Source organism: Rhinolophus sinicus, chromosome 11, assembly GCF_057876585.1.
Source record: "Rhinolophus sinicus isolate RSI-liver-muscle chromosome 11, RSI-T2T, whole genome shotgun sequence".
Lineage (NCBI taxonomy): Eukaryota > Metazoa > Chordata > Mammalia > Chiroptera > Rhinolophidae > Rhinolophus > Rhinolophus sinicus.
The window spans coordinates 7,454,598-7,742,955 of NC_142511.1; the positions used below are offsets into that span (position 1 = coordinate 7,454,598).

General features: G+C 40.0%; 1 protein-coding gene, 3 long non-coding RNA genes, 1 other non-coding gene and 1 pseudogene across 20 annotated transcripts in view; 2 read left to right on the top strand and 4 right to left on the bottom strand.

Moving 5' to 3' along the window:
• LOC109445328 (uncharacterized) overlaps positions 1-5,314 on the bottom strand; it is a 16,837-nt gene extending 11,523 nt beyond the window's left edge. Inside the window, exon 1 of one of the 3 annotated variants that reach the window (XR_016022719.1) lies at positions 2,670-5,314. This is a non-coding gene — a long non-coding RNA (uncharacterized LOC109445328). The other 2 variants (XR_016022718.1, XR_016022717.1) reach the window with 2 other exon arrangements.
• Positions 5,315-29,707: 24,393 nt separating this feature from the next.
• On the top strand, positions 29,708-46,232 carry LOC141569367 (uncharacterized). Its single transcript, XR_012492923.2, has 3 exons — positions 29,708-29,877; positions 38,703-38,830; positions 45,722-46,232. It is a non-coding gene; the product is annotated as an uncharacterized LOC141569367 (long non-coding RNA).
• On the bottom strand, positions 43,464-158,703 carry COP1 (COP1 E3 ubiquitin ligase). Of its 5 annotated transcripts, none has more exons than XM_019727875.3 (20): positions 158,015-158,703; positions 145,377-145,436; positions 139,031-139,128; positions 134,372-134,436; positions 133,144-133,263; positions 125,209-125,277; positions 111,761-111,820; positions 109,983-110,059; positions 101,505-101,562; positions 92,764-92,878; positions 88,118-88,253; positions 79,967-80,110; positions 77,513-77,621; positions 77,031-77,112; positions 75,676-75,792; positions 69,276-69,393; positions 66,405-66,529; positions 65,132-65,292; positions 45,879-45,923; positions 43,464-43,805 (listed from the first exon to the last, which is right to left on the bottom strand). In XM_019727875.3, exons 1-20 carry the CDS (start codon positions 158,431-158,433, stop codon positions 43,788-43,790), a joined length of 2,196 nt encoding a protein of 731 aa, XP_019583434.1. In that variant the 5' UTR covers positions 158,434-158,703; the 3' UTR covers positions 43,464-43,787. The 5 variants fall into 5 exon arrangements, with proteins under 5 accessions (XP_019583434.1, XP_019583361.1, XP_074178399.1 ...); XM_019727802.3 differs by having other exon boundaries at positions 134,360-134,436; positions 158,015-158,688; XM_074322298.2 differs by lacking the exon at positions 125,209-125,277 and having other exon boundaries at positions 158,015-158,664.
• LOC141569423 (small Cajal body-specific RNA 3) lies at positions 51,256-51,393 on the bottom strand. Its single transcript, XR_012493031.1, has one exon.
• A 156-nt stretch (positions 158,704-158,859) lies between the features above and the next one.
• Positions 158,860-195,532, top strand: LOC109445514 (uncharacterized). Of its 10 annotated transcripts, none has more exons than XR_016022727.1 (9): positions 158,860-159,315; positions 160,415-160,516; positions 167,630-167,781; positions 180,524-180,566; positions 184,255-184,385; positions 185,068-185,187; positions 185,744-187,249; positions 190,329-190,432; positions 191,872-195,532. It is a non-coding gene; the product is annotated as an uncharacterized LOC109445514 (long non-coding RNA). The 10 variants fall into 10 exon arrangements; XR_016022728.1 differs by having other exon boundaries at positions 190,332-190,432; XR_016022725.1 differs by lacking the exon at positions 191,872-195,532 and having other exon boundaries at positions 185,744-186,796; positions 187,168-187,249; positions 190,329-191,846.
• Positions 195,533-197,502: 1,970 nt separating this feature from the next.
• On the bottom strand, positions 197,503-199,171 carry LOC109433682 (small ribosomal subunit protein eS4, X isoform-like; annotated as a pseudogene).
• Positions 199,172-288,358: the final 89,187 nt, after the last annotated feature.

Sequence of the window (288,358 nt, forward strand, 5' to 3'; positions counted from 1 at the left end):
CATTCTCCAGCCACTGATTCAATGGACAGTGGTTTCATCCTTTAGACATGTACGGGTGTAGGCTCTTTGTATATTTTGAATTCAGACTTTTCTCTGCCATGTCCACGGTACACGTGTCCCATTCATTTCCTCTGTCTCTGAGTTTTGCTGTTTTTCATTCAGTTTTAAGTCAATGTGGGTCTTAACCTACCATCCTTATTACTGAAAATGTTAATGATTCAAGCAAGGAAGAAATGAACTCTCCTTCACAGTTGTTTAAGGATAATATTCCATTTTCATCTTATTTTCTTAATATCGTGTCCCTACTCCACTGGGACGTACGATGCTGTAAGGCGTAAGTTACAGATCTGGATTTTTCTCCACCTGCTACTCCTGAGCCCAACAAAACGTACAATTATGTGATTCCCTGTGGTTCCTTACACTTCACTTGTCAAATATTTAAAAAATATTTTTTCTTTAGCCTCTATTTCTGGAGTATCGATTATCTCCCAATGACCTATATTCTGTTTTTAAGCCAGTACTATAGCATCTTAATAATTGTCACTATATTTAAAAAAACAACAAAAAAACCTGCGAGAGCAAATTTCTAGTAACCAGCACGGTACCTGGCATACAACAGAGGCTCATTCAATGTTCACGGAAGGAATGAACATGCAAAGCTTTCCAGATATTTTTATTCTTATGTATCATGATTTACAATAACCCCAATTATTTGGGGTATTTTCACTGTTACTTTTTATAGGATCAAAGCTGCAAGAGAACACTGTCATCTACTGTACTTGCTTTGTCACTCAGGAGTAAGTTTTCCTCCTTTTTGATGGGAGTGTAGAACTGGAGGTTTGTCACACTGTATTTAAGAATTTTATATGCTGTACTTTAATCCCCCTTGCTTCTGAGATTTAGGTTGTAAGATCCCAGCTACTTTATATTTCGCTTCTTATTTCCTTCATATATCCTCTGTCTTTAAAGCTTCACAATGGCATTTTCTGATCGTCTTTTTTCAGTAATTAATCTTGAAAGGGACGCTGTGTGATTAAAGTCTTCATAAAGAAGCTCAGGGAAACTGTCTACTGTTCTGTCTTTATTTACTATTTCTATATTTGTTAAGCTTGTCTGCTATTTTCCATAGAGGGAATCTTCGTAGTTTGTTAGTCTGTGATGTTTTTCATGATTACAATGCTCTATTTATTTAATCTATGTTTTTGTTTAATTTTGCAACTCACCTTATATCTCATTTATTGTTTGAGAGTCAATTCTAGAATTTTTATTTCTAACCACATTCGATTTTTTTTAACGTGGTATCTATTATGTAACTATAGTCTCAACCTATTTGTGATTATTATTATTAATTATTCAGACTTAAATTTTCTTTCATTTGTTTCCAGGCATATTTTCTCTATTTCCTGAACCCTGCCTTGGATGTATATTTGTTTCATTTCTGTCACTATTCACATTTTTCCTGGGCTTTTACAGATTGCTTTTTTTTTTTTTCCTGCTTCAGAACTTGTATTAATAAATTTGGGTTACTTTCGGCAGGAGCTGGGCTTAGGGTCCTTTGAACAATGTTGAAAAGTGCCAGTGCCTGGCTGTGGACACGTCCAAATGATAAAAGTCATAGGTGACCCAAGGAAGAGAAGAGTTAATTGACCTAGAGATGCTTGAAAGAGAGGAAACGGGAGGCTGGTTCCAACAGTACGTTGATGGGAAAAAGCGGAGACCTGGCGCATCTCCAGGTGGGGTGGGGGCAGGAGGAAGCACAGATTCACACTCTCTTTGTCTTGTAAGTCACAGTCTCAGGTTTCAGATAGACCTGCAAGACGAACAGGAAGATAACTGGCCTCACAAAGAGGCAGAAATCGGAGAAGTTTCTGGAAGACGGATGAGCCAAATTTATGGTGCTTTGTAAACATGAAAGCTTAATGGGAAGAGTTTAGTAAGAGGTCATGATCATACACTTTACAGCCAATGGGAAGTTAGAAATGGAGCCTAATGGCTGCTCCTACCTGAGCCGATAACGCAGATGAGGTTGGGTGTGTAGTTTTGGTGAACAGGACAAGGTTGCAGATCTCAGCTCTCACAGGGCTCACTCCTCACCCGAGGTTGTTACAGGTACAAACAATCCTGGTGAATCGCCAGGTCCCTCACAGAGAGCAGGAGTGGGGGGGTGGGGTGCGGGGGGCATGGGCGTGGAATCTAGAAAAGCCAGGGTCTGGACAATGAAATATCACCCGCGTGTTCCCAGCATTGACCAGATGACCCAATGTGTTCCCTAGTGAGGAGTGGCTCGGCCAGCTGCCAGGTGTGAGGAGGTGGCTTACCTGCCTCGCCATCCCCCACGTTTGATGCTTGACAAGCTCTGAGCTCACGCTCTCTCTCAAGCAGGTTTTGTTTCTGGGATGAGAGCTCACGATCCATCAGGAGCTTTCCAATCTGCTGTGTGCTGTGCTGTGCTTTGTTTTGTGACCTCCCCGCGTAGAAGTAACAACAGGGGCAGCATCTATCGGAGACTGATTTGGGCATAGTTTTGGGAAGAAGTCCTGCAGGGATAGAGCGGGCAGCCCCAGGAGGCGGGGAGTTCTCTGCATCCAGTTATTGGATCCATCTTTGGTGGGAAGACTGGAGACGAGGGTGGTTATCATGTAAACAGCTAGACGAGACCACCGGCTAACCTGAGGTTCTGTGCGATGAGGGAACAGAAGGCAACTTCCAGGTCTTCATATGGAGGGAGAGGCAGCTGCGTGTAAGTGGTGAACAGAATCCTCGGGAGGAAATCAGGGCGCTGAAGTCATATCTTGGTCTGTCAACTCTTACAGGCTACGTGACCTGAAACAGACCCTTGAACTTTCTTTCGGCTGTAAAAGAATGGGTTTAAACGTATTTTAACCGCAACCCGTAAATCCTGCTGACTATACTTCCAAAACATCTTTTCTCTTCATATCTTTCCCCTCAGCGTCTGCCGGACCCTGGTCATTTCTCAGCCAGACTATTACACGCGTTTCCTAAGGAGACCCCTGGTGTCCTCCAGAGTCTAACCCCTAATCCAGCCTCCAGAGTGTCCTTTCTAAAACGCAGCATGCCTGACGTCACTCCCCTGCTTACCATTGCTCAGAGGCTCCCCAGTGCCACCGTGCAAGGGACGGCCTCCTGAGTACGGCCATCGGACTCCCCAGCCTGCAGGCTGTAGGCCCCTGAGAGCAGGGACCACTTGCGGCTCATTCCAGCATCCCCAGGACTAAGCACCGCACCCATCCCAGGAAAGAGCTCTGTGGATATTAGCTCAGTGAATGACTAACAGATTTCCTGTCAGCCCTGATATAACAATATCCCGATGTCAGCATTTGGGATATAACAATATCCCAAATGACAGCATCTCCAAAGCACAATGCCTGACGCGCCTCTGTATTCTGACGTGTTCTCAGCCTGTCTAGCCCTACCTCGTGTCATTTCTCTACATTCCCCCCCACCACCCACCCTGCCTTTTCTAGTGGTTTCAGAACAGAAGTTGTAGTCTTTTCAGAACCGAGCATGGCCTTTGAAAGGGTGCCTGACTTTGAAGGCATCTGCAGAAAAGTCTCAGGGTGCCCCAAGGAGACAAAGGTCACAGCCCTGATATGAAGCAATTAATTGCGCCCCTGCCAGAGGCTCCTGGGGCTCAGGCCTGTGAGAAACAGTGGGAGCCAGAGCTTGTGGGGGGGGAGGGGAACCAGAGCCTACCGGAGCCACACTCTCCTCCACGCCCATCAAAAAGGAATAAATAAGATGAAAGGGTTGATAGGGAAAAAGGGGGGCCCATTATAGGCTGAGGTCAGCACCCAGGCTTTGGCTCTGCTCCTAAGGGGAGAGGAAGGCCCCACCAGGTAGGCGGCAGCAAGAGGAAGGCAGCAAGCGGCTGGTAATTTATTGGGAGGCAGGAAAACTGCTGAATTTGACACCAGGAAAGGGAAGATGTCAGCTCGACATCTGCTCCTGACACCTCAGCAACTAATTATTTCTCTGTGCACTGTGGGTCGGCAGGTGGAAGGGCCCAGGGGCAGGCCGAGCCCTGTCAATAAAGCTGAGTTTGGCTGGCAAAATAAATCAGTAAATAAGTAAACACAACCCACAGCCACCCGAAACAATAACAGCCACGCATGCCCCCATAGGACCAACTGGCCTTTGTGCCTATAGGGCAGAGCAGGGGAGCAGAGGCCAGCAAGGCCAAGCCCAAGCCCCCAAGGAGTACTCGCCCCCACTGCTGGGCCCCTTATTCCATAGCTGCTGGAAATCGCATACTCCCTCCGTTTACATCTTCCTTACAACTGCAACCTGTAAGGACTGGAAAGACCAAGAACATTTTTTCAGCGAGGCTTTTTCTAAAACTCAGTGTCTCTTCTTGCATTGGACTGAGGCAAAGTTGCAAGTTTCTTTGGGAAGCGGTTTCTGAATCCTTTTCCCTCTTTCAAGGCCGAATCCCTGCCTCTCTCCACACCGCTCACCCTCCTGGGTCTCCAGCAAAGGGAAACATCTGGCCAACTTCTTCACACACCATTATCAATTGAATCAGTGACAGCTGGTTTTCATATCTTGTTCCCTAGACTGGCCAAGGATCGTTGCTGGAAACCTGGTGCCTGATGTATAGCTAGAGTCCAGTCAAAGCTGGAGGGAGAGAGGGCGGAAAGGAGGGAGGGATGATGTTGGCGGGAAGAAATGAATGTTACCCCTTCAGGGCTCCATTAAAGAGACAAAAAGCTGAATTCAAAAATGCTAATTAGGGTAAGGAACTGCATCCTTGGAACTGTCCAACCCAGAGAGAGAAGTTGAAGCTCTGGAAAGATGGAAAGGGGATGACAGTGGCTCCCTGTCCGACAAGGAAGAGGTCGAAACCACCATAATTGCATTGGTCACTACCGAGTGTTTTAGTCAAAGGGGGTGGGGAGGGGTTGCTGGGGAGAGAAGGGACAAGTGCAGCCAAGGTGACCAGGTGCAAAGAGTGATGGCTCTAGACTCCAGAGTCAGCCATTGCTGTGTGCCTGGCCAAGTGCCATCAACTCTCTGAGCCTCAGTTTCCTTGTCTGTAGAATGGGGATAGGAGAACCTTCCTCAGAGGGTGACTGTCAGTAGGAGCTTCCTCCACTCTGCATTTAGAAGCTTTTCCAAGACATACATCTGACTAGGTCGCTCCTGCTGGAAACCCTTTCATGACTCCCACAGCACGTGGAAAAGAGCCCAGGTCCTCCACACAGCTGGCGAGGCCCCACCTGGTCTGTGCCACCCATCTTTCCTTCTCTCCCTTACTCCTCTTTTTTGCTAGGCACACAGATCTTCTTTCAGTGCCTCCAACTTGACTTGCTGCCCCACCCCCCTCCCCACTGCCCCCAAACCTGCTCATTCATGTGCTGGAATATTTAGTCCTTCCATCTTTGCCTAGTTACTTACACTGAAGCCGTTACTTCCCCAGGATAGTCTGCTCTGATCTGCCTTCCCAGGCCAAATCCTCTTACGATATAGGGAATTCGATAGCCCACACCACCTTACCACTTCCACCACTAGCAACCTGGTCCAAGCCCCGTCATTTCCCCTCCAGGCTCCAGCCACAGCCTCCTGTGGGCCTCATTCCTGCCGCTTTTGTGCACCTACAGTCTATTTCAACAACACAGCCAAAGTCCCTCCAGCCTCAGGACCTTTGTACATGCTGTTCTCTCAGCCTGGAACAATCTTCCCTCAGATCTATGCGGGATCCTCTCTCAGTTCCTCCAGTTCTCTGCGTAAGAGTCATCCCTTCAGCGGGACGCTTCCTCTAACCACTTACCCTGCTTTATTTTTAACGTAGCCTTGTTCATGCCTGAAATTACATGATACGTTTCTTTTGAATATGTATGTTTATTTGGGTTTCGTCTCCTGCGCTGAGCACCCAGTTCTGCCCGGTCACTGCTATGTCTTCGTCCCCAGGACAGCACCTGACATACCGATCTTCGGAATACCAGGAACTCTTGCTGGTAATATCACCACAGTGGTTTCTGACTGATAAGCAGCTGCCTCTTGCACCGAACTATGAGCTCCATTAGAGTGGGGACTGTACTACCGCTTACTCATCATTGTATCCAGGCCTCGGTAACCTGCCGATACATAGCAGGCACTCCATCAACACTGACTGAATAAATGCACGAATAAGGGAATGAATGCATGCAAATGGAAACTTCTAAAGGAAACTCAAGCATACGGTTCTATTATGAAGCGAGATTAGAGTGCGTCGTATCTCCTGCTCATACTTGCTAACACTGGGAAGCAGTGGTGCGGATAATTTAAAGCCTGCACTCTCCTGGCTCAATTCTCTCTGTCGCTTTCCTCAAGGCTTTCTGGAGGGAGGGAGGTGCTCAAGGGAACACATTCTTCCGCCTCTCTGATTTCGCCTATACTTTTAGTTCAGGCCCACAAACTCAGTTGTTAGGTTTCCCAACTTGTTTCCAGCACAATTAACCACTTCCCCCAATTCAGTGCTCCGAGTAGCATCACGTAAATATTGTCATTTTCTATAGCGGAAGCACAAGTGCATTTCCATCTTACTTGCAGGCAGCTTGCAAGCTCAACCTGTAGCCAATATGCCCCATCTTGCATCCCAAAATTTGTGGAAGAGGCTGAGACGGCACCAGAAAAATAGCGGTGACCGCATACAGGTTGGGGTGTGCGATGTCATAAACTTCACTGCCACATATTTGAGAAGACAGAAATAAGTTACTGGCATCTCTGCCACTCTGAGGAAATCATCATGCCCATCTCTGCCACTCTGAGGAAATCATCATGCCCAACTCGGGGATATAAAACTTCAGAGCACCGAGTTCTCAGAGCATAATAACTCACCGTGAGGGAATCCATCAACACCCAGCCACAGTGTATTTCATAACATCATTCAGTGTGGCAATTCCAATTACTGTAAGCCCTCCAGAATTAGTCTAAGGCTCAGAGAAGTCAGGGCCTAGACGTAGAAATAGACTACCAGAAGCATCCATAGCCAGAGTTCTGAATTCCTTCCCTTCTCAGTATCTTTTGATCCACCCACGGTCTGCCTGTCTCTAGGAAAGCACAAGAAAAACTGATGACAAATATGGCAGGCAGGGTAGTCCTTTTGGACTCAGACTGTGTGTTTTACCAACTTTGCGTTTCGTCTTAAAATGTGACCACTATGATAGGACCTGTCTTGCCAACATTTCGCGGTGCCAACTAACTAGCACTGACCCATGGATTTGTGAGAACAGTGTGGGGTTAGAAGACCTATTCATTGGTCATGTGACCTAGGGCAAAGGCATTTAATCATTCTGAGCCTCAGTTTCCTCCTCTATGACACCTGGATGGCAAAGCCTGCCGCATAAAACGGTAACGAGAATTAAGTGAGATCACCTCGGGGCTTCCAATAGATGCTCAGTAAATACGTGGCTCCCTTTTCTGGAACACCATCTCAAGTCACTGCTTTCCTCACTGCCAGCCTCAGTGTCATTGGTTGGCACTGACTCTTGCTTCTGTTTGGAAAATTTCCTTCCATGTGTTTTTCTTTTTTTCTGACTTCAAAATAGATTATTAGCTCTGTGGGGACAAGCACAGCCTCTTCTCTTTCTTTTGCAAATCATGACTTCACAACAGACGCTCTCTTGACTGGGTGGCTCACAAATGATGAGCGTGGTGACATTGGAGAGAAAGTGCTGCCCTGACGCTGCAGGAGAGCTAAGGAAGGACAGAATCTTCAGTATGTTCTTAGAGAAAAGGGAAGCCATAACTTTTGCATTGAAAAAAGAAATTATTGAACAAAACTAGGCAGCAGTAAAATAAGGTTAGTAAGATAAGAAAGAGAACCCATTAGAAATCCTAGAAATTAAAGGAAAATGTCTTTGAAGTTTACAAATTTAGTAGTTGGTAAAAACTAAGATAGGATAGTTAATTTATTTTTTTAAAAATAATCTGGAAGATGGAACCAAGAAATTCACTCAAAACCAAACCCCGAAACACACATACACATAATATATGTAATGCAGTTAAGAGACAAGAAAGAACAATTGAGAGAGAGGGTTTAACATTCATCTAATTCCAGAGAAAGAGAGAATGGTGAGGAATGGCAGAAAGTCAATATTTGAAGAGATAATTGTTGAAATCTTTCCAAAATTGAATAAAGACAGGAGTCATTAATGGAAAATGATTCTACGCATCTAGCAAAGTAAATAAAAATAAATCCACTCACAGACACATTAAGGAACAAGAAAGATCACAGAGAAATCTTTCAAATTACCAGGCAAGAGGACAGAACAATTTGACCAACAGCAGACCTCTCGCTGTGATAACAGGTGCCAGGGATAATAGAACACCCCCCTCAAAGGGTGAAGGAAAATAAATGTCAACCTGAAATTGGATTTTGCTGTCAGCATCAAAGACCTAAGAACAGAGGCTTAAACGAATTAAATACAGGGTTCGTTGTGTCACATCACAGGGGAGAGGATATGACAGCCCAGGAGTGGGATGAGATGCCACCAAGCCCGAGTGACCCACTCTCCTTTCTTCTGCTCTGCGTCCTTAGCTGTGGCTTCCCTCTCATTGTCTCATGAAGCCTCCCTGCCCCATGAAAGAAGGAGCAAAGGTAGAAGTATACCCCTCTTAGCTTAGTCAGCCCTCTTTAGAAAGACTCCCCCCCAGCCCACCTCCCTCCCGGACCCCGGACCCCGGACCCCGGGGTGTTTCCTGCTTACATCTCACTGGCCACTCATGGCTACAAGAATCTAAAAAATGTGGTCTTTCTGCTGAGCACACAACTGCCCTAAATAAAATCAGCGTTCCAGTTCTGTTTCTAAGGAAGCAGGAGGACGAGGATGTAGGCTGAGCAGCTAGCTGGCACTGCTGCAGCTATTATTTAAGGGTGCGAGCAAAATGAAGGCATTCTTAGCCGTCAAAAGCACTAAAAGAATTTAACAGCCACTGCCTCTCACTAGCAGCAGGCTCAAGGCTGCACTTCATTTAGAAATCAACTCAGAGGGAAGACCCTGACCACAAGGAGTGAGGGCGAGCACAGAGGGATAGGAAACACGTCAGTGATGCCAGTTTACTGCAAAAGATCAGTAGCATTTTTTCGTTTTGTAAAAGAATAAAACTAAAACTCCACATAAAAATGACAAGATGATGGGAATATTTAAAGGTGGTGAAATGTTAAGGTTTTATAAGGCTGGTGGTGCATCTATAGATTATAGATTATTCTTCGTATTTGTCTATAAGTTTGGAACATTTGATCATTCGAAAAATTAAAGAGGGGCAATACTTACATAGAAATGAAAAACATCTATACATCAAAAGACACTACAAAGTTAAAAGACAAGAAAGACCAGAGGGAAATGCCTGCCATCCATGTAATGTAACAGGAATAACATCAGTATCTGGAATAGAGAGAGTTACGATGTATCGAAAGAGAAAACCCCAAACCCAATGGAAAAAGAGAACCCAATGGAAAAAGAGGGAAAGGATATGAATGACATTTTGTAGAAGGAGAAATACAAATGGCTACTAAATATATTAAAAATGTGCTCAACCTTGTAATCAAGTGAAATTCAATTTAAAACAAGGTGTTATTCTTCACCCACTGGAGAAATAAAAATTTAGAACGTTGAGACTACCCAGCGTCGTCAGGAGAGAACGACTAGCCTTGGACTCTATTGGTGGACACGATATCTGGCAAAAGTTGTCTGGATTACAAGTGGGCAGTTCTTAAACATTTTAAATATCTGTATTACTAGACCCATAGTTACACTTCTAGAAATCGATTCTACAAACACCATCGAACGTGTGCACTGATATATTCGCATGAGTCATCATTGCAGCAGTTACTGTAATCTGTTAGGAAGGAAGGAGATGAGACTAGATACTGGGCCGGTCGTCCCTGCTGTAAAAACTCAGACAGATGTTAAAGATTTACCGGAAATAATGCCCGCAAAAAGCACTTTGTAAACTCAAACGGGCTTTGCAGCTGTTCTCAGTCACCCACCCAACAATCCTATAAAGTGGAAACTGAGGTGCAGAGGCATTTGAGGTCAACAGCCATGACATGATAGAGGGGATGCCATCCGATGTCCGCCTGTGGCTTTCCTGTACCTCACTTCCCAATAGGAGCCATAAAGAACGGGAGGCTCTCCTGAGGAGGGCTGTTGTGAGCCTGCTGAAGGGAGGCTGGCAGTCAAGTGCACCGGACCAGCTTCCCACCTGGCTGAGTCTAGATACTGGGGGTGGGATTCCCTTGGGAGCTGAGAGCCTGGACTGCTGTCCACTGAGTACGGAGCACCGGTGGCCCCGTTATCTTCAGCCGCGGGGAGGGCTGATCATGCCATCCGCTTTGAGATTATACATGCTTTTCATTTTGCTCTTTACCAAGGGCCTGGGGACGGGAGGCCTTCAGGCATGAGTGCCTATAAATTGCATCCTATTACATTATTAATTACCACGGTATCTGGAGTCAAATAACTGACAAATGCTTTGGCAGGCAATGCTGTGAAACAGAAATCTTTGCTATTCCTTTCCTCCTGTCTCTCCCCAGATCACAGGGAGAGGAGAAGGGAGCAGACATCTAAATGTGTTTTGAACTCGTTGGAAGAACCACACGTGACGGAGGGGCCACTGGTCGGTGAGGGGGGAGTTCCGAGGCAGAAGTTAACCCAATGGAAACAGAATGATGGGAACAGACACCCTGGGATGTCTGGAACACAAGCTAAGCTGCGGGTGAGACCAAGAGGAGACAACCAGCCTCAAGTGTGGACGCAGCGAACGGGGGGGATGAGAAGTGAGAAGAGGGCTGTTAGTTTGTGGGGACAAAAGTGCTGAGGAAGTGCTGCTGCGGGAACTTGAGAAGTCTGGGGGCGTCCAAGAAAGAGGAAGTGAGCATTCTGCAATACAGGAGCTGTCTGTGGTGCAGACAGAAAGGACCTGGGCTTCCTTCAGAACCCAGAGGCAGCCTTGCTGGGCTGGAGAATCAATCCTGGAGACCCACGGAGGAACTTCAATTGGGCCAACTGGGAGCCATCAACCGTACGGACCTGGCCTTTGCTAGGAGTCTCCGGCCTGTGCCCCAAGACAGGGAACACGTGGGGTGCCTCCGTCCAGAAGAGGAGGTGAGAGCTAGTGGCAGCCCAGGGACCTATGCTGCAGGAGGAAACCCCTCTTTGCTTCTTGGCCCCACACCCCCATCTCCACTCCCATCCGCTGTCTCCGCTCGACCTCCCCCTCCCCCTCTCCCTGTGCAGGGTGTGAGGGCAGCCTGGACTGTTTCTCACAGGCTTTTAGGACATTGCAGGACAGCAGAGGTAGGGCTTCCTGTGGTGGTAGATTTGTAAGAAGCTGTGACAGGTGGCAGGTGACAGGTGGTCGAAGCATGCCCTCTCTGTCTCCCACCATCTTATGAGGGGTCAGATATGCTGAGTCAGCGAGTCAGGAGGGACTCTTCATGTGGGAAGCAAACACTTGGCATCTTCCTGCTGCATCTATAGAGTGGGCAAAATCCCTACCTGTAGAACTGCTGAGAATTAAATCACATCCATAATACTGTTTGCATGGTGCCTGATGCAGAACAGCTGCTGAATAGATGTTAGTGGACCCCTCCCAGGTCCACTCACATACAACCATGCAGGTTGTGCCCTGCCCAGCTCCAGGGGACCCCAGTCCCATAGACTCCACGGGCATGGCCCTTCCTGGATTTGGGCAGTGCACTGCCCGCACCACCATACACGGTAGGCTGCTGAGGGCCTGCCCCTTACTCCGAGCAGACACAACCCACTCCAGGACTCTGACACTCAGCCGACCTTCCTAACCTTCCACTTGCTCTCCCCCAGCCTTAAATCACCCCATTGGTGGAGACTCTAGGAAGTAGAGCCAGCCAGGAAGGCAGTGTGGACAAAACTAGGGGCAGTCTGCTTCCTTTCCTCCCTCCTGCAAGGTTTACCTAAATCTTTAGTTTCTGATCATTTTTTAGGGCCAGTCGCTGAGTGCTGATAGGAAGTGTGCTGCCTGCCCCCGCCCTGGGCTGGGCTCTCTGGCCTGGGTGCTCGGGGGCCTGGTTGGGCTACATTGGTCCCTAGGTAGCAAAAGGGTGTTGGGGTATACAGGCTACTTTATTCTCAGCAAAGCTGGCACAAGGAATCTTGGAGGCGGCGGCTGCTGCTATTTCAATTTAAGTGTCGTTGAGTCTCAGTCCCCAAGTCACTTACGGGGTGAGCCTACAAGGCAGGGACAGAGCCTGGCTCTTAATGCTGGCCCAGTTCCCAACGCACTAATGACACCTGACAGACACCAAATCCTTGCAATTTCCAAACCAAACCTTAATGCACCAGGGTGTGTTTCACCATTCACCCACTGAAGGACATATGGGTTGTTTCCAGTTTGGGGCTCTTACAAATAAAGCAGCTATGAACATTCGTGTAAACATAAGTTTTTGTTCTTCTGCTGTGAATAGCCGGACTATATGGTCAGTACATACTATTATTTTAAAACATGGTATTGATCCACTTCTCTTAAACCTACAATGGTATCACACTGGATGTATATTATTCTACAACTCACTTCCCTCTCAATGTGTGTTCCCTCAATGTGACCCATGTTGAGCTACGGAGCTCTAGCTTATTGATTGGTCCTGACATAGTATTCCATTGCATGAATGTATACCACGACGTACTGATGCCTTCTCATCCCAACTCTGGAGGCATCAAGTCTTTATCAGGGAATGACTTTGGTAGGTAAGGAAGCGATTTATCTTCCTGGCTTTAGAAAGGGGTAATACGGCACAAGCCTTCCCAAGTCTAGGAAACAAGACTGGCTGATTTAGTCTTGGTTCTGTCTACTACGCAGATTACCTTGGTAACGTCACTTAACCTGAGCTCAGCTTTCTCCTCTGAAAATGGGAATCTCAATAATACTGACACTTGCCTTAAGACTTGTGGGAATTAAATGAAAATATAGTATGTAAACTAAAGCATGCCAAATAAGTGGTAAATACATGTATTATTAAATAATTATAATTAGATACCTATTTTCGCCACTGAAAAGAGCCCAAATATGCATTCTGGATTTTTCATGGAAAATCGAACTTCAGATAATCTCCCCATTGTCCCCGTAAGTTGCCTGGTCAGGTCTGTCTTGCTTTGGGGGTTGGAAGACGCCATCAGTAAACAAGGTCAGGTAACCATGGAGGTCCTAGTTCTGGCCTCCCGTTAAGGTGGCGATTGTTAGGTCACTTCGTAGATGAGGAAACTGAGGCTGAGGAGTAACTAGATCAGGATCACACAAGAGCTGGGCTCCGTTGCCTGTGGGCTGGAGCCCGCGGCCACACTCCTCTAACTTTCTCACTACGCGAAGGGCCTCCAGGACCCCCTAGGCTGCCCAGTCCAGACTGAGGGGGTGGAGGGAGTGGGCGCCAGTCCTGCTCACAGGGGCGAGAGCCTCTTCCCTGTGCCCAGCGCTCAGATAATCTCCCACCCACACACATCTCCAGAGGCCCATGCCCCCAGCCCCCCAGTTTCCTGGAGGGGGAGGGATGAGACCAGCGGGGTGACCATAGGACGGGAGGGAGGGAGACGGAGCTGGGAAGGCTGCATCAGACCCAATAAAAGGGCTTTAAATACACATTGCTGGATTGCTGGGCTAAGCAACAAGCAGAGTGACACGACAATCTGTCCCTGGATCTAATCGGACCTCCTTCAAAACATCTGGCCATCTGGCCGTGCCCTCCTGTGCCCAGTGCCACCCCCTCACACACACACAACGTGCTTTCACGTACATCACAGGCCCTTCTCCTGAACCCGAGGGGCCTGATGTGCTTCAGAAAGCAGGTTTCAGATTTCAGGGAGGTGACCTGACACGTGGCCCCTCTGGTGTGTAACATCCCAGCAAGGTGTGGGCCAACTCCCTGCAAACATTCATACTTCTTCAGGGAGCGCCATGAATATTCACACCAAGTGGGATAAATAGAGAAAAGACTAGAAATAAAAGCCTCAGCTCAGGACAGGTTTTGCCTCCAAATGAGGTACATAAAGACCCTCTGTTTGCTGGTTTCTGTGGATAAGAAGGCCTGACCGGACCTTCCCCTCTGGCCACAGACTCCCGGCTGCCACCCCTGTGGTCTCCTGCTTCCCGCTTCTCTCATCCCTCCGCTCATCTGCTCAAAGACCCCCAGACAACTCCAAGTCCCGTTCCCTCACTTCCTCAGCTGCTCTTCCCCAGGCAAGTGCCAGGCTCGCTGGCACTCTCTGACCCGGCAGAGGGCTTCTCATTTCACAGGCTCCACTGAGTGGGAAGCTGGAAGATTCTTCTTCTTGTGACAGGAGGGGTTCACATTTGTGGGCGAAAAAGGGATTCTGTGGCAAGTAGCCTCATATTGACCTGGTCGTAAATTCCTAACTGGGCAGGTCATGGTGGGTAGTCACGCCCCAGGCTGTAACTTCTTTAGGAAAAGGTGATCTTGGCTTTAAGCCAGCCCTGCCTGGTGTTTCTGTGCATTCAGTTTGTTGCCTCTTTGCAATGTCCCCGTCAGACCTCTCCTCCTAAAGTGGGACCACCCTCAAGAGAGCAGAATCTTCACTACCCTGTCATCCAAACCCTGCCTTGCTTTCTTAACCACCTTCAGGCACGCTGCCTTAGGTTCCCTCCTAAATCCCGAACGCATAAAAGAAACTGCAGAACCGTTATTCTCAAAAGCATTTTCTCAGTCTGTGGAGAACTTACTTCCAAGCGTACCCTCTGTTTGACTCTGATTTTTGTGAACATTCTCTGCAGGTTTGGATGCTCTTAGTTGACACATTAATAGTGGGTCGGGTGTAGACAGGCTGAGAGGGAAGGAGACTGAGGAAGACACTTGGCACGGCAGGCGGTGTTCACCCCTGGCACTGCCCTCATGGTGGGTGAGGGTGGGCACAGGCAAGGCTCCTTTTGGGACTAGGACACAATGTGCAAACTAGAATGGTGATGAGGGCAGGGCCAAGTCTAACCTTAGGATGCTTTTGTGCAAACTATAAAAAGCACAAAAAAGGTCTCAGTGCCCATTCAGTCTCTGGGTCTTGCACAGATTCAGTGCCATGTGCAGGCTCAGGGCCGTGTGCAGTCTCTGGGCTGTGTGCACATTCAGTGCCATGTGCAGGCTCAGGGCCATGTGCAGTCTCAGGGCTGTGTGCACATTCAGTGCTGTGTGCAGGCTCAGGGCCGTGTGCAGGCTCAGGGCCATGTGCACATTCAGTGCCGTGTGCAGGCTCAGTGCTGTGTGCAGGCTCAGGGTGGTATGCAGAATCAGTGCCATGCACAGATTCAGCACCACGTGCATGTTCAGCACCATGTGAAGGATCAGTGCCAGTGTGCAGGCCACAAGATGCACAATGATACACTGTGGCCCTAAGGAGGCATCTTCCCGACTTCCATGGGGAACCCTGGGGCTTTGGGGCAGGTGGGCTGAGTGCACAGCCCACTGGGGTTTGCAGTCCAGGGGCACCTTTCTCAGAATGGACGGTGGGGCAGGACCCCCTTAAATGGCTTTGAGGGCAGCCAACACTGGAGGTCCTGGGGGAATGATGGTAAACAGTCAGCCAGACCCTCCTCAGAAGGACTCAGGGTGTTTTGCAGGGAGTTGTCATTTGATGTCACACAGATGAGGGACACCACCAAGACCCGTGAACTGAACTGTCACCTCCTTCAGACCCAACGAACGGACAACGGGGAGACCTTGGGTTTAAAGCCCCTTAGACCTTAGGTAATCAAAGCCTCGTTCTCTAGAACTGGCTGCCCTGGGAGGTCAGGAACCTTCTCGCTGCTGTCAGGAGGGAGGCCCCCTTCTGCCAGAGGTCGGGAAGCCAGGCAGGGAGTGCTGGCCCATCTCCCAGCCCCAGGGAGCTGCCTCCGGCTTCTGCTGTTCTACAATGTCCCTTCTCTGTGCCCGGGACCCCAGGAACACTAAGGAAGTGCAGTGAACAGAGTGGAAAGGAAGCAAGAGGAAGCTCATTAAGCAATCGATGGATGGGTGGATGGATGGATAGATGGATGGATGGATGGATGGATGGATGGATGGACGGACGGACGGATGGACGGACGGATAGCAAAGACAAATGAAGAGGAACAAACTATGAGAAGGGTTCCCTTCTGCTCACCTACCCCACCCCCACTTTCCCTAGAAGATCAAATTATGACTTGAAATCACTGGATACATATTTTATTATGTGGATAATTTAAAGGATTAGAGTGAGACAAAGAATTCATAAGCTACAGTCACAGTAGATGACAAATTGTTTCCATTAATCGCTGAAGAAGGGAGGGAAGGACAGAAATGAGAAAATGTACCTACGTGAGCCAGAGAGTCAGGTGGAGAAGGCACAGTTGGGGGAGGGGGGTGGAGACAATGACGCCTTGTTTTCTCCCTGTCTCTTGAAGCAACCCCCACCCCCAAATCAGGCTGATCTGCAATGCAGATTTATCTCAGCTGCTTTTTGCTTCTGTTGCCAACCAGAGATGGTTTAAATAACACGTATTGTTCTATGTGATTCCTTATGCAAATGTTTCTGGCCTGTTTGTTATTCCTGAATAATTTCCAAGGCCTGCTGTCTGGGTAGAAGCAGCAGCTCACTCTCCCAGCTGTGCCAGGAGTCACCTGCTAGAAGCAGGGCCACAGGGACAGGACACCTGGGTGTCCCAGAGAGCCGGGTGAGCAAGGCCCACCCCTGGACCCTAGGCTGGAGACTGTCATCACTGGAAGGCCCTCAGAGAATCGACTTTTTAACAGCGGGATTTTATAGAGAGGGAACCAAAGCCCAGAGGATGGAAGCCCCCTCTAAGCCAGGACACCCCCGAGCCGAGGAGGGTGGTTTCTCTCCAAGGAGGAGGCCAGTGAGTCCCATTAGCTAGAACCCTCTGCAAAAGCAGACTGTGAACCCAAGGACTGGCCTTCCACCAACAGTGAACAAATGAATACAATGGGAGCTATGCCCCAATGCAACTGCCAATAGCCCCATGCGGCACTGTCGTCTGAAGGCACAGCCTCTAGGAAACACATTCCTTGGGTTTTGCTGAGGTTCTCCTTGTCTTGTTTGGGAACTAAAAGACCTGGAAGGGGCCTGAGAGTGCTCTTCAAGGATGTGGAGGCTGCCCCGCTCCAAGTGCAGAAGGCGGGTCTCAGTGAGAAGCACGTTTCTGCTCCAAGAGGAAGAATGTTCAGATACTTAGCGCTGGCTCAGCAAGGAGTAGGCTGCCTGGGGAGGCGGGAGCCAGGCAGAGGATGGAAACCAAAGGGATGATGGGGAAGGAGTTCAGAGTTGCCTGGGAGCTGGGACGGTGTTCTCTGAAGTTCATTAACTTTGGGGTTCCAGAATGTATAGAGCATACCACACATGGTCTGGTAGACAGAGAAAACGAGAGATGAGTTTTCTAGAAGGAGGGGGCCTCAGACAGGCCCTTGAGGATGACTGCAGTTGGAGTCATCAGAAAGGACAGACTGGAGCCTTCTCAGCGAGAGGCTGCAGACTACAGGCTCCGTCTCATGGGTTGGTCCTGCCACCCTGGCCTCCCGGCCCGCCTTCCCAGGAGAAGTGCCAAGACGGCGTGTGGAGGTCGGGTGACCAAGCCCTCAAGGAGCTCCCCAGGCTGGAAAGGGGCAGGCCTCCAGCACCCACCCAGCAGCCCTGGCCACGCAGCTCCGTGTTGAAACACTGGGGAGTGTGATGTCCCCCGAGCCTGAGTTGGAAGGCATCGTGTGCTGGGGAGGACGAACGGGCCATGGCTTCTCCAAGCCAGGGTCACCTCAACCATCAATCCCACTACCCGCTGCACAGGCCACCCTGTCGGGTGTGGAGTGGTCAACCAAGAAGTGGCCCAAACCAGACCAAACGGGCGATGCTGGATTTGATCACTGCACCCAGATGCTGCCAGAACCAGGAAGTTAACTCCGGGCAGACATTCCAGAGGTGGGGGTCTCAGCTGGGCCTCCTACTGTCCCTCACTAAGCAAGTTACTCAGCCTCTCCAAGCCCTAATTTCCTCATGTCCAAACAGGAGAGAAAACACTCATGGCGGGGTTACCAGAAGGGTAGGAGCAGACAGAGCAATCGATGGGTCTTCTCATGAGACACAGACGGCGTCTAGCACATAGTAGGCACTCAACAAGTATACAGCCATTCCTCTACGTCCTCATTTCATCCAGGGTGATGGACAGGTAGTGGGGTCGGGGTAAGAGGAGGGTCTGTCACCCCCTAGAAGCTGTGTCTGACTAGGCCTGGTTTGTAGAAATTGTTCTCATTTCAGGGCCAAAGGTGAAAGAATGGAGCCACTACCAACACAACCTTAAAGCCCACTGGCTTTGGAAGGAAAGACTGTAAATGAACATCCGAAATCAGGAGACAAGGCCCACTGTTCTCTCGCCTTCCTCCCCAGTGTCCCAGGCTGGGTTGGGTGAGTAGCATCTGAACTCTACCAATTTAGAGTGATTTTAGGCAAGTCCCCGAGCCTCAGTTTCTTCTTCTGTACAATGGGCATAACTGCGGCTGCTCAGAGATGCTGCAAGGCCTCGATGTCATAGTGCTCGCAGATGACAAGAAATGTGAGCTGCCCCCTTCTTCCCCCTGCTGCTGATTCTAGCCCTGGACTGGCCACTGTCACAGGGATGTCGTGTCACTGCAAATCACTCACCTGCTTGCTCCCTGTTTCCCTGCCAGCGGACTATTACTCACCCATAACAGAGCAGCGGCAGGATGGAGAGTGGGGTGGTGAGGGGAGAGGAAGAAGTAGCGCTGAGTAAACTGGTCAGCATTTATTAAAAGAAAATTCTCGGTGCATTTAGAAGGACTTAGCGTACCTTGTCTCCTACCAGATGCCATAATAGTCTATCTTTAGAGACGCTGAAACGAAGGAAGATTCCAGGGCTATGAGCATGCCTGCTCTCCAAGGCTGGCTCTATAAATACCCTGCCAGCGGCCTCAGCAGCTCTGCCCTCCATCCAGAAACAGCCCGTCCACTCGGCAGCCCTGGCAGCACAGCGGCTCAGAGCCCTGAGTAGCGCTGGACAATCAATACACAGGCCTACAAGGGTGTCCCCCTCCCAGTGTGTCCCCCAAGGCCAGGAGTTTCCTGTGAGCAGGCAGGAGCGGGGAAGAGGCAAAGACAGAACATAAAACCACTGTCCCTGAGCTTGGGGGAGAAATTGGGGACACAGGGCAGGGAGGGCAGAGGGCACAGCCATGGATTATTTTCTGAGCGATGGTGACGACGCACAGACCTGCCCACGAGCTCAGAGTCTGCTCAGCTGACAGAGATGAGAGAGCAAAGTCTTCTCTTTCAGTGAGAAACCTGAACACCTTCATGATTTGGGGGAAATTGGGACTCCAGGGAGGAAGAAGAGGGAGGTAAAAGGCCCTCACTTCTCCTCCTCTCCACCCCATTTCCTCGCTTCCCTCTCCTCTTACCCTGCACCTTACCCCAGAGCCCGTGTCTACTCTATGTCACACGCACACCCTCACACTCAATCCCCACCTCCTGGAATCCCAGCTCCGAAAAACAGATGCAAAACCCAGCACATGGGCCAGGCTCCGGGGGGCCATGCGTGGGGCCTGTCCTCCAGGTCCAACTCCTGGGACCCTAGTCAGTGGCTGTAGCACTGTGTGGCCTCAGCAAGCCCCTCAACCTCCCTATGCCTCAGTGTGTCCCTGGTCACTGGGGCTCATGGGACCAGCCCCACACAGCTGTAAGCATCCAAAGGGATACTGCTCAATAAAGGGCGAGGACCAGTTGCGGAGAACTATCCTGAAGACATTATGGGATCTGGCCTGCTGACCGAGCGCCATCACTAACTTGGTTTCCTTGGGAAAGGCCTTAAGTGCCTAGATGCGAACCAATGAAGAGAGGTACAAATGGGATTCAGCTACAGGCTGGGGGCTGCTGCACATGCCCACAACCACGGGACTCTCTCTTGAGACCTGGCTTCCCTCTAGTAAGTTGGGGTTCATTTTGTGACTTGGTACCAGCTGACCTGAGCCACTGTTTGGTTTACTTTAAAACCCTGGTGTCATATTGAAGAAATCACAGGCTGGTTCCTGAGCAACTGCAAGCAGAATTAAATAGTCAGCAAGTCTGCAGGGTTAAAAGTCAAGAAAGCAATTTTTTAAAAATCCAACCTCAATTCATTCTGTAGTATTTCCTATTTACATTGAAGAAATGTCAATTTCTGGCTTTAGGCCTCACAGGAGACCAAAGATTTAGAGACACTTACGAGACAGATATAAATCTTTGATCAGACAATAACTGCAGAGAGAGACATGCCTGGAAATGTTAAGTGGCTCAGAGCTGGGCACAGCTCTTTCCCAGTTTCCCACCTCGACCTAGAAAGGCCTGGATGTTCTGCTTACTCGTGTTTCCTCTTTCCAGTGCAGAGTGTGGCCTGTGAGGCGGGCCCTGTGTGTGTGTGCCTGTTGTTCACAGTACGAAAAAGCAATCAGAAACATGCAAACTGTGGCGACGGATGGAAACCGGACTTCGGTGGTGAGCATGCTCTAACTTATACAGATATCGCATTACAATGGTGTACATCAGAAACTTATGTCATTAACCAATGTTGCCTCAATTAAATTTCCTTTTTTAATTTACAGAAAATGATCTAACAATTAAAAAAAGAAATGTGCGAACTATTCTTTTACTTGTGCTTTGGACCCCAAAGCTTACATTGTTGGCATTTACCTTGGTGCCTGGGGCAGCCATGGCTGTCTACAGCTCCCCTGCCAGGAGGGCCAGGCGTACATCAGATCCAGTCACCTGCCAGAAGGAAAATCCTGGTGGAGTCCAGGAGTCATGGCAAGAGCCTGGGGCAGGAACTGGACATCAGGAAGGCCTACGAAGCCCTGACCGGACTCGGTCAGTTTCTTGAACCATTTACAAGATCTCAGGTTGGGATCAAAGGTTGGTAGGGGGACGTCTAGTCAGAACACCGCTCTGGAGTAGGGCATACTCCTTGTGCAACGTGGACAAGACAAGGAGATGGGGGCCAGGTTTCAAGTGGGGACAGGTCACAGCAAAGAAGCGCATGGAAGGGCAGCAGGTGGAGGCAGGAGACCTGTGGGTCTGCTTCACAGGAGTCTACAAACCTAAGTGTTGTCTGTGGCTGCGTTCCCTGGTACAAAGTGTAAGAATTGTGAAGTTCAACCACCCTTACCACTTACGTCTTAAGGATTACGTATCTTTGGAAAAGGTTTATTGCTCATCAATAAAGGGCAACCGAAAGGCGCAACCCAAACCATTCATCAGCCCTGGGCCCAAGCCCCAATTCCGACACTCACTTGCAGTGTGACCCTGGACAAGTCACTTAACCTCTCAGATCCTCCATTTCCTGTCAAATAAGAGGATGGTGCTAAACAAGCGTGAAGAGTCTGTCCGACCCTAAAAATATGGTTTCCTGTTAGAAATAAAAGGAGCATCTTGCGACATCCTCATCTATTTCCTCACTCTTCTGTGACTGGCCGACTTCAGAGCCTTCACCATGTGGTTCCATTATTCCTGGGATGCGAGCGCCCTGGCCACCCCCACTGCTCTTCGCCTGCCCCACATGCTTTGGATGCCCTGTTCTGGAAGAGCAACAGGAGTTCAGGTAACGACAAGAGCCGTGCGCATCTCAGGGGAACTCCCTCCCAGGCACCTCCCTTCAATCCACGGCTCCCAAGTTCACTCAGGGACGGTCAGAGTCAGTCAGTCTCTAGGGCGCTGCCCGCCCTTTCCTCCTCCTCCTCCTCCTCACACGATCACTGTCTCCATCCCCTTAAGCCAAGTCCAGCAGTGGTAACAAAAGACTTCGCATCTTAGTAGAGTCCCTTCCTGTTCACAGTCCTCTTCATGGGGGGTCTACAGAGGTCAGCTCCACGTCTTCTTCGCCCCAGGACCAAGGCTGACGGGGCGCAGCACCACCGGGCTGAGGAAGAGGCGATGGTGGGACCATGCGATGGCTCTTCAGCTTCTGCTTGGACCAAGCACACAGCACTTCCACTCACACTTCCGTGGCTAAAGCAAGTCCCACGTCGAGCGTGTCTCAGCGGGGCAGGAGTCATGTCCTTCCCTCAGGATGGACAGTGGGTGTCTTGATGATAACGCAACCTACCCCACAGTTACCTTACAACTGGGGTCCTCTCGTCTACCCCTCTCATTTTCCAGGTGTGGGGAAGAAAGCCCAGACAGGAAGCGCTGTGCCTGCAGTGACTCAGCAATCAGTGGACAAGGAGGGGCTGGAGTCCAAGTGTGTAGATAACCTTTCCAGTTCCGATGTGGGAGCAGGGCCAAGAAGAGACAAATCTGACCTGAATCCCAGCTTTGTGATTCTGGGCAAAGGATTTCACCTCTGAGCCTTGACTTCCCTTTGTGGAATATGAAGCAGAGGAACTGAGCTCCTGGCAGGGAGGTTGGGCGGGACGGGGGAGATTTCGTCAAGTATTGCGCTGCGTGTCTGACACAGAGGAAACTCGCAGCACACATTTGTCTTGGTCCCTCTCTCCCTCCCCGTCAGCTGCCCTGGACTCCACCTTGTTCCCCACGCGCTCTTTTTCATTACCTCCCTCCGAGCCTGCTTCTTCTTCTTCCTATTTTTTTGGTCATAGACAAGAGAAACGGCAATTTTAAAGAAGAGAAGAGCAGTTGTCCTAGGGGAATGTGGCCCTGCTGCAAAAGGCTGGCTGGGAAGCCTTCTGGGGTTGCTTCCACGCTTAGGAAGAAAAGGGTCCTCAAAGCAAAGCCTTTCTTTAGGACCTGACGCCTCCCACCCGTGTACATCCATCATCTGTACGAAGCCTCGCCATAGCTCTGTGCAGTGATCACCATTATTTCCATTACACAGATGAGAAGACTGAGGCCCAGAGTGGTTAGGGATGAGCTCACCAGCCCTGCAGGAACCAGGACTTCCAATTACGACTCTTTAGCTCCACACGTCTGTTCTCCTACTACGCGAGGTCCGGCCTGTCCCCATTATCGCCTTCCCCATCTTATACTCCTCACCCCATGTAACAAAAAGAATGCTCTCCAAGTTTCCAGAAGGGCCTTGGGGGTCTCTAGGGAATGAGAGAAATGCAGCTAGTGTGGGGATGAGGGTGTGGGGAGGATACCAGGAAAATAGGAAAGGTCCTTCAAGAGCAATTGTCACCAGCTCTGTTTGGCTTTGTCTTATAAAAATTCTGTTTTCAATATTCATGAAATGAAGGTCCACAAAAGTCTGTTCAAGCAGAGCCATTTCCTGAGAGATCTGACAGTTAACATTTCAGGGATATACGCGTATTTCTCACGTCCCTCCCAAGGACAGCTCTGGAACCTGTGTGGAATATGTTTTTATGATTACAGGAGGTGTGTGTGTGTGCGTGTGTGTGCGCGCGCGCGCGTGTGTGTGTGTGTGTGTGTGTGTGTGTATGTGCGCATACAGGTTGCTGGCTGCTGTGTTTATTTTCTCCTCTCTCTCTCTCCTCCCTTTGAAGGGCTATTTTCTTTGTTCTGGGAATTTGACTCTACTTAGAATGTCTAACAATGGTACAGCTGGTCCCAAATTATTGCCACCTTACTTGTCTGGGCGAGACGGTACCATGTCCCTGCGTCCCACCTCCCCACACCTGTCTCCCTGAGCCACCTTGGGAGACCCCTTCTGCAGCTGGCCTCTGCCTCCTTCCCCAGTCGCCCTCTCTGGAGCCATCCGTCAGACCTAGCAGCTCAGGTTGCCCCCGTCAGACGGCCAGACACCACTGCTCTGTGCTCCGACTGAAATAGGAAAACCTCCCTGGTCCCTTAAATCTCCAGCCTCAACCCAGGGTGCAGACCCTTCCAGCCTCACTGGACAGCTGGCCTTACAGCATTCACCCAAAGCCATGAGCTCCAGAAAGAGACTGTGACTGCTTTTGAGCTGACAGCTGGAAGGGGAGAGATGTGTCCTCATGATTCAGAATGAGATGGAAAGGCCTCAGGGTCCTCCTTGAAGCTGACCGCTCTCCCTCCCCAGGAATGCAGTGCCTTCACTTACCCCCTGCATGTCTGGGTGGCTGGGGGGTAGGTAGCTTAGTCAATCATTCCACATTCATTCATTCATCAAGCACTTTCCAAAAGCTTACTACCTGCCACTGTTCTAAAATTCAGGGACACGGCAGGGAATAAACCAGACAAAATTCTTAACCACTATGGGGTGAGAGGAGTTGGAGAAGGGGGAATAAATAAGTTACATAATAAAAGTGTTAAATGTACTGAAGAGAAATAATATAGGTGAAAAAGACAGGGAGGCCGGGGTGGGGGATGGTGCTAAAAGTTTAAATAGGACTTGAAGAAGGTGAAAACTCAAGCCATGCAGGTATCGGGGGCAGAGCAATCCAGTGCAAAGGCCTGGGGGTGGGGGTGCCTGCCATATTTGAGGAAGAGCAGGGAGGCCCGAGTGCCTGAGGCTGAGCGAGAGAGAGTGCAAGTAGCAGGAAGTGAGGTGGGAAAGGTGAAGACGGGCCAGACCCTGTAGGCCGTGGGGCGCTCTATTGCCTGGCTGCTACGCTGAGTGCAGTGGGGTCACTGGATTGACCAAGGAGGTTTATGATCTGAGGTGTGTTTTAAACACACATATGCTGAGTGGAGGACTGACACCAGGAGGGTAGGGTGGGAGCAAAGAGACTAGTGGGGGCTACATCAGAAACCTGGGGAAGAGCGGATGGCAGGTGGATTCTGGATGTATTTTGAAGGTGGTAGGAGCCAGGAGGGTTTGCTGGTGGCTCAGATATGGGGGTGCAAAAAAAAAGAGCCAATGATATGTCTACGGATGTGGCCTAAGCAAGTAGAAGGTAAAGCAGGTTTGGAGAGGAAATGACTTACCCAGGCTTACAGCTAGGAAGTGGGAGAGCCAAGACTCCAATCTGGGACTTCTCTAATTTCAGAGTGGGCCACATCATGTTAAGAAGCCTCAGTGAAAACAGAATGAATGGTCCATGCCCACAGGAAATGCAGTGCAGTCAAGGAAATGCATGGAAATTTCCTGAGACTGTTTCTATCCAGAACTGTTTCATTACTGGGGAATCAGGAGGAAAGAAGGCTGAGGAGTGTCACAGGCTGTCTAATTCTCCAAGACGCTGCTGTCAGAAGGGTTCCTAACTCTGCCCCCCCTGCCTCTGCAGGGAGGATCCCCGCTCACCCCCATCCCACCCCCACCCCCAGAGTGGGCCTCAAACTTCTCCTCCTGGTTTGATTGACTGCCAGGAAATAAACAACAAAAAACCCGACTAGATTAGCAAGGCAGCATATGCTACCCTTGGGAAGTTAAACAATTGCACTTCTAAATAACAGCACGACATGGAATAGAAGAGATGTCACAAGGCAGGGTATGATTAATTGCCAGATGAATTATTGAAATTATAATTGCAGAGGAGTTCAGAGGAGCGCGTGATTGCCTTGGTGGGCAGTCAGGAGAGACCGGGGAGGAGGGCGGAGCGGGCGGGGCACAGCCTGGGCGGGCACTGCCGGAGCCGTGCGGAGGTGGGATGGCTGCACTCTGGTCTGCACCGTGGCGGACCTGTCCTGCACGGGCACCGCCCCGATGCCCCATTCTCACCCGGGCCTTGCACTCTGCCACTGTGGAATCTGAGTTCTACTCTTGCTCCCTTCTCTGGCCCTGTGACCTCCTGCGTCTGTGCCTCCACTGCTCAATCTGCAACAGTGGGCTGACAAGGAGTGTCTTTCTCCCATAAGAGAAAATGCCTGCCTCTGAGCCTGGAGTGGAAAAGGACCAATCACCACGGTTTGCTGCCCCTGTACTATGTGGAGGCTCATTTTTACAAGGGTGCAAATGCCCAGTGAGCCAGATCACCTTGCTGAAATGCAGGCACAGGCTTAGGAGCTCCAGACTGACGTGCAGCGCCTGCTCTGTCTTACGATGGCTGTGTGACCTTGGCTAACTTGGAACGTTCTGAGCCTCGCCTTTCCCATCTGCAGTGCGGAGCTGTGTATGCCTGTCCCATGGCTTCCCTTGAGAATTGCCTAGGACGTGTATGCCCGAGGCCAAGCCCAGGCCGATCTCTAGGGGCCCTCTGATGGGTGACAAGGGCTAAGTCCAGTAGAATCCGCCAGCCACTCCTTGGGAGGGTGGAAGCAGCAGTTCTGATGGCGGAGAACTCTCCCTTCTGGCACTTGCCTGACCCAGGTAAAGCCGAAGCCACGCGGGAGTCAAAAGAATGAGCATCCGTAAAGAATGTGTGCGGGGTGTGAAATTCAGCTGACAAACTCAATATCCCATTTCTTTGTTTCTTTAAATTGACTCAAATTCAAGTTCAAGTCTCCATCATCTCCGGCTTGAATAAATTTACCCTCAGTCACTTTAAAAGCCTCTCCTCTCACTCAGGATCTTACAAAAGCTGAGGCTTCAAAAAGAACCTTCTGGCGGTTTCTGAGTTAAACCGTCTGCCCCTCAGCTTTCTCGTGAGGACGCAGTGAATACCTCTAAGAACAGTGCCAGGCGCGGAGCACTCAGTAAACTTGCCGTCCTTGTTGTGGATCTGTCTGTACTGTTTACTACCGAGACACCCGTGGTCCATCCAGGCCCACAACACTGCGGGCTCAGGAACCTTCAGGAAGAAGCAGAACGCTCCTCCAGTGTCTTGCTATCTTCCCAATCTGCTCTCACCAAACAGGCCCTAGCTCTTCACTCTGCTGCAGAACATTCTGGGGGAAGCCCTCCCACTCCCTCCTTGGTCCCCTCAGTGGCAGAGCTTGTCATGGGCTTAGCCTTGCACCAAGGCATGCAGAGCAGTTGCTTTGAGCAACTTCTGAGGCTGCCAGGTTGAAATGGGAGCTGGGAAACACACAGGGAGAAACACACCAATTTCATTGAGTGGAGCTGAGAGTCCCACCCAGGATGCTGGAGCCCCCTGCACCCCACTTCACCACACCCTCACAGAGCCTGCCACCATGTGACGGCTCCTGGCGGTTGTGTCTGTCCAGGGCCACTGCCCCGGCCACTGCACTGTGAAGGAGGAGGCCTAGTTCTCTGGAAGGAAAACGTGAACTAGAGATATTGAGGATGGAGCCCCCCAAGGCCACTCAAATCGCGCCCACAGGCCTCAGGCCCACTTCCTTGGCTCTTTCTGACACTGAGCTAAAGGTGGGCCTCCCACTGCCACCTCTCACCCACGTTCCCCCTCCCCCCCAGGGCTAGGTGCACCTCATTCACCTAGCCAGTCCGTCAGGGAGTCGCGCAGCCCCCCACACGCCTGCTGTCAGGTGACACCGGGCACTGCGGAGACACAGCAGAGTCCTGGCCACGGCCTGAGGCCACGAGAGGCCAGACGTAGAGACTCTGGACGGGCCCTGAGTGTCACATCCTGGCTCCTGTCGGCTCCTCCACAGACCAAGTCAGACGGCGATGACCGAGAAAACCCTGGCAGCAGGGCTGCTTTTTCAGTGTAATCTACTTTTTAGCGCAAATATGTCCCAAATGTTGCATGGGACAGATGCATAACTAAAAAACAGTTGCCGTTTATCTGCAATGAAAATTTAACTGAATACCCTGTATTTTCCTTTGCTACTTCTGGCCACCTCACCTCTCGGGGGCACCCCCGCTCCTCCCTCATCCATGGCCCCCAGAAGGTTTGCATTTTCTATACCCTGTGAAAGCGGCTCCCTATGTACAGAGGTGGGTGCTGCTCAGAGAGGAAAACACATGCACCAGGCCACAGAGATGGTGAAGACACACTCACAACTCATACTTGGTGCCTTCTAGGTCTTTCTATGGGCCACACACTAAGTGCTGGCCTATATCACCCATAGGAATCCATTTAACGCTCACAACACCCCGTAAGGTACATGCTATTACTACCCTCGCTCTACAGATGAGGGGCCCGAGGCATAGAAAATGAAGAGCCCACAGCTAACAGGGACAAAGCCAGGCAGCTCTGGGACAGGAAAGCAGCTCCCGGCCTCTGACGTGGGCTTTATCTTTGGTGAAAATGGGCCCTGGACCTGTGCTGAAAAGAAGATGGCACGAGTGCGTTTGTTGCTGCTGGAGCTGCCAGATGGGCTGTGCCACCAGGCCGTTTTCCCTCGCCGGTGTCAGCTATAACTGTTGGATTGTATATTTATTCATACAAGCAGACACGTTTCCATTCCAAGTCCTGCCAGAGCATTAACCAGCTGCCGGCGCTGTCTGTCCAAGGGACCGTTTGGTGCAGGGCCACTGGCAGGCAGCTTCGCACAGACGTGGGGATGTCACTCCCGGAACAAGTCACCCTCGCACACTGGGATTCCTCCTCCGTACTCCCCGGCTCCTGTATGAAATCCACACCACTTCTGACACTCTACACACTATATTTATAACGTGTGTTTGCAGCTTGCCTCTTCCAGTTGAAGGTACGCCCCTAAAGCAGAGAGCATGCCTTCCATAACTGAGTTAGCAAATGTTTTCAGAGTGCTCACTATGGTCCAGGAGCAACGCTAGGGATTTAGTGTCCCTGTATAGGGAATGACAAGCGAGCGGTGGCTGAGACGGGTGGCAGAGGCAATGGAAGAAACTGGCATCACACACTGCGATGTGGTCTGACAGGAGCGCTAGTTACGGACAGGCAGGAGGGGGCAGGCGGGGGTGCCAGGGTCAGGGAGAGCTTTTCAGAAGCTGAGAGGCTGGGGAGGCAAGCCTGCAAGGGACCTGCTGGATACAGTCACGCTGTCCACTGGTGCCTGTGGCCAGGCTGGCTTCCCAGCATGGCAGGGGCAGGGGTGGGGGGAAGGACGAAGCAGAGACATAGGGAGTGGGTAACGTTTTCAAGAAGAGGAAGGGAAAAGAGAGCAGAGGCTCAAGAGGGGTGATGTGGTGATCATTGTTGCCTTTCTGGGTGAGGGACACTTGAGGACAATTAACCACTAAGCGGGAAAGGGTCCTGTCCAGAGGGAGAGGGTGAGGATGCAAGAGGGAGGCGGGGGAGTGGTCCCTGAGGGGTGAAGGGCAGCCTCCAGGCCTGGGTGAGGGAGGAGACGACCAGCGGGTGAGGAGGGGGTGGGGAGGGGTGGGTGTGACTCAGACAAAGTGGGGGGTTTCCAACAGCCGCTGTGTGGACTGCAGAGAACTGACCGGTTCGTGGTCCTTGCATTAGCCCAGAACATGCCCAAAATGTTTGCTGAACTTGACTGGACTGACTCAGGGCTGCCCCCACACACCCACCCACAGGTTCCACTGCCTGATCCCTCAGCTTACTGTGGCCTCCAGGGCTCCTGGGACCTGAGCCTGCCTCACAGCCTTCTCCTCCTTCTCTCCAGAAGGTGCTGGGAAAGTGAAGCCTGGGCCTCAGGGAGACATGGAGAACTGAAACCCGCTGACAACACAGCAATGTGCCCCTCACACTGACAGAGGCTTTCCGTGGGCCCAACACTGATCTACGGGCTTTTTCATGAGGACGGAAGCACAGAGAAGTTAAGGAATTTGCCCTGAGTCGCCCAGTAAGTGAATAGTCTAGGACCTGGCTGCACACAGTCCAACATCAAGCCTTTCACTCTTCCCAGCCTGTTCCGAGAGCCGTGGATAGGATGCAAAAGTGATGGCAGGGCCTTCTCCCTCCTCCCGTCCTTCCCCTCTCACATACAGATAAAAAGAGAAGTTCCCAGAAGCAGGTGGGAGAGAAGCTGGCCCCTGGGCAATCAGGCCCTTGGTAACCAGGCACCGGCTACTGGCAGAGCACACTGGAGCCAGTCTAGCTATTGGCACCTGACAACCCGGGTCAAGTCCCAGCAATGCCTTCTAAACACTCTGTTTCCAAGAGCAACACCCTATGCTTCTGTAAGATTCATTCCTCATGTGACTGTGGGATTCCTTGGAGAAGTCGCAAAGACCAGAGATGAAGTAGGAAGCGCAGCGCCATGAGATAAATCCAGACACTGAAAAATCGGAAAGCGCCCTCAGGTATGAGCCAGGCCAAATGCCGGGTTTGAAGGAAAAGGAGACTGAGGTGACCTGGTCCAGGGCACCTGATGTGTCAGTGGGAGAGCAGAGCCCACTCCGCCCTCCCCTTCTCTCTTTTTCGTCATTCATCATTCGTGGAAGTGTGTTCCAGTCTGTCCCACCTTCTGCCATTGCAGAGAGAGAACTCTGGTTTTGCCAGGTGGCGTATTCCTCTCCCTGCCCCCTGAGAAAAGCTGGTTGTGCCTGGGAACAGGGGGCAGAGAAGGACCTACAGAGACAGGGATAATAGTCACATTTAGGGGAAATGTGGGTTCTCCGCCCCTGCAAGAGATCTGGGTACCGGGAAATGAACTCCAGTGTGTGAGGGAAGCTGTTAGGAGAGAAAAAGCGTTTTAAGAATTTCTGCTGTGGTCTACCTATCCTCCTTGAAGAAGTTCAAGAGAAGAAAATAAGTGACAATAAGTAGCCAACGCCCCAACTATGTTGATGAAATGCCTCTGCATGTATTCTGCCTGCTCCCTCATTTTGCACAACAGGCCCTTTAAAGGTGGTTTTGCACCCTGAATTATTGTGAAACGATTCTTTCCCTATTGAACTGCACTGAAATTCCAGAGAGGCTTTGCCTTTTTTTGTTTAGTTTTCAAGTGCCAGTGACTTCTATGGAAAGGTCAAGCTCATCTTCTCTCACCTCCATCGCTTCACTTTCTGTGATAGGTGACTAGTTAGGTGTGAAGCTTCAGGATATTCCTAAGAAAGCTTACAGTTCAAAGAAGCCATAGAATAAATTCCTTTTTTTTTTTTTTTTTAAAGATACAATTCATAAAGTGAGTCAGAACCCCTGGCCATCCCTAGTGAGCGTTGGGCGTTTTTGACTGTGGACTCTTGAACGTCTAACCTGGTGGCTCCTGCTGTATTTGCTAGTGATGAACGCTGAAAGGTCTGTCTGCCAATGAGACAGGGAGACAAGGGACCTGCCAGGTCCAACAGGCTTGAGTTTATTAAACAGGACTTAAGTAAGGGGTGATTTGGAGGATGCTGACAGCGCTTCCTGACAGTCGTGTTTCGGGGAAATTCTTAGAGACACGTTGATGAAGTCATTAGTGGCCATGGCATTCTATCCACCCACACCGCACCCATGATGGCAGACATGGGTCATCAAGAACCACTCAAGTTTTTGCCAGTGTTTGCCTTTCTGGGGCTAGACTTCACTCTTTCAGACAATGGAATCAATTGGCTTGGGATTCTTGGGCACAGTCCTATTGGGGGTTGGCCTTAAACGTCATGCTGGGGAGCTCCTGGGCAGAAGAGTCCATTCTCACTGTGTGGACTGAACACGTGGTCATAGGACCCGGTGATTGGCTGGGTCCTGAGGTAACGTGCACCTGCCTCCTCCTTCGAGAGGCCCTCAGGCTCTGCAGACACCAGGCAGCCTCACAGGCAGCCTAGGTGTCAAGACTGGGGTCCAGAACGGTTAGCTAGCACCCCTGGGGACTCATCCTCGTGGCAGCCTGAAGGGGGGAGGGCGGCCTTGCTTGCCTTCCAGCAAGCGGGTACCATGAAGGGACTGGAGCAGAACTGTCACGCTCCCCTGGACTGTAAATAACCAGGCCTGTAAATATTTATGTGCCTTGGTGTTGTGACTCTGTCATAATCTCTTATTTCCCCCCTCTGAAGGGCAGCCGCAGGGTCAGAAGAGAGAGAGGTGCATGTGGGGAGATGGGGAGGGCAGGGCGGGAGGGGGCTCGGTGTGTTCCTCTCTTGCTGAAAGGGAAGCATGCAGGACTTCAATTCAAACATTTACCTATCACCTGCGAAACACAGGCATAGAGAGATTCAAAAATGAGTCATCTGCAGATGCAGACGCCGTGGTGCTTGTGCTCTGTGTGATGGGGTTGTGGGCATACATACGTCACCGCGCCAAGCAGACTAGGGGTGCCCTCATTAAGGCACATCGCAGAGTGCAGGAGATGGGTGCGGCAGGGGTTGACTGCCACGTAGGAGGTGCTGGCGGTGGCGGTGGGGGTGGCGGTGGGGGTGGGAGCAGTGGCAGGGAGGACGTGCTAAGAAATCATGGAAGGTTTCCATGGGGAAAGGCCATTCCTGGCAGAGGGTTTAGCTTGCGAGCTGTCTTAACAATGGGAGATCCAGGGATATTCTAGGGTGGGAATCTGTACATTTATACAACCGATATCGGGGTGTCTGTTTTATGCCTGTGCTGGTTGCTAGAAGCTCAAATGTCAGGGTGAAGGGCAGTAGTGGAATCAGGCAGAAAGGCCCCCATTCTATGAGGACTTTGAACATCAAGAAAGCAAGTATCTTTGAACAAACTGGGAGAGATGGGACCAAGAGCCACCAAGGAGGGTGTGACTGGGAGGTCACAATCCTTCTTCCGAAGGTCCTTAGTGTGATGCTTTGAAGAAAAGCCTCTAAGTGAGGGATGGAAGGGGACATGAATGCACAGTTTCCTTTCAGAAGGAGCTGCTGTAGTTCAATAGAAAGCCAACCTAGCAAAAGGCAAAGGAAAATGGGGCTGCAGAAGAGGGGTGGGGAGCCTGCTATCAATCAAACATCTGGACTCCAGGAACTTTGGCGGACCTGGTCCTGCCACCAGAAAGTACCTCACATCTCAGGGTGGCAGGAGCTGGACACGTCGCTGCTGGTTTAGCCCTAACAGAATCTGAATATACAAAAAGAGATAAAGAAAACAGAACCCACCACCTGGCCCATGTCTCAACGCTGGCTGAGGACCCTGCTTTCAAGTCAGCTGTGGGCTGGGTGGTGGCGGCAGTGGTGGCCTTTGTAACACAGAGATGCGGACGAATCACCTTTGGCCTACTACCTACCATACAGCTGTTTGGACTGGAATTCACAGCTTTATAAGAACACGTAAGGATATAGTGATACCACAGAAGGCGTATTTGCTGATGCTTTTGAAGAGTGTTGTGTAATATAATTATAAGATAGTAATATAATATAATTACAAACAAGATCTTCTCCCACTCCAGAAATCCTCTCCAGTAAAGTAGCGGAGAAACAGAGCACTTTTATTACTAAATAAGCACTAAAGCAGACTGTGATGGGATCCCAGGCAGACCATTAAGAGACTGCAAAGACGGAAGGGAATCTCCCCGTATCTAGCCGAGCAGACGCAGCCCATTACATACATGCTCCCGAGGTCATCAATCACCATCCTCAAGGCAGAGGACTTGACAACACTCGAGCCACACAGAGTTCGTCCTAACTTTATCTTAGCAATGGGGGAAGCCACTGTGTTGGTTTTATATGGAAGAGAACAAACTTCGCATATCTTTGCAAATTGGAGCAAGGCGTGCATAGAAGTCAGGCTTCTACCCTCTCAAAAAAAAAAAGAGTGGCTCCCAGGTCCTGGAGGTAACATTTCTGAGTTGAAGGACAGATAAGAGGCTTATTTAGCCATTATAAAGATTTTATACATTTGAAAAGAACGGAGAAAAAAAATATTAAAACAAAAAGGGGGGTATTTTTTCCTTTATTCTCAACACGGAGAGTGAAGCCTCTGACAGTCATTCCCCCTTACCTGCTGGGATCCATTCCAAGATCCCCCGTGGATGCCTGAAACCGTGGATAGTACTATACCCTATTTATACTATGTTTTATCCTATATATACATATGTATGATAAAGTTTAATTTATAAATTAGGCACAGTAGAATATTACCAATAAAAACTAACAAAATAGAACAATTAATACTTTAATAAAAGTTCGGGGAATGTGGTCTCTCTCTTTCTCTCAAAATATCTTATTATACGGTACTCACCCTTCTTGTGATGAGGTGAGATGCCGAGCCTAATATTCCTGAATCTTGCAACCATTCCTTATTTGGCAGTAAATGGCTTGGTGACACTTGTTTCAGGGGACCCCTTGCTGAAGTCTTCATGCAGCCCCAGTGCTTTCTGGCACAACATATTGCTGTCAACCAAACACACTTTCTGTTCATGTCTTCCATTCACAAATGTAATGCCTTTTCCATCTTAACCAAGCACTTAGCACACACCTTGGCCGTAACTTTTGTGGTTTGAGATGCGACAGCAAAACTAGCAGGAATTTCTTTTACCTTCTTAATTATAATAATTTCACAGATAGAAGATTCATTCTTACCATCAATCTTAGCAACCTCAGCATACGATTTTTTTTCTTGCCTTATTAAGTTGAGAACTTTCAACTTTTTCACTAAGAGGAAGAGCAATTTAAAGCTTATGAATTGTTTATTTATGGAATTTTCCATCTAATATTTTCAGACTGCACTTAACTGCACGTAATTCAAACCATGGAAAACGGTGAATAAGGGGGACGCTATTTTAAATTTATATTTGTGCTACATTTTCCTCCCTGTGCTACTATAAAATAATAACATTACAATTTTTCTAATTATTTCCACTGTGGTTTCTATCTTTCTCTGGGCCAACTTGCAGTTGGCTAAATACCCAGCAAGTACACACTAAAATGCAAACAAATCAATTAGCAGAATTACACTTTAATATTAAGGATGAATTTTAAAAATTCAATGTAGTATTTGGCTTGGGGGAATAAATATAGTAGCCATTTGATTTTGTTTATTCATCCTTACTGGGACTGGAGAAAACTTAAATCCCAATGTTAACCTGATGACATCAGATGAGGCTTTTGCAGTTTCTGTTTGTCTATTAATTAGATGTTTTTTTCTTTTCTGTATCATACTTCCAATAAAACCAGTTAATATTTCTTTTGTGTGTGTCTAGTTTAGAACTTGGGTACCTGGGTGCATATTAATTACTTTTACTTTGTTATTATAAAAAGTCACTAGTGAAGGTGGTCCCCCTTGTACTTGGCTAATAATCAGACTATTGGACTTAAGTCCGGACCATGTCCAAACTGAGAGCCCCATTTAGAGCTGACCAGAAACACGTGGTTGTGGGAAACATTACTGCAGTTCAGAAAGAAAGAGTAGTGTAACAATCAGTATTGTTTTCTAGAAAATGTGATTTTCAAAGTAATTAGAATAACCATGGCTGTGGGTAGGACCACCAGGCGACCTATGAGAATAATAATACATTTTCTAGAATATTTCTTCTCAGTTGAGGTCAATGCCAATCACTTACTGTGGTGAAGTTTTAGGTCCTTTGAGGAAACCCCCGTCCACTTGTCCTGAGGTACTGGCTTCACACGGGAAGCATGGACCGAGCTGCGTGTCTGTCACTTCACTTCAGTAGCCTTATGGGTGAACAGCAGCAGCTGAATGGGTCCCTCCCAACTCAGTGACAACCTGTCTTTCTTTCAGAACACCTTAATGCAGATAGTCTCCCAGGTGATAGCGGTGGCAGACTTCCTCTGGCAGGTCCTTCCAGATCTTTATGACTTTTAAGTCTCAGGGTTTCTGGGGAAAGACAGAAATCCTTTTAACAACTGAACATGATTGTGAGAGAATTCAGTTAAATCGGACACAGGACATAATCTCAGACCCAAATTCATATGCCTGGCAAACTTAAGTTCTAAAGGAGACACCCCTTTGCTTGCGGGGGTCATTCTAATTTAACATAAGGCTAATGGGCAATTTTAACCCACTAGATGGCTGAGTCTTATTCAAGCAAGTTTTATTTTTAGAGTCTGATTCATTTGCTCTCCAACAGTAGAAATATAGTGATTTCTTTTGAGTCAATATGGTAAGATTACCGCTGCCTGGAGGCCAGCTTATGAAAAGGGAAAGACTTGAGGTCATCCAGACACCACGCACATTGTAAGTAGACAAAATCTCTTACCTTCCATGGGCACTCATTCTATGAAATACAACTGCCACAGGTTCCTGGTAAAGCCGGTCAGGGAGGACTTTCTGTGCTTACCTTGGGAGTTGCCTGTAAAGAACTCTGTTGACAAATACACATCTCCTTTTAAATGTTTTGAATAATTTTACCTTTGTTGGTAGCTGTAATGAGTTTAGTGTGGTTAAAATCCCTCTTGTAGTCACGTGATTTTGTTGGTGACCCAACAACACTGACCAAGCAAAGAAGAATGGTGATACAGAAGTTTGTTGGGTAATTTCCACAATCCAAATTTCTTTTAGCCCCTTTTATCCTTTTCATTTGCAAAGCATGCTTTTCAGAGTGAACCACCATTTCCGTGTTGCTGAAAGAGTGGAGCGTTTAAGTTTGGGTTCTGCCATGTTTTAACTGCAGCTTTTGCAGCTCTGTCAGCCACATGAACTACTGATGACTTAGCAGGCAGTCGTAAAGCCCCTAAGAAATCAGCTATCAACATGACATGAGATTTTTTGGTATTTGTTCTTTGATGTCAAAAGTCCCTTATTTTATAAAAATTTTGATCTACTGCACCGCAGACAACAAATCCATATTCACTATCACTATATATATATATATATATATTCACTTGAAGTCCAAGAATTACAGCTCTAGGAACTATTAACTCAGCTGCATGTGCTAATTTCATTCCGGATAGAACATAAGCATCCAATGTTTCATGAGAAGTCACTACAGCATAAGAAGCCTTAAGTAGACCATTGTTCCAGGTACATGACCCATCAGCAAATGTGACCAAATCTGCACTTTGAACTTTGATGTCTGCTAAATCAGCTCAGGGCCTCGTATCTTCCATTACTCTTGTATAATTGTAATCGTTGGTTTGATCAGGATCTTGGAGGGTAGCTGGGTTTAGGAAACTGCACCTCTTCCAAGCCCAGATAGATTATATTAGAACCAGATAATAATACTTGCTCATAGTTTGATGGCACACTGACAAATGCTGGGTTTTATGTTTTTGTAAGATTACTATCCCAGCATATGGGACATACAAATAAGTCAAGTGACCAGTTTCTAGCAACAGATTTGTTACAACGCAATTAGACAACCGGAGAGTCGGTAGATGTTGGAAGATCAGAACACTTCCTGAGTCGGTAGATGTTGGAAGATCAGAACGAAACAGTGGGAAATGAAACAGCTGTGGCCTCCACTTGTGGCTCTATGTATGTGACCGTTTTCAATGATAACCAATCTTTCCTCTTGCCTGCAGTCCCAATTCCCTCTCTTCTCCACTTTGTTGCCTGGGAAGAGGATTAAGACTGAAAAGACCCCAGCAGAGGGAATGCCCCTTTTCAGCCCATAGCCACCTAAGTCATACTAAAAATCTTCTCTAGGGAGAAAATGCACTGGACATATGGTAGAAAAAGATTTCAGAAATTTCACTTTGGGCATTTTCCTTAATTTGCTTTTCATGGCAGTTGTGATGGTGGCTATTGGCAGGTCAGCTCACAGGCAGATGCCATGTTCAGAGAGTACAAGCAATAATACCATTTTATAGACCCAGAGAAACTTCCAGAACAGCTAATCTAAACTTTTGACTTTCCATCGTTTGCTGTTTGCATTTTTTATTTTATACTTCATTAGTCTTCATAATGGAAAGAAATTGAAGAGTGACTGAAATTTTAATATGCATATGCTAATGCTGCCCTGTATTCATGGAGTGTTTTTAATTCCCAAGAGTGCCAGAGGCCTTTCCAGAGAAGATGTATTACTGAAAGTGTACCACAAAGCTTTGCAATTCAATAGCACAGGAACCCCACACCCCAATGAGAAGTCTCTCTTAGGATTGGCCACACAATATGGAAAGTGTGAGTAAGGAGTCTATCTTATAGTATAAACATTGACCAGAGTTTGGTCTTTAAACATGAAAAATATTGAAAAAAACATAAAGTGCTTATTAACTAGGTTAGCTTTTAAATAGTGATTAAGAAAAAAATAATTTTATTGAATCTTTCAAAATTTAACCCCTCAAAACCAGAGTTTAAACATTAGCCATAAAATATGTATGCACACTTATAAGAAACTCGGTCATTCCAAGAAAACATCAGTCGGGTTCCAAGTCTTCATGTAAGTGCTGTGGGCCTGAGAAGCTTCTTTTATATTCCAAAAGGAAATTTCAATAGCTCAGGATGAAAGAACCAGAAAAGGAAAAAAGCCACCCCTGTAAAAAAGCCAACCTGCTTTTCCACACTCAACAGGCTCCCTTAAGCACAAACTTTTCAGAGCATTGCAGAGATCTTCATATTCCACTGAATAAAACGTCTAAATGGCTGTTTACTGAGCTTTAACAGAACGAGTGTTCCTTGGTTCTCTGAAAATGCACATACCAACACACATCAACCCTGCTTGTGTGCGCCCGTGTGGAAACATCTTTACAATGCCACAACAAAAAGCTTTGCGTCCTGTGGTGTACCCTCCAAAATGGCCTCTCAGGTTCCTGTGGTAGACACACCCCGTTATAGAAAGAGAACGCCATTGTCGCAAAAATACTTTAGCCACTGCATGCTCAGGAAAGATTGGGCTTTTCATGGTTTTTTTCTTTTTCCTGCCACTGCTGTATGGTGAACACATAGACTAGAGGTCAGCAAACTATGGCCTGCCAGCCAAATCCAGCCCGGGAACATTTTTTTTGTATGGCTCATTAGCAATGAATGGTTTTACATTTTTAAAAGCTTGAAAAGTAATTTTAAAAAAAATACTGTGAAACATGACAATTAAATGAAATTGAGATTTCAGTGTCCACTTGTAAAGTTTCATTGGGACTCAGCCACACTCATTTGTTTACGTAGCTTCCACCGGCTACGACGGCAGTTAAGTAGTTGTGACAGACCGTATGGACCACAGTCTAAACTGTTTACTCTATCTGGCCCCTCACAGAAAAAGTCTCCTGACCCCTACCTAGCCTAGAAGAACTATCTCATTAATAGGCACTTCTTTGTTGAGCCACCATATACCACTGATCATACATATTTAATTCGTTCCTCCCTTTTGCAACAGCCCATGTCCATCCATCACAGATCCCTCGCTGAGGAGCCCAACCAGGGAAGTGAACTGAGTTATTATCAGGCTGCTACTCCACTGAAGCGCTCTTACAAAAAAGTTTCTGGGATAAAACATGTTTTCAGGTATGTAAAACTAAAGATGAACCTTTATATTTTGGATATAGAAGTATGTAATTACTTATGTTTGCCTTGATTCTTTCTCTTGAAAATCCTGAAGACTATTGTTTTTTTATGTGGTTCTTCCAAAAGACTTAAACCTCTCTGGTCACAGACTGACAGCTGGGCAAAAGCAGTGCATCTAGGAAAATCCGTAAAACCAACCTCAGAGAGACTGCAAATATTACACCACACTTGGTTAACCCAGATTCTTACCATTTTGGTGAACTTTAACTTAGAATTCGTGACAGTCCCTACTCACTTCCAACCCAAGAGCTCCCTCAGAACTTGGGCACTTCTACATTTGCTTCTACAACTCATCAAGGACAAATGAGTCACAGAGAAACAAGAACAAATTAAAACCATGTACAAATGAAAAGATTTCTTGATTCTCATAGTGAGATGCTGTAAAGATCTCAGGTAAAAAGAAGAAACAAATAATTGCTGGCACTCAGGTATCTGAGTGACTAAATCACAAGAATGACTACGGACTTTGTATAGTATAATCTTATTTATTAACAGAGATGAGAGTATCATTCTCAGTAAGTAGAATTTAGATAAATATGGAGTACAGAGGCTTGCTATCTCTTGCAAAGGGATACAATTTCTTGGTGACAAAGTTGAATTATAACTTAAAACTCCTCTAAACTCCATATGTTGCCTCTTTTTAAGTGATAAGTGGAACAGATGATTGTGATTTATTCTGTGTACTTCTCTAACTTCAGCTTGCACTTTGTTTAGTATATACTGGATCTAGCCTCATACCTTTTATTTTTGATAAAATTTTCAGATTTTTTTTTTTAGGCTTACAGAAGAATTGCAAAGAAATCAAGAGTTCCCATATATCCTACACCCAATTTCCCTTATTATTAACATTTTCTATTAGTATGGTACATTTGTTACAATTAATGAATCAATACTGATACATTAATATTCACTGAAGCTCATACTTTATTCAGATTTCCTTAGATTTCATGTAGTGTCCTTTTCTGCTTCAGGATCCCACACAGGATATCAAATTATATTTGGTCATGTCTTTTAAGGCTCTTCATGGCTGCAACTTTCTCTGTTTTGAAGACCTTGACAGTTTTGAGGAGTCTGGTCAGCTATTTAGTAGGATGTCCCTCAGTAGGGATTTATCTGATATTTTGCTCATTTAGACTGGAGTTAAGAATTTTGGGGAGGAAGACCATACAGTTCAAGTGCCATTTTCATTACATATCAAGGGTAAATACCATTAACAACATGACTTACACCGTTTGATATTGACCTTGATCACCTGGCTACAGGTAATGCCAGATTTCTCCACTGTTAAATTACTCTTTTTTTGCTCTCTGTCCATACGCTTTGGAAGGAAGTCACTATGCACAGTGCATACTTAAGTAGTGGGAATTATGTTCCATCTCCCTGAGGGTGAAGGACTTACATAATTTGGTATTTTGCATGGGAAATTTATCTCTTCTTTCCATTTATTTATTTCTTCAATCATTTATATCATGGGTATTGATTTTATATTTTGGGTTGTAATGTATAATCCAATGCTTATTTATTATGTTGCTCAAATTGTTCCAAGTTTGGTCAGTAGGAGCTACTCGTACCTTCTTGTTTCCCTTTGCCTTCTACAGCTTAACTCTTACCTGCTCTTCAGGATTCAGCTGAGATGTTACCAGGGAAAAAATTCCTGGTAACCGCCCCTACTCCCAGTCCTTAATCTCTAGTATGGCTGTAATTTACGTCTACTATGGTATTTGTACACTGTATACTTATCTGTCTCTCCCACTGGACAAAAAGCTTGAGGGTAGGAATTATACCTTATTTATTTTAGAACATATGTAGTTATTATGTAGTACATAGTATCTCGCTTGCACAAAGCAGGAGCTCAACAAGTATTTCTAGAATGATCATTATGATTTTTCTCTTTAGTCCCCAAACCCAGGAGTACCTAACATATTACCCAGAAGCCACACAGAAGCGGGTAACTAACTGCTCTGGGAGGAGCTACACGGAGCTACTATTGTGTGAGTCATGCAACACAACAGGCTCATTTCTAAGTAAGCCCGTTTCCTGACTATTAATCCCAGTCATATTTGCATAATTACATTAAGGGCAAAGACTCACTGCCTTTATATTTAGAACCAAAGGCTAAGTAGCTTTAAGTACTTCTGAGCTTAGAGAAGTGGTGTCCCCAAAACAGCACATACACGTTTTGGTCATGAGGTTCCCAAGTGACTTACCGCTGGCTGAAGATTGTATAACCTTACTGAAGAAATAGATTGGCTGAGTTGTATTCTTTGTTGTTACAACTTAGGAGAAAATGATTTTAAAAATTAATCAAGAAACTTTCAAGGTACAGGAATCCAGACTGCGGTAAACTCTGTTAATCTGACACAGGTTTTAGGTTGGATCGCGCTGCCACCCTAGGCCAAGCCACCATTAACCCCTGACTGATCCTTCCTAATTGTACTCTTGACCCCTCTATCCACTCACAATCAACGACATCATATCATTCCACTTCACCCCTATTTTAACTGCTTTTAAAACACAATTCAAATTCTCAACCATGCCCTAAAAGGCTCCACTTATCTACTGGGCTCCTCTACCTCTTCAAACTCACCCCATACTCGTCTCTTCCTTGCCTCCTGATGGTCCAGCCAAGCTCCTCTTTCTGAAGCTGAGGCTTGGTCCCATACACTTTTCGATTCTAGTAATTCAATCTTACAAGAACTTTACAAAGCTCTCCAATCTTCAATGTTTCTTATGCATGAGTCGTGTGCCTGAGAACAAAGGCTACTTTGTCTAAGAAACCTACAAATCCACTGAAATAAAGATTAGACTGAAACATGAAAACCCCTATTCTTCTTAAGTTTTTTTAGTATTAAAATGTACATTATCTTTATGTTTCATTTAACTATTGTTATTTTTCCAAGGAATAGTAATATTAGTTTGATGTTGACATACTGCATAGACTAACCCAAATTTAAAAATGGTTTCTTACTATTTACAAAAAAAATACTTAAAACACAAATATAAATAAAGCACTGCCTTTTAAAAATAACAATTCATTAAAAATTGAGTCCCTTTGATAACTAAAGGTAACTTATTACATCCTTGCAAACATATGAAAATTAACATGACCCTATAACAGTGACAGCTTGAAATAAAATATATAAAAAAATTAGACCAAATCAAAAACCATAATAATCTGCTTCTATTTAAAGACAAAGAGGCATCAATTCTCTGCTTCCTACTTTGATGATTTTCTAGACATATCTGCCTAAGTGAAGTTCTTTAAGTGAAGAATCTACATCTGAATATTCCTTTATACACCTTTGCAAAAGGTCATTCATTATTCTTGGAAACAAAGGCCAACTAACATTGTTCTGGTTGATGACAGGTGTAACTTTTGAATGACTGTGATCTTTTCTCTCAGAACCGAATCCAAAAGTTTATCCGGTTCTTAACTTCCAGAAGTATGATATAAATGTCCTAAAGCCGAAAACTAAAGAATTCCACCTAAGTTTGAGGCAAACTCATTTGATGGTAAAAACTGACCTAAACTGACACAAGACTAATTTTAGCCTTCATTAATTCCATATAATATGAACATTCATACATTTTATTGAAAAAAATATTGATGTGTTTGATAATAAGAGTATTGTTCCAGACTGCTGGGAGGGTTTTACATAACCTATATCATTCCTATACTTATTCAAACCAAGCTTCTGCAAGTGTATTTTTTATATAATATGTGCGGAGTATAATTCCGTTTATATCTCTTTCTAAAAAGTGTTCAGACTTTTCAAGTAGTTCAAACAGAAAGCATCTCATGACCTTTGCTTGACCTACTACTTTAACTAGTAACTTCCTTCCTTTTACAAATTGAAAATCAGACAGTCTAAGAGATTAGATGGCCTGGAAATTTGGGGGACTGGGCTTCAAATTACTTTCCTCTACCTGTTTCACAGCTATACTCATGTTTCCATGCGGTCTGTGGCTGCTTTTCTGCTACCAGAGGTGTGTACCTGCATCAGAAACCACATGACCTGCAAAGCCTAAAATATTTACTATCTGGCCCTTTATAGAAAAAGTTTGCTGACCCGCGCTCTAAGTCTATGTTCAGCCCAGATAGTACTAGTAGCTATGATATCTGATAGCTAAGATTTTATAAAATAAGTTGGTTTGTCTGCACTTAGTGCTTATGGTATGTAGAGGTGACATTTCAAGGCAAAGACAGAGCTACCTGTCACAGACTGACATTCCCTTTCTGTTCGAACGTGAGCCAAAATTTTAGATCCCTAGTCAGATCTAGGGGGACTGAGGAGTATAGTACTTGCTGACGATATAAATCTGGTCAGAGAATGAAGAAAATAATTCATAAAGTAAAGTTATTAATCTTCCCACCACCTACTGTAAACATGAAATTCACTGAAAGGAAGCTGTATACTTTCATATTGACATCGGCATGCATAATTCCAAAGAGGTCAGGAAACATGGACCTTAAAAAGGATTCATTGGTACATTAGTCTATAGTTCACGTGTGCTACTTCTTGAAAAGATTATCATCTCTTGCCACATTTGACAAAAACTTTCCCAGCTCAACTGTGGCTCAATAAACTTTTATTGTTTTTTGTTATTTATTTTTATTTCAAAAGAATTTGTTTCCCTATCACAAAAATTAGATCACCACACCACCAACAGCAGCAAGGTCCATAAAGGTACATCGATGGTGGAGACTCCACTGGGTATTCCCAATGTCCCGAAGGTCATAAAGGAGGAAAAAAAGTAGAAGAAAAAATACTCAAAAGCAATCCGAAACCCATGATGACTTTGGGCAGAGACATGACATGACAGTTTCTGTCTTCTCTCATTGGCAGCTGCAGATGTACATCAGGAGGGTCAAGTACAATTTAACTGCGTAAACCCTTCATACCAACTCCAGCACCTAATTGGAAAAGAAAAGTCTCAGTTTAATAAAACAGTTTTAATATATAGAAAGAGTTTAATGAAGCTTTACTATATTGTAAACGGAGAACCAAACCAAGAAAACTTTTCCTAACTGCTGAAATGTCAAAGAATTTTAGACATAATCCTTTCTTATTTTCAATTCAATAGTTGCATGAACTCCTTAGTTATCTCCACAGTTAAGTAGAAAGCTTTCAAGGTAAACTATGTAAAACAAATGGATAAACTGGTATTGCACAGATGGAACATTTTTGGCATATATGTTGGTATCTCCACATTCTTAAGAACATTTTAAGTTGCTGTTCAGGATTTTAATCTATTTATTTCTTCTACCGATAAACAGTTTATAGTGATCAAAGGCCTAAGATCTTGCTTTTCCTTTTCCTATTACTTTATTCATTTCCTAATCATGTGGTATCAAGATATTTTGTTGGTTATTAAAGCAGTATCTTTTCATACAAGAAAGTTGTGGTATTGCTAAAACAAAAAATAAGAATAAGAACAAGTAATGATTAATTATGAAAAGAGTAATAAAATAAGTGGCTAAAAAAGGACATAGAACATGAAGAAAATTACGATCCACTGTCAAAAAGGATTAGGTTAGATGGAGCTGGCAATTCTAGGTGGCAGAAAATTGAAGAAGCAACTTCTCCCCTCCTGCTGTGCTAAGGTCTGACTCACACCTATGCTTCCGTATGGTTATCTTTACAGTTAGCAAGCAGGCCACTTAACACAAGAGGTCAATGCTGTTTAACAAACTCTTAGATTTGTCACTGAGATTCTGTAAGTATATGTGTAGCATTGAGCTTCTACAGATACGTTAGCAATCCCAGTGGCCTCAAAGGCCAAACTTACGGAAGAGTAAGGTGCATAAATGGCCTGCCGTAACAATAAGATAGACACTGAGACTACAGAGAGCCACTGAAAACAGATTCCAAGACCTTCTACCATCTTGCTTAAGCTTCCAGAACCTAACACTGATCAGTTCAAAAGCCTGGCTTTCATTTAAGTTGTCCATGGCTCTATAATGAGCCTTTCAAAACCAGAGAAACGAGCTGCATTGAAAGGAATATACCATATAAATTAGTCTGATCAGGTAACTGTGCAGTTCTTCTGCTTTGAGTTTGCTCATTTCATCTATGTAAGACAGTGTGTTAGGCTTGGGTAGCTCCCTTGGTTGCTGGGTCATTATCTACTCAGGATGAATGGAAAGAAGACATGGCAAAATTAATGCTAAGTGGTGGGGGTAATAGAACATATTATAAAAACAAACAAAAAAAACCAACAACAACCTTACTCATATCTCTGTAACTGGTATCCACAGAGTAAGTGCTGTTCAAACCTAAGTACTAAAAACCTCCTCCAAAATGGCACTTTGTTTAAAAAGTTCACTTCTTAGCTCAGGATCTATTTATCCAACGTATCATGCCCACGTGCTAAATATCCAGTGGTATACATAAATAAGTGGTATACATAAAGAAATACAATGTCTACTTCCTTGAGCTTATCCTAACTACAAAGAAAAACGCGTGGAAAACTATGTATGAATTTGTGACTGAGACGGTCTGCCAAGACACATTTACGTTGTCGGGTTACACTAATGGCATGACCACATGATCAATTTTCAATGAACACTAAAATACCTTTTCTTCCCTCACGGAGGAGAAACACAAGGAAGAGTAAAATAAGAGAGAGAGACTGTCAAGTCTGGTGAATGTCTAAGCATGCCCTGCTACATCCTGGACCTTGTCCACAGTGCCCTGGCAGAACAGAAGCTAAACAGTGTGTGGTCCACAGGGAATGCTGAAGAGGCTTCACTTGCTGTCCATCTTGAGCACCTATCAATCCATTCAGCATTCACATGACCTCTAACAGGTACTGCCATCTTCTCCATAGGTGCAGGCAACTTCTTCTTTCGCCTTCAATCACAACCATTTCCAGGCAGAAAGAGACCCATGATTTGGAAAGATTTCTAAGGCTTAGTACAACTCTATTTCCATGTTACAGCCTAAAAATGGAACTGAATTAAAATGGAGACGTATGAAACGCTTACCTTAATTGTACCCTGACTGTTGGCAGCGATCAGCACATTGGACTCCTAGAAAAGAACAAGAACTTTTAAAGCACAGAGAAGGATTTTTCTGGAGGACAGTCCAAGAGAATAATTTCCTCTTCATCTTTCTTTACTTCAACCTAGGACACCAACAGAATCTAAAGTGGAGAACCAAGTTTAATATGTTTTTAACTATGAATTTTAAACACAAAATCCAATATACTGAGGGCTAAGTTTTAATAAAAAATAATAAAGTTGGAAGCAGGGTAGGAAACTTTCAAATGTAAAGAAAAATAAAAGAGAAATAGATTATTACTAGAAGGAAAGGCAAGAGAAACAAAGACTGAAATAAAACATAAATCAAAATGACTTGAGAAAAACAAAGTACACAATCCTTTCCACTGAAAACTCCCCGTTCATTCATTTTCTCTCATAAAACACCAGTAATTGATGTAAACACAGAACACCTCTGCCATAAATCTCTATGGATAGCTATTTGGTATTAGGAAAACAAAAAAATAAATATTCATCTGGAAGGAAGGATATCTTTCTTTTTAATTATTCTATCATTCAGTATATGCATTTTTAATAACCTTGGTGATTACTTGAAATAGAATGTATGTGGTAACACAGTTTTATACACTAAGCTTTAGAGGGGAGAAACATTTCTCTGGAAAGTAGGAAAGGTAGGAAAAGGAACAGACAAGACTGAGTTTACCAGAAGGAATTTCATTACATAGGAAGAGCTGGGACCTGCCTTCTGTTGAAAGTGAAGAGTCTAACAGGGCTCTGGAGCTTCGAAGAGTACAGAAGTCTTTTTGCTTTTCAGCGTAGCCAGCTAAAAGGAGGTAAACAGACTCCAAACTGCCAGAGGCCACATGGCTGAGGGAGAGACCAAGTCCAAGTAACAGCTATGAGAAAACTCAATGAAGGATAGTATCTGACAAAGTGATGAAGAGAAGAAAGAAAACTTTTGATCTATATACTGGGGAAGTTACTTAAGCTAATCTAAGTTAAACTTTAGTTACCTTGCCATAAGGAATCTGTGCTCTACAAACTTACGCACTTCTACTTTTTAGCATTCTCTTTGATTCCTAGTAACTTGAAAAATGCTCATGTTGTTGCTACTGGTGTAAAAGGAAATAAATAATTTCTGCCACTGTGCCCTGAAATTTCTGGTATTAGAATATTCCTTGGATGTAGTCAGAGGTGATAACGATGGTCCCAGTTGTATCAAGAATGAATAAAGACATGTTTTTTCTGGAGTGGACCTAGGAACTGATGATGAGGTTCAAGTCACACAACCCCAAAATATGGCACCTTGGCACATTGAATATTTTAAGCTTACCGAGTTTGAGAAAACAACAGAAGCAGGAAGGTCACTCTGACCACCCCCTTCCTCCATAATCCGTCGTTAAACCCTCATGTGAGAGGTGCCCAATTATAAGCAGAGGAAAGGAGCACCCTTTATCTCCAAAGACAAAGGGATCTGAACAAACAGGCCTTTCTAAGTGTCCCCCAGATTACACCGATTACCTCATGCTCCTTAACCCGTCACATTTCCACTACCCGCTCTTTCTCAAACAAGCATAAAATACGCAGGCCTGTTTCTTTGGGTCTTCATTTCCTTATGAAGGTTCTCATGTCATATACAATTTATAGAGTGAGTTTTGGGTATCCTTAGGGAATATATATAACTCATTCTGAGTTGGTCAAAAGGCAGAAATTCTATGCTTGCCTCAGAAAACAACAAAAACAGGCACTATGTAGTGTAATATGGATTTCTCTCTAGCAAGAACTTTCAACACACTGTGTCATATCACAGCTGCCACCAGAGGACCTAGACACGATTCTTCTGTGAACACCTTCCAGAAATAGCATCGATCAATCTAGCTTCTGTATGAGGAAAGACTCCAATTTCCAGGAAAGCAACACCACCGTCATTAGATGCTGCAGTCACCCAAAATTGCTCCCTCTGCTATGGGAACATAGTGTCAGGATGATGAAAAATTTATAGCCCAAAGCTCTCTCTCTTTCTGCCACTTCAGTTCTAGTCACCTTTTAATACAAAGGAGGAAGGCAGAGAGACCAGTAGAGATGAGGACTCACCCTGGGGGTAGGGAGGATCTACTTCTGCCAGTTACAGGGATTATGAATTACATAAATCAAACTTCTAATTCCTAGAGGAAGGGAAGTTTGGAAAAGTCTAGTATATTATCATACAGTATGAAAGATTACGCTCAATTAGAGAATCTAGTTAGATCACCACGTATGAGTAGTTTGAAGTTGTGCAATTACTATACTAAACCCAAGAATGAAGACATCTGATAACTATTCAACATGAATAAACAATGTCTTTTTGTAACCTCAGAACTATTATGGCGTTAACAGATGACGTCAAATTAGATGCCACACAGAGGGTTATCTCTACACACCGCTTCCTGTGGACAGATATTTCATTCACAAATAAGCAAACACAGGAGATGATTGCCTAGTTGGAGTTTGTCTTTTGGGACTAACACATAGGCGACAGAGTGTCCTAAGAATTCTTAGAAACACTCGAAACTATTCAAATTCCCAAACAATGAAAGAAAAACAAGTTTCACACACCTCAGTATGCCCCCTCCCTGCAAAGACCATGAACTAATACGAAAGGGATCTAGATTTAACCTATCTTCCAGATAGCCATGTACTGACTGAAGATAAATTAATTTTGCATGCAACAGAAAAATCAAGCCAGGTATATTACGTCAGCATCGTGGTACGGAAACGGTAAGTACACGGTAACTGCTGCAGGGTTTGAGTGGTTCTTGTGTGCATTGGGAAGGACTGGTAATTTCAGCTGCAGCCCTTACGTGAGTAAGTTCTGGCTCAATGGGTTGTTTTTTAACTTGCTAAGTGACATAAAAATGCCAGCCAGTCATTCTCATTATTTTCTCCCTCTTCCTTGGAAACTGGCAGTTTTGCTATAAAGCTCTCCTCAAGCTAATACTGCACTTAATATTTTCTTCTTAATATAAAGAAATTAAGAAAAGATAATGGAAAAAATTAGCAAGTCTTTTATAAAAATAGGAGACACACACAAACACACACCAACTTGCTGATAAAGCAAGTGATAATGTTAATATATAACTTACAATGAAACAAAACTGCATCCACTGGAAGAGTTCCCGCTTTGCTAGCTTGCCTACAAAAGTGCCCTCACAGCTAATACATTCAAATCCTAAGTTGAAAGATAACCAATCATTCGCTTAGTTTGCAATGGGAGGATTTATTCCTACAGACAGACATAACTGATTTTAAATGTCAATTAATTTTACCGTAGATTTAAATATGTAAAAAAAAGAAAACCAAACAACTTCCATTTTTGGCCATGACAGAGCAAATGGAATGGACTTCCTCTCCTACTATAACCAACTAGAAAACTAAACAAAATATATGATGACACTGGACACGACAGGCGGTACGGGGTTGGGAGCTCTGTGAGAAGGCAAACAAATGAGGTGAGTCTTATAATTTCCCTAGCTTTCTGCTTGGGGGCAGTTTCTGGACCATGTAGCAAGGAAGGGGGAATCCTAAATAGAGCCCAGAGGAATCTAAGTAGACCACAGAAGACTCATTAAGTGGAGGAGACAGAGATAGAAGTTCAGGGTATCTGTAGGTCAGTTGGAATTTGTAGGGCAAAGTACCACAGGTTGTCATATTGCCTCCCAACTTCCATTTTTTCTGGTAAGACCTAATCTTTTAACTTGGTATCCGAATGAACCTGTGTTCACAGTTAGGGCACACATACTGCAAGCTGCTTTCAGGGTGGATATTAAAAAATATTTAACAGCAGGCATGAGCACCTGGCATAAAAAACTAGTGCAGCTAAACCATTACCTATCTGATTGTCTGTGACGTTAGCATATCCTTGGCCATAAAAGAAGGTATAGTTTCATCCAATCATCAGGTATTACAGCATAAAAACAGTAAATATCCATCTTATAATGGGACGGAAATTTTATATTGTGAGGATCGAAGCCCGAGCTTTCACCAAACCGCAAATAGCGAAAAAAGATGTGCAACCGATGGTATTGGTGCAGCGTACAAAATACTCCTTTGCCTTTCCATTCAAATAAATCCAGCTTTAATTAACATCATCAGCTTTGCTTGTCATATATGAGGATCACTTGGTTCCTACAGTCACATATCTGGTTTGACTGGAAGCCTGCTGTCATCTATAAGATTTACTGAAGTTAGTAGAGAGATAGTTTGCAGAAAAGGGTGAACACACACCTGCAGTTACATGGAAGAATATGGTAGCAAGTAGACTCAACAAAGATAGGGGTAGTGCAAAAATTTAAGAACACAAGGAAAGTATTACATTTCTTGGCCTTGGTTGAGACATCCTAGAAAGTGTTAGAGTGGTGGGCACACCTCTCAAATATATTTGTACACATATGTTGAAATGGGTTCAGTCATAAGGTATTCTATTCTCTTTTGTTCAAGACCTAAATAATATTTGTGTTCATGATTTTTAGCCAGAGGTCATTTCAGTGAAGGGCCTTGAATCTAGATTTGAATTTATCATGCAAAAAACAGAGCAAAAACAATACAAGTGAGTAGAAAATTTTAAGATGGTTCATTAAAATGAAGACTAGAGTAGACTAAGGACTTCTGAAGAGCCTAGAAAAATAAGGCTAGTTATTCAATTATCTTAGGCCATAACTGTTTAGAGCAAAAATATGGGAATTTCAGAACCACAAACAAGGATCCTCACAATAGTTTTACATAAATCCAGCTGTTGCTTGTTTATCAGCACACCCTGGCACTACATCACACCTCAGTGCATCTGAAACGTCACTGCAGCTCCTTCCCTTCCCCTCATACTGCACCACCCCCAACCTATAGAACACACGCCATGCAAAACTAAGATTTCAAATTTCGTAGTAAGAAGTTAATACTTAATAACCAGTTTTCCCCTGGAAATGGTCATCTCTGAAATTTTGTTACAGTAAAAGATTACATAAACCATATTTTAGAAATAGCACTTTCTGAATGACCGATTCTTAGTGAGAAAAACTTCATGAAAGCCACTTCTGATTATTTTCTTCATGTCTGAAATTTATCAGTTGACCTTTACTGACAACCCTGGATTAGTTAAGCCAATGTGGTCCCTCAGAAAAATAATATTTCAATATTCATTTCACTTCTTGGCTGTAGGTTCCTTAAACATATACCTATTTTCAAAAACCGTAAGAATCCTCAAAAACTAGTTAAGATGGATAAAGAAGTAACCTCACTTGGATGTCTATTAATAACCCACTACATTTAATCAGCAGAGATAGTAAATAAAATGGCAAGGAAAGCAGTCGCTGGAGTGCTGGTTTTAAGGCTTGTATGGAGGGGAACGATCAGACTTAGTCAGCTGTCCTAAGCCAGACAGAGACCTCCATGTTTATGTAGGATCCCTGCAATGTGCAGACAAAAGACACTTCATTTGTCCACATGGTTGGTTCCTGCAGGTTCCATTTTTGGTGTGCTTCATTACTAAGAACGCTTTTCTTATCCAGTCTTTTCTATACCAACTTCCTGACTGCATCAAATTCTCTTTTAAACATCTTTAACACATTCAAATAAGCTATGGGAAATAAAAAGGATTTGAATAGAAAGAGAACCACTAAAAAGGCACACTCCACATACAAACTCCAAGTGATCTTTACGCAGGGAGAAAAGGTTGCAAAGGACATGCACAAAGGAAAGAGGCCCGAGTTACACAAAAATATCACACATTCACCACCACGCCTTCACTCCCAATGCTTTCCCAAGTCTTCTCCCGTCTCGCCAAGCGGCCCTAATCCATTTAATTTTCCTTGCCACCCAGCACTCAAACATTACCTCCAGACACCTACAATTTCCCTCACATGCCGATACCTCTAGACCTCTGGATGCTGTCCTGAATAAAGCTTGAGAACCATGTGCCTGCAATGGCACACCTAACAGGGAAAACTGACTGCATTGCTGATGGATGTTAGGAGGCTCTCCAAGCATGGAAATGTGCATTTCTAAGGGCTCTGTTTGAAAAATTCCTCCGGAATACTCTGGCAAAATTGTTTCAAGAGTTCTGTACTATTTTAGGGGTACCGTGTAACACGGTAGAAATGGCAATGAATTTAAGACAGGGAGACCTGGACTCATCTTTTGGTTCTGCCACAGTATTTCTTAATGCGCTTAGAGACTCAATTTCTTCAACTATAAACCATCTTAGGTACTTCAAAACATTTTTATGAAAACTCAAAGAAAACACAGTAAAGTAACCAAAAAGGCACAGGTGCGTATTATAGGCCCCAAACAAAAGTGGCAGTTGTTCTTATTAAAATACTATAATATAATTCCTTCACCATTAAAGGGCAGTTGTCCCAAGTATGACTGTACCACTGTTATTCTTGTCACCATATTTATGATCGTATAAAATTGATTAAAAACATAAAATAGGCTCTCCAGGTGAAGTGGACTTAAATTTCATCGTAATTCTAACTCTTTTCTATAAAACTAAGTAGCTCTTATTAAGGCAGTTGCTGGTGTTATCTTTTGCTCTCAAAGTAGAAGCAAGGAATAGAACTGGGGCCACACGACTTAAGCACAACAATTACAGAAAGAAATACTTGAATGGCAGATGGTAGAGTGCATTCTATAGGTATAGCAGTAGTTGTGAGAAACCAGAAACCAAGGGAAGGGGTTAAGAGAGGGATGGATAGAAAAGGAAAGATTGGGCTGGGAAAAGATGAGATAATTTAGATAACTGGGAAAGGAGGAAAGGTGATACAGATATGTGGGGAACAACACAAATACAAGTTCAGAAGTGAGAACAGGAATATGGGACAATGAAAAAACTTTCTTTATCGATGCTTTGTGCTAGAAAATAGAAATAAGGTTGTATTCCAGATTCTTGCAAATCTTGAATACAGGTAGCCATTTAGATATAATGCCTAAGATCAAGCCCATGAGGAAAGAGAAATAATTAAATGAGAGAGGAATGACATTTAAAATCACATCCATGATTACTCTATTCTTATTTTGAAGGCCAACTTCCTATTTAATTACTTAAATTTGAAATCTGAGCCACATTTGAATCAGTTCTTCTGTAGTTTTTTTCTATAATTGAAACTGGATTTTCTTAAGGCTCATATTTAATTGTGAGGGAAAAATACATTTTTTAAATTAGATAAAGGAACCTTAAGTGAAATAGATAAAATAATCAAGTTTAGGAAATATATTTATTAAATTTCCCCTTAATCTTTAATGATGGCCAAATATACAAGTTGGAGATACACAAAATATTGATTTTGAAACACTTTTCTGAATGACCTAGGGCCAATTAAAGGTAATAAGCAATATTTGACTCTATGTGAATTCCTCTGTATAATGATTAAGGACATTTGGTAGCGGTGTACAAAGGTAGGTTAAAGGGGATAGGAAAGTGTTAGAAGTAATCTGTGAGGGGAGGGGAGGAACAGGAATGAGGAGATGAAAAGCACAAATGAATGAAAATAAGAGATAAATATAGGAGATAGTTCAAGCAAGTATTATTGCTGTTTGATGAATAATTACAAGATAAAAAAGAGATGTAACAGTAATGATCTGGAAGTTTTAGGCTTAAATGACTTAAAAGAATGATAAAGCCGAAAGAAAACGATTTTAATCGGTCAGAGGCTGACAGGAAAAATCAAAGGAATGGCATTTCATAATACATTTTTTTTGGTTGTGCAAAATAAATTCCCAAAGAGCTCACTGCCTGATTTAAATTGACCTCACTTTTTTTTGTGTGGCCATTTAGGATCTTTGAAAATTAAAAAAAAACTTAATTAGACTAGATCTGTCAGGGATGGGATCTTTGCTTCTCCATGGAATTCTAGGCTATTTAATAAAACAAAAGAAGAGAATTACGTATCCCATAAAAAAACAACAACAAAACAACAACAAAAGCAGAGGTTCCTGAATCTCATCCTCAGAAACTCTGATTTAGTAAGTTTGGGGTTTAGAAATTTGCTTTCTTAATACATGTCCCAGGTAATCAATAATTAATTCTGTAGCAGATGATCAGTAGCCCATAATGTGAAAACACTAGCAGAAGATATTAAAAACTGTTTATAAATGCTGAACTCAGAGAAAGAAAAAACCTGCATTTTTGGTCACGGGGCTGGTGAGAGGAAAGTGAAGAGTAAAGATGTAGTTGTTTATTGTTATTTATTTTAATTTTATGAATACTTATTTCTAAGATCCCACACAAGGACAAGAATACCAAGATAAATAGGATAGGAGTTTTTAACCTAAGGGATCTTTTGAGTTTAGTGAGAATGACTATACATGCAAAAACATATTTGTAATACTTTTACAAATCTATAACAAATTTATTTTGTTAAAGTATATTCAGTACTTGAATTTAACATGAGTGACTCACAGAAATTTAATAAAGTTTAACTACACAAATGGACATCCATGAGAATTTAAAATAAATAAAACAGAATGGAAAGCTGAGAACTGGGTTCTTACTTATATGAGTATGGTTTACATATACTAGTAAATGTTCTATTTTTCTCTTTTCTTTCATCCTCTGATTCCCATATTTTAAACTCGTCCAATGACAAAGTAAAATACAAGAAATCAGTATAACTTTCATAGAAAGCAGTTTAACTCTTTGCCTACATTATCAAGTGCCACTCTATCCTCAAAGGAGTCAAGTAAAAGTGAGGTAAAGAGTGGGTTAATATAATTAAAATTAACTCAGAAAATGTTGACTTTTACTGTACGTGGAGCCAGAAGTTCTTGAACATTACACAAAATTTTAAATATTTGCTGTTCATGAAGTGATGGGGAAAAAGAGGTATGGGCTGTTCTTTTGAGACAACTGAAGATTTAGAGTTAGAAAAATAGAATTGGTTTCCTTGTAGCAGGAGATCTCTCACCAGAAATACTCAGAAAGTCTGAAGGATACCCCACTAGAAATATGGTACCAATCATTTCTACAATGGGAAAAAGATAAGACTAGATCAATCTAATGATAGTCATCTACCCAATGAACACTCTACTTTTGTAGCTACAAAGCTCAACATGACTTAAAGAGCTTCCAGCCTAATGGCATGACAATACGTAACAAACAGAAGTGCAGGAAAGGGTCTGGGCACAGTGAGCAGCAAGGTCAAAGGCAAAAACAAAACAAAACAAAACAGAACCCGTCATGGGGTGTTTGAGGATCTACAAGCAATTCAATTGTTACTAAGGTGTTAAATGTGCCTATGCAAGTGGTAGGTGACCATACTAGACAGGTAGGTGGAGGCCTGATGAAAGAGGGTGCTAGATGTCACATAAAGAAGCTTAGGTTTTATTCTGTAAACAATAATCATGTTTTCCCATACGTATACTTCACTATATAAAACCAATTCAAGTAGTATTTATTAAAACCTTTTAAGTCAATGAAATGATATTCAATGTTCACTCTCTTTCTTCTACTGCTAATATGGAAATGTGTAAGAACTATCAAAAGATAAATATTTAGAAATCAAAGTTAAATCCCTTCCCATCTCAAAATATTTTTAGACACTTTTAAGCACGGTGGGGTAATAAAATTATTTTAGGTTAACGGCATAATTCAGAATGTATTCTCAAATTAATATGTTTGTTTTTTTTCCTTTTAATAAAAGCCAAAGCAAAAGATAAAAACCAAGTAGCTTAAAGATTTAAGTCAGTTCTAGGCTTCAAAACTGGCATACTTCAGAAGGACAAACACTATGTTTAAAAAGGTATTTAATGAGAACAAATTATAAGAACCATTCTAATAGAGGTCAAGTTCCATTCCAGTACATATAAACATGACAATGAAATATTTAAAATATCAACTAGCAGACCCATTAAATCATATTTTGTTGATTTCATTACAGTGTTCACCATAAAATATCTAATGTAACAACTGTTTTCACAGAGGTTGTCCATACGGTACTGGACATTGAGGTGAAGGAACAGTTAATGTAATTTACTTAACGAAGAAATAAATGACAGGTTTCCACCACCTTCTGTCTCCTCCCTTTTCTACTTCCCCACCTCCTTCTAGCATGAGCACTAAGGGAAGAGTGGGGCGCTCAGGTGGAGATGGGAGCCACAGTCTTCCTGGAAGTCAGGGTCCAATGTTCAGAATCTTCTTTACTTCCACGCCCAAGACAGACAAGAGTTCATTCAGATTGGCCCGCTTCCAGTCAGGAAAATTTTCTAAAGGGTTATAAACCATCCGGCTAGAGGAAAGAAGAAAGGAAAGGAAAGATAAAAGGAAAAAGAGAAAAAGAAATGAAGAAAGGAGGGAAGAAAGAAAAGAAGCTCCTATGTTGTCTTCTCAGTTCTCAATGAAGAATTTAGGATGAGAAATAGCTTGTAAGCAGGGGAAGTCAATACACATTAAAAGCAGTTTTTTGTTTTTAACTAAAGAAAAAAGACCACATCTTATTTTTTTGTTTGTGTTTCTTCCTGAGAGGGGTAAGGGAGCAGCACAATCTAGCAGACATGAGGTAGTCATAATTATAATATTCCCTCTTTAGCAGATGCTACAGAACCCTTTATGCCTCGTGGTCACTATGTGGTAATATGAATCAGCTGTTCCCAAACTTGATTGTTTATATATTTTCCAAGGAGACCTGGGGAACTTTTCAAAACACAGTTCTCTACCCTCCTCCCTTCCTCCCCGAAAACAAGGATTCATGGGTCTAAAAGTAGAACTATTTTGTTATTTATTCATTGTTTTGGAAAGATCCCAAGTGATTCTAATGACCACTCAGGTTTGAAAATCATTGGTATAAATAAATTTTATTATAGATGTCTTCTGCACTTTAATGGAAGCAGACTGGCTTTTCACATGTGCTTTAACATCCCCAGTATTTAGTGCAATCTGATGCTTTATACACAGCATTTATTGAGTCAGAGGGGAATGCTTATCTTGTAGGTAAAAACATATAAATCGGAAAAAGATGTGTTAAGTGTCTTTGAGAGAAAACAGAATTGTGAAATAGTGCTAATGCAATGGGGAAAGGGAAGAACAAACAGGCTATACATCGAATAAAAATATTAAGCCAAAAATAAATACCAATTCTCCAATAGCTGCACATACTTTAACTTCTTCATTGATTTTAAAAATAGGCAAAAGCCTGGAGATTATATCCCAAGGAGCAAAAGGGTAATTATGAAAAAAATTATATAGATACTCATGAATGTTCAATCAGGAAAACTGGTTTCTTAAGTTGATGTAGTGCTGATATTACCAATGAGTTTTCAGAGAGTCTTAGAATTAGAAGTATCTACCATCTCTACTCCATCATTTCTTTGGTTTCAAATACTACCATTTAATTAATTATGGAACAAACATGATAAAGACCCAGCCTGAAGGACTGTATCATTCATTACAAAAATTATATATTAGTTACACATTATGTGCAAACAATTTGCTTGGTGCTAGAAGTAATTAAGAATGAATGATGTTAATAGCAAACACTTATATTGCTCTTACTATATGCCACAATTATTCTAAACCCTTTATGCACATTAACTTATTTTAACTTTACAAAAACCCTAAGAGATTAGGTTACTATTCTCATCAGCACTTTATAGATGAGGAGACTGAAGCCCAGTGCAGTTAAGCAACTTGAGCAAGGCAACAGCTAGTGAGTGGTCAATCTCTTTGAACCTAGGCAGTCTAGCTCCATAGTCTGTGCTCTTCTTACTCAGTAGATTATGATGCCTTTTCCCAAGGAGTCTGCAGGTTAGCAAGGGCTATGAACACTAATAACAGTACAAGGCAATATATTAATTCAGTCAGCAAATATTTTTAACGGGTAGAAATCATGAGAGATTTAGGCAAAGAAAAAACCTGCTTAAGAACAGAGTTTTAGTTAAAAACACTAAGTGTTTCATTATATAAAATTTGACTTGTTAGAAATAAGACATAAAGAGTAAAAAGATGCTTTTACTTAATACAGTTGCAACTTTGCATAGTATGTGTGATAACATAGCAAATTTTGCTGGACTTGGTTTCAGGGAGGGAAATTAGGGAAATCATTATTCTGACATCCTTCACTCTCATTACAGAAACTTGTAGTATGATTCCTGGTGTTTCAAGCCACAAGAGAAAATGTCCACCCTTAATAACCAATGCTTCTCCTGAGGATAGAGTATACGTTTTTTGTGGGGTTTTTTTTGGTCACTTTTGAATAGCTAAAGGCATCTTAAGGGTCCTTTACAAGTATTGGTTTTTACCATTAGATATCCATTTAGAATCGGTGACCAAAGATTAGATAACTATGTATGATGTGGTTCAGAGCTGATAAAACAAAGATTAGGGTATCTGCAGCCTCAGCAGGAGTTACCGTTTCCCCCAAAATAAGACCTAGCCGGGCCATCAGCTCTAATGCGTCTTTTGGAGCAAAAATTACTATAACACCCGGTCTTGTATTGTATTGTATTATATAAGGCCCGGTCTTATTTCGGGGAAACACAGTACCATGGACTCAGGTCCTGCCTCCAACAAAACTATAGGCTCCCTTTATACATATCTGATCACTTAAGAACAGAAATAGTCATTCACATTCTTGAATCAATTTATTATATTTCATTCCAACAGTTTCAGATAAGAGTCATGCCACAGAGGGATCCAGGTACAAAACATGTATAATCTCCTTTACCTAGCTCCAGTCTCTGAATAAAGAAGTGATGATAAAGACATGATAGAAAGAAAGAATAAAGAGTATTGTCCCAAATTTACCTTAGTTTTGTGGCATTATTTTCAAGGTGAATGTGGGGTGTGGAGATAGTAGAATAGATATGAATTACTAATACCAAATTGCCAAAAAACTATGATTATAAAACAGTATCTCAGTTGTATGGTATTTCCCTTTCAAATAGGAATTTCTTTTAAAAAAGACAATTCTCAGTATGTAAGTATATAATTGGTAAAAAATCAGAACTTAACATTTAAAAAAATTGCTTATGGAAACATCTGATAAAATATCATCACTTATTTTACTAACAAGATATTTTCAAACTGGCAAAGATATTGGCATTATACTCCATGTTTTATGGGCATGGTGAAATGGAAACCTCTGGATTTTCTTGGTGCAAGAGCAAATAGAAATAAATTTTTCTGGAAGGCAGTTTATCAAAGTTGATGCATTTGGACACAAGAAGCCAAATAAATTATGGGAAAATTTTTCAAGTAGAGTCAGAAAATGAATTGAAATTGCAACTTACTTGCCCTCCACTCTCTATATTCAAAAGTATAGAGTTGACTGCTGTATATGAAAATAAGCAAACCACATTTATTTCAAAGACTGTATAATCATTCAAGTGGAGTATATTTAGACACGCAGTGCTATGTGGATATAATACATTCAGGTCCAGTTTTAGAATTTACCACTACTTCTTCAAATAAAAAAATAATAAATTTTTTTGATTGCAGCAAGTTAAACACATGCTTAAATTCTCTTCATTTATATTTAAAAAATAACCAATGAGGAAATTATATTCCAAAGCCTAAATAAAGGTAAAGTGATATATGGTATTCCAAGTATTTTTCACAAATTCATGTTTTTAAAAAAATCGTAAAAGTTAATACTGAAATAGGCAATGCAAATAATAAGATTTAGTCTTGAGGGGAAATCCTAAGAATCTGGCAATGATAGAACATCCTTATGTCAATAACTCCAAACTACTAATGTATCTTCAATTAAAATGTCTTCAAACAAACTAAAATAATGAACTAAAAACAAAATATAAAACGAAGAATTCTGCATTCTTCATTAGAATAACCATTACCATTTTTAAATATTCTAGAAAGAATCTAAGTTGCAATAAAAATTCTTCTTTAAAAAAAAGCATTTCACTAGAGTTCAAATAAAATTTATCTTAAAACTCTTTTTGAAAATTAAATATGTACAAGAGGTAGTGGCTTTTTAGTGATAGAAATGCTAGAGCCACTACCTTTGCAAGAACAAGCTAAGAACAAAGGACAGAAGAATCTGTCGACATACCCTAAAATGACAGAATAAAAGATCTTTTAGACACAGGGAAAATATTAAGAAAGGAAAAAAAAGAGAGACAAAGGATAAGGTACTGTCTTTCAGATTAAAAGAAACATTAGAAATAGTCTGTCTTTAAAAGGGAGTAATTGAAAGTAAGAATTGTTAAGTCTTAAAGCAAAAATAGGCAAAGCACATGGCAAATGTGAAGGCGGGAGAGAAGTGTGCTGTTACCTCCCACAACAGTGAAATAAAAGGAAGACAGATGCCATTAAGTGGCCAACATCTTAAAAAAGGGCAGTTCTTTCCAGTTTACATGCAGGATGGTAGAAATAAAAAGAATAGAAATTATATGTGATCTTGGCTGATTGTTCAAAACAGGACTTGAGATTACTGGTTCATTTTTAGTCAGAAGTGGCCAGAAAGAAATATATGTATGAAGGTTATAGGAAAAAGCAAGGCTAGACAAAAATTTAATCTGCTGAAAAGTATCCTAAATTTTTATAATATTGAGATACTGTCCTAAGGGAATATATCTACCACTCATTCTTAATTTACGTTAGGTAGGACACAAATAAAGTATAGAAAGACAATGAAATATCTGGCCTTTCTAGACACAGCGATTGATTTCGTATCTTAAAAAAGTAATGCAGGTGAAATTAAACAAGGTATTGTTTTATGATTCCCCCAAAAGTTCTCTGTACTTCACTATCTCCAATTTCCCCCTTCCCTTTGTTAAAAGCTTTTGTCTTACCACTCCTTTCATTGTTTTGCTCATCTTGCTTGTCTTAGCCAAAGCTGATCAATCCCTCCTCCTTGAAAATCTTTCACTTGGTTTCCCAGACACTAGTTTTCCTACAATTGATAACCACTCCTCGTATTTTTGTTGATTCCTCCTCCTTCACTCAATCACTGAAACCTGAAGTGCCCTCAAGTAAGGTACTCACACTACTTCCGATCTCTAACCGCACTACTTTGGAGAAATCTTATCCAGTTTCTTGGCTACCATCATATGCCAACAGCTACCATACTTATATCTCTGGCTCCACGATCTGCTTTGAACTCCAAACATGGCATGTCCACTGAAATGGCAAGTAGTATCACAAGCTTAACCAGTTCACAAGTCTCCTGTGAATTTCGAACTTGACATCTCCGCTTAGTATTTTCAGTAACTCTCAAACTTAGCCAGTTAACTCCTGGTTTTCTCCCCTAAGACTGTTCCTCTGGTAGTCTTCTTCATCTTAATAAATGGCAACTCCACTCTTTCAATTGCTTGGGCAAAAAACCTCGGTGTCAGACTTTCCTCTTTCACTCTCCACAAGCAATCTATTGGCAATTCTATTGATTCTACTTTCAAAGTATGAATGGGATCTGACTACTTTTCACTGATATGTCACTATTTTATCTTACCTGGATTATTGCAACAGCCTTCCTGTTTCCACTCGACACCTTATAGTCTGTTCTCTACAAAACAACCAAACTCAATTTTTAAAAATTTAAGTCAGATTATATCACTACTTTGCTCAAAATCTTACAATGACTCCCAACTCACTCCCAGTAAAAGCCAAAGTCCTTATAATGACAAACAATGCTCTACTGGGTGGTTCTTCTCCACCCTGAAATCACCTCCTCCTCTCCACCTGACTCACTGCAGTACAGCAACACTGCCCTTCTTTCTGTTTCTTGAACAAGAATCATTCTTACTTCAAGGCCTCTGAACCGCCTGCTTCACCTGGAATACTCTCTCCTCCATTTAAACACGGATTACATCTTCATTTCCTAATCTTTGCTCTAATTCAGCTACTCCGGTAGGCGTTCTGTCACCACCAGCTGAAAACGACAAATCCCTACTCTAGTACTCCTGCTCTCCCTTTCTTGCTTTGTTTTTGTCCAAAGCACTCATCACCTTCTAATATAATAACTTAATTTGTTTTCTGTCTCCTCCAGCACATAAAATTTTAACTCCAAGAAGGCCAGAATATTTTTTACATCTCTGTTCACAGTTTATCTCCAGTATCTAGAACTGTGAATGCACATAATATTTGTTGAATAAATGAACAAGAGTCTCATCTAAGAAAATGAAGTTATTTTTTGTGGCTAATCAAGATGACAGTTATACATGAATCAGATTTAAAATAAATCTGTAAGAGTAATTAAGTGAGTTGCAGAACTTTCAATCTTTTTATCATGACTTGTTGCTGGTCTAGGTAGCACACTTTAAGAAATTTAACAACCTATTTTAGAGGTTATCCTATAAAGTACAATATGTATCCTTTCAGTCTCATATGAATTAATTCTTTTACCTCCTTCCTTGACCAGGCATTGAGAACATTTTAAGTACATTTATCCTACTGACTTATGTCATTGTCAAGTACTTAATTCTTTATGTTTATTAAATCCAACAAAGCATCATTCCTTTATATAGTCAACATGCATCTAGGTTTACTGCATATTTACTACTTTTATTGCTTTCCATTTCTTTACGTAGCTCTCTGATCTTCATCTTTTCCTTCAGCCTTAAGAACATCCTTTATGGGTTTCTTTAGTGTAAGCGTCTTGGTGGCAAAGTCATATTTATTTACCTAACAATGTCTTTATTGTACCTTTGTCTTGAGAGATTTTCAATGGATATAGAATTTCAGATTGGCAGGTTATTTTCCTTCAAACACTGATAATCTCATTCCACTATCTTCTGGTTTCCATTGCTTCATTGAGAAGTTGGCTGTCAGTCTAATTGCTAATCCTTTGAAGACAGTACTTTTTCTCTGCCTTCATTTAACAATTCCCCTTTGTGTTTCATTTTCAGCAGTTTTACCATGGCAAGGTATGACTGTCCCTCCACCAGGAGGGGTAACAGGATCAGACACAATTAGCTCTAATCTAGCACTAAGTAAGTGAGCTTTACAGAGGGATATAGGATAGAAAATTCAGCATGCATGCATCTTCAAACTCATCAGAAGGCCAAACAATGGTTTACATCCAGTTTCTTGGTTCTCTCCCCAACCCACACAAGATTACACATAGTTGCAGAGGTCAGTTAAGGTGCATGTGGTTCATCTCCAGACACAGATTTGCCTTGGGCCAGTCTTATACCATTCACTCTGCACAGATATAAGGCCAATATGCCGACTCACAGTTCTCTCAGTCCAGATGCAACATCATAGAGGAGGTTTTATATTAAATTTAAGATAATTAGCTCCTACTGCATAATATTCCATTTTGTCTAACTCAGTATATTTTCACAAAATATTGCTATGAGAAGGCAGACCCAAACTCAGATTTTCAGGCAGGCCTAAGTCTGTTCAGAGTCCAGGTTGGATATTAAACCTTTATTCACAGTGTAGATTTCAAGTCATTTATTCTCTGGGGTAAAAAGGCTTACTGAATCTCTGGCTTGATGTCTTTCATCAATTTTGTAAAGTTTCAGCAATCCTTTCAAATATTTTTTTCAGAAGCATTATTTCTCATCTTTACTTTTAGGTCTCCTATTGAATATGTTAAATTTTCTTACTTCATCCTCTATCTCTTTTCTGTATTTTTTTCCATCACTTCATCTCTCCATGCTTCCTTCTGTATATTTTCTTCTAAGTTACCTACAAGTTGACTAATTCTCTTTTCAACTGTGTAGTATCTTCCACTCAACTCGTTCAGAGTTCTTAATTTTGGTAACTATATTTTTTCAGTTCTAAGATTTTCATTTTTAAAATAGTTTTTAGTTCCCAGTTGACATTTTTAATATGGTCTTTCATCTTGTCAGCATAAATACGTCTGATAACTCCAATGTACAGAGATGTTGTGATTTTGTTCCTACTGTCCATTGCTTATGCTGGATTTATTCATGTTGTCTTGCCTTTTCTGTTTATTTTTCACTGTGCCCTAGTTACTGTATCTGCAATTTTGAAAAAAAAAATAATTGAAGTCTTCAGATGACCTTCTTTAGAGGATCTTTCAGAGAGGATTTAATTTTGCATCCTGTGGACACTAGCAAACCAGGATCACCTCACTTTAATTTCAGGATTGATATGATTTGAAGTTGCGTTGCAGTCACTGTGAGGGCTTATCTACTACTGGTTTTCCGTAGACTCCAACCATCTGCAGTCCTAAACCAAATGAGTTCACCAATACAGTGACGAGCGCTAGACTCCAATCCCTGTGCCTCTTAGAAGCTACCATAAATGCTCTTAGCCACTCCACCAAAATTGGCAAATACTTCTAGGCAAAAAGTATACTTAAAAGACAGGCTCACAGTCCTAGGTCAGTAATTCTTTTCTATCTTGTTTACCTTCCAATGCCTTCCAACAGGTTTTGTTTTTAAAATACATATACTGGGCCCAGCTTTTCTAGTTCTCCTTAGTGGGTGGGTTGGTCCAAGTCACCTTGTCTGCCATTACCAAAACTGGAAGTTGAGTAACAACTTTAAACAAGATAGCACTGGAATATATTTAATTAAACTGTAACTGGAACTCATACATCTTAAAGAACCCATTAAGTAAAAATTTTTTGTGTCAAAAATAAAACCAACCAAGGAAGTACCTAAAAAGCTATTTTAAAAAAGATGACATGAAAGAATGACTGTTTACAAAAATCAAGATAAAAAATTATTTCTTCATATATCTTATTAAAAAGCTTGTACTTTAAACTGTATAAATAAGTGATAAATTTGAGGAAACTTTTTTTTTTTTTGCAACCTAGAAGTGTTAACTTTCGTGTTAAGAAATTAAATGGGCTTAAGTGTTCTTGTATAAACGTATTTTGTAGAAAGCAATTCTGCCCTGAAATAGTTTTTAATTAGTTGTATATACCGGCCACTCCCCTTTACCTACATTAAACCTTTTGTATCCTACTACCAGAGTCAGATAAATGTTTACTGAGTATATACTGCATGTGATTAATAAGGAAAATGAGATACAGTGTGTACTCTGGAGAAATTTCCAGTCTTATAGAGAGAGATAAAGAGACAATGTGATAATGGCTACAACAGAGATATGTACAAAATGCCATGGGTACACAAAAGAGACATCATGTCAGCATGACACTATTTCATATTTCAATCACTACCTAAAATCCCTGTTTCCTTTGGTGAGTCAATGCTAAACCAAACAGAAAATGCACATCACATATCGATTTATAATTTAAAGTTTAAAAAACTCACCTGTGTATATACAAACATAAAACATTATATAAGACACCAAGGTGAAAAAAACTGATATGAAAACTTACCCCATCTGGCAGTGCCCTCCAGCACACAGCGCTAACAAATTCATTTGTATCATCTTCTTTTCGGTCTTTGTCCAGAACACTTTTGACTGTATCAAACTTAAAAGTTAGCAAAGTCTTAGAAAGTCCTTTATAGTACAGGTAAAGAGAGTTGTTCTCGCTTCCTGAAAGCAATAAAAAAATAATTTTTTAGAATAGGATAACTCAGAATTAGGGCAGCACATTCATAAGGTAATTATTTCTCAGTGTTTAAGATCAAAGACCAAGTCTTTTATGGTTAAGTTTGAAAGACCAGAGCACAGGATTTCTTGGGACTCATGTTAGAAAAGTATTCATAGAAAAAAAGCAATACTTTACTAAAGAAATAATCATAGTTAAATTATATAATATTGGTAATTCTAAGGCTGAAATTACCATACAAAAATCACTTAGAGCAATGCTAAGGTCTAGAGAAGAACGATAAATTTGTTGTTATAGCATGAATCTTAATTTAGAAGGAATTCATCTGGGGAGGAAAAAGAAAAGTTATTGCACTTACAAGGGCAAATTTTAAAGATGAGTGGTCTAGAAACCCGAATTTTTTAAGCAGTCTATCAAAGTTGGGTAATTATGTAAGAGATTTGCTTTGGCAAAGTTTAGGTTCGTGTGTGTGTGTGTGTGTGTGTGTGTGTGTGTGTGTGTGTGTGTGTGTGTGTGTGTGTGTGTGTGTAGAGAGAGAGAGAGAGTCAACTTTACTGAATTAAGACCAAGTTATTTGAAGGTACTGATGAAAGTTCATATATTCAGGCAATAGATATATTAGAGCATTTGAATAATACTAAATTTGATTTTTCTACTTCTAATTTAAATTTGTATAAATTATCAACAATAAAAGCCTTAGAATAGACCAAGACTACCCAAACAGATTGCTTAATAAAGAGAAATCATTATAGAAGAAAACGAACATCAGCTCAAGAAGACAAATAATGTCTCTAAAATTAGGATGTTAGCAGAAATGAATATTTTCTGCTTTTTACATAATATCTATAGAAGTTATGTTATAATGGAGAGAAACAACAAAACAAATTTAACAATCTTATGCTAGTCCATGTGGTCAAGGACTTCTGTTAGGTAAAGAGGGGAAAGACTGATGCAGTCCAATCCAAGGAAAATTCAATAGGCTATCTTCTGTGTGTACAGGACATTTTCTGACTTGGTATGCAGTCTACTTCTATTGAATGCAATTTTAATGACAGATACCTGTTAAAAAGTTCTAGGAAAAGATGAATTCACTTACCACAAGCTATGTAATCTCCATTGGAAGCGAGGCCTACGAAGTTTTTTTCATTGATATGACCCTTGAAGGAACGTAGACAATATGGTTTCCCTACATTCCACAGCTTTAGCTGGCTGTCCGTTGAGCTAAACACAAAAGTTAGAACACATTTAAGATTTTATGGCATGAAATTCATCACTACTAATTAGAGGCAATCCAATTTGGTGGTTAAGAATGCAGAATCTGGAGCCAGACTGGGTTAGAATGCTCAATGTGCCATTAATTTGCTTCTGACCTCAGAAAAATTATACAACCTCTCTGGCCTCAATTTTTTTTTTCATCAGTTAAATGTGAAACATAATGGTTCCTACATTGTAGATTAGATGAATCCTACAAAATATTGTGAAAATTAAATTAATTCATTTAAAATGCTTTCATTAGTCCTTGGGCATATAGGAAATGTTCAATGAACCTTATTCATTGGTACCACTATACCACCACCATCAAACAATGAGAGAGCTCTTGGGCGATGTGCTTAATTTCAGGATACAATTGTTCCACTTGGTTTGATATACCATTCAACTGTTGAACTGGATTGGTATACTGAATATAAACTATTTTCACAGCTTAGTTATAGCTACAGGGGTGGAATACTATGAATAGTTGAATGGTCTACCGTGTTTCCCTGAAAATAAGAATGGATCTTATATTAAATTTTGCTCCAAAAGACGAATTAGGGATTATGTTCAGGGGATGTCATCCTGAAAAATCATGCTAGGGTTTATTTTTCAGTCAGGTCTTATTTCCAGGGAAATATATATATATATAATTTATCTTATTGAATAATACGAAATACAGTTATTTACCAAAAAATATCTGAATATAGAAGTCACCAATCATCCTATCATATAGAGACAGTCTTAGGACTTGAATAAAACAGCATGTTTTGTTTTTCTCTTTTTGTTATAAAAAACTGGATAATATCATACATTTTATTTTGTAAATCATTTCTCTCTCATTCTATAATCTGTTTCACATTTTTTTCTGTAAAATAACTCATTTCTATATCTTTATTAATGACTACACAATAAATCATGGTTTTTCTGACTCTAACATTCACAGAATAGGGCACCATGATAAACGTTTTACATACATTATTTTATTTAAAGATTCGTTTTATAAAATTAGTATTATTAGTAGATGCATTCAGAGATGATAAAACTGATATTTAGAAGGTTATGGACATTTTCAAGGTATCACAGCCATTAAATAGAGTCAAGATTGAAACTGTCTTATTTCAGAGGCCAAACTCCAAAGTGTTTAAATCCTTCTCTATTGCCTCTCATCATTTTTTCAACATAAAATCTATTCTTAGACATTTATGCTGTTTTAAATTTGTTTTCTGCTCAACAGTGTTGCACTGAATATCCCTTTGTGTGTGTGTGTGTGTGTGTGTGTGTGTGTGTGTGTGTGTAATAGTTTTTAATTGGCCAAAAATTCAGAGGTTGCAGCAATATGTGTATATATTAATATTACTTTTTAATATTTCCAAATATACTTGTGGATGAATTTGTTCTAAATACTTGGCCAAGAGAAAAATTACCATGATTTATAAAAACAAAGAAGAAAAAAATTGATAAAATACAAATAACATGTCCACATTAATAAGGTCAACTAATATTTCCAATATATATATTAAGTATACTACACATACTTCAACTAGTTGAAATCAAACTAATTGATTCAACATTTATTAATCTGAAATTAAAGAAAAATATTTTTGCCATATAATCTATCATCCATATTTGAATCTGACTAAAATTTTAATTATTTACTGCCCATTAATACATCTAATGATAGGATACTTTTTGACTGGTTACCACTTAATATAGATTTGTGAACCAATTACCTACCTATACTACCTCCCCTTGTAAAGTTCAGTTCCCACTTTCTTTTGTTTCCCTTTTTGTAACTCAATTCAAATTATCTTGCTAAATAAATTCAAAACCAAGTTCTTATCTAGGGCAACCAGTATGGAGTTAGATGTGGTGGGAGATATCAAGTATAAGGCACTGGCATTAATAATCTCTTCAGAGAAATTAGAATCTAAGTGAAAAGAAGAAAACAATACATCATTAAGCTTGAGAAGAAATAACAGATATGAAAAAAAGAAATTAAGAATGGGTATTTACTAGGGTAATATTAAATAAAGAGAGCTATGAAATGGATCTCATAAAAAGGGACTGCCTCTGTTAGCAGAAGAGTTTTGTCAACAATATTTTGGCAACTGAGATTTATTTATTTGGTTCACATCTTGTTACCTTCAAACAAAATAGAAGATTATTTAAAGCTTGCATTATGATTATCTACTTCAGAAAGCTTCTCAAAGGATATTTGTCAGATATAAGCATTCATACTTAGAAAGTTCTTCTCAAAACATATTTAAAACTCACCATGAAATCATAGGGAGATCAAGTAACAGAATCATAAAAGTCAATCAAATATTACTCAAAACCAAAAATAATACTATGATACTATTGTACTGCAATGTACATATAGAGCAACATTAGTTGACATTAAATACTTCTCCTGTTCCATCAACTATGTTGTTTCTCTCTCTTCTCAAGGAGACACAGTGGCTGAAATCTAATCTCCAGTTCAAATATTTAAGGGGGTGACATTAAAAACTAGTATCATCAGGATTTTATTCACAAATAACATGTAAAAGTGAGCAATACAGACCAGAATATACATGTATTTCAATTTGACAAGTTATAAAAATCTACTATACACCACAGGGTTACTTTATATACACCCACAGTGACATTACAAACTGGTAAATGATGACAGAGCTCTGTGTTAAGTTCAACCTCTGAAGAGAGCAATACTCACGCAGAGACAATTTCCTCACCACTCACAAACTTTGCGTAAGAAACTGCTTTTCGGTGTCCTTTGAACACCATGATGGGCTGTTTAGTGTTACGAAGATCATAGTAGTGGACACAGTGATCTAAAATATAACAAAAAGAGAAAAATGAGTAAATGAAGAAATGGAAAGCAAAAATAATTTTAAATGATTTTGTTATTTTTCATCAAATGTTTCACAATGTCAAACCTGTAACAGCCAGAAAACTAAGGGCTATGACTCATTTTCAAAGATAAGGAAGATATGGTGGGTTTTCTTTTTTGAATCTAGGAAAATATAGTTGTCTTAAAAAGTGTATACATACACATACCAATGTCAGTCTGAAAGGGAGTTCCACTGACATTTCTTGTGATACTGGCTCTAGAAACATAGTATTAGGGTTCAGAGTAACTGGAAATTTAAAAATGAATCCTTACATTTTGATGGTTTTATAAAAAAGGTAATATAAATATTTTGGACTTCTGGTTAAATATACTGCTACATAATTTTACTTCCCACATTTGCTTTTTAAAAAACACTTGCTTGAGAGACATATAATAAAAACTCTAAGTATAAAATTCAATGATTTTTATTAAATGTACCCGGCGCAACCATCACCATAAATTACAGAACATTTTGCTCATCCTAATAAGATTCCTACTGCCCTTATATCACCCACTGCCTTATCTATCTATCAATCAATTTCCCTTTTCTGGACAATTTATATAAATGGAATCATACAATATGTGGCTTCTGTATATGGCTTCTTACACTTCACATGGTGTTTTTGAAGTTCATCCATGTTTTAACATGTGTCAGCAGTTCATTCCTTGTTATTGCTGAATAGTATCCATTGTATAGATAGACCACATTTTTTCTATCCTCGTACCAGTTGATGAATATTTATTTATTTTGGTACCATGAGTAATGCTGCTATGAACAATCATATTCAAGTCTTTGTGTGGACATGTAGTCAGGTCTTGGGTAGATACCTATAGAAGTGTAATTACTGTATCATATGGTAATTTTGTGTTTAACTTTTTAAGAAACTGACAAACTATTGACGGCACCATTTTACATTTCTACCAGCAATACATAATGGTTCTGGGTTTATTTCTGGGTTCTCAATGCGTTCCACTGGGCAGATTACACTTTGAGTAGCAAGGCTATAGAGTATATTTATCATTTTCTTATTTAAACAAGTTCTCTATATATTCTGTATGCTAATACTTAGTCATTTATGTGTTATAAATATTTCCCTCCAATTAATGACTTTTTAAAAATTATTTGATGAACAAAAGTCTTAAATTTTATTATAGTCCAATTTGATACCTTTCGTTTATGGTTTATAGTTTTTATATCTTAAAGCCTTCCTTGCCACAAGACCATGAAGATATTCTTCTTTATATTATCTTCTAAATACTTTGTAGTTTTGATCACATTTGATCACCTGGAATTGATTTTGTGTACTGAATAAGGTACAATTACAATGTCATTTTCCCATACCAACTGCCCAAGTATGAAAATTCCGTATTTTCAAAACTCCTATGCAATGTAATATTGGCCAGGTGTCAAATATCCACACATTTGTGAGTCTGTTTCTCTTTCTGTTCCACCAGTCTATCTACTCCTGTGCCAAAATAAAACTGTTTTCATTTACCTTTCCCTATCCTTGTTTTAACTAGTCTGTTAATCCTTGCCTTTTATTTGTACCAATTAGGTCATTTCCATTTACTATAATTAGATATATTTGAATTTCTATCTATAAGCTTATTTTGTTTTTTAATTATTCCAAGTTTTCTATGCTTCCCCCCCCTTTACCTTTGGATTAGTCAAGTTTTTTATTCTTCCCTCCTTATCCCAATAATAGTTTGGATTCTGTACTTTGGTTCTGTTATTTTAATGGTTTCCCTTGAAATCATATCATGTATTTCATACTTCCCAAAAGTTTATAGTGATTACTCAATATTAGTTTCAAAAAAATGGATGATTATCATGTCTGTTATATTAGTAACAGCTGAATAAAAGATGCCTAACTTTAAAATATCTCTGCATTTAATATAAATATAAAATTTCTTGTGAAGCCCATTTTTAAAAAAGATCTAGCTATAGTGCTACTTACAGGTTGGAAAGTAAGACAGACAAAAATACATGAAAAGATTTACTAGGTGCTTCCAAGTTGTTTTTAGATTCTAGCACTCTCAAAAGTAGATTTTATTTACGACAAAGTACTATAGAATAATTTGTTTCTTGAATATTGGCTTTATGCATGCCACTTCCATTTTAGTTCATTCCAATTACTTGGAAACTTGAAAATAAAATGTCCTTGATAGTCATTCCCCCCCTATTATCCATGTAGTATAGATAACTGAAACACATACTCATGAATGCTACGGCATTAATCAAGATTTATTAAATACATATTCAGATATTCAATTTATTTAAATATGAAGGAAAAGACATCATCCCCACTGGCAACTGCTGTATAAAAGATAGAACAGATTTATAAACCTAACAAACCTAAAATGTTTCCCATTACTTAAATAAGATGGGAAAAAATTGTAAAAGACACCCCAAGCACTTACATCTCTACCTTACTCAAGTTTCTCTATATTAAGTTTATAACATGAATTAAATTAGGTTTTATAGCTCCTTAAACTACCAGGTTAAGTTGAAAGGAATTAATTATATTTTGGTGACAATGATAAGGGGGGTGGAGGGGTCACAAGAAGGTAATCTATAAACTGACTTCAGAGATCTAAAGACACACATTTGTGTGTGTTTTATATACTGTAGACGTTCATCTCTTAGACCCCACCCTGATTTAAAAAATACATATTGCACTAAATAAATAAAGAAAAACTGGTCTCTTCCTCAAGAAATGCTATCTATGGAAAGATACCTGTAAAACTATTAACTGCAGTACCTCTGGGGAGGTAGTTTAATGATGTTTGATCAAGGGGACCTTAAGCTTTAGTTACATATGACAATATGAAAGTTGAGAATGAGGATATAAACATGTACTATTTGTATAATTAAGTATAAACAATTTTAAATGCACATAAATTTTTAAAAATGAAAGACGCATATGTAAGATAGCTTCAGATAGCTTTACTGAGAATCGAGACATCTTTATGGAAGAAAATTTTCAAAGAATAAACAACATAAGTCACATACAAGGTATATGAAAGCTGATCATGGAGGGCCTAGAATGAACCTATACTCTTTAAGCAATGAGAAGCCACTGAAAGTTGTAGGGTAAGGGAAGTAATACTGATATTTAAATATAAATTAATCAATAAACCCCCTTCTAAAGGTTATTTTCTTCTCTTTGAAGACTAACAGTTATCACATGCCAAATCACAAAAACTAGAAAGTATTGAAAATGAGAAAGCAAATGGTGGTGTTTGTGTGTGTGCACTGATTAGTTTACTAAGAGTAACAGGGCTTACAGTAACCACAACTAAAAATGTTTATTGATAATACAAATAAATAGAATATTTCAGAATTACTGTTTGTTCTAGGAACATTATTCCTTCCCGGTGAATATGTTATTAGCCTAAATGTCATTCCTGAATCAGAATAATACTACTTTTATTTTTGATTTATAACACTAATTTCTGGTGGGAGGTATCTATTATTATTTTAAAGGGATCACCTTCAGCATACCCATCCTTCCTATCTGTTACACTGATTACTATTTTAAAAATTGCAAGATGCTTAAAGTTAGCATGCAAGTAATGCTAATATTTTATTAAAACCACAGATTGCTAGGAGTTCTATTTACTTTAGTCTTACAACGCTCTCCCAAACTGGCTATAGAGAGGATAAATCGGAGAAAAATTGGTTTTCTACCTTTTGGTATGCAATACGAACACATCCTGGTTAAGCAAGTAACAGACAATTAATAAACACCTTTACCTTTATTTTAAAAATATTATCTTCTGTTAAAAGCATGCTTCAGATAACCTCAGGTTTAAGAATAGATTTTAAATGGTTAAAATAAAACTTAAAGCCTTTTTCCTCAGTGTTAACCAGAAAAAGGTAGTTTAAAATTCTTAGTCTTAGTTTTCAAGGGAACGATGATTTAGGATTTGATATTTTAATAGAAATGCCTGTGAATTTTTAGTCCACCTCAAAAAACTTTTCATGCTGTAAATTCCAGTAAAAAAATAAAAAAACACCCCGTCAGACATCATTTTATATTATGGTAAAAGGTGAAAGAGGAAAATAATGAAGTAAAAGCACAAAGAGAGAAATGAATTTACTGTACGAAAAGGAAACGTAAGATCTAAATGAAGGTAGGCAGGGAAACTTAGAATTAGCATAATGCATCACACCCAAGCAGGAGCCACTGGTGCGCCTGCAACAGGAAGTCAAACTGTAATTGGTACGTAGCTCACATACTGCTTATCTATTTCTCATAACTCCAAAAGCGATGTTTAAAAATGTGCAGCCCATTCCTAATGACAAATTCACCATTACAAATGATATTTAATAAGCAACCTCATGAACATGACTGTACTGCTCTCAGTGGTAAAATAAATGGCACGGCTAAAGAGTGATGTTTCACAGTTTTAAGAGGAACATTTAGATAATAGTCTACATTCTAAGAAATGTTTCAATTCTAAATGAAGATGATTCACCATCAGTAATTGTTTCCAGAAGTAAAGGTTTTTCTTATGATTAAAGGCATGTTTCAGTCAGTAAAAGGAACAATTACAGGCAGTGAACAACAAAGTGAGGACTGCTGGCTTTATTAGCGTCTTGCTCTGATGCTAATCCCTTTTTCAAAGCCAAAAAAGAAGTCCTTAACTCATATCAAATCTCATTGTGCTGAATAGGGCCGATGACAGTCGCATCCATTCCCACCACCTTATAGAATTTATAGCCTATGAAGATGAAAAGTTAAAGCTGTATTATCCAGATCCCCTTGCAGTTATGTTTCTAGATGTGAATTAGATTCTGCTAATGAGATGCACTTATGTAAGATTTGAAAGGTAGGATTTCTGTAGTTCTTCTGCTTCAGATACTTCTGCTGCAAGTTTCACTGTAAAGATGTCGAAGTTCTCTGGCGTCATGTTCCAGGGGCCAGTCTCTAGCTTTGTGGCAGTTACAGTGAAAGATTTCTGAGCCCTAGATTATAGCAAGGGCGTCATGACCCTTGACCTCAACAGACCTTGCTCTCAGTAGTTCCAATGGCTGAGAGAGGAATAACAGCTCTCTTGGCCTATCTATACTCCTGGTGAGCTAAGAGTCGTTGCAGGGGGCTCGGCCTACTGCTCAGTAAGGAAGTTGGGAGAAGAACATTAAGAACAGTGGGAATGTGTATGTGGTGTTCTGGCCCGAAGCGCCTCCCATCCACACACACCCTATACCTGCCCACACCCCCCCACACACACACCCCTACACACACACACACACACAAATACATCTTGAAGAAACTGACAGCTATTTAGCTAGACTGACCAAGAAGAAAAAAGAGAGGAGACATAAATTACCAGTCAGGAATAAAAGAAGGGACATTATTAACTGATATTATGGAAATTACAAGGATTACAAGAGAATGTTATGAACAACTTTATGCCAACAAATTAGAATAATTAAATTTATAAATTCCTGGAAAGACAATAACTACCCAAACTGACTTCAAGAAGAAACAGAAAATCTACATAGACTTACAGAAAGTAAAGAAACTGAATTAATTAAGAGTAGTGTGGCACCTGTGATTTATCTCCCAACCCCATAACATTTCTGAGAATCAAACAAGGCACTAATAGTAATTATGACAGTACAAGTATAAATTTGGACTGGCCCAGGCAAACCCAGACATTCAGTCACCCTATTTAAAAAAAAACACTTTAGCAAAAAATTATTTGCTATAACAATAGCTAACATTTTTTTCTGAGTACATACAATGGTAGTATGCACTCCACGATACAAGACCTTTAAGTGTATTATTCACTGCTCCTAGATGGGTAATTTGTGCATAGTAGGTACTCAATAATTGTTGAAGGAATTAATTGGTTTCCTTTAATAAAAAACAAAAAGATTCCTGTGGCTGCACAATATAGCTTAATTGTTTAAACATCATTATGACCTAAGTATGTGAATAAGTAAGCATTAGTTTGTGCATGCAAAGACTTAGAGGAATGACAAAAATAATCAACAAACCCATCTCTATGTATTAAACATCGGTGATAAAACACTGAAATGAAGGCACAGCAACAAACAGTAATGATGGCATATTGCAAAATTCTAATTTAGTCTATGAAATTTAAACAAATGGAAACAAAATTTAAAGTCATTTGTTTTAAAATACTCTTCTATCCTAGACATGATACTCAACCAACATCAAAAGAAGACAGATCTGCTTTCATTTCTTACCTGCACAGCCGAAAGCCAAATGGTATCTAGAAGAGGGGCTGAATTTAACACAACACACATTAGCCTTCGCCTCAATGCTTGCTACTGAGTTGTCTAGGTTGGTAGACCACAGCTTCACTAAAAGTAAAGGACAATAAAAATAAAAAGAAATAAACAATACATTAGCAAATGCTTCTGTAACCTGGAAAGTTTGCTTATTGATACGGCTCTATTTTTGTGCTAATCTAAAGCATTTTGATTTACTAAGATCAAAATGTTTAAACTGACCAACTGAATAACAGAACAATGTATTGAAACCAAAAGAGCTTAGTTTCAAAGTCCGAAAACAACACAGATATTCATTGTGTAATGAGAGGCAACATGATTCCGTAACTGAGGCCCATAACTAAGTCCATTCCAGCGATATGTACTGAGGTTTGTAATGATCGGGGAACAGAAAGCTGACAGAGCAGAGCAGGTCAGATCTGAAAGCAGAAGTAGAAGAGAGCGGTTGTCTTGTAAGGTACCAGAGTGACTATCAGGTCATTTTTAAACAAAAATGTCTTAGTAGACACTAGAATACACATATAAAATACATTTTTAGGATATAGGTCACACTACTGGTTACATAATAGAATTGATAACGAACGTTTACAAAAACAACAATAAAAATCTTCCTATCCATCTTTCGATTAGTCCCAATGTCCCATTTAGGACAATACCCAGATGAGGTAGGTCCAGGTATTGGTGTTTTTAAAAAATTCTCTGGGTGCATTTGGGGTTGAAAACCAGTATTAGGGATGAAGGCATAGTAAAACTTTAGAATCTTTTTAGGAATACTAGTACAATAATCTGTAACTAGGAATGAAAAAGAGTAAAAATGGTTCCAACAACTACCACTTCTGGAAGTTAAACACAGGAAAGAAAGGACAAAGAAATTAAGGCTACTAACCCTAAGATAAAGGAAATCTGTTACTATGACTTTATAAATGTAACGGTGAGAAGAACCAGACCAAACAGGACAGTAAGGACAACAGAAAATAATGAATAGTGAAGATAAATTCACAAGAAAAAAATAGGAGAGGTCAATTAAATTGGCAGAAAGAGATAAAAAGTTCATTCAATGGTACATACAAAGGAGTCAGTTATAAAAATGTCACCATGTGGCATGAATCCAGAAAACATTATAATGAACATGCAGTATACTCATTTTTCTTTCATCCCAAAAGAGAGATAGATTTTTGTGCTTAGGTTATTTTTTGGAACAATCAGGTAATCACAAAGGATTGCTGTGTGTTTCAGCAAATATCTGCATCTCTGACACTAAGAGGAACGAAGGGGGAAAGGGTGGGAAAGGGAAGCGAGTCATATAGTACCTTTTGCATCATCAGAACCCGAAGCCAAGAGTTTAGGATCCATCAAGTTAAAGTCGACACTCCAACACCTCTTCTCATGCTCCTGGATATAGAAGGAAAAGTATCCTCAGACAGAACACAGATCTTAAAATAAATAAAGCAAAAACAAACAAACAGACAAAAAAAAACCCCAGAAAAATCTTGATACCATTTTATTGCGATGGTGAGAGGGAGAACAGGCTATGCAAACAAGAGATGCAAAGTAATTCACAAACTTTCCATATATACATTTACTAAAATTACAGCTTTTGGAAAATCATTTGACATAGTCTACAAAGCAAAAGTTCGAGGAGATGCTTCAGAAAGCATTATTTGGTATTACATAGGTATACAAAATGCTAACTAGTGACTTTGTATTTGTAATTATAAAGCATATGAAGCTTACAATTATTAAGAATGTAAAAATGTGATTCTTAAAACAAATAACTAGTATCCTTTCTCACCTGATAGACCTTTGACCTCTGTCCTGTGAACCCATCCCATAGGATGACAGTGCCTTCATAGTCACTGCTGGCTAACAGGTTCTTATGATAACTACTCCAACTGATACAGCTGAAAGAAAGACAGTTAAACCTTACTTTATGTAAAAATAAATAACAATGGACAGAAAAAATTTTAATGTGTTCAGAAAGAATAGAACCCTTTTAAAATGTTCTACATAAGTTTACAATTATTATTCCACTCACAACACATCTTGAAAGAAACGTATCAAATAATCCCCAGATTTTTCTATTGAAACTACCAAGTAAGACGCTTACCACTTTTTGCTCTGATCACTAGCTGAGAGACGGATGTGAGCCCAAAGCCAACACTGGCATCTTTGACACATGAAGAGAATATGCCTGAAGGTGGAGATAGCGGAGGCCAACGAGCACAAAGCATGCCACGCCAGAATGACAGAGACCTAACTAAGCAGACTGGGCAGGCCCCTGGTTCCAGTTGTGCCAAAGCATATAAGCCAATAAATTAATTTAAACTGGGTTTCAGTTTACATCCAAAAAATCTTAATATAAGCTTATAACTAAAATTCCAATTAAAAGCATATAACAATGAAAATTAAACTTGTAACATTTATGGTTTCCACGTGCTCCAAAATTGAGAATGCAACATCTAAAAATGTATACTTTTGGTGAGACACGTATGTGGACCATGCATACAGTAAAGCTAATGTGTATTAAGAAGCCACTTTCAAAACAATTAGCCTAGATGACTTCCAAGCATATGAACATAAATTCTTTTGCTCCCTACTAGTTGCATTCATGCTAAATTCTGAGATTGGAAGAATTCATTTGCATGTTTAAATGTACTTATTAGAATTTCTGGGAAAAATTACACAAACAGTTAAGAGCTAAATTTTGGGTTTAGATGGACCTGAGCTCAAATTCCAGATCTGCTTCTGACTGGCTGTGGCTCTGGTTAATTCCCTTTCCTTTCACTACTGGTGTGCCCAAATTGGTTTCAGGCATGCTTACATATTGATCCTTTCAGTCCCAAGCACGTGACCTCCTGCCTTGAACAGCTTCCTCCGTTTACTCCAAAGTGCCAAAAAGCACTGCCACATTTTGACATGTGTCAAGACAGAAAGAATAAACTCTCTAACCCACATTTTCATTACAGTAACATTTACTATGAATTCTTGATAGGGGCCAAGTATTTTGCTGAGTGCATTATCATTTTATGAAACAGGTATTACTCTTATGGCCTCCATTTTATAAATGAGCAGCATGAAATGGTTAAGAGCACAGACCAGTGAACCAAACTACTTCTGTCTGAATCCTGGCCCTTCCAGAGACTAGTTGTGTAATCTTAAGCAAGTTAACTGTTCTGTGCTTCAGCTTCATTGTGTATAAAATAGGGGAATAAAGGTAACTACCGCATAGGTCTCCTTAAGACAAAGCATTTAGTACAATGCCTAAAACATAAGAATTCAATATAAAGTTGTCTTACCCATGTAGTATTTTTTCCACTTAAGACAAAAACTATAACAAATTCTCAATGATGAGTGTCATCCATGAATAAGCAGGCTCACAAATTATCAGTCTACCATTTTTATGAATGAATTAACAAACAAAAAGGAAAGCTATCATAATAAATTATATAAAGACTGTAATAATTGCTATATTATTAACATCACTAAAATGAGCATATACACACATACTATATATGTCATTCATTCAGATAAAAAAGATACAAGAATGACTGGGAACTGTTCAAAGTTCTAAATAAATTTATTATTACGTGATTTCCTTATATCATTCCCCTTGAAGCCAATGCTCAAGAAATCAGCTTGGGAAACTTATTTTTAAAAATGAGATTTAGAATTCCTCTAAGAGATTTTGGGGGTACAGATTAGAAATAGGGCCTAGTTCCTGCATGTTTAACAGTAATCCAGGACTGAATACTCTAAAAAATGCAGTATTTTATTGCACTCATTATGAACTCTAACCCCTAGTACAAGAAACACTATTATGCCCTCAATGAAAAAAAACAGAATGTTTTTGTGAAAAGAATTCTTAAAATTATAAACAAGTATAATATTTAGAGACATGTGCATACCACAGGAAAAATTCCTCACTTTCAGACACTATTCAAAGGCCACAGTAATCCTTTATTCAATCCTCATGAAAGGCAATCTACAGCAAAGACCTTTACTTGATTCCGTGAAAGAGAAATAACTATCATTTGGCAAACTGGAAAACAACAACTACTAACCCCCACAAGGGAAAAGCAACTAATATCTATAAGAAAGATACTCTGCTGTGTAGGCAATTATAGTGTTGACCATGAATGAGGAAGGCATCTCCGAGAAAGGTAAAATAACATACCTACGTTAATTCTCGATACTAATTATTATATACACACTGTGCATGCCAAAAAAAAAAAAATAATATAAGCACCTGATTTTGGAATTGCAGGTCATTTCATTTTCAGGGTAATGAATATCCACCGCATCCTGAATGACTGTTCCATATTCATAGACTTTAATTTTCTTTGTAACCCCAGCAATCGCAAAATAGTCACAATCCCGGTCAAATTCAATACTGAGAAAAAAAGTACATACTTGGTTAGTAGGACATTCCACCTATCCTGGTGGCGTTTACAAGGACAACATTTCATAATTTGTTTTTTTTCTATTTCTAAAGTGTTTCTGTATGTGAGGATAAGAGATCTATTTCAAATGCCCTCAAATTGTACCAAGCCCTGTGTTCAGATTAAGTCATTATCAAGACATAACAAATTACAAGTGGCAGCTGTACAGTTCTGCTCATAGTTCTTTTGTTCCTAGAAACCTGATATGTTTTTCAATTCAGCTTTAGTAACCATAGCACAACTTACCCAACAGTCAAGGTTAACAAGTTATACTGCAAAAGTAGTGATGAAAGATTTAATGGTTTGCAGTATTAAAAATATGTCAAAAGAGAATTACTAATTAATCTTTTCATAAATTCTAACTATTCCCCTTCCTAACATTTTGTGGGGATGACAGAATTTCACAGCATTTAATGTCATTTTAATAAATAAATTAGTATACATGAGGAATTACTAAAGCAATTAAGGGAGAGAGTGGTGACAAACGGATAAAAATAGAATCATTAAGTTATCACTACGTTTCCCAAACTCCATTTCTAATTTCCCAAATATCTCTGACTTATGAACCCCCAATACAGAGTACTTCAACCACAAACAAATAAGGGAGAAACTAAAAATCTCCCTTCTTTTAGAGGTATTTAGGAATTCACCCCTCTCTTACTGACTTTTTATACAAATTCTAAAACAAGCTACTTCAAACCAAAGCACCGGCCTTATTCACCTTCATAGAACTTAACTTGTAGCTTCAACAAAATTGTTACATAACCAGCAAGAAACCTTAGTGACCTAAAGGAATTGAGAGTGAAATGAATCATCATATACATTATTTATCAATGAGTTAGTTAAGCATTCCTTCTAGAAGCTTAGCCATAAGGCTAGAGAATACATAAGAATTCTCATTGATCTACAATAAATTACATAATAATAGCTAACATTTACTGACCACTCATTATAACCACTGCAAGCATCAAATCATTTAATTTTCAAAATAACCTTATAAGATAGGTATTATTTTTATCTATATTTCACACATGAGAAAACTGAGGATTAGTGGTGAAGTAATTTTCCCAAAGTTAGGCAGCTTTTAAGTGGCTAAGATGATATGCTAGTAGTACTCTACATACATCAAGCATTCATTAAATGCATGCAAATACCTACCTGAACTACCTTTCTTTATGGATTGCCTATGATATCCTTTGACAGAACAGTTAATGATTAGTTAATAATTTAGTAAGAAGTTTGCTGAACTGATACACAAGTAAAGTTAAGTACACATTAAAAATACTCCTCATAAAAACACACACCGAGATGCTCACTTTTCATTCCAGTTTTAAATCTTTCCTTAATTTTATAGAAACTTGAAAGGAATTTCATTAAATGTCATTGACTATAGCACTATTCAGCAAACGTTCCCTCCAACAAAATATGACTGTATAAATGCAATAGATTTACTTGTACAACAACCTCAACTAAACTGCTATATTATCTAATTTTTACTTAATAGTTACAATGTGCCACATAATGCTGGAATAATTTCAAATAAATTCTCATTTCACCTCATTTAAGTAGGATTAATTGAAACTATTACTAATTATGCTAGGTAGCTGAAAGAAATAAAAGTGATGTTTTAAAACTACATGAGACTTTATTCATTCAAATTGGTTTTCTTTGCTTCTGTTCCAAATTAGTTTTACTGTAAAGATTTACAAAGGCCTTCTCTTATAGAGGTAGTCTATATAAATTGAGATGTGTGGATAATTACATTCTTTTATTTCCTCCACATATTTTACCCAGAGAAGGTACAAAACAAAGTAAGTTTTATCTTCCCCTTACACTTAAGCAAGTAAAAGGATGGTCCAGCCTATAATAATAGTTACACTTACACCACAAACTTCTACAAGAAATTACAAAACATAATTACAAAACGTGGCTTGAGACACAACGAAGAAACAGAAGCATATTAATTCCACTTCCTATCTTAAAAATCAAGTAGAGAAAGAATAATATATATAAAACCAGAAGAAAAAGCTTAAAAGAACCATTTCAAATACCTCCAGGCAAGTCATGGTCTAAAGTGAACTCCTTGTTTAGTGAACTTGCTCAGCGTTTCATCAGATCTCCACAAGCATTTACTATCTATTTTCTACCTTGCATTTTAGTTTATTCTCGTTGAGTCAACAAACAGAAGTGTCCATTAGATATTGGGGAGACTAGCCAGTGCTACAAGTACAAAGATGAAAAGTATTCTCTGCCAATGTTACAAACACGTCTCTGCCCGTAATCTCCACAGCATACCCCTGGTTTGCTCACTGTTTCCACCACTCTTCATTCTTAACCTCCATCAGCAGATTCCACCACTTTTACCTTTCTCAGCCCTCAATGATCTTTACTTCCTTTGGTATTCAGCTGAAATGCCATGGTCCATAAATTTAATCATTTTCATCACCTAATATCTTTTTCTTTTACAGTTAAATATAAATGCCAACAACCCTTCCTTCCCATCACTCTAAGATATATATGGAAAAAAATCTTAAGAGAAAAACTCCTTTATCTTCCTGGCACTAAATCTACAAACGTGGCTGCCTTTGCACCCATTCTTATCTCCTTCTCTCCTGTTACCCAGGAGGAAGTGTCCTCCCTTCTAATCAAGGCACAAAGGAAGCCTCACTTTGCTGTGGATCTAGTCCTGCCCCAAATCTAACCCTGCAGATTATGTCCCTTTTGTCACTGGTTTGCATGACAACACACTCACCCAGTTTTCATTCTCATCTAAGAACCTTCTCAGTCTGCCTTACTGGTTCCACCTCATCTACCTGACCTTTAAATGTCAGAGCTCTGTGAATCTACAACCATGGTATCAATTACCAGCTGCATGAGTCCCCGGATTCACAGACCCCTTCTCTGCATCCAGAGAGCCTAAGCTAAATCTCCAGCCACTTACCTCCCGTGTGCCTCACCGCCGTTAAACCTGCTCTTCCCTCAGCAGCCCTGTCTATAAATGACACCCATATTTTTCTGCCCAGCTATGCAAATCAGGTCAAAACCCTGAAAGTTATTTATCTTCCTCTCCTTCAAGGACAATATCCATGAACCATCAAGTTTTGTCTCCCTAGTCCCTAAACATTTCTTAAGGACCTCCTCACTGGAGCCCCACAAACCTCACCCCAATCCGTCATCTGGCCATCATCATACACCAACGGGACTATTTCAATAACCACCTATATATCAGATTTCCCTACTTCCACTCCTGCTTTTCTCAAACCCATTCTCCATAGCGTTATCCAGGAGATACAGGAAGTCCTCACTGAACGCCCATAGGTTCTTGGAAACTGAAACAATGCGTAACTAAACCAATTTTACCATAGGCTAACTGATAATAAACAAGAGTCAGGTTCCCACGGCATATTTCTGACCACAAAAATATCACCACATTTCTAAATAAAGACCCAAGACACTTCTAATATTAAAAACTGAAATAAATATGAGCTATATACATGTACAAAAGACTAACAAAAACAAGAGAATTACTTGCCAATTTGCTTCTTCCAGCTCGGGGTCATGTGGCCGGAGCCCATCCCAGCAGCTCAGGGCACAAGGCAGGCACCCACCCCGGACAGGATGCCCTTCCACACCACAGGGCACACTCACACACACAACCACACTCACTCAGACTGAACACGTTAGACACACCAATTCACCTAATGCGCACATCTTGGGATGTGGGAGGAAACCACAGTACCCGGAGGAAAACCGTACAGATATGGAGAGAACGTGCAAATTCCACACAAACAAGTGACCCCGGCCAGGAATCAATTTTTTTCCCTCTCATCATTATAATGAAATGATGTTGAATGGCATGACGTTATTCGAGGATCTGCTGTGCTTTTATAGCACTTAGAACACTTTATTCTATGCAGTGGCTTGTGGGTTTTTCTCTCCGCTAATCTGTATATGACTCTTGTACTCTCCGCGCTTACAGTATTTGGTCTGAACAGATACAATTAAAAAAATAAAAATAAAAATAAATATTCTAGACAAATACAGGTGAATATGTAAGTGACCTCAGGACTGCAGAAACATTTCTAGGTAAAAACATCTAAAGCTTAGTTATAAAAAGCCCTTAGAGCCTGTGGCCAGTGCCCCCTGATGAAGCCTATTCCACTTCTGTGAAGTGCTGACTGGAAGGATCTTCCTTATATGGCCTTTAACATGTGGCTTCCAGCCACGAGTCCTACTTTTATCTCTTGGATACCAAACAGACCCATTCTAATTCCTCGTCTACTTTATTTGGAGAGTGTCATTAGGGTAAGAAACTCTACTCTTTTCCAGGCAAGTAATTTTATCATGAATAAAAGGCAACATTTTCATTCTAAACCTTTGTGGCAGGCATCTGTGTTATGTTCTGATTCGTGACAAACCTTTACTGGTCTACTAAAATCTCAAACGCTAACTAATGAAAGCTCTTTGTGGTAATAAGTGTAAAATGATCTGAGTTTGTGGTTTCACTCTGTACTACTGACAAGCCTCAGACTAAGCGAAGGCAAAGGAAAATAAAGAGAAAAACAAAAGGACTCGAGATGAGAACAGAAAAATTTTATGGTACAAGTTATGTGGAAGGAAGAGGATGTAGCACCTTCTAAAGCTTCAGCTTAGATGTGTTTCATCTTTAACCTGTATCTGGAATGTAACAGAAGTAGGAAGCTCATCAACACTTGCTGACAATCTTGGGCTTCTCTATGCTAAGTTGTTAACATTAATCTATGTTTCTGTTATGTGTCATTGCTGACTTCTCTTTTAGCATAGGGATATTTTCTTAAAAGGAATACTTATCAGCAAGAAGATGTGTAAAAGCAGGTTAAGGTGGACAGTTGCTAGAGCTCTACTTGCTCCAGACCCTCCCAGAGCAGGCAAGAGTCTTCCATTCATTGTGCATTCATTCAACAATTATTTACTACTGAACCCCTAGCATGTGCCAGACACGGGGATGCAACAGGAAATGAGATACATTAGACCCCTTCTCTGATGAAGCTTCAAGCCTAGAACACAGTTTTTAAATTACTGCTTTAAAAGGCTGGTCTTGGGCAAAATTCTGAATGGGAATCCTTTCCTCTGCACTCTCATTCCTCACATTTCTCACCAACCCCAGAAGGCCCAGTAACTCTTAAGATAGTAACAGAAATATCTTCTGACAAAAAGAGAAAGTACATTAGCAGTTCTAAAAATCGTACTTACTCCTTAGAAAACAAGTCAATAAGTACCTGGAGATCAGTTTTTAAGTACAACTTAAAAATTCAGAGCATTCTACAATAAAGAATGTATTAACAGTTACCCTAAATCTGGATCAGCACTGTCTGTCATTATAAACTGAAGTTTAGTAAAAACAATCTTTATAGCTGGTTACTACAAAAAAGTTTAATTTGAATAGTTTCAAACTACGGCCAAAAAATGGCATCTGAACGTAATATCTACAATAAATTAAAACTCAAAAAAAAATGTTCATTATTACAGCCACGTTAGATAAGACGGCAACGGGGATATCAGAAACACAAAAGAATTAATTCCTTTGGGTGTCTCAAAAGTAAAGTGTCTTCTGAAACTTATCCAAAGTTTCAACAGATCTTGATGGGACTCATAGAACAGTAGAACTCAGGAGCCAGAATGCCTTAGTTCAAACTTTAGCTGTCATTTACCAGCATTGCGTTGATCTTAGACAAGTTAGAAGATTTTTCGCTACTTTAATTTCTTATCTGTAGAATGGGATTAATAGCAATGCCTATTCCATAAGGTTTATATAAAGATTAAATGAGTTAGTGAAATATTGACAATGTCTTGTAAAATACTTACAATGGTATCTGAACAAAAGTAATCAAACACTACATCACAAGTGGTGACTGATCTAGCAGCAATGGATGCCACAATATATACCCATTTTCTTCTTAGGAAATTAGTAATGTCTGATGTGATTCTATTTCAAAAATTTGAGAAAATAGAAGCAAAAATGTTCAAATAATCTCTAAAGTACAAATGGAGTGTATAACAATTTTAACTATAACAATCTAGGCATGTAAAATTCAAACCAAGAATTCAAGAAATAGCCATTGCTACTAAGTATTCAAAATTTAAACTATACTTTAAAACCATTCCTCTCTAGAGGCCACTGAATACCTAATTTAAGAAAATGTGAAAGTGACATCATCCCTGTATGAAAGATGAGTTCTCTATGAAATTCACTATATCCATATATCCATACATGTCTATTGTCTAATTAGTTGAGATATTGTCAAAGCAAACAAATGCTGCCACCTTGTGGACTTATGAGTATGGTATTAATCCCAAATTATACGTAAGTGAAGAAAAAATTTTAAAAGCAAAGTTTCTAGATCAGCCTTTTCTCTCAGTGAGATTCTTACTGCAATAAATGACCAACACTAGACATATTTCTTGCAATTTTACAGTAAGAATAATTTCTTCTGCAATGTAATAAAATAATACACCAAATTCAACATTATTTGTCATCTCTAACATCCCTCTACCCCAAAGAAATTCCTCATTAAATGTCCTGCTTTGAGAGAACGTAAACGCCTTTAAAATAAGTTTACTACCAATGATGTGTTTGAATGTGAGACACTAGGTAAAGCAAAAAAATCTGTGAAAGTTTTGAAGTCCCTTCAATTCTTTGGATATTATTTTCTTTTGTTGCTACTTACTAGTCTTCATCTGTCCTGCCTAATAAACCTTGAATTTTGGAAATTTTTCTTTCAGAAATGTTATTAAAAATACTGTCTGATTTCACTTACATGAGATAGTCAGAGTAGTCAAAATCAGAGACAGAAAATAGAATGGTGGTTGCCAAAACTGGGGGAGATGAGTTATTTTTTTAATGGACACCAAGAACCATTTTACAAGATGTCAATTATTAAGGAAATGGATGGTGGTGAAAGTAGCACAATATTAGGAATGTATTTAACACCACTGAACAGTAACTTGTTAAGATGGTAAATATTATGCGTATTTTACCACAATAAAAAAAATTTTGGAAAAAATAAATTTGTGGGATGCAGCTAATGCAGTAAATGGAGGAAATTTTATAAAACAAATATCTATATTAGAGAAGAAAGGTTTCAACGAATCACTTCAGTTTGTCTTAAGAACCTAAAAAGGTAAAGGCAAATTATATCTAAAGAAAGCAGAAAAAAGGAAATAAAGAGTAGAAATCAATGAAACAGAGAACAGAAAAATACAGAATGTCAATAAATCAAGAGCTAGCTCTTTGAGAAGATAAATAAAATCGATAATCTTCTAAGACAAACTATTAGGGAAAAGAAATAAAGGGAAATAAATTTCCAACATCAGGGATGAGAGAAGGAATATCATTACAGAATTTAACAATATTAAAAAGAAAATAAAGGAATGAACACTTGTATGCAAATAACTTCAACAACCTAGATGAAATGGACAAATTCCTTGAAACATAAAAACCAAAAATAATGCTTAAAAAGAAACGGTTACCTCGTTAGCCCTACATATCTTAAAAATTGAATTTGTACTTAAAAATCTTCCCTCAGAGAAAACTGAAGGCCAAGCCTGCTTCACTGGGGAATTCTACAAAATATGTAAGGAAGAAATAACACCAATTCTTTACAAACACATCCAGAAAACTGAAGAGGAAGGAGCACTTATGAGGAGAGCATACCTTGTCACCAAACCAGACAAAGACATTATAAGAACACAAACTGCGACCCTATCAGGTGGATACTATGAATCAGTCCATTTAAAAATGAAGAGATTGAGGGCTAAAGAGATTCGAAACTGGCCTAAGACCACAGAAGTAAAATTTGGCGGGCAACTTGACTTCAGAACACAGACTCTTAACCATAACACTGTAACTGCTTCTCAAATCCAATTAAATTCTAAATACTCCTGCAAAAGAAAAGTCAAGCGTGCAGCCCAATACTTACCTAGAGACTATGCTGGAACCATTATAGAGATCACTAGCATATGACAGTGTAGCCAAAGGTCGTACTGAATTATATCGAGTAAACTTGGACAAGCATTCCTGAAATTCATCCAACTGGCTTGCTGTTCGACTGTCATCTATACAACGAAAACAAAAAAATAAATAAATGAATTGAATTGCAACATAAGTCAAAGGGAAATAGCCACAGATTAAAAATTATTTTCTAAATATAAACAATTCTTTAAAAGTATTTTAAAAAGACTTATATGCTCAAATTAATTAGCTGACATTTAATTTCAATAAAAATTTCTTAGTGGTTCTTTGAGACACTGTCTCTTTCAACACCTATGAAAATATACTAGATAGTCTCTGTCTTTTAAAGTAGTGATTTCTTGGAAAAACAATAATAGTACCTGTAAATCATGAGAAATTATATTATCTATTAAAACAAAAATCCAACAATGAAGAAAGTGAGGGTGGAGAGAGGAGCATATATACCGGATATAGAATTTGTTAGTTTGAAGGAACATGTTTTCAAGGACACATCTGCACGCCCATGTTTATTTACTGTCAAAATACAATTTATAATAACATAATTAAGACAAAAAATAATTGGTTTTTTAGTAAAAAGGCAACAAAATACTTATTCACATACTTTGAAGTATTTCAAATCCAATTACTGAAAGGGAGTAGAAACTGCAATGTATGAATTACTAATTCTCAAAAACAAACAATGTAGTTTCACTCAAATGTCTGGGTAGAATGTGGAAAATAATAATTCCATCTAGGAGGACACTGTACACTTTGAGTAACGTCCGTTTCAAGAAAGTATTAGTAACTAAATCATGTGGAATTTAAATCTCAAAATGAAGTTATGAAGGACCTGAGAATACAGCTAATCTATTCTCCAATCTAGAAAAAGGTCTACAGTAAAAGCATGAATAAAAAAATCATTTTTTCAAAACTGCTTAAAGTTTGGACTTGTATTTTCCTTTCCAAAAACTGAAAAGTACAACATAATTAGTTAGCTTCCTAGAATGAAATGTGAAATAAGCCTGCTACAACACTGTTTTCGTACCTTCTTCCTTATTCTAAGTATCATGTAGTACATGATACACACCATGGCTCAGGTGGTTAGAGCACAAGCTCTGAACAACAGGGTTGCCGGTTCGATTCCCACATGGACCAGTGAGTTGCGCCCTCCACAACTAGATTGAAGACAAAGAGCTGCCCCTGAGCCTCCAGAGGGGTGGAAGGATGGCTCAGGTGCTTAGAGTGCAAGCTCTTAACGACAAGGTTGCCAGTTCAATTCACGCATGGGATGGCAGGCTGCGCCCCCTTGCAACTAAGATTGAAAACAGTGACTGGACATGGAGCTGAGTTGCGCCCTCCACAACTAGATTGAAGGACAATGACATGGAGCTGATGGGCCCCGGAGAAACACACTGTTCCCCAATATTCCCCCCCCCACAAAAAAAAAGAATATATATATATATATATATATATATATATATATATATATATATATATACACACATATATATATATATATATATAAAATAATAAAATAAATAAAAATTATTTTTTCTGGAGAAAATTAGGTTATTTTGAAGATAACTGTTGACAAGAAATTTATCTAACAATTATTATAAAGAAACACAATTGCTGGAGGAAACTAAGTAAGCTTTGTCCCTGATATTTTACATTTTAAATATTTTAACACTAAGCAAATTCATCTAACAACCTATTTTAAAAGGGTCCAGTTTGGTAATATTTCCATTCTAAAACCAGCAAAAGTAACAAAAAGTAACAAACCTAATTAGCATGCGATATCATAATGTTACTGAGATAAAGCTCCTGCTGCATATAAATATTCTCAGAAAATTCTATAAATTATAAATAAAACATAGGTTATTGGGAAAAAATTAACGATACTACAAAGTGTAGTAACAGTTAATCGATTCTCAAAAAAAATCAACTGTATTACAAAGTGGCTTGGATGTAACAGTTAATTGGCTATTTTTATATATAATCCTACTACTGTAAACCGTGTAATGTAATATGCGTAAATACTTACTGGAAAGGCAGTTACTTTAGATATTCTATAAAAATTGTTTTAATGCTAATCTACTCTTTCACATTTTGACATCCATTCCTAAGTACATAAATTTCACAAGCATTCAGGAATGTGTATTCTGTTGAAGATCATAATTCTTTTCTAGGGTAGCTGAACTTCTGGACATCATACCACCACTCATTAACACCTATTTTCAATAGAAGTTATGAAGAAAGCACTAAAAATAGTTATTTCACTATCTGAAAGTACAGGAATTAGATTTCACTTATCTGGTAATGAAAAGGTAGGATTTTGTTTGCTTGGTTGGTTGATGATGTACATTCATATGTATTTTCTGGCATAGCACGTTTCCTGTTCTAATTACAGATTAGTTTGTAAAAGTATATTCAATCTCTCTTTTCTCCCTCCTAATGCTTTATAATTTACCTCCTCTTTCAATTACAATTAAGAGTCCAAGGCATTCATTTCTTAAATCTTCATCTTTCGGTTTCATAGTTGAAAATAAAAGTTGGGGCAGGATGGGGTGGGGTGGAATCTCATTTGAAAATATACAAAAGGACAATCAAACTCTTAGGTACCCCACTACACAGAGATTAAAATGTCCATAATCAAGGAATCTAGGGGGAACTTCATATTCAGCAATATAATTAGTGGAGTCAATGTACACATCTGATAAGCTTGAGATCCCTAAAAACTAAGGAAAACATGTAGTAACCACAATATAGCCATGCCCTCAAAAATAAAAATCTAATCTTCTTCCTGGTCTTATTATTCTACTTTCGTGGAAAGCTACATCCCCAAAATAAATTAAATTGGTTTGTGATTACCTTTACTATCCCATAGCATGCCTATGCTGCTGGTTGCTTAAAACTTATTAATAACAGTAGCCTACCACAATCTCTCTAACTTTTTTTTTTTTTTTTTAATGTCTACTACTTGCCTGTGTTTGTATTTTGACATCGTACCAACATATAACATCTGAAAGGGCTAACACACACTGTCTGTCAATCAGAATGTAGGTCTCAGACCACTTTCAATTTAACAGCTTCTTAATGCAGTTTACAGCCTATTACAGAGGCTCATGAGGAGGATGGAACTCCCAGGCAATAAAATGAAAGCTTTCATTTGTGTAATAACCTGTTGATTAATTTCAAATACACTTATCAACAAAGCTTGGCTTTCTCCTAGTCTTAATAGGAAAAATGCTATGTAAATCTAATATATATATATTTTTCTCTACCACCAATCCCGAGGCAAATTTGTGCAAAGGATCTGGCAATGTGTAGATTATAATACAAACATACCTATTAAAGAGGAAACCAAGGCCAAAATTTTAACAACTAATAAAATCAGACATTTTTTTTCCCTTGGTGGCTCTCATTTTAAGCACGTGTACTACTAATGACATCAACTGATTAAGCACCCAACTTATACTAAGCATTGTATTTTCATGTATCACCTAAAAAAACTGAAAAAGAAAAGAAACCTATATGGTTGGTATTAGTGTCCCAACTTCATTGGCGAGCAAAGATGCTGAGAAAAGCTAAACAAAAAGCAAAAAAAGTGTCCTATGCTATCACATCCATGTCTGTACATAAGTTATTTCCTCTAACTATGCTTCGCTTAAACTTACCTTTTTTAGTTAATACTACCCTTGATTAAATACAACTCTTCTGAATTCCCCCAGTGATTATTCCCTCTTACACGTCCCAGTTTCAACCTGGTCTGACCTTTTCACTCCCAGCTATTAGTGGATGCTCTCCTTTATTCTCATAATACCCTTTACATATTTATATAACATACAATATCACATAGAATCATTTACCTGTTGCTGTCTCCCACTAAATTTATAATACTCACTGACAATAAGAACCAGTTCTTATATCTTTTTATTCTTAGTACAGAAGACACTGCTTAAAACTTAGTAAATGTTGAACAGAAGGCAACTGAATGGAGCTTATTTTTGCTCTAGCTACATATTCATGGCTGATTTTTTTTACTTTATATAGTTCACTATACAAAGAGTAAAAAGTCCCCAACACAAAAAGAACAAAAACAGCTATGGGGAAGCGATGTTCTCTGAGACCACTAAGAACACCCGCAGTGCCTGGTGGACTACGCCAAAACACAGACTTTTACTTTACGAATATCATGTTTCCCCGAAAATAAGACCTAGCTGGACCATCAGCTTTAATGCGTCTTTTGGAGCAAAAATTAATATAAGACTTGGTCTTATTTTACTATAATATGAGACCGGGTCTTATATAAGACGGGGTATAATTGTAATACTGGGTATAATATAATATAATGTAATATAATATAATACCGGGTATAATATAATGTAATGTAATATAATATAATGTAATATAATATAATATAATATAACATAATATAACATAATACCGCGTCTTATATTAATTTTTGCTCCAAAACATGTATTAGAGCTGATGGTCTGGCTAGGTCTTATTTTCGGGGAAACACAGTAGGACTTTCCATAAATCCAGGAGAAGAAGCTAGAAATGCATCTGAAATACAAATGTGAGATGTTTTAAGAAGCCCTCAATATGTACCTGAGATACGAGACATCCTTGTAGAAAAGTAACATTGCTCTAAGTCTTCAAAATGAGCAGTGAGTCGTTTCCGTCTTGATGCTAATGTGCTGTTATACCAAGGCTGTTTCTTTGTCTAAGGTGATAACGAGAAAAGACACTTGTAACTCAGAACAAACTATACTCAGACTATCCAAATGCTTTCATGTCTAACTGCAAAAGTTCATCATATTAACATAATTACAAATGGTAAAAACCCATAGTTCCTATACCATACTTTCGAATTTTTGTTTTAAAGTGAAAATAGGCTCTAAAGGCCAATTTTACAAGAACAAAATGAAAAGCATCTTTCAACTCTCCAATTGAAATGAAGATAGAATCCATCATAACTGCCATTCCAAAATTCAGAATTTTAATATGCAGAAATTGTTAGAAAACAATTATCAAAAGAAAACTACTTTTTCCTTCCATTTTGAAAGTGGGAACGGGAGACCAAGAAAGGGAAGATGAATGTATATTAAAGTCACTTGGGAACTTTTATGCAGGTGCAAAAAACACATCAAAGTAGCCACAAGATTGTTTAATAGGAGACGGACAAACGTAACTCCATGTTTACTGCTAGAAATCAAAGCGCTGTGTGAAATCTTGAATTTACAGGGAGGGAGGGAAGGAAAGCATATACCTTTTCTTTCCCTAACCCCTTCCCCTCATTTCTGAACTGCAGGGTACTGAGCCCCCTTGGGTTCTGGTGACCCCCATCACTGGGGACTTTTTATTTGATGGTTGATTTTTGCTACGCCGGGTACTTCCACTTGCTATCATTTTGTAACATACATGCTGAGCCTTTCCCTTCCCCTAATTCCCGAAATTAAAAAAAGAAAAAAAAAATGACTGTTCATCATCCCTATATTGTTGCCTTGTACCCTTTGAGTAACAAAAACGGTTTTTGACTGTACAAAATATGTATTTAAGTTAAAATTGATTATTAGATTAAGGGGCAGTAATATGTATGCACTAAATAGTCTCACTTATACTTTAGAACATCAGAATTACTAAATCAGATATACATACAAAGACAATGAAGCTGAACTATACTGGCATATAAATCATTAAAAAAACCCAAAATATTAAAAAAAAACCCTCCCCCCAAAACAAAATCCACAAAATACAGTTGACTCTTGAAAAACAGGTTTGAACTGCACAAGTATACTTATACGCAGAATTTTTTCAATAAATACTGTAAATGGATTTTCCTTATGATTTTCTTAGTAACATTTTCAGCTTACTTTATTGTAAGAATACAGTATATTATACACACAACATATAAAATATGTGTGCCCCCACGTTGTTCAAGGGTTAACTGTACATAATGTTACCTATATACCATGTTAACTGAAAGGATAAAACAATTCTTCCACAAATGGTTATCTATTATGCTTGACGCATAGAAAAAGATAGAACACATAATAAGAACTTGAGATGACACAAGTTCACCAATAACTGTACCACAAATGCATTAAGTCAAAAATGTTAAGGCACTACCATGAACGAAACCCTAAATGAAAGCCCTGCTAAAACTTGACGGCAGGTAACAATCATATTTTAAAGAAGTGCTTGGATCACAAGAAAGTAATACAATTTCCAAAGACAACAGATAAAAAACTAAACAGGAAGGTGAACTCAGAGAGGTGATAGTAAACAAAATATAAGGGTGCAGACAAGAGGAAAGAGGAAGAGGACAATACCTACTTCCAGATAAACACCTACAAAAGAACAAGTACTAGAACTGAGATTTGCAGACTGAAAAGAGAATTTGCAAGCTGGAAGATAAATCAGAAAGAATTACTGAGAATGAAAATTAAAAGTCAAGAAGACAAAAAATTATAAAGAGGAGGATAAGAGACATAAAAGACAAAATAAGATTTAAATACTCAGAGACCCAGAGAGTAAAAAAGACTGAAGAATAATTAAAGAATTGATGTTGACAATTTTCCAGAACTGAATACAGGACACAGACATTCTGCTGAAGATCATAATCCATGAACAACACATAAGGTACAAATTATTCATATCCTGAATACATTGTTTTAAAAAGGCTCCTACAAGTAAACAAGGCTGATAGAAAAAAATAGGAAAATACATGAAATGCCATTTCACAAAAGATAAAACATGAATGGTCATAAGAAAAGATGCTGCCCTTATAGTGACAGGAAAATGCAAATTAAAGCCACAATTAAATTCTATTTATTACCCACTAAAGTGGCAACCATTTAGAAATTAAACAGTATTAACTACTGACAAAAATGTGGAGAAACTGGAACTTGCATACTCCTGTGGTGGGAGTTTGAAATTAATAAAAAAGACTTTGGAAAACAATTGATATTATCTCAAAATACAAAAGCGTTGATGTGTATACCCAATGACCCTCACTTCCTCTCCTAGGTACAAAATCTAGAGAAACATTTGCACCTGTGCATCACGAGACACATACAAAGACGACCTTAATAGCAAAAACAAAAACCTTAGAAATATATCAACTGTGTATAAACTGGACAATTGATAAATTGCAATATACAAAATGGAACATTACACATTAGTGAAGATGAATCAACTGCAGCCACAGGCATCCGGAATGGATCTTTGAAAACACAAGTCCCAGAAAACTACATACTGCGCTACTGCTTTTATAAAGTCCAAATATAAATATAGCCAAACCAAATAATATAGGGTACATATACATGTGGTAAAACTATTTTAAAAATGAGCAAACTGATAAACAAATAATCAGAAAAGTGATTACCTGTGGACATGCATGAAGCAGGGTAATGGAATTTGTTAGGAGCACATGGGTAACTTGAATGGTACCATTCACGTTGCAGTAGCTAACACAGGAGCTGAGTTCATAAGTTTCTTTTGTTATAATTATGATTCTGATTTACATATTCATAAAATAAATTTCCTTTTAGGTACCAACATATTTTTTGTCATTTCTAAGGGGAAGACTCTAGATTTTTTTAAAAAGGGTTTAGCTCCATGGACAAACAGAAATGACTTCATAATCTGAAACATGAGAATGATTACAATAACAAAAATCAGGAATATGACATAAAACAAGAAGTAGTCAAAAACACCGTTTGGTCTGGCTTTCAGATTTTATAGCAAATTTCCCTTTAACAATTATTTTGCTTTTATTCTAAGCTTTTCTTGTATTTATTTATTCAGTGTAATTCCTTTTTAATCCATTTAGAACTAGGTTGCCTCATAACTGTTGGTAAATATGTATCACTTCGCTCATTGCCAGACATCTTCATGATTAAATTCACAAGTAACGTTAATATAAATGAACAGAAATATGCTAACTGTGAGGCGATAAAGTGTTTTGAGAATATAAATTGGTTGCAGATAATCCACAAGGCCAATCGGACAGAACATAAACTCAGGGTAAGCTCTATAACTTATAGGTAGGATATAAATATGGCTAGAAATCAAAAGAAAATGTTCATCATTTGTTTATCTAGATTAGTTCTAAAGAAAAATGGCCATACTTCCCAAACTCAAAAATAATTAAATTTCACCACAGCAAAAACAGAAGTATGCAACTATCTTATTTAGTAACTGAGGAAGTAAAAAACTCATATAATTATAAAAAGTGTATAGCATACTATATAAAGAGAGCTTGATAGTTATACAAAATGATCATGTGGTGTTAGCCTGTAAATTATGAAAAATCTTTACAAAACTAATGAAAAATTGATTCTCAATGAATGGAATTAAATTGAAAATACAGAAAGCAGCACTCAGAACGAATATTCCATTTCACATACTTAAATAACCAAGAATACAAAAGTAATGACATCTTCAAACAATAAATAAAATCCATGTTTATACAATGAAAGAAGTAACTGTTACCATAGCACAGTTCCCCATCAATTCCACTAAGAAGAGAGCCCTACTCTAAATGAAGCTGGAAGTGTTCTGTATGGTTAACTGAAATGTACAAATTTTTTAATACATAAATACCCCCTTCCTTCCAAACTAATTTCATAAATGAAACAATGCAGAATGAAAACGTAATTATTTACACAGTAAGTAATCTTTATAAGATCAAGGACCAAGTACAAAATAATAAAACAAATTAATTGATAAACACACATTTTTATAAAAACAGATTAATGAATGGCATTAAAGGAAAAAGCTGAATAATTTAGAACAGTGATTCTCAAAGCATGGTCCCCAAAGTGTGGTCCTTAAGCCCTTGTCTCTCAGACCCTTTCAGCATATCTGTGAGATCAAAAGTATGTTTATACTTTTAATATAAATAGTAAGAGGTTATATATGCGGTTTTCATTGTCCTTATATATGTACATGTGATACAAAAGCAAAGTCAGTATAAAACTGCTGGACTCTGAGCACAAATCAAGGAAATGGCACTGGTAAAAGAACTGGTAAATATTATATTCTTCACCATTACTTGTAATAATAATAATAATAATAATAATAATAATCCATGTACCTACATACATTTTATAAAAGTTAGGTTCCCTCAAGAATACTCTTTTATTGGTACTTTAAAAAAAATTGAGGTATAATTGACATATAAAATTATATTTGTTTTAGGTGTGTAAGTGATTCAATATTCGTATGTATTATGAAATAAGGACCACGATAACTCTAGTTAACATCTGTCACCACACACAGTTATAAATTCTTTTTTTCTTGTGAGTCTTAAGGTCTACTCTCAGTAACTTTCAAATATGCAATGCAACATTATTAACTATAGTTACCATGCTGTACATTACATCCCCAGGACTTATTTATTTTAGAACTGGAAGTTTGTACCTTTTGATCTCCTTCACCCATTTTGCCCACCAGGCAACTCACGCCTCTGGCAACCACCAATCTATTATGTGTATCTATAAGTTGTTTTTTGTTATTTTTAGGATTCTACACATAAGTGAGATTTTCCAGTATTTCTTTGTCCAACTTGTTTCACTTAGCATAATGACCTCAAGGTCCATCCATGTTGCAAATGCCAAGATTTATTTTATGGCTGAATTATTAATATGACTGTGTGAGTTTGTGAGTGTGTATACTACATCTTCTGTATCTGTGTGCTTTTAGTGTCAAATACAAAAATATCATCACCAACACCAGTGGCAAGGAGCTTACTACCTATGTTTTGTTCTAGGAGTTTTATGGTTTCAGGTCTTCAGTTCAAGTCTTTAATCCATTTTGAATTAATTTTTGTGTATGGTGTAAGATAGTGGTACAGTTTCATTCTTATGCATGTGGTCAATTTTCCCAACACCATTTACTGAAGAGACTATCCTTCCCCCATTGCATATTCTTGGCTCCTCTGTCATAAATTAATTAACCATATACGCGTAGGTTCAATTCTGGACCCTATTCTGTTCTACTGATCTACGTGTCTGTTTTTATACCACTATTACATTGCTCTGATTACTCTAGCTTTGTAATGTTGTTTGAAATCAGGAAGCGTGATGCCTCCATCTTTGTTATTCTTTGTCAAGATTGCTTTGGCTATTTTATTTTACTCCACTTGGAACGTTCATTAAAAATATTAAACTGATATAAAAAGCTTTTTTGTATTTAATTTTGAAGCATTAAATCAACTACCTACCAGGCTTATGATACTTTTCCCAGTTTGGGTTTAAATTTTTGTTTATGGTGCTTTCTTTTTCAGGAGGGCGCAGCTCACAGTGGCTCATGTGGGGATCGAATCGGCAACCTTTTTGTTAAGAGCCCACACTCTAACCAACTGAGCTAACCAGCCATCCCTATGGTGCTTTCTTATATATAAGCTTCTTTCTTAATTTCTATAGTCTATTATTATTTAAACCATTATATAGCTGATCTGGACTCTTACTATAAGTGATAAAATAGAAAGCTAAATTTCCTGCAAATGGTTTCCTGGTATGACAACACCATTTACTAATCTACCCTTTCACCACTGATCTGTATAGACTACCTTTGTCACAGGCTAAACTCTTAGTTTCCAGTTGGCTTTTAAATTTTTACTGTGGTCCTTTTGTTACAGCACTCTTAGAATACATTTTAATAACTTATTGGGTAAATGTCATTTTAGTTATTATACCTCTGAATCATTCATTCTCCCAATGAATTAAAGTTAGTTAGTAACACTCTCTGCACACCATTAAAAAAATATTTGTGATATTTTTTTTTTCTGGAATTGTATTAAATTAATAGTTATGATACTTGGTCTATTTAAATTGTTCTACAATTGTTTTAATCTATTAAATATTTTATTTTTCTTGAAAATTATGAATCTCATTAAGACTGTCATTTTTAGTAGTACGCATAGCACTAAATTATTATAATCTGCTCCACACAACAGCCAATTTCAATTGTATATTAAAATGTTTTAGTGTAGATGGGCTCTTTTTGTATGTTTCTCTATATTTACCATCATAAATCTTTCCCAGCTTCTTGAGTTGAATGCCTAGTTCATTTACTTTCACTCTTACAATACATTTAATGATATAAATTCTTGAGAACAATTCTGATCACATTTCATAAACTTTGAAATGCAATATTTTCACTGGCATTATTTTTCATTTGTAGCAGCATCTAGAACTACTCTTTGACACAAAGATATTCAGAAGAATTTTCAGTTTGCTCTCTTCCAGCTTATGTGTCTGTGTCTGAGTATTTATTTATTTGGGGTTCTGATATAGAGAATGTACTCAATCCATTTTTCTAAATGCTCGAGGGCTAGTATCAATAATGTATATCCTTTGATGCAAAGTATAAAGTAAAGCAGGTACCTATCAAACCAAGTTTAACTGATTTCATTCAATGAAAAACCTTAAATCTTTCTAATGGCCTCAGAAAGTCACGCACGGAGTGGCCTGTTAGAGTTTACCTCCTTTCTACTTTTCTATCCCTTGCTCACGCCTCTCCAGCCACAAGGGACTTCTGGACTATGTGAGGCATGCTCTTACCTCAGGGCTTATTTGTTGGTTGTCCCTCTGCCTAGAACTTTTTCCCAGAGGTAATCATGTGGCTTGCTCCCTGACTTCTTTATTTAAAGGCAATCCATTTTTATTACTGCTAGTATCTCTCCAACTAGACTGGAAGCTTGGTTATAGCAGGGGTTTTTGTTTTTGTTTTCAGTAATGTATCCCCAAAGTCTAAATAGTGCCTGATAAATAGTGGGTACTCAAAAAAACCAAGTACAAAATAAATGTTACCTAACTACTGTTATTACTACTTTAATTACTTCTTGACCTATATTTTAAAATCTCCCACGATGTTTAAGTTTTAATCAGTATTTTTTAACATTTCTAACAGTTTTATTTTATATAAATTCCAATGCTTACACTCAAATCTAGTCTTTTCATGGCTGTTCAGAAATAGATGAAAAACCCATCTATGAACTTACTATTAAAAAGGAATAGGCCAAATACACGCATACCTACAAAGATAACACAAGAAGTGCAGAGTAGTTACACAAACTAACTATGAAGGTAAGAGAAGTAGTCATCTAAGTAGTAGGAAAAGAAAAGTACAAACAAAAGCTGTGTGAGCCAAAAGAATTGTCTTTTCACTTTGATAAAAATAACTGTACTATCACATTAAGTGAATAGACAAATGAACATGCATTAAAAAATGCCTCATTTTTTTTCCTGTTACTATAAAGGACAATATTAGGGCCAATTTGTAAAATATGAATAAGATGTAGGAATTAGATAATACCACTATAACAGGGGTGTACAAACTGCGGCCCGCAATCCATTTTTTATTGGCCCGCAGCAAATTCCAAAAATATACTTAGTTTACTTAAATAAACCAGGTGAGGCAATATGTACTTCACCTTGAGTGAGTGGCCCGGGTGTTTGTGTATTTTACCGCATATGGCCCTTGGTGAAAAACGCTGAAAAATGTTTGGACACCCCTGCACCATAACAATGTTAACTACTTGAATTTTAAAATTAGCTTATGATTATGTAAGATGATATTATCCTTGTTTTGAAGGAAATACACACTGAATTAGAGGTAAAGGAACATTATGTCTGTACCTTATTAATAATCCAGACAAAAACTTACATGTGTATATATAACATAAAAGAGAGACAGAATTAGAATGATAAAGCAAATGTGATCAAAGGTTAACATCTGGACAATCTGGATAAAGGATATAAAATAATTCTTTTTACCATTCTTGTAACTTTTCTCTAAGTCTGAAATTATTTCAATATAAAAAGTTAAAAAAAACAAACCCACAGAAGTCCAGCCGCAAAATTACATTTGACAAATATCAGCATGCCCAAATCACAGTTGAAGAGAGTAAAAGTCAAAATAATCATACAATTAATTAGAAGATAGGTGAAGCTAGAGTCTATTTTACTCAAACCTGTAGTTTACTTTCAGCAGAAAAGCTTAATGTTTCAACATAATGATGAGTAAGTCATCAACAGATTATAACTTTCTTATCCCTGAGAGAAACAATGCACTGATTATTCATGATTTCCTCTTACAGTATTTCTTTCCTTTCAAGATATGATGTTACCATTACCAGTATGTTAAAAACATTTTTTAGCTCATCACTGATGAGTGAATACCTGATGATGCATCAGAGCTATTCGAGTCCTAGTCAAAGCTGCAGCATTCAAAACAGCTGTCATTATGACAGGTCATTCCAGTAAAGCAGTCATGATTTTACAACTCAGATGCTTATATTTATGGTACCACTAAAACATACTGTTAACTATGTCATTTACCTGAGAACTGCCACCGAAACCTGGAGGTTGGCTGTATTCTGTGGAATCAATAATACTACTGAAAAATGAAGAGAGAAAAATGTGACTTCAGTGTTTACATTATTTTAGCAACAGGAAAAGCAAACCTAAAATATACCACAGATAAATCCAATATTTCTAATTTCTAAGCAAAAACATATTTATTGCCAATAATTAGACATCAAATATATGCATAACCCATGAAGAAAAAAAGTCATCAAATATCTAAACAACTTACTCCTTTCAACCCACCACCTTAAACATGTACACCATGAAAAAATGTTAATACAAAAATAATCACAAGTCAGGTGTATTCACAGATATATTTGCTTCAGCTTCATTTTCAGATAGGTTAATAAGTTGCCCGGAACCTTATTTTGGGAAAAGAGTGTAAGCATGCAATTAAAAGCAATGGTTAACAGATCCACTATGCACTAAAGAAAGAGCTATGAGCCCTTGGCCAAGTACCTTATAACCACTCCGTTTCCTACCTGCAAAGTGAGATGAGTGGGGCCTAGCTTATGTCTAGATCATCTAGAGTCCCTTCCAGCTCCAAAATGTTATGATAATCATCTCATGTGAAATTAAACTACCAGTGGAATGGAATAAATGATAAAATACCAATAATCTTTCTTTCATAATCCAAAACCTATATAGCAGTTTCCTCTGTCCTGGTCAAACATAATTTGCTTTTTGTATTGGTTCTTTTTATTTGGTTATATCCTCTGTACATTCTCCTTCCTAACCCTAGAAAAACCTCTAAAAGTCCAGACTATCTTTTTCTTCCTATTAGTTCTATCTTACAATTTCTATCTTATCACTTCATCATGCCTATCTCCTTCCCATTTTTAAATAAAAGAAATTGGCCTATGAAGACTATTAACACCTGAAAATGGCATAACATATATGTCACCCCTGATAAACCAACAGCTATTTACACTTTGTAAAACTTTTTCCTTATTTCTACTATAAAAATGTATATATTCTTGTCTACTCTAAGAAAAGTTAAGCAATTGAGGGTACTGATTAAAATGGTTCTCTCAACAAAAATACAGATAATCATTATTTTACGTTAGTACCCAAATAACCTCAGAGGTTATAACATGAAAGGCCATTCTTAAAAGCAGAGTGGGTTTGAAATTTCACCTCTTAGCAGCTAAATGACTCTGGGCAAGTTACTAATACTTTTTGGCCTCCAATGTGTGTGAAGTTCTCAGTACAATGCCAAAAAATGGTAAAAATTCAATAAATTTTACCCTCTATTAATAAAATTAATCTCATTCAACCTCAGGTTTTCAAAAATATAATAAATCAGATAGAACTGTCCTCAAATAGTCTTAAGAAAACAACACATACTAACAGATCTTAATTCACTGTGTTCTTGACTGCTTCAATAGGAAGACTCAGTTATATAAGAAAGAGCCTTCTAAGCACTTACCCTGCAAATTAAAGAATCAACACAATCTTGTAATGGGTTTCTCTGATGAAATACAACCACTGCTCACCTTCCTTGCACAGAGCCATGCACTGGTACGACAAGGTCACCTGCTATTCTCAGTACACTCCATCCAGGGACTAATACGGCTACAAATGAGGACATGCCATGCATTCAAAAATCTGTTACTTTTACTAATAAAACTCAATCCCCTGGCATTTGTATAAACATTAATAAAATTATGTAGCTGCATATCTAGAGGTCAACAGAACAGAGCAATTCTAGACATGATTTTTATGGTGTTATAATTCAGATTTCTTTGACAAGCCTGAACAATAATATTTATATATTAATGTGAATAGTGAGGTAACATTTCAAATACATGGCAAGAAATACTCATTAATTTGCTGAAGATATTGAAATAACAGGTTTTAAGTGGTATTTTACTAATATTATCTGCAGAGTCTGAAACTTATTTTATATCAAATATTAATCTTATTTACTGAGAAAAATTTGATAATATAGACAGGACTGTAACAGAAGAAATCTGAAAAATAAAGCGCTCTAATTCTGCTGTGTGTGTGTGTGTGTGTGTGTGTGTGTGTAAAGTAACATGATTGGAAGAGAATATTAGAAAGCACTGACTGGACTAGGTCCTCTTGATTCTATAGCTGGGTATTATACTACTTAACTATGAGTTAGCCATAATCACCAGGTAATAATAACTACAGTAGCAATAGGTACCATTTATTGAGCATTTATTATGCACTAGACACTGACCTAAATAATTTAAACCTCATAACTCTAAGGTAGATACTATTTTCATTCCCATTTCTCAGATGGGGAAACTCAGACGCTAAGTGGTAATTTACTCGTATTTGGCCCAAGGTAACACAGTTAGCAAATAGTGCAGGTAGGCTTCAAATCCATGTGGTCAAGTTCCAGAGTCTACACTGAACCACCATGCTATACATAACTTAAGGAAAAAAGTGAAAAAAGGGCAACCTATAAATATAAAAGAATCATTAACTATTTCAAACAAAAGTCAATCAAGTTACAAAAATTTAATAAAGACATCAAAAAATGACAAGGGCAAGAAGAAAAGTTCAAGGTAGTAACTATAACTGAGTTAGGAATATTATACTTCAATCAAAATGGAGAAAATAAGATAAAAAATTCTAATGTTCTTGCTGTTGACAATGAGAAGCTTAACTAAAGACAGAAATGAAAACTATGCAGCTGTAACCCACGTCACAAAAGGCAACTAGATGTCACTCACTACCCTTACTAAAATTATTTGTTTCCAGAAGCAAAGGTACATACTTCATAATTAAAAGACATACTTAAGTCAATTTCGCATATAAGCTCTATCTATAATGGTAGGTACCTGAGAAAAAGCAGTAGTTCATTCTTGATAAAGATAATAGGTGACTAATTTTATCTTGGATTTTTATTTGAAAAAGGATGATTCACATTTAAATTATTGACAGACACAGTTAATTATAGAGAATTTTTAAAGTTGTGAACAAAATAAAGCAAGCATACTGAGACCATTTAAGACTGAACATAAAGAAAATATAAGGTTTTTAAATAAAAAAGAAAATTGAATGGACCGAAAGTTCTGTGTACACATAAAATTAGACTAACTGCTGTCATGATTTGTTTTTTTTCATTAGTATGAATGTAAGACAGAGAAAAATAAAGCTACATTTAATAAATTATATAGGGCTATAGCCAAAGCCCGTTCCTTTCCAGTATTCTACATAAAATTATTGAACCAGTTCCCCAAAACAAAACATACCTAAGCAACATGTAACCTGACAATAATTTGACTTACAAATTTTAATAATTAATTAAAACCAAATATGGTTTTAATTTTTTAAAGCAGTGAATTTTGTCACTATTTTATTCCTTTCCTACCAAATCCTTAGTTAGTATAAACAGATCAGAGCTAAATTAACTTGTTTTCTCAAACTAATGCTTTTCTGTCAGTTTCTTAATATAGAACTTTTTCTCTGCTACAACAGTGTATCATATTACTCTCTTTACATAACAACCTGAAGTAACGAATTTCAAATTAATGGTAAATCCCATTTACTTACATTAATCAAAATTCTTGTGGTCCTAATTTTGCAGACACCTTAAGAGATGCTAGAAATCAGTTTTCATGTTCAATTTTTCCTTCCTAATTCCACATACCCTCTAACATTTGACACAACTATTTAAACAAATCATCCAAAATCAATGTGACTAATCTATCTACTAACTACAGCAGCAGCTAATCTATTCAGTGTGTACTATGTGCCAGGCATTATTCTCATTTCTTTAAATGCACTATCGCATTTTATCAGTCAAGACAGGTATTATTATCCTTACTTTACAAATGAGAAAACTGAGGTGTACAGAAGCTAATAAACTCGCCTAAGATCAAACTACTAAGTTGTGGCAATACAACTCCAGAATCCTTATGGAAGACTGCCAAAGTGACATGTTTTCTCTTCTTGAAGAATCACTGCCACTGTCCTTCCATTTTTGAACCGCAAGTTCCTATTTATCTTCTTTTCAATGTTTTATTTTCAACTCTGATAATTTCCAAAACTCTTTCACCTCCCAAGGCTGTAGAGTAAGGATGCCTGTGTTAGAATACTGGTTATGTGCTAACTGTATACTGCCAGGCAAATTACTTCATCGCTATAACTCAATTCCTCATCTCTAAAATAAAAAGCATTAAAAAAAAACACAAAAAAACAAAACCAAACCTATTACACAGCATTTGTTCTGCGGATTATATGAAATAATATGTGTAAATTACAAAACAGCACCTAATACACAGATGCTACTTTACTCTGACAGTTACAACTTTTGCAAATAAATACAGTTCTCCTCTAGACTTAATTTTAACTTTTCTGGCTCTCTCGTATCCAAGAACTTGATTTGAGGCATTTTTAAGACATTACAAAATGACAGGTAACTTTACAAAGAAGTGAGTAAAATAAATAGAAATCTTTACCCCCGTCCTCTCCAAAGATGAAATAAGCTAAAGATAGTTATAAAACTTTAGTGTTGAATATCTGGGCTTTCTTTTATGAAAAAAAGAAAGTAAGCATATGTTATTCAGACATTTATTTAAAAACCCGTCAGTAATACAGACGTACTATGTACAATACTACTGCTGACATGTTTTTAAAGTATGATCGTCCAAGGCTGCATTTAAATCTCTGGGATCCACCTCAGACGTAAGGATCAGATTTGGGGAAAGGGTTCAAAAATTTGCATTTCAAATAAGTCTTGATTGAACCTCATGCACACTGAAATTTGGCCTACTCACACTTCAGATTTCAGAATTGGTATGGATTATCAATAGCTTAATCATGGAGTGACAGCTACAGTTTATAACAAGAACCCAAAGGTGGTTTTTAAAATTGCTGGAATGCCTACTTATCAAAATAATTACTAAAGTTTTAGAGTTAAATGCATTTTGAATGGAATTGAAAGACTATTTACACTGTATTTTAAGCAGAACAATTAATTTGCCAGAATAATTTATCTTCCATCCTAAGGCTGTGTAACTATGATAGCAGGATTCTAGGACCTGTCATATTCACAACTGTTTCCCCAGTACCTAAAATAGTGTTTTATACATGCCTGATACACCCCTAAAAACTGGCTGAGTGATTGAAGAATAAATTCTTCAAATATTCTAAATAAAAGAAATTACACTGTTTCAAAAAAGGTTTTCATAGCTTGTTACATTTCTATTACCTATCAATTAAATGAAAAATTACAGATGTATGAAGACTACCCTCTATAGTATTGCTACGAAAGTTTGATTTCTGTTTTGTGTTTCTTTTTGTTTTAGTTCAAGTTAAAAATTCTGTAAGATTCTTCAATGTCCTCCATTGCCTATTACATCAAATTCAACTCCTTCGCAAGGAATAGGGTCAGAGTTACGGCAAGTAACCCTTGTACTCCCAACAATAAAATAATCAACTGGTTTTATTACTTCTCGCACACAATAAGCTTCATTAAAATATAACAAAACATCATTTATTTTCAGAAGTCCTCCATCAAGGTGTAGCAGATATTTCTTAAGATATGTCTGTAATCACCCAACCTTGGGGAGAAGCTACTTAAAAGAGATGAATCCAGAAAAAGTTTCTAGGCAAAAGGAGCAGTATACATAAAGGTACCCTAACATCTTGTTTTGGGAGCTAAATTCAATTCTAAAACACAAAAATAATAGACAGGATACAGGTGATTATGGAAGACCATGCAAAAGGGTTAGATCTAAACCAATTTACATACAATGGAAAGCCACTGAAGGATTTTAAGCAGGAAAGAAACACGATCAAATTTCTGGCAATACACTGACTGTAGGACGATAGTACAAAGACCATTGCTAGACTCCATATGATACTGAGTCTAAACAAGGTAGCAAGAAAAGAATAGACAGGATATGACAATTATAGCTAATTATGGTATATAGAAGACAAAATCCCATGGGAGCAGATACCATTATTTGTCTTTTGTTTTTCTTTCCATTTAAACACATAATCTAATCATAAACCCAGAATCTCCGTAAGGGATTCAATGACCTGACATAAAATGAAGGTCCTCCTTATAGCAAAAAAAATACACAAATCTACAAAAAGGCTTTTCAAAAAGCAAACCTGCTTAAAAGAGATACCAAACATCAGAGTCAGGAATAAAAACAAAAACTATCTGGCGTTTAGATCATAAAGCTAATAATTATGGAGAAAGTTATTATAATTACAACTGTATGTTATTTCTTAAAAATAAAGAAAAATCAAATTGATAGTATAATATGACATTCTTCCCAGCATGTTCAATTTCACACCTTAATTTTAAGGGTCATTTACCAATATACTTAAGGGCTACATGATTTTTACCAAGTGTCTCTCTTAAACCTTGAAGGATATTCAAATTCCTTGTTTTAAAAAACAGCAAAACACTCTTTTGAAGAAAATATCACGTTTCCCTATTTTCCCTTCTTCAGCTGTTAAGAAGTCCAAAGTCTGCCAGAATCTCATTTAACAATAGCTCTGCATACTATTTTAGCAATTCTCCTGCAACATTTTCATAGACTTCATGAAATCCTGTATCTTTTACGAGATGTGCTACTTTATTTTACAATACAACCACTTCTCGTCTCTTCCACCAATACAACCCTAGTCCAAGCCAGCATCTCCTCTCCTCCGCACTGTTTCAATCCTTTCTAACTTTCCTCCAGGCTTCTGATGGCAGGAGGTTGAAAAGGACACAGATAGACTCTCCTCTGTCCCCCGCATGGAAACCCCAGGAAACATTTTAAAATCTAAATTAGATCCTGCTCAAAACTCTGCCATGACTTTCAATCATATTTACACTTCATTCACGTGACAGCTTCAATGTCGCTTCCTTGGAGAAGCCTGACTATCCAAACTAAAATGGAATCCTCTCCAAACGCCTAGTACAGTATCCCTTACATTTTTTCTTCAGGTACTGCTTACTTGCCATGTACTACTACACTATAAATGTGCTTACTTAGTACCTCCCCCAACCTCCACACATACACCCCCCAGAAGGTAAGTTCCATAAGGGCAGGTGCTTTGCCAGCTAGATTCAATTCAACATGGAGAACAGTGTCAATAAGTAGAGCCAATTACGTGAATATACTCCTATATTGTCACATGTTAATAAAAGCCATCAGCGAGAGATGAGTAACAAAGACATAGATACAACAGATATAAAGACATGCTACTATTATACAGAGAGAGATAGGATAATGGGAATTGTCAGTTTATTAGTGAATATTTTGTGATATGACAAGTTTTCCTTGCCTGCATGCACTCACGTAATAAACATTTCATTGACAAAGATCTCATGTATATCAGAAAGTGAATGTTAAGCTTAAAAATAACAATATCCCACAGACATAGTTATTCCCAAGTGTTTTAAAGAAAATCAAGTACGGAGAAAAATAAGCTGTAAAATTACACAGCAAAGTAACCCAAGAATCAAGTAGAACTGACAAGGCTCTCCATAAAATGGTTAATGGGAAAAATAGCAACTATCCCAGGAATGCTCTTTAACTAGAAGGTCCCCTGGCCCCTTTCCCCACATACCATACCAAACCAGACCCACAATCACTTCCCTGAACTGACTCAGATTCAAAAGCTAGTGTGATCTCTTGTGCTGGCAATAGACTGCTTGATCCACGTGTTGTCCTAAAACTATTTGCCTGAAAAGCTTGCATTGCACCATTATCCTAAACAGATTAGCAGGTGAAAAACATGTAAAATTGCTCTTACTTTGAACATTTCAAGCAAAAAGGTTCAAATTCAAATTTTAGGTAGTACATATTTCATCAAATAGAACTTTGGAAGGGACCAGACATTCACTACATTTCACAAATACTTAGTGAAGGAGGACAGTCACTAGTACTGCTCTAAAAACCTAGAGAAATGGTTGCGAGCAAGACAAATATAATCCTCGCTCTAATAGAGAATACAGAAGGGAAGGCTTAATTAAATTAATAACAGGGAGTTACGAGAAGATACCAGGGAGATCTAAACTAACAGTTCTACCTAGTGCTCTCATTTTAAATCTGGGGGAAGTGATCTGCCCAAGAAAATTCAACAAGTTATGGGAAAAGCCCAAGGTTTTACTTTATCAAATTATCCCCCAATATTACCATTTCATGTTTTCAAATTATAGATATTTCATGTCATCTGATTTTATTTCACAAAATATTTAAAGCTATCATTATTTGAACAAATCCACCAAACTTTCAATCCAACAGTGAAATCGTAATATTAAAACATTCTACTCAGTAACTGTTCCTGATGTGAAAATTCAAAGTATTAAGAAAATAGATGAGCCATGTGAATCTCATTTCTAGATCATGACCAAAAGTAATTTCTCAGGGGTTTTGTACATTACATGAAAAAGGCTCCCAAGGGCTAGTACTGTATGTGCACTTTGCAGCATAATTCCTCAGCAATTGTGAGTTGGAGGCTTCGTACCTGTGTGACGGGGAAGGAGCTTCACACTGAGGCACTGTGCTGTCTTCACTGACAGGGGAGTATAAGCCACTCATTTCCTGAAAGCACAATTATTTGAGTTACAGTTGATACGCCAAACAAAAGATGTGTACATCAAAATGAGATACGTTATATTCCCTTCCAACCCCAGGTTTTTATCAGTCCCTTTTTATCTCAACATCCAACTTTCTCAAGGCTTCCTCTCACAGAGTTTAAAAGCAAGGATATCTAAAAAGTTAATAGGTAAGCCTTTTCTATGGTACACATTCTTAAAGAACTAGAAATTATTTAATATTGTTCATCATTAATGAAGCCACCAATGCAAAAAAAAGACAAACGTAAATACAGTCGACCCTTGAATATGAGTGTTATGTGCAGCAGCCCCACCCCACCCCACAGTCAAAAATCCATGTATAACTTTTGACCCCCCCCCAAGATTTTCACTGTTAATAGCCTACTATTGACCAGAAGCCTTACCGACAACATAAGCCTTAGATTAACATGTATTTAGTATGTTATATGTATTATATACTGTATTCTTACAATAAAGTAATCTAGAAAAAGAAATATGTTAAGAAAGTCATAAGGAAGGGAAAATACATTTATAGTACCTATTGAAAAAAAATGTATCCGTGCAGTTCAAACCTGTGTTGTTCAAGGGTCAACTGTATTTTACATGAGATGTGCAATACACTACTGAACAATGAACTAGGTGATCTGGGTGAGGACCTGCTGAAAAATATTAAGATAACTATGACACTATGGTAACTGGATCACTAGGTTCAATTCTCTAAAGTACCAAAGAACAGGAAGTATCTGTCTTTGCTTTAAATATATCCTCTGCAAAAATTAAGAAAAGTAACACTCCTTTTGATTTAGATATTAGCTTTGTTTAATAAAGGCTTAAACGCTAAGTTTTGGTCATTAACCCAGAGGAAAAGGCCTCCTAATCAACTATTGTTGCATAAATTATGCCTCTAAATCATACCAACAACCTGGCTTCCTTTTTCATGTTCTACATTTTGAAAAAAATTTAAAATGCCACTAAAGATACATAATCAAGCAGAATTATTTCTGACTAATCCAAGCTCAGTTCAATCATATAGTCAAGTTAGTAAGAAGTTAAAAATGCCAAATGGGATACTGAACTTCCACTAAATAGTAACTCAACATCAATTAATATGTATCAACAAAATAATTTAAATTTACATACAGTACATTTAAATACAGCTGAAGACAATAACGTCACATCGTAAAGCCTATGAGCCTCTCATAGATCCTCCCATGGATTTCTGTAAGTAAACTATATCACACTATAAATCCCTACATTACTGGTAATGTAGTCTCATATCTTTTTAAAAATAAGCTTAGCACCTAATAATACAGTAGGGGCTACTGTAAAAAAAAATGTAAAAATTATTTACTTATAAAACAATGCAATCATGACATCATTTTAACAGTAATAACTAAAGGTTTTATGGGAGTTGATTTAGTTAATACAATTGCACACCAAGAAAACTGATTTTTTTCAATCTACCTGATAATCATGGCAATTAAAACACAGTGAAAACAAATTTAGAACATATTTTATCATCAAGAAAATGATGCTTTTTCTATAAAAATGCAGTCAATTACAGTAACATCTGGTACTTTCTACATAATAACCAATCCCATAAATTTAATTTAGCAATTTAAAGGAAAATGACAATTTCATGAAATTGAAAAATTGCTCGAGATGTGAGAAATTCTTGATATCTTACTTCCACTCTTTTAATATCCTCTTCTAAAACACTGAGCTCCTTCTGGATCTGTTCCAGTTGCTGTAGATAAAAGAGAAAAAAAGCCTGAACCAAACCATACTGGCAAAACCAATAACTGTATATTTGGAAAATGACTCCCAGTTTCCTAGGAAACTGGGCACTAATGGTAAACTGCAGGGATGAAAACCAGCACACAAAAAGAGCTGGAAGTCCCTATGTTAAAATGTAAATGTAGAGACAATATTTAAGAAAACTCAGGATTGACTTTATAATAAAAACATGAAAGATGAACAATGTGACTTAAAAATACAAGACATCCAAAGAACTTTCAAATTACCTCATTTAATTGTAGAAATTAATGTCAGCATGTCAGTTAACCCCGTTTAAAAGACAAAAATTAGTCTCATGGAGGTTAAATTCCACCATCCAAAAACAATCGCAAGTTAGCACCTAAACATTTCCTGTTTAAGCATTTTTTAAAGCATATTTAAGATAATGTTTTACTTTTGATACCTTACCTATTACATCTTAACTTTTCCCATGCCATTAAAACGTAAACATTTTCATTGTTGAATCACATTCAACAATATGTAACCATTCCCCGCTCACCAGAGCTTTAAGTTGTTGGCAAACTATCATAAGTAACTCTGAAACATATGTCTGAATTTCAAATTTTATTAAGAGATTAAAAAATGAAATTATTAGAACAAAAGAAATAAAACAAAATCGTTTTCCAGAAGCACTATACAAATTTAGATTTCTATCACCAGTATATATTGAATCAATTTTTAAATGTAAAATAACAGTAATGAATACTTATGTAACACTTATTGCCAGATGTTATTATGCATTAGGAAAATGAAGCACAGAAAGGTGAAATGATCCTTTTATGACTCGAGATCATTCAGCAAGTTAGTGAGTGGCAGACCTGGAGTTCAAATCCAGAAGTCATGCTGTTGACCACTATGCTACACTACTTCTTGAAAGGAGTACCTTATATTATTGAACTTTCATTTCTTTAATGACTGGAAAGGTAAACAGAATCTTAAGGTTTATTAACATTAGCACCCTCTCTTCTGTGGCAATGCATACATAGTTAATATAATCGATAACTGATTAACTCAAATATTTACCAATCCTACGCATTTTGCTAAGCACTGGGAAGAACAGGGTTTAGAAAACTATAGCCCTTGCCCTCATGGAACTCAGTCTAGGGGAGACGGCAAACAAGTAAACCAATAGTTGAAATATCATAGTAAGCATTATGATGGTGGTATGCACACAGAATTAAGGAACACAGATTGTTCCTAACCTAGATAAAAAACTCAGGAGGAGAGAAACAACTGGATAACTGAAATTAGATCTGAAATTAAATGAAAAGCTGAGCGAGCCCTGAAGGACTAAGAATTTTGCCAGGTGGAACATAGTGGGGAAATAAGCAGGGAATATAATAATATATACAAAAGCATAAAAGCTATGAGAAAGGTAAATAATAAATCTGAGGAAGCTAGGACAATGAATGGAATCACCCACTATCAACCAGCATAGTCAGGAGACATGAGAACAAGAACTGGATGTAGGGAACACCAATGTTTAAGAGATGGGTAAAGGAAGAAGGAGCAAGCCTGCATTAACTATCAAGAAGGGCAAAGCAGTAGCCACAAAACTAGGGGAAAAGACAGCTTACTAGAAACCTGGGGGAGGGGAGAGGGGAGAGCTGTAAACAGTGATAAGCACTGTCAAATGCTTTAGACTCTTAATCTACTTTAATAAACTTTCCTCCAACCTAACAATTTTCACAATCCTCCTACCTTAACTGAAATCTTGCTCTCCCTCAAAGACACAGTCTGTCTTGTAACAGTTTCAAATAAAAGCAGGTCAAAATGATAAATTCTCTCATGCTCCAGGTTTCACAGAACTAGGTGGGGGCTCACCATTTCTACTGCATTCCATGGCCATTTCCAATAATTAGTCTTCCACTCTAATACAAAAACCACTCTGGTCTGGCTCGATCCAAACAGCCAAATCACTCTCTTCTCATCTTAGCCATCTATAAATTATTTCCAACATCACTGAAGCCTTTTGTCTTTTAGTTCACAGATATTTTCAACTCCAGTAATCCTAACCTCTTATTCAGCAAAGCATCCCATGGTCATCCCTTAACCTTTTTCTTTTAATTACCCTGAAATGCTTCATCCTTAAAATCCTTATTTAAACAAATGCTGGGGGTCTTTAGTACGAAGACCTTTAGTAAAAATAGACTTAAAAAGAAGGATAAAAGTAAACATCTCTAGTATCAACACCCAGAGATAGCTAATATTACTCGTGTGATGCATAATACATAATTAAGATCAAATTAATTTTTGAACTTGAAATACCAGAAAAAGAATTCTAATATCACCTGAAATTCCAAAATATTAAACTGTAATGCCTCACTCTCTGAAGAGTATGCCCCATCCTTCTAATACATATATGGTGAACTATATAAAACTGCCAATGTTCAAACAATTTTTACTTCCAAAGACAGCAATTTCACATGGTTCAATTTAAAATAAAACAACTAAAATTTAAGCACTGTCCTAATAAACATACAGGTGAAAATGTAAAACAAAATGATGTAACCTGCCTATGTGAAAAAGTCTGAAAAGGTGTCAAGACAAAAATTAAAATAAATAAATAAATATATGTTTGGAGAAACAGAAACTATTTAGACAGCACATATTAAATTGGAGGCATTTGCACTTCACAAGGAGATTCTGAATCTCTTCTCACCTAGTCTCCAGGGTTTGGAGTTCTAAATGATTCGGATATTGTAATGTGTCTTTGCTGGGACTCCTGGCCACAGCTCCCAAAACCCTGGATGGCGTCTTTCTGTACTCTAATGACATGACTGGTGGCTGGCGTCTCCTGCAGAGGCTCCAGAAGAGGGACGGTTGCCAGGGGAAGTAACTATGTGATTAGAAGGTTGGAATTTTCAACCCCGCACTCCAGCATTCAGGGAATGGTGAGGGGCTGGAGACTGAGTTCAATCACCAATGGCCAATCAATCATGTCTATGTAATGAAGCTCCCACTAAAAAGAAAAAACAAACCTGACTTACGGGATTCAAAGGGCTTCTGGGTTGTTGAACATGGGGGTTGGTGAACAAGTGATGATGGGAGAGTATTTCGCCTGGGAGGGCCTGGAAACTCTGCGCCCCTTCCCCACCACATACTTTGCCCTACACATCTCTTCCATCTGGCTGCTCCTGCATTGCATCCTTTTCTAATACACTGGTAATCTAGTAGTGAACTGTTTTCCTGAATTCAAATAATCAAACTTGATGAGAGGCTCTTGGGATTTATAGCCAATCTGTCAGAAGCACAGGTGACAAACTGGACTTGTGATTAACATCTGAAGTGACATTTCAGTCTTGTGAGACTGAGCCTTTAACCTGTGGGATCTGGGGGTAACTCCAGGTAGATAGTGTCAAAATTGTTGGAATATAGGGCACCCGGTTGGAATATAGGGCACCCGGTTGGTGTCTGCGGAGAAATGAGAATTGCTTGGTGTGGGAAGCTCAGCCATACATTTGGTGGCCAGAAGTATGGAGAGTAGAGTGATGAACAAAGAAAACAAGTGTTTTCCTCTCTGGTATTAATGCGAGACATTATAGCACAGGAAACAGAAGACAAAGGACAACCATTTAAAAGAAATGGAAAAAAGATTTAAGCGAAGTTTACCCCGCAACCATTGTTCACAACCAGGGAGGGAGGGAGGGAGGGAGGGAGGGAGGGAGAGAGAGAGAAAGAGAGAGAGAGAGAGAGAGAGAGAGAGAGAGAGAGAGAGAGAGAGAATATAGGAAAAAAGCGTGAATCAGAGTCCAAGAGTGTTTTGGAGATATATGAAAAAAGTCCATAAAGATGAACTGCCATTATCTGAATGACAATCAATCTCAAATATGGAAGAACAGATAAACCCCTGGTCTTATCATCATTATGAGTTTGGGGAACCACTGAAAGCAATAATAATAATAATAATAATAATAATAAATACATAAGATGGAGAAACGCTACTTGAGAGCACAGTCCTAAGCCATCAATAGCAAGCGCTCTCTTCACACAGCACGCTGAGCCAAAACCCAAATAAAGTTTAAAGAAACATTTAAATTTAAAAAGTGCAGTAAAATTTGAGAATCCCTTAAGACTAAATAAAATAATTCAACCTAGAGTCCCCTTTACTGACATTAGATTTGGTGTAGGTAGGTATCATTGACATGGATTCATTTAACCTTCAGTCATAATTTGATAAAATAGGCTAAAGTATTAAACTCAGTATTTGAACTTTGGTTTTTTAAAAGCTAATATAATTAGAATAAAATTACAGCTGCCAAGACTTCAATCACCTGACTTATTCCAAACTGAACAAAAGAATACTGGCACACTTTCAGAAAAAAGCTGGTTTAAAAAAAAGTGAAGCAAAACTTAATACACATAAAAACAATGAGACGGCACTGCACCCATCAGAGCATCCAAAATCCAGAACACTGACAACACCAAATGCTGACGAAGATGTGGAGCAACAGGAAGTCTCATTCCTTGGTGGTGGGAATGCAGAATGTTACCGCCACACTGAAAAGCAGTTTAACAGTTTCTTAAAAACTCAAACATACTCTTACCATAAGATCCAGTAATTGCGATGGAGGCATTTACCCAAAGGAACTGAAAACTTATGTCCACACAAAAACATGTTTGTAACAGCTTTCTTCATAATTGCAAACACTTGGAAGCAACCAAAATGCCCTTCGGTAGGTGAACGTACAAATAAGTAGTGGTATATTATTCAGTGCTAAGAAGAAATGAGCTTTCAAGCCATGAAAAGACACGGAGGAAACTGAAATGCATGTTGCTAAGTGAAAAAAAGCCAATCTGAAAGGCTACATACCATATGAACCCAACTCTACGATCTTTTGGAAGAGGCAAAATTATCGAGACAGTAAAAATCAGTGGTTGTGAGGGTTTGGGGGCAGAGGACGGGACAGACAGGTGGAGCACAGAGGAATTTTAGGGCAGTGAAAATACTCTGTACGATATTATAATTATAGATACATGTCATTTTACGTTTCTCCAAACCCATAAAACATATAAAACCAAGAAAGAACCCTAAAGTAAACTATGGACTTTGGTGATTATGATGTGTCAGTGAAGGTTCGTGAACTAACAAATGAACCCTCTGGTCGGGACGTTGATTACAAGAGAGACTACACATATATGAAGGCAGGGGGTATATGGGAAATCTCTGTACCTTTCTTTCAATTTTTTTGTGAACCAAAAACTGCTCTGAAAAAGAAATACCCACTCTTTAAACTCTCTCTCTTTCTCTCTCTCTCTGAGTTACTACCAAAAGTAAAGCAAATTTAGCCATACCAAATGCAATCTAAACTATTAGCATCCATACACCCCCCAAACAAACACATACTTAATATCTACTTCCTATAATGGCAGGCTTCATTCAGCCCTTCCACAGCAACTATTTTTTTTTAAGTTGACAAGAACAAAGAACAAGACGCTCCCCCAAACACCTGGACTACAAGGGGCATATTAAGATGGCTTACTTGAAATCAAATATCAAGATGTCAACACCAGTAGATTGTGATTTAAGTTATGACTGTAATACCCAGAGCAACTCCTAAAATACTATACAAAGAGACATACTCAAACCATTATGAATAAATAAAAATGGAATTCTAAAAACATCCAAATAACCCAAGTAAGGAGAAAAACAAACAACAAAAACAATACAAAAAAGAAACATAACACAGATAATAAAACAGTAGGGTTAAGCCATAACACATTTAATTGTAAATGGTCTAAATACACAATTAAAGGACTGAGTCTGGCAGAATGGAGGAAAACTTCTGCTGTCTATAACTAACTCACCTCGAATATGATTAAAGTAACTAATGAAACAGTAAGAATCCAGAAAATTATCACCATGCATTTAACAAACTTAACACTGCACCATGCAAATGCAGAAAACAAACTTAACACTGCACCATGCAAGTGCACATTCTTTTCAAGCACAAATATTCTCAAATTTAACCAACTACCAGGTGATGTTGCAAATATATTCAAATGAATAAAACACAAGGTATTTTCTGATAACAATCCAATTATAACAGAAATCAGTAACAAAAAGGCAACAGGAAAATTCCCATGTCCGAGTAATAAGTAGTTTATTTCTAAAAAACTCACAGGCTTAAGAAAAACTATAATGAAAATTAGAAACTATTTTAAACTAAGGAATAACAAACAAAATACCGTACCAAAATCGTTAGATGCAGCTTAAAAAAACACACCAACCCCCCCCTCCCCAAAACTATGGCCTTACGTGCCTGTATTAGAAAAAAGTCTGCATAATATGTAAATCCAAGTTAACAAAGTAGAAAAGGAACAACAAAATAAAACCAAAGAAAGTAGAATGGAAATTACAAAGAGCATAAATTAATAAAACGGAAAATAAAAATAAAATAGAACATAAAGCCAAAAGTTGGTTTTGAGATAAGACTCATAAGACTGATATATCCCTGGATATAATCGATGGAGAAATAAAGAAGAAAAGTCACAGCATTAATGAGCAGCGTGAAAGACATCACTGAAAACCCTGGGGGCATTAAAAACTTAATATTAAGATAAATCTTATATCAACATATTTGCAAATTTAGATAAAATAGACAACTCTTAGAAAGAATATGACATATCAAAAGGGATTATCTAAAACCAAAACCTGAATAAGCATACAACGGTTGACGGAACTGAGTCAACAGTTTAAAACTTTCAGCAAACAAACAGGTCCAGATAACTTTTCCAGCAAGATCTTTAAACATTCAGCAAAGACATCCTTCCTTGACTACACAAATTCTTCCAGAAAAAAGAAAAAGAAGGTATAGTTCCCAACTCATGTGATAACACAAAAAAATCTTTATAGCAAAGCTGGACAAGACCAGTGTAAAAAAAAAAAAAAAAAAAAGGTCATCAATCTCACTAATGAACATCGGATATAAAAATGCTAACTAAAACATCAGCAAACCAAACAATACAGAAGAGAATGTACATCATGACCAAGAGTGGTTTATGTAAGGGATACAGGCAAAGTGAACACCATCCTGGGGGGGTTTCCTAGGCTGCAGAACATTGAGTGATAAAACTAGGATACTCCTGGGCAAGTCTGGATGGTATGCCCAGGAGTGTCCTAGTCACCCTAAAGGTAAAGTTGACTGACTTTTTTAATGTTAAATGAATGTTATTATTCACATTAACAGAACAAAAAATAATTCACATCATCTCAGAGGCACAAAAATTTTGGAGAATATTCAACCCCCACTAATGATTTAAAAAAAAGAGGTCCTCTTAGGAAAGTAAGAATGGAAATTTACTTCCTTGAATGATACAAAGTCCCTACAAAAAACCTACAGAAAACATCATACCTAATGGTGACACGCCGAAAGCTTTCACTTTGAGATCAGCACCAAGACTAGGATTCCCCGCTATCACCACTTCTATTCATCATTGTACCGGGTGTCCTAGCCAGCAGAGTAAGACAAGAAAAATAAATAAAAGATGTAAGAATCATAAGAAAGAAACTAAACTGTTATTTGCAGATGATGATGTGCACACAGAAAACAAAAGAATTTATAAATTGTTAGAATTAATGAGAGTTTAGTGAGGTTGCTGGATACACAAACATGTACATGTCAAAATCAACTGTATTTCTATACACTAGCAACAAACAGTAAGAAACTGAAATTAAAGACACAGACATCATTTACAATAGCATAAAAAAATGATTGAAGACCTAAGAACAAATCTAAAATAAAGGTGTGTAAGAATAATACCCTGGAACATATCAAAATTTTGAAGGAAATTCTTAAGGACCTAAATACATAGCGAAAATACCATATTCATGGGTTACAAGACTCAATATAGTAAAGATATATTCTTCTAAATTGATCTACAGAGTAATCCCAATAATAATCACAGGTTTATCATGGAAATGTACCAGCTGGTTCTAAAATTTATATAGCGATACCAAGAGCCATGAATAGCTGAGATAGTCCTAAAGAAAAACAATAACTTAAAGTTCTAGTAGTTAATACAATGTGGTATTGCCAAAAAGATAAGACAAAAAGACCTGTGGAGCAGAAGAGAGAGTGAAGAAACAAACGCACACATATATGGACATATGATGTGCGACAAAGATGATACTTCAGAGCAATGGGGAAAGAATGAACTTTTTAATTAAGGATGCTTGAACAACTGGATATCCATAAGAAAAGTTCCCTATCCCTCACAATATACACAATAAATTCCAAAGTATATTGTAGATCTGAATGTGAAAAAGAGGATTAAAGCTTCAAATAGATAATATCGTAAAACATCTTCATGACCTCCAGTGGGAAAAAAACTCTTTACCTGACACAAAAAGCACTAATCATACAGGAAAGACGAAAATATCTGACTCTATTAAAGACAGAAACTTCTGCTCATCAAATGACATCAAGACAATGAAAAAAGCAGCCCAATTAGAGGAAGAAAATATTTTCTATAGATAAATGGATAGATAATAGACAGACAGAGAGGACAAAGAATTTTTATCTAGAATATATAAACAACAAACCATTAAGAAACAACTAAAACAAAAAAGATGCCAAAAGCCTTAAGCAAGCATTTCACACATACACAAAAAATTTAAATCGCCAATAAACATAGTACCAGGTGCTCAATCTAATTAATTAGTGATCAGGAAAATGCAAATTAAAACCACGAAAAGATAGCAACGTATACCCCAAGATTAGCTAAATTAGGAAGTCCACTGATTCTAAGTATTGGCAAGAATACAGTGCAATAGGAACACTCATATAATGTCTGTAGGAAAAGTAACTAATACAAGTGCTTAGAAAAACAGATTGGTATTATCTATTAAATTTGAAGATATACATATACTATCACTCATCAATTCCACTTCTATACACATGCCATACAGATATATATATGCTAATATACACCTGGCTACATACACAAGATAGTAGCATTCTGTGAATAGTCCAAAACCAAAAACAACTCACAAGTCCATCAAACAACAAAAATAAGGCATATTTATTTAACAGAATACAACAAAAATGAATCAACTACAGCCCTATATAACAATATAGATGAATCTTAACATTGAGCCAAAGAAGACAACACAACATTACTACAGAAGTGCATTTATGTAAGTTCAAAAAGAGACATAAATACTTATACATTAAAACAATGAAGAAAAACAGGGAGGTGATTACTATAAATGTCAGAATATTAACTACCTAACAGGCAAGAAAGAGCTGTAATCTGGAAAGAGGAGGAAGCTTCGGGGTTCCTAGCAATAATCTATTGTTTAATCAAATGGTGGTTTACAAGGATGATCACTCTACTATCATTCTTCCAACTGCAAATTTGCTTAGTGGACTTTTCTGAGTTTTAGTTCATATAAAAACATTGTAAAATTCAACTCATTAAAATTCCAAACAAAACTACAAGGAAACCAGGACTCACCAAAACTGTCCTATTGTAAATTAAACAGTTGTCCTGAAGTATAAAATTAATTGTAAAAATTAATCAATTGTCCTGAAGTATATTTTAAAATGAAATCAAATGAAATATAAAGCAATCGTCCAAATGATAGTACAAATTTGCACGAGACTAGTTTTTACATGAAACCCAAAGCCTTTTCATTCAATCTGACCATAAGAATAACATCTTCATTTATACATATATTTATTAAATGCTGTGGTAGGCAGGATCTAAGTAAGACAGCCTCCAAAGATCCCCACATCTTAGTATTCACACCCCTTTGTAATTCCCTCTCTTTATGTGGACTGGACCTAATGATTTGCTTCTAAGAACAGAAAACAGCGCATGTGTTGGGATGTCACTTCAAGATTAGTTACATAAATTATGTGATTGCTATCTTCAAAGCCATTCTTGCTTTCAGGTAGTAAACTATCCTATGGAGAAACCCACGTGACAAGGAACTGACATTTCTTTCCAACAGCCAGTGAGTGAGCTGGGAATGGTTCCCATTCCAAGGGAACCTTGAGATAACTACTGCCCTGGCCAACACCTGGATTGTAGCTTGGTGAGAAACCCTGAGCCAAGGCGCTCAGTCACACTGCACCAATATTCCTGACCCAAGATATTAAATGTTTGACGTTTTAAGCCATCAAGTTTGAGGGTAACTTGTTACACAGCAGTACATAACTAATTCTGATGGCTACTATGTGCCTTGTACACTCCTGTCTCCTGATATTTGAAAAAGAGTCAGTAGGAATTTATAAATAAAAATGAAAATTAAATATAAGGGTAAATACAGCCCTAAAATGCCAGCAAGATGTAACACTGAAATAAATAAGTACGTTAAATCCAAAAAGCAGATTTAACTTCTAGATTAGTATATATCAATGTTTAAACCAAGACTCATCATAACCCCAATTAAAAGTTAAGTATGAAATCACAAAGTTAATTTTCAAAGTCTGACTGTTAATCTCAGGAAAACAAACCCAAAAGGAGAACTCTGCCTCCTGGTCAGTATGTATTTTGCTTGAGTAAGTTCAAGTATAAATTACACTACAGAGGATAAGATATTTAACAACTGTATTCATTTTGAGGTTAAACATGCAAATGTACTTTATACCATATGCAAGAAGAAAATATAACCACTCACTTCATTCTGTCTGCACTAAATCATGAGCATTAATCAACTATATTTTTATTATGATTATAAATCACTACTGTACCTGACTCCAATCATAGAGAAATTTATGAAATGTAATCAAAGTTAATAGGTAAATTTTTAAAAGTCTGTTAACCTAGATCCAAATTTTCAAATGTTTAAAACTTTGTTAACCTAGTTCCTCTTGTAAAGTCCCTTGTATAATTAAACCTCAAATACTAAAAATCACTTGATGGTACACTGAAAATGAGAAAAACAAAATGTATTAATGATAGTATAGCCAACGCATAGAAGAGGCACCATATTCAGAAGAGCTTGGAACTACAGTAGTATGTTTCTTGGTTAAACTGCCTATCGTGATAAAATATGGACCAAGGGAAACCAAATTAATTACTCATAGGATCATATTAGTTCGAACTACAGTTACGCTGAAAAATTCTACAGCACAATTAACCCAGACATGTAATAACAAAAATATAGGAACACCGATATAGCTATGTGATCAAAGGCAATATCATAGAAAGTGTTATTGGAGGCCACCTGCCACCAAATAAGAGAAGGAACAAATTAGGATAACAAGGAAGAGTTACTATTGGGAAACAATTCTCCATTGATCTCTCCCATTTCTGCTCATCTTGTGATAGCTTTTGTTCCAAACTGCCTTTTCAAGGATGTATAGAGAATACACTGGCAAGATAGAAACAGTGACTTCCTCCAGGACAGAGGGCAGGTTTGTTTTCTGATCAATATGGCAAAGACAGGACAGGTTTGCTAGCAGACCCTTTTAAAGACTGGGGTTTCCTCAGCTCAGGGTTCCTTAGTTGTAACAAGTCCATTGCACGTGCAGCATCAACCTGGGTCTATCTCCACATCGCCCCTTGGAACATGGTGGTCAGGGGGAACTGATACTGTCAGATGGGACGTAATAAAGTCCTTTAACCCAGGAGTCTCCCCATGTCCTCTGCAGCATCTATAAAACTGTGGCAGGCTAACTTGTTAGCTTGCTAGCAGGGTGAAAATCTCAGAACCTTCAGAGCCTTTTCAGCAGTTATATGTTACACCTTATAACCTGAGACAATGTCAAGTCGAACAATTTGTTGCAAGCATTTACTAGACCCCTAGAGAAACACTAAAAAACTTCAGGGGCTAATGAAAACCTTAAATAATTCAAGACACAGACAATGACCAGCTGCTTCATTTAACCCCCAGATAGCCTCATATTTGTACTGTTCACTTAACTGATTCATTTACTAATTCATTATCAGGTAATTCCCTATGTACTGAACCTCACTCTTAAAGAGTTCAAAGTCTAAGGCAGAAAGAAACAGGTATGACTACTGCAAAACAATTTCACATTCTGTTTTTAAAAGGAGGAGGGTATGTATGCAATATGAAAAATTATCACTCTTCCAAAGAATCTTCTATAGCAAAGCATGCTGAGTGTACATATTGAATTCATAATTTTATGTCCATCTATTACAAAATTTTCAACTTTGGCACCTCAAAGTGTGTTCTGAAGTCCAAGAGCATCATCAGGAGCCAGAAATGTGGATTATCAGACTCTAATACACACACCCTTAATCAGAACTTGTTTCCTAACAAGATCCTCAGGTGATTCTCACGCATGTTAAAGTTTAAGAAGTATCCACCAAAATAAAACAAAACAAAACAACAAATAAATCTTAAATTTATAATGAAGATAATATTTTTGTTAACAAGACATATTAAAATAACAATTGTTAACAAAAGTTAAGGATAAGAAAAATACAGTCATAAAGCCACCTAAAAGATATTTAGTTATAAACAGCTGGAATACAGAAAAATCTTACCTAAACAAAGTTAAAACTACACATCATGAATAATCAAAAAAAGGAGAAACACCAAACTAAGATAAGGTTCTTGCAATGCACACTTAAAGTACTTCAACAAAATAAAGACATTTTTCATCTTTCTATTTTCAAATATAATACAACTAGCAAATAGATGGTCATTTTTTTAATGAGCAAAAAGTGTCCTGATTAGACAACTCAAACTAAAAATATTAATATATGAAATTTGAGATAGTTAGGAACTTAAATACTATAAGAAACTTTGAAAATTATTTTAGATGCTACCCAGAACACAGGATTTTGCCTTTGATTTTCCCATATTTTACACACGGGTGAAATGACTAAGGAATTTTATGTTAAATTAGAACATTTTAGTTATAAAATTGTTAATAAAAAAACTATCTTCTAGCTATCCTGCATGACTTACATTTTCCAAGTCCTAAACAGGTAGCTATGTTTTCACTTGTTTTTATCCCGGCATGCATTTTTACTATAACAAAAATTGTAACCCTTTCTAATTAAGACTCTATTACCTAAATTTTCCTAAATTTTCTTTTCAGGGTGAAGGGTAGGCTGTCATTTGACAATTCTATTTTCTATTCTTTATAGCTCTGAGGTAAGTCATTGCATTCAATCCTATAGGAGACATCTCAGCACATCTCCAAAAACGGATTTTTCAAGTTTCAAGTTGTAAAGGTAAAAGAAGTTAAAATAACAAAGCTTAAGAAAAACTCCTGAAAACTCAAATGCTTTTTATATGCTTAAAACAATTTTTCAGCTTGTTATGCCTTTATAAAAATGGGGAAGGAGAAAGGGAGGGAATAGTCAATAACAGTAAATGAAACATTATGTAAAACACACAAAATAATATACCTCTCTCTTATTTCTTCTTGCAACCTTGAGGAATTCCATAAGGATCTGTAGTTGGGCTGCATGTGATTCCTATAATAGAAAATTATAATTGTTCTTTTAAAAATTTAACTGTGAGTTCAAAGTTTTCTTTAACACCACAATATAACCAGTATGAAGCAACTTTATTCATCCATTTAAGTCAGTCTATTACTATTTAATCAGTTTTCCCACTTGCTAATTTAATTTGCATTCTTAAAAGCAAGCCATCTTCTGTAAAACTAACACATTTTAAGAAACAGGTGTTTTAAATTATATTCCTCATTTACCTTGTGGAAAAACTACTTATAGGAAGTGGCAATTCTGTTGTCTGTCAGAGCTTCCTATTCCCCAAACTAATACAACAACAGGACAAAAATCATGGGGGAACCAACAGTTTCTAGATACTAAAATCACTTTCCCCATATGAATTTCATTTGCAGGGGAGTAAGAATTATAATAAATGGGAAGAAATCCATACGTTTTGGAAGTCAAATTTACTATTTCTGGTTATTACCTACTCACAGATGTGAGAATTAATATATTTCTCCTGTAGAAAATTTCAGTCAAAATCAAATACTTAAAAATAAAAATGTTAACATAATCAAGTGAAAGGAGGGGTAAATAACCCAAATTGATAACAAACAAAAATGTAATAGATAAATGATAATTATAAGCTTGACATTTTCTGGGCATCAAAAAAAATATATTTTACTGTTAAAATTCACACAAAGAACCAAGGAATTCCAGGTGAATCGATAAATATATGTAAAAAGAAAACCAAAAACTGAAAATGGAGTAACAATAAGAAATCGTTTATGAACAGATACAATTCTAATTTTTATATACATATTTGGAAAGAATAAAAAAGGACAATGAAGCACTTCTAAAATAAACAAATAAGAAAACTTAATGAAACTGTCATTTACTTTGCTATGCAACAGAATTATCTGACATTTGTTAAAATAAATACTGGGAAAGATTTTTATCAGATTGTGTTACTCTAGAAAACATTCATATGTTTAACAAATCCTCAGATGATAAGAGTAAGCCAGTTAAAATCTGAAGAATCACTAAGATACTACACATACTGCAAAAGAACAAGGCCACCTCATCCCCACTCCCAGAATCTATGCCCTTAGGGGAACGTGAAGAAATCTTTACATTTTAAAGAATAAGAGGCAAAGCAGTTGAAATGTTTAAGTTAAGACAAATAAGGAGAAAAGAGGACAAATATGAACTGACAATCACATTAGGATATTCCAATTAAGAAACACAACTGAATTAATGTTTCACAACTAAATAAATTTGAAAACATAGTGTCATGAAGATCTAAAAGTAAAATTTTTTCTTGCAAAAGGTATTTATTGGACCTTAGACAGACTTCTGAGAAGTAGGTTAAACTATCACAAAGAACAAAATTCACAGGGGCTCTGTGTCCCTACAATGTCACAAAGTATCCCAGAATCCTCTGCATCTTTCTGGGGACTCTACACTGATCATCTATAACTGCCTACAGATTATTTGGCTAGAGAGCAAAGACCACATCTTTATACAAAAAGGGGCATACACAGCCAAGACTGCTAATAAATAACAGTTTACTTGCAAAGGACGTGTACAAAACTATCTTCAAAATAGTAAGTCTGAATACTTCATTTCAGTCTATCAACTAGGACACGTAAATAGGGTAGGAATGCAACTGATTTGTTGAAAGTGGGGAAAGGCCCCTAAAGCCGCATGATCAAAGAGATTATCAGTTTTCCTTTGGCCTTGTAATATTGTTTGACTTTGTAAATTAGGAGTACTGTTTATTACTTGGATTTTAAGGGAAGGAAAGATGAAAAACAAAAGGGGGAGGAGATGGAGAAGACAGAAGAGAAAACAGAACAAGACTTGATTTTCCAGGTGTAACAGTAAGTTTTAGGGCTCTAACCTAAAAACCCTGTAAAACGTTGTATGTTTCCCCCTAGTTGGTTTCAGTGTCCCTATCTATAAAATACGCAGGTAACATTTCACAAATGTGAGTCATTTTGCCATATCTCACATAATCGTTACTATTACTTAGGTGATCATTTTTCTCTACATCAATATGCTTTTCTTTAAATCTATGTCAAAGAAAAGTCTAAAGGATATGCACTTCTGGCAGTATCGTGTTTCCCCAAAAATAAGACCTAGCCGGACAACGAGCTCTAATGCATCTTTTGGAGCAAAAAGTTAATATTTAAGACCCGGTCTTATATTATAGTAAAATAAGACCGGGTCTTATATTAATTTTTGCTCCAAAAGACTCATTAGAGCTGGTTGTCCGGCTAGGTCTTATTTTTGGGGAAACACGGTATGACTGAGTACAACAGCCTTCAGAACAAGGAATATTTCAAGTAATAAATATATACAATTCATAATGGTAAAGGGGATGATTCATCCAGAAGACCTATTAATCCTAGATATGAATGCACCCAATAACGAGCTTCAAAATACATGAAGCAAAATCACAGAAAACAATGAAAAATAGTCAAAATTATATTTTTAACATTATGCCATCAGATGGAGCTAGGAGGGGAAAAAGATGTGAATAATATTAACAAACTCTACATAATCAATTTCCATAAAAGCAGGGTAACAAAGAGCATACTATTTTCAAATACAAGTGAACGTTTAACCAAATAGACCACATACCATATAATGAAAAGCACAATAAATTTCAACAGACCGAAAGCATACAAATTGAACTTCCACATCTGACTAGCAGGCCAGTTATGAAACAATGGCTTTCAGACAAAGAACCAGAAATACTGTATTGTCCCAGGAGCCAGATGGAAAAACCTTGAAATACACAGGCATCAGGAAGAATACTCAAAAAGGTTGACTCAGTAGTAGGCAAAATTAGCCTAGACAAAAATCTGCTCAAACATTTCCTAGTAATTTAACTGCATGCCAGAACAAAGCTCAGGGATATGTAAAAGAATACAAAAATATCCAGCACAAGGTAAAACTTACAATTTCTTGTGTCCAATCACAAAATTAATAAGCATGAAAATAATAAGAAAAATATATCTATAATAAGGCGGAAGTCATCAATTAAAAAAATATAGAAATGACACAAATAATAGAATTAGTGAACAAAGATATTCAAAGAATGATTATAACTACATGTATGTTCTAGAAATCAGAGGAAAGCATAAGAATGTTAGGAGAGACATGGAAGGTAGAAATGATTAGTGAACTTGACTACAGAAATAGAAACTACCCAAAATGACCTAAAGAAAAAAGACAAAATAGAAATGAACAGAGCAGTTTATCGGTGAGTCGTGGAATAACTTCAAACATCCTAATATTTGTGTAATTGAAGTTCCCAAAGTGGACAAGGGGACAGAAAAGTATTTGAAGAAATGACTGAAAAATTTCCAAATCTGATAGAAGAATCTCAAAGAACTTTAAGAACAAGGCTCATGGGAGGGGGGAAGGCACATCAAAATCAAAATGCTTAAAACCATAAAAAGAACATCTTAAACTCGGAGAAATATACATATTTCATCCCGAGGACTACAGATATGAATGGCAGCAGACTTCTCATCTGAAACAATGCAAGACAGAACAATGGAGAAACATCTTTAAAAATACTGAATTTAAAAAAGTATATGTAGACTTCTATAATTATTTGGAAGTAACTTTCAAACACAAAGGCAAAATAAAGACTTGCTCAAACACAGAAGCTGAAAGAATTCATCACCAGCATATCTACATTAAATAACAATTCAGGCAGAAGGAAAATTACAGATGGAATTCAAAAGAATGAATGGGAAATAAAAGCAGAAAGTGCACCAGAAATGGAAAATACACGGATGGGTAAATATAGATAGGACTTTTAAAATCATGCTGTCTGACCACAATGCAATTCAACTAGAATTCAATACCTAAATATATATTCGGCTAAGTAGCAATATCCAAAATACACACACACACACACACACACACACACACATCTGACAACTATCAGACAGACAGAAACTAAAAAAGAGAAAAACAAGTGTTGATATGGTACAAACCTACAAACCTAAAGAGCAATTTGGCAGTATTTAATAAGTTAAAATGTGCATGCAACACTATGAACAGCAATTTCACTTCTTAAGTCACTAAATGTATATATATGAGCACAAGGAGACGTGTATAACAATATGTTATACTATCACTCATTGTTAAGAACTGGGAAGAACTTAATGTCCCTCCATAGGAACAGATATGTCCATGCAATGGATTACTATCGAGAAGTTAAAATAAGTAAACTAGACTTGTTTATCAACATGAACCTCAAAAGTAAACAAAGAGCCATATGTCAAAAAGATCACTACAGCATGAAACTCTTTATATAAACTTCTCAATTACATTATATGGTTGTAAATACAAATATGAGTAAGATAAGCATATACATGCTTGAGGAAGATTCTTGCCAGTTTCATATGGTGGTTATACTAGGGGAACGGAATGAGATGAGCGATGAAAGGGCTTAAGCATAAAAAAAAAATTCAGTTCTCAAAAGACAGATTTAAGACACATTATGGCAAAGTGTTAATATTTAGTAAAACTCATTACTTTCTGTATGTTGAAAATATTCATTTTAAGTTAAATAATAATACAAAGCAAAATAGGAAAACAATAATGTAAAAAAATCTATAAAACCTATACTAGGAACTTTGCTTCTGAGCTGGCTCCCTCTTCAAAAAAATAATAGGAAAGATCTGTGGTCTAAAACTAAGACACCTATATTTCTTCAATTCTAAGACGAAAAGCCTAAAGCAAGCAAAGATTAATGTCGGCACATCAAAAAGTGCGCAGGTTAACAGTTCTCACATTCAGCGTGAGAGCCCCGCCCACTTTTAAGTGTGCCTGTTGTGCAGTAGTCCAGAGAGCCTCTCTTTTCCCACCACCTGGGTAAAGAAAAAAAAAAAAAAAATCTAGTGTTCTGCTACGGTAGAAAGGGGAGAATCATTTGCTGTGAGTTGTATAGGTAGGGACCAGAGATTCCAACTGCTTCTTAATCACACTCTCAACGAATGATCCTGTTTTTAGTCTTTACTATATGAGGCATCTAATGCTCCCAGTTCCAAGGCCTTTGTTCCCCAATATAAGTTAGTTCTTAAGCGCTTCTCCCATTGTTGGCCTAGTAGTCTGCTTTCTCAGTTCTAATCTATTACTTTTTGTCCATCTGCTTTAGAGCTTACAAAATACTGCTGCCATTTTCTGTTCTCCCAATCTTTGTCTTTTCAAATCCCTTTACATCTCATTTTCATACCATGAAGAGAGCATGGTAACTGCATATGTTCAGTCTATCATAGAGAAGTCTCTTTATTCATGTATCACTATGTGAAAGTATTTACTTAATTAATTTAGTTTATGTTCTCACCCCACATCTCCCTCCACGGTAGAATCCTATCTTTTTTCCACAGACCTTAACACAACTCCTAGCACATCTTAGATGCTAACAGAAAACTATGCTTAAAACTATAGGAGAATCTTGGCAACAATTTTTGGGATATGACACCTAAAAGCACAAGGAACAAAATAAAAAATAAACAAGTGGAACTACATGAAACTAAAAAGCTTATGCACAGCAAATGTAACAATCAACAAAATGAAAAGCAGCCTACTGAATGGGAGAAAATATTTGCAGATCTATATCTGATAAGGGGTTAATATCCAACATATATAAAGAACTCATATAACACAATACTACTAATACTAATAATAATAAGTTTAACAAATGGGCAAAGAACCTGAATAGACATTTTTCCCAAGAAGATAGTCAAATGGCTGACCAACAGGTATATGAAATGGTGCTCAACATCATAAATCATTAGGGAAATGCAAATTAAAACCACAATATGTCACTTCACACCTATTAAAATGACTATCATCAAAAAGACAAGATAACAAATAACTGAGAATGTGAAGAAAAGGGAATGTAAATTGGTGCAGCCACTATGGAAAATAATATGGAGTTTCCTCAAAAAATTAAAAATTGAGCTACCATATATCCAGCACTCCTACTTCTGGGTATATGTCCAAAAGAAACTAAATCACTATGCTGAAAAGATATTTACACTCCCATGTTCATTATAGCATTATCTATAATAACCAAGATATGGAAATAATCTATAGTCCATCAATGTATGAATAAAGGTATTGTATGTATATACTTGCGTATGTGTATACACACACACTATGGAATACTATTCAGCCATAAAAAAGAAGATAATCCTGTCATTTGCAACAACATGGATGGACCCTGAGGACATTATGGTAAATGAAATAAGTCAGGCAGAGAAAGACAAATGCTGTATAATTCCATTTATTTGTAGGACCTTCAAAAAAAAAAAAAAAATACTCATAGAAAAAGAGATCAGATTTGTGGCTGCCAAAAGCAGGGGGGTGAGGGAATTGGATGGTGGCCAAAACATAGAAACTTCCAGTTACAAGATAAATAAGTCTGAGGATATAACAATGTACAACACGATGACTATAGTTAACACTATTGTATGGTATCTGAAAGTTGCTAAGAGAGTAAATCCTAAAAATTCTCATCACAAGGCAAACACTTTTTATTCCCTGATTTTTTTCTTGTATCCAAATGAGATGATGGATGTTAATTAAACTTATTATGGTGATCATTTCATATATATGTCATTATCCTGTACACCTTAAACTTATAAAATGTTGCATATGAATTATAGCTCAATAAAGCTAAAATAAGTAAATAAAAGATAAAGCCTTCCTGCCACGCCCCCCAAAACAACAACAAAAAACACAGGGCAAATTTTCACCAACCCTGCCTCCCTAAAAGATACAGCATCGGAGACTCATTTTGGTCACCGCAACCTAACCTACTCCTTTCTCCGTCTAAAAGATTTCCATTCTATACGGTGGGTTCCAGATCCAAGCTTTGTTATCAGAATCTATCCACAGAATTTTTTAAACTGTAGTGGAAAGGAAAGCCCCTTTCCTTCTTCTATCAAAAAACAAATATAAATGAGAAAGTACAAGTGAACCCATTATCCACCAAGTGATAAACATCTGAGAAAAGAAAATCATTTCCTGTCCCAAAGAAACACACACACGAGAAGCACAAAAGACAGACTCACAACAAACATTCAAGGAACTGATCTCATTTCGTAATAGTCCCCAAAGAAGCCATGGTTCCAATCTTTCCCACATTTGGTTGTTAGCTCTTCCTTTTTATGTACGGCACCTCCTCACTCCCCTATCCTATCAATAAATCCCCCTTCTGGTTTAAGCTGGGTCAGGACGGGTATTTGCTCATGCTAAGGGATGCACTGCTTATACTGGATCATATTCAATTCCTAATATATGCAACTTCACATTTCACATGAAATAAAATTTTACATTTATGTACATTTCATTACATGAAACAGTATATATTTAGTTCCAGTTCCCATCTTTCTAATGCCCTTAGTTAAGCCATAGGCTACTGCTGCTGTGCAAAGGACACCTGCTGGAAGGATTTTATGTAGATAAAAATAATCTCTATTTTCTCCTTCAAATCTCATATGAGAAGAGGAAACGATTCAGCAAGGAAGATATTCATCAGAAGAAAAATGACCAATATAATTATTCCCTATTAAAATGAAACTGTACTTTCTCATGATCTTTCTTAACACTCAGCTTCTGTTAGTACAAACTGGCCACTGTAAGTAAGTTACATTATAAGGGATTTGTTCTCTATTTTATTAGAAAAAGGGGAATCTGTTAGAAATGACACTTTGCAGATGTTTCTTGCTGAATAAAATTGGATGGGTTAAGCGACATTACCTTATTATTTTTAAATATTTCTAGATCTTTTTCCACATAATAAAGAGCATCATTTAAAACAAATTTTTTTTTTTTTTAAGTTCAGCTGCCACTTACTGCTTCCAGTTGTTTCTTCTTCTGTACTAGTAACTCCAACATGAGGTTGACATTGGCCAAATCAAGGTTATCTTGGTCAGTTCCCAGTAAATCCTGAAATATTTGCCACCTGTGGCCATTCTAAAAATGAAAAAAAGAAGAAACACAATAATTTCCTAAAAAGAGTGTTTTAGAGTCTAAAACAAATGTTTAACTGCTATTTCCTAATATGTTTAATACATAGATATCAACCTGCTCCTTCCCAGCTAGTGGCTTCCCACTGCCTTGTAATTACAATTTAAACACTATTTCTCCCGTAAATGAATTTAAATAACAGATGTGAAAGGCATAATCAAGACATATGTTAAGTCAGCATATCTAAAGGTGTAATTCCCTTCAAAATAAGTGCCTTGATTTTAATTGTCTAGCCATATGTTCAACTTTGTATTTGATTGTATGGTGTTAATTTAAGCTCACTTGCCTCAATAATTTGGGGCTAATTCTCTTAAATTATGAATCTTTCAACAGCTTTTCCAAATTACTACACATAGTTTCATCCTGACATATAATTCTTCAAACATCATGTATTACAAGCCAACTCTGTCTTGATGTGATCACACCAGACCTTTCAAAAGATGAGTAAATTTTAAACAATGCAGTTAAGCAAGTTCTTTATTAAATAAAAAAACACTCTTATACAAATGTCCTTTAAGAAATATCAATAAGGCGTGGCTGGATGGTTCAGTCGGTTAGAGCATGAGCTCTGAACAACAGGGTTGCCGGTTCGATTCCCACTTGGGCCAGTGAGCTGCGCCCTCCACAACTAGATTGAAGATGAGCTGCCACTGAGCTTATGGACGGGCGGCCGGATGGCTCAGTTGGTTAGAGCGTGAGCTCTCAACAAGGTTGCCGGTTCAATTCCCGCACAGGATGGTAGGCTGCGCCCCCACCCCCACCCCCTAAACTAAAGATTGAAAACAGCTACTGGACTTGGAGCTGAGCTGAGCCCTCCACAACTAGATTGAAGGACAACGACTTGGAGCTGATGGGCCCTGGAGAAACACACTGTCCCCCAATAAAATTAAAAAATAAATACATATACATACATATATATGTTCTTGAGTTTGTTTAAAAAAAAGAAAAAGCAATAACATACTAAGCCTTACTATCTAATAGTAAACCAATAAAAACAATGAATTGAAATTTATAAAAAATAGTAATAAGAGTTGAAACATACGGTGCTACTCACTGAGTGGTCCAATTTGAACCTCTTTTCCTCAAACCTTTGCTTCTGTTTGAGAATGAGCTCATTCACTGAAAACAAAAAAAAAACAAAAAGCACACATAATTTGTATTTTGTTAAAGATATCATCTAATTGTTCTGTTTAGATGAATTCCATTTTAATCTTAAAAAGCCCCAAATTAAAAAGATGCTAAGCAGAAAATGCTAGGTTTTTATTTTATTTCAAATTAGAAAGTTTTGCCAGAGGCTATTACAGCTTGAACTATTACTATGATTACTACTGCTATTACTACGGCAGGAGAATTCTTCAGACTATGTACCTGCTCTTACATGTTTAAATGATGACACTATTGACACTAGGAGAGAGACAATTCTTCATGTATGAGGCTGCCCCACGCTCTACGTGGTAACTGGTTGATTCTATGAGGTAGGCACTAAAGATTTCTAGTTGTTCTTTTGTTTGTGATTTTTCTACACACATCATGGCAGACACTACCCAAAATCTATCTCACCCTTTTATTTAAATCACAACATGATTTTTTTCCAAGTGTCAGAGTATCACATACTTTCAGAGGCTACACCCCTCCTGAGACCCCCAGGATGATTCTTGACTAAGCTAAGCCAATCTAATTATTTTACACTCTTGCCAATGATTGACATGGGGTTAAGTATGTGACGTATGGTAGTTTTGACTAATGGGGGTATGCTGTCTTTTGGAAATAGGAGAAAAACAAGTTCTTTCCCTGCCTTCATTAAGGGATGATATCTAGAACTCCTTAGAGCCATCACACAATCTTGAGGGGAGCTACCCAGAGGACCAACAATATGAGGGGGATGAGGAACAGAAAGATGTAAAGAACATGATACTATCACTTAGCCACAGAATTAACTAGTTCTAGAAATTCTTTTTGTGTGTTTACATTTTCCTTAATGTTTAAGCCACTTTTAATCCAACTGTTCTGTCTTTAACAGCCAACTGATCTTTAAAAATGATAAAGGGAAACTAGCACTAGACTAGGTGGGGACTTTAATTTATAGACATGATCCCATGGGTTATTATCCCCATATTAGAGATGAGGGAATATTAGAGCAAGAGCATAGGAACCTTTACATGGTGACATATAGTACAAGACAAAGTTGGGATACAAATCCATCTAATAGTTTCCACTAAACTACCATCCAAATATAAATATTTTCAAACAAGAGAGGGACCAAGCCCACACTAAGGATCCACTCTTCAAAGATGAGTAAGACTCAATCCAAGACTCAAGGAACTCAGAGTAGGAAGACAGATATATATGACACAGCAGTTGTAATATAATGTGATAATCATTGCTATCATTGAACAGATTTACGAAGAACACAAGACAAAGATCAATCAAAAATTAATGAGCAGGCTTCACAAAAAAGGTGACTTTAGAATTGGGCCAAAACAGACACACAGAGATTCATTAAACAGAAAGAGAAGTGGGAAAGAATTCAGATGGTGGGGGGGGAGCGAGGGGCAAAGTCATAAAACAGTAGGAGATAAAATGATTTAAAATCAATATGGCTGGAACACAGGGTCACAGTGATTTTGTTAATGATTAAGAGCGGCTAAGAACTAAGATTGGAAATGTAGACAGATTGGAGCCTGATTCTGAAGAACCTGGTAGGCATCTCACAAGCAAAGTTATTATAATCCAGGGACGATAAAGGAGGCAGCTTGAAATAATGTAGTACTGGGAATACAGAGGAGCACACAAATAAGAGTTTAATGTTTCAGTTACCATGTGAATCAAAACTGTGACTTAAATAATTGTAATTTACATTTTACCAAGAAATTTAATATACCACTGAACCTGAAGGGTAGTCTAAATCCATAATTATAAAATTCTATGGATCTTTATAACAACCATAGTACTAAGAACAAACAATGCATTTCTACTGCTAAATCGTCCATTCTAGCAACTGTCTTTTTAGAGCCAGGATAGTATAGTAAAAGCACAGGCCACTGAACCATACTGCTTACGTAGGACCAAATCCCAATTCCATCATTTACTCGCTGTATAACTACGCGAGTTACTCAGCCTCTTTGGGCTTTAGTTTTCTCACCTGAGGAATGAGGATAACAACAGTGCCTATCTTATAGGACTGAGAATTAAATGAGTTATTGTACAGAAAGCACTTAGAACAGGATAAAACTATGTGGGAGATATGCAATTTTAGTAGTAGTTCAAACAGAAAAGGAATGAAATGTCTCATTGATAACAAAGTGTCTATTTTCAAATCAATGATAAGTATAAATCACTGATATTTAGATTCCACTGGATACATTTCAAAGAGATCACAGTTTTATTTTTAGATAACCGTATTTACAATATTCCTAAAATTACATCCACTTAAAACTTATGAAGAAAAATTCTGGATTCTAATTTAAAATATGTGTGAAAACACATTATTTTTCAGAATTTTTACTTGGGTCACCCACCCAAGCAAAAAAGTTTAAAACCCACTGGTACAGATAATGTGTAGCCCAGCCCTCTACCTATGATTCAAGTAAATAGCGTTAAAAGTGAAGGGTCCTAAACTCATCAATAAAAAAAGTGCAAGGGGACCTAAAATACTTCAGAATCATGTAACATATATTTAGTTTACCATGCTCAGGTCTTTAAAAGGCTCAGGTCTTCTTAACCTAAGCAAGAAGTGCAGGCACCATACAAATCATGTAATCTCAAACGATAACAATGGAAAGAAGTAACTTAGAAGAGTTTTTCCAACAGTGGTATTCCCTTTCAGAAACAGATCTCAGTGGCATGCTGTGTGCACGGGAAACACATTCCCTATCTACCTACTGTGGGAACCTAAGGATTTAACCATGACTGTACAAAGGCAAAGACTGGTGATGGACAGAAAAACTGAAATAGATACATCAGGATGAAATGTTATTTGCATGGCTGACATATATAATCACACTGGAAGCTGTACAATAATTAAAACACTTCAAAAATATTTATGCTCCAGTTATCCAAAACCAAAATGTTTTACCCATAAAAAGAGAACGTTAAAAACTAGATCATCACCAAAATAATTTCTAGCTTAGAAGATCAGTAATTGTGAATTCACTATTCACTGGACACATGTATTTGAGAATACAGACACAAAATGTATTAAATCACTTTCCAGCGTAAACAGTACATTTTTATATTCTTTCTATTCTAGTGTATAGTGCTCACTCTCACCATTTAGGAATTCAGAGAAGCGAATTTCTAACTTGTGGACTCATTAAGGAATGTTGCTTAAAACATTTAGTAAACACCAAATCTTCAGAACATTAGACCCCTTTCTGTATTTAACCATTCAAAACAAGAGGTAGTCTTCCAAAGTTACGACAACTGATAGAAAAGTGATTCGAGAGCCCACATGGCAGCATCAACCCAAGTTCAGACAGACTCAGCTTTGCAGGACTTTCTTTTTCCTGTTATCAAACCTAGGGACCCATGAAGTCCAGTCCTGCAGAATATCATGTTACTTAGTATTGCCCCCTTTTTTAAGTTCCTTCTCGAAGTTTGTCATAAGACTTTATCTATCTAGAAGAACTTAGTATTCCAACAGAAAATCTTTAAAATATTTCCTTCAGGGTTCCTTTCTGCTGTGCAATCATCCAGTGATGAAAAGATACTGAATTGTTGTGAAAAGTGAAAGAGAAAAGAGGACTGGAGCCAATGTAATTTTAGAGCAGAAGTAAAAAGGAAAGCCATAGCTGAAAAGGTTCAAATGTATGATTTATTATAAACCACCACTTGAGCTGAACAAAATCAAACTGCAACGGAAGCACTGGCAGGTCAGAATCTAATATACAAGTAGACATCACACCCGAATTCTGAGTGTGTTACTCTTTAGAATGAAGAATTAAACATACCCAATAGTAAACATACCCAATAGTGCCTTACTTCATGCCTACCCATATCTGAAAAGTAATCTCTGGAAAATTAACTTTCATTTCCAAAAACTCAATTTAAAGATTTCCCACAGTATCTTAGGCTTTTCAACATGTAGAACTTTCAGATATTCGCAACTGATTTCTAAGTAGATATTATTCCCAACCATTTACCATTTACCTTAAGGGTTCTCTAGTTGTGTCTCTCTTCTCCAGCTATCATTCCTCTCTCAAAAGTTCTATATCCATGTCTACCTTCCCCAGATCTTCCTTTCTAATTGTCTCCCATGACACAGACTCTCTGCCCTCATTCAGGAATCCTCATATCCAAGGTTTTTTGTTTGTTTGTTTGTTTTGGTTTCTGTCCTTCTCCCTCGCCATGAACCCATTCTTCTGTTGCTTCTCACTTCTGCCCCAGAAGCAGAAACAGTAGGAATGCACAAACTGTATAAAGAGATTTTCTGAACATCTGACATTCTCCTTTGGCTCACATTCTGTCCAGACATCTATGAAAATTCTAAGAGTTGTGTCAATTTTTTTTTTTAATGAAACTTAAAAATAATATGATATGGTACTAACAACATATGGTACGGAATCTGTCACAACCCAAGTAAGATTGGGGAAAGCACCTGGTGAGTAGGAAAGAGAGACTTGCTTACCTTTTTGTTTTCTGAATAAATTAATGTTAGCACAAACGCTGGCAGAAAGAATATTTAAAAAAATAAAATATCATTCCAAAGACTCACCCAAGAAATTAGGATACAGATGGTCAATATTATCCACAACATAGTTACACTTGGGACATCTATTATTGTCCTCCAAACTCTGATGAATACACTTGTAGCTATTAACAGAGAAAAAATAAAATAGGTTTGATTAAATCAGTGACAGATTAATAAACTGGTCACACAAAAAAATGCCTATTAGTCTTCTATTCCTCATTTTCAACATAAGTAATAAAACAGTTACAAATTTATTTCAGCTTATATTTTTTCATCATAAAGAAGATACATAGGGCATTTATTAGATAATAGTATATAAAAGTTTTTGAAAAATAAACTCAAATAACAAATCTACTGAATATGAAATTTAAAAGATGTAATAACTTTTAAGTTTATGCAATTTAAATAGTATATAACAACACCAAGAAAAGCAAATGACTGTGATTTTAGTTAAGCAAGCAGACTATTCATGTTCTTGGAGTGCCGATATCCTTAATACAAAAAGAGTGCATTCAGGTAAAAAAGAAAATAAGAGAAAAACAGGAAAATCAACAAGACAAAAATTACTCAATAAGCATAAGAAAATCATCACCTTCACTAAGACAAAAAATTGATTTAAAATTATATACTAGTTTTTAACCAATCAGAGTGGAAACATAAAGAAAATACTGTCAGACTTAAGGAGTTATGTTATGTATGGATATGAACAAACTCATGTCCTGTTGCAGGAACTGTAACTGGCACAATGTTTTTAGAAGGCAAGTTACATGGAAAACTTTAAGGATGTACATCCCCTTTGACGTAGTGATTTTACTGCTAGAAATTTTACCCTAAGGAAATAAGCAGAACTATATAGTATGTAGAAAGAAGTTCAACTCAAGGTTATCCGTAAATAACAAAATAAATTAGAAGCAACCAAAACACTAGGAAATTGACTAAATAAATTTGTAACGATCAAGCCAATGCAATGGATACAGCCAATAAAAATAATCTAACAACTATTAATAGTTATAGCTGAAGAAATGTGATTACGAGAAATTTTTCCTTCTTACCTTATATTATTTATGAAATGTTTGGCTTTTTACAGTTGTGCATTATCTTATAATTTTTAAAAAACTTTTAAAATATTGTTCAACCAAATCCCAGAGAAATATAAAATTGACATTAGGAAAAAAGTCACTATATTGCTATATTACAGAATAAAAATGACAATCTCTAATACAGTGGATACTATATAATCCCATTTCTATTAAAAACAATTGTTTATGTGTACATTTAAAATAAACCAAAAAAGATATTCATTATAATGTTAAACAGTATACATCGCTGGGTTACGTAATTGTGGGAAATTTTTTCTTTGTAGATGTCTTTAATTCAAGTTTCCATAGTAAACATGCATTGCTCCTAACAATTAGGAAAAAAAAAAGTTATTTCTAACAAATTACAAGTTGATTTATAAAGATAATTCCTAAAAAAGAAAGCACTTCTCTTATTCTATACCTGAATTACCATAAGTGATTTCAGCTTTATAAACTGAAGTTGATTTTTTTATGTACCTACAACCTTCCACTTTATCAAAACAAAAACAAAAACCTACATCAATCAGGTTTCTTTGTTTTAGTTACCAACTACTTTCTCATCTCACATTTGTTACATTCAAGGTAAGTAAAAGAAGGACGTTATGTAGCAGTGGAGCAGTTGTCTTCGGCCCGCACAGGGGCCTAAAGATTACAGTAAACGCCTGGCACGTAACAGGTATTCAAGTATATACTGAACGAATGACTTGCACAATGTTCCAGAAACAGTATCATAACCTCTTGCAACTACGACAAGGCTATGATTACCGTATTACCACAAAATAAGCTACATAAAGGACAGGAAATTTCCTACATGGAAATGTCAATGAAGGAAATAACATACTAAATGTTTTCGTTTTTATTTTTATTGCAAGAGAGAATGATAATGCATATATCGAAATATAATAAAGAGACCGAACATGAAAAAATGTATAATCTGCTTAGGGAAAAAGGAAATGAGTTAATATTACCAAAAAATATTCCCACACAACAAGACTTAACCCTTAAAAAAATCTGTAAGTCCAAATAAAGCAAGTCATGAACAAGAGAAAGTGGGAAGGTTATTAAAGATGGGAGATAGAGGTTGACAGATAAGGAGATGGACATTTTGGGTTTTAGCAAATGACTTTTATAAAGAAATGATAGTTAGAAAATGGGCAAATAATATGACAAGAAGAACAAGGTAAGTTGTGAAAGCAGAGAAAGAGTTTGTCAGTATACAAGATGATATCCTGGAATGCCACAGAACACCTTCCTTTCCTGTTCCCAGTACCCTAATCATATTCCCTGTCAGTAGGCTTACTACCACATCACCCTCTCCTAGAAGAAAAAACAGTCTGGGACACAACCAGAAAGAACTGAACTATCCTCAGGAACAAACGTTCAAGTGACTTTTCTGCATTGTAATTAAAAATATTCATCTATACTATAAAATTAAAACACAGCAAATTACATACCACTGTACAAAACTGAAGTGACAAGATGCATCAGTTTATCTTATAGCATCTATTACCTCACTACCACCCCAAGGTAGACCAGCCCTAGCTTGAGAAATAGTAACTATCTTATTTTGTACTAATTTGTGTACGTGTCTGTGAGCCCCTCTTCAATGTGCTCATTAAAAGCAGAGATCTGTTTTACTTACCTATGTACCCTCAATGCCTAGCACAATATCCTGTTAAAGAGTTGGAACTCAGTACATGTTGAATAAATGAAAAAATAGGTATAACCAAGAAAGAAACACTGCCTCTGAGTCATACAAAGCTCGACGAGAAATGCTCAGTATTTCTTACCACAGTAACTCTAACTTATTCTCATTCATCTAATTTACTCATACTTGATCATCACCAGTCCAAATGCAATGTTTCAGATTCCAAAAGAAGGATAAATGTCTAGACTAGTGATTAAAACAGGTGGGGCATAAAGGGGATCTTGGATCCACCTGAGAAGTTTTCAATAGCTATTCACACTGAAACTCTTAAAAAATATTATTCAGTACCACAGTGCGCTGACATAAAGGGGTACTGTGTCCTCTAGTACGTGGTCATACATAATAACCAAGTATAAAGAAAGATGAACAGAAAGGTGCAAGATGATGAATTAGTCAAAAGTCCCAAAAGGCAAGCTGGCACCCAGGCTTGATTGCAGATATGCTGGCAGATGACAATACTCAGAGAACCTGTGAATTACAAATTATTTGTACTGAAGCAAACAGTAAATGAAGACGTGGTAGACATGAGGTCCGAGAAGCCAGGTGCAGGGGATAAGCCGAAGGCAGCAAAGGGGCAAAGAGAAAGACCGAACCTCATCTCTGTATCATATAGAAGCCCCATTTTTTATTATATCATTGAGTTTCAGTTAGGCTATAGCTAATCCCTGATTCACTGTCAAGTGGGAATGAATAAAATGAAAGACGTTCCTGTTACATTATCTCCAATCTATTAGAAAAGACTTAACCATTTATAAGTGGGACAAGGGATAAACAGCTGATGCAGTCCAATTTAATTTAGTGTTAATAACTGGATAGAGCCTTGAAGTGGTATATGGTTTGGCTCCAGATTACCAGAGAAGGTTCAAATTAGCAAAGAACTACTGTTAATGACTGAAGTTCCACAGGCCTCACTTGTCAGGATAGGGTAAACAATTATGAGCTTTTGCTTTAAGCAAAAGTACAAACATGTTTCACCATTTAGCAAGCCTGACAATGGGAGTGCCAGCCTACAGATTAGCTCCTGTCAAGTTATGGTCTCTATCCCACCAAAATCAGCTCTCTGGTAGACACTGTAAAACACGTTCACATCAGAGTGTAACATAATAACTCTAATTGTAACAAGGATTATTAAGCTTGAACTATATGTATTTGAAGCGGGGAAAAAAGGAATTTAAGGAATCAACAGAGCTTTCCAATTATGATGACATAGACACACCATGAAGATTATAGGATTCATTGAAAAGGCCAGGCCAGTGTAGTTATTAAGTCAATCAGTAATTGATTACACTTCACAACACAGTCAAGCAAGATTATTGAACTGATTCAGCAGACTCCTTACCTTTTTAAAACGATACAGTGAATACATAAATTAGAGGATGGCAGTTAGGAAAAATTAAAAGCTCACTTCACAATCTAACACATTAACACCTTCAAATCTGTGAAAGAAGAGGTGACGGAATAGGAAGAAGATAGGGGAGGGAGGTAGAGAGCAGCAGCAGAAGAGATAGGCTGAGTGACTTAACAAAGGTAGGGTGTTTTAAAGCCAGAACTAGAACCCTGGTCTACTAACTTCAACAGGTTGCTCCTTTAGCTTTGTATCAGTAGTTCTCAACTGAAGGCTATTTTGTCCCCTAAGGGATATCTGGCAATGTCTGGAGATAGTTTTGGCTGTCATAACTGGAGGGAGAGGTGATAGTGCTAAACAATCTATAATACCCAGTCACCCACAACAAAGAATCCTCTGGTCTAGCGTGTCACAACTACCAAGGTTGAGAAAGCCTACTCTATCTAAATCACCCACTTTTCCAGAATGATCCAAGTCTAAAGTCTCTAAGAGAATACATGGTTTCCCATGGAATGCTAAGGTGCTGATCAATTCATCCACCAAAGAGAACAACAGCAATTAGCCTGAAAAGACCAAGACCACACATGTATCAGCCTAAAAGCAAGATCTGCATGACCAGAATTTCAATAGCAATATAGAACAGAAAGTGACTCATGAACCCCAATAATGACAGTTAAGAAAGCTATTTTTATTCGAAACTTCTTTTTAAATGACTGCCAGGTTGAATATACCTATCAATGAAGCATCGTATTCCAGATAAAACTAAAGGTCTTACAGAATAGTGATAACACCCCATACTTTTCTTGACCAATTGATAATAACCTACCAGATATCATATTTAACTTCAGGAGAGTTACGGGTCTAACTTCAACATGAATTAGAATATAGTGACTATTATATTATTAGTCAGAAATAGCAAGGCTAAAATAATACAACATCAATGTAAATAATTTATGGAGACGATTGATTGCAAGTAGAATATACCACCCCTAAACAAAAAATAAACAAACAAGAAGAATTAAACATACACAGATTACACACTCTTTAGGATGGCCACTATTTAAAAACAAACAAACAACAAACAAACAGAAAACGAGTACTGGCAAGGATGTGGAAAAACTGGAACCCTTGTGCACTGTTGGTGGAAATGTAAAATGGCACTGCAGCTATATGGCTGTTCCTCAAAAAATTAATCATGGTATTACCATATGATCCAGCAAATCCACTCCTGGGTATGTACCCCAAAGAACTGAAAGCAGGGTATGAAGGAGATATTTATATACCAATGTTTAAAGCAATATTATTAATAGTTAAGAGGTGAAAGTAACCCAAGTGTCCATCAACAAATGGATGGACAAACAAAATATAAAATATACATGCAATGGAAAATTACTCAGCCCTAAAAAGGAGGAAATCCTGACACATGCTATAAGATGAATGAAACTTGACCATTATGCTAAGTGAATTAAGCCAGTCACAAAAAAGACAAACACTGTTAGATCCCACTTATGTAAAGTATCAAGAATAGTCAAATTGACAGAGACAGGAAGTAAAATAATGACAGAGGCTGGAAGAAGGGGAAACGGGGAGTTGTTGTTTAATGGGTACAGAGTTTCAGTTTTTCAAAATGAAAAAGTTCTGGAGATTGACTGCATAGTAATGTGCACACCTTAACATCATTTAACTTAAAAATGGTTAAGATGGTAAATTTTATTATGTGTATCTTACCACAGCCAAAAATTATTTTAAATACACAGATTAATGTGACATATAATCTAAAGGTAACACTGAGCTAAGTGTTAAGGAAGGAACACAGAATTTTTCTTCAGCCTCTACATGCTTTTCCAACGTCCTTCTCACCTGCTTTCCTGGGCCTCACGCACATCTCTCCCCACAGGTGAGTTAAAGGTACTTTACCTGATTACTCACCACCCTGCCCCGCCCCGTCCAGCCCCCAACACAATTTTCTAAAACAGCAAAGCTCTTTAACAATTAACAAACCCAAAAGTTTTTAAATCCATCTGTAAAGCCTATGGTAAATCTAAGTACTTTACAGAAATTACGCACCAACCATATGCTTACTGCCTTGAGCCGTCAAACCTGTAAAGATTTATCAGTCAAAGAAATAATATGATTACAAGATAACCAACATTAGCTTAAAAAACATAACTTCTCACTGACTACATATACACAAGTTTAAGACTGTCAAAATAATTTTACTAAATAAAATCATCTTACCAAAAGCTGTGGCCACATTTTGTCATGTATGCTTCCTCAATCATATCAAAGCAGATAGGGCTAAAAAGAAAATAGAAAAATAATTGATACATTTTTTAAAGTAGAGTGATTACAAACTGGAAAAGACCAGCAACAATACCAACAAAATCCTATTTCCATATATAGCTAAGTCTTCAAACATCTTACCAATGAGAGATGAAATGTCCATTGAGCTGAATGAATTTTAGGGGATTGTGGGTAAAATAACAATTTGTTCAAGATGGCCCTAAGGGCCATCAAACTTGAAAATTTAATGAGTAAATTAAAATTGCCCCAATACTTTAACTCACTCATAATTTTTAACAGTGAAATTCAATCGCGAGAGTCCTTAAGAAAGTTCTATCATCGTCTTTGATCATCCCTAAACTCGAAAACACTTACCTAGACCTACTAACCTAAATGCTCTCTTTTATTTACTACGGAAAGAAAACTAATTCCCTGAATCATAAATTTACAGTTCCAATTTCATGTAACTCTTTTAGACAGCAGTGATAATACTTAAAATAGCGCAAATTATAGCCATTAAAACAATGACATACATGAACACATTTAATCCTTTCTACAACACAGTGAGTACTATTACTAAACCCATTCTATAGATGAGGAAATTGAAGTACACAGATGTTTAAACTCAGGTTCATGTTATTAACCACTATTCTATACTGCTTCCAGACACTATGGGTTAAATACCAAATCATACCAACAAATGGTAGTTATCAATCTGAGAGGGTACTGTCTACCAAAAAATGCAAAGCCTTATAAAAAAAGACTTCCCTTTATCCTTCCCTCTTGTTCCTTCCACAAACCCTGGTGAAGTGTCCAGAGATACTACAGCCATCTTGTGACCATGAAAACAACAACCATAAACTAAGAAAACAGGATACTGGCTCCTTGGTAACATGCTTGAGCAGAAGCATCAACCATGGATTGCCTACCTCTGGACTTCACATTCCATGAGAAAAGCAAATCCTTACTTGCTTAAGCCAATATTTACCAAGTTTTCTGTTACTGGAATACAAATTCAATTCTTACTGATTATACATGACACTTAAACTGTAAATTCATACACTCCAAGAAAAACGTCCTTGGTATAAATACTACCTTAGAATGTGAGGCTATAAAAAGTTATAAAATCTCAATGTTACAAAAGATCAGAGTTTGACCACATACAATGTGTTGGCTTAGACTGTGTTGGTTTTGTCAGCTTCTCTTTGCTAGACTGAGAAGAAAGAGAAGTCTTCTAAGTGTGGGGATTTGGCCATTTTTCTTTGGAGGCAAAGTCCATCTTACTCCTGCTTGATGGACTTAAGGGAGCAGGGCTGGGGGCCCCCCTGGGAGCGTGTGGATGAGCAGTGCAGCTGCTCTGTGATCACAGTTTCTGGTTGAAAGACGCTGAAGAGCAGATCTGGGCTGGAGGTTTTATTTCCCAGGCACAGTTGGCCACTGGGTGCTCAACACGGATACATAAAGGCTCAAAACCCAGAGTGGAGGAGACATTTAGCTTCCCACCCCCATACACCTTTTGAAAGAATTTTAGAGCAGTTTTTAGTTTACAACAAAATTGAGTGGAAAACAAAGAAAACTACATGTCATATAATGTGTAGCACTAATACTAAAAGTTGCATGCAGTACCTAAAAAAAGTACTATCACATCAGTTTAAAACAGCAGTTTTTAAGGAATGGCTTCTGAGTAACATGTGAATTGAAGAGAAGTCTCCATTCTTTTCACAGAAAACTAGCTCTTTAACCACATTAAAAATCAAGACTTCCAGCAAAAATGGAATTCAACTGAAATTAATCCTAGGTATGCCACTTACAGCTTTCTGATTCTGGGCAAGTCATTTAATCTTTCTAATCCTGTTTTCTTCATTTGTATAACTGGGATGATGTTCACATCATAGAATCCTTGTACTGCTTAGCAAAATATCTGTAAGCACTCAGTACAATTCCTAGTACACAATATTCAATAAATAGGAGAATACACAAAAAGAGAATATGGAAAAATCTGTATCAGTGATAGAAACTTGGGAAGAGTGGTATCCATCCAAGCTAAAAACTTCAAGAAATTCCTCTTATAAATAGGTGGAACTGAAAAAAGGAAGATAAAGACTGACCTACCAACCCCTTCCCAAGAAAGGGATGAAACAGCAAAGGAAATATGGAAATACAGAGGCGTTCCTAACAAAACAGCACTAATTCTTCCCAATTTTGAAGGACAAGAATATACCCCCGAGTAGGTTCTGGGAAAAACTGTAAATAATCCATTTAAAACCCATTCCATTCTGCCAATCAATAGCATTCAAGGAAGATGAGCTAGAAGACCTAATCACAAATACAGGCACAGCAAGTATAGGAATTGGCAGCCAGGCCAAACATTATACAGATACATGAATTTTATACAACCTCCAAAACTTTATGCAGACACCCAACATTTTTATGTGCTGCCAAAAACTTTTTATGGACCCCTGACACAGTAGCATCATCAAAAAGGGGGAAGAAATCACACATGGCTTAAACCCCCTGCTGGGACCGTTCATGTCTCCTGCACCACCTTAACACAAGCAATTCTTGTAAATCAACATGCAAAATAGGAACTCCAATAGGAAAATATGGGGAAGAATGTGAATTCTTAATTCATAAAACGGAAAAACACACTGCTTTTCAAGTATATGGAGAGATGTTCCAACTCACTAGTAATCAAAAAAAGGAAATTAAAACAATAAAATAACATTTTATTCCCATTAAATTATTAGAAAATTGGAACATCAAGTATGTTAGGCAGGTTATGGAGAAACAAGAATATTCATGCAGACACATTCTAGCAACCAATATGCACTGACGATTCATACTCATGACCACCTAATCCCACTCTTGAGATTGTATTTAAATAAGTACAGCTATATACATCTACACATCCCTGAGTATATGTACATGTGTAGTACCTGTATATAGATGTAAATGTATACATACATGCATATGTACTTATGTGTATGTTTACAGCCAAGAAAAACATGCATATGTGTCAATGGAATATGTATGAGGATACTTGCAACAAGCCAGGTATTAATTGTGACAGGAAATTAGAGGCAGCCTAATGCTCATAATTACTAGAATGGAGAAGTAATATGTGCTTGGGTATATGCTATAAAACATTATGCAATAGTCATAAGAAATGAACCAAAGGCATATAGAGCAACATAGCTAGATGTTTTGTCAAGTGAAAACAGAAATGAAAATGAGATCTGTGGCATAATACAGTTTATATACATTTAAAACATGCAAAAAACATATTTCACAGTGATGCATACGTTCAAAGACATACATAAATCACAACAGAATAGAAAACCAAGAGAAGAGGTCAGGAGGATAAGAAATGAAGTGGGGGGAGGAATCCAATCCTTTATTCAATAGGACTTTTCTAAATCACCTTTTGAATAACTTACTGATATCCAGATATTTTCACACAATGCTGTCCATTACTTTGGTGAGGTAGCATATATTAAGAGACTATATACCCTGTTTCCCTGAAAATAAGCCCTAGCATGATATTTCAGGATGACATCCCCTGAACATAGGCCCTAATGCATCTTCTGGAGCAAAAATTAATATAAGACCCAGTCTTGTTTTTGGGGAAACACGGTATAACAGAATCAAAAGCCATTGGTATTGGGATCTAAAGCCAGGTTTACATTTAGCCAGCTAAACTACAGCTGACTCCAACTTGAGGAATGTTGCTAAACATGTCTAATTCACCACATCCCAGAATCTCCTCCATTCCTCCCTCCCACATATAAACATTTAATTCATAGGAAATAAAACAGTAATTCCCAATTGTCTCCGAGACTTTCTTCCAATTTGCTGATGCCTATATTCAAGTTTTGAGGCAGGCATTTTCTATATTAACACATCTACATGAAATGACAGCTATGTCCAACGGCAATCTAGCCAACAGGAATTTTCAAAAATTCCATCATCTATAACATATAACCCAATTTTCAGATATGTCAAAGTATAAAGAAAAAAAAATTCAATTTAGAATCAAAGAAATATGACAAAGTAAAACAAAGCCAAAGAGGAGTCTTGCATGGTCCAATGGACAAAGTGAAACACAATGAGCTCACTCTACACTTGAGGTCAAAATTTAACTGCAAGCAGACTTACCCTTTTATTATATACTCTTAGAAAGCTGGGAGGGGGTGATAAATGAAACAATTACTTTCAGATATTAGACAACAGGCAGCAAAGTACTGAAATCTTTAAGGGAAGATGAGCAAATGAAGTAAAAACACTACCATAGACCCAGCTTTCTGCTTTCACAGAAAGCTTCGCAAGCCCAAGGATGAAGAACACAAGCATATCACAATAATCTCACTGAGTCCAGGAAGGTTAAAGGGTGAAAAACTTACAAGGCAGGACACCACAGAGGAAGGAGCTACAAGAAGAAAGAATTCTACAAATCTATACAGGGTTCTCGTCAAGTCCATTGTTGACTACTAGCAGCCATACAAGTCCAGGGTAAAACTCTACAAGATCAGTTAAAAAATAACCAGGGAGATATAAAACACAGGGTATTCAACAGCGACCCCAGAAGAGTCATTGGTAGACAAGCTCAGAAAAATGGCTCCTCATAATCTACCCTAAAAATGTTTTTAATTTAAATGTTTTTTTCATCCTCAAAAGGATCAAACTGATATGCAAGAAACTTAACTTCCTGCCAGGACAAAGTCCAACACTTTATAAAGAAAACAAAATCTATCACTCAATAATAGAAAGTTGAAAATGTCCACTATCCAATAAATAACTAGACATGTGAAATAGCAGCAAATGTGACCCTTAAATGAGAAAAACAGTCAATAGAAACAAAGAAATAATGGAATTAGCAGAAAAGAACTTCAAAATATATATTACATATATGTTTAACGACTTAAAGGAACACATGAATATAATTAAGTGGAAATGGGAAATATAAAAAGAACCAACTGGACCCTTAGAGCTGAAAAATATAGTATCTGAAAACAGCAAAAGACATGGAAACTATAAGAGAAAGTAAAACGCAATTGCTAGAAGTTTAAAAAACACACCACTTTTTAAAACTTCTTTCCATGGGCTCATCAATGCAAGAAACACAAGTTAAGAAGCAGTTAATTTGAAGATAGGTCAACAGAACATTATCCAAGTAATAATACATACTTTCAATCTTTTGTATGGAAGAAATATTAAAGAGAAAACTATAAATCCTTTAAATGTTCATGAATTCTACGCAAGACATGAGTCATTTCACTGTCCAGTGTATTCACACTGTATATATTTAGTAGTCATCTCGGATATCAAATTGGTTATCATATTGAGAACATATTCACACAACTTTTATTACAGTATATTGTTGTAACTAATCTATTTTATTATTGTTAATCTCTACTGTTCCTAAGTTACAAATTAAACTTTATCACGGGTATGAATGTATAGGGAAAAAACATAGTATATACAGGGTTCTGTACTATCCACAGTTTCAGGCACCCACTGGGAGTCTTGGAGCATAACCCCCACGGATAAGGGGGGACTACTGTGTCAATACAAGACTAAATAGATTTCAGAACAACAAATACTACCAGGAAGAAAGAGGGACATTTCAAAACGATAAGGGGATCAATTCACCAATCTAAATGTGTGTACCCTACTAACAAAGCTTCAAAATACACAAAGCAAAAGCTGACAGAATTAAAAAATATAGCCAAAGTCACAATTACCATTGGAACAGTTAAGGATTTTTAACACTCCTCTATTAGTAATTGACAGAATAAGCATACAAAAAATCAATTAGAGTATACAGAATATAAACAACACATCAACAGAATATAAACACAGCAACCAACTTGACTATTTGACATGTATAGAATATACCAGCCTACACACAGCAGAATACCCAATTTTTTCAAGTGCATACGAAACATTAACCAAGATAAAGCTTTCAGTGGACCATGAAACAACTCTCAATAAAAAAACTTAAAGAACTAAATTCATAAAAATCATATTCTGGGAACAAAGCCGAATTATATTAGAAATCAATAACAGAATGATATCCAGAAAATTCTCATTTAGAAATTAACCAACATATTTCTAAACAACCAATGGTTCAAATAGGAAATCACCATGTTAGACAACAATTTCTGAGATAGTACACAAAAGTCACAAATCATTAAAGAAATAACCAATAAATTGGACTTAAAATTTAAAGCTTTCACACTTCAAAAGACAGTGTTAAGAAAATTAAAAGGGAAGCAACATCGTGGGAGAAAATATTACAATACACAGGACTGACAAAAGATTTGTATCCAGAATTTATAAAGAATCTTTACAACTCAAGACAAACAACTTAAGAGAAAAATGGGCAAAAGATTAGAACAGATCCTTTATAAAAGATCTGGAAATAGCAAATAAGCTCATGGAAATATGTTCAACATCATTAGTCGTTAAGGTAATGCAAATTATAATAATCAGATACTACTACACACCCACTAGAATGAGTAAAATTTGAAAGACTGAAAGCACCAAGTGTTGGCAAGAATGTGGAACTGGAACTTTTATGCCGTCTTGATGGTAGAAGTGCAAAATGATGCAGCCACTTTAGCAAACAGTTTTGCAGTTTCTTATAAACATACATTTTACCATACAAGCCAGCAATGTACTCGTAGATATTTACCCAAGAGATGTAAAGACGTGTTCACACAGAAACATGAACGTGACAGCTTTCTTCACAAACACCAAAAACTAGACACAAAGAAACTCAAATATCTTTTATCTGATGAATATATCACAAATCATGTTATATTTAAATAATGGATTACTACTCAGCAATTAAAAGAAAAAAATTAGTGATACATTTAACATGCAGCATTACTGAATCTCAAAACCTTATGCCAAATGAAAGAAGTCAGACACAAAAGACTACATATTGAATGACTCCATTAATAACTATCCTAGAAAAGGCAAAACCATAGTCATAAAAAATAGATCACTGGTTGGCAGGCCTCAGAGGAAAGAGCAGAAGATAAAGTACAAGTGAAATTTCTAGGGTGATGGAAATGTTCTGTATCTTGATTAGGGTGGTGGTTCCAGATGTACTAATTTGTCAAAACTCACTTTACTATTCACTTAAAACTGGTGACTTCTATTGTATGTAAATTATATCGTAATAAACGCTGACTTTAAACAAAATCTCCAGCTTCTGCATAAAGGCAAGGTAACATAATGGTTAAACTTGAGCTCTGAGCGATAATGTCTGGATATAAATACTGACACCATCATTAACTGTACGAACTGAGACAAGTTACATAACCTCTCTGACCATCATTTTCTCACTTATGAAATGGGAATTAATAAAAGTATCTGCACCAAATGGTCACTGCAATGATTGAATAAGTAACATTAAACCCTTAGAATGGTGCCTGGCAAATAACGGCAGTTTACCTTGGAGCACACATTATTATTATGAGTCGTGCACCAGAACAATTGTTAACACAGCCACATTCAGTCTTCACTTTGGAGTGGACGTTGGCATTTATGATCTTTGAGTTTCAAGTATCTATAAAACAGTTATCTGTATTTTACGAAGCCCATTTTGCCTCATCACCTCTGTTGGAGACAAATGCCCACCCTTAAACTAATACTGAGGCCAGAGGATTCCAAGGTACTAGATTACTTGGGCCTGTGTTCCAACTCTGAATTTAGGGAAGAGCACCCACCCCAAAACCACACAGACTAGGAAGAGAGGATGGACTCCCAAAGGTAATACCAGAAATACAATGAACAGAAACCAGACTATCTATTATAATCCATCTTTCTCTATATACATTAATAGAGACAAAATCAATTCGTGAAACTTAATTATGAAAAATGAAAGGACAATTAACATATATGATATGAAGAGAAAACATGATACCCAATGAAAATATTGAGATGCTAGGGACCTATACAAATAGAACCTGATACTTACATATATGAAGCAAGACAGAGGGTGAAGAACAAGCAAGGTAAAGGGCAAAGACGGGGCGACATCAAGAATTCAGGAATCATTTTTTTTGGTGTAATACAAATTTTGACAGGAAAGAGAAGACTGTCAAAGCCTTTTCTTCCAAGCTACATACAGAAGCTTTGAGGAAAAAGGTTTACAGACTAAAATAATTATTTAAAACAGAAAGAAATCACCATCAAGAACAAACGTACATGAGCGACAAGGTTTAAGGTTACAGTTACTTTAATCAATAACAATTCTTAGATGGAATATGGTCAACTAAGTAATGTCGGTTCATTATCAAGAAAGGTTTATAAAAGGAAAAGCTAGCTAAGGAGCACCTTCTTTGGTAATGAACTGTACGACTGTAAAAGTATCTCCCTTTCAATGTATCGACCAGAATTCAAGTTAATAGTCTTTCATATCCTGCTTCATAATCATCTGTTTCATTTTCTCTACCATTTGATTCACCTAAGTCTTCTGCCAACATTGATACTGATGACCCACAGTCTGATAGGACAATGAACTGCTATGATTTGATGTTGTCTTCTGCAGAGTACCTTTCACCACCATTGTCGTCCAAATAGCCTATATATTATCAAGCGAAAGCATCAAGTTTCATTTTGCAGATTTAAGGAAGTTCTTGACTGTTACTGTAACAATATAATGAATTCTAGTTTATTTCAGCAGATGAATATGTTTTAACAGGTCTTTAAATTACATTTAGTTCTATTTGTAAGCGCACAATGGTCGAAAAAGGCCACTTAAATTTTCCACTCACTTTCTTATCACAGGGGAAATTATATCCGATAATTCACTGACTTTCAAAAAATTTCACCTTGATACCCAGTAAGACTACACTGCACATAAGTATGTAACCAAAAGTTTCATCAAATAAACTTTTCTGTATCATGACGGGTTCTATAGCTCCTATTTTATTTCACTTTTTAATAGTCTGAAAAACATACTTATAGTAGCAAGAATGGTCAAAAGGTTTCACCTTTAGTGCTAAATGTAATTAATAGGTAATATCTGCCTACAGTGCTATGTAGTGAGACAACATCTGAATTCAGAAGAATATTTAGCATATAAGCGAAGAAATGATGCCAGTATATGATACTACAATTATGTGATTAAAAAGCCTTTCTTTGCATTAAATCGTGAGCTCCTTCAGGACAGTCTATTATCAATAATTTGATACAAGAGAGAGGCAGTCACATATTTAATAAATGGTAGATCAACTTAATGTGGAGCCTACCTACTTTTTATCAGGCAGATGATTAGTCAACCTTCCCACAAGGGGCTTACATCTACATGAAAATATTTATTTCTGCTGCAACTTAGAGAATAACTGGGACTTGAAGATCATTTCAGTTGGAAAAGCTAATGCAGATGCAGGAGTAATGTGACAAAATAAAAGAAGTCACCTTCCAAATACTGGCTAGATTTATAGTTTAGTTAAATGGATGATGTAAGAAAAAATTGAAAAATCAAAGTAAAAAAGACTTTCTTTGAAAGTCAAAGATTTTTCCATCTTCAAGTTAAGGACTACTCTCTCCTGTACTATAGGTTCTCCATCTATAAATCACTGTTAGAATTATCTATAGTTTGACATACGTACTTTCAATCCTTTGTATGAAAGAAATATTAAGCGAAAACTACAAATCCCTAAAATGCTCATCAATTCTGCAATATAAACTTATTTTCAAATATGATATAAGTCAAGAGAGGCCAGTATGTGTCACTGAAAATTGGTATTTGACTTTAAATCAACTGTTCTCAAGAAGGAAAAGAAGACATGCCATTATCACCAGGGGAGCTTTTGCAAACTACAGTACCCACTCGGGCCTCCAATTCTGATATGTCCTCTCAGGATGTGAGCAGGCAGACAGGCAGGGGGAGGGAGTGGCTAGGAACGAAAATGTTTATCTCAAGTGATTATGAAACAGCTGTTTCCCTCCAATCTCCCACATTTAAAAACTACTGGGCTAAATACATACACTCAAACTTATGGATCTGGAGTTTTCCAATTCCATACAAAGAAAGCACTAAGTTGAGCATTGGGAGTTCTCCTTTTGTCCCTTAGATGTCCAATCTGAAACAAAGTTATTTAACTTCTTTGTACCTCAACAGAAATATAATTATATTAGTATTACATTAAAATTGGAAGTTCTATATAACTTCACAGAATTGCTCTAAGAATAAAACAAAATGTGATGTATAAACATATCTTTAAAATGTAATGAACAAGGAGTTATCATCATTATTCAAATTAGCCTCATTTAGATTTGTAAAAGCATAATTTGGATTGGTTCAGTTTGACCTTGAAGCATACAAGACAAGACCAATCACCCAGAGCCAATTAGAAATAAAAAGAATTCCTTGAGCCTTGCCTAATCCATATCTCCCTACTCCAAAAGCTTCGCCAAATCAAATCTAGCTTGAGAATTTGGAAAATAGATTCTCATTAATGAATTCTTCTGAATATTCAACTTCACCAGAAAAAGAAATGGATTAATGAGATTATTAAAGTGAAATATTCAGAATTTTAAACTAAAGACTCTTACTGGATACTTCCGTATTAGAATATTAAAGAAAACAGAATAATTCAATCAACATGGTTAGGACCCGGGACTAGATTGAAATTTTAAAACATTAGGTGGCAGACTAATAAAAATGTAAATAACCTACTCTTCCTCCCAAAAAATCAGTGCCAGCTGCTTACATTCCCCCATCCTTCTTCAATTCCGGATAAAATGGCCTATCGTAAGTACAATAAAACTCATGTGGTGCCTGGCAGACAGAGAGTGCCAAATAAATACCTGTTAAATGAACCACTGATTCCCTTATTTCTCACATCTTTTACACTATTTTGGCGTACCTATATGGATGCTGCCATGTTTTCTTTTAGCCTACCGAAATCAGAAATGAAAATGGTGGCTAAAAAAACTGAATCCTGCAAACTCTCGTGTTGTTTCATTACCTTCTACTTTATCATATGGCTCTCTCTACTGAGTATGAGCACAAACACCTTAGATCCAACCATGAGCTGCTTGTTTATAAATAACAATTATAGACCAGTTTCAAAGAAAAAGGAATTCTGAATCTAGAATAATTTAAGACAAAAGCAAACATATGAATAGACATTATTACGGCAAGAACTAGAAACTGTAAGTCTAATCAATAACTTCCCATTCTATTTACCAGTTGATCGTTGAACAGGAGTGCTAGGGGCACCGACCCCCACACCATCAAAAATCCACTTTTAACTTTCGACTCTATGGATGGCCCTTTGCATAGTGAATTCAACCCATTGCGGACGGAAAATAGTATTTTCTACCTGAGGTCAGGAATGTGAAAATACTGTCTTTCGTTAGTGAATGGTTGAATCTACAGATACGAAACCAAGGATATAAGGGCCAATTGTATTTACTGAAAAATACCGATGTATATATAACTGGACCCACACAGTTCAAACCTGTGTTGTTCAAGGGTCAAGTGTAATGACAACAAACTCCGATCATCTTCGACCCTGAAGTGAATCAACTTCCCCTATAATGACAGTTGCAAGCCAACTTCCTACACCATTAATATTCTAAATCCACATACAATTTCCTCCAGGGAAACGCACAAAATCCTACCAGTTAGCTGGTAAATGAATTTCACTCTGCTAAAAGCAATTCCTTTCTCACAATTCTACTATTTGCCTGGGCTTTGGTTACAGAAACACTCTCAACAAAACAATCAACTCCATCTTTCACTTAACAGGGCTGACCCCTCTATGACAGATACATAACTGAATACTACTACGGTGTATCATTCAAGATGTCATTCAAGTATGGCTGCCAAAATGTCAAATATTTCGCGTTCCTCGAATGAGACACTCCAGTATACTCTACTGTGACACAGAAGTGTAGTGGCTGCATCTGACACACGGATGACATTTAGTAAATGTGGTTCCCTATCGCAAGATATTCGGTTGAGAAGTGACATTTTCTGTGAACAGACTTCCTTGACAGATTTACAAGCGGCCTACCCTTTGAAATAGTTAAGATATTTATCCACACACACCGTGGACACTGACATGAAACACTACTTCTTGAAACATCCACACCCAGGTTTAGCACAGCATCAGCCACACTTCCAATCAGCACATTCTGGCCAACAACTCCGTCCCCCAGCATCCCGGGGAGCGTACCCCGCTCCCTTTACAAATCTAATTCGCTTTAACAAGCAATCCGGGCTAACACGACACCGAATTCACCAGCCAGCCAGAAAATTCAAGGCCTAACTTCCTTGCCCAACTTTTTCCTTTTATGCATAAGCATGTATCTGACTTTCCGTCTTGCCCCCCCATGTCTTATTCCCTGAAGTCTCTTCACTTCCTCCTCGCCAGTCCTTACCTCCCCGGTGCCCACCCTGCCTGGGGTCCCCAACATTGCCCCCTCTCACCCCACCAACCAGCAGCCCGCATCGCTCTGCAGACACCGCCCCGGCACCAAACAGCCCACCTCACACCCGACCCACCAGCCCGCACAGCAGAAACTCAGCGTTTAGCGGCGGGGAGGGGGCTGCTCTTCACACCCACCATACGAAGTCGTTGCTTTTGTCCTCGTACGAGTTGATGAGCCCGTTGCAGAGAGGGACGAGCAGAGGTCGCTTCCTGCTGCCGCCGCCGAGGCTGGAACTGCTCCCTCCGCCGCCGGCGCTGGGCCTGGGCGCGCAGCTGAGCCGGGACAGGCCCGCGGACACCACCCCAGCGCCGCTCCCTCTGCCGCTGCCGGACACAGCGGGCGCCACCAACACAGGCCGCACCGGGCCCCCGAGGCCGCCGGAGCCCGCGGCCTGGGCCGCCCCGCCGGACACCAGCGCCGACGCCGACGCCGCCACGGAAGGGGGCGACGGGGAAGAGGATAAGGATGAGGAGGCGGAAGTCACCGAGGAGGCCGCCGAGGAGCCAGGGCTGGTCCCGGCGGAGCCCGACCCGGCCTGGCGGCTACCAGACATCGTGACTCCCTCCCCTCCGGCGGGGCGCTCGGAGGAGAGGGACCGCGACCCGCCGCCGCCTCCCCTGCCTCCGCCTCAGTGCATCCTGAGGACGCGCGCCGCGCCGGAGGTGGGGCGGAGGAACAATAAAGTTGCTTTTTGTAAGGCGACCACACAGCAGCGTCCGACGGGAGGGGGCGGAGGGAACTAATCAAGCAGAGTAGACACCACCGCCGCTCTGGAGGCCGCCGCCGCCGCGGTACCCTGCCGCAGCCAACCCTGGTGCGCCGAGGCCCGGCGCTGCGCGTGCGCGAGCGGCGGAAGGGGCGGGAACGGCGGGGGATACGACTTTAAACGCGGCCCGGGCGGTTCTCAGGCACGCACGGCGCGCCGTCGACGGCGGCGGCGGCGGCCTATAACGACAGTAGCCCTCGCCGAGAGCTGTTTTCGTTCGTGACGTACCGGAGGGCAGCCCGTCTTAATGGGTGACAAGACTGCAGCGAGCGGAATGAATGGTCGCGGTGGCCGAGTGATTGAGGGGGGGAGGGCTTGACACGCGACTGCGCACGCGCGCCCTGAGTTACCCAGGGTCCCCGCTCCTGGCGGAGTTGAGCGGCGCCGGCGCGGAGCCGCCGCACCACGCATGCGTGCGGGTGAACCGCATTCCTCAACGTGAAGAGGGAGCGGTTGCTGCTGCCTGAGAGGCAGGCTGTGCAAACCAGTGGCGAGGGCATGACAGGTGCTTCGGAGTCGGGGATTGAAGGCTCTGCAGGCTGGGACACATGCAAATAACCTAGAAGCTCCGAGCAGTTGGAAAGAGCACTGGACTGAGAGTCAGGGACTCGGGACCATTCCACAGTATTCTGAGGAATACATTAAGATGAAGTCAGTCAACAGTGCTTTGTAAGTTGAAAACGTTGTAGCAAATGTTACCAATTTTATGGGATCGACCATGATCTTATTCTTGTATTTTGAAAAGTTATGTAGCAAATTAAGCCTAACAACAATGGGAAAACAAACGATACTTAATCAGAACACAGCTCAGCCAGAACCTCGGTTTATGTGGATCTGATGTATTCCTAGCACAAAACAAAGAAACCTGGTACTTAATGCCACCAGAAAATGTGCAATTTCTGGGAGGCTTTTTGGAATATTAAAAATTGATTGCAGATTGTCATTTGCCTTTTGGAGAATCCCTGAGATTCTTGGGGATGTAAAGGAGAAACAACTGAACTGGGTGATTTTTCGGTATCTCTTTCCACCTCTATCATTTTATGTTTCTTGGAGGAAAAGAGCCCAGAATTAATTTTCTCGAGTTTTGAAGACTAGGAGCAACCAGGGCCTTTCCCCAGGAACATCTGTCCAGGTAGGGCCAGGGAAGGGCCAGCAACAAGACAGCCATTCACCTGGGCAGTGAACCATCGTAAGGCTACCACACTGCTCAACTCTGCCTTAGTTGCTCACCCTCGTATTTCCAGCTCAGGTTTCTGCTCAGAAGAATAATAGAGGAATGGGTTTATCAGATTTCCACGAACCACCGTCCTTGTGTGAACGTTGCATTATCCAATCCCTTGTTTAAATTCATTTCCAAGACCCAACTGAAATGTGAAGCCTTCCTGACTCCTTGTCAGAGATGGTTGAACTCTCATTTGTGCTCCAAGGATATTTTGTTTGCACTTACAACATTGTATTTTAGTGGTTTATATGATTCTCCTCCACCAGCCTATCAGCTTCAGCTTTGTATTCTCAGCAGGTAACACAATGCCTGGCCTATGTTAGGTGCTCATCAAATATTTCTCAACTAACAAATGAATAAAGCAATTGATCTCGTTTTTATTTTAATTATTTGCTTAAAGTATGGTTTTCCAACTAAATTGTAAGTTCCATGAAAGACAGAACCGTATTGGTGCTCAGTGGGCATTCAATAATTTTTTTGATGAAAGAATGTGTAAAGTAATGCAAAGAATTTGATGAATATCTGTTGAACATTTGCTACCCATAGGCCTGGAATAGGAAAAGAAGAGTTGAAGAAGCATATACAACATTGTTTCTACATTCAAGAAATTTATAGAGTAGTTGACGAATTAGAAAAATACGTAAAAAAGTAAGTAATGTTTCCAAGGAGCACATGTGAAATGCTTAATGAGTAAAGTAGAGCATCGCCATAGGAGCTAAAGCAAGAGCAAGTGCTGAGGACCAGCCGTGTTGGTGTGGGTAAATGTTAGACCTTAAGAAAGAAAAGTATGGCTTGGTCAATCAGAAAGTATAATTAAAGTCATGAACCCAGAAAATAAAAAAGTAAAAGTGTTTTCATCGAGTTCAGATAATCTATTTGATAGGGGTAAAGACTTTATTCAGGAAAAATTCATTTGGGGGGGCAAATTGTAAAGAGTCTTGAATTCACTTTGAAAAGTAGCCTATAAGCCATTAGAAACAATGAAGGCATTTATTGGGGCTAAAATATATTCAGTGTCATTTTGAAGTTTAAGTTTTCAGCAGATTAATCTTTCAGAAGAAGTGGGAGATTAGGAGCAAAGAGACTAATTCGGAAAAAATTATAGCAGCCCAAGCATAAGTGATGAGATTCTAGATTAGAGAGCTGACGAGGAAAGTAAGGGGATAGTCTGAGATAAAAACACAAAAGAGTCTATAGAAGTAAGTTACTCTCTAAAAGAATCTTTACGATTCTGGAGGGCCTGACCCAGGTCTGTCTTGTTCATCACTGTCTTGCCCAGTACTTTGTTGGCATAAATGCTGACAAATTCATTAAGGAAAAGTGATGGAACACAAAGAGGAGTGTCTCCAAAGATAACTCCAGGGATAATAGCAGGATGACAGAATTGGAGACGGCCAGTGGATGATTTAGTTTTGGATGTGTTGTGTGAGTGCTTACGTACTTTCAAGTAAGCGTATCCAGGTAGTGATTGAAAATCCAGGCTAAGGCAAAGGGGGAACTTCAGCACATGAGAGAAATAAAGCTGCAGATTTCTGAGCTCTACCTCCAGAGATCCTGACTCTATAGGTCTGAGGTAGGGCCTATGAATATGCATTCTTACCAGCACCCAGGTGAATCTGGTGCAGGTGACTAACCCTTTGAGAAATATGTAGTTGATATTGCAGGTAATGTAAGAGAAATACGTAAAGTAGTCTCTTCCTTCCAGGGAGCTTATTCAGGAGACAGAAAATGATATGACTCGTTGAGAAGTCTCTGAGAAAAAAATCATCATGAGCTTAGTATTACCACTTCAGAACCTATCTTTAATAAAATCTAAATTTACGAAAGGAAGCTGAGGGGATATGATGCAGTGGAATTTCCCTCTTATGCCAGATAAATGTATAAAGACTTCTGAAAGTATACCACCCTTATTAGTTTTTACTGGCAGTCTTCTGGGAAAGCAGAAGAGAAAAGAGGAAGCATAACAAAATATACACATGCAAACAGACAAAAGTCAGACAACTCAGAAGAAGCAAACAGGAGAAGGGAAGAAAGCATTAATGAGAAATGAAAGTAAATGTAAAATAACAGCTTAGCTGTAATAATTAAAAGAATGCCATCGTGTTGTTAAATACATTAATCCAGTGAATGATTAAAATGACAAGACAAAATCCAGTCTTCCACAAAAACACGGCTACTCAAGTAAAATCTAATAGTTAAGGTAGAATGGAACTACCACGAGGATTGAACTTCCCAGATATATTGCTAAGGTATCTTATCCAAATAGAATAATTTAGGGAAATAAGGCTGCTGATTTCATCTCTAGCTAGCCCTGCCCTTTGGTAACCAATCTTCCAAAAAGATCCTCCCTAAAAAGCTGTATTTACCTGAGTCACCTGAAGGGTTTGCTACCTGTTAGCCCAGTTTGCTGTCTAACCAAATCTCTGAATGAATAGTAGCTTCCTGTTCAGTTTTTGTTTTTAATTTAATGTGTTTGCCCTATTTAAAAAAAAAAGGGGGGGGGTATGAAATAACCATGGTATTGAAAAGCTAAACTGAGAAGAAAAAGGAGAAAACAGTTTTCTGTCAGTGTGAATGGACAAGAAAGAAATGGAGAAGTTTCTTAACCCGATAGCATAATAATGTATCTAGCAGAAAATTAAAGTGAAAAGCTCCAACTTGCAGTTTAAAACGTAAGGTAGACATCTATGGAGAACTATAATTTCTTAGAGTTATTATTTGAGAACAGTCTGTTCTCCAAAAATGTCTATCGCACTGTTTTCATTGCTAGAATTGCATCATTAGCTTTTATTGCTCTCCCAGTCTTCCTGTATAAATTTATAAGCATTTTTTAGAGAAGGCAAATTAATAGCAGTAGCACTAATACCTTGGTAAGTTGGTCATCATATTAAAAGAAGTTAATTTCCTTTTATTAAAAGACTTCTTTTGCAAGCTAATGCTAGCAATTTTAGTCAAGGTAGTTGTAAAATATGGCCTAGGCCAATAAGAAGTATTGTAACATTGAAGGATTCTAGGTGGAGTTGTGTGTGTGTGAATGCAAGTTACTAAATGTGGTTAGTCAGCTTTGAGAAAAAAAAAAAAAAAGATTGGGAAAAATCAATACTGACTAGAAAAACATTTACTTGTATTATACGTTGAATGTGTACATATTTATGAAAATGTGGGTAGGTCTAGATCAACTTGAAGATCATAAGCCAAAACAAAATGAAGTCTAATGAATTCTGCAAAAACAGAACAGTTGGTGTCATCATGAGGTTAATATGAGGTAATATTATTAAAGGCAGAAACAAACAAACAAAAATAACCTCATATTGAAACTGAAACAAATGACATTGCAAGTGTTTTGTTCCATGGGTTTGACCACCCGTGCATGTAATGTGGCATAACTAAGTGATGTGGGGAAGTGAGTATAGCTAGAATCAAGACATATTTAAAACGGTACATTGTCCGTTATATTTGCGTCAAGGCACCTTCATAGATTGTGAGTGGTAGTTCTTTCTGCCTAGCACTCTGGCTGTTCAGATGTAGTTGCTGGCAGATCATACTATGATATCACCAATACCCACTCCTATCACCCATTGAATTCTGTAAGAACTAGGAGTGCTGAGGAAGTACTAAATAGTGAACTTGTGTCAGCAACCTAGAGTGAAGGGTGAATAGTATTTGGATCTGATAATTATAATTAGATTTATATCAAGTTGAAAGAGAAGTTAGTTTGGGAGCCTGTTCTTAACCTTTAAAGGTGATATCAAGTAAAAGAAGTATTCGTTCTGACAGTGTTTCCTCTTATTATCTGCGCCTGTGTGGTAAGTCTTATATTCTAAATTTGCTTTATTCAGATACAGCAGGGGTTTATCTTCTCACCCATTGAGTCCTCCCACACAGAGCCTTGGGCATCTTCCATTAAACCAGTTCATCCACTGCATTTGCACTTATCAATTTATTGTGAGATAATAGAAACTGGTATTATCTCATCTTCAGTTTGGAACAATTAGGTCAATGCAGTAAAGTTGCTGGCTAGATCCTGATACCCCACCTATGTTCATCAACTGAGGGGTGCTGAATCTGGGCCATCTGACAGCGGTTCAACTGATATAAGAGCATATTTTTGGTTTTGAGTCCATTAAACCAAAGTAACAAATAAAAATCGAGTATCATATCCCATCCTTCATTTTTCCTTCCTTTGCTGCATGAGACTACATCACTCTCCAATGCTTGGATTGTACCAAGATGCTAACCAATGTTGATAATACCTCTGAAGAAATTACAAGCTAAATTTCATACTGAAAATCTAATTCAGTATGGGTATTATCCACTGCAGGGCCAATAGCCATGTATTACTTTTCTGTTGCTGCCATTGCAAACCAGCACAAATTTAGTGGCTTGAAACAACAGAATTTAGACTTGCTGTTTTTTCTGAGTCTCACCAGACAAATTAAGTTGTCAATGAGGCTGCTTTCTGGAGGCTCTGGGGGATAGATAATCTGCCTCCAGTTTCGTTCAGGTTGTTGGCACAGTTGAATTCATGTGGCCCTAGGACTGATGCTCCTGTTTCCTTACTGGCTGTCACCTCAGCGCTATCCTCTGCTTCTGGAGGCCACTGCATTCCTTGGCTCATGGCCCCCTTCCCCCATCGCCAGCAACAGTGGGTCAAATCCTTCTCACACTGCATCTCTGACCGACTCTTCCGTCTTCCTCCTTCACCTTTTAAGAGCCTATGTGATTATATTGGACCCACCTAAATAATCCAGGATAATCTCCCTATTTTAAGGTCAGCAAATTCCATCTGCAAAATCTCTTTTGCCTTGTAACATTAACACACTGACAGGTTCCAGGTTCCTTGGTGGGGCTTTAACCTGCCTACCATATGCAGTATTAAACACATTGCTCAAGGAATACTGGTTAGTTGACTAGGTGTTGTGAAGTACTTCCGGGCCGATCCACAGGGACAAGAGTTCACTTCTTCCAAAGAACTACTTAATAAGATACCGATGGCTTTGGATAGTCTCTTTAGAGAACCAGTATATTGAGAAAAAGTTTCTTTTCTTGTAGGAATCACCTCACCCTTTTCACATTAAGGTGAACCAGTCGCCTTCCATTCAGTATACTTATTAAATACTGAGTAATATAAAAACATGTCAGTAGAGATTTATATTGACAGCTAAATTTAGGGATCCATATGTAGACATTATTACTAAATATTTCTGTGTATATCATGGGAGAACAGTGTTTCTATTTCCTTGGTAGAAATTTTCTTCCCATTATTTCTTTTTACACTTAATGTGTTTTTATATTGCAAGAGATTTCTTTCACTTGAGTAATGAAACAAAAAAATCTGGGAAACCCTGGAACTCTGGTTTGTTTAGTGAGCAGGTCATTTATTTCACCTATTCTACTCTGTAAACTAATCCAGAACTAGAACTCATCACAGAAATGAAAAACTTGTGATTTCTGGTTCAAGACGGCAGACTGTCATCACACATTAATCTCTTCTCTTTCTGAAAAGGAATAATATCCTTAAAAGAACACATCCATTAAAAATAAATGTATCCATAAAACACCATAAAACAATGAAGACCAATAGTGAACAAGAAAAGTGGGGAAATTTTTCACGTATACGTAGAATATATACTAGACAGTATATATAATACATAGTTACATATAATATATTACTATGTTAGTATGTAAGTATACTCATAATAGTATATATTGCAGATTGTGATAGATTAATGAAGAGTTTAGAGCCGATGAGGCTGTAGCCCAAAATATATTAAGGAGAAAGTTGCTGAAGAACAACAGGCCTTTCTTCCCAATAGGGCCCAAAGCATGATGAAGCTTTCAAGCATTAATTATGCTAACTAATTAAAAGATTATCTGTGGAACAGTTGGTCTATGTATGCATGGCTGGTACAGTAAAACTGAATCTGCTCACTAGATCAGTTATGGTTCCTTTGGTCGTTCACTCCTCTCCTGGAATAATTGTGGTAATTCTAGAGGTCATGCATGCCAGGAAGGGGCACTGACCCACCTCCAGCAGGAGAAGGGTGCATTTATCAGATCAAAACCAGAGCCTCTGTGATTAAGCCCTTCCCCAGTCAGCTACAGCTAAGAAGGCTAGCAGTAACAGTATTTGCCTCTAGGTGAAAGCGCTCTCTAAGGAAAGTGAACCGTTTTGATAAGTATGGATAGAAGATAGGGAGAGCGAGAGGCCAAATGAACCCTGAAATAGCAGTGAACTCACATAATGGACATTGGAGTAGTGGAGAGAGGGAGGGAAGATAGAAATTCAACTTTCACCTTGTACTGAAATACTCTGTAAAGAATATTACTCGAATGAACCCCTCCTTCCCTTGGCTTGCCTGATGGGATGCCCAGCTTATATGCTTGCTCCCACATCTATGTACCCTAAAGTGATAGCATATTGCTAAGTGAAAGAAGCCACTCTGAAAAGGCTACAAACTGTATAATTCCAACTCTGTGACATTTTGGAGGAGGCAAAATATGGAGACAGTAAACATACCAGGGATTGCCAGGGATTTAGGAAGGAGGGAAAGAGGGATAAATGGGTGGAGTACAGGTGAGTTTTAGGGCAATGAAACTATTCTATGTGATATTGTAATAGATACATGACATTATACCTATATCAAAACCATAAAACTGTTAATACTAAGATTAAGCCCTAGTGTAAACTATAGGCTTTAGATAATAATAATAATAATGTATCAATATTCCATACATTAATTATAACCAACATACCAAATGAATGCAGTATGTGAAAAACGGGAAGCTGTTGGCTGGGAGGGGAATATGGAAATCCTATGTACTCTGCTCAATACTTCTGCAAACTTAAAACTTCTAAATAATGATGTCTGTTAATTTAAAAAAATATAAATGGAAACAAAAAAAATAAAATACATTTTCAGAGGTTTGAGGAATAGATTCAGTAAAATTGAAGGAAAAAATATATATGCACACAAAGAAATGTTAGAAGAAAAATTCCCAGACCAGAATAAAAACTTGACAGTAAAATCAGATTACCCAACAAGTGCCAAGCAGAAACGTAAAAAAAATATTTTGCCAGTGAAATTTCAGATCACCAGGGATAAAGAGAAAATACTAAATTATCCCCAACATAAAAGAATATAACTATTACTTAAAAACAATAATCAGATTGTCATTGCATGTTGTTTTGGACTGACTGCTTATGTCCCCCACAAATTGATATGTTGAAAGCCTAGCCCCCAATGTGATGGTATTAGGAAGTGGGCCTTTGGGAGGAGATTAGGTTGTGAGGGTGGAGCCCTCCTAAACGGGATGAGTGCCCTTATAAGAAGAGACATGACAGCTTATTGTCCTCCCCTCCCCTACCGCTCTGTGCCACATGAAGATACAAGGAGAAGATGGCCATCTGCAAACAGGAAATAGCTCCCAGAAGACACCAAGTCTGCCAGCACCTTGATCTTGGACTTCCCAGACTCTAGAATGGGATAAATCAATGTTTGTTATTTACACCACCCGGTCTATGGAAATCTGTTATGGCTCCCTGAGCTGACTAAAACAGATGTATTATAAGCAACTAAATGCTAATAGAAAAAAATGCTTTCAACTTTCTGAGGGAAAACTATTTTGAGCCTAAAATTTTAAAACCAGTCAAAGGTGAGGGCAAAATAAAGATATTTTCAGACATAAAAGTACTTGAAATGTTTACCACCTATAGTAGATTCTGATGGTACCCAACCTGGATTCATTTTACCTGGCCAGGGCCCCCCAGCTTCCGAGTGTTGGTTGCTAATGACACAGCTACCTTCTCTGGAGGATTGCTGCTGTGTATACTGGAGCTGGGAGCCACCTTCCCTACCCTCCCACCACGCTGCCCTCACCCTGGCAGCCAACGGCTAATGACCAACACAAGGGTAAGTAAACATACAGCCTCCTTGGGGCCAGCTTTGCAGGTTAGTTGGTGCTTCTGGGCTCCCTGCAGGACTAGCCGGAAATTAATCTCCAGTTGATTAATCTCCTCATCCATGTCTAGTTTTCTTTCCCTGTCCTATCCTGCTTTCTTCATTCCCCTTTCAAGAGCAAACCCTCAGTAAAATCACTTTCATAAGAATTCCCATCTCAGGCTCTGCTTCTAGGGAACACAGTCTAGCACTCCACACATTCTAAAAGGAAAAGGTTGCTTAAGAATGCACTGCAACTTACAAAATAAAAGGAACCCAGGGACTTCTACTTCTGGCCAACATGGAATAGCATGGACCAAAATTACCCCCCACGTGAAATGACTAAGAAAACACACACTGTATGAAACAGTGCTTTTAGATATCGGATATCAGGTATCCCAGAACAGTGATCTCTGAGAAAGGGGAAAGAAATGAGGTGAACCCTACAATTGCCTGAAGAATGTCTCCAAGCCACACTACAGGAAGGCGACGCTAGGCAGAGCCAGATGGTCTCTCTCAGTTGAGGAAACAGAAGAGCAAGTCTAAGAAGGGACTGAGAATCCAGTGGCCAGAGTGTTCAAGGCAGAACTGCAGAGAAGAAACAGCTCCAGAGATCTGAAGAGCATAGCGTCTTCCTCAAGTCTTCAGTGGAGTACTGTTAGTGCACGCGTGGGTAAAGAAACACCCAAAGGAGCAGGGAAAGCAGTCCGCAGGCTGGGAAGAGCCACTGAAATTTAAGGGTTGGTTTGTTGCACCAACTAGTGCAAATTGGCGAATTCATGAGAACTTCAACATGCTCCTCAAATTCATAGCAAGCACTGAAAAAAAAAGATATGCATATTAGACAAAGGGACTGTACTATTATTGTTCAATAAATGGTGCCAGAAAAAGCGTACATTTAGAAAGATTACAAATTGAATCACTACTTTGCACTATGCAAAAAAACGTATTCTAGATAAATTATAGTTCTAAATATAAAATAATTACCAAATAATATTTCTGAGCTTTCAAATTGATCTTAATATAATCTTTTTCATATCCTTGTAAAATAAGGATACTGTAACATTTATGTCATAGCACAGAGGGTTGAAGGTTTTGGAGTAAGTCTGCCTGTATTTATGTCGTTCCCATCTCCATCCCTCACCCTTTGAGTCTTTAATTCTGAGATCAGATCCTTTTTTCTTACCTCTTTTGTTTGCCACTCTATTCAATCTGAGTTATCTTTTCAATCTGAGTTATCTTTCTTTAATTCTGGGAAATTAATCATCACATATTTCATCATGTTATTTCATCATATGTTTTCTCCTTTTTCTTTCCCCTGAGATTTTAATTAGTAACATTTGGCACTTTTATTTCTATTCACTCTACCTCTTAGCTTTTATTATATATATATATATACACACAAATATATAAAATTTTTATATTTATATTCTTCATGTTTTACTTTCTAAAGTATTCTTCTATCTTATCTCACTAATTTGTTTTATGGCTGCATCCATCTGCTATTATCCTATCAATTATACTTTTCCTACCAAATATTTCCACTTGGTTCCTTTTTTTGGTAACTTTTGGTTTCTGATCCAGTTATGATGAGTAGATAATATCCAATCATAAATTAATTACTCATTTGTAGAAGGTTCAGTGGGTCAGTCTCTGTTCTTTAGGAATAACATTCATTTAACAACCATTTATTGGACACTTGCCATGTATCAACCACTGTATCAAATTCTGGAGATACAGTAGTTACACCAGCTTCCCTCCTTATGGGCTTTATGTGCTAAAAATTAGTTAACATTTAAATCAGTAGCTAAGTTCTATGAAACAAAGTTCTCTGATGGGAATGCTATTTTGATTGAGTTGGTTAATAACAACCATCTCTGAGACCAGTGTTTGAGCAGAGACCTGGATGAAGTGTGCCAAGGAAACAGCATGTGAGGATCATTCTAGGCAGAGATTATCGCAGCATGTGCAAAGGCCCTGAGCAGGGGCATGCTTAGTAGTTGAAGCTCAAATCCAGTGGAGCAGCATGACGGGGGATGTGGGGAAGAGAGGAAATGGGGTCGGAAAGGCAGTCTTATAGGCTAAATTGTATCCCCACAACTTCACATGTAGAAGCCCTAACCCCTCATCCCTCAGAATGTGACTATATTTGGAGACAGGGTCTTTAAAGAGGTGATTAAGTTAAAGTGGGGCCTTTAGAGTGGTTCCTAATCCAATGTGACTGGTGTCCTTTATAGGAAGAAGACATTTGGAGGACATGTAGACACGAGGGTCATGTACAGAGTAAAGACTATATACAAGCCAAGGACAGAGGCCTCAGGAGAAACCAACCCTGCCGACACCTGGACCTCAGACTTCCAGCCTCCAGAACTGGAGGAAATAAATTTCTGTTGTTTAAGCTGCCCAGTCCATGGTATTTTGTTCTAGCAGCCCCAGTAAACGATACAGGTGACCAGGAGCCTTCAACAGTACACTGTTAGAATTTGAACGCAGATATTATTCATAGAAACTGCAAAATTACACATTCCATTTGTTTTAATGGTCTATTTGGTGGGACTGTCTTGAGAATAATATTAAGACTCACAGCTTATTTCCATTTTTTTTCCCCATGAGAAAAGAAAGCATAATCAATGGTGTGGTGAGAATTATGGAGAATTTTGCTAACTTTCCTGAAATAATCACGGAGAAAAAGATGGACATATTTACGACAAAAGTAATAAAAAAAATTTAACTCCCACATGTCAAAAGACAAAGGCCAACATCAAAAGGCAAACCATAAACTATGCATAAATTTTTGCAGTAAATAAGAATAACAAATCCTAGGTCCTCTATAATCCATAGTAATTGCGTTTGAGTGCTACCATCCATTTTCTCTCCTTCTGGTGACATGTGAAGATCTATGGCCTTTCACATTTTCAGTCCATGTGGTTCTGGACAGAGACCAAACCCCAGAACTCCAGCAAGTTTAACATATAATCCAGACTTAACCAATCAGTGTGTCACATTCTTAGTGCCTCCCCTACCCCTCCAACCAGATTGATAGATTCAGAAATGGACATCACTCAAGAAAAGGCGGTTTTGCTGGGACATGTAGGAAGGAGAGCTTGTTTCTTTTCTCCTTGGACCTGAAGCCAAAGAGGTCATAGGGACCGAAACTGTTGCCACCATGTTGGTACCAGCTTGCTACCATGTAGAACCAAAAAATGAGACCAACATAGAGGAAAGAAGAATTAATAAATCGAGAGCAATGAAATTCTGACCACGTCATTTTAGCCCTGAATCCAGACGTACCTGATATCAGCGCTAACATAACAGTATTTAGTTTCATAGGCAATTAAATTCCCTACTGCTGTCATTTCAGTTAGCATTCTAATTGTCAGTTCTTTCAACTAGACTGTCAGATTCTTGACTGCAATGACTATTTCTTTTCCGGTCCATTCTCAGTGTTTGGCAAAGTGCCTGGTATTAGAGGGCAAGGGTCATATATTTTTACAAAATGAACGTTGAGTTAAGAAGCTCTCGTGTTTTAAAGATGCCCTTAAGGACGCATCGTACTTCCTATGTGATTTTGACTTTCACAATATCATAAAGACATTTTCTGGTCTATGGTAAATGCATGACCCACAGAGCATGCACTAATACCCTTTTAGTATCATGACTCCATATTTTTGGTGGGTGATACACTTGGTCCACTTCCAAACACCCCCATAGCAACTGAAGTTTCAAAAATATACTCGAAAGTCGTATTTTCATTCTTGTCAGCTCATATACTACGTATCATCTCAGATCAGAAGCCCCAGGAGCCATCTGCTTTGGACGTCTTTGTTTGCCTTCTTCCTACTTAGGAAGGAAAAAAATCTGCAGGTTGACGTCATTTATTTGTTCATTTGTTTGTTCATTCTCTCATTCGTGTGTTCAGGCAATGTGTTATTAATCTATTTGCTACATAACAAATACCCATAAACTTAGAGGCTTAAAACACCCGTTGCTGAGTTCATGACTCTCCAGGCTGGCAGTTTGTACTGAGCTGCACTGGGAAGTTCTGCAGCTCTTACTGGGACTCTCTTTTGGGACTCCTGGATTGGCTGGAGGCTGGCTAGCCTATGACGACCTCAGCTGAGACAGCACCAATCTGCTCCCTGTGTCGTGACATTATTTTATCCTGAGCATTACGTCTAAGTTAACCATAACACATAAAACCCTTCCATTCGGGATGTCACAGGGTAGGCAATACCAAGAAAAATTACTGATGATACTGGAATGAAAGTCAAATCTGGATTCAGTGAAGGAGGGATTGTATTCAAAAGTAGTATTGCAAGACGGAAAGAGGCTATGGCAAATGGGGAAATGGGGTAGCGAAATTATTGCAATACGGCGTATGCTTTGACCACAAGGTCTGCCAGTGACTCAAGAGTTAGGGAAAAAGAGTAAACAAAGCGAGAAAGAACTAGGTGTGGGGCAGTGAGGTGAATGGGTGGCACTTTCAGATAGTAGACTAGAGGATAGTTTATTTTACTCTGAAGCCAGTTTATTCTCAGGAAGGGATGTATACTGGCTCAGGCTGAGGGTAGACCAAAGTTTAGGGGCCTGGAGTAAGGACACAGATTAGCAGGAGAAAAAAACAAAACTATTTTAATTATGTACTGTTAAAAAGAAAAAAAAAAAAACAGGCCCAAAATGGAGGCACTTGTGCTAAGCCTCACCAAGGCTTAATATCTACCTTAATTGCAGTTTCTGTCTCTCCTAGGAGTAATCTTTAAACCAATCAGTCTGGAATTTCGTGATTAGCACTAGTGAGGTCCTACTGATAAAACCTCTGTCACCCTTCCTTGTTCTGCCCAATTTCTGCCTATAAAAATCTTCCATTTGGTACACTTCTCAGAGCACCCCTCCATTTACGAGATGGGATGCTGCCCAATTCATGAATTATCAGTAAAGTCAATTAGATCCTTAAATTTACTCAGTTGAATTTTTGTTCTTTAACAATACTTACAGGAGCCCCTCAAAGATATGAGACTTGGAAGGTTTCGGGGTCAAGGGCTTCAAAGAGGAGAAGGCAATTCAGGGGAAGTTGAGAAGAGGAAATGTTTGGTAAACAAATGTCCTGCTATGCAGATAATTCTTTCAGGTGAAAAAGTTGTCTCTAGTAATAGCTCTCTTCATGGTAAGGGCCCCTTTTCTTAAGTAAATTCTCTTTACAAATACAGATTTCTCTTTCAAAAGAGTAATTTATGCTGTTTTCAGAGCTTCTCTGTGTCTATAGTTTCTTAAGAATACTTATGCCAAAAAGGCATATTTTGGGGTAGTATATTCTGCTATCCTTCAAAATGTTAAATTGTTTTTATGGTACTAAGTCTCAGTTCCATCTTTCAGGAATGAATTAGTATAATAAAGCCTGGCAGGAAGGGGATCCCTCATTGTGGTAAGAAAATGCCTTGCGTGACAGTGAAGATACGATTATTTTATACTTTCAAAGGAAAGAGACAGGAAGACCAACTTCCCCCAACTTACAGTACATGAATCGAATAATCTTTGGTTGTTAGGAGAGAATCATTTATAAATGTGTACATCCTGATGGCAGGAGGCAGAAAGGGAATAAACTGAGATGTTCTATTAATATCCAAGGAACATGTGTGGGCGTCGGTGGTACTTCCACGCTGGTGATGTATTAATGACTTAAATGATGGGAACTGGGGACTAGTGTGCAAGTGAGGAGCAATCCAGGCCCTTGGTCACAGCACGTTGAGCAGTCTGGGGCCCACAGTCCTTGGTGCAGCTTGGGAGTAATGGTTCCATGCCAGGAGAGGCAAGTTGAGGGGCTTTCAGGCTGCTGCCTCCCCCCACTTCACTGAGCACTCAGCTCCTATAGTAGGCGCGTCACTCAGAGAGAAGCTTGTCATTGTTCCCAACCCCACCTCCAGAGCTCTGGCTCAGACATTTTGCCTAGGAGAGAAGAGGACCATAAGGCAGATCGTTCCCACTCTCTTCCCAAAGGGACTGACTTCGCTTGTGACAGATCCTGGAGAAGTTCATGGTGCAAGTTGGGGTGAAAAACAAGTGGAAAGAAATGGGTGGATTTAATGAAGGCCCGGACTAGACTGTAGGCTGGCTAGTGGTCAGAGAGGACTAAGGAATAGGACAGCTGGGAGGAGTCCTATTGGAGTCAGAATATCGCACCTATTTTCAGAAACAATTCCTTTAAAGGAGCCACAAATGGATTGGATTCGTTTGTAGAGCAATTTATGCCCAGGACATTGATGGAAAAAACAGAGCAATTAACCAGCAATTAGTGGAGTTTAACAGCTGGATGTGGTCAGGGAAAGAGGAAGAAAGCAAGGCCATCCCAGGGTGGCTGTGAGCCTGCCCAAAGCGGTACCTCCTTAAGGAGCCACCTGAGAGGTTTCACACTGTGTTGCAGGGGTGAGGGGAGACTAGACTTCATTAAAGTCATCCAGCCAATCACTACACAGATTGAGAAAGAGGCCCTTGCCTCTAGCAATCTGGACCAGCAGAGTGGCCGAACTTGATGTGAAAAGTTTAGGTGAAAATAAAGGACACATGGAAAGGAGAAATAATTTATTGAGTGTAAAGGAATGTATAAGTGGGTTATGCAATGAGAGCAATCCAACATTGTATTAATACCATGTTTTCCCCAAAATAAGACCTAGCTGGCCCATCAGCTCTAATCCATCTTTTGGAGCAAAAATTAATATAAGACCCGGTCTTATTTTACTATAAGACCGGGTCTTATCTAACATAACGTAATATAAGACCAGATCTTATATTAATTTTTTCTCCAAAAGGTGCAGTAGAGCTGATGGTCTGGCTAGGTCTTATTTTCGGGGAAACACAGGACGTCAAGAGAGGCTCAGAGCAAGAGAGGAATGTTGTCTCCTAGGTAATGTTGTGCACACTGAGACAAGCACTATTTCAGAACCTGATGAGGCTGGATGGCAGTCTGCAAACCTGAGTCTGGGAGATGTTCTGGTCACGTGAGATGCTGAAGAACTGGATGAACTGTTAATGACTAAATTGAACTCTACTGATGTGCCAGTATCTTTGGCTACCATTTTCAAGTGACATCTCCTACAAAGGATATCATTTGGGATGGAATTTCCAAGAATTGCCTCCTACTGGGACTTTGTGTGTGGCTCCTAACACACCGATTGCTGCATCACTGTAAACCCTCAGGATCAGATACTTCGGAGGTCCCTGGTTATAATGGACACAATGTCATGGCAGCATGCCCAACGTGCCCCAGTGTGTTATCCACAGTGTATAATGCACAAGCACCATCACCCTTGTTTTTATGAATGGAAAGCTATTAAGCAGAATGAGAGAAAACGATGGGTTCCTGATGAAACTGAAGCAATGGCCGTTATGTGATGGACCTGAGATCTTCTGGGGAACAGCCCCACCCTGAGACGAGGAAGGCTATGGGACTAAATTACATCTGGCTTTGACTACTCATTTAATCCTAGTTGGGGTGCCCAACATTTTTGGGGCACAAAAGATGTATCCTAACTGCACCCAGACCATTAGTACAGAATGGCAACGACATGCATGGTGGATTAAACAACCATGACCCGCAAGCCAGAAGAGGGTCTTAGGGGACATAGATGTCAGTCGCGGTATCCTGGGGCAAGCGGAGTTTGCTTTTAATGAGGAGCAGCATTCAGAGGAAAAAGATTTATTAACTAGAATAGGCAGATTAGAGGGAGTTCTGTCCCAGGAGGAAGGCAAGGATGGGAGTCGGCCTGGAGGAACAGTGACCCATGCGAAATGGGTCAGGTACACTCAACAAATAATGCCGGATAGTGTCAGAAGCCAGCTGTGGGAGATGGCCTGTATTCTGACCCAAAAGGTCCTGTTAACTATTTTAGTACAGATCGAGGCTGAAGTGACCCTGGAGCAAAGGCCCTCTGTCCTAGCCCCTGAGGCTCAAGGGGCAGACCTGGGGGAATCTTACGGCCTTCAAGCTGGTAGAAGTTCTTTGGGGCTCTTGTCATTTACATCAATGTTCCATGACTGCTCTTGTTCCCCGCAGAATAGATTGAAATAAAACATCCTGCACTGTAGTTAGTAGGGCTAGAAACTGTTCTAAGTACCCCTCACGTCTTTCCCGTTGGGGCGAGGAACCTGAAGATAAATTGATAAACTTCCTGAAAGTACTTTTTAGCTCCATCCAAACCATTTTGATGTATTTTTATTATTAGTTTCAAATATTTTTTTTTTTTTATGATTTCTTCTTTGGTTATTTAGAAGTTTGTTTCACTTCCAAATATTTGAGGCATTTCTTCATATCTTACTGTTATTGGTTTCTGATTTAATTTTGTTGTGTACAGAAAGAAAATGTTCTGTAAAATTTCAAACTTATAACATCTTGAGACTTGTTTTATGTCCCAGAATAAGGTCTATCTTGGTTAATGCTCTAAGTGCACATGGAAAAAATGTGAATTCTGTAGTTATTAGATAAATTGTTCTATAAAGGTCAGTTAGGTTACTGTGGTTAATAATAATTTTTAGAGCTTCCATGTCCTTCTAGATTTTTATCTAGTTATTAAAGAGGAAATTGATATTCCTACTTCTGATTGTAGATTTGTCTATTTGTCTCTTTAGTTCAGTCAGCTTTGACTTCATCTATTTTTAAGCTCAGTTATTAGCCACCTACATTTTAGATTTGTTATGTCTTCTTCATGGATTGGCCCATTTATCATTATAAACGTCTCTCTGTCTCTGATAATTCTTCTTGTCTTGAGGTCCATTAAATCTAATATTAATAAAACTCTTTCAACTTTCTTTTGCATAGCATTTACATGGCGTATCTTTTCTATCCTTTGTTTTAGATCTATCTTTTTTTTTAACATTTAGTGAAATGATTGATATAGTTGGGTTTAGTCTATCCTTTCTGTTACTTGCTTTTGATTTGCCAAGTCAATATTGTTTTTCTTCTTTCTCCTTTCCACATTTCTTTTGGGTTAATAGAATATTATTTTAGTATTCGCGAGTATTCATTATGTTGCCTTTTCAGCTATACTTCTTCATATTATATTTTAGGGTCGCTTTCAGTATTACAATAGTATACTAATCACAGCCTACTTAGAGTTAATATTGTGTAATACTTTATATATAATGAAATGTATGACCCTTGTAACAGCATGATTCCATTTACCACTCCTGTCCTTTGTGTTCTGTTTATAAACATACACATGTCTATTATAATACATGGATTATGGATGATACGTTTTTGGGAGCCTGGATTGTGACTTTTTCCTCTGTAAAGAATATTGAATTTTGTTGAATGACTGATAGATCCTTTCAGTCTTTTCAGACTTCAGTTTTGAGTCTAGGCCTGGGATGTGCCCTTTCCTCTGGAGCATGGTTCTTTCTTAAGACATGAACTTTTTGAAATTCCAAGGATGTTTGTGAGATGGCTCAGCGGGGACTTTAGTATATGACCATGATTTAGCTTTTGCCTCTGTGGCAGGTCATTCATTCCTGCTAGGTCTTGAGCAATCGTGCCCTGTGGTTGCCCAGCCCATGGCCCTGACCCCACGGTGAGTTGCACACAGACATCGGGGCTTCTGATGCTGTGCAGCTCCCTCTTCTCAGGGACCGTGCTCCCCCCATTCCAGCGGCTTCAGAGGTCTCTGACTCTTGTCTCTGCCTCCTCAGCTCAACCAGAGGCGGTCCCACCAGGCCTCTACCTCCTGCTTCTACTGTGTAATAATAGTCTCTCCTGACAAACATCTGCGGTCACCGTGGGGCTCCCTTTGAGTGTATCTATGTTTTCAATGCTCATTCACACGCTGACTGTTGTCCGAATACATTATTTTGTCCATAGTTGTATTTGACAATCTGATATTGATTCCTCTGCCATGACTAGAAGCAGAAGCTTCTGTGCGATCGTCTAGAAATGTGATGGACTAAATGCAATGTGCTATCTGGGACTGGCTCCTGGAACAGAAAAAGGGCATTAGTTTAAAAACCGGCAAAATTCAAACAAAGTTTGTAGTTAAAAGTAATGTACCACTGTTAAACTTTTAGTTTTGGTAAATGTGGTATGGTTATGTATGCTCTTAACTGGGTGAAGGTAAAGGGTACATGGGAACTCTATTATTTTTGCATATCTAAAATTATTTATAAATAAATTGTTGATTACAAATGTAAAGTTGGATGCTATGTCCCTTAATAATAGTGGCTAACATTTACATAGCACTCACTATGTGCTAACTCAGGTTTTAAGTTCTTCACGTATATTAACTCACTTCTTCCTCACCAGAAAAACAACCCTGTAGGGGAGGTGTTATTGACATCTGCATGTTACAAAAGAGGAAACTTCAGCACAGAGAGATTAAATTAGTAAATGGCAGAACTGGAGTTTTAATCTAGGAAATCTGGCTCCAGCATTCACGTGTTTTCATCACCATGCAATATTTCCTCTGCCATTCTCTAATACCTAAGTCCGGACCAGAACAATTATGCTTCAATAGGTGCTAGGATGTGATGTGACAAGAGAATTTCACAGGAACAAGAGGCCAAAGTACCAAGGAAGGTACCTGGGCCATATGTGTCTGTATAATTAACAGACACCCAGAAATTTCATTCTCCGTTATCAAGGAATAAGGGCCCAAAAGGAAGAGGGGAAAGAAAACTTAAATACTTATTCTCAAAGAAACTGAGTTCATTGAGAAGTAATTACGCTTTTTTCCAGCGTGATTGCTTCCCTTGAAAACATGTCTTTATTTTTGCTGCTAAGACGAAGTGAGGACTTTTAAGCTAGTTGTGTTGTAGAAAACAGTGTTCTTCCACTGGGATTTGTCTGATGTTTTTCTCGTGATTAGACTGAGCTTATGGGTTTTGGGGAGCAAGACCACAGAAGTAAATTACCATTTTCATTATGTTATGTCAAAAATATTTTCTAGCAGCGTGACTTGTCACTGCTCACCACATAATCACCTACTGTTTTTGTCAGGTTTCTCTGTTGCAAGGTTTCTTCCCTGCGTCCCTCTCTTTCTCTACTGTAGTCTCTGGAAAGAAGTCACTGGACACAATTCATACGTATGGGAGTTATGTTCTACCTCCCTGAGGACCAAGTATCTACATAAATTATTTGTAATCTTTCATTTTGGAGATTTGTCTCTTCGCCAGTTACTTATTTGTTCAATCAATCATTTTTTTATACCAGTATAAACCCATGAATATAATAACATAGAAGGATCAAAGAACATGGGCTTTTCTGGCTTGGGTTGATGGAGTTGAGGAACAGTCATTTGTTTTGCTGGTTATTATATTCCGTGCATCTCACAGCTAGAGACACATAGTGAGAGAGAGGCAAAGCCTTTTTCTTGCCTTTTCAGTGTTTTCTATGATACTTTATTTAGGCTGTAGAAAATGTGATTTATAGTCCAAGAATGTTTCTTAATCCGTTTCGATTGACAATGACACTCGTGGAAGTTCCACTCAGACATGTCATGCAGTCTTCTCATTTCCAGCTTACCATGTTGTAGCCAGTGTTCGTCATTTTGTGTATTATTATGGGTTTTTAATGATGAGTTGGGTCGTATCAGGCAATGCTGGTCTGTTGCTGTACCAAGAAATAGCCTGAGATTTGTGGAGTAACTTCTATAAAGTCATATGGCCTGTAAACGTGAAAGTTTGTATTTAAATCTGTATTTAGTTTTGTTTAGTGTCCAAGGTTCAGGGAGCTCAATGAAGTTTAAGAATGAGTTTAATACAAGTGAGGGAATGAAAGTGTTGCCTAGAGGAAACCCAGATTTTATGAATTCGGAGGTTGAAGCAATATTATATAATAAAATCCAAAGTGTGGCTGTGCCATCCTGTAACTGAAGTGAGGTGTCAGTAGATGTCATTAGAACTGAGGAATTCTGTTGCCAGGGTTCTAGGTGTTAAGTCAAGCAGAGTGGGAATAGGATTGGGTAGGGGATCAGATGAAGGGAAAGACTAGTTCATTGATTCAAGTCATCGGCAATGGTGGTGTGACCTGTAAGTCATGGTAATAAGAGTGGTTAAAAGCTGTTACGAGTTGCTGATGGAGCAGTTTGGAGCAAGGACCATTCAGAACTGTACCCCCTCTTGCCCAATTAATGAAAGAGACTGGGGAAAAGAACGACTCCCATTGGTGAGACAGCTGTATTATCACAGCACAGCCATGTTTCAATCAAGGGAACATTTGTAGAAAATCCTGAGACTTTATAGAATATCTCACAATCTGAGTAATCCTGTGAGGCCTCTTTGGTCCCTCGGGGAGCGTTCCCTTTTAGCTTCAGGTCAAAACTTTTGTAAAGTCAATGGAATACCATACCCAATTCCTGTCTGGTTGTGATTCTACCTACACGGATCAAATTTCTTTCCATTCCTCAGTATGAAAAAACTCACTCAGATCCCATTAATTCCTCTGTTTTTATTCTACCTGTCCTGGTTTTCCCCAGCTAGCTCACTAGTTCTGAATCCCTTGAATCTCATTTTTTTCTTGGGAGCAACATCTCCTAGCCTTTGCTTCTTTTCGGATTAATGTAGCATAAAATAAATCCATCTGCCAAGCCATTTATAGATGGATATTGCAGAAAGTACGTTTTCTCTAGTTGCAGAATGAATGATACCATCCCAATTCACAAAAATTTGGTGGAAGTTCCCCTCCTCACCCCCCATATATTTAATTAAAGTTTAACTATCCCTCTTGTTCTCTTTCCAGGAAAGAAAAGGGGAGAAGAAAACTCCGTCTGCTTTGCCATCTAGTAAGTTGAGAATTCGTATGGTGATGCACTTTGAAAATATTTCCCCAGTTTTATTTATGAGTGTGTCCTTTAAGACCGGGATTAAAGTCTTTTTTCTTCCCTTTCCATCAACAATGCCTGGCAGTCTGTCGTGGAATGATATTACATAGGTCTGACTGATTTATCCTTCTTGAAATCCCATTTACTGTTCACTGGCACCCTGTGATCGCTTAGTAGTTTCTAAGTGAAATAATTGATGAGTTTGATCTGTTCAGGTATTAAAGTTAAGGTGACCAGGCTATAATTTTTAGGGTTGTTCCTTTATTTTCTTTTTTAAAGGTAGGCCCTATCTGTGTCATTTCTCTGTAGGCTTCATAGCTGTCCGCTATGTGTTCAAAAAGATTGTATCTATAATAAGTGTAGGACATGACTGAAATAGTACTGGATCTATGATACCACGGTATGCTGATGTAAAAACAGCCACTGTATTTCGTCTCTGACTCATTTTATCTCCTATTCTGGTTGGACTTTGTAGCCTATTGCAAAGGTGGTAGACACTTTGTTTATTTGACCACAGTTGAACCTTTTTACAAGCTTCATACTCAAATTCAGCTTTAGAAAAAAAGAAAAACAGTCCCCTGGGAGCTCTGCAGTGCATAGGTCACCATCTCCCTATCCTGAGACTAGGTGATAGAAGTTATTAGAGGTATTCGGAAAAATGCAATAAAGATGCCCAACAGTAGAGTGTATATTATTATTTGTCTGTGAATCTCTAATCTATTGGCGTAGGGTATTTAGAAATTGATCAAGGAGGCTTTTTTACCTTCACTTTTCATATCAAAAGAGTCCACAGCTATGTCACCACCCTGTTTTCCCAGGATGCCTAACTCAGAAATTTTCCTTACTGTGGATTTCTTCCTACTCGTGATGACTGAACTTATTTAATTGGTTATTGAATGAGCTGCACTCAGTAGAGTGAAGCAGAAAGCACCTTTATTCTTGTTCTCTTGTTCCTTGGATTAGTTATCTCCAGCCCTTGGTTCAAAATCTCAGGTCCCAAGGCTTTTGTGCCTCACTAAATAATTAAAAGCATAGTATAGAGGAATATCAAAAGTCCAAAAATCTCACTCACTGTAAAATCTCTTATTCCCCAGCTTAGGTCTGCCTCAGGCTTAGAGGACTGAAGGGATGGTTCGGGAGGAGTCCTGATCTGACTGTTTCCTCTTCTCGTTTCACTGCATTCTCCACTTACTAGCTGCGGCTTCAGTGCCCTTTAATATTAGAATAGAGGAGGAGGGAGTAAGGGACAGAAAAAGTCCTCCTGGACGGGTACAGTTACAATGTGGTGCTCATACCAACCGAGCGTGATGGGATGAAGGCTTACCTTTTTTCCCGGGTTGCTTCTTCTCCTGGACATCTTCGCCTGCAGTTCCTGGCATAAGAGACACTGCTTCCAAGGGGCCGATTTCATCCCCTGCATCCACGGGACACCTCCGTCCTCCTGTCATTGATGCTGCGCACACTTGTCAGGGGATTTTGGTGGAAGTCGTAGCCAGCTGATAGGTCTGACTATCAGTCAGCTCCATACCGGGTCTGTATCTGATCCCTGGGAGACAGGCCGCTCTGGGATGTGTAGCTTAGTCTCGATACAAACTTTCTCTTTTACATGCAGCTCTAGCCACACTGACCTTTGCTTATTTGTTCAGTAATGGATCGGGTAACTTGCCTCTATGTCCCTCAAATTCCAGAGAATGTATATGCTTTTCAAGTGGCTCAGTTGACCCTTCAATTGGCTTAAGGTGAGGAGGAAGCTTCCTTTCCCTCCCATGAGGAGGGAGGAAACTTACAACATTCTCACTTGTCTTAAAAAAACACACCACATCATCATCACCAGCCTCTTCGCTCTCCCAGTGGCCCCTTAGCCATCTCTTAGACAATCAGGAGATGATTGAAAAGCTGGCTCACAGAGGTGATTTGATGACCCTTGAATGTAAGCAGCAATAAAGCAGGCATTTTTGTCTGTTTTATTTATTGGTGTATTATTAGATTTTAGAAGAGTACCTGATACATAGTAGGCACTCAGTAGATCCGTGTTGAACAAAATGAAGAAATGATAAATAAAAAAGTAGTCAAGCACCTTGTTTGTGACGTATTTATATGGCGTCTGTTGTATATAAAAAAAGAGAAACTCAAAAACAAGAAGTGTCAAATTTAATATCCTGTTAAACTTACCTTATTTTAAAATTATCTTTACAAAGAGGGTACATGCAAAATTTTTGGATCGTCATTCAACGATGATGTCCAAAATTACATGTGTTTTTCAGAGAGCATAAGCTATAAATCCAAAGCTAGAAGTTTAACTAATCTTAGGCAGTCCAGAATAAATAGGAAATTTGGTTTATTTTAGTAATTTGTTCCATCCATTTGCAGATTGTAAATTCTAGTGAAAATCTTGAGAGTCTGTGAAGAGTGGCGAAAGTGGAACTTACTAGACTCTGGCTCATAGACGAAGAGACACTTTAGGGTTAGCGTCTGGTAATGCTCCTCTCTCAAATTTCTCTAATAATATGTCTGTGCCTTTAAGCAGAAGTTTTAAAACTTGCTCTAACTGTGGATCATGTTGGAAGTCAAGACTATGAATCAAGTTGGAATTCTGGGAGTCCAAACATCAGCAAAGATAATCCACCCGTGATGTCATTGGAAAAATATCCCTAAGATTAACTGGACAAATGGTGCCGTTTGAAGTTGCGAAGGAGGGATTTCACAAGGCAATGATTTATTTATGCAAGATTCACCACTGTAGTCACAGGATGAAAAATGATTTTCTTGTCATGTGGCCACTTTCATCAATCAGTAGTGGTACCTGGAAAACTGGGCTGAGAAGGGTTTTGAGAGTAAATCAGTCCCAGTGCTGTGTGGCCAGAGGCATCATATGGCACCTGTACCAAGGAGGTGGGGGCGGGGGTGGGTGGGTGACGGTGGCTAGAACCGTCAACTGTGGCTCAATCAACTGTGGCTAGAACATCTGTAGTGTCAGTGCGAGTTCAGGTTGCCCATCGTGAAGTAATTGTGGTTAAAAGGTGATAGAGGAAACGTAATTGTATCCCATTCCCATCTTCGAAATAATGAATAGCAGTGCAAAGGTTAAAAATGAAGAGTAGAAATCATCCGTAATGGAAATAGGAATCACTCCCAATCCTAATGTTAAAGAATAACTGACAAATTAGTAACATCAGACGAGAGGGAAAATGGGGCAAGGATATATAGCGTTATATTTTTGAGCAGTGTTCAGGGTTCCCCCAAATAGACAGCTCAGTCTTGAAGAGTGCAGACAACAACCTTTTCATTGCCATGGCCACGTCATGGGTGTAGACAGTGCTTAGGAAGAAACGCTGAACTTCATTCTCCTCCCTTAGAGGGCTGGGCAGGCAGAGTTAAGGAACTCGAAAGCAAAGCCATCGTTTTCATGGAGAAGCGTGTTGCTATGAATGAGGGTCAGTGACAGCCAACTCTGTGCCTGCTGACCACTGAGCTGAATTAGTAAATGATGTTATCATATAACAACCATCCCATGTGCGTGGAACGAGATGCATTGAGAGCGCGGAGCTGTACGGTGAAGTACCCAGCATGGTGGGGCGGTGTCTGAAAGAAACATGTGCTCATTGAATTTACCTGTTGTACCAACTCGCTTCCCTGGCTTTTTCTTCAGCAAATAACAAGCCTAGAAGGAATGGCTTAGAAATGAACCAGCGTGGGGCTTGCACTGAAGTACAATAAGGATAAAGGAGGAGAAGAACCACGTGCCCGAAAAAGGATGCATCTACAGCTGAAGAAGATACGGTGAGCAGCAGTTGAATAGTTCAAGTAAACACTTGTCAGTGTTATCAAAAAATGTTTGTAATGGTGTTTTGAAACAAATTACACTGATGCAGTAAAGTCAGTCTATTGTTGGAGGCATTATTTTTTTTTCACACCTCCTGCTGCACAAACATACAAGAACATATGTGCTTTCAAAATAATCCCATCTCAAATATATGATGGAAGGAGAACTGACTCTGGGTGATGAACACACAACGTGATATATAGATGATGGATTGCAGAATTGTACACCTGAAACCTATATAACTTTACTAACTGTTGTCACCCCAATCAACTTTAATTATAAAAAAAAATCCCATCTGATCTCATTGAAAATTGTTTTAGTGGAGCAGCTTCTTTTTTTTTTTTAATTAAATTTATTGGGGTGACAATTGTTAGTAAAATTACATAGATTTCAGGTGTACAATTCTGTATTACATCATCTATAAATCCCATTGTGTGTTCATCACCCAGAGTCACTTCTTCCATCACCATATATTCGATCCCCCTTACCCTCACCTCCACCCCCACCCCCCTTACCCTCTGGCAACCACTAAACTATTGTCCGTGTCTATGAGTTTCTGTTTCTCATTTGTTTGTCTTGTTCTTTTGTTGTTTTTGGTTTATATACCACATATCAACACAATGGAATACTATTCGGCAGTGAGAAAAGATGATATAGGAACATTTGTGACAACATGGATGGATCTTGAGAGAGTAATGCTGAGCGAAACAAGTCAGACAGAAAAAGCTTCTTTAATCCATAACTTTGTGGATCTGATGGGTAAGCTGACAGATTCAATACTCCATAACATCAAAATAATAAGGCAAATAGCACATCAACGCAAAAGTTACAACTCCTTTAAAAAAAATGTAATGATATTTTGATTGCCCTCTCTAGAATGCCAATGCAATGTTCAGTAGAAGTGATAAGAGCAGATAGCGTTGTCATATTCCTGATCTTATGAGGAAAGCATTTAATATATTCCTATTGGACGTTAGCCATTATGCTAAATGATTGAGACAATTATTTTTTATTTCTAGTTTTTGTGATTTTTAACAGGAATGAGTGTTGAATTTCGTCAAATGCTTTTTCTGCATTCTATTGACATGATCATATGTTTTTGTCGTCTCTTATTGAGTGTAAATTCCCTTGATTGGTTTTCTCATGTCGACCCAACTTTGTGTTCCTAAGACAAACTCTACTTGGTCATGGTATAATTATCCTTACTCTGTGTTGTTGGATTCCATTGGCTAATACTTTGTGGAGATTTTTGAATCTGTGTTCATGAAAAACATTGGTCTGTCATTTTCTTTTCTTTCTAAAAATGTGCTTTCAGGTTTTGGTATCTGAGTTTTGCTGTCCTCATAAAACAAATTGGTAAGTTTTTCCTCCTCTTTATTTTATGAAAGGCTTTATGTGACTCTTCTTTGGACCCTGGTGTTTAAATAAAATTCATGTGCAATAGACATTAAGATGCCCCCATAACATGGACCCTGAAACAAATGATAATAACATTACTCCTCCTTATATATCAATAAAGATTCTGTTTCCAGACATAGTGACACCTACTGGTTTCAAAACTATGTTCATCTTAACATTAAAGAATATTACTTCTATTAAAAGTCTGTGAAGGTCTGATTGAATTTGAAAGTAAAGTATAATGAGGTGTTTCAGGCACTATAATTGTGGCTTTTAAAGTTAGGTAAACCTGGCTTCAAATCCAGGTCTGCAACTAACTAGTTGTGTGAGTTTGGGAATGTTACTCAACTACTTTGGGTGTAGCAGCCTAACCTCCAAGGGTAATGTGAGCAATAGCAGCAAGTTATCCTAAGCATTTATCACGGGGTTTGACACATGGTATTTCTTGAATAAAAGGTAAACTACCAAACAGGATGGTGGAAACCATCAGGTCCACAGGAAGATCTGAAACAGAAGAGTTTCTGAAAGACCTTGCTACCGGTGTAACTGATAATAGCCCACAATCCCATCACATCTTGCTTTTTCTGTAAGGTGAGAGCTATTTTCACATGGTTAAAATATCGGAATGTACCTGTGAGAAAACCACCAGGGGAGCGGTTGTAGAGAGCAGCCCTAAGAGAGACTGAAGTTGACTCTTTGGAGAGAAAAACAAAAGGGATTTCTGTATGTTTGTGTCTGTGTGTTGAGTCGGGGTGTTGAAGGGTGTGAGGCAAGCAGATTATGGAAAGAGAAGTTTCTTTCCTCCTTATAAAATCAGAGAACATTTTGTGTGTGGTCAGGATATTTTTTTGTTTGTGTTTTTTCTTTAGTCAACATACACTCAAACTGGCTGGTTAGAAAATGAAGCATCCAGAAGGTGGTCTCCGTGGCAAGAAAGTCATCCCAATGGCCAGGAAAGGGATGAGTAAAGGTGAAAGGAGGGGTTGATTTGCTTACATCACGTTCCAACCAAAATTTTGTGTTTTTTAAAAATTAAGATTGTTAATACAATTCTGTGTTAGTAGGGTTTTCAAGGTATGTGCATGGAGAGAGACGCTGTGGCAGATACCATTTCTCTCCCCAACATCCCTTCCCTCCCTGTCCATTGCCTATAGAACTCTTACTTTGGGGGATGACACATGAAATTACTGACTTTTTAAGCCTCCCATACAGTTAGGGTGGTCACGTGACATTCTTCTGACCAATGAGATGAAAGTGGGAGTCAGCTGGTTGTGTCTTCGAAAGCTTTGCTTTCTTGGTAACAGGACAGAAGTGACTGGAATCCTTTTCCTGTTGTTCCAGCTTTAATCACGATGCTTGGAGCTGCAGTGTCCATCTTGCAATCATCAGGTGTCAAATGAGAAGACTGCTTGGCTCTGTGAAGGTATGGGGCAGCAGAGCCAGAGTAATCACCTACCTCTGGACCTCTTGTTTTGTGAGAAAAGTACACTCCTTTGGCTTAAGTTGCAATCAGCTGCGTTTTGACACTTGCAGTCAGTCAAATGCATTTCTAACTAACACTATTGACAAACAGGTTTGGGTAGTGACTATTTCTTTTTGTTTGTTTGCTTAAAGAAATTTGAGATTTATTGAGATGTAATTAGCATACCATGCAATTCATCCATTCAAAGTGTACAATTCAATGTGTTTTTAAATATATTTACAGGGTCGGGCAATCATCCCCACAATTTCATTTTAAATTTTTTCTTTTTTGCCTAGCAGGAGTATGGTGGATACACCACAATCTAAATTTAGGCCCTTTTTGTTTCCTCCCCCCCAAAAAAACCCTTATCCATCCACAATCATTCCCTATCTCCTCCCTCTTCCAAGCCCTCTTGAGCCCTAGGCAACCAATGAGCTACTTTCTGTTTGTATTGATTTGCACATTCTGTACATTTCACATGAATGGAATCATGCAATATGTGGCCTTTTGTGTGCGGCTTCTTGCATAATGCATAATGTTTTCAGGGTTCATGCATGTTGTAGCATGTATTAATAATCTATTCTGTTTTATGCCTGAATAATATTCTGTTGTATGGATTTACCATATTTTATTTCTCCAGTCATCATTTGGGTTGTTTGGACATTTGGCTTGTTTCCAATTTCTGGCTATTATGAAAAATGCTGCTATGAACGTTTGTGTACAAGTTTTTCGTGTAGACATATGTTTTTATTTCTCCCGTGTACATGCCAAGAAGTAGAGTTGTTGGGTCAATGGTAATATTTTAGAGTAACTGCCAAACTGTTTTCCAAAGCAGCTGTACCATTTAACATTCCCACCAGCAATGTATGAAGGCTCCAATTTCCCCACATCCTCACTAACGCTTGTTATTGTCCAGTTTTATGGATGATAGCCATCCTAGTGGATGTGAAGTGTTATCTCATTGTGATTTTGATCTGCATTTCTCGAATAACTAATGACATTGAGCATATTTACATTGACTTATTGGCCATTTGTATATCTTATTTGGAGAAAAATGTCTATTCAGATCTTTTGCCTATTTTTTAATTAGATTGTCTTTTTATTATTATTATTGAATTGTAAGAGTAGCTACTTGATCAACAACGATTTCTAAAAACATAATGTACTTTAAACAAAGGAGGATATTTATACAATTGTCATTTTGATGCTTTCGGGTCAGTCACAAGAGGCACAGGCATTATATTTTTATTAATATGAAGGTACAATAATTAACTAGTATTAACATTTTATTATAAATATGTGTAATCCTAAATCTCTTACTAAATAGCAACTACTAACATTCTTGGTTTAACCAGCTTTGGACCAAATAGAATCAGATTGACTAGATTTTCTTCCGGGCTTGTATAGGGTCACTTGGTTATCACAGCCAGTGCCCTCAAATGTTAAATGCCTTTGTTTTCTGCTTTTGCATTAATTAATTAAGCAACCTTATCAAGGCCTGTAGTTTCTGACTCCTAAGAAAGGCCTTAGGGGGTTTGAGTTTCACCTTCCCTGATAGTCAGAAACCACTAGAGTAAAATGTTAATTTATTCTAAACACTTGAAATTGCTCATTAGCTATTTCCCATCACAGTACAGCAGGTTTAAGCCTCTTTTCTCTAGAAGTGATCCAGAACAGAGATGACTTTTTTCCTTGAACTACGGTAAGGACAGTGGGGATGAAGTGACATGGACAGATTTAAGAGATGCGTCGGAGGTAGCGACGGCAGATGTGGTGATTGATCAAAGAAGGGAAGGCAGAGCAGAGGAAAGGATGATACTGGTTTATGAAACGGGTGACGAAATGGATCACGATGTCTTTATTGGCCCAGGGATCAAGGGAATGTAGGCTGGGTATGAAGGAAGTGCCAAGTTCCTGTTGAGACATGATGCATTTGAAGTGTCTCTGGGAAATTTATTTGGTGATATTGACTAGATAGTTGTTCACGGGAATCTGGACCTGAAGAGGTAGCTGTAAGCCACATTGGAAGTCTGCATGAGAGAGGATGACAGCATCAAGAAAGAACGCAGCGTGCGGAGAAAAGAGTGCCTCGTTCAGAACTCTGAGAGCCATCAATATTTGAAAGACAAAGAAAGGAAAAGTCTGCGGAGGTGACTGATAAGCAGCAGCCAAAAATGTAGAAATAAAACCAAATTTCTGGAAAAAGAAAAAAGTGGTCATCTGCATCAAATGATTCAGAATGGTCCACTAACGTAAGAACTAGAATGTGTCTATTAGATTAAACCAAAAGAAGGTTTTTAGTGCTTTTAGTGAGAGTAGTTTCAGGGGTAGGCTCCCCTAGCTATTAGCTGCTGACCTGAAATTTGAGGCCAGGTCTGTCTAACTTTAAAAGCCACATTTTTAGTGCCTGAGAGAGAACATCTCCTTTCAATTTCAATCAGCAAATGTCATTGGACCTCCAAGAGATGTTTAATAAAAGTAGTATTTTCCCCCCCTTCTTCTGCCTCCCCCTACACCCCCCAGTTCAAGCTGTTGTTTCTCAGTCTAGTTGTGTAGGACACAACTCCCTGGCCTGTGCTGGTATTATGAACCTTGCGCTCCCCCCGGCTGAGGCAGTTGGTTGTCAGTTAGCCCCTCACAGACAGCAGCCCATGGCAGCCCATGCCAACCTCCAGCAGCCCAGCTCCAGGGAGAGCTGTTGTTCACAGTCTTAGCTATAGAGGGTGCAACTCACTGGCCCATGTGGGAATTGAACCGGCGACCTCAGCGTTAAGAGCATGGCCTCCAACCACCTGAGCCACCGGGCTGGCCCAAAAAGTAGTATCTTTTAATATTGAGATGAAAATCGTTTCCAAACCAGCAGATGTCATTAGGTCTGGCAATAGAATCTTTATTGAGATATAAGGACGAATAATGTTAAAATGTGCTTCAGGATTCACATTATGGAGCCATCTTAATGCTGAGTCTATTACACATGAATTTCTCTTTGTTATTTCAAGCACAATGGTTCAAAGCCGACTCACATAATAGTCTATTGCAGCAGGGAAGAGAATGGAGAGTGACAGAGGAGTGGACTACCAGAGGAGATGATATTTGAGCAAAGACCTGAATGCAGAGAGGGTCGAAGCCATGGACATGTTGAGGGTAAGGCATTGCTGGCAGAGGGAACCCAAGTGCAAAGGTCCTGAAGTGGAAACGGATTGATTGAGTGGAAGGCAAAGCGAGACGGCTTAGCGCCTTAAGGCTTAATTCTGCAATGGAACTATTCAAAAGTCTCAAAGGATGCAATTTCTAGCCTGTCTTTTTATTCTTTTTCAATATTAAAAATATCTGTTTTGAAAAAGAAATCTCACACAGAAAGGATTCAAATGCAGCACAGTAATTTGTTCTTTTGAAACACTTGGGAGAAAGTAAGTTGTTGCTGTGGTACGTTGCCCTCCGTTTTTTAATGTGCCTTTTCTACAATAAAAATTGGCCCCAGGGACAACATTTTGAGAAAATTTTATGGGATTTTCTGAAGAGTTTCATCATTGAATTTATTAAATATATCTAAGATGAACAACTTATAATAGACTATATGAATAAAAAATACAATAAATGAATAAGTTAATACTTATCAAAAGTTGGTAGTACAACATATGTTATGCCATTTTATAGGTACTCAATAAATATTTGTTGAACAAATGAATGAATGAACCAAGGAAATACATTTATTTCCTCAGGAAGATTTTTTTACCATAACATTTTAAGTTCGGGTAGTGTAACCTGGATTCAATGTCCCTGGTGCCCTAATTATAATAGCACATAATTAAGTATTATTGCTTTTTAATTATTTTTATAAAGAGTCTATGTGAGAATGATAGTGTATTGTCTTAGTTGACTTTAATGATAATAAAATATTTGTTTTTATCATTTTATTAGTTTATGTAATTACTGGCATGAGCAAGAGAGTAAATACTAAAATGCTATGTTACTGAAGCTATAAGTCTATGAATTTATTAAAAATAAGGCAGGCTTACGTGTAATTTTTATTAGCAACTCATTTGCCATTGGCAAAGCTGTTATTTGAAGATATGGTTAAATGTTCTGATTATCTCAGGGTGTAGATGATTAAATATATTTATATCACTTATTTTCCATTTGCAGGTTTAATTCAATTTTTAGTTTTTCTTTCATAAAAATAAATTAATATTAATGAAATACTTGCAGTTACTATGTGCAAAACAGGATTTTTAGTTAAGGCTATATAATTGTCCAAGCGATCTAGTAAGTAATTGAATAGGTTAGAAATGGTGCGTATTATGTGATCTTCTCATCGATTGTAATATTAAATCTGTATCTCATAACATGAGCAGTTCCTTTCATCTGTTATCTGGGTGGCTAACATGGGCATTTGGGTATTACTATTCTCAGTGAGAATTGTTAGGAGAGCTGTGACGCTCCTGTTGCTGATATAGTTCAATTTAATTTATTCAATAATACCCACAATTTTGAGTCTCTATAAGTTTCAAAGCATTGGTTTTTAAGTCATGATTCCCTAGAGCTGGCTCCTTAATGTCCTTCATCTTTGTCGCTTCTACCAGGTTGATAACATGTGGGAGGATTCACCAACCCAGGCACGTCTAGGAGCCCCCTTGGGCATACCTGGTTTAGAGGGGGTGCCTGCCTTGTAAAACTGTGTGTCACTATCACGTGTCGATGCCACGGAGAGAAGAAGGAGGAATGAATAAATAGAAAATGGTAATGTGAGTGAAAAACAAAGAAAACGATTACCTAATAATGGAGCTCTAGTTTGAGCTTCACGGATCACAGCTCCTCACAGCGTCTAAAGGACGATGTGCTGCCCATGGATATAGTCTGTTATTCTTAAGAGATAAATGACTTTGACGGAGTAATGATGTCACCTCCAGTGCCTCCATGATCATTGTGACGTTAGTTCATTGTGATACTTGTCATACTTGGTATTTCTTTTCTTGCATACCTCTTTGCAGCTGACATGCTAACTCCCCCTTAAATAAAACAGGAAAATCCTTCATTATAATATTTGCCATATTTCTTAGTAAGTTGTCCACAACAAACGCATGGTTTTCTCCTGGATGGTTTTTCATGATCACCTATTTTGCCGTTGTGGAATGTCTTCCTCTAGTGACGGCGCGGGTAGCATACCCGTCTTAGTAACAGCGGCCTGTACTGATCTAGGTTAGTCTGCTGCCTCTTTGAGGTTGTTTGCAGCAATGCAACCCCTTGGATTGGCATCGTTTTTCTTGTTTTTGTGCAATGCTTCTTGAATACTCTGTAACTTCAAGATGTCTTTCACTAGACTTTTATAGACATGGCTTGTACCCCTTAAGCATGCTGGTTGATAGTATGCATTGTGGAGCCATAAATCCCCAGCTTTGAAACGTAGTAGTCCCGCCATTTAATGGCTGTATAATTGGAGCAAGTTGCCTTTCTCTTTGTGTCTGTTTCTTCATTGGTAAAATGTTTAAAGCACTAATAGTAGACTACCACTTACTACCTGCCATGAGGTTAAAATGACTAATGTGTTAAAGGACTGAACAATTCCTGGCACATAGCATGCACTAAGTAAATCCTAAGTGATAAGTTCTAAATACTATTAAGTAAATAAGTATCAATGTTTGCGTTGAGTGCATGGATGGATACCAAGCAAAACACTTGCCAGCTCTGACCTGTAGTGGGGATTGAGGCTGTGCTGTTAACCTTACCTTATCTCCTCCTCTTGTTCCTAATTCACATCCCAATTTGTATAGAGTTTTAAAAATTACATGTAAAGGCAGTCTTGTGAGTAAGCCATATTCATGTCTGACTCTCACCAGCATCAGTGGCATGGAATAGGGTCAGTGAATATGCACGTCTCCTGTCTTGACCACAGGGTAACTCTTGCCCTGTCTTCTAAGGTTAGCAAGCCAAGCTAAAGCCCGGAAGTAGCTCCTTGATGCAACTCCTAATAATTGTCTCTGTCACCCTCCCACATACTTCAGGTTTCTAATTCTAAGGGTTTAAACAAGGGTGAAGAGCTTAAAATACAAAAACTTTAAATACAGGAAACACAAATTCATTTATGACCATCACAAAACATGTAAACTTTGTGGTAAGTAACTGAGCAATATTCATGCAATGGACTAAGTCTGCCTCTGGGAACCATAGTTCCTAATCTGGAGATGCAACAACTTTTGTTATGTTTTATGTCAAGCAATTCTGCCCCATATTTATTTCAGAAATTTAAAGGTAAATCCAAATTAATTTAGTTTTAAGGACTTTATAATACCTTTTGGAGTATCACAACCTAGGTATCACAAAATGAACTTTGGGACTCACTGGCCAATTTGTAACTCCCCATTCACACTTGTCACAAAACCAAAATAAATGCAACAACTGTGCTATCATCCACAGGTTTCATTCACCTCTAGACCCAGTCACAGATATTACACAGCAATTTGAAATGAAAAGGACATACATCTGTGTTATAAGGCAAAGGCTGAGCATAGAAGTAACGCAGAGAAAAAACATGAGATTGAACATGGATACATTTTATAGTCAGAGGACTCACTGTTATTGCAAGTCAGGAGAATTCTTATTTAGAGTGTAGTTGCAAGAACTCATTACTGCTTAGGCTGTTAGGGACTGAGTATGTGGAGGGAGAGGGAAGATTGGATGGTTGAAAAAATCAGTGGGACTAGAACTGCTGACCTGGTACTGAGACCCTTCGGTTCAAGGGATGAAGAAAAGCATTTCTCTTTCTGCCTTCATAAATCACTACTGACCTGTTCAAGCCAGAGTCTCCAACTAGAGCAGAGCAGAGGTCAGCCTGACATAAACCCATGGAGAGGAGGGAGGCCTCTGCAGATTTATGTAGGTTTGGGAAGATTCTGTTTTTCTCTTCTTTCCTTTTCTTTTTCCAAACTCCCATTGGAATGCCCTAGGGAGTCCTGGGTATGTCCCAGGAGCCAGGCAGGGAACAGCTGACCTTAATATGAAAAAATGAAGTCCAGGTTTATTAATTAATGATCTGAATTTACACCAGAAGTTTGCCACTGTTGTTTCTGTGTGTGTTGAACACATGTAATTGATGTATTTCTCCTGCCATTCCACAACACTAACTAAACAATAAGTCCACTTTTCTTGTTAAATTTCTAGCTAAGGTGAAGTCATTTAGAACTTGAATGGTACATTAGCTTCATTCATTAATGTAATAAATACTTACTGAGTGAAACTGTGTGTGTGTGTGTGTGTGTGTGTGTGTGTGTGCACGCATGCGCTGTGCGTCTGTGAACAGAAACCATCAAAAGCTGATCCCTTAAATATCTCCCACTATGAAAGGAGCTGAAGCTTGTACATTAGTAATTCTAACACAGGCCCAGATACTGTAAAATTTCAATTGGACACTGAAGATGTACTCATATACAGGGAGGAGAGTGCAGGCATTCTAGATGGGAGATGCTTTATATGCCAAGGCACAGAGGCAGTAAAGTTCAGATGTTTATGGGAAATATGCCATTCATTCATTCATTCATTCATTCATTCCACATGTACCTACTCTGCAACAAACATGGTCCTAGAGCCTGGAGATCCAGCATTAAAGCAAGGAAACCTCTTTGCTTTCATGAGACGTACATTCTGAGAGGTAAGGGACAGACAGTAAACAAATCAATTAGATAATGTCAGAGAGTGGTAAGTCCTGTGAAGAAAAGAAAGTAGAGTAACGTAGAACACGAGTGGTCAGTGAAGAGTTTAGTTTGGAGAGTAGGGTCTGTGTTAGGATTGTGGAAGAGAAAACTAGAAGGGTCTGTATCTGAGAGTCCCTGAAACATCTTGAATGTTAGGCCTGGTGAGCTCTTTTTGGGCATTTCTAGAAAACACTAAGTACTTTAATTCTCAAATTAGTGAGATCTGGTGCTCACTTTCCTGACTAGTGGTCATTTATAGGGGTACATGCGTATCGGTGCTTGACATTTAAGTGGGTGTGGTCATTCTATATTTGGGCACTGTTACATCTTGAGTCATTTCACTCTACTCAGTTTCTAAATGCTCAAGAGGCTAATCTTGACAAGCTCATCTACCCTGTTTCCCCAAAAATAAGACCTAGCCAGACAATCAACTCTAATGCATCTTTTGGAGCAAAAATTAATATAAGACCCAGTATTATATTATATTATATTATATTATATTATATTATATTATATTATATTATATTATATTAGACCCAGTCTTATATTATAGTAAGATAAGACCTGATCTTATATTAGTTTTTGCTCCAAAAGACGCATTAGAGCTGATGGTCCGGCTAGGTCTTATTTTCGGGGAAACACGGTAGGAGATTTTTAAGAATTTTTCTTGGTCGCTCATGACGTGTCTTCAGATCATATTTTCCTTTATTATTTTTCCTGGGTCTTACTAAAATTACCTCTCACTGAAGTCTATCCACACAGAACTCTACAAAGGTCCAGCCACTTTTTAGTTGTTTTTGTAAAAATGACCAAGTGCAATTTTAAATAAATAAATAAATGTGTTATTTCTTTACTTCTGTACCTAAGAAAGAAAAAGTCAAAATAGACTTATCTCAAATATTCCAGTGACATAATTTTTCATCCAATGCAAATGCCGACTATTTCAGCTCACCAGAAGAATCTATAAAGAAAGTTTTAAGCAGGTGAGCTGTAGTGGAAATGCTTGTTATCTGAATCAATTATTTTTTTGGTGGGGGGACAAAGTTATTAATTGAATACTATTAGCCTTGTTATAGCTCGAACACCTATACTTCTCTAAGAATACCTCACAGTTCATAAGGCTTACAGGACCGCTTAGCTGGACTATGTTTTATGAGCAGAGCACAGTTTTCACAAATTAAGCTGAAGGACAGCAAAGAAGCAGACAATATTGAGATCATTTGTGAACAGTGTGTTAGGAAGGGCACGCCCGAGAATGGAGGAGTGGGGCTGGGTTGTGGATCATATTAAGTGTCAGAAAAAAGAGAAAAACATGAACAAAAATGGAAATAGGGTGAGAGGGGGATTGTGCCAAGTATCCACTAAGGACACACCATCCCATGAAATCAAGTCACGGGAGCAGCGTGTTAATTTTGCCAGTTTTACAGAAACATCACTTATATAACTGAACCATAAAGTATAAGAAGGAAAAAAGTGATCATTGCTTTTTATAGGGTTATAGAGGACACTCTTTAAAAAGCAACAGACAGGGTTAATTTTTAAGGTTGCACGTATAGGTTAAGTACAGCCCCCAAATTATTGTGCTGCGTTATCCTTCTTCATTTCTTTCAGTGTGTGGGCTATTTTTTCAAAGCAGTTTATGGCGACTAGAACTTAGGGACTTGTTGCCAGGTAAGCAGTAAAGAGATAAAAAGGGAAGGCAGGAATCATACGTACATAATAGTGAGCATGGGCTGCCATGAGCTCAATACTGCAGACGGGGTGGTTTAAACAACAGAAATTTATTTTCTCATAGTTCTGGATGCTTGAAGTCCAAGATCAAGGTTCAAGCTGATTTGATTTCTGGTGAGAGCTCTCTTCCTGGCTGCCTCCTCGTTATGTCCTCACGTGGCCTTTCCTTGGTGCATGTGCAGAGAGGGAGGGAAGAAAGGAGGGAGAGAAAAACAGAGTGTGCCAGCCCTCTGGTGTCTCTTCTGGTAAGAACACTAATTCTGTTGGATCAGGAACCTACCCTTATGACCTCATTTAACCTTAATTACCCATCTCCAACTATAGCCACACTGGGGGTTAGGGCTTCAATATGTGAATTGTGGGGGGCACAAATAATTAGTCCATAAAATATAGAAAAGGGGATGAGGTTTCTAACTGAAGCAGGAATTAGGAAAGTGTTACTACAACCGAACAGTCAATTGGGCTCTGAGCTTCCTGGCAGAGAAGGCAAAAAGGGAAACATAACTTAAGTCAGTGGGTAATCTCCTTGACATCTAAAGGCTTATTTTCTCTTAATGTGTGTTTCTGTTTTATTAAAGTACTTTCAGACATTGGTCAGTAAAGGCAAGAAGGCAGGGAGGGATGCATTTTGGGGTCTAGAAAGTTTGGGGTCTAGAAAGTCTGTTGTACTTCATATCACACTCTGTAGGTATTTTTTTTCTACGTGGAAAGGTGATTTCAAACCCTGCTTTTATCTCTTAGAATCTGGGTGGAAGATGCCAGTAAGTACAAATTCTGGATTTAAGCTGGGTTTTTTGCCCCTAGAATGAAAGATTGGGCTCTTTAAACTGTCAGTGCATGTGCAGGAATTTTTATTTAAAAAGAGGAAAAGTCACAAATCCTGCAAGCAGATTGTTTCATATCTGAGGAGGATTTGTAAACCCTTGTAATTGTTCAAGTTAATAACGTTTATGTTGTTTTGTTTTTACTGAAAGTGCTAAAGAAGATCACTTATGTTAATTCTTTTGTATTCAAGTAAATTGAAAATAATTTTATCCTGAAAATTTGTAATATACATGGGATAACTGGAGGTGGCTTATTGGTTACAAACTATGGTTGGTATTTTTATTCTAGTTGCTCTGAGTTGGACAATATAATGTATACAGTGCAAACAGTCAGAAAATCGTTTTGAATGACATGTGCATAAATAATTAATATTTAGTTCTTACATCATTTGTGCCACTCTTCAATACTTTTTATATATTTTTAAATTATGCTATATTGTCCTTAGTTAAGTATGAAGACCCTACCGAACATATCACGCAGAGATCATTTCACTCACTGCTCTGTTTGGCAGCCAGTCTCGTCTCTCTCTCCAGCAATGGTGAGGTGGATCCATTTTCCCTGGGAAAGAGAAATCCATGGTTTGTTGCTTTTGCTAATAACTAAGATTTTGGACAGCCGGGTGGTAAAGCTGTTGCCTTTGGCATCTTTCACGTGAACCACATCAAAAGAACCAGGATATCTCTCTCGGATGGTGATCACACCAAGTCTTGCCAGGTCAGCACCTCTGGTCACCATATACAGCTTACCAGTGTCACACGTGATGAAATTGGTGATCTTGCCCGTTTCCAAATCAATCTGAATATGTCATTCACCCTAATGGGGGGACCAGGGTACCCGTTGGCGCAAGCATCATGGATCGCCAGATGAGGGACTCCTTTTGTGCCCAGAAAGATCCTTCTCACTTTGCACCACTTGTCCTTGGCTTCCTTGGGTATAAGATGACAAATAGCGAAGCGACCCTTGGTGTCACAGATGAGACAGCAGTTTTCTTCAGAATTGTCAATGCTGATGACGTCCATGAAATAAACTATCAGAGTGGGTTACATCAGATCGGAGCCTGCCGTCAACCTTAATGAGCTGCTGCATACAGCTCTTTACCTCCTCTCCTGCTGTACTTAAGTCTGTTCCTTAGAACGATGAAGGGGGGACATTCTCTCAGCTTGTGGGGACCACCCGATGGACGAGGAGCCACCACACTGGTCTGTTTATCAGCATCCGGGGCTTTGGAGCTGCAACACACTTCAGATTCTTCTTGGGACCACGAGCCATGGCCGTGCTAGCCACACAAAGAACATTCTTCACTTCTTGTTAGCTTGTCTAAACTTGGTTCTTAAATCTACTTTGTTTTCTCAAAATGGTAGAAAGGGAAAAAAAGAATTCCTCGCCATTGAGAGCCTCTCCAAACTCAGGAATATCAGTGTCTGAAAGTGTAACCAGAACAATAAGCATAATGTAAATGCAAAAAGTTGATTCTTTCATTCATCCTTTTGTTCATTTATAATTTGGTGAATTTTTGTGCTGTACCTTCTACATACCAGGGTATTTGTTAGGCTCTGGATAAAATGTGGTCTCTTGGAACTTCCATTCTATTAACATGCAGTATTGTGGGACAGCTGCCATCCTCCAGATATGCACGAGGTTACTAGAACAAATTGGGAAACACCTTTCTTAGTTACTGGAACACTTTGGGGGTTACTTTCCTTAGATGAGAAATTTTGAGTTAGTTTCTGGAGCAAGTGGCAAATGAGCTGAAAGATGAATAGAAGGGAGCCATAGAAAGGGTAGGGCGTTCCAGAGGTGTCACTGTATCCATGAGAACCGCCGGTTCAAAGGCAGAGAGGCACAACTGAGTGGTAACTTAAAGAGTGACACATGGCACAGTGGAATAGACAGTAAAAAGTTCTGTCAGGCAAGAGGGAAGGCTAAGACAGAACGTTGCACGCCATGCTAATTAGGCACTTTCTCCTAAAACCTCCCTTAAAACCTTTGAACCATTGGATTGGGGTGATCAGACCTGTTTTTTGAATGGCAGTGCCAGTAGGAAGGAGTGTGGCAAACGAATTGAGGGTGGGGTGCGAGAATCATGGTCTGGGATCAGGTTAGAAACTAATGCAGTAATCTAGGCGAGAAGTGATGAAGTCCTGAAGTAGACAGTTAACTATTTCCCAAAGACATAAAAACAAATCTCTTACACAATCCTGGGCCAGATGCTTCAAACAGTTACTTAGAGGAAGGCAGATAATATCTGCTTGCAGGCAGAGCTAGTTAATTTCTTCCGTTCTCATTAAAAAAAAAAATCATAATCTGTCAATGCAATTGTGAAGCTATATATGTTAGAACTCCCTAAGAAAACACAGATAAGCAGACATTCAATCACCCGTGCTTACAAATAGTCTACTCCTTTCTCAGGCAACTCTATACAGATGAATCGAAACCTAACCGGTAACTTTTAATCATAGCATGTTCTGTCATCTGCCAATCTATTTTAAAGTCCGTGTAGGTATGACCGTATGCCACAATGAACGAACGAGCTGGAAAGATCAAAGCTAGTTGATCTGGTTCTGTGATTTATAATTTCCAAATCAACATGAAGAGAAAATAGCAGGCATCAGACATCCATCTATGCTTGTACCAGGTCATACACTGTAATTCTATCCAAGTACAAGTTTCCATGGTAAACAGGGCAGGACTTGCCAACACTTCACAGGTTTCCAAAAAGCAGCTATGTCTCTCTTGGGAGAGCTCTAACTGGAAAAGAAAATCTTCACGGATGAAATCTTCAGCAAAATAAAGTCACAGACTATATTTCTACAGCAGGCCTTTTGCCAAATGTCTCATCAACAAGCATGGTGCTGGCAGTGACCCATCCTATGGTAGAGGTGGTAGAATTCTCCCGCCAAATCTTGTTTTCATTTGCTCACAGCTTGCTAGGAAAAAAAGAAAAGTCTTACTTTGAGTTGAAAATTTCCACGTTTCATCCCACTCCAAAGGTGACTTAAATTTTTTTTTTTTTTTTTTTTTGGAAAGTTGAATTAAAGTCAACTGAAATTTGTAAAGTTTAGTCATTTGGGGAGCTATGTGTACACAAAGATCTGACTGGGTAACACCAAAAAATTACATTTTCCTTGTGACTTTTGGAAGACTAACTCCTTTTAGCTGTTTCTTTTGAAAGGACTTAACCCAGTCTGAGTTACAGGGGCAAGAAACCAACCTTTTTTTTTTCCCCCCAGTTTAAACAGATATTTTCCAATGAAGAACAAATAAAATAAGACTTTACATATTAAATCAACTAGTGGTTTTAAAACAATTTGAAATGTCCCCATGTATATTTGATAGGGAAAAATTAAAAATAATGAGTTTAATTCAAATGAATTCAACAAATCTAAGTGCCAGGCACTAACTGAATGCTCAGTATTTGAGGTATATATAGCTGTGTAAAGCAGTTCCTATCCTCAAGGAATGTATTCCTTGGTAGTGGAGGTAAGAGTGATGAAAATGGCAAGAAGGCAGAATACAGTAAGTGTTAGAGCAGAGGTTTAAGCAACGTGATGTGGGACCACAGAATTAGGAGACATTAACGTTGATCGGAGGCTAGGAATAGTTTACTCTGGGTTTTGAAGGACTGAGGATGACAAAGACCAGTGGGTTGGGAAGGCCATCTCAGACTAGAGACTAGTAAGCACCGCGTTTGACATTAGAAATGGGACTAGTCAGGGTGGCTGGAGTGTTGGCTATGACAAAGAAAGAAACAAAATAAAGTTAGGGAAAGTTGAAAAGTTAGGCTCAGAGTTTCTCCATGGATATGCTATTGGTATTTTGGGGTGGATGGTTCTTTGTCATCTCGGGGGACGTGTATCCCTGGTCCCCACCTTCTAAAATCCAGGAGTCCTCCATGTTAGTTTGACCACTGAGAAGAATGCCCAGAACTTTTTCAAACACCCCTTAGGGGAGGAGGCAGTGTCACCTCTGTAGAATATGACTGAGGGAGCCTTAGATACCAAATTTTTGAGGGCTGGTCCTTAGTGTCTGTAGGTGGTAAATGCTTGTGACCAGATCAAGAGCATGATGGGAGTCAGGATTCAGGGCAGTAATTTCTGGAGATTCAATCAGAGGAGGGAAAAATTGGGAAGTAGGATAATCAATGCAGTCTACTGCAATAGTGTAGGCAAGAGTCAATGTGTACTCAAGTTAAACAATTTCATCACTTTCATGCCTGAAAACACTAATACACCATTTGTTTCAGTTATTCCTCTTGCCTCTGAAACTCCATAGTACTGCACTGCGGAACTCTTTGTGCTGTAGCTACTTTCCTGTTTTTTTCTTTCCCCAAATTAATATCATATGGTAAATTCAGTATTACAAAAACAAGATTTTTAGAGGGTGATCATGACACCCTTTCTAATTGTAGAATAAACACGTGGGGGTTGGAAAGTTGTATTAAAAAAAAAGACAAACGTAATGGTGTCTCTTTCATTTTAGATAGTGTTTGGGTTCTTTCACTTCTTAACTGTTTCTCTCTCTCTCTCTCTCTCTCTCTCTCTCTCTCTCTCTCTCTCTCTCTCTCTCCTTCTCTTTCTTCTCCTTCTCCTTAAGATTCTGTGGACAGTAGATTCAATAACTTTGAATCCCAGATGTCAGGGCAGTGGAAAATCAAAGTGGATAGGCAGATGGAGTCTGTCAGAGGCACCACTAGTTGCCAAAAGAGAAAGTGGTGCCCCAGGCGGGGAGGCATGGAGGTAGTGCCACCCCTGATGGGAGCAGGAATGCATCTGACTGGTGGTGAAGGGCAGAGCGCACGCCCCCCCTCACAGCACTGGATGTCCTGACTCCACACAGCAGCCGAGATTGCATCTTGTAATGTGTCCCTCTGCCCCAGCTGCTGAAATACTGCTGCCTTCTGGTTTTTGTAAGGAACTTGGGAAGGGATTGTACTGACAGAAGATCAACCACAGATATGTTCAGCTTCAATTTTCCTTAAAAAAAAAAAAAAAAAAAAAAAACAACCCTCTTCAGGAAACGTTCAGGTGGTTTTTCGTTTGAAACAAAATGGGATTTCAAGAACATTAAGCAGCTGAAAACTTGTACCACATTTATGCAAAGGCCCAAGGACTTGAGATCACAAATTTGAATCTGATCCTATTCATTAGTGAAACTCTTATTCTCCAAACCTCATCCTTTGAGCTCTGCTTCTATTAAAGGTTTTTCTAAAACTGGCTTGGGTCCCCACTCAGATTTTCTGGGGCGATATTCCCTTCAGGTTCTTTCATGCAAAATTGTTCATTTTGCTCCTTATTGAGGAATAGACTGAGAAAATAATTATAACAATACTTTTAATTTTCCTGGTACTTTATATGGTATTAAAAAGAAGAAAAAGCATTTTGATATAGATTAGCTCATTAAATCCTCTGAAGCTCAGAGGATTGAGGGACTTACCCAAGGTCACAGAATGGAAAATCCAGAACTCAGGTCCAGGTCTTTTCCTTCCAAGCACATGCTGTTCCCTCTAAAGTTTGCTATTCAGCGATGAGCACTTTGATCTCATAAACTGACAGGAGGGCCAGAGACTTCGGAGCAGTACGATCTCGCGGCTCTGACCTGGGGGCTGCCATCTTGGAGAATGAGGGTCGGTTCCACTGGCAGGTTCTAGCACCGCCTTTGAGACATTGCTCTGGATGGTGCAGCTTTTGTGGATCATAGCCCTCGGTGATGGGGGTGCCAGTGGCCCCAGCTCCTGCTGACCATTCCTCCCTAGAGTGTTGTGTGTTGTGAGTCAGCTACATCTTCTGCTGGCTCTGGTCATCCCAGTTGCTCCTGTCAACAGCTCTTGAAAGGTCCTCTGGGTCACCCCTGAGTCTCCTGCTTCCTGGAGTAGCTCCTTGGCAAGCAGACAGCACAGAATCAAAACCTTCGCGTCCCCTCTACGGGCAGATCACAGCGCTGGCGCGCCACAGCTCGTCCTGGAACTTCTTCAAATTGGCCCCCAAAGTGTCTCAGGGGAAGTGAGACTCTGTAAAGGGCCCGTAACTTCACACTGCTGGCTTCTTTGGGTTTTGCTGGACTTGACAGATTTGGGTCCACTGAATCTCCGTTGGTTCAGAGTGAGTGGCTTGACATTCGTCTCTCAGAAGTCCCATGTGTAGCCCATACAGTTTCTCTCTACACGCTCATCCTTCTTGTGCATTTATGTGAATCGAGTCCCAGAAACTGCTCCAGGTATCTCCAAATTCTGAAGTGACCCTGGGTTATGTAGCAACTCAAAATTAGTCCCCCAAGCCACTTAGTAATAATAGCAAGGTTAGGATTTATCTAGGGCTTCCCACAAACCAAGAACCATTCTAAGTGCTTCCCGTTCACTTTTAAAATCCTCCTAACACAGCCCTGAAGAAAAGCCTGTGAAAAGCCCCTTTTGCAGACAAGGAAAAGGAGGCTTAGGAAGTGTTGTTTACCTGCTCAGGATAGGAGATCTGCCCTCTGTTTGTTTCTGAATTTCAGAAGTTTCCAGTGGATAAGAAGTCTGTATCTCAGACTTTTGAAAATTTGAGTACAAGCTTCATCCTTCCTGCAGAATGCCACATATCCCCCGAGGGCAGACTTTTTTAAGCCTTCTGGGGTTCAGGCAGAGCCAAGACTGCTGTGGCAGACACTGCCTGTCTTACCCAATAGCGATTCCTTGTTCTTCCTGCCAATGCCCCTGATTTTGTTCGGGTGGCAATGGGCTGTTAAGCGCCAGGAGAAAGGATCCTCACCGGCCTCATTCAACCATAGCGATCCCATCCTCCTTTGCGTGTTTGGTACAGGCGCAGTTTTGGATGAGTTGGGAGATCTTTGGGGAGTTTCTAGATAAGACCTTCCTCTCTGAGTGAAGCTAGAACCACATGAGGAACACTCTCTTTGCCCTCATGATTTCCTTCCTGCTTTGGACAATGTTGAGTGAGGAGGTGATATCTGGAAGCTTTTGGCCAGGAGATTACGAATTTGAGGACAGAAACCAATATCCTGTGGATGATAAAATGGGATAATAATAATAATAATAATAATAATAAAAGGCTTGAATCTTTTTTAATGACATGGAGTCCCCGTATTAACTCTGGGACCACTTCTGAATTTCTCATAAAGTTAACAATAAAGATCCTTATGTTAATGCCAATACTACTCAAAAGGTGAGAAGTACATACCAGTCCACAAACTGTTACTGCTCTGTGAAGCGATAAACACAGAAATTGAGAATCAAGAACGGAAACTTCTATTGTTGTTAAACCAGGGACAGCAGACTTGTCTCATTGCACAGGTATCAACCCGTCCAAGATGGATGGGAAATTCAAACAACAACAACAATGCCATAGATAATTTAATTGATAGTTAATTTTTTTCCTTACACTCAGCTAAGAGTGTTCCTAACTTACAACCCTCTTAAGAAAAGGTTGTGCCCACATGACTGACACGCTTTCAAATCTAAACAGATTTATTATGTCACATGGTAGAGACCTATACACAACAGGCATTCCTCTTGGAGGCTGCCTGAATAAGCAACCTAGAATGTGTCTTTCTGTGTGATCTGCTTCTCCTGTGGCTGTCACACTTTGACAGAAAGCCAAACCACTTGAGGTAAGCAGGCTGGCACAAACTAGTCACTTATTAAAATACAGCAAAAGTGCGAGGTCGGCAGCGTCCAGCTCCGTGCTCCTTCCTGTGGCCCTTCACAAACCCTCTCGCCCAGTGAGGCTCGTGTTCTTCCTCTCTGTTATTCCTCCTCTCCTCTCTTCCTAGTCTTGTGTGTGCTTTTCCTCTGATAGCAATTAATCTTTAATAAGGTTTGTTGTTTTTATTTAATTTATTTTACTGGGGAATATTGGGGAACAGTGTGTTTTTCCAGGACCCCTCAGTCGTTGTCCTTCAATCTAGTTGTGGAAGGTGCAGCTCACTGGCCCATGTGGGAATCGAACCGGCAACCCTGTTGTTCAGAGCTCACTCTCTAACCAACTGAGCCGTCTGGCTGCCCCTTTAATAAGATTTTAGCAAATAAATTCCCATACGGACACTTAAGACTTTGTGGCTTTAGGAAAATCACTCACCTCTCTGAGTCGCGGTTTCCTTGTTTGTAAAATGAGGATAATGTGACACCCCATTGTATAAATAATGACAATAATACCTAACATTTAGTTCCTTTGCCCTCATTGTTTCCTTCCTGCTTTGGATAATGTGTGCTTCCTGTGCGCTTGGTACAACTCTAAGCCCTTTGTAGGCATTGCCACATTTAATTCTCTGAACAACTTTGTGATGTCTGTGTTGCAATTTTATCTCCAGGATAGGAACGAGGACGGGAGCACGTTATGTAGCTAGAAAAAGAGGCAGGATGTAAACACCGATGTGACCGCTCGAGCCCCCTGCTTGACCACTGTGCGGCAGCTCTTTGTCGTAAATGTAAGAAATTTTCAATATGACACATAATGAAAAAACTTCAGATTAAAAAATAGCTTATCTAATGCTTTTTGTCTGTGTGAACTATACATTCGTGTAATGGCATATTAGCATAATTAAAAGTAGTAATGAGCCATTTCAGAGCACCAAAGGAGGAAAAAAAAAAAGAAAAAGAAAAAAAGAGCTGGAACATCTGGCTTCTGGTGGTTTCCTGCTCAGGAGTTTCCTAAAAGCAAACTTAATTACAGTGTTGGTATTAGTCGATTAGAACATGCGAGTAGCTTGGAGTACGTTGCCAAACGGACCGACCCTTTTCAGGTTGATCACTTAGCAGCCAGACACAGTGGAAAGATCGACTTCATTTCTTGGTAATCAGCCTGTTTGATGGAAGGCAAGGCTAAGTCCAGGAAACATACAAGACAAGGAATCAAAAGAGTTGGCCTCCAGGGCTGGCTCTGTTACCACCTGGCTAAGTGACATTGGGCAAGTCACTTCATCCTTCCCAGTGTCAGCTTTCTTTGTGGTGAGGCTCAAATGAAATACAAGAGGTGTAAGTTGCTTGTAGACTGTAAAGCCTTGTGGACATAATTTTTATATTTTATATTTATCTTATTGTCTAGCCCCTGATATTGACACTGGGAGATATTTGAAAGAAGTAGTGTGCTTCAGTGAATATTACGGTGTTTTTCAGGTCACGGATCTGGGTTCCAGTGTCACTCCACCTCTAGCCTGCTGCAGCTTACATGAAAGATGAGGGATATGTGAGGAGGGAGAGTGTCTAAATGATCCCTGGGACCCTGTGCCACTGGATCATCAAAAATGCTGAGATATTTTCTTCACGTATTTATTAACAGCTGTTGCTACTGTCACATTTTCACATAGACGAAGCACAGCTTCAAAAGACACCAGAAACTGCTCTTTCGACATGCAAAAACAGACGGCACAACCACGGATCAAAAGGGTGGCCCACGGACACAGCTCACGTGTTATCTGTCAAAGGGAGGGGCTTGCGGATGTGTTTGGAGAACCCCCCAAGCACCTCACTGGAGTGGACGATGCATGAGAAAAGTGTTGTGAAGGGATTTTCAGGTCCCAGGATGTGACCAAGGTTAGCAGTATCAGCCCTGCTGAGAATATCAGAGCTACTGAGGTTGGTGTGGAGAATCAGGGGACGGAGGTTCAGAAAGTACACATGAATTGCCCGAGGCTTCACAGAGGAGCAGCAGTAACCGGGGCTGGAACCCAGCTCACCTAATTCCCGGGCCAGGGCTGTTTGTCTTGCTCCAAGCAGACCTTCTTTACAAAGCTGACTTTGTTAAAATTATCCTGAGGAATTGCTCAAAGAAATCGCAAAATACTAAGGAACACAAAACCTCTGAAATACTCAAATGATTTATATGCATTTCACTCATATAAGACACGTGGATATTTTAGTAGTACCTTTTTATAAACCAACATATAACATGCATACATAATTCAGTAGCATCTCCTGCATCATTTCTGAAAGTTATATGTAATTGCAAAGATAATATTGCCATTTCAAGCTGATAAAACTTTATATTTGAACGATTTCTCTTTTTGATGTCCTGTTTCATAGGTATCTGAGGCAGTTGTCTGAAAGAAGTCTTTTATTTTCTGTGGGGCAGAATATAAATACTTAGCCCAGATCAACCTGAAGGAAATACGCAGCGGGGAGAAAGCAGTGGGAAGGGGAATGGGATGCTTAGACATAGCAAGACCTAAAGGTAATGGTGGGCTATTAGCCAGATATGAGACGACAGTAGTTCAGTGTAAAAGGAAATATTATACCTGGACATTTCAAAACGAGTAAGCTGGATTATAGCCAGAATTATAGTAATTTTCCTATTATTGTCAGTGTGTGTTAGTCCTTTAATTTAGCATTGAGTCTACTTTTCTACTTCTGTTCAAGTAAATTGGTTACGTGGCAAAGGGACTGTAGAAAAGAAGCTCAGTGATTAAAACGTAAAGAAGAAAACCTTTTAATCACGTGATACACTATTACAGACGATGTTATTAGCTGCTAGAAGAGGGGAGGTCAGATAAGATATCAGAAAGAGTATCTAATTACAAGCTTCATTGATAATTAGATGCCAGATTAATAACTAACATTTATTGGGTATTTATTATGTTCCAGGTACCGTGCTAAGTGCTAATCGTGAACAATCCCATTTAATTTTCATAAAACCCTAGATAGTAGGTACTATTATTATTTGCATTTAATATATAAAGAAACTGAGGTTGAGAGATGTTTGGTGACCTCTTCAAGATAACACAGCTAAAAGGTAGATGGGAAGATACTATTGGTCACCCACTAAACGGATATTTCCTCCTTTTATTTCACAAAGAGAACGCCAATAATTCTCACCAATGTGAGGCAGAGTCCCTCTTCAAACCCCAGGGGTGATTTTCAGTGGGTCTATTTCAATCATGGTGAGAATGAAACACAACTTTGGCCAATGAGACATAAGACGAAATTAATCTTGCAGTTTCTGGATAGCTTATCCTCGTTCTTCAAAAGCCACTTTGCACTTTCCCTGCCTCTGGGTATTCTGGTGTGAGGCTGTGGTACATGGGGCACTTGAAGACATCAAGCAAATGTGAAAGAAGAAAACCAAAGAACAAAGGTGACATAACGAAGAGGGAAGAATGGAGAGACAGAAAGACCCTGGTGACAGAACCAATCCTCATCCCACCCTGTCTCACGGCAGCCAGGTGTCCAGTGCCTTCGTCGGGTTGGGGTCAGGGCCTGGTGTGGGGATGAGGTAAGGACACACGTTGCTACTACTGCATATTTATTTCTGTATATGTATGTGTAACACATTTTCCTATAGGAGCATTAGTGCAAACAGGGATTAGGTTCCCCTGCCGGCCCTTCGAAGCCTATTGAACTCAAGTGATACTAACACTTAAAACTATCTGATGAGAAAGACTTGAGTCCAGAAAGAATTAAGCGAAAAGATCAAGAGATTCCTAAATTGCCAAGTCTAAAGCCCTAGGGTGGTGGCAGTGGCAGTTATGGGGATGGGAGCAGTGAGTCCATGGGCATCAAATTCCTAAAGGAAATTCTACATTCTTCCTCTGAAGAAACATGTGTCCTCCCCTGGACTCCAAGTAGGCCCTGCTTTTTCTTTAGTGGTTACTGACAATAAAAATGGAAGAAGAAGAACGTTGGAAAAAATATGACCGGTAAGACTGCCAACATGCCTTTGGTTTTCACAGAAAGGGCCTTTTTTTGTTTGTTTGTTTTTAACCTGCTAAATGCTATATTTTTTCCTTTTGGCCACAGCTTGGGAGAGGGCACCAGGTGGTTCAAAGCTGCCCAGCAGCTTCTGTAGGTTGAGGTTCAGGCAGAAGTCCTGACACCAGGGGGTGCAGAGGGGCCCCTCCAAGGCGACTGGGCACAGGAGGCCCCTAGTGAGCCTGAGCCAGCCTGGGGGCCAGCGGGCCCGAGGAAGTCAGTCCGTGGTCATTATCTTCTTGATGAGTTTCACCTGCTCATCCAGGGAGTGGCTGACCCGGAAGTCACGGAGTCTGCGCGGGCAGAAGCCGGGGCACCCAGCGCAGGACGGCTTCGCTCAGGGTCTTCTCCAGGGTCCTGGCGGCTCCCACAGCATCTAGGGGTTTACCCCGCTCATTCGGGGACGCCTAGTCCGCTTCCTGCAAGAAGAGGCCACCGCTGCCCGGGTTTTGCATCTTCCACTCGGGGCCCAGGCCCTGCAGGGCCGGGAATAGAGGCCCAGAGAGAGGTAGGTGTAGGAGGCGGGCGGATGCGGGGTGACCAGGCGGCTGACTTTGGCCTCCACCTGGGTGGAATAATTCGGACGAGCGTGGGAGAGCATGGTTGGTCGGCAACCAGGAGTTAAACTCAAAAAGGTGTTGGCTGGGCCCGGAGGCCGAGCATGGCTGGGAACATGGTTCTGAAGGTTGCGACTGGAAGGGAGGTTAGAGGGTGGTCAGAGGTTGGAAGAAGGGGGTTCTCGAGTCTATTCCGTCTAAACTGTTGAAGCAGGAGACAGAGCTGGGGGACCAACCCAGCGCACTGCGCAAGGGCCTTTGTAGGCAAATATTTTACCCTAAGGGTCCAACCCAGTTGCCTGAAACACACTTTAATGTCCAAACTTTTTTCTAGAAATAAACTCATCAGGTGTCGTGCAGGGTGCCATGCAGGAGACCCTGCTCGCTGCGCCATTTGTCATGCAGGGCGGCAGGCGGGGTCTCTGCTCCCACTTCCCACACAAGAACACAGACAAGGTGAGGCCAAAAAGGAACACCCACAGGGTCATAGATAGGGGAGTCACACCACTATACTCTCGCTGGAGGCTGGGTTGGAGACACAGGAAGCAGGAGCCACACAATTCTCAACCCTCACTGTGCCGCTTGCAGGCTCAGACACCATCTTCTTGCTAGCCCCCATTTGCTGCTGGCGTAGCCACAGCAGTTATATTAGTGGCCAATGGCTCACTGGCTACAGCTGACTGCCAACTAGCCACAGTTGATGGTCATCCAATACCAGTTGATGGCCGTTTACTACCTGAGCCAGCACCTTTTTATGTGAGGCCGAGAGCCCGGAAACTGCTTTCTGGGGCTCTGTCCCCACAGCAGGGGACTGATGACTAGAGAATTAGGTAGATAAGCAGACCCCAGAAACCCTCTGGATGGAAGGATAGTCCGAACCTGGCAGGTGTGTTTAGTTGGTGCCAGTGGTCTGCAGACAGCCCCACAAAGACAGGCCCACACTGGCGTAGAGCCCAGTGAGAGCAGGCGAAGCGGAAAGGGAAATCCCAGGGCTGCTGAAAATGGAGAGATCCTAAAAAGAGACAGGAGGGGAAAATTAAAGTTACCCCCCACCCATCTTCCCATCCAGACAGAGATGAAACATGTGGGTTTAGGAGTACTACAGGGGGAAATGACAGTCTGACGGCATCAGGTTGTTTTGTGGGAAAGAAACAGAAATTGCCAAAAGGAACACAGAACCATAGCTACTATGTTGGTGTAGTAAGATTTTTGTTTGTTTGTTTTCTCTGTTTTGTTTTTTTTAAGTGAAGTTGCTTGGCTGCTGTAAAATTAATCTTAAATTTTTAATTAGATTAAAGGTATTGTGTAGTATGGTGTAGTCACATGAAACAAAAGATCAGGACGTCATTAGAATATACTGCTTTCCCACAAAGGATTTCGGTGTAATAAACCTCAGCGTTTTAAAGAATAAAATAGTTAATATTCTAGAAAGGTGCTGATAAGCTTAATTAGACTTTAATTGGGGAATAAAGATGTCATAATTAAGGAACCAGGCAGAATGAGAGCTGAGGAGCTAACTTGAAGTGTTAATTTAAACATAATAATTTATATTACTCAATAGGCTTACCTACTGAGCTCCTTATTTTTTTTTTCTGTTTCCTTTTTGACTCAGAAAATATGGTCAAGGGATTACTATCTCTTTCCCTTTTTCCTCCCTCCTCTCATTATCGTCACTACTACATCCCAAAGATAGTTTTATTGTTTCCCCCCTTTGAACCTTTTATTCCAGCAGGCGTGTTGGTGTGAAAATCCAGGGAGCTACCTCAACTCAGTTTAACAAACATTTATTGATGTCTGCTGTGTCGAGTGAGGTACCAGGGGCTGCAGCTGTAAAGATGGGCTGATACAAAGACAAGTGAGGGGCCACTTCCATCCTTTGAGCTGGACGATTGCAGTGGCTGAAGCCAGCACTGTCTGCGGCCTGGAATTTATTATTAACAGGGGGCGGCCTGCTGCTTAGGGCAAGGGTTCTCAAGACTGCCTGCATATTAGAATCACCTGAGGAGCTTTAAAAAACTGTGTTTCCAAGTTCTTCCCTCCTAGATTCTGGGTTAATTATCTGGATGGGACTCAGGACCAGTCCTTTTCAACACTTCTCCTCAGCTTAACAGCCATCAGTTTAACAGCGGGCAGTCTTATTCCCAAGCCTGGTTTCAAATTGAACCACCTAAGGCCTCAATTTTCTCACCGCCAAAGAGGGGTAATGTTAGTATTTACGTGTAGTGGACATTTACATGGCAGCTTCCGTTCCACTGGGAACTGCCTTCCTGTCTCAGGGGGTCTGCCACTCTCATGACCACAGGACTCAAGCCTGGCCCTGGCAGCAGTTGGTGTCAGTGTTGGCGCTCTCAGCAGGGCCATCCAAAGCCTCTGAGGATGGGGAGAAGGAGAGGGTGTGTGCAGGGAAAGCAAGAAAGAGGGAGTGAGCAAGAGAGAGGTTTCTTTTCCTTTTGACCTCCCACTATGAGCCTGTAGGCTTGGCGCTTCCAGCAGTTTCCCCAGGTATGCCAAGAGTGACTGGCTGCAAATGAAGCCAACAGTCAGAGTAAATTAGAGCTGAGAAATGAGGACAATGACAGAATCCTGATAACATCATTTGTCCCCTGGATCCACCCATTTCTGACGCCGGGAGCATCTAGGACTTTTGAGTTATGCCAGACAATTAATTCCCTTCAATGGAGGCGAAGCTATTTTGAGTCAGTTTTACATGGTTTGTTACCAAAAGTCCTGTTAATAATAAACGCCGTGCAGTTTCTGTGAGGATCAAATGAAATACTGTAGAACTAAAGCACAATTCTTGGGGTGTTTTAAACACTCAAATGCTAGCTGTCATCATCAGCTTCACATCATTTCTTTGTCCCCACCATGTGTTTTTCTTCTTAGGGCTGTCGCCTCTGAAGTCAACTACAGAATGGGACACAGTTACAACATAGCTTCCCTTCTGTATTGTTTGTTAGAAAGAACTCAGAACTTTTTTTGACATTTTCTGTGGTGTCTTTGTTTCAATTTTGCTAGCCATTGCTCACAGTCCCGTGAAGAAACCCGGATGCTTTGAGCGATCGGGCCTTTGTAGACACCCAGGCTTCAGATTTTCATGCTGTCGCAGGCCGAGGAATAGGCCCTACTTAAAAGATATCTGTTCTTTAGTTGAAAAATAAGCCTCAGGGTCCACTCTGGTTTACTTAATATCCCCCACTATGTTGCAAGTTGCATCTACAATTTCATTCCACTTTGCGTCAAGGCCCTTTCTCACTTATTCTTTGTCCATCTAAGTCCAGCTGCCCTTCAAGACCCAGATCAAGTCCCATGTTCTCCGTGGAGCTTTTCTTGAACACTGTCTGTACCGACTCCCCTTCCCTGAACCTTTAATGTAGTATTTTGAATGTGCAATTGCTTTATCTCCTCCACAAGGACCATATTTTCATTGAAGTCAAAGACAATCTTGGTAGTCTCTGAGTCCTCTTGCACATACCAGATTCTCTATGAGTATGGGTTCAGAGTACTGTTCAAATTTGGCCGTTCTCTCAAGGGCAGGGGAACAATTGCCAGTGGTTGGTTTTCATGCCATGAAGTGAACCTAGCTGCAAAAAAAAAAAAAATAAATAAAATACAGCATTCTTTACAAGCCATAGCTCCACCACAGGGAATTCTGGGTACCAGTTCTTCCTGCCTTTGCAATTTGAGGTCAAGGTCGCATAATCTCTTTTTCTATTATTTCATCTTCGACTTTTGCCACAACTTTGCCTTGGAGATTGGCATGGAAATCTAAGATAAACACAAAATCTCATTATTTATACCATAATCTGGTCATATTCTAGGAGTTCATGGCTTGTCTCTTTTTTGTTATGCAGATCAACTCTATACCTTATCCAGTGAGGTTACCCTTCTTGTGTGCGATGAGGCTACGATTCCTTCTGCTTGAGATTAATTTATTTAAAAACATATTAAAATGTAATTGGCATACAATATTATATTAGTTTTAGGTGTACAACGTAGTGATCTGACATTTATTTACCTTTCGTATGATGTGAACACCACGCAAAGTCTAATAACCATCTGTCACCATGCAGTTATCACACGGTTATTGACTATATTTCCCTTCACCTTTTTCACCCATTCTTCTACCCTCTTCCCTCTGGCAATCTTTGTTTCTGTGAGTCTGTTTTTGTTTTGTTTGTTCATTTGTTTTGATTTTTTAAAAAATTCCACATATACCGTTTTTCCGCTAAAATAAGATCTAGCCAATCAGCTCTAATGCATCTTTTGAAGCAAAAATTAATATAAGACTGGTATTATATTATATTGTATTATATTAGACCAGGTCTTATATTATAGTAAAATAAGACTGGGTCTTATATTTTGCTCCAAAAGATGCATTACAGCTGATTGTCCGGCTAGGTCTTATTTTCGTGGAAACACGGTAAGTGAAATCATGTAGAATTTGTCTTTCTCTGACTTATTTCTCTTAGTCATTTGTGATATCATGGAGGGTATTGTGCTTTAGATTAATTTAAATGATGATTATTTGGAGCTTTTCTCCCCAAATATAATAGTACCCACTGCATTAAAGCCAAGACTGAAGCGAACAATTACTTGTTTCATCCTTTCCTCCAATCTTGAATTCTAGACATTTATTTTAGCTTTTCTGCCAAGATTCTGGATCATGCAAGGAAAGGATGTCACACCTTAGGCTCAAGAACATATTTTGGCAAAAGTCCACCAGAAGACATAATGCTTTTAAAAGCCCTTTGAAAACTATAAAACATGTAAAAGTGAGGGCTACTGTTATAATTAGAAGGTTCATTATTCTGGAAGCTGCATAAGAGATGTTTTTTACTTTAGTTCAAAAGCTTATTTTCCTCAGGAATTGGGCAATAGCACTCCAGCGTGCCAACATGAAAATGGTTTCATTGTACATTGAGGTCTGGCTTCTTTCCTGATTCCATAAAAAAAGCATGAGAAAGCCCAACACACACACACACACACACACACCTGTACTCCTATACCTATATGTATAATTTATGGAAAAATACCGACTATCTGAAGAAAAGTTGCTAAAAAGCAACTTTTCCAGAGAACTGTAATTACATATTACTACATTGCATCAAAAACCACAAAGCAAGCTATTATTAGTCACTAATCTTAGCAACCTACATGACTTACAAAGGAAGGGCTATTTAAGGACCATTAAACATGAGCACAAATGAATGTGTTTTCAGCTTTATACATTGAATCAAACCTTAGGCCCTAGGAATCAGAATATTTGGTCATGTAGCATTAACACATGTTATAAAATGCATCCTGTATAAATGCATCCTATGTAATCCCCAGCATTGCAAGAGCAGCTCTGTTGAATAGACAGTAAAGCCCTCTTTGTCATTTTATGCCTGGGCAGCAATTATGAGATGAGAAAAGAACAGTATCCTTTCTACTTGCTGTTTAAAACCAAACAGAAAATAAGCTTAAACATCTCTCCTGTTATAAACTAACAATTTCGAAGTGTGCTATTTGTCCAAAAGAAAGACCAAGAACAAAACTCTGCTTATAGACAATGCGAGGCTGGAGGTGACTGCAGGTGGCTTGCGTCAACTCATGAGAGCCGGTTGTAGGCATCTTCTCCCAACTCCTCTTTCAGTGACATTGAGGTTCCATCTTGAAATTGATCATGTTGGGAGCATTTACACCTCAGACATTGGCAAATGCTACAAACACATCAGCGCTCCTTCCTCGCTCCCCCCCGCTCCCCCCTCCCGCCAAAAAGAGTGGGTTGTGAAACATTTTCCAGCACACCATTGAGATCCAAATGTGTGTGTCGATGCATCACAGCTTTCTGATGGAACCGTAAAGCTGCTGGCGCTATACAAAGTTGCAGCCATCTCTGCCAGGTACGTTTAGAAATTGTGCAGGTAGGTTAATATTCAAGCAAAGGTCTCCTCATCCAGAGGTTACATCCAGAATTGCATTGGATGATACTGCTTGGATGCATACAACTAATCTCAGTAGATGTGGTGTTCCCTAACAGGGAACATGGGTGTGTCAGAGAGATCTGCAAGGATTCTAGAATATCGCGGTCTCGGAGTTGTGGACTGGCTGAGTGGCCAGTGTCCCATTGAGTATGCATTTACGTGTGTCATTATTTCTCTAACAACGTACTTCTTAGTGTCTATATTGGATTGAGATCTCTAGTAATTTACATAATCCTCAAGAATCACTCCACATTCCTTTTGGTCAGAGGGAAAAAGCAGCTTTGTCTGGTCACCAAGTTCCTGTCATCAATAAGTCATGGTTTATGGTTATTTAGGAAATTTTTGCTCCACCTCTGTTCATGAATGTTTCTTTGCTTTCAGGGATGGGGTCTGCTTGGGTACTTGTCTCCTGAGGTGGCTGAGGGGTCTTACTGGTTTGGCTACCAACTCCGTTTTCCGGGGCTTTCTGTTTGTTCTTTTGCATTGTTAGTCTTTTTTTCTAACTTCTTTTCAGACCAGATGTCTTCTTTCATGGAGAAGCCCCTCTTCATCCCCTCTACATATCATTCTTAATTGACTTGAGAAATTCTCTCTCTGAAGATTGGTGTTCATGTTTTTGAAAACGCTGCTTTCTGGGACACATTTGTCTTTTTTATTTCAACTACTCACATATAAAGATTTTCACTTGTTTTCATCTGTAATGATCTTTCCATAAGAAGGACCCATGAACGCGTAGCGGGTGCTCACTTTTTTGGAATTTAGACTTCAGGACCTACTCAATGCTATTTATCAGTGATTTGCCACCTCCTCCTTCTCCCATCACCCATGGTTCCCCAATTAATACTTTAGGGTCCTGCGTATGAAGCATGCACGCATGAGTTCATTCATTTATTCAACAAATAATTTGTTGCAAACACACCATACACCAAACATTGTATTAGGTGCTGGGGAGACCCGTATACTCCAGTAAGGGAAGACTGAAAATAAGCTCTTTTTCAAAGAATTAAAATATAGTGATGTGTTTTGGTAGCAGAAAATAGGGCTGGCAGGCAGGCACAGTGGGGGACAGGGCCTTGGTCAGAGTGAGGCTGCAGCGTCAGGTAATGGGCTACAAAGTGAAAGCTGGAGAAAATGTGTTTTTCATTGTCAGAGAAGGAAGAACTAAATATATAACAGGGCAAAGCTAGAATGAAATGGACCATGTGGTGTTGCATTAGAGTTGAAGGTATTGGTGTAAATATATATATATTTATATATACATATATATGTGTGTATATATATGCATATATATGAAGTGTGATAAAAGAATATGAATGTTTAAATTAAAAAAATTATTACAGTAAAAGACACATTGCCATTAATTCCCCTCAAAAGACTCCCCCTCACTTCAAACACACTTATCCCATCATTCTTGCCACTTTCTGAAGCAGTTCTGGAAGTCCTCTTTCATGAGTGTCTTTAGTTGCACTGTTATGGCTGCCTTGATGTCCTGAATCAATTCAAAATGTTTACCTTTCATTTTCATTTAGACTTTGGGAAAGAGCCAGAAGTTGCACGGTGCCGGATCTGGTGAATAAGGTGGATGATGACACATTGTAAGGTTTTTATTTGACAGAAATTGCTGTACCAGAAACGATGGGTAACATAGAGCCTTTCCATTGTGATCACAAAATACGGTGAATGATGCTGCCAAGTGCCATCCAATGGAAAGGCAGGGATCTTCAATACGGGAAGTGGCATGTTAAACCTTAGTAACAGTGTGTGACAAGCTTCAACTTGTTTAGTGCAGTCAGTCGGGTGTGAGCTTTGGTTGAGAAAAGATGTGTTTTCAAGTGAGCTATAAATCATTCTCCATCATGACAATGCTCCATGTCACACATTGCTTCTGGTGTGGCAATTTCTGTCAAATAAAAACATTACAGTGCCTTATTCATTGGATCTGGCACTGTGAGACTTCTGGCTCTTCGCAAAGTCAAAATGATTCAGGACATTGAGGCAGCCACGTCAGCCCAACTAAAGACACTCACAAAAGAGGACTTCAGAACTGCTTCAGAACGTGGCAACAATGATGGGATAAGTGTATTCAAAGCGAGGGGGGATGTTTTGAGGGGGATTAATGGCAATGTGTCTTTTACTGTAATAAATTTTTAAACATTCACTTATTGTTTGATCACACCTTGTATGCGTATAGGTATGTATGTGTGCATGTACACATGTATGTGTATACATACACACATAGAGGTATGTGTTTGTGTGTGTGTGTGTGTTTTTCTAGTTCTGTCCAGTGAAAGGGACTGGGAACAGCGATACCCCAGTAGTATTGAGTACACATAGAGCCTAGATCATGGCTTCTATATACCACTCTCTTCTTGAAGATATGGTGGATTCTAGCACTGGGGAAAACTACAAGATGAGCTAAGAATATTATTGTGTTAGAAAGAAAAACATGCTCAAAGAATGATGGGGCATAGCAAGGATACGAAAACCAGTTTGAAAAGCTCCCACCGCCCAAATCTAGAACAAATGAGGCATCAAAATAAACTATGATAGATGCAGATTATAACCTGTTGAGTGAAACAGGGACTCATGCGTCTACTTTGATATACATGAATGAATAAACAAATAGGGAGAAGAGAAAGCCCTTCCTTATATAAGATACATTAATGAATGCTAAAGCCAGGAGGTAAAAGTGGGGTGAGAAATGGGCTTTTACATACCGTGTTTCCCCCAAAATAAGACCTAGCTGGACCATCAGCTCTAATGTGTCGTTTGGAACAAAAATTAATATAAGACCCGGTCATATTTTGCTATAAGACCGGGTCTTATATTAATTTATGTAATATAAGACCCGGTCTTATATTAATTTTTGCTCCAAAAGATGAATTAGAGCTGATGGCCCGTCTAGGTCTTACTTTTGGGGAAACAGGGTAGTCTCGATTTAGCTCTTTACATTTCAAAGATAAGAAGTAACTTCGTTATAGAGGAGCCTGGAAGGCACCATCTTAATTAAGTGATCAGAATTAACGCCATTTCTGTTATGGCCTTCTACCCAACACGTGGAATTCCAGCACAGGAGGCTGAGCTGGGAGAAAACCAGGGGGGTTTGGGGTCATGAATGCCAAGGGAAGAAAGTAGAGAGTAGTCAGCCAGTGCTGTTGACAGATCAAGTAAGATGAGAACAAAAATGCGGCCTTTGAATTTGGTAACACAGAAGCCATCATCTATGTACCATACTAAACTAGGTGCCTAGTGAAGCCAAGTGTCCCGTTAGGCAATGGGAGAAGACAGGCAAGTTAAAGACAGTAGGAATGCAGTGTGATGAGTGTGATGATGGTGGCAGCCAGTGGGACCCGCGGGGGAGATACACCTGACCTCCCTCGGAGGCCAGGAGGGAATGGAGGTCTCTGGGAGGCGTTCCTGCTGGTGTTGAGTGTTGAAGGTTGAGCAGGGATTAACCAGAAGTGTGGCGAATTTGCTTTAGGCAGAGGAAGTCCACATGCAAAGTAGGGAGGTGTGATGGAGTGCTGTGTTTGGAGAACTACACGTCGATCGGGTGAACCGTAGTGTGTACAGGAGGGAGCGAAGTAGAAGGAGGTAGGAGAGGCGGCCTTGGACCAAAGGATGAAAGTCCCGTGTCCCTTACCGAGGAGTACCTGACGGCCTGCAGAACAGGAGGAGAGGACACAAAGCCAGTCACGGCAGGGATGTCCCAGTCGAGGAACGTGGAGGAACAGCAGGCTGACTGTAGCCATGCAGTCTGTGCAAGGTCTGCGTTTCCTGCAGAGCCATGCTCACGGCCGCGGGAAGGTCTCCTTGGTGCCAAAGCTGGGGAGGGACTCAGTGAACGTAGCTGTCAGGATTCATGAGGCAGCAGTTGGCCAGGTGGTTTGGGAGAGACACTGGAGGCAGGGGTACCAGGCTGTAGTAGCAACCTGGGCATGGCACAATGAGGGGCTAGATGCAGGTCCCAGGCAGGCATCCAGAAGGAAAATATGGGTGGAAGAGATTTGTAAGGGTAATGTACACGAAGTCTGAAGGGGCCACCAGGATAAGGATATCGTATGAAGAACTTTCTGTTTGATGCCGAGAGCTGTATGTGTCTGGTAAATTATAATAGTATCTCTTATTTTAATGTAGATAATACTGTACTGAGTATCAGGCATTTCATTTGATCCTATGGTGGCATTGTTTTCCTACTTTTCACGGAGGAAGTGAGACAGAGAGGTGACTAGGCCAAAGGCACACACTAGGCATAACAGAGCAAGGCCCTGAACCAAGATCTTAGAACTTTGGTTTTGATGGACGGTGGTGCTACCAAGAAAGATCCTGAAAGACGTTTCCATCCGGAAGGATTTAGGGTTGAGCCCAATTAGGAGACAGGGCACCTCGAGAGATGGAACTGTTGGGCCACGAAACAGACATTCACCACCAGAGGGCGCTCTTCCCCAAGAGAAACTTGGCAGTCCTCACAGTGGTAAGGACTCTGCTAGGGTTTCTTTTCTGAGGTTCTCTCTTTAGAAACTGCAGTATGAAAGACCTGATGGAAGTAGCTCAAGAACTGAAAAGTGTGGAGCGATGACCCGTAGCTTTCCAAAGCTTGTATCAGAGAGGCAAGATTTCTAGGGAGATGCTTAATACTCTGACATATTCCCGTGTTATGCCTGTGTGGAAGGGAGGCTCAGACAGTTCAGAAATGCAGTTATTCCGGGATGTCTGAAGACGGGAGTCCTCCCTGCTCTCCTCATGCAGGATTTATTTCCAGGAGCTGTAAAGACCCTCAAAGGGTCACATTTCAGAATTTTGAGTTTGCCTTACTAGGACAACGTGTTTGTAAAGTTATGAAGGCCTTTAATCATTTAAGGTTTTTCAGTCTTCAGTTTTCATTTAAGGAGTCTATTAAAATGCAGCCATTCTAGGGAAAACTCATAGCTTAGCCCTAAAAAGGTACTGGCTTAGTTTCTAATGGGTAATTTAGCCGATGTTAGATTCATGGAAGGTTTTCCCTTAGAAGATCTTCAGATATTGTTCACTTCACAAGTGAGGAAACTGAGGCTAGAGAGGGATCAGGGAATCATGCATACACATCTGGAAAAAAGAACAATTCTTGTGATTTCTGGCTGGTGCCTTTTCCCCCGTTACCTTGTGAATGAGACTATGCTGGGGGGTGAAGGTGAGAGGGAGAAAGGGCTGCCAGGAGGGAGGAAACGAAAACTTGTAAACGAAGTGCTTTGTTACCCAAAATTCATTCACAAAATAGGACTGGGCACTACTATTCTAAGGCATTGAGGTCAACATCGCAGACATTAAAGACAAATAGCACATACACAGTCACTGTTCTTCTGAGCTAGGCAAACAAACCGACAATTACAAAGAGTGTGATGGTGGACATGAAAGCCACCGCTGGGCTTTGGAGGGATGGTCTATTGTCAAGATTCTTTTGGTTGCAAGTGACAGAAAACTTAGCTCAAAGCAGCTCGGATAAATCAAGCAAGAATTCCAGTGTCCAGAGGTACCTACTTGACTCTTTTGCCAAGGACAGACCCTTGACCTTTGTATTGGTGTCCTAGGGTTGCCATAACAAACTGCTACAAACTGGGTGGCTTCATACAACAGAAATTTATTCTCTCACAGTTTCAGAGGCCAAAATTCCACAATCAAGGTTTCAGAGAGGTTCTGTTTGAGGGAGAGTCTGTTCCATGCCTTTCTGTTAACTTCTAGTGGCTGCCAGTAATTCTTGGCATTCCTTGGCTTGCAGATGCCTCACTCTAATCTCTATGTTTGTCATCACATGTTGTTCTTGTGTGTCTCTGTGTCCAAATTTCCTCTTCTTATAAGGATACCAGTCATGAGATTAGGGCCCACCCTAATTCAGTATGACCTCATCTTAACTTGATTACATCTGAAAAGACCTTATTTCCAAATAAGGTCACATTCACAGGTACGAGGGCTTTGCACTTCAACATGTCTTTAGAGGGGACACAGTTCAACCCATAACATGCCCCAGGCCTTCCTGGGCACAGAAAGGAAAATGGTGGATCACTTGTGTGGCCTCATGGTATCACAGCTGCCTCCTCAGCCTCGTTCGCACAAGGCCCATAAGCTCTGACAGTGCTTTGGGCGGAGTGTCTTTTTCTGTATTGGCTGAGCTGAGCCAAAGTGGGTGGGTAGTGTTGCCCTTGCTATTATCCAGGAGGAGAAGACTGCCTGCTCCTCCTCCCAGCTGTGTTCTACGTTGGGAGGGAGGAGGCTTGAGTACACCTCTCCCGTGCACCAACCTGTAATTCTCATAGCACTCCGATTACTTTAGAAAAATGAACAATGGGTTATCCCAAGGCCAATGAGTGTTCTTTTCCCACTGGAAGAGGGACGGTGGTATGAAATCACCATAAGATGGCTTTATTCTCTGTTCCCCTTACCCTCTTTCAGCCCCTTCTCAACAAATACATTAAATGGAATGCCTCAGTCTGGTATCTCCTCCCTACTATGTTTAAGTTGTAACCCTTGCAATCAAAATATTTTACTGATCATGTCTCATTCATCCTAAACACGCAGCTGTGTGTTGGGAGTTTGAAGATTGGCTGTTCAATGTTGGTTGAACCAGATTCTCACAGTGTGCCGGCTACATGCTGGGACTCCCTTGGATACCTTCCGGGAGCCAGTCTGTTGAATCGTGCTCTATTGCCTCAAAGGCACCAGGTGTTCCACGGGGAGAATCTAAGCTTTTGAGGTCATGGACATTGAGCTGTTTCATGAAAGGGACCCAGTGCCCTGTGTCTCCAGAGCCACTGCTTCAGGATCAGACATGGCTGGCATCTCTGTGCTACTTTTTAAAGATGTTTATGCCTTTTTTTCTTCTATTGAATAAGGGTTGCTGTGAATTAAGGCAAAGGAGTTAAAATTTTTAATTCATTTTTAGATTCGGAGAAATGAGGTCTATGTAGGTGGATTTCTCAGACTGTCTTCATAGAGGGGCCAACATATCCTGGTTTGCCCTGGACTTTCCTGGTTAGAAAACTAGAAGTACCACACCTCAAGAACCCCTTTAGTCACTCCACCCCTTAAACAAGACCACAGACTCTTCAGTGTCAGAGATTGTTTCACATGTCCCCAATCTTGGCCCCTTTTCTCCCCCATCACAATATCTGGGATACATTTTAGCAAGTATCATCTCCAGTCCAAAGGAATGTCTCCTAAGAAGTCAGAGCTATAAGCAGCAGAGGAAAATCACCCAATTTCTAGTATTTGACTTTGTTCTATTAATATCCTGAATATTGAAGGGACTGAGCAGGTCAGGAGAGGGAGAGTAGTGGAAGTAGTGGACGCGAACTCAGAATGCTATTTATGGTCTAGGAATAGTCTTTTGTTGAGTTACTGGCTTTTCTCCAAGGGTCAAACAGCTCCAAATTTCCAGAAGAAGCCCCTGGAAAGAAACTTTTTCAGGAGAAATTACTATGTAAGTTTCCCCAATGAGATCAAAGCAAGTGACCATCCGGTGATGTCCTATTCCATCTCCCTTCACCCCTGGAGATCATCCCTCTAATGCAATTTACGGACTGTGATCAACCAAATACTTGTGACAATTTCATAGCTAAAGTATATTCACATGCTTGTTGTTATGGTGACCATCAATAATATTAGTAAAATCTTGTCTGGTTGAAGCAGATGCCTGGGACATGTAAACACAGACAAGAATAGCCATGTCAGATGTCAACACAGAACCACATAAGCACCACTGACTGTATGCTGGTTATCTGTCGTCTTCCACCCCACCCAGCAGCCACATCTGTCTTGCTCATGCCTGAAACACTCATTGACTTCTGTGCACGGCCTGTGTAAGTGGGTACACAGCAGCAAGGAGCTCTCTGTGACCTCTCAAATGAGAAAAAGAGAAATGGTTTGCCGGGAGTTTCATCTTCCATGGGGTTCTCTATATATTTGTACATTGTGCACCAGTTACGGTCATCACAAAACACATTGTTTACAATGCTTGTTTTTCTTAGGTATTCACTTTGCACATGCTCGTAACTTATGAGTAAAGAGTGGTTGACTGTTGGCGTCCAGCGCAACACGGGCAGTGAGAGAACGAGAAGGGGTGGCGAAGGGTTAAGGAAGAAACAGAAATCAAGAAAGTTTTGAAACAGGGGCCAAGGGTCTCAGCCTCGAAGGACTGAGCACCCTGAATCGGGCCACCTTGTGGCTTTTATTGATGTACATACAAGGAAATAGCATTGTGGTTTTTTTTTTTATGGTCTGTGAGTCTCATACATGATACCAGAAAACTGGTTCAAACCAATCACCCTTGCCTGTCGAAAGTCCCATGATGTATAAATAATTATTGTTTGTACCTCCCCAGGGGACAAAACCTTTATGTTGAAAACTCACTGAGATGGAGAACTGATGTTATCACATCATTGAATCACTTCCCAAGCAGGTTGTGGGAAGGAATACAGCCACAGAGACAGAAGCTCTCCTTAGCCAGGGGAAGGTGAGGGTCTATACTCACCTTTATCAACCCCGTTGGTTCGTCTGGTGGTCCCCACGAGACTGTGCCTGTCTTAGGTCGTTCCTCTCTTGAGGAATCTTACCCGTCATTGATTAACCAGCCATCTTTTGGGGCCAAACAAGGAGACATAAGGTGTGAGCACAAACATGAAGCAAAGTCCCTGAAAGGATTAGTCTCACAGACTCTTCTTTCTTTTTAGGGGTAGGTACGACGGGACAGATGGGCAGGCAGCTGCATGACAACAGTTGACTTTAGCTGGAGGGTCAGTGGACAGTAGCCTCGCGATCAATGCATTTACTTAGATTCCTGTGTTGTAAAATGGACTAATCAAGCCTACCTTCTAGGCTGTTGTGACAATCCAGTGAGATGATGTAAGCAGAGCTCTCTGCTCAGGAATGCCTCCCGTGGCATTTCTCATGCAAGTGCTCAGCAAACGAAATGCCATGGGAAGCTATCTGCCACAGTGGCTGTGGACTTGGAAGGTAGTTCACAATTCCAGCTTTTTCATTTTCCAGCTGTGCATCCTTGGGCAATGTTTGTAAATCTCTCCTCGCCTTCAATGAGTTTCCTCATCTACTGGATGGAGAACAGTGCCCACATTATAGGATTGCTGTGAGACTTAAGTGACGTCATGTACCAAAGATGCTTATTCAGCGCTTAAGACTCGGCCAGGACTCGATAAATAGTAACCGTTGCTGATATTACCAGTAATGGTGGTATCAGCACTGTGGTATCACAGTGATGTGACAGAATAGGGTTGCAGCAAAGAGGTGGAGGTGAAAATCTTTTGGTATTGCTAGGGGGGATGGGATGGGATTATGTAGCTACTGGTTATAGCTTTTCTCTATCAAACTTTGTTAAGTACTGGTGCTACAAAGCCAAGGAAGAATCAGTAGATTTCCAATTTAACTTGTTGACAGATTCGAATCACTACTCTCTGAATTTCTACGTCTAATTTCTAAATTTCGTTTTCAAAATCCTAGGTAGAAATGAGTGCTGTAAATCATCAAGTTATATTCTCTATTGCGTCTCGACTTAAAAGCCCATTTCTGATCCATTTCTAGGTTTTCTTCTGTCACTTCTTTGTACTGTCATTTCTCACCTGTGCTATTTCCCTCCTGTTTTACTCGCTGGGACCAGTATGCTGGTAATATATACTCTCTAGCAGTCAGAAAACTTTACTACCACGGAGAGAAATGAGCAGCTCTTTTCCTAACACCATCCAACCAAGATGTTTCTGGTTTCAGAGACATCTTTAGCCCTTAACAACTCTTCTCCTTCTTACATTCTTTTGTTTGTTCGATAAGAACAAGACACCTGTTTTAAAGAGGATTTATTGGAGCAGTCTTGCCCTGTAGAAGGTTAGCACGTTGGAGATTTTCTCTTCCTTCCATTTCTTTGAGAGTATCCTTTTCTTGTTGTGTCAACAAAAGGATTCAATGGATTGTTTTCTCAGCACTCTGCTCAACCATTAGCTTAATGGATTCTTTTTTAAACTAGCAACAGTAATTTTAGTAACAGAACTCTCTGGTTGTATTCGAGTCATACTAGGCGCAGCCCTATACTTTGTGTTTGAGGTAATAGGGACATGCAGCCCATAGCTAATTCTTTGTTGCCCTGGGTGGTCTTTGTTTATTCCAAATGTTCCATCTTCCCAACTAGATGTGGCTGTCCTTTGAAAAGAGACTTTCTCTAACTTACTTCATCTTCTCTAGAACTGAGCTCTAGTCACAGGACCATAATTACACTCTGTGGCTATAATTATACTAAACAACTTTGTTCCCTCCATGGCCGTACCCACGGTGGACACCCAAGCCAATATGAGCCAATCAGAATCTTGGAATCATTTTCCTGGGAATTTGGAAATCAGATACTAGGAAACCTATCAGTTGGTGGCACCAGATAGGTACAGGGCTGCAGAGTTGGCTCAGTGTATTAGTTATTTAGGGCTGTGTAACAAATCACCTAGAAGTGAATAGTTTTAAATGAGAAACATTGATTATCTCATAGTTTCTGTGGGTCAGAAATCTAGGAATGGCTTAGCTGTATACCTCTACCTCATGAGCTCTCACAAGGCTGCAAAGTGCTGCACACCTTGATTGGCCAGGGCTGTGGTCTCATCTGAAGGCTTGACTGACCTAGGATCTGCTTCCATACTCACTCACGTGGTTATTGATAGGGTTCATTTTGTTACGGGCTGTTGGACAGAGAGTGTCAATTCTTTCCTGGTTGCTGGTCAGAGGCTTCGCTAAGTTCTTTGCTTCGTGGGCTTCATCATAGGGAAGCTGGTTTCCATCAGAGAATATTTAGAGAATATGGGGGGGGGGCACAAGAGAGAGGGCACAAAATGGAAACCTTCTTCTTGTAACCAAATCTTAGAAGTGATAGCGCATCACTTTTGCCATATTCTATCCATTAGAAGGACGTGACTAGGTCCATTCTACACTCAAGAATAGATGATTACACAAGGGTATAATTACCGGGGGACAGATATTGCAGACCATCTAAAGACTGCCAGCTACAGTCTACCCTCTGAACTTCAATGGTTTATGTCCCTCTTACATGCAAAATACACTCACCCCTACCCAGGAGTATGACGTAACAGCATTGGTTCAAAGTCTAGAACCTCTTTATCTAAATCAGATCCAGGTTTGGATGTGGCACCTTGGGAATAATTCCTGGGGTGTAACTTCTTGAGTATACAGTTCCTCTCAATCTGTAGACACGTAAGACTAAAGAGACAAATTATCTGTCCCCAGTACACACAATACACAATATCGGGACAGGCATAGATTAACTGGTATAGACATCCCTGTTCAAAAGGGAATGGGGAAATGCATGCCACAAAGGAGTCCCTAGTTTATAGCGGTTCTGGAATCTGAACAAGCAAATGTTGGACATTCCTGACTACGTCTCAAGGACTGAGGATAAGTCTCCATGGCTTTTGGCTCTGCTTTCTGGGCTCCTGGTGACATCCTTCCTTTTGTGTGAAAGATAATGTGTTTCTTCTGTGTTGTTTTCACAGCCTGTTTCATACCAGTTAAATTTTGGGGGTCAAACTTCTTTTTTTTTTTTTTCATTTTGTACTGCCTCTGTCTCTTTTAGTCCAAGCTGGCAGTGTTTCTACTGGTATATTTTTCTCAAAAACATTGTGGGCTTTCTATGAATATCATTGGAGTACACGTTATTAGATAAAGTCCACACTCATAAATCTCTTTGGGAAAAGCCTTTCTTCACATTGAGCCTCTGATGAAATGGACGAGGCTACAGTGCATCTAAGCTTCTGGTGTCAGTCATAATGAACAAGAATGAAAATGTGCAAGAGGGAAACCACATTCTCTTTCACGGACTCTTGGACATGACATACCATTATTTTTGTTGTATTCTGTATTAGAAGTGAGGGTCCAGCCCACACTGTGATGTAGGGGATTAAACAAGGGCATAAATACAAAGATATAGGGATCATTGAAGTCATTTTGGAGGCTCATACCATAGACAGCCATCTTATGCTATAGGTAGGGAGAGAGAAGAAACAAGACATACAAGAAAGGTAAAGTCCACATTGTGCCTTGATGTAATATCTTTCCAGTTCCCAATTATAGCCCTCGTGAAGACCAACTGTGTTACTTGCTCTTGGCTTCCATGATACACCCCTATAATCTACACAATACATTCTCCTTTTTTAAAGATAGCTCGGGTGACTTCTGTTGCTTGTCACTGAAAAAGCCTTGACTAGGCCCATATTAGATTCTCAAGCCATACTTGCTGTGCTAATTAAACAAAATATTGCTCCTTTCTAGAATGTTCCTATGTGACTATGGTGTCATCTTAAACCATCACCAGCAAGAATACCTCCCATTTCAGTGCTCGGTGTCAACCCTACGTCCAAGGGATAGGATTTCACAGACTAAGGAGTTAGACCAGAGCCTGGTGGTGTGAGTTGTTTATTGTATCTGTTTTTATTCAGTTTTACAATATTTATGTGAAGAGCAGACTCACTGCCATAGGCCCTCACATTCCATGCATAGACAGTAGTGCTGAGGGGAGATGTTGAGACCTTAATAACTGGGGAAGGGAATTGAAAGTTGCCCACAATGCATTCTTTGCTCCAAACAGTCTGAGGCAGGGCCCTTTATCATTAGTCTCAGCATGGTCCAATGTGTTTTAGAGTTTCATTCTTTCAGGCTTTTCACCACTAACCCCTTGCACAGGGCTTGGCTCTGTGGTAATGTGGACGGACCGTGGAGTGTTCAAAATCCCACGTCTTGGCAAAATGTGGACATTCCTTTGAGGACGACTGTGGCTCATTGTCAGAGATAATCCTTTTAGGAATTCCATGCCTGGCAAGTGTGGCCTTCAATTTGTGGACCCTTGTGGTGAATTGGGATTGTTCAGGCTTTCCAGTCCTGGGATTCTTATTGTCGTTAACCTCTCGAATGATACATTCTCGGTTACTTTTCCTTGCAGATCAACACATTGGTGCCGGTGTTCTACTGTGCTCCGGTTGTGGGAGCTTTTGAGATATCATTAATTTCACACACACACACACACACACACACACACACACACACTCATACACACACACACAAACTGTGCAACTTTCAAGTGAGATTGGACATTTGCTGATGAGTCAGCCTATTTACTAATGAAACTACTGAACTGAAAGAATAGGCTGCTGGCATATGCTTGTGGGGACCATGACAGAGTCCGAAAACATCAAGAGATCACAGATATCACCCAGTTCACAACGCCCCAGTTTAGGGTCAGCTTTAATTGATTCAGAGCTTGAATCCAGGGTTCTTGACTCTTTCCCTACATGCTGCTATATTTAACTTGATCAGGTTTCTTACTGATATTCCTAGAAAACTTCCAAAGATGGTAAAATCACATTTACCTTGAAGCCAAATGTCACTTAACGTTCCCAGATTTTCTGGACTCTCTAATCTTTTAATTTCTTTGACATTGTTGTGTGGCTGTAGGAAGTCCAGTTTTCTCTCTAAGTATTCTGAGAGTCTTGGTTTGCAACAGGAATGATAGAACATTACATATTCACTTTTCTTTTTTTTTTTAATCCCACAACACACACGCAACAGTTTGAGAATAATACCAGCCTTTCCACCAACAATATGATTTGGAGTCTATTTTTGAAGTTCCTCTTTATGTGGTTATGTGGCCAGCTGGATACACACTTAGGTTCTTTAGTTTCATTTTATTTTAACTTTTTGGAGAATGATTTTTTAAATTTAAATTTTTACAGCCATGTAAAATATGTACACGAGTCCAAAGTAAATCTATAAAACAAGCTACTCAGAGAACTGAATTTCTCCACAATATTCTTTACTTATAGGTAATTGTTTTTATATAAGTCTTTTATATAAATAACCTTTCACTATATAGTCTATTTTTAAAAATCTCATATATATAGTCAGTTTTGCAATATTTGTGTAATATATATAGAAGGGGTTGCATTTTAATTGTCTGTGAATAAATGCATTTGACTTTTTCCTTTCCGATATGGATATGTTTTATTTTTCTTGTCTAATTGTAGTGGCCAGAACTTTCAGTACAATGTTAAATAGAAGTGAGAATGTATATCCTTGTCTTGTTCCTAATCTTAAGGAGAATCCATTTAGTTTTTCAATATTAAGTATTATGTTAGCTTTAGGTTTTTCTTAGATACCCTTTATCTGGTTGAGGAAATTATCTTTTATTCCAAGTTTGTTGAGAATTTTTATCAATGGAATGGCTTTTGGTGTTTGTTAAATACTTTGATTCTATTGAGATAACATGTGTTTCTTCTATTTTGGAGTGTTAATAAGTTATATTGATTGATTTTAAAATGTTAAATAAACTTTACATTCTGGGTCATGCTGTGATATCCTTTTTGTATATTGGAAAATTCAGTTTCCTAAAATTTTGTTTAGAATCTGTGCAACTATGTCCATAATATATATTTGTCTATAATTTTCTTGTAATGTCTCTGTCTATCTTTAGAATCGGTAATCTGGGCCTTACAGAATAAGTTAGTAACTCTTCTCTCCTTTTCAATTTTCTGGAAGAGTTTGTATAAAATTGGTATTATTTCTTTCTATTAATAAAATGTTTGATAGAATACACCAGTGAAACCAGGTGGGCTGGCATTCTTCTTGTGGAAAGGTTTTAAACCATAAATTCAATTGTAAAAATAGTTATAGGGCTATTCATTTTTATCTACTTCTTCTTGAGTGAGGTTTGAGTGTGTCTTTCAAGAAATTAGTCCATTTTATCTAACTTGTCAAATTTATTGGCATAAAGTTCATAATATTTCCTTATTATCCTTTTAATATCTGTAGATTTTGTAGTGATGTCACCTCTCTCATTTCTGATATTGACATTCTATCTCTCTCTCATCAGTCTGGCTAGAAGTTTATAAATTTTATTTACTTTCTCAAAGAAATTACTTTTCACTTAATTGATTTTCTTTATTGTTTTTCTATTTCATTGGTTTTCAATCTATTTCTTTTTGCATGCAATGGGTTTAATTTACTCTCCTTCTCCCAATTCCTTAAGATGGAAGCTGTCATTGATTTGAAACTTTTATTACTTTCTAATAAAGGCATTTATTATTATTTCCCTATAAGCCCAGTTTTGCTGCAACTCACAAATGTTGAGATTTTTTTCATTGTTGTACAGTTTGAAATACTTATTAACTTCCCTTCTGATTTCTTCTTCTGTCTATAGGTTATTTAGATAGTTTCTGTTGTAGAGTTTCTGTGTTTTATTTCTAATTTAATTCCATTGTTTGAAAAGATACTTTGAAACATTTTAAATTTATTGACACTAGTTTAAAAGCTCAAAATATGATTTATATAGGTAAATGTTCCCTATGCACAACAGAATGTATTCTGTTGGGTTATTTTCTAAATGTCAGTTAGGTCAGCTTGATTTAAATGTCAGTTAAGTTTCCTACTGTGTTTCCTCAAAAATAAGACCTAGCCGGACAGTCAGCTCTAATGCATCTTTTGGAACAAAAATTAATATAAGGAAAATTAATGTAAACATTAATGTAATAATTATAATATAATATAAGACCGGGTCTTATATTTTAGTAAAATAAGACCGTGTTTTATATTAATTTTTGCTCCAAGAGACGCATTAGAGCTGATTGTCTGGCTAGGTCTTATTTTCGGGGAAACACAGTGGTATATACTTGATTTTCTGTCTATTTGTTCAACTAATTATTAAGAGAGGGGTGTTTAAATCTCTGAGTATAATTATGGATTTGACTTCTTACAGTTCTATTGGTTTCACTATATTTATTTTGCAACTCTGATACTAGGCACATAAACTTTTAGTATTGTTGTGTTCTCTTGATAAATTGATATCTTTACCATTATGAACTGATCTTCTTTATCCCTGATAATAGTCATTGTTCTGAAATTAGCATTGTCTGATATTAATATAGTAACCAACCCAGCTTTCTTTTGATTAGTATTCACATTATATATATATATATATATATATATATATATATATATATATATACACACACATATATATATATATTTTTTTTTGCTCTCATATTTTTTTCTAACTTGTTGATGTCTTTATTTTTAAAATGGATTTCTTGTAGGTAGCAAATATTTGGGTTTTGCTTTTTTATCCAATTTGATAATAATCTGCCTTTACATTGGGATGTTTATACCATTTACAATTATTGTGATAATTAAGGTGACTGTATTTAAACTATCAGCTAGCTGTTTTCTATTTGTCCAGTTTGGTTTTTGCTCCTTTTTCTGCCATCTTTTGGATTGATCATTTTTAATAATTCTATTTATTCTTCTTTATTGGTTTCTTTAATTCTTTTTATTTTTTCTCATTGTTGAGATTGATTTAGAGTTTATAGTACACATCTTTAAATGATAACTGTTTACCTTCAAGTGATTTTATACATTTTAAGTATACTATAAGAACCTTACAACAATTCATAGATCTCCATTTCTTTAGGGTTAGTTACTGGAGTTTTATTAGTTTCCTTTGATGGTGTCATGTTTCCTTGATTTTTAATGATTGTTATGACCTTGCGTTGATGTCTCTGCTTTTGAGGAAGTAGGTGCAGCTTCCATTCTTTACATGCTGGCTTTAGCAGGCAAAGTCCTTTATCAGTCAGCCCCTCCAGAGATTCTGGGTGGGCAGTCTAGTTGTATCTGTGGGCTGCTGAAGTTCTTGGGCAGGTAGGTGTGGTGCTTGGGTCAGCAGGTAAGCAGGCCTGGTACTTGGGTCAATGGGTACCAGCATCGCGCCTGGTACCATTCACTGGAGTGGGCCTGGACCTTGAGTCTGGGTTGATGGACCTAGGACCTTGGTCTGCATAGGTACATTTAGATCCTGAGTCAGTAGGGGCCACTGGGGTGGGCCTGGTGTCTTGGTCTGCAGGAGTTGGCTAGGAGTCTGGTTTTATTGGAGCTGGCCTGGAGCTGGGCCATGGGGCAGGCTGGTGCTAGGGCAAGCCTGGGGCTGTTAGTGTCACCCTGTAACCTGGGGCATCGGGGTGGGAAGTATCAGCCTGGAGAATAGGTCTGTGGAGCTGGCTCTGGCACAGGGTAGGTCCATAGCATGGGTCTATGGGGGCTGGCTTGGTGCTGAGGGGGGCTGGGAACCAGGGTCTGTGAAACCCTGTCTGGAGTCTAGCTGTGTGGGAACTGGCCTGGCACTGCAGTAGGCCAGGGGCCTGTGTTCATGGGAATCTGCTGAGAGCCACCTAGGGCTGCAGGAGTGGTCCTGGTGCTGGGGCGGGCTGGTTCTGGTGTCCGTGGTTGAGTCTGGTGCTCACTTCATTCTCTTTCTCCCCTGGGGAGAGTGTCTTTCTCTGCCCTGGGCTGTCTGGGCTTTGGAGAGGGTTGATAGGGGTAATGTGAATCGATCTTTTGTACCCTTCTCAATGTGTCTTATTTCTGTGCTTCACCCAGGTGCTATAATTCCTCACCTGAAATTCTTTGCTCTTTTAAAGTTATTTTCACGTGCAGATAATTGTTCAGATTGCTGGGGTTTTTTTGGGGGAGGAGGTTGGGGGCACTAGAAATTCCTGTGCTGCCACTTTACTGATGTCATTCCCAAAGTCTCTCACCTCTTCTTTTGAAAGATATTTTTATTGAGTATAAAATTCTAGGTTGAAAGGTTTTTTCTTTTTTCCTATCAGTTCTTTAGGGATATTTCTCCATTGTCACCTGACTTTCATTATTTCTGATGAGACTCTGTTCTTCTGTATATAATGTGCCACTTCTTTTGAATACTTTTAAGATTTTATCTTTATCACTGGATTTAAGCAATTGATCATGATGTCCTTTGCTGTAGTTTTCTTAATGTTTCATATACTTGGGGTTCTTTGAGGTTCTATGACCTGTGAGTTTCACTTTTTATCATGTGTACAATATTTTAGCCATTGTATCTTCAAAATATTTTTTTTGTTTCTTCCCTTTACGTCTTTTTGAGACTTGAATTACACATATATTAGGGCACTGGAAATTGTGCTTGATGATATATATATATATATATATATATATATATATATATATATATATATATATATATATATAAATCTCTGTGCATTTTATTTTGGATAGTTTCTATTGCTTTGTTTTCCAGATCACTAACTGTTTCTTCTTCAAAGTCTAGTCTTGTATTTTTTCCATCCAGTATACTGCTCATCTCACATATTTCATCTCTAGAAGTTATATTTGGGTTTAAAAAAAATCTTTTATGTCTCTGTTTAACATGTTCCATATTTTCTCTAGCTTCTTGAACACAGGGAATGTAGTTATAATGTATGGTTTGCTAGCAAATGTTTAGCAATTGCCTCTTTGGGAAAAGAAAAATGGCACAGCCCTGATTTGTCACATTTGCAAATTTCTGTGCTTTAAATTATCCCACTATGGCTGACTTCAAGCTATCAAGATGTCATCACTGAATGTAGAGTTGGGAAGAGATGCACAACAGTAGCACACTATTTTATAGTATCTTCACCATACAAATACAATAACCTTAAATAACCTTGGAAGCATAGATAATGCTAACATATAGTAAAGTAATTAGCAACTGTTTTAGTATTTGTTACCTTTGCTTTCAACATAAATTATTTAATTGTAAGTCTATATAATTTAATTTTAAATGATGGCTATGTTTAGTAGCTATCTTTTAAAATTCCCAACAACTGAGAATAATTGAAAAATTTGCTCTCCTGAGGCAGTATGATCTGATTCCAATACACCATTGGACAATAATTTTTAATCTCTTTATTAATCCTATCTGTGACATTGCTGGATCAATTTGTTGTATTTTTCTCCTCATTGGGGGTCATACTTGTGCTAACTTTTGCATTCTGGCTGGTAGGAATAGGAACTATTCTCCAAGAGCCTCAGAAACTGTTTCCTCTAATCCTTTTCCATGGCTCTTTCTCGCTTGGTTCGTTTTCTTACATGAATGGTCTGATCAGTATTCAGATGGAAACTCAAGGAGGGACCCTCTGTAGATCTCCAAATCAATCTCTCTGTCTACTAGTGCTCTTTAGTACTCTGTCCCATAAACTCCTGGCTGTCTTGACTTGGCCTCCTGAGATTTCCAGCTCTATCTACCCAGATCCATGAGAACTCTGAGATCTTCCTGGGTCTTCTCAACCTGCATTCTGGCCTGGAAACTGTCCTTAGGCAATACACTGGGGCAATAGTGGGACTCCATTTTTTTTTTTTTTTTTTTTGACTTGTTCACATGAGATGGTAAATTTGGCCCCTGTTACTCCACCTAGGGTGGCATTGAAGTTTCTAACCTGTTTATTTTTTACTTAAAAAATTTTATTCTTTTCCCCTATGTATCTTAATGTATTATCTGTTTATCCATTCATTTGTTCCTTCTCATTTAGTTGTAATTACTGAAATTATATATTCTTTAATTTATAATTCTTTTTGAGTTATATATTTTCTTTTCTAAGGATTCTCATTATGATGTATGTTGTTCTTTCAACATTTCCATCATTTTCTAAATTGATTTTTAGCTCACTTTGAAATATTAGGTTATAGTTTTCATCTGTTTTATAGACATGACCTTTTAGAGTGCTTTTGTTGTCTAAAAGCATGTTATTCTGCTCTTTATTTCCTTTTAAAAATATTATGACTTTTTATGGGATTTGATCATGATCCTTATTTGTGCCTCATTTTAAGTGAAATGAGTTTTCTGTGTTTTCAGCATGGTGGGATGGGCCACAATAGCTTTGCGAACCTAATGAGCTTTCTCTTCTATTATTTCCACAAAGTGATTGATAAATGGACTCCTACTTTCTGAAGTTATCTTCCCCTACACCCCCCTCCCCTTTTGCTCCTGTTCTCTGTCCTGCTCTACGTGAATAGGCTCTTAGGGATTTCTCCTTCCTATTGGGCTTTATCCTGGATGAGTATTTCAGTTTGTTAATTTCAAGATTTCATGTAGCCTAGACCGACCCTGCCGCTTCATGCTTCACTGCATACGCCTTGTAGTCACCCTGAACCTCAAGCTCTCTCAGCTCAGCTACAGATCTCAAAGTGGCCCATTGCTCTTTTCAGTGAGTATCTACTAGGGATTTTGGAGTCCTCGTGTTTTCAGGTGCATCAGACACCCTGCCATCTTCCTCTGCTTTCTCTGTGTAGATGCTAATGTGATGCAGGCTTTGTAGTTGTTGATTCTCTCTCCCTCCCACTCCGCACCCCGTCTCTTGTTTTTTATTTTGTGGTTTGTGGCAATTCTTGTCCTCTAGTTTTGTGGTAGATTTATCCATGGGCGCATTTTTAGCTGTGTGCAGTAGGTAGAATAATGCCCCCTGCCCCCCCGCCCCCAAAATGTCCCCACCCTAATTCTTGGAACCTGTGAAGACATTGCTTTGCAGATGTAATGAAGTTAAGGATCCTGAGATAGGGAGGGGATAGCGGATTGTCTGGATGGGCCCAATGTAATCCTAAGAGTACCTGCAAGTGAAGGAGGAAGGTAGAAGACCCAGAGAAGAAAATGTGATGATGGAAGCAGAGTTAGAGTGATGAGATGCAAGAAAGACTTGACTGGGAGCTGTTGGCTCTGAGGAGGGAGGAACGGGATTGCTTTGAGTAGAAAGAAAAGGGAAACTTGAATCTTTGAAACTTGCCTAATCTATATTATTCTATTGTAGTGGTGTGTATCAATGTCATGTGGCTATTGGGGAAAAAAACAAAAAAACAAAAAAACACAAACTTGGTGGTTTAAAACAATATAAATTAATTTTCTTATAGTTCTGGAGGCCAGAAGTCAAGAATCCAGGGGTTGAGTGGTTGTGCCTCTTCTGAAGGTTCCAGGGAAGAATCCTTACTTCACACTTTCAGCTTCTCATGGTTCCAAGGTGTTCCTTGGCCTGTGGCTGCATCACCCCAATCTCTGCCCCCGTCTTCATCTGGCCTTCTCTGTGTCTTTCTCTTGTCTGTTGCCTTGTGTTGGGGAAGAAAAGATTTGAATTCTGGAGGGTTTATAATAAAATATTATAGCTCTCCATTTTCTGCAAAGCTACATGCACCAGAAAATAATTTGGGGTCACTTTAAAAGTTAAAAAAAAATCTGGTATTAGGCTGTACCTCTTTGATTTCTGGCATCGGGAATTGGAATGGGAAAACACATCACCTAGAATTTTTCCGTAGATGCCTGCAATCACGGTGCTTCAAGTGGAAGAAGAAAGCAAGAAAAAACAACCAAAATTTTTCTAAGTTTTGGTGTTTTCTTTTAGTTTCATTACTATCTAATCTTTTGGTTATCAAATTTGAGTCCAATATTATACATACTTAACTTCTTTGTGACAGTTCATTACTAAAATAACTCAAAAAGGGGCTGGACTAACTCCTTAGAAAATAAACTTCTGGAAATGATGCCTGTTTTTGCACAGTTATAATAGATCATTAGTGGAGCTTGTTGAAAATAGACTAAACTCTGTGTAGGCCTACTTTATGCAGAAGTAATAGAGAGTCAGGCATATAACACTAGATTGTATCATCCTGTGGTTTTTATTGTATATTAAATTATCTTTTTTAATTAAAAATTTTATTATATTAATATATCTATTGGAAAAAACAACACATAATATGATTCATTTTTTGTTTTCATACATAAAAGTATCTTAAAGCTAAAATAAAACGTTAAACTGGTTGTTTTTCAGAAGAAAGTCCTTCATTGCTTTTTACATGGCTATTGTTCTGTGAGCACTAAATGAATTTAATTTCATGTAGCCACATTTCTTTATTGGTCTGCCCTCTGAGGCTCAGACTGTTATTTCATCTCCCGGGTGCTTGCTTCTCTGAGGACTTGGAAATGGCCTTATACAGTTGCTTGATTCTGATTCACTACCCCGAGTTCCTCCTTTCTGCATAATAGCTCCTCTGCTTTTCAACCTGACTTCTGCAGAGGTCTAATCTCTTTTCTTATACACATTTTAAAGTCACCAAACACAAGAGTATCATATCACAAAGGCCTTAAAAAAAGGATAAAATGAAGATTGAAAAAAACGCAATTTCAGAGAAAGAAAAATATTAAAAGAGCATTTCATTATTTGAAGGTAGACGAGGCATTGATAAGAGTTGTTGAATATAGACCTCGCTAACTCCTATGTTCCTCATTCTCCTCAGTTAAAGAAAAAGGAATTAAAAAACTGAAAAGTAAAGTGAAAAACTAAAGACTGAGATGAGTGAGTAAAAACAAGGGGGCGTCCAACCACGTTACATATATTCAAGTCTTTAGACCAAGAGAAAATATATCAAGAACTTGGAGATGTGTGCATATAACTGCTACTAACGATCTTTGAGGGAACAAAAAAAATTGGCTAAGCAGAGTGTTGCTAAAAACCTGAGGGAGGCAAACATCTTCCCTTTTATAATGGAAAATAATAGATTTCAGAAATGACAGCTGGGAAATGGTGTGACCATTTGTCCAGGCTGGATCTGTCTGTGCGCGTGTTCAAGGTTTGGCAGGAAAATGGTGCCCTAACCCCACGCACACTCCCAATTCTGTACCTTCGTCCAGTGTCAGAGTCTCTTGACTTCCATTTGCCCGTGAGGGGAGATAGGACTGAAACATTTTAGAATGGATTATGAAATAATTCGCTTTCGGGACTTAGAAAAGTAGGCTGTTTTTACTGGGTACCAGTAGACGTTCACCAGTACTGAGTCATGCCAAAGGAACTTCTCTCGCTCTCTCAGGGGTTTACTAGTGTCACAAGTCTCGTATGTCACCAAGATACCAGGAATTGTGGAAGTATAGAGCTGCTAGGGATCTTAGAGGTCACCTAGTTCCAATTCCTCATGTGTAAGTGAAGAAGGAAGAAGAGAAAGATCAACTACAGTGCCTAGTCTCACACAGTAAGGTTATAGCAGGTAGGGCTTGGAATACACTCAAGTCTCCTCGTCTGAGCTCTTTCTAGCCCATCAGGTTCTTCTCGTGATATCTCTGTTGACAAGCGGAAGGACTGGACGAAGCACAGTTACTGTGTTTCCCCGAAAATAAGACCTCGCCGGACAATCAGCTCTAATGTGTCTTTTGGAGCAAAAATTAATATAAGACCTAAAACCCGGTCTTATTTTAGTATAAGACTGGGTATAGTATAATATAATATAATATAATATAATATAATATAATATAATATAATTAATATAATATAATACTGGGTCTTATATTAATTTTTGCTCCAAAAGACACATTAGAGCTGATTGTCCGGCTAGGTCTTATTTTCGGGGAAACACGGTAGATAGATTTATAGTTGGTGCAATAGCTACACTCCAAAAATATTTAAGAGGCTTGTGTCATTTGAAGAGAAATCTATAATGGTATACTTCAGGTCTTTGGCCCTCTCACTGGCATTTTTAATATTTTAATTACTGAATTGGAGATGAAGCCACAGAAAACCTCTTAGTAAATTTTTCAGTGACACAAAGCTGGGCGGAATAGCTGATGCATTGGATGATAGAATCAAGACGCAAAAGGCTTTTTTGGACAGGATGGAACAATGAGCTGCAAGTACTCAGATAAAATTTAATAGGGGTAGGAGAAAAGTACTACAATTAATTTAAAAAAATCAACAGCTTCTATTCAAGATGGGGTAGTTGGGGAAGTTTTAGTTGAATGTAAGTGCGATGTAGGCCAATCGTGTCGTTTGGCCGCCAGAAGCATTTGTTGCTGTCTCACCCTGGCTTAGAAGCGTTCGTGAGTTTCAGTTGAGGAGGTAGTTGTCTCTTGCACTGACCGGATGTGGAGGATGAATTGGACTTGAGATACCACATTTTACCAGGAGTATTGACTGGTAGCGCTTTAGAGGAGCGTGGCAGGATTCCAGAGGGTCTGTTGTGCAGAAAACTAGATGTATCTTTTCTGAACAGACTAATAATTTCTCCACGATAACTATCGTTCAAACTCTTCATTCCTTCATGTTGAATCTTTTATTCATTCAATAAAGTTGTTTTCAGAATCCTCTAAGTGCCAGGGATGCAGAGGTAGATAAGACCTCTGCTCTGAGGAACCTCAGGCTCCGATGCTGTGTTTCTAAAAGCAGGAGTTTGGGACAATCTGGGGATCTGTTAAACAGTGTCGAGTCCTAGTCTCCATGGCCAGGCTACTGAGTCAGCCCACGGGAGGTGGTCTGGAAAGCTGCATGCTTAGGACCTCACATATTAGCAGCATAATTGGGTAAATAGTGTCGTGGAGGTTTGCCCAGGTGCTTAGCACCTATGGAAGGGGGTCAAGGTCTGTTTGAGACGGTATAGGAACACAGATATTCCCAGGGGTCCTGGAGGGCAGATTTAGAACCAGTGAATGGAACTTAAATGGCACCCGTTTTCAGCTCGGAATACACCAGGAACTTTTTAACAATGAGGAGTTTCAAAAATGCAATAGGTTTCCTGGTGACCCGTACACCTCTCATCCTGGAATCGATCCATAAGAAAAGGCTCGACGAGCAACTGTCTTGTGGTTTGGGGACGAATGTTCACGTCTGCCATCTGTGACCCATGTTGGCACAAAGAGTGACATTGCTACCAATACTTCTACCCCCCTTCTCTCAATCTGCCTACTTCCTCTTCCTTATGGGAGAGACCAGTCTGCTGTGTTCGTCTTGGGCATTTTTCAGGCCATGTTTTCCTCGGGTAGGCCATCATAGAGAGCTCTTCCTTTGTCAGGCTGGTGTGAGATAGACGTACAGACTCTTCATCCAGGTGGGTGTGGGTCCCCAGGGTCTGCTCTGTAGGACCCCATGACACAGCTGAGTATGTAACCTCCAACGTATATATTGGAGATGGATAATAGGGACCTCAGCTTGCATCAGGTATAAGTTGTATTCTCCAGCATAGACACGAGGACCACTGCTTTGAGGATCATTGAATGCTTTCCACGCCACTCAGACACTGATCTTAGGATCTGTATTTGGTTAGAAGTTTCATTATTGGACAGAGTTCTGAGGGGGAGGACAGGTGAGTCATAGGCCCAGAAACCCAGAAGGCATTTTTCTTCATTGAGTGATGTGAGCAAACTAGTGGTTGGGCTCTCCTGGCACCCAGACAGCTGGTCTCTAGGGTAGAAGCTCGGACTAAATGACTCTGTTAACTTTTTAGAGTCTTAATGGAGCCTGGATGCTCCAAGTCTCCAGTTGTTTATAGACTGGCTGATAGTACTTGGACAATTTGTCCTTAACTCTGCTGATCAGAAATACCCATCTGACAAATGGTTGGACCTCAACCATGCCTTATTTCCTATAGCTGTAGGAATCCTCAAAAAGATGGTGGGATCTCACATATAATTTAGGCTGTGCCTTTCATTCATGTAACAAATTGTGGTGTGCTGTCCACATCCTTCCTTGAGGGCCAAAACTCGTTCCCCAAGTTGTCAGGAGTTGACAATCGATGTCTTGTAGTGGAGTCCCTGACCGGAGATTGTCCTCTGCTAAATGTCACCTTACCCTAGGTGACACTTCCTTCCTGGAGGCGAGCCACACGATTGATATTGGGGTATAAAGGCTCACCCCCTTCCCTAATTTGGGACAATTCTGTAGGGCCATCCTAGTTCCACAGCTCCCCATGGATCGACTGGGGATTTGGTTGTGACTGTTTTTCTCCGGCCAGTTTTTCTCTGGTCAGTGTTGTTTTTGTCTGTTCCATAGGTATGATCCCAAGAGGACTCCACCACAAAGGTCTTGCCTATGACTGGCTGTCTTAGAAATCTTCCTCCTAGGGAACCCAACCTGCAGCATACATCTTTGCTGTCTTACTTTAGGTATCCACGAGTGCAAAGTGTGTGGAATACAGCAGTGAGACAAGAGCCTGTAGTTCTGCCGTTTGTTTGTTCCGGCTGCTGTCCTGCCCTATCTAGGGAATGACTGAGTTCAAACATGGTGCTGCCTTCACAGGTCGGCCTTCCTGCTGACGTTCACAGAGAGCTGCTGCTCTCCTCCGAACACAGTGGGCCTCCTCACTGCCTGTGGCCGTGCCACTTGTCACCTCAAGGCCACAGGCACTGCTCTGCCATGCTGGTTGTGTCAGACTCTGGATGCCTCGGCCCAGCAGATGACCTGTTGTCAACCCTCACTTCCCTTGTGACGTGCGGTCTTTCTGCTCCTGGCTGGCTGAAGCTTCTGTCCATCTTTGCCCACCTTTGTCCTCCGAGTCTTGCTGGTGAGGACACCTGTTCCCCTTCTCGTGTCTAGCTCCTTTATCGGGGTCCCTGACACAGTTTCTTGACTCCCTAGTGGGAGAATCTTTCATTTTCACCATCCGGCCCTCTGTGGCGGCCGTTATCTCATCAGAAATGCAGAGGCCTTGGAGTGACTTCTTTTGTATGTTTGTGTTTATGTCGTTCTCTTCGGCCTTGGACATATAGACATCCCAGGAGGCTGGTTGGGGCTAGATGGAGAGTGTTTTAAGGACAACCTCATATTGTACCCAGAATAGCTGCTCCCTTTCCTCCACTCAGGCGCTACTACTAAGTCTGTCCCTCCCGAGACTCCTCCCCACTTATGGTAACTTTTCCTTCAGTGGCCTGGTTGTCGCTCTTTGGAGCATGGCTTCCCTTGGGGCCTCCCCAGTCTATCAGAGATGTCTGTGTTTGTCTAGACCTCAATTATGGACACAGTTCAAGATCTTTCCCATGGGGGTCCTGGGCCCCATTACCAGTAAAAGGATGCAGCTAGATTCTTATCTAAGTATTCACAAACATTCCATGACACTTGCCTTTAATAGCCGGGTGCTCATAGATGACCTCTGGACAGGAGGACGCCCAGTTCCACATGCTAGCATATCTGAATCTCAGCCAGAATGCATCACCCTGTACAACTTTGGGATTCCACGGAGTGATAATGCATGATGGGACGAGAACGGAACCTGGCGTCGGCGATCTGGAGACAGCCCTGCTCATGCCACTCACCCATTGCTTCAGCTCTTAGAGCCTCAGTTTCCTCAATCATAAATGAGGGAGTTAGACTAGATCGTGTCTAATATCTCTTTCAGTCCTCACACTTTATGGTTCTTTCTAGCCATTTGTGTCATCTTTCCACTTTTTATTACCATGACTTTAATTGGGTCTGGCATGAACTCCTCAGAGGGACGACATTTCCAAAACAGTTTGCTGCTGGAATGCAGATGATACTTTTCCAGGGTTGACACATGTGCATTTCTTTGTGTGACCTCTGGAACCCAACACAGAATTTTCCATCACAGACTGCCTGGGATTAATCAAGTGCTCCAGGAGCGGCCCATCCAGGATAGCTCATGTGGAACAGATTCTTGGGTAGAGATCATTAGGCTCACCTTGTGCCCAGAGAATATTGAAGCCTGGAAGGAAATCTGGTGCTTGGAAGTATTTTTTAAGTGCATTCACTACCCTAATAGTAAACCCCTGAATTCAGCATGCAACAAAGAACAAAGAATAATAATGGGTGGATTATACACTCATGTAACAAGAAATTCAGTGGTTACAACGCCCATAAACTGGTTCTACAGGATTGAATGCTGTCAGTGAGTATGAGTGTTTTAACACAGGGTGGAAAGCTCAAAGACAGAATCACAAAGCTACAAAGAACTGTGTGAAGATACCTAGGTTTCCTTTTCTTACGGGTAAACGAGTCTACCTCAAGCCGCCTCAAATGGAAGATGCGCAGTGTTACCTATTAAAAACCAACCGGGAATCTTCCTTATACTAATTCACTGTCTGGAAACTCTTCCTGTCACCATTATCTTCATTTGGGGGAGGTAGTAGGCTGAGAACTAATAGAGAGACACTAATACAGAGACATAAAAGTCAGCTTCCTTCCTCAGTCTCTATTACCGTGTTTCCCCGAAAAGAAGACCTAGACGGACAATCAGCTCTAATGTGTCTTTTGGAGCAAAAATTAATATAAGACCCGGTCTTATTTTACTGTAAGACCGGGTCTTATAAAATATAATATAATATAATATAATATAATATAATATAATATAATATAATATAATATAATATAATATAATATAATATGATGTAATACAATATAATACTGGGTCTTATATTAATTTTTGCTCCAAAGGATGCATTAGAGCTGATTGTCCGCTAGGCCTTATTTTCAGGGAAACATGGTATCTATGGGTCTTGTCAATTCTTTCTTTAGACTGCCACTCTAAGCTGTTCCCTGTCTTTGTCACACCTTGCCTTGATTTAGGCCCTTGTCATGTCTAATCTGGTTTCCTCTGGTTGTCTCTTCCTTCAGTAAACTTCATTGCAATGGTGCAAGTAGAAAACTGGGACCCAGGGCAAGATCTGGTATCTCCAGGTCCTCCAGAACACTACAGCATTTCTCATTCTCTTGCAGGCATGGGAAGCAAGATGGACTAGCAGCGGTCTGGCAGTCATGCCCAGAAGTGGGGAGGGAGGGAAAAATTCATGCAGTGTTGTATATGACTGTACCAAACACTTGAAGAAAGATACGTTGGTACCATGAATAATATAGTTTCGGTATTTTGGGGAACTTGTAGAGACTTGAAAGGAAGGTGTGAAGTGAATGGGGTCTGATCAGAGGCTGTGGCCCATCCGCCTGCTCCTACACTAGCCAGATGATGCTGCTTTCTTATTCTAGTTCTCAGTTCGACCTTGGCCCTCGGGTTGAGTCCCACGGGCCTGTCATCTCTTCCACACCAGAGGCATTAGCTTCGTTTTTGTACTACTTCAGTCTCACAGTTCTTTAGTCCATCACTCAGTATCCTTCCATGGCTCCCCACTGCCCTCCGTGTACCTACCATCCAATCTTGTTGGAATAGACTGGTCTTTTATTGTCCAATGCTTGCTAGCCTTGCCTGTGCTTCTTGCATTATGCCTTCTTGCCCTGCTGCATGCTGTCACCTCAGCCTTAAAGACCTGTTCACTTCAAGTGACTTGGCTCGTTCCAGCTCATCCTAAGAGCCTTCTGTACTGGAAAGCCATTTCTGATCCCCCTTCTTGCTCTTAATTATCCTAAACTCAGTGAGGTTCCATTCTCCACTCCCGTGAGTTCCCATAGAGTCCTGAGCTTGTTTCTATCACAATATTCACCACACTGTATTCGTGTTACCTGTTTCATGTCTGCCTTCCCACCTGGCTGGAAGCTTCTTGAGGCCTAGATCTTTGTTTCATTGTATAGCTCCTGCTCTAGCACTAAAACCGGCCCACAGAAGACAATCGATGGGTGTGGGTTGGGTAAATGAGGTCGAAGATCTCCCTACCTAACAAAGGTGATCTGCAGGAAACTTTCTTACTCCGTTCAGGGTTTAACTAGACAACCTCTAAAGTCCTCCCTAGCTCTTAGATACACTACTTTAGGTATATTAGGACCTTGAGATAAAATTCTCAGAAAGTAGCTGCTCCTACATAATAACACACCTTTTTCTCATTTGGTTATTAAATTTGGTGATTTTGATCTTATTCATGGTTCACTTCAGAGCATGAATTCTATGTGCAGAGGGTTCTTCTAATCCAGTCATTTTACTGACAGAAATGATTCAGTTTCATTATCTCTGCTCAAACAACCGGATCCGATTTATTACTCGGTGATTTTATTCTGCATTTCTATGATCCTATCAATAGACCCACAGTGTCAAAGTGTTCACTATGGAACAGGGGTTAGGTGTGCATTGAAAAGACTTAGGCAGAGCTAGCTCCAAGAGTAAACCAGATCTCAGGGTCCAGGGTCAGGAGTCAGATGAGCAGTCTGACAGTGTCATGGACATGTATGTCCTATGTCACACTCTGGCAGTGGGATAAACCTGGGCAGAGGATCAAAAATCAAGAGAGCACAGATTCCCCCCGGGGAAGGCAAGGCAAGACTGATGCCTAAAGGCTTAGCTGGTGGAGAGACAGGCGGCACGAGGGAAGGCTCTGGGAGAAGAGGGCTGGCCAAAGCAGAAGGGAGAACAGATTCCAAGAAGAGAACCTGGATGTTGAGGTAGAATCTGACCCAGTCAGAAGATTCTTGGCGCTGCTTGTTACAGCAGATACTGACATCCGCCCTAGTTCCACCTAGACCTGAGGGATGGGATTTGTACTTGGCTGGAGGCAGTCTGAGGGTAGCAGATAGGAGCCGAAATGGACTACTGGAGGGCTACAACATTTCTTATGGTACTCGAACTTGTATTCTAGTCTCTTAGAAGCATATCTAATGTGTCCCGTTATGCAGTGAACTCCTCGAGAGCAGGGCCCACGGTTTTCTATCCTCAGACTCTCTGTTACATGTAGGGCAGTGCTTCGTAGATGTCTGATGCTCAGTGGTATATAATGAATTCAATTATAACAGTGTTGAAACTTTCTAAAAACTCAGACATTCAGTATGATGAATCCATTTCTGCTTTTTCGATAAAGCATCCTTCTCCAGGGCTGTGCACCTCTGCAGCCAGACGGAAACTCTAAAAGATGCAGCCATATCGGAAATGCTGAGTTTTCAGAACCTTATGTAATGTGCACTCATGATTCAATATCAAATTTAATCCTGACAAATGAATACTGGAGCCTCACAAGGGGTGGCACACATCTTCTGATTTTTTAATTCTATTTTTACACCAACTGGAGTCAAAATATCTTTCTGCTTGCTTTGCCTTCCTAGTTATTTTTGGTTATTTTTTTTTTCTCTCCTGGCTAAGGAATGAAAATGATCTAAGTCTACAGTTTTCTAGGGTCAATATGGTGGCCCTGTCTACAAAGTGAGTTTGGGGTTAAGGATTCAGTTTCAGCTCTGGGAGTTTGACACAGAAACGGCTTAATTTAATCTACGTGATTTAGTTCTTTAGTTTTCTCATAAAGGAATTTTAATTTTCACCTGCAGGGTTTTGCTGATTACCCTTTGCCCTGTTTTGTGTTTAGGAAAAGTTCCAAATGGATTGGGAGCCCAAAGTCTCGGATTGGAGTCTCAGCTATGTGCGTGTGGGTAACCGTTGGAGGCTTACTTTTCTTATAAAAGAAGAGTAAAAACCTGTGCCCTGGGGGAACTAGATGAAGGACTGTATGTGAAGATGTTTTGAGAGCACTGTTGTCATTGCCTAATGTTTGTTTTACTTCTTTCTAAATGCAAACTCTTGGAGACTTAGCTACTGTCTTAACTTTTTGTGCAATCTTTAAGTTAAATGTAACCAGTGGTAACCAAAGACAAATAGAAAAAGAAAATCACCACCACCACCATCATCAACGTTATAGTACAAAGTATACAGGGATCAAAACAACATGAAGGCCAAGGGAAGGCTATCTACTGCTGGAAAGAACAGCTACACCAGTGGTGCTTTTTGCTTTGCAGAATCGATTCAGTAGAAAACCACTTTGGTGCGATTCGAGGGGTAGTGGGAAGCATCTGTCCTAAAATAGAATCCTGCTAATGACCAACAGTAGGAAGTGAAAATGAAAACAGACAAACACACAGGGAACCCTGGGCTAGTTTCATATACCTGCAGGGGCTTTCCACGTCTTGGGGATCTATGGGATCTGGGGACAATGGCAGAGGTGAGACTTAGGGTTTCAGTGACCAGCAACGTTTTGAAAATGGGGATCCAAATTTCTACTGTCTGTCTTTTTGACATTACATGGAGGAGGTGAAGGTACACGGGGGGAGCTATGAAGAGGACAGATCTTTAGAAACTCTGTCGTCAAAACATCCTTCTCGACACGGTCTATTGATCAGGGATTGACTGTAGGTGGGTGTTGTGGAACGATGGGTAATAACCTGGTCTGGAATCCAGAGACCTGGTTCCCGCTCCGTCTTTACGATTAACAAGTTTTGTTTGGTCTTTGTTTGGTCTTTTCTGAACTCGGGGGCTCAGTTTCTATTACTTTAAAATAAAAGGGTTGAATAAATAGGCTCTTGGGTTTTCTTCCTCCAGCAACCATGATGGAACTCCTGCTTCTTACTTAGTACAGTGATACAAAATAAATCAGACACAGGCCCTGTGCTCCGAGAGCTTACAGATTAATAGAGCAGACAAAGGATAGACAAATACGTGAACTAAAGGAATGCTAGTATTCAGCTAGATGTCTCTCTAGCTCCCTTCTAATTCCAATGCTTACTTATCTTAAACATCTCTGATAAAATACCACACACTTCCTAGAAGAGTTAATTATTACCAATTATTAACACAATTTGACTTGCTTGTAATTTTTGTCAGGGATTCTGTTGTCCAGTGACCTTCCTGGTCACCACTGAAAAGCACCTTCCACAATTCTTCACTGTCTGTGTTAGGTGTTTCACACAATACAAAGAACTTTCTAACCTAAAAAAAAAAGATGATGTTCATGTACCTAACCCATACCAGTTATCCCATTATGTGTCACCCCGGCTTCACTGGGGTCCATCCGTAAAAATGACAATAATGGTTATGGCTAATGCTGCTATTAATTTTCCATATTAGTGTCATCCACTCAAGTCTTTCTAGAATTCCTCAGGTAGCTCGAGGTACTTTCTTTTCCACACTCTCATCTCGTCACTTATCTTTCTGTCTCTTCTTTTCTTCCTTCTGTATTTGCTCACAATGTTATTACAGTTCTTTGTGTTCTTGTTTCCTCCACTAAAATATAAGCTCCTCCAGGGCCCACGCCTCTTACCTCTGTGAGCAGCCTGGCGCTTAGCACACTCTCTGGGCACAGAGCAGGCATTCAGTGGGTGTGAGTCGAAGGAAAGAATGAGTTTGGTTATCTTAACTACAGCTCCTTAGACAATACCGTTTTGTAAATCATGATTTCCCCTGGCTAGCCAGCTACATCGCGCCATGAGGCGCTTGGGCATTATACTGTTGGAGCGTTGGTGGACATTATACAACTGTTTAAGTTTAAAAAAGACACTACAGTTGAATGTCATTTTATAGACTCTCAGAGCTGGCTTTATAAAATGGGTTTCTGACTCTTTTTTCCCAAGAGAAGCCACTGTCTCCACGATCTGAACCACCCACCGTCACCTTCCCTGCCCCCTCCCCCCACGCCCCCCTTTGCTTGCGCGTGGATGGTGCAGCCCCACTTCGGGGCAGAATTGTATAAAAAGGAAGGACACTGGATCCAGTCGGGTGGCGGAGCGGTGAAAGGAGAGTTCACGTGTTGCTTTGGTTTCTGTTATTTTTTTCCTCCTTAGTAAGGCCTGCGAAGACAGCCTGTGTGAAAGAATCTGAGGACTGAATTTGACACCATGCGCTACCCACGTGGTAGTGGGTGGGGGAGGGGTTGGATGTGCAGATTGGAGGAACGAATTTGGATCCAGAATCAGCGTTAGCTCCGTGGCCAACCGACCAAATGTCCCTTTGGTTCCCTGAACTTATCCGTGCAATTTGTATCTTGGAAAAACTGCATTTGACATTGGCAGGACACAAGTTTTATGTTGATCAGAGTTGAGTCTTTCGTGTTTTGTGTTTTCTTTCTTAAGTGCTTCCTCCATGTGTTTGGAATAAGCCTACCTTCTCCCCAGTCCACAGTAGTGAAGAAATACTGCTCACAAAGATTAAAAAAATAACATTAGCTTCACAACTTGTCTCTTTTTTTTTTTTCCATCCGCCACAGACAATGCCAGATTCCCATCCATTTTGGACACAGACAAGCTAGTAGCATCCACATTAATCTAGATTATGTTGACTTTGTCCTGTTCTGACAACGTGTAATATTCTGTGTCTTGTTTAATCACACAAGAGAGGGTCATGTTGCACTGTGTCATTCACTCACCCTATTCCAACTGCAGAGCATCTGATTGTGCTTTTAATATTTATATGGTGCCATGGACATACGTGGCAGTAAAATCACACTAGGAGAAAGAAAAAGCAGTGCTCTCAGGAGATTATAGTGTGAAGGAATGAACTCTGAATCAGGAAGAAAACTTGAGATCAACTCAGAAGAGCGAGCAGGCATCTTTAAAATTCACCTTAATGTAAAGGGTAGTTGAGTTTCATTTCATCATGCAAAAAATATGTAACTGTCTACCCTGTGGGCACTGTGCTGGGTGCTGGGGGTGCTGGTCGTGGTGAACTCTATGCCCTTACAGAGCTGAAGGAAAATACTGAACAGGTGACGCTAGTATAAAAAGTGTTGGTGACCTCTTTGTGACATTTTTATTTAAACTGAAGTCTGAAGGGTGAGTAAGGCTTGGCCAAGGTTTGAGGGCAGTGCACGCGTGTGTGTGTGTGTGTGTGGGGGGGTAGTACAGGGGAGTGGTCCTTGAGAGAGGTTTTTAGGCTGCAGGTTTAGTGGGTACAGATGATTTGAGGCAAGGATGAGAATGGTGCTTTTGGGAACTAAAAATTCCAGTGAAGCCAGAGCACAGAGAGTGAGGGTAGATAGAATGACAGGCAGTGTTCTTGAAACGGCTTTGAGAAGGGCAGTGCTGCTGGGGAGTTGTGACCAGTTTTTCCAGATTCTTTCGGACGTACATACCAGGTATTTCTGCAACAGCAGAGTTTGAAGGAAACCTGTCCGTCCTCGTTCCATGATGAGGGGCCATGAGCCGAGTCCCTTTTCTTTTAGGGAATCCGAAAGGGAAATGGCATAGATATTCCGGAAGGCGGAAGTCGTAAGGAGGGATGGACAGTACATGGACCTAGGGAGGTGGCATTTAGGGAACCGGCAGTTTGTTGTGCCTACAGGCCAGGAGGGTAGAATACAAGGAATAAAGCAGAAGAGGCAGAACAAAACTAGACTCCGTTCAAGGGCAGGAATTACACAGGAGAGGAGGTTGGGACAAGAGAGGAAAGGCAGCTGGAAGCTGAGAGTCGGAGAGACCTGGCAGGGAGGGCAAGTAGTTTAACTTGTTTTTGGAAGGCGCTGAGGAGTCCGGGAAGGGGCTAATTCAATGAGTGGAATATAGTAATAGTATAATCAGCATAAGAGCATGTCCTTATGGTGAAGGGTGGGGAGCAGTCAGTGTGAAGTGCAGCGTATTATGAAGCTTCCATGTGGTGTCATTGTTTTATAAAGAACTTATTATTCCCCTTCTTCCCTCTCTCTTTGAATAAACATGCCTCTCTCTTGAAGAACATGCCTCACAAATATACCACCGTGATGGAACTTGGAAAAACTGGGCACGTGGAACTCGGTTGTAAGTTTTGTAGTAGGTGAGCTTTTTACCAGGTTAGTAGCCAAGCAAATAGTGCTACCCTTGTTACTGTGCAGCTTTGATCAGCCCAAGGGTGTTTTCCCAGTGCTTTTGCATCCACGTCGATGGGAAAACCAACCAAAACCAGAACAGGGGATGTTTGGGAGGGGATTGAGCGAAAGCCCAGGACTTCCTGCAGCGCCAAAATGCCACGTGTTGAAGCACTCTTGTCTAGACTCCTGAGGAAGTCTCCCTTGTTAGGTCTGGTGTGTGAAGGATGGCTCCCCTCTCCTCCCTGGGAAGGAGATCCAGGCGGGGGGCACCTTGCTGAGGCCATGAGCAAGTGCCATCTCCACCCCCATTGCTCCCTCCTGCGAGCCCTTTAGAAAAATACTGAGGTTTGGGGCCTCCACCCTGAGGTACCCAACTTCAAGGAGCTAGTACAGTAACAAGAATAAATCCCAATGAGCTTATTAAAAACCTCAGCCACAACTTTGGCAAGGGCAGGAACCGTGGTCTGGAACTTGTTTGCCGATTTGTAGTGTTTCATGCTTTCATGTACCCTCCCCACCCCTTTCAGAACAGAGAGATTAGCAACAAAAGATAGACTTTCAAACTCCACACAGCTGTGATTTACGTTCCACTTTGGAGCCTGCTGAGATGGCTTCTCACTGGGATTGTAAAAGGTTCCAACCAGTCTCTATTCCAATGGACCTCCTGGGACTTTTGCTGTGGTGTGTGTGTGGAAAGCGGAAGCGCTCTGATCCACCCTCATCTCTTTTGCAAAGGCTTCTTTGTAATTGCTATAGACTTTATGAAACTCTCCCGCCACCAAAAGCAAACAACTGTTTCAAGTGCTTTAACTCTGCTGTCATGGGAATCTGTGTTGCCAACAGCATGGAATTGTCTCCCAAATTCCCATTTTCCCCTCACTGGGGTAAGATCGTGTTTTCAGAGCATCTCCAGGAATTAAGGTACTTTTGACAATGGCGGGGAATTCATGCCCTTCAGGGATGTGCCGCCTCTGGAGGGAGAGGACTGCAGTTGTCCTGTTCTAGTTCCCAGTTAATGAGGGTGAAAAATCACAGGAGGAAATCACAGGTGAAATGTCATCTTGCGGAAGTGTGGTGGTATCTGAAGCTAAATACCTGCCTACACCTATGACCCAGCAGTTGGACTCCTAGGTGTGCACGCAACAGACACCCACCGAGACTTGTGCAAGAATGTTCATAGCATCATTGTTTATGATAGCCAAATCCTGGAAACTACGCAAATACCCACGGACAGTAGAAAGGATCGGTCAGTTGTGACACATTTTTACCCGATGAAATAATAATTCAGCAATTAGGATCAATGATCTACAAGTAAATGCAACAACACGGATGAGTGTCAACAAATAATGCTGAAGGAAAGAAACCAAGCGCAAGGACACCGTGAATTCAGTTATATAAAGGACACAAACAATCTAAACTAATCTATGGTGTTAGAAGTCAGGAGAGTTTTTACTCTTGGGGGTTGTGCAGTGACCAGACGAGAACAGAAGAAGGGCTCTTAGAGTGATGATGAAACATGTTCAGTTTTAACATGTTCAATTTGTGACGTCCGTTGATCTGTACATTGATATGTGTACTTTTCTGTATATGTATTAGAATTTGCTGAAAGGCAACAGAAATCATGGCACTGGTTAGTTTCATTCTGTTATGTGATCACTCAGTTAAACTTAAGCCTTAAAAGTCACCTGGGAAAGGTGTTGCGGTTGGTTGCAAGAAAGAATGGAATTGGGCAGCTGGCTCACTGCAGACCTATCAGCACAACGCAAACAAACAAAGAAACCAAAAACTACAACTCAAGGTTTTAAAACCCTCATAGCTCGACATCACCTTCTGATCCCCCCAGCTGGTTGCTAGACCTGTTGTGTATGTGTAATCAGAGGGTTCCGGTGTGCCCTGGTGACCCAGTGACCCAACAGGAAAGACCATGTGCAAAGGGCAGGTATTTGCTCAACACGACAGCACAGGTGCATCCTTGAAACAAATGGGGACGTCTGTGCTTTCTTTGCAAGAGACTTTTTGGCTGAATTTGGTGATCTCCATGTATTACCTCTGTCACCAGCCCCTGGTAAAACCAAATTCTCAGCCTCTCTTGAAACCCAAAGTGCTTTCCCTGGAACTGCCACTATAAATTGAGCTTTCCTGAAAGGAGAGAGACAGAAAGCTTGTATGGTTTTGGGTGTATCCATACCTATCCTGAACAATAAGGTCATCCAATATGGAAAACATCGGACCACTTCAGAGTGGACATAAAGTCCATGTCATTCCTACCTTTGCAACCTCTTGGGATGGGATTTAGATTTGTGTGTGCCCGACCTATAAATATGTGAGGACTGCTGTATGGAACAGGTCTCTATCTCAAAATTACTTCTTCGTTTATTAAATGGGTGTTTACTGAGTATCTACAGTGCTAGAGGTACTGAGGGGGTAAGCACAGCCCTTTCCGTCAATGGATCCCTGTTTAGCCATGTATCTTCTCCATCATGTTAGTGAACCTAGAAGAATAAATACATTTGCATCAAAACATAGCAACCAGAAGCATAGACTCTGAGACGGATAAGCCAGAGTTTAAATTCTGGCTCAGACACTTAATAGCTATGTGATTTGGGGCAAGTCCCTTCGTTTCTTGAAGCTTTGGTTAAGATAGGAATAATAATTGTAACCTCCTCAGAGGTTTTTTGGTAAGGATGAAATGTGATTAGATGACAGTTCCATCTTGGCCTAAATTAGACTCATGGCTGGATTTGAAGGAGCCAGAAGCTTTTTTCTTACATTACTTATAGTGAATTTGGACTGCATTCCATCCAGATCTCAGGTCCCTCTTACTGGTTATTTGTGGTCTACGTAAATTGTACTGCCTTTTCCTCCAGGTTTGAGGTAAAGAGTCACGTATCACAAAGAAATCTAGTTGGTTCTAAATTGCATCTAACACTCCTTTCTAGGTTTTGTATTCTGAACCTAAATTAAACATTCTTCTGGGACACATATACCTTTTCTTTGCAAGAGACATATCCAAACACACGATCCCTTTTCAGCCCAAAAATAAACTCTTCAAACACACAAGCAACACGAAGCTCAAGGACCTAGCAAATTATTCAACACGAAATCCTAAGGAGGTGGTGTTCTGGGAGCAAAAGGACTTTTATTATTCTCATTCTTTGCTGTAGGTCTATGCCTGTCATCATACCTGGAACATAGTAGATGCTCAGTGAGTATTTATAGGGTGAGTGGATATACTCACATAACACACACACAAGTACACAGCTATTTATCTTTGATTGGCAACCCGTTGTCACAATTCATTTATTCTTTTGTTTCTCCCTTTTAAAAATCCAGTCAACAAACTCTTCACTAAAACCTGTTGATGTACTGACATCTGTGAGAGTTGAGGGGAAGAATAAAAAGGAATTAAATATAGTTCCATGGTTGAGAAGCTTATGATCTAACAGGCGAAATACATAGGAGAAAGGCAAGCAAATCAGAACCAGGAAGCATTTTAGCACTGCCTAATACTGTTCAGAAACGTAGAGAAAGAGAGCGAGAGGCTGAATAGGAAATCGGGAAACTACCTCCCAACTGGCCTACCCAAAGCATGGGCCTCCAACACAGTTTGGGGCTTTGGAGGGTGGAGGGGTTGTTGGGCGAGCCAGCCTGGGGCAGAATCTTCGCAAGGTTTTGGGTTTCTTGGGGAAACAGAATTTGAACAAATTGCTGGTGGAACCCTCGCTGTTCTAACCAACTGCTAATGAGAAGCTGACCCTTTGATGGCAGAAGGGGCTGCCGAGAGAGGCAGCAGTACTTAATGGGTTTCAACCGAGCTTCTGCAATGTGCATCCTCTACGGAGTGGAAAACTCCATTCCAGGCCTAAGGAGGCCAAAAGGGTGTGCATATATGTGAACGGGAAAATTGGGGCAGAAAAACCAATCATGCAATAATGGGAAGCCTCAGCTTTGTGTCCAGGGAAGGCTTGCTTTAGCAATCCCTGTGAGCAAGTGGAACCAGCAACGCCAGCGTCAGCAGCTGGAAGACATCTGTTCTTTATTTTTGGACTTTTATGCACCGAGGAGGATTATGGTTATGTGATGCAGAGGCCATTTAGTTTGATCAATCTACAGAATTTCTTCGAGTAGGAATCCCTCACACTTAGACTAGAACCTTGTTCTCCAGAGTCTCCTTGAGGTGGTCCAATATTAACCCTTCATCCCCCAGAGTGACTTTCTGACAGAAGTTACTTGAAAGAGATGTTTTTTACAGGGAAACTGCGTCACGGAGTAGGCATGTTACCCACGGGTAACCTGGTCCTTGGTGGGGCCCCCGGGCCCTTCAGCACCTCATGACTGCCAAAAGTCATGCTTCTGTTCTCTTGCTAAGCACCTTAGCCTTCATTTCTTCTCTCTCTGCTTTGCCCTCTCTCCTGGCTTCTGTTTATCGTTCGCCATCCCCTAGGTGTGCCTGTTCTAGAGAAGAAATTACTAATCTGGTAAGGTCATCGATGATCTTTCCACCCACCACCCTTGCCATCCATTGGTCAAGGGCCTGGTGCCTCCCACATGCCCCCCCCCCATGTGTTCCCATCCTTCTGCATATCTTCCACCCCCCTGCCCCCATCACTGCTGCCCTTCCTTTCTTCCCCCTGCGCTGAGTTCCATTGCCCAGGGCTCTGATAGGTGGTTGGCTGTTTTAAACTTTTTTTTTCTTTTCTTTTTTTTTAAGCCGAGTTGTTAATGGCCTGAAAATGGCATCTTCCACCAGGTGGCACTTACATTTTCATCGGGGGATCTCAGTGTCAGAGCAGTCAGTGAGGATTCTTGCACGGTTAGCAGTCTACACTCTTGATTTCCTCCCACGTGGCTGCCTGCTGAGTCTGCCTGCAGACCTGGTACCTGCTCTCAGGTTGTGACTCCTGGAGGCCGGTTGGGCTTGTATTTCTTTCATCCCAGTGTTTTCAGTTTAGGTGTTTTTATTGTGTTGTTGTTTTTTTCTCAGTATTCCAGGGGCAAAGGGCAAAAGGCAGGCAGGTAGCAGGAAGAGCGAGCAGGAACATTAGAACGTGAGTAAAGGGCCAGGCCCCCAGGCTGAGGAATTCAATCTGTGGAAAGGCCCAATGGGTAGCAATAATATTGTTGTCCATTAACAAAAATCCATAGGCTTTTTAAAAATGCATTTTAACCTTAGCATAGCAGAAGCAGGCACTCTGCCGTGCAATTCCTGAGGATTTATGGCTGGCCGGGGTTAATGGTCTGAGGTGTTATTCCTTTCTGTGCCTCATTAATCCCCAGGAAGAGTCCGTGCTGAGGTGGTTATTTGGCTTGGGAGGCCACAGAGACACCCACGTGCCCACTCCAGCTCCAAGGTGGCGACAGAGCCCCGTCTGGCTGGCTCTCAGCTCCCACGAGAGCTCTTTGTCGGCACCATGGTGGCCCTCTGAGCCTGGCTTCCTGAACCCTCCGATGGCGTTGTGGGTTCTAGATGAGTTTGGGGGTAGATCGCAGACACTCTTCTTAGATACTGGCTTTGTTGATATGGCTCAGTCCTGGCCTTACCGTACTCCCACATCACAGAAAGTCTGCAAAAGAGAAGTGTCCTCTTCTGAGAAAGAGGAGGGCGAGGGTGGCCCGTGTGTAGTGGGTGACAGGGGAGTCTGGCTGATGATGGGGGAGACCCGGAAACAAGACAGTCTCTCGGCAGCTCCAGATGCTTTCTGAGGATCAGAAACCTTTACACTCTGGGGACTGGAGGGAATGAAAACTTGTGAAATAGAGGCCGCATGTTGATGAAGTATTCTGTGCCTTTCTGTCCTCCCTCGCTCCCTCCCACCAACATTCATCGAGCACTTATTCGGGTACCAGTGTGGATAGTGGGGGCGCAACCATACACAAGAGCGACGGGGCTTTTGTGGTCACGTTTTCTACGTTTCCATGTGTGTGTGGGATGCGTGTGTAGGAAGGCCTGGCAATACACAAGCATTGAAGCTTTTTGCAACTCTGGGCCTCAGGTGGGACCGGTGTGCCTAGACCCGTTTCACAAATGGGGGGCCTGCACCTTGGAAGAGAGGAAGCGACCTGTTCCAGGTGAACTGGTTTATGCATTCGTTTGCACATCTATCTGTCGTCTAGATTTATGGCGGGCCTACTAGGTTCCAGATCATCTCAGGATGAGATGTGAAGCTTTTGAGATGTGAGGATGACAAGGGAATGGGCCTTGCCTTCCCGGGCTCACGGTGGGCTGGGAAAAGAGCCACAGAAACACCTTCGAATCTGGTGACTGCTATCCTGGAGCCTGTGCTTGCAGAGTGGGGCCTTGGATGGTGGTGCCCCGACCTGAGGAAGCCAGAAAAGCAGGAGACAGAGCTGGGCCCAGACAAGTTGAAAGCTCTCCCTGGCAGCAGCGTGCAGAGCTTGTGCTTAGTAACACTTGTTGGATTGAATTAAGCCAGCGCTTCACGGCCTGGCTTCATTATCTGGCTTGAAAAGAGACCCACAGGCCATCAGAGATCTATATGCATGTGAAGCAAAACATAAAACCTCTTATTCCAAACTGAAATAGAAATTGGTTGTTCCACTTTTGGTCAGGCTTCCTGCTTTTAAGTGATTAATTAAAAGCTGAGTAGCTGCTAAGTTGCAAGATAAAGGGCAGATTATTTATATCTTAGTTATTAATGGAAAATGTCCAGAAATTCCCACGAGATCCGGCTGCATCAACACTCGTCCCTCCTGTCTACCTCCCCTGGTCTTGATTACAAAGTACTTCCACCCAACCTTAACCATCGCAGTGTAGAAGGGGCCATGAGAATGTACTCAGGAAATCAGGATTTGTGTCCTGGGCCCACCATGAGGTGACATTCTGACCTTAGGTGGTTCATGTCATCTCTCGGTGTGGCCGTTTCCCAAGCTGTCAATGGGAGGGTAATACCTGCTCCACCTTATACCATGAGTCCTTTTGAGAATCAGAACGGGCTACAACACGTGGCAGAGATTAAGAAGGAGCAAAAACTCAGTCCCTGTTAGGGGACGTCCTTGCTATTATAATATTACTACAGCATGCCTGCTAACTGGGGAAGATGCGAGACATTTCCTAACTTGGCCTGGTTTCCAATGTGCGCAAGAGGTTGTTAGACGCTTCCCGCTCCTTTAGCATCCGAGGGCTGGGACATGGTTCTGGCAGCTGAGGGCAAGCATCCTTCTTCAGCATTCTCCCCTTTCAAGGGTCAGGTTCCCACTAAAAGGCTCCATTTCCCCCGTCTAATAAATTGTAACACATCTTCTCATTTTTCCTTGATAAGTGACGAACCCTGGCTGCCTTGTCTCCTTTTAGGCTGAATCGCTCCCATGAGCTGGCAGCCCCAGTGGTCCTGGGCTTCGGCCAGGCCTGCACAGGAGGACCACGGAGGAGCTTAGGGCGAGGGCTATTCACATCCTCTGCAGACACCTTCTCATGCTGTGTCTGCTTGGCTGGCATTAAAGGCAGAGGGAGCGCCAAGGATGGGTGTGTAGGGGGTGAAGGAAGGAAAGGGTGGGTAGGGAGCGTTCTCTTGCCAAGTTTAAAGGGTTATAAGAGGAAAAGTGGGCTGAGGGGGAAAGCACAGAGGGAGGATGCAATAGCCAGAGCCAAATATCTTATTTGAACAGACAGAAGAGATGATATTTATTTCTTCTACAGACTGATCATGTCGTCTGGGTCAAAAATTGTGACTGTGCAGACAGAAAAAGCAGAGAATCATATGATTTCACTGATATGTGGTATATAAACCAAAAACAACAAAAGAACAAGACAAACAAATGGGAAACAAAAACTCATAGACACAGACAATAGTTTAGTGGTTTCCAGAGGGTAAGGGGGTGGGGGGTGGGAGATGAGGGTAAGGGGGTTCGAATATATGGTGATGGAAGGAGAACTGACTCTGGGTGGGTGGTGAACACACAGTGGGATTTATAGATGATGTAATACAGAATTGTACACCTGAAATCTATGTAATTTTACTAACAATTGTCACCCCAGTAAATTTAAAAAAAATTGTGACTGTGGACTGTATGATCCCACAGGTATGTTTATGACGACAACAGGGCAGTGTCGTTCAAAATGGACTGGCTGGGAAAGTTCTGGAAGAATGTGCTCTCCATCTACGACCTCATACTCTCCCATCATGTCCAACCTCGTTGAGTATAGTTTTGCTATAGGCACAATTGAGAAGTTTGAGCACAAGCTCTGAGACTTTGCTGGAGGCCCAGTCATTCTTGACTAAATGCACAAGAACTGAGGGGTCACGTCTTCCTTTCCTTTCTCAGTTGTTCAGTCCTGAGCTTTGATTCTCATTGCTAAGTGTTGGCAGGTCTGCTTAGCTGCAGAGAGCTGCAGTTGCCTTGCAGGCCATGAACTTCAACTTCTCCTTGTGAACTTTGAGAAGCTGCATTCACAGTCGGGAAACTCCTTCTTTTTCAAAAAGAGGGCTTCCGTTGCCAGGGATGGAGTCTTGGCCCCCCGGGGCTGTCTGGCGACTCGGACAGCCTGCACCTTCTTTTCTTAGTGTAGCAAGGTGGTAGGAAGGCTAACGTGCTGGGTGCAGCTCTCAGGTGATGCAGTTAACTTCTTCCTCCGTTCCGCAGATGGTCCTAAGTTACGCTCCCTAATCAGATCTGTCAGTTTACAGAGTCACTGGTTTTGGCGGGGAGAGGTGCTTCAGCACAAACCACTTTCTCCATCGTGCCTCGCGCTGGGCTGCTGCACACATGGTTGGCGCTGTATGAATCCGTTTCATGAGTATCTGTGGAGCCACTACAATGTACCAGGAACTGCTCCAGGTGTTGCAAATGCAAATTGAACTGAGGCGCTCTCTGTCCAGTGACAGCATTATACATAGACACCGAAGAGGGGCCGGCTGGCTGGGGAGGGTAAGTGGCAGCAAGGGACATGAGATCAAGGCTGACCATTGTAAAGTGGACAAAAGGCAGTAGATGGGGACGATCACAAAGGTCGCACTATGCAAAGGCTCCATTTCCTTCAAGGATTGTGAATTCAGGTCGTTTCCAAATTAGTTTTACTGGGTTCACTTCTAGACTATCTGAGGAAGCAGCAGGAAGGAAGGTGCTAATGTTTAATTCAAGGCTCTGAGATTCTCCCATCCTGGATGTCTCTGGGCCATCACCTTCCTCCCTCCAAATACCCTTTATGGGGATCTTCGAACTGAGTGTTTCCATTGTACTCAGGGGCTTTGTTCATTTGGGGAGAAAATTTGGGTGTTTCACCAGCCCCAGGAAGAGCAAGTCTGCTACTTAGTCCCCGTGGCTTTTAAGTAGACCCACAGTTTGGGAGGGGTGTCAGCTTGGAAGGGAACCACTTCAGCCAGCCGAGCAAATTCTCCTTGCCAACTGGCTGTGGACACCCTTCCAGGTGTATTGACCCATTTCCTCTTCCATCCTCCTAGCTAAGCACTGGGGCGTTCACTCCCCTGGTCCAGCGCCAGCCCTCTTGTGGGTGAAATGGGCTGGGAGAGCATTAGGAGCGCCCGAGGAGACTTGCCTCATGGAGCCCTTCCTGTGTTCTCGTGTTCCTTCCCGTCCTCCATCTGTCACAGGAAGGGGCAAACGGATTTTAAAATCTGTTAGTCCATTGATCACTAGCATTGAGCGGCCACTCGAGTGCCTGCTTCCTCCCTCTCCTGCTTGCAGGTACGACTTCTCCAAAGGAGATGTTTCCCTGGCGGCGGGGGAGGGCATGTGAAGCCTGCTGGTCCTGTTAGTGCTTCTCCTTCTCCCTCCTGAGTACGTGGGGACATAGAGCCTTTACAAAGCGTTACCTTAATAAATAATAATAACTGTCCTATAGCTATGGAACACGTCGTATCTGTTAGAGACTTTGCTTGGCAATTTAAATACGTTATCTTCCTAAACGCTCACACCAGTCCTGTCTGATGGGAGCAGTCATCCCATATCAGGGATGAGTAAAGTGAAGTCCAGAGCAGTTGTTACTTTGTCGAGGCTGCTGCGTGGAACAGTCAGGGTTCCAGTTCAGGTTTCTAACTTCACACGCTGTCTCTGACCACGGTACTGTCCCACCTCCAAGTACTTCCAAACGTTATGTACACTTAGCCGCTTGCTGGGTGGCACAGTATGGAACAGTATTGGTCTGAACGGCAAGTGTGTGTGCTTTGGTTTCCTTGATAAGCCCAGGTCTTTTTTTTTTTTTTTTTGCCCAGAAAACACTTCTTTTTCCTCAATTCCCTGTGGCCTTTAAAAAGCCTCACTGTTGAAAAAGTACTTTTCTATCAGAGAAGAAGTGTTTTGCGATCCCTCTCTGGTGTCCATCAAATTCACTAGCCCCCCCCCCCCCGCCCCTTGCTCATCTCCCTCCCTCTCCGTTTCTCTTCTGAGTGACATCCAGTCACACACTTGAACTCACACATCCCTCAAACACTCTCATGAGCACATTTGTGATGACCAGTGGAGGACTGACTGCATCCTGGGGAGAGAGGGGGAATGGCAGCTCTTGGATCGGGCTCTTCCTACAGGTGCACATTGGGAACTGCTGTCTGTCAGGATTTCATGAGCAGTTGCGCACTTTCCCCCAGCCTGGGGGAACTCCCGCTACAAAAGGAAAAAAAGGTGACTACAGTATTTCTTGGGAACTGGCCCAAGTGTTGACTGCTTGTGAGAACATCCACTGGGCCAAAGATCCTGGGTTGTTTTACCGGGAAAATCTGCTCTCACCTCGCAGGCACGGGCGGGTGGCAGCCTGGAGACACTTCACGGATCCCCCAGATGGCCTGGAGGGAGCGCCTGTCATCCAGGTGGCGTCAGAGGCTTCGCCACAGCCCGCAGTATACATTCCAGCACTGAAAACAGGAGCTCGGCTCCAGGGCCCCCGCGGCTCTCTGAAGTGAGTCCTGGTCGCAGGCATACTCTTTACATACCTCTGCAGGGGAAGCCGCCAGCTCCCTGGTGGAGTCTTTTGTGGGCTCGAGGAAGGGACTTGACTTTCCCAGCACTGCCCAGAAAGCATGATGAAGTTTCTCTAACAGGAAGCAGAACTGTCAGTTTTGTGAAATTCCCCAATGCAAATGCTAACTGGAATTCACACTAACAGGGAAATGAGAAGCACCCCACTCCAGCACCAAGAAGGGAGGTCCTGGATTTTGAAATTGGAGGTGAGGAAAGATGCTTGGGTGGGGTTCACTCACACCACCCCAGTGTGAAGGGGGAGACCCGGGGCACTGAGAATTTGATGTGTGCTCATTGGCATCTCATCTTGCCTGCATGGGCATCTGTTTCTATTTCCTCTTACCCCAGGCTCCAGTGAGTAAGGGGTAAGAATTCTCACTTCTGCCCTAACTTCAGTGCACAACTGGATAACACAGTCTCCTTTCTGTGGTTTTCTAATGACGATGTCTCAACATCCATTCACACTTTTCACCTACCCTTTCTAGACCCGAAAGCTGGGAGAGCAACCCAGAGGGACACGTTCTAGATCCCGGGGAGAGGAGAAGGATCAGGCCCGGAGATACCCGTCCCGAGAAGTCAGGCTGGCTCTAGGCTACATGGCACACTCTGGGAGAACGAAAATAGGGCTGCACTGAGCAGCCCTTCTTTCCTGAAGGAAGACTTCATGTCCCCAAAGGCAACAAAACAGAAAATCCAGAGCAATATTCAACCCCCAATGAAAAGGGACCAGAAGCAACAAAAATGTGAAATAAAAACACAGCCATTTTTAAAACAACACAATTCCAAGAATACTTTGCGATAATCAGTTTTGTGCCAGCCTTCCTTAAGTGGCGTCTCTTCTAATCGTGGCTGGATCTAATTTCTAATCTGGAGACCACTGCTTTGGGTCAGTGTTTTTTTTTTGTTTGTTTGTTTAGTTTTGGGCTGGCCCCATGATTTCGCTCTAAGTCCCCAGTGGCTTCTTGAGTCAAATAGCACACTCACTCTCAGAATGTGAGGGAGCTATTGACCCTAGGATCCGGGGTTTGTCTTCTCCAACTTTTACAGATAGTTGGCGATAGCTGGCGAATGTGCCTGTTGAGGTGGGTTTCATGCCTACGCCAAGAAGAACATGGGAAGGGAAGTGTTCCCTTGGCACAATAAAAGCCCATGGGGGGCAATGCAAAATGAGCAAAGCTGAGGACAGGAGGATTATGGGTGGTCCTGAGCTTCTTGATTCGGGCCTGAGGAATTTGAGGTGCCGCTCTCAAATGGATAAGCAGTTTAAACAGGGTTCCCTCTAAGCCAATTCGATTTTCATTCCCAACTTTCATTTGCTCCGCCTTTTAAGACCAAGTTCAAAATATCCTATCTCGGAAAGCCTTTCCCAGATACTCAGCTCGTGTGTGTGTGTGTGTGTGTGTGTGTGTGTGTGTGTGTGTGTGTGAAGCCTTTGTAAAACTATAGAATAAAATACAAATTCAGAAAACCAGACAAAACCAATGCAGGGCTTAATGGATTATTATAAGGCAAACACCCATTTAACCACCCTGATTAAGAAAGAGAACGTTGTCAGCCATGTCGGAAGCCCGCCACGTGTTCTGTCACTATCATAGCTGCGTCACTGCCCCTGGAAATAACCACTGTACCGACATCTATAGAAATCACTTCCTTCTTCTTTCTTTTTACTTCTCAAATAATGTCATTTCATTCAACATCGTTTAGTCATAATGGAATCTCGTTATAATGTTGACAGAATGCTGCAGGAACTTAACTCTTGTTTATATAAATTAGCCTATGGTAATGTTGTTTTTTTTCTTTTTTATGTTTTAAATTTGCATTTATTTTTTCCTTTTTTAATTAGTTTCAAGTATACAAAACAACGTAGTGATTAGACATTTATATACCTCACAGAGTGACAACCCCAATAAATCTATTACCCATCTGACACTGTACATAGTTATTACAATATTATTGACTATATTCCTGGTGGTATTCTTTATATCCCCATGACTGTTTTTTTTAAAATTATAGTTGACATTCAATAATATTTTATATTAGTTTCAGGTGTTCCCTGGTTTCTTTTAGCAGGAAGTGATATTTCAAAACCACAATCTAGGCACAAAGTATGTTCATTACTATAGTAGTCATTGTTTCTTGGCCTTTTCAGTGGCCAGAGCTAGGAAATATCCATATATATTTCAAGATAAAATACCTCATGAGTTCGTTTTGATACTTCCAATTTAAATTTGGTGCTATAGGTTTTTAACAAACCCACCAGGCTCAGAACAAAAATATCGGTACTACTACCACCAACGTGATTACTAAGAATTATATTTTTTTGTTTGCTCTTTGCATTTGCCTCTTTTTTTTTTAATGTGTGAATTTTTTTTTTTTTAATAGACTTGATTTCTAGAGCAGTTTTAGGTTCACAGCAAAGTTGAGCAGAAGGTACAGAGATTTCTTACTAACCTTGTGCACAGCCTTTCCCACCATCAACATCCCCTACCAGAGTGGTACAGTTGTTGAATGAGCATTGAAATATCACCGATTTTAAGATTCTGTCTTTATCTTTCTCTTTTGAAAATTGTATCATGAAGTGCCTTCATGAGGGCCTCTTTGAGTTCATCTTCCTTGAAGGTTGTTGAGCTTTTTGCATGTTAATAGTCATGTCTTTCATCAGTTGGTATGTTTTCAGCCATTATTTCTTCAGCTACCCTCTCTGCCCTTTTTTCTCTCTCTTCTCCTGCTGGGCCTCCCTCAATGCATGTGTTAATCCACTTGACGGTGTTCCACAGGTTCCTCTGCTCATTTTTCTTCAATTTTTTTTTTCTGTTTCTCAGACTCAATAATTTTGATTGTCCTGTCAAGTTCGCTGATTCCTTGTTCCGCATGCTCAAATCTGCCTTTGAATCCTTTCAGTGAATTTTTCACTTTAGTTAGTGTACTTTTTAGCTCCAGATTTACTTCTTGGTTTCTTTTTAGGTTTTCTATCTCTTTATTGATATTTCTATTTTGTTTACACACTGTTTCTTGCTCCACATCATTCTTAAATTCTTTGAGCTTCTTAAGACAGTTGTTTTAAAGTCTTTGTCTGGTAGATTTGCCATTAGGTCTTTTTCAGGGATAATGTCTGTTGATTTCTCTTTTTTTCCTTTGAATGGACCATACTTTCCTATTTCTTTGTATGCCATGTGATTTTTTGTTGTTGTTGTCATTGAAAACTGGACATTTGAATCTAATAATATGGTAACTCTGGAGATCAGATTCTGCTCCTTCCCTAAGCTTTTTTTTTTTTTTTTCCTTTCACTGTCTCTGTGCCAAGGGTAATCCTGAAGTGTAAACTTAAGGTCTTCTCAGGTCTTTTCTGAGCCTGTACCTTTCCATGTGCATGGTTACTCTCTAATGTTCTCTATATATGCAGCTGCCTTTTAATATCCTAGTCTTTAGTGTCTGTCTTCCGAAAGGGGGAACAAGAGAAAAATGAAGAGGGGCAAAAAGAGAACACCAGCCCTTTAAGTTCCCTGGAAGTCACTTCAGCTGAAGGGGAGGGACTTGCCACACTGGGGGGAAAGTGCAACAACAATAGCTCCCTGCCTCTTTGTCTGCACTCAGTGATGAGAAGCAATAATCAGTGATCAGAGCACAAATCCCTGATATGTGGAGGTCGGAGTCCTTATTGCCCACCCTGGCTTCTGCAAGCTGTGTGCATATTGCTCTAGGGACATATGCACAGCTGCCGCCATGGGACTAGGAGTGTGTTATGGGTAGCTACAATGGTGCTAAGACCTGAAATTGACCAAAATTAACCATAATTTGCTGTCTAAGCTTTCCCCTGGAAGCTGCAAGACTTCAATTGACTCCAGAGTTCCAAAATAGTTACGTCAGACAGATTCTGCCAGTGCAATTATTGTCTCGGTCAGGAGACAGATTCTTGGTACTTCCTGCTCCACCATCTTCTCCGAATCCTATTCTAAGCCCCAGGATTTTGCACTTGGAAAAATCATATGTCGTACAGCTAAGTGGGGAAAACAAGCTAGAAAATTACTCGTGCAATATGAACGTATGTACATCAAACAACTATAATGCAAACTAAATACAAAAAAAAGAAAGCAAATCAATCAAATGTAAACATGGTAGTTATCTTTGGTTGGGGAATCTTACATTTCTTTTCCTTTCTATATTTTCCTTTTTTTTTTATACGGAAACGAAAACAGAATGAATTTGCACAGTAAACACAGCACATGGACATTGTGCCATGAAACTGGTCCCGGGACATGTGGCTCATGTGAAGCATGTGCAGTGGGCTTCCCACGGTGAGAAAACCACATGGTCGTTAACTCTGGGCTGGCACAGAGTAGGTGCTCAATAAATATTTGTTGAATGAATGAATGATTACATATGTGTGTGTGGGTATGACTTGGCTCACAAATAACCCAAAGCCGAGGATAGGTGAGGAGTTTTTAATGGAGTGTTACTGAAAAGGAAAAGCCCAGATTCTCCACTCTTGGCCCAACATCAGTTGTTACTGGCCTCAGTGCATCCTTTCAGGAGGAAGGTATACATGGGGGAGAGATGGTTACCTCTTTTAGTAAGCAGCCAGAACCCCGTGTGCTGTCACTTCATCCTCCTGTTACCTAGGAATAGCCCTGGCTAGAGAAGTTCCTGTCATCAGGGACCCTCCAGGATAGAAACAGGGTGAAAAAAAATGCCAGACATATTGACTTTCCAAATAACTCACCAGACAAGTTAAACAATTGAAAAAGGTCACCTGGCAATATTTTGGATGGGCCAAGAAAATAACCCAACATCTTATATATTCCTTTTAATAGAGGTTAGTAATTTTAGTGTGTTCTTTCCCTTTGGTTTTTGGAGGATGGAGAGGGAAGTGTTTTAAGGAGTTTTAAAAGCCTGAAATTTTAAAAGCCTGAAAATTTGGGTGGTAAAATGTTAAAAGAGAGGCAGCGGAATGATCTCTGTTGAGACACTTCCCTGGTACCTATCATGGAAATGGGAAACCGGAGCCAAGAGTAATTATGAGGCTTGTAGAAAGTGCACCTTTTCGATATGAGTCGGATATTGGATTTTCTGATTTACTATAGTCATTTGGTGGTGGGACTTTAAAAGGCTTTTGTAAGTTTTGGAGGAAAGACTGTTTTATAAAGCTTTGATTATGTCCCCTCCCCCATAATATCTTTTCTGATGACCAGGCCAGCATTATTTTAAGCGTTAGAGAAGGAAACATATTGAAAATACATTAGCAAGAAGGCCTCCGTCTCAGTCTTGCCAACGTCGGATTCCCCAAGTGATATAAAATGTGGTTCAAAAAATATCAGCAGGCACTTTGTTTCACGTCTAGATTGTATGTTCCTGGAGATCAAGGGCTTTGCCTGTCTTGTTGCCTGTATTCCCAGCAGGCTGAGGATTCCTGATGTTTATTTGTTGACTGAATATCATTTGTTCTTTGTGGTTCTGAGGCTCTACAAACTGAAGCTCAAGTCCCCACTGTAATATGAAAAACAGATGGTGACTGTCATTTTGTGCTAAAGCCAGTGGCCTTGTCTCCAGGTGACATGCTTTGCTGTGATGCTACGTGACAGAGATGGCATCTGGATGGCCAGGTCAGTAGCGAGAGAGCACGAGGCAGCTGGCTTTGTCTGAGGAGGTCCAAAAAGTGGCACCTGGGTGGATATCAGGGTGGTAGTGGGTAGTCACTTGTCGCTGTGGTAGAGAAGTATCAGACATTCTCAGGCCAGTGGTAACAACAAATTAGAAACCAGAAAAGCCAGGTAAGTGTGGAAGACGACTGGAAATCAGAACTGGGGTGGTTCAAATGAATTTCATATCTATTTTCCATGGAATAGCCCTGCGTGTTCCAGATGCCAATGTGGGGACACTTTTCTAGCACTTGGTGTGGCTTTTGTGTCCAGACTAGCCAGAATGGGCATCTGTGTTCCTGTTTAGGAAGGAAGCCTGTTTCCTGTCCTCTGCATGTGCAGACTTCCCAGGCATATAGCACTTAATGCATGGGAAAGAAATACGCCTCTTCTTTGGGGAGAAGACTCCCACTAGAAAATTATATGCCTCATCCACTCCTGAGACGCAGGCCTTTCGGAATTACCTGCACTCTAGCTTTTGGAAGTTCACCCTACTCCTGCCTTCGGTAATAAGTACCTTCAGAGAGCTTGTGTAGAAGAAAGAAAGGGAAGCGTTCCCCTGCCCTGAAGGCTTAATCCTCAGCCCTAATCCTTGCACTGGTTTCTTGTTGGGCAAAATATGGTCCAAATATGGTCTTGTTGGGCTTGGGTCAAAGAGCTCCTAGAACTCAAAGCATCTTTTGCATTTGCCAAAACTAACGTGTGGGACCCAGGGGCTCTGGAGTGGTCAAAACAGATGCCTGGAGCCTCGAATACCTTCTAACCACTGGGAAGCAGAGCTGTAGGAAGGGTGCTCTTCTTTGGCACCCAGAGCCAGTATCTAGTGCTCCCACACACATGACCCTGTGTGGGCCTCTAGGCATCCTGCCATGGGAGGACGGACCTGTCCATCACTCAGGGACTCCCGCCCACTAGTATGACTGCTTACGATTTGTTTCCACCAGTACCTCACAGAGCCATCACAACCCCCGAACGCTCACTTCTAGGGGATTTTTTATTTCAGTTGGTCTCTTAGCCCAATTGTCAGTTTGGGAACCATGGCTGAGCTGACTGTATCAGCATCCTCTGGGACGGCCTGAACAGTTACAGATTCCTGGGTCCTTCTTTGGAGGTTATAATTCTGTATGACTAAAGTGGAAGCCCTGGGATTTGTATTTTTAGGAGCGAGTCTGCTGTGAAACCAGTCTAGAGCCAATGGTTTATTACTGCTCCATGGGAACTTGGGCGTTTGTCTGGGGGAAAGCTGGCGTCAGGTTCCCTCAGCCCTTTTTAGGTACAGGGGACTGCAGAATCCCCCAGATGGTTTTGCCAGGAACTTTTCTGTGGGCCACAGTCTTCCTTAAGCAGTCTCCGTGTTTCCCTTCCCCTGGACACATCCTGTTTCGCCTTCCAAGGGCAGCTCCAAGGAGAAGCCCTCTCAGTCGCATCTAACTGCTCTCAAGAAGAGAAGTAAGTTTTGCTCAAGGAAGACGGTCTTTGATTTCTTTATTCCTGCCACCAAAAGTACCCCCCACTTCCTTTCAGGATCACAGCCCCAGTGTACTTCCTTCCTGTGACCTTGGTGCCTGCTAATACTTCCCTGTGAGGGGCGAAGAGTTGGAGAGTGTGGATCTAAACCATGACTTCCAAGCTTTCATATTTGTGATTCTCAATAAGAAATGCATTTTATATTGTGATTCATTACAAATATACGTATCCCCAAAAGTTACATATATCACTCCTGACATAGGCTACGTGTGATACATTTCACTCGCTATACTAGTCTGTTTAATAAAAAAAAAAGTCGACTGGGTTAGACCTACAGAATTGTTTTCAGGACCCACTAAGGGGACACAACCTATTTTTGAAAAACACTGCGAGAAGGATTCCCAGACCGACTTGTGTCTTAAGTATGGCTGTGGAGAGAAGGGGCAGCAGAGAACTCAAGCTGTTAACACGTTGTCAGCCTGGTTATCTGCTCTTAAAGACATAGGACGATTATGCTGATTCAGTGCATATAGGAAATGCCAAATGCACCGTATCTGGAAACTGCTGGCATGGTAGCCTTGGCGAGGCTCTATAGCTGAGCAGTCTGAGTGGGTTCTACTATTGAAAAGAGTGCAGAGAGAAAGCACATGCATGGGCACAAGCCGTCAGAGGCACTTAATTTTCAACAAGAAGAAACTGAGAAATCTTTAAGAATCAACATTCTTACATGGTAGATTCCTTTAAACATTGTTTAACTGTAGCAAGGAGTAAGACTAGTGGTTAATAATCACAGGCTCCGGAATCAAATAAGCCTTGATTTGGTTCCTGGCTCTGTCACTTATTATCTGTGTGCCCTTGGGCAAGTTACTGAACCTCTCTGAGTTTCAGTTGCCTCATCAGTAAAATGGGGACGAAAGTGGAATCTACCTTCCAATAGGGATGTTATAGGGATTAAATGAAAGAAGAGGAAGTGTTCACCAGAGAGTGGATGACACAGAAGCAATCACGGCTTCATGCTAGTTACTTTGCATCACATCAAATGCCAGGTGTAGGTTCCACCAGTGGATTTGTTTGTGCCTCTGTTAGAACGTGTGGACCTCAGTATGAGAATGTGTGGACAGGGACCTCATCTAAGCTACCAGTTTTGTGCCACAATATTCTTGAGCAATTGGTGAGCAGAACAGAGAATGGCCAGGGAGACGGGCCAGCAGGACTGGCCAGGCTTCTCCATGCTTGGTCTGTCAACCCAGGATTCAAGGAGATGGGGCAGTCTCGCGGAATCCCTGATCAAGCCTCTCTAGCTGGCCTTGGGTGAGGACCTGGTTTTACCTCACAGTCAGCTGTTTCTGTCATAGGAGTTCAACTTTGCTGTCCCTTGGGTAGCGCCGAATCAAACCTGACTGAGATGAAATCTAAGTGCCATGAGGCCCTGGGGGCAGACGTCTAGTGGCTTCAGTATCTCCGCATTCATCAACTGGTGATGGGGTTTTCTCCACGGGAACTTGACAAGACTCTACGCAACAGACATTTTGGAGAAACCAATGATAATTGTTATAGTAATAACATTAGCTAACGCATCTATAGCACTTACTACCGTGTTTCCCCGAAAATAAGACCTAACTGGAAAATAAGCCCTAGCATGATTTTTCAGGAGGATATCCCCTGAACATAAGCCCTAATGCGTCTTTTGGAGCAAAAATTAAGATAAGACCGGTCTTATTTTTGGGGAAACACGGTACGTGTTCTAGAAATCTTTGCATATATTACCTCATTTAAGTATCACAGCAACGCATGGGATAGGTACTACTGTTATCAGCTCCATTTTGAAGATGGGGAGATGAAGGCCCAGAGAGGTGAAGTACTTTTTCCAAGGTCACATAGCATGTCCAATAAAGCACCGAGCGAGATTCTGTGAGAGCATAAGGCAGTCTTAGCACCATCTCTTTTGGACCCTGCTGGTTTGGGCTTTCTGCTTATAAAGCTTGTAGGGGGTAGACCATGGAGAGTAGCACCTCTTAAGTACTACTCCACTTCATACAAAAAAGGACGTGGGAATTCTTTGGCCTTTTCACTTGTGGGACAATTGTATAGCGGACTCTGCGTACCAGACAAACAAGCAGATGTCCCTAAAAACTAACCCTCTCTGATTTCCATGTTGATGGAGAGGAGCAGGTGTCAGAGAGGAGGTGATGTGGGCCAAGGTCAGTGGGCTCGAGGACCGTCTGGGATTCCTGTAGCTGTTTGCTGAATGATTGCAAGAGTGGACTGAGTCAGAGAAACATCATGCAGCAGGGAATATCCTCTCACGGCCTCTATTCCTTGCATTTTTTGTTGTTGGTCAACCTGTGTTACTCAGTACCTGACACGGTTCAAACTTCTCTAGAGAGACGCCACATGCCTTGCTCCCCACGTTGAATCTGGACACTTCCCTCTTCCAAGCCCTGTGGTTAGGAAGCCTCAGCATGCAAGGTTAAATAACGACTTGATTTGTAAAATCGACTGCCATCACTTTCTTCCCCACATGTACAGCACGTCAACCTTAAAGCACAGAACGTTTTAAAACAAAAATTATTTTCTCAAGCCTGGATTTGAAGACGGAGCCTTCGGAAGAGAAACACAGCGGGCGGTGCCCGTGGTGAGGGCCCCTCTCCACCTCTTCCTGGCCACAGGGTAGGGTTTCCAGCTACCGACACCCTTTGAGGCCTAGTGTTCAACACTGCTGCTCACGCATTCTAGCTGGAGAGAAGCCAGCTGGTGGGAGAGGGTGTGTGTGTGGAGAGCTGCCTTCCCCCCATTCCTGCTGCCCACACCTACCTCTGTCGACCGTGCCTGTAACTGGGCCTCCTCAGTTCCCAGCTTGGCTTGGCAGTACTGCCCTGGGCACCAGTCTCCAAGAAGTCTCTCTGCCTCCCCAGCTCCTGAGGCACCCGAAAGGGTAACGCTGGATAAGTCTCAGTAACACAGACCAGCCCTGGGGAGAAGGCTGCTCCATGGATTTCAGGCGCGCAGACCTGGAATGAGTTGGCAGGCCTTCTTCCAGTCCTGGGGGACAGGTACCCACACCAGGAAACCACCATCCTAACTGGCCCCCTTTCTTGGCAGTCTGAACTGAGAGGCTAAGAAGGGGAAAGGAGAATGTAGCATTCCACCCCACCTTAAGGGCAGGTATGTGGTTGGTGGGGAGTGAAGGTAGGCAGGCGTGAAGGGCCAGGTGGGAAGGGGACAGGCAGGGGTCATTGTGGAGCGTACCAGCTGTCTGCTGGGCAAGATCTGTTTTGTAGACGTTCGTTCTGTACCTCTTGCTACAGTCATGAGGGGTACTCGTATGAGACAGAATGGATGAAAGAAAATAATTTTTTCTCCAGGGGCAATTTCCTTCCATGACACTGGTTAGGGAACCCGCCCCCCCGCCCCCACCCCGTCCCTTCCTCTCACTCCTTCTCTCTCCCCCTCTCTCTCCCTCTGTCTCTCCCCTTCCCTCTGTCTCTTGCCAGGAAGGAAAATCCTACGTACACACCTGGAATCATAGACCAGACGAAAACACTAAAGCCAGTCACCCGAGTACGCACGCATTCTGCAGCTTTCCAGGGCGGCCACACTAAACATCTCTCCTGGATGTACGTGTGACTACGTGTGGGAGAGCACCCCTCCTCCCTTCCAACCTGAACCTATCCCCACAAGGCCTTCTTCTTGTCATCTTGCTCTGCCCTTGGCCCACTTGCCACCACCCATCCGGTTAATGCAGCAGGACTGTGAAAAAAAGGCAGAGGGTTTCTGAAAATAAGTCTGAACCCAAAGTGACAGAGGGGAAGAGAAGCTTTACTGAATATTGGATTAAGACTGGCTCCGAGAATATTGATGTTCCCATAAGAAAGCCGTTAGCTTGCCCACTACTTTAGATCCCCATGAATATTTCATAGCTTGATTTCAGCTCTGAAATTTTAAAACACACAGACACAGACAAAGCACCTTTTCGGCAACAGGGTCATCATGCCACCGTCCTGCGCCTGGGGCTCACACACAGCTCTGGGGTGATGCCATGTGGCAGCTTTGAGCCAGAGTTTTCTGTCCATGTCACAGGGATCAAAATTGATGTCTAACTAGGGACATCTCCCAGAGTGGCCAGGGCAAGCTTTCCAGAAGACAGACAGTGGTTCAACACACATTTGTGACTCACCAGGGAAGCTGACTTCCCCATCTACCCATTGCTGAGGGGGACCAGTTGTCAAACTGGCTTATTGTCTGCAGCCGAGTTAGTGAAGGGGTAAATCAGTTGTAATGATAGCATTTGGGGGTAAAGGCAAAATTGAAGCTGGGGTTTATATTACTCTGACACTGGACAAGAATGGATGTTCTTAAAAGGTTAGATCTCTGCATATTTCCAATTAATTTCAAAATAAAGTGTTTTTGTTAGTTTCCTTGGTCAGAATGCTTCACCATTCTGATACTTGGAAATACTCTTTTCTTCACTATGACAAATTCTCATGCCATAGGGGGAAAAGAGAATAGCCATTGACTGCAACCCAGAAAAATCCTTCAATCAGAATGAAATCTATTAGTCTAATTTTTTTTCTTCCCTGAGCTGAGTAATGATGGTAGTGGAGAGAACTGTTAGGAGTTAAAGACCGGACATAGAGATTCAGCTGGACACAGACTTTGGGCAAGTCACTTAGCTCATCCGTTGTTTTCCATCCTGCAGTCACTAATTACATGTTATTATTTTGCTCGTGACTCTTTTGGTTGTAAGTGAAGAAAATTAAAATCTAGTTGTCATGAATGGAAAAAAAGAGTGTATCATTTCCCGTACCTACAAATCCAGGGATGGCTTCAGGCTAACCAAACCCAAGCGCTCATATGCAGGTCAGCAGAATTTGGTTTTTCGTGGCTCTGCTTTCTCTGTGTTAGCTTTATTTTCAGACAAGGTCTACCTTTGGGTGGCAAAATGACTATCAGCATCTCTGGGCTGACAGCCTATCTTCTCAGCTTCATGTCCAGTGGGAAAGGATTTCTGCTTCCTGGAGGCTCCAATCCTGGTGTGTCTTGGACGTGAATCTCATTGGACCAACTTGGGTTATGTACTCATCCCCGAACTGATGGCAGTAACCGAGGTATACAGCGCTCTGGCCAGCTTAGATCACAAGCCCTGCCCTGAGATCAGGACTCCTCAAACCACAGGTAATGAGAGAGGAGGATGGATGGCTTCCAGGGGAATTCAGGGCACTGGTCCCAGGAATCGAGGAGGGCAGGTAAAACTGATAGGTTCTCCTTTGAAGGGTACCAAATGCCTTCCTTGTAGGCAAGCCGGTAGTCAATTCTCTGTCCTCTTAGGTGATAAAGGGCACCATTTGACACACTGATTGCTCCTGCTTTCTGCCATTGTCATCTTCAGTTGGGTTCCAGGCCCCGCCCACCTCCTCCTATCTGTGTCCTTCATCCCCTGCTCCTTTGCTGCTGCTTTTTCCTCTCCTTGACCATATCGGTCAGCATCCAATCAGAACCACACCAGTGATTTGAGCAGAAAATAGGTAGTACAAAGAATTGTTTTGTGTTTGTATTAGGTTGGTGCAAAAGTAATTGCAGTTTTTGCAATGATTTTTTAACCCTTTAAACCCCAATTACTTTTGCACCAACCTAATATGTACATAGTTTTATACTCTAGCAAAAAGCAACCAGGAGAAGCAGGGAAAGAGGGCTCTGAGGGATAAAGAAGTAGCCTATGTGGGAAGCCACCCCCAGCTGAGGTTCAGAGCTCTTGGAGGGGTGTATGGCCGCTCCAGAACACAAAGCCTGGCTGTGGTGAAGAGACATGCCAGAGGCCTTGGGTGAAAGCTGGAGGGTGTGGGCTGCAGCTGGTCCCTGAGGACAACTGAGCTGAGGGCTTCTGGACCTCCAAACTCAGTCCTCAGTAGATGGCACAACATCCAACCCTACCTGTCAGCAAATGGCAACTCCACCCTTGAGTTGCTCAGGTTACAACACTGGAGTCACCTTTTTTTCCTTTCACACTCCATGTTTAACCTCTCAGCAAGCCGTGTTGCTCCTACATACAGAATGTTTCCATGATTGGGCCACTTCCGCTGCTACCGCCCTGGTCCACGTCACGGTTCTCTGCCCCCTGGGCAATTGCATTACCTCCTAACTGGATCCCGTGCTTTGGCCCTTTTGCCACCACACTCTCCATTCAACAGAGCATCTCAAGTGACCTTGTAACAATACAGATTGCATCAGCCCTCGCTCAGAACCCTTCAGTGGCTTCCATCGCACTCAGAGTAAAAGCCCGAAGTCCTTATACTGGCTTATAAGACCCTCAATGACATGTCTCCCCATCACTTCTCTGACCTCATATCTTTCTTTCTGTCTCAGTCTATTCAAGCCACGGTGGCCTCTTTGCTCTTGTTCCACAGACTCTCCAGACAGATATTTTCCACATCTTTGCACTCACTCTTCCCTGTGTCCAGAAGCCACATGGTTCACTCTCCTGCCTCCTTCAGTTCTTCAGAGGGAGATATTTTCTTATAATCCTATTTGGACTGTATTAAAAGAATTTTTTTTTTTTACCACACTTATTTTTTTTTTTTTTTTTTGTAGCACTTATCACCCCTGACATTTCTCTCTCCCCACTGTAATACATAAATACAAGCTCCATGAGAGCAGAGATTTTTGTCTAGTTTGCTCATGGATATAGTCTTTTTTTTTAATTAAATTTATTGGGGTGACAATGGTTAGTACAATTACATAAGTTTCAAGTGTACAGTTCTGTAATACATCATGTGTATACCACATTGTGTGTTCACCACCCACAGTCAGTTCTCCTTCCATCACCATATGTTTAATGCCCTTTACCCTCATCTACCACCTCCCACCCCCTTACCCTCTGGTGACCACTAAACTGTTGTCTGTGTCCATGAGTTTTTGTTTCTTTGTTTGTTTGTCTCATTTGTTTGTTGCTTTCAGTTTTGTATCCCACATATGAGTGAAATCATATGGTTCTTGACCTTTTTTGGTCTGATTTATTTCACTTAGCATAATAATCGCAAGATCCATCCATGTTGTTGCAAATGGCAGTATTTCATCTTTTCTTAAGGCAGAGTAGTATTCCTTTGTGTATGTATACCACATCATTGATAGAATCTTAATGCCTGACACATAGTAGGTATTTGAGAAATACTTTTTTTTTAATGAAAGAATGGTAATATGTGTGAGAATCTGTACTGGGGCCTGGAATGTCACACAGATGTAGTAACATATAGTCCTTGAACTCAAGGGATGTACCATCTATTAGGAATACTTAGGACAGATACAGACATATCTATAGTGCAAGGTAGCATACGATATATACAACAAGAGAAGTTCTCATACGAAGTGTTATTGGGATTTGGAACTAAGAGAGAACATACTGAATTTACAGAATCAGAGAAGACTTCATGAAAAAGATGGAATTTGAGCAGTATCTCAGTTCTCCTAGGTAGAGAGCAAATGGAAGGAAGGCTTTCAATTGGAGGGACCATACACGCAAAGGCCTAGAAGTGGGAACGCACAGAGTGTGTTGAAACCAGTGAACAGTTCGTTTTGGGTATCTCTAGGTAGGGACAGCCACAGTGGGAGGTGGGAATGGAAAGACACTTTGGAACTAGACTGCAGTTGGCCCTGCATGTCAGGAATAAGGAAAGTGTACTCAAGAGTTTAGGAGGCCCTTGAGAGCCCTTTGAGGGTTTTTGAAGAAAGAGGCTCTAGCCAGCTTGATCATGTTTGTGGGTAGAAGGAACGGGGCTAATATGGGTGGCGAGATATTGAAGAAAGAAGAAATACTTGAAGTGGAACCAAGTCTAGAGAGAGTGAGAGGGGACGAGATCAAAGACTAGGAGGAAATGGCCCAAAGGTCCCCCACAGATCCTAAGGAAGAGAGATCTGGCAAATCCCACCCACACCCAGGTAATTTGATATCAACCATTTAAAAGCATGGCTCTGAAAATATGGATGCATTGAGAATAAGCAAAATGTGAATCATTAAGAATCTGCAAAATGAGCAATTCTAAAAACACAGCCCTCAGTGTTAACAGTGGTTGGGTCTGGTCAAGGTCACCTTGACCAAAGATAACCTCTAGCCTTTATCAACGGGACTCCCTGGGGAAACATGCCCCGACTCCAGCAGCATGCAGAAATCACGCAGCTTTAAATCCCCTCACTGCCCAATGAGGCTGCCTCATTACCGTGCCGTCTTCACTCCTGAAAAGCTGAAGACCAACTCCTGTTCTCTGCCGGCATTGCCATTGAGCTCGGCTACTGTGGCCAGTTAGTCAGCAGCTAACTGGGAAGCATGTTGGGGACTTGCCAAGAAAAAGTTCTAAACCATGACTAGCAATGTAGTTACGAGAAGCCCTAGAGGAGCTAAATACCCTGGGAACTTTTATTATTATTTTAAAATTTCATTATTTCTCCAGTCCCTGGAACCCTCATTTTGGGCAGAAGCACACTGAGACCTAAGGAGTGGGTAAGCCAAGTGGGTGGTCAGGGCCGGGGTCAGTATTCACAGCATAAGCATGGCCTCCTCCACACGCTGACAGACTGGTTAGGCGGGGGCAGTTCCCCGGAGTTCACGGTTTTGACTGTAATAAGCCTTTGTGGAGTGTGAGTATGTGCAAGGGCCTGTGCTGGGACCTGGGGAGGCCAAAGAGAAATAAAATGTGCTTCCTGCTCCCAGAGAGGTTCAGAGTCAAGTAGGGGGTCCGGTTTGTGTGGAAATGACACAAGAGGGATAATATAGGGGACCACAAGGGGTTCAAAAAAAAAGGTAGTTGGGTCCAGCACGATAGTATCCAGGCTCCAGATTCCAAACTGGAATACTGATGTTAAGAGGCCACGTCTAGATTCAATCAAGCAATGAGAGTGCTGTGGGAATCCTGTGTGGGATTTTAGGCAGGTGAACAGAAAACTATGGAAAGGTCTGCTTTGACATTCTATTGTAAGTGTGAGCAGCAAAAGTCTCTTCGGAGATATTAAACCCTCATGTTACTTTTCTGTTCTTCCCTCTGTGGATGATACAGTTCTTTCTTCAAATGTCCTGTGTGGCTAGAAATAGGCCCAGATCATCCTCAGATCCTAGAGTAACTAAACAATTATAGGCGTCTTATCTGTTATTTAAAAGAAGACACTGAATGGTAGAGTTGGTTGGGTGTCTGTAGGCTATTACTTCTTAGGGATGCTTTAGCTTTATCCAATAATTTATAAATCAAAATATGGAGTATAATGAAGGTTGGAAATTTTATCTATATATCTGTATGTGGGTTGGAGATTTTATCTATATATGTGTATATATATCGATAGATAGCTAGATAGATATACATGTATATATAGATATGTGTGTGGATGTAGCTATGTATGTTGAAATGGATATATAGATAGATACAGATATACATACAGATATATATTTGTTTATATAATATATAAAATTAATTGAGAAGTGCATATAGAAGAAAAAGGGGTTACAATTTGGGAAACAGGGTTAACATATTTGGAAAGAGGGTTGTCGTGTGGAGGATTTAAAAGAGTGACTTCAAGATGAGATGTGGGTATGGGTCTTGGCCCTGCCACTCAGTAGCTGTGTGGCCTCAGACCAGTACCTAATTCTCTGAGGTTTAGTTTTCTCACCTGAATACTTGGGATGCTAACACTACATACTTTCCATATGGCTGAGATTAATGAGCCTATCCTGGTGCAAAGCCCATAGTAAGAACTGGGCCACTATTACCAATTATTTCTACTCTTCTGTGGGTGAAACATGGCTGTTCACACGCAGCCTGTGTCTGGTTGGTAAAGGAGACCCAAATGTTCATCTCCTTCTTCCTCATCCTCCCTCCCCGTTTGTCTTTCATCTCCTACCACCCTGCCCTGCCCATCCCGATCTCGTGTTCTGAGCGAGTGTGTGGCAGCGCTGAGGTGCAGGTTGCTCTGGGCTCATGTTTGTCTGAAGTGACCGGAAGTCAGAGTAGCCAGTACAGGCACCAGGAATGCGCTGGCTCCATCAAGGCTCAGCGCTCCTGGGAGAGGACCCTGTACTGTGATGGAGGCTGGGAAGGTTCAAAGGCCTCAGGCCACTTGACCGTCCCTCCCGATGGTCACTCCACAGCTGTGGTAGGGGCCCCACAATCTACCTGGACCCCAAGATTCCCAGCATCCCCCACACAGGGATTTTTATTGTTGTTGTCGTTACCATGCATCTTACTCCAAACTAGATACTGTCCTACTTACTGCAAGATGTCTGGTGACCATATGCTGGTCTCCCCAGCCTGAAACTTGATTTACAATGTGGTCACAAGTGCTGGCTCTGCCTGTGACTCACAAGGGCTGGGCTTCTAACTGGCTTTGCTGCCTGAAGGAGAAAGAATGAGAATCTCTTTCATAACCTTGTCAGAGGCTGTAAATCTTGAGAAGTCAAGATAACTTTGTTCTTTGATCCGACATTTGCTATGTGTTCTCTAAGCGCCACACGCGATGGAAAGGCTGAAAATTCAGACATGGAGGGAAAGAGGTGTCGTCCCTGCCCTCAAGGAGCTGCTGGTCAAATGGGGAAAAATACAACCGTGATGATACCCTATGGCTCACCCTGCATTATGTGTATAGATTCAGGGCTATGGGAATCCTGAAGTGGTCAAAATTAGTTTTGCTTGGGGAGGACACAGGAGCTGTCTTCACAGATAAAGTGATGTGTAGGCTGGGCTTGAACAAAAGTGTAGAGTTAAGGGAGGGAGGGAGACATTTGTATGAACAAAAACATGGAGTTAGAACATGTCTAACATGTTTGGAAAATGCCAAGGCTGAGTGTGACCACAGCATAAGATGAGCACAGTAGGGGTCACAGTGGAAAACTGAGTCAACATTTTAGGAAGAATGAGATGGTGACAGGTGTTGAATGTCAAAGGAAGGTGTTTGAATTGATAAGAACTATGCTTGAGAAAAATCAAGGTTGTTGCTTTGTATAGAAGTAGTCAAGATCAACATTAAAAAAACAGTATTTTTTATTAAAACAGTTTAAAAATAAAATATGTTGCGGGGGTTGTTTTGCTCCCATTAACATCATTTTGTTTGGAGAAATGCAAATAGTCCCAAATTTGTACCCATTTTGATGTTCTGCTTGGTTTCACCTGGTCTTACTGAAGGAGGAAAGTAAGGTCAGAGGGATGACATGACTTATCAAAAGTCCGGTGAGAAAGGGGCAGAACCGGAGTATGAGCCGAGGTCCTCCATCCCTAACTGACCCCAGGTTCTTCCGTTCTGGGCAAGTGTGTGGTTGGATGCCCGGATTCTCCTGAATATCCAGCATCGACCCCAAGTCAAAATGCCAGTGGGTCACATCTGTGAGACTGGAAATAGAAAGATGAGAGACTTGGGAATGAGAAACGTCTCTCACACCGGAAGCCAAATCAGTGGTACTCACAGGGCGTGGGCGGCAGAGTCCGGTGCTGGAGTCCTGGGCTCCATGAACAGGTCCCACTGGGGTGGCTACAGAGCTGCGTTCACTTCTCTCCTCCATTCCCTGCGCTCTCGCAGCTCAGGAAGCATCTCTGCCTCTCCGGTGGCACAGCAGGCGCTCCAGTGAGAGTGGGAAACATTGTGTTCTCTGTTTCCAGAATGTAAAACTAAAATTGTGTTGATGATGGTGACGATAATGATGATACTGTCTGGAGGCTCAGGGAAGTTAAATAATTTACCCCCAGTTGTACAGTTAGTCAGGGGTAGAGCTCATTTGGATCCCAGTCTATATAATTCATAACCATTATCCTTCCCTGCAGACTCAAGGTGCTATGGTCAGCCCGACTAATCTGGGGCTCGGCCCACACCCTCCGTGGTATCAGTAGCTTCTCAGAAGAGTGGGGGTGGGGCTAGTACTATGGCTGCTTTCATGTTGAAGAGCTTTACAAAGTTGAAGGTCAGCTCACACATTTCATCATCATAATAATAATAATGAATAATCAAAACAGTACCTTAATTGTGGTTTGAACTTTATGGTTTTCAAAGCATTTTCATGTGTATGCTCTCATTTAGAACCACTTAGTTTGGTAGATAAAATGGGTGTTACAGTTGAGGAAATTGAGGATTAAGTAAGAAGTTGGAAAACCTGAATAGATTTTGAACATTTTTTTATTATAATTCACAATAAAAATATTTTTATATTGTGATCCAGAGTATGATGCTCTCTAAGGTTTTCAGTTTGTTTTATTTCGTTTCACAGTGTCGGTCACAGTCCAATAAATTGATTTCATGACGTGGTAACCAACTGTGACTCACTGGAGGAGATCGGTTTAAGTCTCTCCTACTCTGATATGTGATAGTCCCATGATACAGTAAGTATGAAATCATGAATTGTTCACCAAATATCAAAACAAGGTCCAACTTGAAGCAGAGCGAGGGCACTGGCCTCTTGCCCTAATCCTTATCATCCCTTTCAGCCTTAATCTGATTTTCAGGCGCAAGCGCTTTCAAACTCCTTTTTTCCCCCTCGAAATTTGCTTTCCTATTTGTAAGCAATGTCTTAGTTTGTTCGTTTTTAATTGATCAGTTTCAGACATTTGCGAATATCTTCTTGCCATTTGTCCACAAGTCCCCCTTCATTAAAATGTCAGGCTGACAGATAGCAAAATGGCAGTTGCATGGCTCCTGAAGCCGTTGGAGAATGTGGTTTACGTGTGATAGGTTCGTGAATACCGGTCTCCTGAATAGAGCAGATTTCATCCTCAGTCACAGGCAATGCTGCCTTCCTTCTCAGGGGCAAAATCAGTAGTGGAAGCAGAGCAGAAGAGTGCTCTCTGCAGATTCCCAAAGAGAGAGATATGTTCTGGTATTGCCCCCACATTTGCCCTTCCTGTCAGCTACTTGTCCCATGAAGAAGAAGGAGTGAGGAATGACAAGGGTCCAAGAAGGATTCACTTAGTCATGTCATCCACAGAGAAACTACGGGAAACACACTTAGGCGTATATCCATCTAACAAGAGAAAGCCCTCTTCTCTGGGCCCAAAGCAGGAAACAGAATTCGAAATGGCTGGTCAAAGGAACCAGACATCATCTCCACTCTTAGTTAAGGGGTTTTTTTGGTCGTTGGCGTGGCTTACTAATATTTCTGTTGAATTGTATTTTACCACTCAGAAACTTACTACCAGATGCTCAGGTCTGGGGGATCCAGTTGTTAACATCATTGCGTAAAATCAAATTAAAATTTAAAAACCACACAAATATTAAGACAAAGCTATGGATATGTTTGAACATAAATGAGACTGAAACTTAGGCTGAATCCCCGAAGCCCGCTGAGCCCCTAAATTCCATTACATAATTCCTCAGTCCTCTAAGGTGGGGAGCAGAGTCTGTTGGCACCCCTAACTGATTTAGCATTGTTAAAACCCAAAGCAGGAACGGAACCCTGCGACTGACAATGAATTGGGGCTATTTGTTAGGGTTTTATCTGCAGCCACAGACAAAATCTTGGAATCACAGTTGAAGGTCTCACTGCAGCGGGAGGCCACACACAACTCGCAGGCACAATAGCGTCAGGGGTTTCCAAGTCAGGCTTGAGAAATTCGGTACTCGTTTAATTACATGGGCTGTGCAAAAGATGAGACTGCCAGCAGAACGACGTCCTGGTGCATTTTCCTGACCCTTTGGGGTTTAAATTTGCAACCTGCCTCAGCAAAACTTTTGGCACTTAATTCTGTTAAAATCAAAGAGCCAAATTTCTGCCTCCTGTTACATGAGCACGGTTCTCACTGACGTCAATGAAAGCTGTGCATGCATAACTGAGGGCAGATCTTGGCCTGGGCTATAGACATGAGAACTGGCACAACACGCTCACATCAAGACTCTGTCCCACCCGGCTTTCTGATAACAGGGCCTCCTCGTTCATAACTCCACACACTGGGAGCTGGGCTTGAACCCAAAACCCAAGTTAGCAGCGTCATCTAATACAGACATCCAAGCAGATGCAAATTTCATGTAGCTGTGACAAAAGCCACGTGAGTGGGTACCTATCTACCTGCAGTTTCATCAACAGATTAAGGGTAACTTCCCCTTGAAGCATGCCAGGTGGAGTTTCTGATTTATGCATTTAATTAGATAGGAGACGGAGGCTTGCTTTTACTCCCACCTCGCTGTTCAGGTTTTATACCTGAGAATGCCCTGCTTACATCAGTCAGACTCCTGCTGCTGGTTTAAGAAATGCTACAAATACTTCAGTGTCTGGTGCAGAGCCTGGAACAGAGGAAGCAGCATAGTGACTTACTGTGGGACAAAGGGATTTTATAAGACAAGAGATAATAATAATTACCCCCCCACCTCTAGCCAGCACTAACTATGTGTCAGGCACTGTCTTACATATGTTAAATTATTTAATCCTCACCACACCCTATCATGTCCGTTTACTAGTTTGTAAATGAGGAAACTATACAGAAGTTAAGAAACTTAACAGCTGCTTGAGCGGGCATTTCAAGCCAGGCAGTCTGGCTCCAGAGATCAGGCTATTATTTACTCTGCTAAACTGCCCCTCAGTTGAAATGCAGGAATTGTTTATTATTAGTGATTAGTCAAATAACGTATTGATAGCTGAGCAATCCCACTGAGAAAGAGAAGCATTTTGCTAGTCAGAGCTTATTAAGAACTATTGGTATGATCTTCATTGTCTGAAAAGGGGTTTTTTGTTTGTTTGTTTTTTAAACTAGATGGTTTTTTTCTAAATATGAGGAGCAATAGTGTAACCTCCCAGGCTAACTAAGCATTTCAGTCTCATGGCATCTTTGATACTTTTCAGCAGAAAAGGAAATGACTTTTGTAGACAAATTTGACATGTACAACATTTAAACAAATTTTAAGTTTTCATTGACCGTATTCCATTTAATTAATTTTTCTGCAGTTACATTTTTTTTTTTTTAATTAAATGTATCCGGGCTATGCATTGGCAATGTTAGGGTTCTCATAACTGATTTTTAATATGAGTCGTCTTTTCCCTTATGAGAGCATATCTGAGGTTATAATTGAGTTTGATAGATACATATGGTTTGACATATAAATATTCACTTTAGAGGGAGGGTTGAGGGGTGTGCTACAACCAGAAGATGGAACCTTCTCCCTTGCCCCAAATCCTTCAGGCAAATTGGGAGGAGAATGGGGGGCCTGTGTGAAATTTGTCAGGCCCCTGTAGAGGTCATTTCTGAGCTTTGGTCTGGCTCTCGTATTGTCCAGAATATACCTTCATGAGACCTGTTGCTCAACAATAGACCTGCTTTCTTATTCTGGGCAGCTCGTTGTCTTTGATCTCAAGTGGAAATTCTTTGCTTTGTCCTCTTACGCCAGGAACACACATTTCCTCTTTAGCTTATTGCTCGTGATGTCATCTCAGAGATCTTCCGCTTCCGATAGTGGGCAAGTGAGAGGCCACTGGGGTCTAGGAAGAGGTCCAATTTTGCTGCTTCCCTTGACCTGAGGACCCCAAGAAAGGGAGCATGAGGAGAAAGGAAAGTAGGGGATACTATCTTTGTAATGTTAAATTTCAAACGATGGTAAACCATTCACGCAATCTGGAGAGTGAGGAAAGTGACTTGTCCATGGTCATGTGACTCATGAGTAACAGACCAAGCCTCCAGAACAAGTAACCCCTTAAAACCTCACTCTCCTAATTCCAAGCACCCCAAAACATGTCGCAGGGCCAGGGACCCCTTTTTTGTAACTAGGCAGAAAGAGACTTGGATTTCTGTCCATTAACATCCTATCCCATTGCCAGAACATGTGACATACATGTCTCCAGTGTGGTCTTGCCTGTACTTAGAATTACCGTGCTATGTTGGCGGCCTTCTCCACGGCCTCTTTCAGCAGTAGGTTTAAATCCAACATGGATTATGTCGTCCTCAAAAGGCGTCTTCCCTTTCTCAGAGAAAAGCATCTTCAGATCTCATTTCAAAAACTTTAGTCTGTAGACTTTTATCGTGGGCTAGTCAGACTGCCTAAGGCAGGATTCATTTCCATGATACTCCTTGATAATGATATCAGCTTCTACTTACTTACATCGGAGGGCAGTGCACTTCCTGCCTCACAAAGCATTCACTACAGCATGAGTGAAGAGTTCTGTTATAATCACTGAACTCCGTGTAAATCGTACAGACCAGAAGTCCAACTCTTGCGAACAAACGTTGAGCCACGAGATCTAGTGTTACCTTCTAGAGCATCTATTTCCAGTGGGGGCCCCCTGGGGGTCCCTTTCCAAATCATATTTTGTTTGGCTCACATGGTGTTTTTAAAAATAATGAGCCAACGTGGAAGAGACTGAGAGATTTCACATTAAAATAAGGCTTTCTGGCTCTTTTGGAATAAGAGAGATCTTGTAGTATTGCACCCACATTCCCACAGGGCAACAATTACCTGGACCTGGACCGCCCCCTTAAATGGGACATAAATTCTCCAGTTCCCTAGAGCCCTCCACTCCCCATGTATTGCCCCATCCAATGGCCTTGTGTCACTTGCCAGTAATTATCACACACTGTCCTTTTACTAACATCTGGCTAGCTTCATTCCCTTGTTACGTTTCTGAATCTTGTAGGCACATTGGTGACCCCTAGCATTACGCAGCGCAAAGTAAATATGCTCCCTCTTCTACATGAAAGAGATGTCCTTTTTTCACCACGTCTCTAGTCCTTTTTGTAAGGTAATACGTTTCAGTTCCTTTAGCCGTACCTTGTATGGAATAACTTCTGATGCCATCACTCTTCGGACACACCTTTAATTTGTCTAGACCCCTTTGTAAAACATGGTACCCAGAATGAAACACAGTGGTAGAAAGCTAGGGCCGTGGCCTCTGTCATCCTTTCCAGTGCTTAAGTTATATGTGTCTCAGAATCTGGTAACCATTAGAGGTTGAGTAAGAAGGATGGACGTTTTCTGTTTTGTTTGTACAGCCTCCTTCTTTTCTCCCGGACATCGCACCCTCTTCTTCTCTGGGAGCTGCTCTGCTCTGGGAGTTGGTAACTGCTTATGAGACCTTGGCACAGAGACTCATCCCAGGGCGGGCACCTGTCATAAACCAGAAAACTAAATTTTTTCCCATCAGAGCTTGACATTTTGGTTTTTGAAATTATAAGGAAATAAATCTGAAGCTACAGGTGGCTAGCTCCCCAGGCCTATTGGAAATGCTGGTCAGAAAGAAACCACCACACCGAAAAGCAGAGAGAAGAATCACAAGAAAAAAAATGCCATGTAGCACCACTGAAGTCCCTGGTACCAGTCGCCCCTAAGGCTCTTCTGGCTGCATTTGTTTATTTTAAAAAGCCAGCGTATTCTTTTTCCTTTTTGTCCTCCCTTCCTCCCTCCTCTCCTTCCAGTCTTCTTCTACCTTTTCTTCCTTCCTCTTTTTCTTTCTTTAAAAAATGTATTTATTTATTAATTACAAAAAACACAGGATTTTATTATTCGCATCACTGAGGACAGGTCTTTGCAGCGCAGGGGCGGGGAGTAGGCTCCTGCTTGCCTGGTTTCCAAGGACCATGGTGCCCAGTGCCTGTGCAGGAACACCTCGGAGAGTCCTTGTTGAATGGCTTGGACCTCTTAGCCTTGCTGCTCTCAGGGACCTCGGTCCAATCGCCTTCACTCTCCCCAGCACCATGTTGCGATGATAGTCGAAGGCCTGCACTCGGCCCAGGAGCTTCTTGTTGGCGTGGCCGTTGATGAGCACCCGCGTGCTGTTCTTGACCTTCCGTGGGGGGCATGGAGTGTGGACCCATGTCAACCTCCTCTGCCCGCCTCTGCAGCTGCTCTGGGTCGTCTCGCTCTTGGGCTCGTTGAGGACGCTGATGGTGATGGCAGCCTGTGCGCTCAGCTCACTCCTGTCTCCTCCATGTTCCTTCTGCCTCTGAAGGGAATCTTCTGCTAATTTAAATGATCTTTTTCCAGCGACAGCCAAGCAAGACAGTCTGCCCTAGCGTACTAGGTGACTCACGGGTGAAGTGACTGCATGAAAGAACGATGACCACCTAGTCGGATGGGCCATGGATTGCCCATGATTTCTAGTCCACACCAGTTAGGTCAGGAGAACATATTTTGGAGAGATAACTGTGTACTAAATTGACTCCAGCGATGTCTTATTAATCCTGGTATTCAAGGAACGGCACATTAATAATAAATAGTGATTTGATTTAATTGATTAGAATTTCAGAGTATATGGCTGGTCATGCCAGGGTCCCAGAATAGATAATAATTTAATCTTTGCGTATCCAGGGTCTGCCTCATATATATTCTGAAGACTACACAACTCTGCAAGGCAGTTTACCTCTCACATTTTGAGCTGATGGTTTTGAGTTTATCCTCAGGCCAGGAGATGTGCGTTTAAACAGATCTTGGTGTAGGAAAGGACAGGGCTCTTTTGATTCTTCTGCTCTCTACTTCTGTGGAGTATTCGTGATCCTCCAGATTTGACTTCCAACCCAGATCTGGCTGCTACTGTGTTTCCCCGAAAATAAGACCTAACTGAAAAATAAGCCCTAGCATGGTTTTTTCAGGATGACGTCCCCTGAACATAAGCCCTGATGCGTCATTTGGAGCAAAAATGAATATAAGACCCAGTCTTATTTCCGGGGAAACACGGTAGATAGGGAGGGGACACAGTGGTGGGAAGCTCCCTCCGTCAGCTGTCTTCTAGACTGTCCCCCTCTGCAATTCGCAGGAAGGGGTTCTGAGGCTGAAAAGAGCCACTGCCAATAGGAGAATTTGCCTAGCATTGGCCTCATTGCAACCTATCCTTTCTGGACAATTGGCCAACCGTGCTTTAATTTGTTTTGTGGATAATAACCATTTGAATCCAGGGTAGATTACTGCTCCTCTCCCACCTCATCGTAACTGAACAAATGCTTGCAACATCTCCCTGGGTCTGAGTCCGTGATGTGTCTCTCTGTGTGTATGTATGGACGTATTTCAAGATCGTCATGTTCTTTCAATAATAAATGAGAACACCCTGGTCTAGGTTTGAAATGTTTACACCTCTTTGCAATTTAATTAGAAATAAGAATCCTAAGATAAATGAGTGTGTGTTTAGATGCACATGGATAAATGTTCTTAAGTCAAGGGAAAGGTGACACTTGAAATGTTTAGTTAGAAATATGTATGTATATGTAGAAAGTTGTAAGGTTTTGTTAACTCAGTAAAAACAGAGTAATTTTCCAGATACTTTGTTTTTCCACCAACCCCCACCCTAAATTGGAAATATTTCCTATGTGTGTATTTTTTTTCTTTTTTTTCATTTCCAGGTATTTATATTTCAAAAATAAGAAAAAAATAATAATATTCGGGGCAAACCAGATTAAACAGTATATTTTTTATATTCCTAAACAAAAAAGCAAAAGCAATTTTAGATCTGAAAGTTCTCAAAAAGAAAAAAAATCAATTTCCTGACATATATTTTTTCCAAACCTTTTTTTTACCTTCATTTGATCTTTAAAGAAAATTTATACCTCTAAATATGTGTCCACATATAC

What these genes read in the sequence shown, in the direction of transcription:
- COP1 (XM_019727802.3), bottom strand. Translation starts at nt 158,433, where the DNA reads ATGTCTGGTAGCCGCCAGGCCGGGTCGGGCTCCGCCGGGACCAGCCCT. An exon ending in AGAAGAAACAACTGGAAGCA is followed by an intron (nt 125,278 to 133,143) that starts GTAAGTGGCAGC and finishes TTTCTATTATAG; the next exon opens with GAATCACATGCAGCCCAACT. An exon ending in AAGGATGTCTCGTATCTCAG is followed by an intron (nt 88,254 to 92,763) that starts GTACATATTGAG and finishes TTCGTTGTATAG; the next exon opens with ATGACAGTCGAACAGCAAGC.